Source organism: Schistocerca cancellata, chromosome 3, assembly GCF_023864275.1.
Source record: "Schistocerca cancellata isolate TAMUIC-IGC-003103 chromosome 3, iqSchCanc2.1, whole genome shotgun sequence".
In the NCBI taxonomy this organism is placed as follows: Eukaryota; Metazoa; Arthropoda; class Insecta; order Orthoptera; family Acrididae; genus Schistocerca; species Schistocerca cancellata.
Window position 1 is genome coordinate 82,162,020 of NC_064628.1, and position 288,358 is coordinate 82,450,377.

The 288,358-nt window shown below is 42.5% G+C and overlaps 1 protein-coding gene across 1 annotated transcript; it reads right to left on the reverse strand.

Moving 5' to 3' along the window:
• Positions 1-60,834: 60,834 nt before the first annotated feature.
• Positions 60,835-219,749, reverse strand: LOC126176128 (Kv channel-interacting protein 4-like). The gene is made up of 6 exons (XM_049923265.1): positions 219,734-219,749; positions 210,660-210,857; positions 164,195-164,333; positions 106,890-107,034; positions 106,665-106,727; positions 60,835-61,435 (listed from the first exon to the last, which is right to left on the reverse strand). The coding sequence occupies exons 1-6, from the start codon at positions 219,747-219,749 to the stop codon at positions 61,388-61,390; spliced, it is 609 nt and encodes a 202-aa protein (XP_049779222.1). The 3' UTR covers positions 60,835-61,387.
• Between the last annotated feature and the right edge of the window lie 68,609 nt (positions 219,750-288,358).

Below are 288,358 nucleotides of genomic sequence, written 5' to 3' on the forward strand. Positions count from 1 at the left end.
TAAATAATTTGCCCCTGTTTAGGAACTTGTAATATGTCACAAAGTTGGTTTACTTTCAGACGCAAATGAAAATGCGGGACTGTGGCTATTAGATATTAAATTTACACGCAGAAACTCAAGAAACTAAACTATTAAAGCACACAGATGATATAATAAAATTCGCTCCTGGTTAGCAACTCATAAATGTCACAAAAGTGGTTACTTCCCTGTTGCTGTGTCTGTCTCGGTGAGTTACTACTGCCTGACTGGCTGACAAACACCAACAAGTGGTCACTAGATTTCAAAACAAGCAAACAAATGATTATCGACTTGTGCTACAGAAACCTACTGTAGACCCTGATGAAAATGCATGAACTGTGTCTAGTAATACACAGATATTCAAAAACCTAACTACCGAAGCACTCAGGTCAAACTAAATAATTTGTCCCTGATTATGAACTTTTAATATGTCACAAAATTGGTTTACTTTCCGACGCAAATGAAAATGTGAGAATTGTGGCTATTAGATATTAAATTTACATGCAGAAACTCAAGAAACTAAACTATTAAACTACACAGATGGTGTAATAAAATTCGCTCCTGGTTAGTAACTCGTAAATATCACGAAAGCGGTTACTTCCCTGTTGCTGCAACTGTCTCAGTCAGCTACTACTACCTGACTCCAACAAATGTTGGAAAACATCTATAGTGAAATCAATTTTTAAAAAGGATATAAAAGAAGCCTATGCATTAATTACAGAAGAATAAGCGTACTGGACTCTGCATACAAGGTGTATGCTAAGATTTTAAATACAAGACTTAGAAACATAGCTGAGGCAGTACTGCATGAAGAACAAATGGGTTTTAGGAAAGGATGCTCCACAATAGATGCAGTTTTTATTCGATAGCAAATAATAGAAAAAGGGAGAAAGTGTAATAAAGAAACACACATTGCTTTTATTAACTTTAAAAAAGCTTTTGACAATGTCAATAGACAGAAACTTTGGGAAATAATGATGAATCATGGATATCCAAAACATCTAATAAATGCGATAAAAAGTTTATATAAAAACACAAATATCACTCTAGATCTCAATGGCAAAACAACTAATGAGATACCAACTAACGAAGGGGTACAACAAGGCTGCTGCATCTCTCCAGCTTTGTTCAACATCTACATTAATGAAATAATGCATATTGAAATCAGAATTTTAGAAAGGCGTCAACCTAGACAGGAACATTCTTTTAAATAATTTATTAGATGCTGATGATGTAGTGATCCTAGCAGATAAGGAAGATGGCCTTCAGAAAGGAATCTACTTGCTGAAACAAATAAGTGCAAAATTTAACATAGAAGTTTCAAAAGAAAAACACTAAGATAATGGCCTTTATGGGGAAAGAACCAATCAGAACCAAAACAGTGATAGATCAGAAGATTTTAGAGCAAGTAAATCATTTCAACTATCTTGGATATGAAATGACTTATGGCTACAGTGGAGATATTGAAATCAAACTTAGTAAATTCAGTCAGGTATGTGGAACAATTAACAGAAACCTAAAAAACAAAACCATGAAAGACACTCAAATCAAATTTTACAAAACTGTTGCAGTTCCCACACTGCTCTATGGAAGTGAGACATAGGTCGTTACCAAGAAGCAAGAAAGCCGGATTCAGGCACAAGAAATGAAATTCCTTAGGGGTGTTAAAGGTTGCACAAGAGAAGACAAGCTAAGATATTAGAGAAGAACTGCAAATCTTTAGCTTCAATGATAAAATTTGAGATTGGAGAAGAAAATGGATCAAACATCTACAAAGAATGGGGAGTCAGAGACTTCCCTTAAAGGCAATAAATTATTAGTGCCATGGGAGAAGAGAGAGGAAGACCCCAACAGAGATGGGTACCATAACAGACAATTCCAGCCTAATACCTGAAGAGAAGATGAAGATGATGATGATGATGATGATGCACTTGTATATGACACACACCTTGAAGGCTCAGTATGACAAACTAGATTACAATATATTTCATTTGACACAAAACACCCTGTCTTTTGTTTTCCTTCTTGGGGAGGGTGGTTGCTCTTTGCTAGTGAAGCCACTGCCAAGCCACAATGTCAGCACACAGCAGGTGAAGCCATTTATTTGTCGCCATCTCTTGCCATTTTCTCATATTCCACAGTTGCCATTTAATGTTTGTGTTTGTGAAAACAAACACCTATGCACAGTATGAACAGTATTTGTTGTGCAACTTACTCCCTACTTGATATTATTCTGTCATGATTATCTTTCCGTGTACTACACAAGGAGTGTGAAATGTTATTTACCTAAACAGCATGTTGCACTTCACATTCCCCCACGTAAAGGAAAAATGTCGGGACATCTCACAACATCAAAAACAAATAAATAAATAAATAAATTACTCATTGACATTTAACTATAAACAACCTATTCTCTTAAAATACTGGGTACAATTTCCTTCTTTAAAAATCTTATAAAACTTAATTTTTAATAACTAGTCTTTTCAATTTTGTTGTTTCATTTCAGATAAATCGTGTTAAACAGTTCACAATATTCCACATCCAAAAGCAGTATATCTAATAGATCCTGATACAGGATAAGATAAAGGAATATACAATTTAGATATCATTAAAAGGTTAAAGACCCCAGCAGAGTTTTCACCCTTTGCAAATTCAGTGGATTTACAACCATCGGCCGTCCAATTTAAACTGTTTCTGTATTTCTATCTTAGTTTTCTTGGGACATTTTCTATCTTATTTGAGTATTCTATTTTCTTTTATTAATATTATACTTTCTAATACCACTTGTTCCAGAAATAGATCTAAAAATACAACCTTAACACCTGTATGTGTCTATTCTATAATAATGACATCGATACATTTGTCAATGCAGCCATGAGCTTAGTTAATAAACTTAACTATACATTGCTATTTCAAGGAAGTGACACACATTAGTCATGCCAGACATTATAGGGGACATGAGTCCCAGTGGAAGGCAAGACAAACTGATGGCGTGCTAACATGGTTAGTCAAATAAGAAACAAGATCTTCAGAGTTAATAAGAGAATCAGAAGGTCTGATTACTAGCAATCTTTTGTACTGCTTAAATCTAGTAACTATATGAAAGTAAAGGATAAGCTATAAAGTAAAGGATAAGCCATATGTACTAGTCAGTAGAAGTAACCTACATAAGTGTGAGAAGTATACATATGTAGTGGTGTTGGATGTGTTGTACACAAGAGTAAGAATAAAAAAGAAGTTTGAAGAGAGGAGGTAATATATTTAGACAGAAAGCAGTCAGGTAATCTCAGCAAAAAGCAATTATAGAATAAACGTATTGCTTAGAGTGAGTAAAGATAGAGAAATGAGGCTAGTAACTGTATTTAATGATGAAGTTAAGATGGGGATACCAAAGTAGTGGATGACGTGCAGGAGAGGGAAAAAGTAGGCAGTTTCATAAGGGGAATGGCTTATACTTTGGTCAGGTGAATCCTGGGAGGAATGACCTGTACCATTTAATGCAGGTAGGAGGGAGGTGAGGTTAGATGGATCTGTAGAATTGATGGTGTATATCTTGATAAGCTAAATCCATTGAGGGAATGACCTATACCACTGTTTCTTTTTTAATGGAAATCAAGGTACACCCACATTTATAATGGTATAGAGGTTTGACAAGTTGGGAGAGGTGTGTGCTGACCATATGCCCCACCACACCTGCATCCAGTGACGCTTGCAGGCTGAGGATGAGACAGTAGCCTGTTGGTACCATTGGGTATTCATGGCTTGTTCATGCAGAGTTTAGTTTATAGAGGTTTGACACAGTGACTGGAAGGAGTGTAAGTGCAGTGAATACAGAAGTATGAACCTATATAATGAGTGATTGTGAAGATATGAAAGTTTTCTCCAAACTAGTTCCTAATTGAATGGTATTACCTGATACTAGAGATGAAAATGGCTGGAGCAGGAATCTTCCAAGCTTGTTGATTAGAGCCTGTAATGAGACTTGACTCTAGAGACTGAATAATAGGCATATTATATCCACAAGCAACTCCTCAGGTAAAAATAATGTGAGAGAGTGTAAAAGGCAACTATGTACGTATATAAGAAGTAAACAAGAAACTGTCGAGTATACTGGACTGAAGGAAATGAGTTGTTAAATAATTAAATAAATTAATGAGTATAAAAACTATAAGTAAGTTGACACAATACACCCCCCCCTCCCAAAAAAAATTTTTTTTTTTCAGAATTTCCCCCTTGAACATTTTTGTTATTTCTTCTTCCTTAGATCAACTGGAGTATGTCTTCTGTTACCCATGGTTATCTTCGCAATTACCTTCCTTGTACCTACATTTTTCTCTTCAACTTCTGTGATTGCCCTTTTGAGATTTGTCCATTCCTCTTCTACTTAACTGCCTACTAAGCTATTCACTACCACAGTATCATTAGCTCAGAGAACTTCAAGCATATCTCTTGATTCCTTAGTACTTCCATATCCCACTTCATTGTGCACTGATTCTTGCTGACTAGTCTCTCAAATTTCAGCCTACTCTTCATCATTACCAGACTGTGAGCTGAGTCTATATCTGCTCCTTGATATGCCTTACAATCTAGGTCTCCTCCTCTCTCATTCCTATGAAGTGAAGTGTTACATGCCATTTAGGCAAACAACATTTCACACTGCATGCATAGTACAAAGAAAGATGATTGTTACAGAATAGAAAAGTTTTTTCAATTTTGTTGTTCCATTTCAGGTAAATTGTTACACAATGTTGATCTACTTTGTATGTCTTCCACTTATTTACTTCACATTCTGTGTGATGCTAGAAACTGTCCTGTAGTGACCAGTCTTTCTATATAGCAAGATAACACTTTAGAGTGTGTGTGTGTAAATGAAAATGTCTGCTTGTGGCTGTATATGTATGGATGGACATATGTGTGTGTACGAGTGTATACCTGTCCTTTTTTCCCCCTAAGGTAAGTCTTTCTGCTGCCGGGATTGGAATGACTCCTTACCCTCTCCCTTAAAACCTACATCCTTTCGTCTTTCCCTCTCCTTCCCTCTTTCCTGATGAAGCAACCGTTGGTTGCGAAAGCTTGAATTTTGTGTGTATGTTTGTGTTTGTTTGTGTGTCTATCGACCTGCCAGCACTTTCGTTTGGTAACGTTCTTTGTTTTTAGATATATTTTCCCATGTGGAATGTTTCCCTCTATTATATATATACAGGGTTATTACAAATGATTGAAGTGATTTCACAGCTCTACAATAACTTTATTATTTGAGATATTTTCACAATGCTTTGCACACATATACAAAAACCCAAAAAGTTTTTTTAGGCATTCACAAATGTTCGATATGTGCCCCTTTAGTGATTCGGCAGACATCAAGCCGATAATCAAGTTCCTCCCACACTCGGCGCAGCATGTCCCCATCAATGAGTTCGAAAGCATTGTTGATGCGAGCTCGCAGTTCTCACACATTTCTTGGTAGAGGAGGTTTAAACACTGAATCTTTCACATAACCCCACAGAAAGAAATCGCATGGGGTTAAGTCGGGGGAGCGTGGAGGCCATGACATGAATTGCTGATCATGATCTCCACCATGACCGATCCATCGGTTTTTCAATCTCCTATTTAAGAAATGCCGAACATCATGATGGAAGTGCGGTGGAGCACCATCCTGTTGAAAGATGAAGTCGGCGGTGTCGGTCTCCAGTTGTGGCATGAGCCAGTTTTCCAGCATGTCCAGATACACGTGTCCTGTAACGTTTTTTTCGCAGAAGAAAAAGGGGCCGTAAACTTTAAACCGTGAGATTGCACAAAACACGTTAACTTTTGGTGAATTGCGAATTTGCTGCACTAATGCGTGAGGATTCTCTACCGCCCAGATTCACACATTGTGTCTGTTCACTTCACCGTTAAGAAAAAATGTTGCTTCATCACTGAAAACAAGTTTTGCACTGAACGCATCCTCTTCCATGACCTGTTGCAACCGCGCCGAAAATTCAAAGCGTTTGACTTTGTCATCAGGTGTCAGGGCTTGTAGCAATTTTAAATGGTAAGGCTTCTGCTTTAGCCTTTTCCGTAAGATTTTCCAAACTGTCGGCTGTGGTACGTTTAGCTCCTTGCTTCCTTTATTCGTCGACTTCCGCGGGCTACGCGTGAAACTTGACCGCACGCGTTCAACCGTTTCTTCGCTTACTGCAGGCCGACCCGTTGATTTCCCCTTACAGAGGCATCCAGAAGCTTTAAACTGTGCATACCATCGCCGAATGGAGTTAGCAGTTGGTGGATCTTTGTTGAACTTCGTCCTGAAGTGTCATTGCACTGTTATGACTGACTGATGTGAGTGCATTTCAAGCACGACATACGCTTTCTCGGCTCCTGTCGCCATTTTGTCTCACTCGAGCGCTCTGGCAGCAGAAACCTGAAGTGCGGCTTCAGCTGAACAAAACTTTATGAGTTTTTCTACGTATCTGTAGTGTGTCGCGACCATATGTCAATGAATGTAGCTACAGTGAATTTATGAAATCGCTTCAATCATTTGTAATAGCCCTGTATATATATATATATATATATATATATATATATATATATATATATATATATTTAAAAAGAAAGATGATGAGACTTACCAAACAAAAGCGCTGGCAGGTCGATAGACACACAAACAAACACAAACATACACACAAAAATCTAGCTTTCGCAACCAATGGTTGCCTCGTCAGGAAAGAGGGAAGGAGAAGGAAAGACAAAAGGATATGGGTTTTAAGGGAGAGGGTAAGGAGTCATTCCAATCCCGGGAGCGGAAAGACTTACCTTAGGGGGAAAAAAGGACAGGTATACACTCGCACACACACACATATCCATCCACACATACACAGACACAAGCAGACATTTGTAAAGGCAAAGAGTTTGGGCAGAGACATCTCTGCCCAAACTCTTTGCCTTTACAAATGTCTGCTTGTGTCTGTGTATGTGTGGATGGATATGTGTGTGTGTGCGAGTGTATACCTGTCCTTTTTTCCCCCTAAGGTAAGTCTTTCCGCTCCCGGGATTGGAATGACTCCTTACCCTCTCCCTTAAAACCCATATCCTTTTGTCTTTCCTTCTCCTTCCCTCTTTCCTGACGAGGCAACCATTGGTTGCGAAAGCTAGATTTTTGTGTGTATGTTTGTGTTTGTTTGTGTGTCTATCGACCTGCCAGCGCTTTTGTTTGGTAAGTCTCATCATCTTTCTTTTTAAATATATTTTTCCCATGTGGAATGTTTCCCTCTATTATATATATATATATATATATATATATATATATATATATATATATATATATATATATATATATATATATATATATATATATATATAGTTATAGTAGAAGGAAACATTCCATGAAGGAAAAATATATGGGTCTTTAAATATGTCTGCTTGTGTCTGGATATGTGTGGATGGATATGTGTGTGTGTGCGAGTGTATACCCGTCCTTTTTTCCCCCTAAGGTAAGTCTTTCCGCTCCCGGGACTGGAATGACTCCTTACCCTCTCCCTTAAAACCCACATCCTTTCGTCTTTCCCTGTCCTTCCCTCTTTCCTGATGAGGCAACAGTTTGTTGCGAAAGCTTGAATTTTGTGTGTATGTTTGTGTTCGTTTGTGTGTCTGTCGACCTGCCAGCACTTTCATTTGGTAAGTCACATCGTTTTTTATATATATATATATATATATATATATATATATATATATATTCCCCATGGGAAAATATATTAAAAACAAAGATTCCTTGACTTACCAAACGGGAATGCGCTGGTAAATAGGCACAATAAAAAAGCACACAAACACACACAAAATTTTGTGTTTGTGTGTTTATATATATATATATATATATATATATGGTTATAATAGAAGGAAACATTCCAAGAAAGGAAAAATATACCTAAAAACAAAGATGATGTGACTTACCAAATGAAAGTGCTGGCAGGTCGACAGACACACAAACGAACACAAACATACACACAAAATTCAAGCTTTCGCAACAAACTGTTGCCTCATCAGTAAAGAGGGAAGGAGAGGGAAAGACGAAAGGATGTGGGTTTTAAGGGAGAGGGTAAGGAGTCATTCCAGTCCCGGGAGCGGAAAGACTTACCTTAGGGGGAAAAAAGGACGGGTATACACTCGCACACACACACATATCCATCCACACATATACAGACACAAGCAGACATATTTAAAGACCCAGTCTGCTCCCGGGACTGGAATGACTCCTTACCCTCTCCCTTAAAACCCACATCCTTTCGTCTTTCCCTCTCCTTCCCTCTTTCCTGATGAGGCAACAGTTTGTTGCGAAAGCTTGAATTTTGTGTGTATGTTTGTGTTCGTTTGTGTGTCTGTCGACCTGCCAGCACTTTCATTTGGTAAGTCACATCATCTTTGTTTTTTTATATATATATATATATATATGTCTGCTTGTGTCTGTATATGTGTGGATGGATATGTGTGTGTGTGCGAGTGTATACCCATCCTTTGTTCCCGCTAAGGTAAGTCTTTCCGCTCCCGGGATTGGAATGACTCCTTACCCTCTCCCTTAAAACCCAAATCCTTTCGGCTTTCCCTCTCCTTCCCTCTTTCCTGACGAGGCAACTGTTGGTTGTGAAAGCTAGAATTTTGTGTGTATGTTTGTGTTCGTTTGTGTGTCTGTCGACCTGCCAGCACTTTCATTTGGTAAGTCACATCGTTTTATATATATATATATATATAGAAAGAGACATTCCACATGGGAAAATATATTAAAAACAAAGATTCCTTGACTTACCAAACGGGAAAGCGCTGGTAAATAGGCACAATAAAAAAGCACACAAACACACACAAAATTTTGTGTTTGTGTGTTTATATATATATATATATATATATATATATATATATATATATATATATATATGTCTGCTTGTGTCTGTATATGTGTGGATGGATATGTGTGTGTGTGCGAGTGTATACCCATCCTTTGTTCCTGCTAAGGTAAGTCTTTCTGCTCCCGGGATTGGAATGACTCCTTACCCTCTCCCTTAAAACCCAAATCCTTTCGTCTTTCCCTCTCCTTCCCTCTTTCCTGACGAGGCAACTGTTGGTTGTGAAAGCTAGAATTTTGTGTGTATGTTTGTGTTTGTTTGTGTGTCTATCGACGTGCCAGCGCTTTCGTTTGGTAAGTCAAATCATCTTTGTTTTTATATATATACACTACCCTCCCAACCTAGTTCAGAATCAATTAACCAGAGCCTCTTCCTCATCCCCTCAAACCCAGAACCTCCCACAGAAGAACCCCAAAAGTGCCCCACTTGTGACAGGATACTTTCCAGGACTGGATCAGACTCTGAATGTGGCTCTCCAGCAGGGATATAACTTCCTCAAATCCTGCCCTGAAATGAGATCCATCCTTCATGAAATCGTCCCCACTCCACCAAGAGTGTCTTTCTGCCACCCACCTAACCTTCATAACCTCTTGGTTCATCCCTATGAAATTCCCAAACCACCTTCCCTACCCTCTGGCTCCTACCCTTGTAACCGCTCCTGGTGTAAAACCTGTCCCATGCACACTCCCACCACCACCTACTCTAGTTCTGTAACCCGGAATGTGTACACAATCAAAGACAGAGCCATGTGTGAAAGCACCCACATGATTTACCAACTGACATGCCTACACTGTGAAGCCTTCTATGTGGGAATGACCAGCAACAAACCGTCCATTCACAGGAATGGACAAAGGCAGACAGTGTTTGTTGGTAATGAGGATCACCCTGTGGCTAAACATGCCTTGGTGTGAGGCCAGCACATCTTCCTAGCAGTGTTACATCGTCCGGGTTATCTGACACCAACCTATCAGAACTCTGGAGATGGAAACTTCAATATATTCTCTCTTCCCGTTACCCACCAGGCCTCAACCTCTGCTAATTTCAAGTTGCCGCCCCTTGTACATCACCTGTCATTCAACAACATCTTTGCCTCTGTACTTCTGCCTCGACTGACATCTCTGCCCAACCTCTTTGCATTTACATATGTCTGCCTGTGAATGTATACATGCAGATGGATATGTGTGTGTGTGTGTGCGAGTGTATACCTGTCCTTTTTTCCCCCTCAGGTAAGCCTTTCAGCTTCTGGGATTGGAATGACTCCTTACCCTCTCCCTTAAAACCCACATTCTTTCGTCTTTCCCTCTCCTTCCCTCTTTCCTGACGAAGCAACCGTTGGTTGCGAAAGCTTGAATTTTGTGTGTGTGTTTGTTTGTGTGTCTATCAACACACACACACACACTCTAAAGTGTTATCTTGCTATATAGAAAGACTGGTCACTACAGGGCAATTTCTTGCATCACACAGAATGTGAAGTAAATAAGAGGAAGACACACAAAGTAGATGAACGTTGTGTAACACAATTTACCTGAAATGGAACAACAAAATTGAAAAGACTTTTCTATTCTGTCACAATCATCTTCCTTTGTACTACACAAGGAGTGTGAAAAGTTGTTTGCCTAAATGGCATGTAACACTTCACTTCAGAGGAATGAGAGAGGAGGAGACCTAGATTGTAAGGAGCAGATATAGACTCAGCTCACAGTCTGGTAATGATGAAGAGTAGGCTGAAATTTGAGAGACTAGTCAGCAAGAATCAGTGCACAATGAAGTGGGATATGGAAGCACTAAAGAATGAAGAGATATGCTTGAAGGTCTCTGAGGCTGTACATAATGTGGTGGTGAATAGTTCAGAAGTCAGTTAAGTAGAGGAGGAATGGACAAATCTCAGAAGGGCAATCACAGAAGTTGGAGAGAAAAATGCAGGTACAAGGAAGGTAACTGCAGAGAAACCATGGGTAACAGAAGACATATTGCAGTTGATCGATGGAAGAAGTAATAACTAAAATGTTCAGGGAAATTCTGAAATACAGAAACTCAGATCCCTAAGGAGTGAAATAAATAGGAAGTCCAGGGGAACTAAGGCAAAATGGACACATGGAAAACATGAAGAAATCAAAAAGGACTGACTCAGCAATAGAAAAGTCAAAACAACCTTCGGTAAAATTAAAATGAAGGGAGGTGACATTAAGAGTGAAATGGGAATTCCTCTGTTAAGTGCAGAGGAGAGAATGGGTAGCTGGAAAGCGTACATTGAAAGCCTTTATGCGGGGAAGAATTGTCCAGGAACATGGTAGAAGAAATCGAGTGTTGATTTAGAAGAGATAGGGGATCCAGGATTAGAATCAGAATTTGGAAGAGATGTCAAAGACTTAAAACCAAATAAGGAGAAGGGCTAGATAATGTTCAATCAGAATTTTTAGAATAATTGGAGGAAGTAGCAACAAAATGAGTATTCATGTTGGTATGTAGAATGTATGAGTCTGTCTATATACCATCAGACTTCGGGGAAGACATCTTTCACACAATTCCGTAGATTGCAAGAGCTGAAAAGAGCAAAAGTTATCATAAAACCAGCTTAACAGCTCTTGCATCCAAGTTGCCGACAAGAATCACATGCAGAAGAATGGAGAAGGAAACTGAACATCTCTTAAATGATGTTCAGTTTGGCACCGTTAGGAAAGGTAAAGGCACGAGAGAGTTTTGACATTGCAGTTAGTAATGGAAGTAAGATTGAAGAAAAATCAACACACATTCATAGGATTGGTCAACCTGGAAAAAGCATTCAGCTGTGTTACATGGTGGAAAATGTTTGAAATCCTAAGAAAAGAAAGGGTAAGCTACAGGGAAAGGCAAGTAATGTACAATCTGCACAAGAACCAAGAGGGAACAGTAAGAGGGGAAGACCAAGAATGAAGTCGATGGATTAAAAAGGGTGTAAGACAGAGATGTAGTCTTTTGCCCCTGTTGTTTGATCTACATATTGAGGAAGCAAAGCCAGAAATGAAAGATAGGTTCAAGAGAGGGATTAAAACTCAAGGTGAAATGATATCAATGTTAAGTGTGTTGATGACATTGCTATACTTAGTAGAAGTGAAGAAGAATTGTAGGAGCAATTGAATGGGATGAACTGTCTAATGAGTACAGAATATGGATTGAGAGTAAATCAAAGCAGCAGAAATGAGAAGAGGAAGAAACTCAACATCAGCATTGGGTATCATGGAGTAAATGAAGTAAAGGAAATCTGCTATCTAGGTGGCAAAATAGCCCATGACAGGTGGAGCAAGGAGGACATAAAGATTAGACCAGCACTGGTAAAAAGGGCATTCCTGGAGAAGCAAATTCTACTAGTACCAAACAAAGGCCTTAAATTGAGCCGGCCGGAGTGGCCGAGCGGTTCCAGGCACTACAGCCTGGAGCCGCGCGACTGCTATGGTCGCATGGATGTGAGTGTGATGTCCTTACATCAGTTAGGTTTAAGTAGTTATAAGTTATAGGGGACTGATGATCTCAGAAGTTAAGTCCCATAGTGCTCAGAGCCATTTGAACCATTTTGAACCTTAAATTGAGGAAGAAATTTCTGAGAAACTGTATCTGGAGCAAAGCATTGTATGCCAGTGAAACCAAGACTGTGGGAAAACTGGAACCGAAAATAGTCAAATTATTTGAGATGTGGTGCTACAGAAAAATGGTGAAAATTATGTGGACTGATAAAGTAAGGAATGAGCAGTTTCTACAGAGAATCAGTAAGGAAAGAGATACACAGAAAATATTGACAAGAAGAAGTGACCAGATGATAAGATATCTGTTAAGACATCAGGGATAGCTTACATGGTGTAGAGGGAGCTGTAGAGGGTAAAACCTGTATAGGAAGACAAAGATTGGGATACATACAGCAAATAATTCAGGATGAACATTGCGCTACTCTGGGATGAAAATGTTGGTAAAGGAGAGGAATTAATGGTGGATTGCATCAAACAAGTCAGAAATCTGATGACTCAAAATCAAAATAGACATAGCATGGGTCAATATTTCTGTAGGGGCTTGCAATGACTTGTTGAGTCTATTGCACATTGAGTTGCTGCACTGCATTGGCAAAATGAGAACCTACATAACGTTAGAAGGTATCCCTTGACTTTTGTCATGACACTTTGCGTAGAAACTGTAAGAACTATCGTTAGGCATAAATTTATCCCTGTGCTTCAGTTGTCAGTGTGTGCGACAGTCCTGAATATGACTGAGGTTGTAGACCTCATGGTACCCAAGTTTATTTATTGGCAGGAGTAGTGGACAAATGTCCGTTCAGTTTCAGGAGTTCACGGGAGCAGTTGCATGAATAATAAGAAGAACAGAAGGACTGGCATCAGTTTTGAAAGCAGACACTAACACTCAGAGATTGCTGCCCAACCACATTGATATCATATAGTCCTTACTGCTATCTGTCAGTGCTGTAAGTGGAAGACAGAAGTCCAAAGTCTTCTTGGATAATAATTCTGTAGGGCTTAGTTTAATATAAATGGGACAAGCAAATAACTGTAACTAAGAAATTATTCCTTGTGAGTAGAAATGTGACAGGTGTGCTGAGAAAGCACAAGCTGCAGTTAAAGCCAGCACAAGCTAGCAGTCCCCCACAACCAGCCGACATACCCACAGATTTGCCATTAGGCCAAATTTTGGTAATGTTGTTACATGCATGGGCATGCACAAGCAAACCTCCAAGATTGTATTAGATTAGATTAAGTTTTCATTACATAGACCCACAAATGAGATGATTCTCATGGGTTCAGAACAAGTCAGAAAATGTAACATAAAAAGCATAAAACATCTGAATATAATACTCAGTACCCGGATAATTTGTCAGGAGTCAGTCAAAATAGGTGAATGCATTACATTAGACTGGAACTGCTAATATTTACAGAATTAATACACTGTCAGAATGAAGCATAGTTATGCACTTTCAATAAATTTAAAATACATAAAATACCTAATCTTGACTGCTGAAGCTAAGTGTTGTCTAAACTGAAATATGACTGACATTTTTACTTAAGCTGGTCTAACAGTCCCTGTTAAGATATTCATCTGTAGAGTAGAATGAGTTGCCTACCAAAGTCCTTCAAATTCTGTTTAAACTGTGTATTATTAGAAACCAAGTTTTTTTATAGAATGAGATTTTCACTCTGCAGTAGAGTGAGCGCTGATATGAAACTTCCTGGCAAATTAAAACTGTGTGCCCGACCGAGACTCGAACTCGGGACCTTTGCCTTTCACGGGCAAGTGCTCTACCATCTGAGCTACCAAAGCACGACTCACGCCCGGTCCTCACAGCTTTACTTCTACCAGTATCTCGTCTCCTACCTTCCAAACTTTACAGAAGCTCTCCTGCAAACCTTGCAGAACTAGCACTCCTGAAAGAAAGGATACTGTGGAGACATGGCTTAGCCACAGCCTGGGGGATGTTTCCAGAATGAGAGAAAGGCAAAGGTCCCGAGTTCGAGTCTCGGTCGGGCACATAGTTTTAATCTGCCAGGAAGTTTCATATCAGCGCACACTCTGCTGCAGAGTGAAAATCTCATTCGGGAAACATCCTCCAGGCTGTGGCTAAGCCATGTCTCCGCAGTATCCTTTCTTTGAGGAGTGCTAGTTCTGCAAGGTTCGCAGGAGAGCTTCTGTAAAGTTTGGAAGGTAGGAGACGAGATACTGGCAGAAGTAAAGCTGTGAGGACTGGGCGTGAGTCGTGCTTTGGTAGCTCAGATGGTAGAGCACTTGCCCACGAAAGGCAAAGGTCCCGAGTTCGAGTCTCGGACGGGCACACAGTTTTAATCTGCCAGGAAGTTTCAAGATTTTTTATGGTTGCTGGCAATTTATTGAAAATGTGTGTTCCTGAATATTGAACCCCTTTATGGGCCAAAGTAACTTATTTTAGGAAAGATGCCTTCCAGGAAACACTGCCAGTTCTGGGTAGTATTCTGTTGTTTTGCTTATCTTCACGACATTGTGGTCTCGGCAAAATCACCCGAGCTCCATCACCAAACCTAACAACTGTATTTTGGTGTCTGAGTGAGGCCTGCATCATTATTAACCCTCTGAATTGTGTATTCACTGCCACAGAAATAGAGTTTCTTGGACACATAATCATGCCAAGCCGATCCACACTACAGTCTGATAAGGTAGACATGCCATGCCCACAGACAGATGGAGAGTTATGCCACTACCCTGGCACACTGAACTCTTGTTGGTGAAGGGAAGGGAAGGACTCCCATGCACTGGGCGTATTGAGTGTAAAATAGCTTCACAAAAACCAAATGAAACCTTGCAGAAGAAGCACTGTCCACACAAGCAGTGTATGACACTGAACTGGCCATGGTTGTTGAAGCTAGCGAGATTGCTGATGGTGCAGTGCTTCAACAGCATGTTGGCAACTGGCAGCCACTCTGCTTCTTCTTGTGGAAGCTATTGACTTCGAACTCACTTAGAGTGCCTGTAACCACAAATTTCTTGTTGCATTGTGTGGGTGGTAAAATACTTCAGACCAGCAATAGAAGCCAATTCCTTCTGTTATTTACACCTACTACAAGCCGATCCCTCATGTGTGATGGGTCAATAAACACCAAATGTTCACCCTGCCAGTCAAAGCAGTTAGAGTATGTATCAGAGTTCTCCACACTCCACAAACTTTCACCATATTTCCAGAATAGACAATATCATCACTGGCTGTTTGTCCTGAGCTTGTGCCACTGTCTCTCCTACTGTGAATTTTAAGATTGTCACCCAAGAACTGGAGAGCAATAATCATCTGGACGGTCTCTGTCATGATGCCCCTACAGTCCTATGACTCATACTAGGGATTATTCCCAGCTCCAGTCATAAGATTTGGTGTGACATCTCTATAGGCACCCACAACCCATTTCTCCCAAAGAAATTTCGGTGCAACTCGTTTGACCATGGACTGTCATGTGCCAGTGTCAATGCTACTCTGTTGCTCATTGCCATGCATTTTGTATGGCCAGACCTCTGGAAAGACTCCTGTCAGTGGCATGCACCTACACTGCATGCTAACATGTCAAAGTCAGGAGGCACATTCGTGCACCTGTCAGCATCTTTTCTGATGCGAAATGCCACTTTGTGCATGTTCACATGGATATTGTGGGCCCGCTTCCTCTGTCCAATGACAAGCAGTACCTACTAACAATAATGGACGTTTTCACTTGACCACAGTGGAAATCAGCACCAAGGCTATTGCCATCACCCTTGTTGACATGTGCATGACACATTTTCACATTTCGGATGCCCCAGTTACATTACAACATACCAAGAACACCAATCTGACTGTGCATTGTTTATGCATGTCATCAAACTGTGTAGCATGCATTTGCACAGAGCCACTAGCTACCTCTAATGCCTAATGGCATGGTGGAGTGGCTACATTGGATGCCGAAAGCCACCCTTAATTGCCATGACACCACTTGGATGGAAGCACTCCCACAGGTACTCATTATACTGTATGACTGAAGGAAGGGATCAGCACTTTACCTCTTGACCTCATCATTTCAGGAGATTTCACGGAGGGCATACCACCATCACTTGACAGCTTGATCTCTCTATCAGTAGAAAGTCTGTACACCCATGTGGCGGGCCTCTAACTCTGCACACCAAGGCATATTGGCGCCAGGAAAGTATTTGTACATGTCATCATGCAGCGCTGTACACATGTAATGTTGCGCACTGCCATGGTGCAGCCATCACTTTAACCATCGTACTTGGAGTCACACCATGTGATCACCAGCGGTGGAAAACATTCAACATTGAGTATAATGGCAAGATGACTAAGGTCTCAGTGGACTGAGTGAACGTGGCTTACATCTTGTCTGCTCTGGCAGCAGGTCATTTACTCAATGCAATGGAAGAAAACTTGTTGATGAAAGACATTTCTCCTGCTACTGGACGGGGAGGCTGTCCAGAAAAGCCTATGATCATACCCACCACTGACACACAGATGCTGTCAGCTCACTCTGCACTGTGTGAAATTATTATTAAAAGTCTTATAATTTTGTAGGGTGTACTCATCCAACTGCTTTTTATCTGCTGCTGCCACAAGCATAGTGTTCCTTCATGTCCACTGTAGCTTGGTTTTTGCACCAAGAATGACCAATACTAACATTATGTTTCAGAACCTTCATTCTATATCATGCCATAATTATTATGTTAGATTGACAAAACTCAAAAATTCTGACAGGCTTACAACACTGATGTACATCTTACTTAAGCAATTACATGGTTCTTGCACAAAATCTCATAAGACACTGACGTAAAATGCCAACATGGCTGCCCCTTTATATATAATTCTGAACAGTCCTCAGTATTGTTATAAAGGGGTTTTTAATAAAATTACAATTAAAACTGTTGCAACAAAATTAATGACATATTTCAACAGTCACACTGGCTCTTATAGAGCAAATACATATATGGATTTTCAAGCATTTAACATTTTAGGAGTGTGCAAATACTCAAAATATGAAATATTAACAATACTTTAACTATTTTTATAAAATGCAAAAGATACATGGTTTGAAAATTGTTCGTACCAATTACAGGACCTATACACTTCAATACAATTATAATTTAGTAACCAGTTTCATTTCTATAATTCTATAAGCACAGATCCACCTTTTGCTTACATGAGTGATTCCTGTTTATTTCAAATTGGATCAAAAAATACGAGTTTTAAGTGGGTTTCAATGGACTGTTACTTCTCAAGTGCCACATGTGCATCAGCCTCCACTACCTCACTCAGGCAGCTGACGTAACTGCCTGGGCCACACCCACCACAGATGAGCCGCGCCACAGACACACATGTGCCAGCTGCAGTTGCCACACCTGCTTCAAATCCCTGTGCTGCATAATAATGACATGCAGCTGACATGCATCCCAACCATTGTACATGGTTAGAATTTGCCACCTCCCCCCCCCCCTCCCCCTGCCCTTGCTTGCTGTAAAGAAACATCATCAACTTTTCTGCAGTTGAGCTCCAGTCATCACCTCCCATGTCACCACCATCTTGTCCATCAAAGTCCTTTGACCCACAGTTGCATCCCTTTGCCGCCACTGCATTGGGCATTGAAACTGGATCCACTGCCACATCAGTTTTAGTGTTTGAATGCCCATAAAACTCTGGACTTACCAACCACATCCCTGGACTAGTTCCTTATAGTTCTGGGATCCACATTTGAGTCATATTGACACTGTTCTCATGTAAGGTAAAATACTTTATGCGATTCCCCTGCTTCTGCTGTCTCGAGCATTGAGGCCAGATCAAGTGCCTCGCCATGCTTCGTTTCAGACTGTCTCACTGAACTATGAACAGTGTTACTTCATGAACAATTTATTTTATGTTTTATTAACTGTGCAACTCATTAATGCTTTGTTTTGTGATATTAGCTGCAAACCAGAGTTTGCTTATGTGTCCTCTAAGATGAACCACTTATGGCTATGGTCTTTGTGTAGCCCGCTGCCGCTGTCACTAGTCAGCTGTGCACAGACATGCCTACCATACACTCTACCAGCCCACTTGCTGATATCACTGCCCGATGGCCAACCACTGTGACATCACCAGAAAGCATGTGAGCTCCAAACATGTCAGCTGCAAGCTGGTTGTTGATGCCTTCTCACAGCTCCCAAGCTTTGCTCTTCAAAGGGTGCAAAATGCATGGTACAATTTCACCAATTTATGTTGACATCACATGCCCCTCAGCTACGTCAGGTTCAGCCTAGGAGGCATCGGTGCTAGAAGCATCATGCACCTTGCAGACCTACTCAGCCAGCTCATTGGATTTCATACACAGGGTTAATGAAGTGCTGATATCAGATTCTGTGTATTAAGGGGGATAGGATGTCAAAAATTTTAAAAAATTCGATTTTTCAAAAATAGGCCTATTTTGTAGCACACATCTTCCTGCACAGTGTTATGTATAAAACATATATATTTGATAGATTATAAGGCACATTATTTGGTTTTAAGTGTACCAAGATGCAGCGCCACACTCCTTTACACAGCATTCTTCTGTCATACATAAGTGTATTTTGCTCTGTAGAATTAGAATGTTTATATTTGTGCCAGAGATTTTCATATATCAAGCAAAGGACTGTTGATATCAATACTTTCTCTGATGCTGTCAACATGCATTGTTTTGTTTGATTGCTGATTTTGTTAGTTCACTGTGTCGAAAGGCTTGCAGTGTGGTGTTGTGAATTTCAAAACGATTTTCATTTGACTGTGTTGTTTTGTGTTTGTTTGTAGCAAACTAGTGCACAAGATGCTTAGAATTCTTTGCTTCAATCATAAACAACATCACCAAGGCTACAGATACCAGTAATGGGTACTACAATAAGTGTTACACCAGTTGCCCAAGGCTGCAACCTCTCAGAGCCAATAAACAAACCACCACCAAGTGATTCAAGAAGAAAACTTGCTTTTGGTGCTAATGAAAATGGAGGCTGTGAATCTGAAGGTTTGTGTAATATTATTGACGATGTTAAAGTACTGCTACAGTTAATATTGGATGATATTGTGTGCTAGCATTGCTTTGGTGTGCAGTTTGTTTCTGTGGTGGAAGATGAGAGTACCGGGAAAGGCCTTGCTACGAACTTAACTGTGGTGCATCTTGCAGGACATCTAAAATTGTAAACAAAGGCTGTGATGTGAATTTGAGCATAGCATATGGCACATGCTGTGTTACTAGGGGACAGAAGGCAGCAAGAACACTCTGTGCAGTGATGAATCTTCCACCTCCTCCAGCAAAATTTGAGAGATATTATGGCTTACTGCTTGGGGCTGTAAAAGAAGTTGCAGAATCATCCATGAAAAATGCTGCAGAACAATCTATTATTGAAAATAATGGTGACAGGGACACAGGGGCCACTTTTGATGGTACCTGGCAAAAAAGAGGGCGCATTTCATTGAATGATGTTATTACAACATCTGTTGACACTGGCAAAGTACTAGATGTTGAGGTGTTGAGCAAATTTTGTCATAGTTGTGTGAAAGGGATTCCAGATCATGAATGTAATATGAACTACAAAGGCTCAAGTGGAGGTATGCAAGTGCAGGGAGTTGTCAGTTTGTTTACAAGATCTGTTACCTCCCATGGCCTGTGATATGTGAAGTACCTTGGTGATGGTGATAGTAAAGCTTTCCTTGAGGTTCAAAATGTGCTCCATATGGAGCTGAGAATATTGTGCAGAAGTTAGAATGTGTGAGGCTTGTACAGAAAAGACTTGGCACTGGACGTAGAAGGCTGAGACAAGATTTGTCAGGAAAAAGATCTGATGAGAAGAGAATAAATGGAGAGGGCGACTGATGCAGAAATTGACAAGCTACAGACATATTATGACTTGGCAGTAAGAAGGAATACAGTGGACTTGAAAAATATGAAGCAAGAAGTTTGGGCCTTATACTTCCACAAAATGTCCGCAGACAATAAACCTATCCACAACTTGTGCCCAAAAGGAAGTGAATCGTGGTACGGATACCAAAGGTCAATTGCTGGTGGTGAAGAATATTATCACAGGAATTCTCTACCAACTGCTGTAATGGGAGCCATCAAACCTATATTCAGGGGACTTGCAAATGAAAACTAATTGAAGAAATGTCTTCATGGTGGTACCCAAAACCCAAATGAAAGTTTTAACAAATGTGTATGGGAAAGATTACCAAAAACCCTTTCTTTGGGAAGAAATACACTTGCTATTGGCGTTTATGACGCAGTTTCATGTTTTTTTGATGGTGTGCAAAGCAGAAAATATGTTTTAAAGAAAATGAGAACGAAGCCCTGAGTGAATTGCATCAAAGCTTTATATGCGATAGGCAGAGAGCATGTAGTGAAAGCAGATAAATCATTTTTGGAGATGATAAAATCAAGAAGAGTGCATCACAGGAATGTGGAAAGGAAGAAAATTGATTTAGCAGATGAAAAAGAACCTGCTTATGGTGCTGGAAAGTTCTAAAATAATGCCAAATACAAGCAGAAACTTAAACAGCTGTTTTCAGTAAAACACAAATTTATGTACTTAGGTACATGTAACATCCAAAATAATTATCCTATTTCTTTGAAACTTGGTATGCTTAGTAAACACAAACACTTCAAAGCAAAACTATAGAATTTTCCAAATCTGATAAAAACGGTTGTAAAAATTGAGATAATTAACTACAAAATTTGATTTTTTCTAAACATGAAGTTTAAAATGTAACAGCTCACTCATTGTTTCATAAATTAAATAAATTCTAGAGTTTCATACACCTGTAAGTATGGTTTATGTGCTGTGCAAAATACATCGAAGAACATCTCTTACCTATGAAGAAAATTGTACCTATAGCATAAAATGCAACCAATAGTAGGTGAAAAAATGATGAAATTTCACATGTAAAAAATTTATTTTGGTATGTTTTTGAACTTCCACTGCTATGAGTCTGAATTTTGAATCCTTCCTCATCATGCTCACAAATTTTTATGAATTTATTTGTAAAAGTATAGACAGTGGAAATTAAAATGTCCTGTTGTGCCTCCTCTGCTCCAAGTCAGCCCATTTGACACCCTACTCCCCTTAACCCACATGATAACATAGAATGGAGTGACCATTAATGATGTCAAGAGTCAGTTGTAACAACACAAGTTAACCTTCATTGGGCATCTTGTTGATACCCCACTCCCAAAAAACAGACAGAATTTATTACCACACCTGTGGACTATTATGAATTACACCATTTGTTAGGGATTCTAAACTTCTACCAATGCCATCTGCATAACACTGCCACAATCCTTCTATGTCTAACCAAGATACTGTCAGGTAAAAATAAAACTGGCAAGTACTGGCTCGAGAAGATTCCACATATGCAATGAACATTTGACAGCAAAGAGGATGACCTAGCAGATACTACTACTCTAGTCCCCTCTTCTCCTAACACCTACATTTCGGTCATCATGGATGCAAGCAACTATGCTATCAGGGCTGTTTGACACAGGACCTTAGGGGCATTACCCAACCCCTGCGCTTTGTAATTCCCAATGAAAATGGTATGCCTTTGACTATGAACAGTGCACAGCGTATGAACCGCTACATTACTTTAAGGATGATGTCATTGGTTGATCCCTCACAATCTCCACAGATCACCATCCCCTCGCAGATGCCGTTGGACCTTCACACTGCCCTTGGAGACTCCTCTGTGGCAAACCTTTATCCCTCCCTGCCAATGCTGTCACTGGAACTTCCACCTCCAGTCACTATAGCCTCCTGACTCTTGTCACATGTGTGCACCTGCATGTATTCCACGTCCACATTCACCCTCCTGCTCCACACTTCATGTCTCACATGATCGTTCACAAGGCATTAGCCTTGTGTACCCATGTCATGCTCTGTGATGACACCATCAGGCTTGCCCTACAGCCTTCCTATTCTGGCCCATTTAGAGTGGTCTGATATGCCATGAACACATTCATTTGACATTGTCATTAATGGATAATGCTCTATCATCTCTTTTAACAGATTAAAGCCCGCTTGGACACTATCAGACACTGATGGCACTGAGTTTACACCTGGCGTGCCTCCTTCACAGTGAAATGTATTCAGTGCTTTCAAATTCAACACTGATGTCAATGGTTTCTTTCTTCAAGACAACTATGTCAAGTTGGTCAATGACTGCCTCATCATCCTTGACACCTATCACGGTGACCAGCAGTTGGACAACAGATCTACGATGTGCTAGTTTTCTCACACCATCTCACCTGCCATTCTATGTAGATGTGCCCAGTCTTAAGTAGTGCCTCTCTACTGATGGGATCATGCACATTACAGTGCCAAGGATTATATCATTTCTGCCTCTGCCTTGGATTAAACTGCTCTCATTTATATCAGTCCTATGTGTATTAATTATGTTGTTTACTAACCACTGTGGCGAAGAACTATACACCCTGTGTCACATAAATCTTTATCTAGTTACAGTCAGTGCCTTAAAAGGATGCATCCCACTGGTTCTATGGTCACTTTGACATGAAATATAAATAATGGGTCCACCAACAGAGAAATTATGAGATGATTTCTTTCATAGAAGTGCCTATTAAAGAACAGGAATGTGGGAAGCCTATTTGAATCTTATTGTCATAAAATTACATTATAACCTGCAACTATTTAGGAGACCAAACGAAGATAGCAGCCACACTGGAAAACTCTCAGGAAATACCTGTCAGAATGGGGAAAACCCAAACAGCCCACTCTTGCCTGCACTCCAGAATACCTTGAGTTTTGTGTTAAATTCATTTAATTTCATTCTTCATAAAACTTGATTAGAGATACTACATAATTAATCTAATTTTTTGTGATTTTTATTGTAACATGTTATGTGAGTTTAAATATTGATCACATGAGGCTGTGCTGAAAAGCAATGCCTCCAAATGTTTTTTGTGAAAATTCTTAAAGCTTTTTAAATAGAACAAATGTTACTAACATTTTACATCTTTATTCTTCATATCTACAAATTTGCAGCACTTTACTGCCAGAGGACTCTGAATTGTTGCTTGTAATATGTGTAATGTAAAATGACAGTTCCTGTGAAATAGTGTGTTGTAATTGAGTTTTGAATTTGAAGAGTTAATAAACACACGGAACACCATCTACTTGAGAATGGCAATGTTAGGCCACACGTGAACACTGCAACATATGCAATGGTACAATGCCTTGGGTTCATTATTATCAATCATCCTCCATACAATTCCAACTTTGCCCCATCAGATTTTAATCTGTTTCCAAAACTTAAAGAACTCCTTCAAGGAATTCACCTTTATAGTGATGAAGTGGTGCAAGCAGAGGTGAGATTGTGGCTCTGTCAACAAAGTCAAGCATTTCACAGTGACAGTATCAACAAATAAGTATCTTGTTGGGAGAAATGTGTGCATCACCAAGGTGACTTACGTTGAGAAATAAATATGTAGTCATGAAGAACAGAGACATATAATGGTAATACATATGTTTTATTTAAGAAGCCTTAAGAGTTTTCACATGAAAAGTTTGGAGAAAGTACTTTTCAGCATACCCTCATATTATCAGTACCTAAGAAACACACAAGAAATAAGTACCTATGTTTTGGACACTTAAAGTTCTATAATCATTTGCAAACATTAGATTATTTCTGTTTTACAGCAAATACGATTTTGTTGTAATATCAAAACATGTTAAAAATTATAGAATCATTATGTTTAACAAACAAATAATGGTTTATTGAATAGTAACGTAAAAACAATTTTTTATGCACTGGAAAAATTGTCTCTGTTGTCAGTCACAACATACGTAACTACTATATGCAACACTCATTTCAAAAAGACCATGAATTTATGAACATGATGGTACCCTTCCACTCCCTACTATCAGCCTACTGGCAACACAGAAAAATAATATTACTGTGAGACATTATAACAAAACAGAAAATTAAAATAAAAAATTACTTCTGGAGTATTTTACATGGTGGGAGATGGTAGGTATTTTATAATTACACTCCTGGAAATGGAAAAAAGAACACATTGACACCGGTGTGTCAGACCCACCATACTTGCTCCGGACACTGCGAGAGGGCTGTACAAGCAATGATCACACGCACGGCACAGCGGACACACCAGGAACCGCGGTGTTGGCCGTCGAATGGCGCTAGCTGCGCAGCATTTGTGCACCGCCGCCGTCAGTGTCAGCCAGTTTGCCATGGCATACGGAGCTCCATCGGAGTCTTTAACACTGGTAGCATGCCGCGACAGCGTGGACGTGAACCGTATGTGCAGTTGACGGACTTTGAGCGAGGGCGTATAGTGGGCATGCGGGAGGCCGGGTGGACGTACCGCCGAATTGCTCAACACGTGGGGCATGAGGTCTCCACAGTACATCGATGTTGTTGCCAGTGGTCGGCGGAAGGTGCACGTGCCCGTCGACCTGGGACCGGACCGCAGCGACGCACGGATGCACGCCAAGACCGTAGGATCCTTCGCAGTGCCGTAGGGGACCGCACCGCCACTTCCCAGCAAATTAGGGACACTGTTGCTCCTGGGGTATCGACGAGGACCATTTGCAACCGTCTCCATGAAGCTGGGCTACGGTCCCGCACACCGTTAGGCCGTCTTCCGCTCACGCCCCATCATCGTGCAGCCCAACTCCAGTGGTGTCGCGACAGGCGTGAATGGAGGGACGAATGGAGACGTGTCGTCTTCAGCGATGAGAGTCGCTTCTGCCTTGGTGCCAATGATGGTCGTATGCGTGTTTGGCGCCGTGCAGGTGAGCGCCACAATCAGGACTGCATACGACCGAGGCACACAGGGCCAACACCCGGCATCATGGTGTGGGGAGCGATCTCCTACACTGGCCGTACACCACTGGTGATCGTCGAGGGGACACTGAATAGTGCAAGGTACATCCAAACCGTCATCGAACCCATCGTTCTACCATTCCTAGACCGGCAAGGGAACTTGCTGTTCCAACAGGACAATGCACGTCCGCATGTAATCCGTGCCACCCAACGTGCTCTAGAAGGTGTAAGTCAACTACCCTGGCCAGCAAGATCTCCAGATCTGTCCCCCATTGAGCATGTTTGGGACTGGATGAAGCGTCGTCTCACGCGGTCTGCACGTCCAGCACGAACGCTGGTCCAACTGAGGCGCCAGGTGGAAATGGCATGGCAAGCCGTTCCACAGGACTACATCCAGCATGTCTACGATCGTCTTCATGGGAGAATAGCAGCCTGCATTGCTGCGAAAGGTGGATATACACTGTACTAGTGCCGACATTGTGCATGCTCTGTTGCCTGTGTCTATGTGCCTGTGGTTCTGTCAGTGTGATCATGTGATGTATCTGACCCCAGGAATGTGTCAATAAAGTTTCCCATTCCTGGGATAATGAATTCACGGTGTTCTTATTTCAATTTCCAGGAGTGTATATCAGTTTACATTATATTATGAAAGTTATGGTCAATTGTACCTAACAGTTTCACTCCAACCCAAAGTTCCAGTAGCATTGGCTTGTGGGATTCCTTTGAAATTACAAAATGTGTGATCACCATATCACCAGCAGGAAAACTATTGGACTTTTAAATGTAATTTGGAAAAGATGCAGATTCCATTTTGCAGATACATTTGACTCACCAATTGTCTGTGAAGTTGATCAAAATTTTCTTTATGATAGCTTCAGTTATTACAATGCTGAAGGCCAGTTTTACGAGTTAGCTGAAAACAGAATACGACTCAGGATATACAAATAATGCACATGACACTAAGTGATACTTTTCTTTGAAATTATGTTTTCAACTTGGATGCCATTACACGAATCATCAACGGATAATAAGAATAGTTATTCCAATATGAATAGCTAGAGGACAAGTGAATGATTTTACATTGTTTTGTCACATTTATACTTTTACAGAAAAAACAATTTAAACAAATTCTGCATCATATCACTGGTTAACTTATAGCATGCTGTTCTCATACTTTATTATTTAGGCACTTTGATTCTCTATTAATTACAATATGAAAATATTAAATCTAGAATAGAGGTGTCATCATATGTCATAGAAATAATTTTGTGAATCTTTTTTCTAGTGAAATAATTCACCCATATGGCTGTTAGAAAGAAAGCAAAGAAAAGCAAAGACTTAAAGTGGGTAAGCCAGTTGTAGTTCTTTACCACAGTGATGGGTAAAAAACATAATTAATACACATATGACTGGTATAAATAGTTGTTTATTACTGGGCATTGGAGTTTACACAAGATGTGACTGGCACATTGCAAATCAGAGACTGTCATACCAAAGGGAGTCCACAGACTACACTGCTGCTGGGAACCAGAGAGGTATTTTTCTCTTGCAACAGTGGTGATGTGACTTGTAGAGTCTCCATCCACACACTACATATTTATCCAAAAACCTTTCTGCTCACGGAGAAAATAAAGAAGGTGAAGGAAAGAGTAACCGTACTGCTGAATCTGGCTTCGGCACGCAGATAATTGTTGCTAACATTCAGACTACAAATACAAGTGAGTGATTGTAATCAAGACTTTGATGTAAGCGAGATTGAAAAAGATGATAAAGGTAATAATGATGAGAAAATTACAAAGAATGATCATATTTCAGATGCATCCAACTTTGACTCCATTCATCTAATGATACTGCACATTGACCAGTACTTGTTTCAGAGCATAACAGATTGCCGTTATTAGTGAAGGATATGAAAACCAGGATGGACCCCTAGAATCTATTAAACATCATGAGGAAACACTAAACAAAACATTGTTTAACTTTTCCATGGTTTTACTCACATTTTAAAATGACTAAAAATTTAAGGGAATGGATGCTGTACCCATTATCAACAAAAATATTGTTCTGCTTTTTCTACCCATATTATTTGCCTCTGACAGTGATGTTGTTGTTATGGTCTTCAGTCCTGAGACTGGTTTGATGCAGCTCTCCATGCTACTCTATCCTGTGCAAGCTTCTTCATCTCCCAGTACCTACTGCAACCTACATCCTTCTGAATCTGCTTAGTGTATTCATCTCTTGGTCTCCCCCTACGATTTTTACCCTCCACGCTGCCCTCCAATACTAAATTGGTGATCCCTTGATGCCTCAGAACATGTCCTACCAACCGATCCCTTCTTCTGGTCAAGTTGTGCCACAAACTCCTCTTCTCCCCAATCCTATTCAATACTTCCTCATTAGTTACGTGATCTACCCATCTAATCTTCAGCATTCTTCTGTAGCACCACATTTCAAAAGCTTCTATTCTCTTCTTGTCCAAACTATTTACCGTCCATGTTTCACTTCCATACATGGCTACACTCCATACAAATACTTTCAGAAATGACTTCCTGACACTTAAATCTATACTCGATGTTAACAAATTTCTCTTCTTCAGAAACGCTTTCCTTGCCATTGCCAGTCTACATTTTATATCCTCTCTACTTCGACCATCATCAGTTATTTTGCTCCCCAAATAGCAAAACTCCTTTACTACTTTAAGTGTCTCATTTCCTAATCTAATACCCTCAACATCACCCGACTTAATTCGACTACATTCCATTATCCTCGTTTTGCTTTTGTTGATGTTCATCTTATATCCTCCCTTCAAGACACCATCCATTCCATTCAACTGCTCTTCCAAGTCCTTTGCTGTCTCTGACAGAATTACAATGTCATCGGCGAACCTCAACGTTTTTATTTCTTCTCCATGGATTTTAATACCTACTCCGAACTTTTCTTTTGTTTCCTTTACTGCTTGCTCAATATACAGATTGAATAACATCGGGGAGAGTGATAACAAAATAAATTTATTTCTGACTTCAGTCAGTGGAGATAATTGAAAAAAAAAAAAAAAAGAAAAAAGATATCAAAGTGGAAACCAAATTTAGAACAGTTGAAAACATTCTGTAATGGGAGACATGGGGAGCTTTCGGTTAGCTTTCAGTTACCGTATTTACTCGAATCTAAGCCGCACTTTTTTTCCGGTTTTTGTAATCCAAAAAACCGCCTGCGGCTTAGAATCGAGTGCAAAGCAAGCGGAAGTTCTGAAAAATGTTGGTAGGTGCCGCCACAACTAACTTCTGCCGTCGAATATATGTAGTGCTACACAGACATGCTTTGTAGGTACAAAGATAAATACTGGCGCCAAAACCTCTGCGTCAGTAAATAAATTTAAAAAAAGGTGGAAGATGAGCTTTTTTTTCGCTGCCCCGAGTTTCGACCACTGCATTTTCATACATTATCCAACGAAGTAAATACAAATTCCATATTGTTCATCTTCGAATGTATTAGAATTTCAATGTACTACGAAAATCCGACTGGCAAGACTGTTTGGGATGTTTTTCAATATGGCCAACTCTATGTTCTGAATTTTTTCCTACCTGAAGAAGAGATGGTTGCTAATAGTAACCTGATGAAATGTGAATCACAAGCAGTATTCTCTTCACCATTCACAATAAGAATAATATGAATATAAACATTTTGCCATGTGTTTTTCCGTGTTTGTTGCTATCTCATTTAAATCCTGTCTGCCTAATAAACTACGAAACTAGAGTGAGACAACAGCAAACGCGGAAGAATACACTTATCGTGTCATGTTTATATTCGTATTATTCTTAGCCTAATAGTGATACAGTCAGAAATGAACCACGGCAACTGACTAGATTTTTAAATCTAAGATGACTCTAATTTCTGTGCAGAATTTGATGTACTAAAGAAGCGGCCGCAAAGATTTTGAAACGGAGAAAAATTTTCGCCTAACTCTCGTTCAGCACATGTTCTATCATACGCAGCCTATTATTTAGTTCTTGTTGATCATTCTCAAAGAAAGCAGCAGTGTAAGTAACAACAAATAGCAGTCTCTTGACATTGCTTCGCTAATGAGACGATTCGCCTCTTTTTAGTTGTAAGCGGCAGTAGCGCGCACAAAAGCAAGCCATGCCGCGAACGGCGACAGGCCGTAAACACGCACTATCAGAATGCGACAAACAATGCATGACACAGTACAGTGATGAATTTTCAGCTTAGAGTGACGTAAACACCTATAACAGAGAAAACGGCACTTATCAGATCAAACAAAATAAGCAATCGATTCAAACAAGACGAAGCACGCGAAAAAGGAAGGGTACCCATATAAATACGGACGGAGCGCCTGATGCATAGCAATGGCTACCTGGTAAAGCTTACGACTCGAACCAAACTACTGTAGCTGTATCGTCATTCATTCGACCTAAATTGTGTCTTATATTACAATGGACCAACTTTGTTTCGATTTGGAGGTGCGGCCTAAAACTTTTCTCTCCCCTTGAATTTCGAGTCTCAAATTTCAGGTGCGGCTTAGATTCGGGAAATCTTTTTTTCCTTTGTTTCGAGTCTCATTTTTCAGGTGTGGCTTAGATTCGAGTGCAGCTTAGATTCGGGTAAATACAGTAGCTTTCATGGTCTGGCAGATACCAAAAACCAGATACTGTTGATTGTAAGGCATACCCAGGAGCAGATAAAGACTCAGATCACAAGTTATTAGTGATGAAGGGTAGGCTGAAGATTAAGAGACTATTTAGCAAGAATCAATATGCAACGAAGTGAGACATGGAAGTATTAAGTAATGAAGAGATACCCTTGAAGTTCTCTGAGGCCATAGATACAGCTAAAAGGAATAGTGGAGTTGGCAGTTCAGTTAAAGAGGAATGGAATATCTGAAAAGGGCATCAAAGAAGTTGGAGAGAAAAATGTAGGTACAAGGAGGTAACTGTGAAGAAACCATGGTGAACAGAAGAAATACTTCAAATGATCGATGAAAGAAAGAAGTACAAAAATGTTCAGGGAAATTCAGTAAATATGGAAATACAAGTTGCTGAGAAATGAAACAAATAAGATGGGCAGGGAAGCTAAGGTGAAATGTCTACATGAAAAATGTGAAGAAATCAAAAAAGAAATGATTTTTGAAAGGATTGATTCAGCATCTAGAAAAACCAAAAAACTTTTGGCAAAATTAAAAGCAAGGGTGGTAACAATAAGAGTTCAATGGGAATTCCACTGTTAAATGCAAAGGAGACAGCAGATAGGTGGAAAGAGTATATTGAAGGCCTCTATGAGGGCAAAGACTTGTCTGATGGTGTGATATAAAAAGGAACAGAAGTTTATATGGAAGAGATAGGGGTTCAGTATTAAAATTCAGAATTTAAAAGAGTTTTGAAAGACTTAATATTGAATAAGGCAGAAGGGGTAGATAATTTTCCATCATAATTTTTGAAATCATTGAGGAAAGTGGCAACAAAGCAACTATTCACATTGTTATCTAGAAAGTATGAGACTGGCAATATACAACCAGACTTTCAGATAAATGTCTTCCACACAGTTCTGAAGATTGCAGGATCTGACGAGTGTGGAAATTATTGCACAGTCAGCTTACCAGCTCGTGCATCCAAGTTGTTTTCAAGAATAATAAACACAAGAATGGAAAAGAAAATTGAGAATGTGTTAGATGATGATCAGTTTGGCTTTAGCAAAGATAAAGGCATCAGAGAGGCATTTATGATGTGGCAGTTGATAATGGAAGCAAGACTAAAGAAAAATAAAAAAAACATTAATAGGATCTGTCAACTAGAAACAGCATTTGACAATGTCAAATGTTGCAAGTTGTTCAAAATTCTGAGAAAAATAGGGGTAAGCTATAGGCAAAGACCAGTAATAAAAATTATGTACAAGAGCCAAGAGAGAACAATAAGAGTGGAAGACCAATAATGGAGTGCACAGATTAAAAAGGGTGTAAGACCAAGGTGTAGTCTTTCACTCCTACTGTTCAACCTATACATTGAAGAACCAATAACGGAAATGGATTAGGTTAGATTAGATTAGTACTTGTTCCATAGATCATGAATAGGACACTTCGTAATGATGTGGAACATGTCAGGTTAATACAAGGTGTCTATACAAGATATTACATTACCCAAATATTACATGCCTCTTAATTTTTTTTGTGGGGGTTGGGGAAATTACCCACTTTCTATATCAAAAAATTCATCTAATGAGTAGAAGGAGTTTCCATTAAGAAATTCTTTTAATTTCCTTTTAAATGGTATATGGCTATCTGTCAGACTTTTGATGCTATTAGGTAAGTGACCAAAGACTTTTGTGGCAGCATACAAAGAAAGAGGAAAGAAATAAGAAGTTTCATAAATGAGAACAGCAAGGAACTTAACATCATAATTGGGGATTATGAAGTATGAAGTAAAGGAGTCCTGCTACCAGGGTGTTGTGACTCGCTGATCATCAAAGCACCGCCGCGCAATTACGCATGTCCTCTACGTGCGGCGCTGTCTGCCAGCCATGCAGCAGCTGTGCCACCTAAGCGGCCAGCCAAGCAGCGACCGCTAGACTGGGACTCAGTGCTCATTTCAGTGCTAACGTGTATACATGTCTTGCTTGTCAACTTACTCTGTGATTCATATGTGTTGTGTCGTTCTGAAATATATGTCTTAAACTTGACATTATAACAACTGGCAACGAGGTAGAGGATTTTTCCTTTTCACTGTTGGCCCACAGGTTTCCATAGCTACTGTCGAGCAACTACTGCAAAATCTCCTTGAACAGCAAATGCTTCTAACAGCAGCGATTCGCGATTTCGTCGCAGTGTCAAATGCGGGGCGTTTCTCGTCGTTGGCTATACCTCCTTTTCCCTCTTACGACGAGACAGCGGAAGACTGGTCTGATTATGAAAAACTTCTTCGACAGCTCTTCTTGGCATTTCATGTCACGGACGAACAACCATGTAAGTCTCTGTTCCTTTCCTGGATTTCACCTCAAATGTATCGGTTGTTGTCGCAATTGGCTCCTTTGAAGAATCCTGCATCTTTGTCCATTGCTGAAATGTGCTCACTTTTGTCTGTCTATTTTCAAAAGCAAACGCATGTGGTAGCCTCCCGTGTTGCCTTTTATCATTATCAAAAACAGCCACATCAATCCTATCGTGCTTGGGCTGCTGAACTTCACAGCCTCAGTCGTAAGTGTCAATTTGTTACTGACGTTCACAAAGAATCCTATGCCGATTCCATGGGACGGGATGCTATTATCTGGTCGGCACCCAACAAAGAAGTTTGGCAACGTGCCCTTCAGTTGGCAAATCCGACTCTAGATGAAGTTCTCTCCATTGCGCAGTCTTTTGAAATTTCTCGCGCCGTGTGGGGTAATGTCGGGGAAATACAACCTCTGTGCGCTGTTGACGACATGTGCGGCGCGTCCCCGACGGCCGATGTGGCCGCAGTGCGCTCCCACGTGCAGCCTCGGCCTAACTGTAAACAACCTGCTAAGAAACTGCAGCAAAACCCCTGGCAGCTTCCTTCATGTCCGCAGTGTTTTACGAAACATTCACGCGAGGATTGTCCCCAACGTTGGGCTGTGTGTCACAATTGCAAAAAGAAAGGTCATGTGTCTTCTGTTTGCAAATCCAACCGCATACATGATGTTCATGAACATGACGCTGATTCTGATTCTGTGTTGTCTGTCAATTGCACTTCTTCCCTTTCAGGGAAGTTATTCCTCACTGTCCAAATCCTTGGTCGCATGAAGGTGGATACCGGTTCTGCTGCCACTATAATTAATTCTCAGACATATCTTCAGTTGGGTTCTCCACTCCTGTCACCTGTCACTCGGCAATTACGGACGTACAATAAACAGAAGATTTCTCGCTTGGGACAGTTTAATGCTGAGGTATCTTACAAATCCGTCATTCGCACTGTTCCCATATTTGTGGTCAACCAGAGTAACGCAGAGAATCTTTTTGGTTTCGATGCCTTTCGTGTTTTTGGGTTCACCATAGATGACTCTGTAAATATCGTCTCTGATGCTATTCCTTATGCCCAATTGGATTCCTTGTCGATGACATTTTCGTCCCTTTTTTCTCCTGGCTTAGGCCGTGCAAACTACTTTGAAGCTCATATCACGCTCAAACCCACTGCTCGGCCTAAGTTTTTTTGGGCTCGGCCCATTCCTGTGGCCCTTCGTGATCGGGTAAAGTGGGAGCTGGATCGTCTCACTACTTCAGGGGTCTTGCTACCTGTCACTTCCAGTGAGTGGTCCTCTCCTGTCGTTGTCGTTGCTAAGCCAAATGGTGATATTCGTCTCTGCGGTGATTTCAGAGCCACTGTAAATGCTCAATGCCTCATCGACACTTACCCTATGCCCCGTCCTGAAGAACTGTTCACTAAACGTGCTGGAGGCCAGTATTTTTCTAAAATTGACCTGTCAGAAGCTTATCATCAACTTCCTCTCGAGGCTGCTTCCCAGCAGTTTCTGGTCCTTAACACGCCTTTCGGCCTCTTTCAATACCAACGCTTGCCATTCGGGGTTGCTAGCGCCCCTGCTCTCTTTCAGCGATTCTTGGAACAATTATTGCTCCTTGTCCCTGGGTGTATCAGTTACATGGACGACATTGTTGTCACTGGCTCCACCACTGAAGAACATCTTCAAAATCTCCGCACACTTTTTCATGTCTTACAGACTGCCGGTCTTAAGTGTAATCTTCAGAAATCACAATTTTTTCAGGCATCTATCACGTACTTGGGGTTTCAACTCTCTCGGGATGGTATTTGTTCACTTCAGCAAACTTTTGCTGCGATTGATGCCCTTCCTCACCCTACATCTGTTAAGGAACTGCAGGCCTTCTTGGGGAAAATAGCATACTATCACAAGTTTTTACCGTCTGCGGCTTCGGTGGCTCAGCCATTGCATCGCCTGTTGCATAAAAACGTGCCTTTTCACTGGCCCGCGTCATGCGATGCGGCTTTCCAGAAATTGAAGACTATGCTGAAACAGACCCCGTGCCTGGCTACTTATCGACCTGGCCAACATCTTGTTCTTGCCACAGACGCCTCTCAATACGGGGTCGGTGCAGCCCTTGCGCACCGTTTTTCTGACGGTTCGGAACAACCCATTGTTAATGCCTCCAAAACGCTCACGGATGCCCAACAAAAGTATTCTCAAATTGAAAAAGAAGCTTTGGCCATTATTTATGCTCTTCATAAGATTGGTGTTTTTCTCTATGGCTCAAAATTTCATCTTGTTACGGATGACAAACCACTTGTTTCCTTGTTTCATCCATCAACGTCACTTCCCGACAAGGCTGCACACCGCCTCCAGCGTTGGGCTCTTTACTTGTTCGTTTCAATTATGAGATTCATTTCCGGCCAACGGCTCAACATGCAGATGCTGACGCTCTGTCTCGCCTTCCCATGGGTTCTGATCTGCCATTCGATAGGGACGAACTTTTGTTTCCATCTGGATGTTGCCGGGTAGTGGGTTGTGGATGGGTTCCCTATCACTGGGGACTGGCTGGCGGCTGCTAAGAGTTCTGACCCTACACTCTCCCGGGTTTTACGCTGTATTCAGAAGGGTTGGCCAGATCGCCCGTCCGCTAAGACTTCTGATCCGTTGCAGAACTACTACGCTTTGCGCTACTGCCTCACGGCAAGGGATGGTGTTATCCTCATTTAGACTGACAATGCTTCGCCGCGTGTTGTGGTACCTGCATCTTTGCGTGCTTCGGTCTTGTGCCTCCTTCACCAAGGGCACTGGGGTGTGTTTCGCACAAAATCTCTTGTGCGCCGTCATGTGTACTGGCCTGGCATGGACTCTGAAATAGCACACATGGTCGCTGCCTGCGGCCCTTGTGCGTCACAGGCCGCTGCTCCGAAGTCATCTTTGTCACAGTGACCTTCGCCTGAGCAGCCCTGGGAGCGCATTCATGCTGACTTTGCAGGACCCTTTTTAGGTACTTATTGGCCCCTCGTAATTGACGCTTACTCTAACTTTCCTTTCATTGTCCGTTGCATGTCGCCTATCACCGCGGCAACCACCAGTGCTCTCGCCCACATTTTTTCTTTGGAAGGCCTCCCCTCTACTCTTTTTACTGATAATGGTCCGCAATTTGCCTATTCCGAATTTTTGGATTTTTGTGCTAGTCACGGCGTTATGCATGTCACGGATCCGCCGTTCCATCCACAATCAAACGGTGAGGCTGAACGACTGGTCCGCACATTTAAGGCTCAGATGCGGAAACTTCTGACTTCTTCTGCTGCTGATGATGCGCTTCTCCAGTTTCTGACGGCTTACCGTTTCACCCCCATGGGCGACCACAGCCCGGCTGAGCTCTTATATGGCTGACAGCCCCGCATGCTACTTCATCTTCTGTGGCCTTCCACCTCATGGCCGCGGGTTCCTTCACTTGGCCGGTTCACCGCTGACGACCTCGTCTGGGTACGGGGATATGGCAGGCAGCCAAAATGGAGCCCAGGCCGCATTTTATGACACCGTGGCTGATGTCTGTATGAAATCCAGACGGACACGGGTGTTGCAGTGCGTCATTCGGACCAGCTTCGGCCTCGTGTGCTGGCAACGCCTGTTCCGAATGCTGCTGCACCACCTTCAGCTCTACTTGACGCACAGGATCTTGGCATCTCTCAGTGCTCACAACGCAGCCCTCTCACCATCATCACGATGCCAGCACGAGAACGGACGCCACCAGGAGACATTCCCATGCAGGAACCGGATGACCATCCTTTGTCAGAGCCAATCTACTCGCCTCCTCCTCCAACGGACGCCGACACATCGCCCATGTCTCCTGTTATATCAACTGGACTTGCCACAATGGGCAGATTGGTGCAAGGGGCCCCAGCAGATTCGACCCCTACGTCTCCTGTCATCTCGACCCGTTATCATCGCGGACACTTCCGTCCATACGGGAAGCCTCCTCCTCGAGACTTTACGGTGAATCAAACAATGCCTATGGACGTTAGCCATCTCCAGGACACCTTGTAACGGAACATATTAAAGGCTATACTGCACCGAAGTATGCGATACCCTCCAAATTCAACCAGTTTAACGAGTATTTATGATTATAGAAAAGTTGTTGTGTATGTTAACAATGATTGCGTAACATGTCTCCATAAACAGTCAAGCCATTAAATTATACTGAACAACTAACCCACACAAAAGTTAATATCACTTGATCACTGATACAGCAAATGTCATCATGTAAAAACACTGAGTTCATCTTAAATAATTAATATGAAGTACGAAAAATAGTGTACAACTTAGGTATTTTGGATCTCCTTAAATAAAAATCACCCAGTGAAACCTATTTGTTCACTAGGAGCGGTTTCACTTAGTATTCACGAAATCAATCCTGTTTTAGATGAAAACCAATGTATTTCTTAATAATTCATGTTAATTACTTATTTATGCAAATTAGAGAAGTCAATTGACAAACTTCTACAAAACGGACTTTTTGTAACAAAGAATTATTCTGTCAAGTCAACAAATCTGACTGTCATTTTAATAACATGTTAAATTATGTCACTTGATGCAAATTAATAACTTTACTGCACAAATTATGATAACAGATGTACATGTGACTTGTAAACTATATCTCTTTTTAGTAGTTCTTTGACAATGTTATAAATACGAGCAGCAAGAAGGGTCGAGAGGCAGTCGGAATGTCACTTTGGTACAGTGTGTTTGTGTGTTATTGTTTGAGGTGGATAAACAATGCAAAGAACATGTAAAAGAAGTTGTGTTGTGTCATAGTCTTTGGTGGACAGTGGAACTAAGATGGCCACCAGAGTAATAAATATTTGAAGTTTACATATTTGTTGGTTTCGTTCATTCTTTATCATCAAAAGCACATAAAAAACATGGGACCTCATGTTTTTAACCCTAGACAACCAGATTTAGAGCCAGCATCAACATCGAGACACAGCAGCGATCCAGCAAGCAGCAGTGATTACTACAATGCATTGTAATGGCGCCTACCTAACATCAAGTGCTAACAAGCTCCGTAAATGGGAGTGAAATAGTGCAATTATAGCAATTAGCAATATCTATGACCAGGCGACCATTACAAAAGTGGGTGCTCGTCCGGGATCTTTAAGTGCATCGATGATAATAGTGCAGCGATAAATTTCGTAAGTGCTTAGCATTCCAAAAAAAAGTTTATTTGTGCAGTGTGGCAACAGTGAAAATATGTCAAAAATAAATAAATAAATAAAGTGTGTTTGTGCGACTACCAAAAACCATCATCACACCACTCAGAAGATTAACGTCTGGATTATGTCAACAGAAGTCATCAATCAAGACCTCAGCTTCAATAAAACCGAATAGAAGTGAAGAAACCAACAGGAACACCAATCACGACATCATAGCATAAAGCCAGGTATTTTGTTGTTGTTGTCATTTAAAATAATTAATAGTTAACATGTCTCTACCTGAGAGTGATGAGATCGTAGGAAATGTAAAAATTGAACCAGGGGATGGTGAACAATTAAACTTAACAGAGTGACTAGCAGGGTTTGCAACTCAAATAAGCTCGCAACTTAAACAATCCAGTGAAGAAATAAGTGTGAAACTGAAAGAAAACACAGATAGACTGGATAAGTTAAGTTTCAATTTTGATGTATTAAGTACTCATCTCAATGAGAAGTGTGAGGAAATTAAAACTACCCTCAGTAAGGACACTAGAGAACAGTTGATACACTTCAGAAAAGAATTTCAAGTTAAAGTTGAAAGTTTAAATGAAAACATACAAGCTAACACAGACAGCATTGCTGTCATCTACAACAGAGTAGATACTGAAGTTGAAAGATTAGATCAGAGAATAGACAAAACTTCAGAAAACCTTAAACAAGAATACAACCTGTATACCACTAATGTAGATACAAAAGTAGAAAATATGCACACTAAATGTACACAATTGGAGGACGCATTGATGTCCAAACAAACTATTTACAATCAAAATACAATGTATGGGCACATCCAAGTGAAATGCTTTCCTGGTGAAAATCTGCACCCTATTGACTTTATTCACCAATGTAAGGATATGTTTGTGGTAGGAATGTCAGATAACATAAAAATCAAGTTAGTAAAACGGTTTCTAGAAGGGGAGGCCCTATCCTGGGCAAATGAGAATAATGATTCTTGGAATACTTTTGAAGAGTTTGAAGCTAAATTTATTTGCAAATTTTGGTCACAGTCCATACAAGCCAGATTAAAGTCAGAATTTCTAAATGGACCAGTGTATAGAGGGAAAGTAGGGGGAATGCAAAAATTTTGCAGAGATCAATTGAAGAAGCTTGCTCACTTGAATAACTCTTTTGATATTATGACACAGATTGATGTTTTAAAAAGAAGGTTACCAGAGAGACTGCAGTGGGAATTGGTCCATGGACCAGATGATTCAATGGAAGAGTTCCTGAAATTTGTAGATAGATTAGATAGGGCCTTGGAAAGAGAAAATAACCAAAGTTTTGGCTCTGGCAACACCTAGTATGGGGGGTGGAACAGGAATGTAAATAGAGATTATTATGGGAGGAGAGACTTTGAAAATTCTGGAAATAATGCTCCAAATAGGGTAGATAGGAGATATGAAAATGATTTCAGAAACAATACACAGGAGGGAGGATGGAGGAGAGATAACAGGAATGATAGAAGTAGGTATTGGGGAAGAGAACAAGATAGAAGGGGGTTTGCTGAAACTAGTGAACAAAACGACAATTACAAACGGACAGACCGAGGGAACCAGCCGGGAAACAGTGGACAGTCCCACTAGATGTCCGTAGTTTTGGGGCTAGACAATATTATGATAGGACAACACATAACCGAAACTGGAAAAGGAGAGGATACAACGTAAAGAGTAAGGACCATGAAAACACTGATGTTGTTAGAATGAATAATTTAGAATTTAATAAAAGATTTTGGGATACTATGAGTAAAAGTGATACAGTTAATAAAAACAGTGTTCAAGCACAGGTAGTTAGTGAAAGTGCAGAAGTTGAAGGTATTGCAGAGTTCCATAGTTGGGCAGAAAAAGATACTGGTGTTAATATCAAGTCAGACACACCACAAATAGAATCTATTTTGGGGGGTTTATTTGATAAGAAGGGGGATGACGAAGTGTTTAATGGAGCCAAAGACTCAATCGCTGAGATTCAGATACATAGGGGGGAAACTGAAGATGGGGTTGTTGCGGAGGAGGAGGAAGAAGTAATAGAGGGACATTTAAATAATGATCCTAAATCAAGTGATGTTGTTGATGAGAGTGTGGAGGAAGAAATAAAAGTATTTGTAGAATTGAAAAGTGATGATGAGGTAAAGGTAAGTGGTGTGACAAACATGGGTAATAATGAGGTTAATGTAAGTGAAATGCAGACTAGGGAATGTGTATCTGAGGACAAGCTATTGCCTATTGGGAACTATGAAACACTAATCTATGAGAATGGTAATAATAATAATATTAAAGAAAATATAAAGGGATGGAATGTAAATGTGTGTTTTCAAGAGAAAGGGGAAAAGTTTTTAGAAGTTTTGTGGAACAACTATGGAAACTGTATAAACAAAGATGCCTTTTGGAAAGAATTAGCAAAGGTAAGTGCAACCTTGTATCCTACATGGTGGACAAGAATCCGTAGTGGACTTTATAAAAAAGGGGGTGAAAACAGTAGGTTGTTAAGTGCCAACACAGTGTTAAAAGGAACAGATGAAAACAAAGGTTTATGTTTAAATGTCAATGCTTTGCAAACAGAGAGGGATGTGTCTAAGTGTAGGAAAGAGACATTAGACTTAGGAACTAAAGAAATTAAAAATGATCTATTCTTTGAAAATACTGAAATAGACAAAGATGTTGAGCTAGGTTGTCCATATGTTAAAGTAAACATTGACATTAGTCCATTTGAAATAAAAGAAAGCCCACATCCTAATGCGTATAGACTTATCTTTCCCAGATCAAGAAGGTTATTTGGATTAAGAAACATCACTGAATTGAAACCATATAAACATGGTTAAGCACATTTCCCTGTTTGAATACAGTTACTTACCCATTTTCCATAAAGCATGTTATCAGCAAAGTTTTTTACTGGGTGTGTCTAATAGCAACTACCACTCATCCTACAGACCCTGGAGAAGTTCCAGATCTCTGAGAGAATGTTTTTATATTTATATTGTCACTATCAAATATTAAATTTTGAGACATCTTCTTTACTTGCAATGGGCAAGAAGGTGACAAACATTTATTACTTTCCTTTTGTATTGTTGAATATGGGACATACTTGCACCAAATAAAAGACAATGAAAAAATTGTTGTGCAAGACCCATCATTTTGTGACTATTGTGTTCTTAGGCATAAGATTTCTGTACAATTTTCTACAGTTAATCAGATGTTCACCAAGTGTGATGTTTGTGTTATGTTGTGACCAATTTAAGTGTCCAATTTTAGTATTAATATGTTCTTGTACTGTCTTGACTATGCGTCTCAATGGGAGACAAGTTTTTAAATATTTCCTTTTTTGCAAGTGCATATTATATTCATACATGTGACTTCTCCAGTGTTTGTGTTTATATATCATGTCCATACTTATATTTATGTTCTTTGTTTTCATTTCTTTTATGTGGCTCAAAAAGAGCAGACAGTTGCAATATTTTCCTATGGACATATGACCTGTCCATCTATGTAATATATTTATGTTCCTTCTATTATCTTGATTAATCTGTGACTCAATGAGAACTGACTTTGAAATAATTTACATATATTTTTGATATATCCTAAAATCGCATGTGATATATTTGTGTCTGTTTTTAATCATTTTCCATGTGGCTCACTGGGAGCAAAGATTAACATTTTTTTTACTTTCATATGTTACTAATTATTTTTATTATGCTGTCATACTGAATGACATAACTCAAAGTGCATTTGAAACAACACAACTAAAATGTTTGCGGGAAAAAGTCATTTTGGAACGGTGTAATGGTCATTGCATACATTCACATTATGCATAGTAAAACAAACAAAAAAAAAAAAAAAAATAAAAAAAAAAATTAAAAAAAAATTATTAAAGTAGTACTTTTCCAAATTTTAACCATTTGACACATTTGTCCTAGTCGGCTAATATCATTAACATTCTGTAAATGATATTACCCGAGGGGGGTATTGTAACGGAACATATTAAAGGCTTTACTGCACCGAAGTATGCGATACCCTCCAAATTCAACCAGTTTAACGAGTATTTATGATTATAGAAAAGTTGTTGTGTATGTTAACAATGATTGCGTAACATGTCTCCATAAACAGTCAAGCCATTAAATTATACTGAATAACTAACCCACACAAAAGTTAATATCACTTGATCACTGATACAGCAAATGTCATCATGTAAAAACACTGAGTTCATTTTAAATAATTAATATGAAGTACGAAAAATAGTGTACAACTTAGGTATTTTGGATCTCCTTAAATAAAAATCACCCAGTGAAACCTATTTGTTCACTAGGAGCGGTTTCACTTAGTATTCACGAAATCAATCCTGTTTTAGACGAAAACCAATGTATTTCTTAATAATTCATGTTAATTACTTATTTATGCAAATTAGAGAAGTCAATTGACAAACTTCTACAAAACGGACTTTTTGTAACAAAGAATTATTCTGTCAAGTCTACAAATCTGTCTGTCATTTTAATAACATGTTAAATTATGTCACTCGATGCACATTAATAACTTTTCTGCACAAATTATGATAACAGATGTACATGTGACTTGTAAACTATATCTCTTTTTAGTAGTTCTTTGACAATGTTATAAATACGAGCAGCAAGAAGGGTCGAGAGGCAGTCAGAATGTCACTTTGGTACAGTGTGTTTGTGTGTTATTGTTTGAGGTGGATAAACAATGCAAAGAACATGTAAAGGAAGTTGTGTTGTGTCATAGTCTTTGGTGGACAGTGGAACTAAGATGGCCACCAGATTAATAAATATTTGAAGTTTACATATTTGTTGGTTTCGTTCATTCTTTATCATCAAAAGCACATAAAAAACACGGGACCTCATGTTTTTAACCCTAGACAACCAGATTTAGAGCCAGCATCAACATCGAGACACAGCAGTGATCCAGCAAGCAGCAGTGATTACTACAATGCATTGTAATGGCGCCTACCTAACATCAAGTGCTAACAAGCTCCGTAAATGGGAGTGAAATAGTGCGATTATAGCAATTAGCAATATCTACGACCAGGCGACCATTACAACCTCCATCAGGACCAGTGCAACAATTTCAAAGGGGGGAAAAGTGTTGTGACTTGCCGATCATTCAAAGCGCCGCCGCGTAATTACGCGCATCCTCTATGTGCGGCGCTGTCTGTTAGCCATGCAGCAGCTGCGCCACCTAAGCGGCCAGCCGAGCAGTGGCTGCTAGACTGGGACTCAGTGCTCATTCGAATGCTAACTTGTACACATGTCTTGCTTGTCAAATTACTCTGTGACTTATCTGTTGTGTCGTTCTGAAATATATTGTTAAACTTGACGTTATAACACGGGGCAACAAAGAAACTATGACAGATGGAGCAAGGAGGACATAAAATTAGACTTGCACCAGTCAAAAGGGTATTCCTGGACAAGAGAAGTTTACCAATATCAAACATAGGTCTTAAATTGAGGAAGAAATTTCTAAAAATCTATGTTTGGAGCACACCATTGTATGGCAGTGAAACATGGACTGTGTTATAACCAGAAAAGAATCGAAGCATTTCAGATGATGTACTACAGAAGAATGCTGAAAATTAAGTGGACTGATAAAGTAAGGAATGGTGATATCCTCCACTGAATCAATGAGGAAAGGAATATATGGAAAAATGATAAGAAGAAGGGACAGGATGATATGCTGTCTGTTAAGATAACAGGGAATAACTTCCATGGTACTAGAGGGAGCTGTAGAGGGTAAAAACTGTAAAGGAAGACAAAGATTGGGATACACACAGCAAATAATTTGGGGGGGAACATTTTAAGTGCTATTCTGAGATGAAAATGTCGGCAAAGGGGAGGAATTCAATGCATGGCGGGCTGCATCAAATGACTCAAGAAAGGTGGGCTTGAAAATCAATAAAACCATTGACAAAGGTAAGCAGATTATTATAAGGAGACCAAGAATGGAGAAATATTTTACATCGCCTTTTAGATTTTACACTATTTTTAGCCCAGTAAACCTTGCTTTCTGTGGTCATCATGAAGACATTTCATACAGAAAAACAGGTAATTTATTAGAAGTGATTCAACTGATGGCAAAATATGATTCAGTATTGAATTAGAATTGTTTGGAACATTAATAGCCTAGTGAGAGGTCAATGAGAGTACCTTATTGTTTATCAAATGAGTTGCAGAAAGAATTTATTTTTATTTTGGGTTGGAAAAATTATTGCAAATAAAAAAGGCGAAATATTACACAATAATTTTTGACAGACTTGCTGATGGTAGGAGGACTGTCCAGATGAGTCAAACAATTAGATATATAACAACACTGTGGAAACTGTAGAATCTTTATTAAGTGTACATTTTATGCCAGGAAAGACTGCAGATGATATGTCAAAAGATACTGAACAGCAGCTGATAAAAGATGGAATCATTATTGTGATGAACTGGGCTCAAGGTTATGACAGTGCTATGTCAATGAAAAATTTGAGAAGTCAATCCAAATGGTCTTCTCAGTCCATGAGCTAATCATTCCTTAAAACTACAGGGGGGAGGGGGGGGGGGAGAAGTGGGGCAGTCACTACACTCATGTGCTGCATACCATATACACGTAAAAGAAGTTACTAGTATGAACTTAGTGCATGATCTGCCAAATTACAAATAGTATGTCTCACCAATATAAAATATCTCTCTTTACTATTTCCTCTGAATTGTGATAAATGATTTGGTTCTGTAAGTTTCACAAAAGATGCTTTGGACCTAGCCATATCCATAAATATGCTTAAACTCTGCCATATCACAACCAAAGGAAGAGAAAAATGTCTTTTTTTTTAGTACATTGCAGTTACTGCTGCACTGTGTGAACATTGTAGGATTGCCTTCTGACCCGGGATGGCTGCCATAACTAAATATCAAGAAAATAACTGAACATCATAAGAACATACTTATTTCCCATTTGTGATCTATTAGGAGGGCCTATGACATCCATCCCTAGCATAGAAAATAGTTTGTTAGCTTCTGATAGTCTCTGTAACTGAATTTTCTGATGACTCTCATTTGTTCTTTGTATACAAGGGATACAGTTTCTTATAAATTATTCTATATCACTTTCACATGTTTTGCACCAAACTTTTTCAGCTAAACCACTATCAGTTGTTCTTTTCCCTCTGTGGTCATGCACTTGATGTAATACTTCTATTCTCAGCTCTGCAGGAACTACATTGTGAGGTTTGCACTTTGCAGGTTTACATAGCAAGCCTTCTTGTACTTCAACTGAGATTAAATTTGAGATGACTGACACTCACTGTCAGCTGATTGTGCCTTTCCCCACTCTGCCTGCCTTCCACCTACTAATTGTAAAACTACCATCTTCCTGCGTAGGGTATCAACTTTTGTATGTTTGGCTCCTAGTTTATGAATTGCTTCATAGTCAACCTCACTTAGTTTTAACACCAGTTATAATGTTCTGATGACATAAAGTGTGAGTGTGGATCTGGGTTATATCAGCTCATTCCCCCAAACCACCTTCCACTTCTTTACAAAACAACTTACTTGGAATTTGCAGCCACTCTTCTTTACTGAATGGCCAACTGCTGCAAACCCTCTTGACTTCTTCTCTGTCAAATAATGCTGGGTACAGGAATTTTTAGGCTCTTTCTACTTATGAAATAAGTTGACACACAAACTTAACTTTTCGTCAACTAACAATGTATTTGACCTCCATGCACAATAACAATCTCACTTTCCACATGAATATGTAACTTCCTGCAAGTCTCTCATACAGTCAGATGTTAGAAACAAATTGAGTTACAGTTAAAAGAAAGATGGCTTGGATACCATGACCTTTCTTAACATGAATCATAAAATGAGTCTTGTCTCTAACAAGGTTGCGTCAAGAGTCTACAAGAGTACTTTTTCAACTGTTCTTGTTTTAATAACAATAGTCAAGAGGTGCATACAAACTATTTGGTTCTCCCTTACACACTCATTACAACATCTATAGATTGCCTGAGAGGTACTTGTCAGTGTCGTACAACTACTGCGTCTACTTTCTTTCCATGACTGATTTTAAACCTGCACACACATACATGTGACATGCAGCAGGTAGGATTCTACCATCCCACACTCATATCCAGCATATCATGTGTTTCAGATGGTAGAAGGCTGAGTGGTTCTAGAATTTACACAGAAATTCTCAAATCACTACACCATCTCATTAATGAACTTGATGGATCTTTCAATACTAATAACCATTTTAAAGGTGTGTGGTCTGTAATCATTTGATTTCTGACTGTACTAATAGCAATCAAAATAAGGGATTCTGTAAATACCTGCAAACATGTCTTTCCCATTTACTGAATAATTAATTTAAGCCATTTTCAATTGTATGGTATCTATGCAACCAGATGTTCTTTCCCACTGCCATTGTGACCTGAAATGCCATGTGTATCATACACAAAATGAGTCAGAGTATATTAACACAGCATCTGACATTAATATCTTCTTGAGTTTCTCAAATGCTTCTTGACACGGTGTTCTCCACTGAAAACTAACACCTCTTCATAGCAACTTAGTTAATTGCTGTGCAATATCAGTGAATCTCTTCATGTACTAATGATAATAGCTCCATAATCCAATAAACAACTGTAACTGTTTTATGGCACTGGTTTTAAGGTGGAAGTAAGTCAAGAATCTGCCCTCAATGCATCTTGACAGATAATATGCCAAAGATAAGTTAACTGTCTCTGAGTAAAATGACATTTCTCCATACCAAGTGTAAAGTGTGCTACCCTCAATCTATTAAATACATCAGCCAGACTTTTAAAAGGATCTTCTGTAGTTCTTGAGTATATGATTGTATCATTGAGACATACCATACAGATTCTCAGTTTCAATCCATGAAGTACCCCATCTAATAGTTGCTTGAATGTAGCCAGAGCATTTTTAAATTTGAATGACATTCTTTGACATTGATAATGACCCGAAGGTATTCTGAAAGCTGTTTTGGGTCAATTTTGGGAAACACTTCCAGTTGGTGATTATCATTTCTAATATTGATTGCTCAAAAATATTTACATGTTTCTAGGTTGTCTAATATATCCATGATAATTCAGATAGAATATGCATCCATTGTGGTTCATGCATTCAGCTAACGGTTGTCACAACAAAGTGAACATTTTTGAGTACCATCAACTGATTTTTTAGGTAAAATAACAATATCTGCTGACCATAGGCTGTCACTATGCTCAATAATACCATCACATAATTGTTGATGTATAAATTCATCTACTAATGGCTATAGGTGATTCACTATTCTGCGTGGTTTCCTGAAGACTGGTGGACTGTTCCTTTTGGTATGCAGTGCTGTATGAGAGGAATTGCTGAGAGTAGACCATCTGTACTTAATAAAGCTGAATATCCAAACAAAAAGTTTCATGACTTCCCATTTACTGTCTTTCAAGTGATGTATCTTGGCATGTAGTGCAGATGCATTGAGGGTTTGTTTGATGCTTCGATCACTTAATGATCCATTGATACCCTCATCCTCAAGTATCTCTAAACTCACTATAATTAATCCTTTCATGGGATTCAGTTTGTCTTTGCCAAAGTTATTGAAGTTTCCTGGAATCATCAGTTCCCCATTGACTTTGGTTACACGTGCAACACTTCGTCATATAAAACAATGCATGTTGTGCACTGCTTCATTGTTCTGCAGTGTCTCAACCACACACTATCTCTGCTGTGGCACAACATCATCTACATATATCAAAGCCAACTTTCCTGTACCAGAAGGTACTTTGTAATGTGTAATTGTCTTCAGTGTATGTGTACACATTTCAGTTGGTGACACCTTAGCAATCTGTGAACTATGCAACATCAAAATGTATTACGCTGTTGGACTCATCAGAAACAGGTTCCCACCAACTTCAACTGTCTACTGTGAAAAATTAATTTTTGTGTGATGCCTGTCAAGGAAGTAAAGTCTAAAATTGTGGAATACCCGGCTTTCTATCTACACACTCATTTGCCATGTGGCCAAAATGCGCACATTTTTAACATTGTGGTTAACTGCATTGCAGCTTCAAATGTCCTTTCTTCTCACAATGATAATAATTCTTTTCAGAAGCAAAAATTTGCTTATCATTGCATACTCATGTAGCAATATCTATCTCCTATAAATGCATGGTGACACATAGTTCTGTAGCAAAATATTCTGGCTTTTCATTTGTACTCTTCAGGAATTCCTCACTAAAATATGTAGAGAACTCTGTTTTCTGTCTCCCTGAGTATGATGTGATCCACTTCTGGATTCACTGTCAACTCATATATTTGCACATTTACTTTACAGATTTTATCTGAATATTCTCCACACACTGTTTTACCAAGCCACTCCATTTTTCACTAAGAAACCTAGCACTATTCTGCTTACAGTATCTGTGGCATAAACCTTCTGCTAATTGTTTCAAATGTACTTGCCTTGCTCAGCATTCCATGACACATCATATAGGTCTTGTCTTTTCCCATATCAAGCATTTTGGTGAAACTTACCACAACCTTACATTTATACTTAAAATATGTGCTTGAAGCAGAGCAACATATACTGAACAGGAAAAATATAACTTCAGCATTGCCCAGCAGCTATCATCGCACTTGTGTGCTGCATGGCCATACCATCCACAAGTAGAACAAGTTACTGATATGAACTTGGTGCATAAGATGCCAAATTACAAATATTACATCTCACTGGTAACAAATATCTCTCTTTACAATTTCCCCTCAATTCTGATAAACCAACTGGTTCCATAGATTTCACAAAAGGTACTTTGGACATAGCACATCCATTAACATGTGTAAACTATGCTCTATTACAAAATGCCATATCACAAAATGTGTTTTGTGCTTAGTGCATTGTGCTCACTGCTGCAACATGTAAATGTCATAGATGCAGAACACTGCCTCCAAATTTGAGGAGTTGGAGTGAAACATTTATCATGCCAGATCTTCTGCTGATGATTTTTATAGTGCTCACTTCTGGCATCCCCCCCCCCCCCCCCCCCCCCCCCCTCATGAACCATGGACCTTGCCGTTGGTGGGGAGGCTTGCGTGCCTCAGCGATACAGATAGCCATACCGTAGGTACAACCACAACAGAGGGGTATCTGTTGAGAGGCCAGACAAACGTGTGGTTCCTGAAGAGGGGCAGCAGCCTTTTCAGTAGTTGCAAGGGCAACAGTCTGGATGATTGACTGATCTGGCCTTGTAACAATAACCAAAATGGCCTTGCTGTGCTGGTACTGCGAACGGCTGAAAGCAAGGGGAAACTACGGCCGTAATTTTTCCCGAGGACATGCAGCTTTACTGTATGATTAAATGATGATGGCATCCTCTTGGGTAAAATATTCCAGAGGTAAAATAGTCCCCCATTCAGATCTCTGAGCGGGGACTACTCAAGAGGATGTCGTTATCAGGAGAAAGAAAACTGGCGTTCTACGGATCGGAGTGTGGAATGTCACATCCCTTAATCGGGCAGGTAGGTTAGAAAATTTAAAAAGGGAAATGGATAGGTTAAAGTTAGATATAGTGGGAATTAGTGAAGTTCGGTGGCAGGAGGAACAAGACTTCTGGTCAGGTGACTACAGGGTTATAAACACAAAGTCAAATAGGGGTAATGCAGGAGTAGCTTTAATAATGAATAGGAAAATAGGAATACAGGTAAGCTACTACAAACAGCATAGTGAACGCATTATTGTGGCCAAGATAGATACGAAGCCCACACCTACTACAGTGGTACAAGTTTATATGCCAACTAGCCCTGCAGATGATGAAGAAATTGAAGAAATGTATGATGAAATAAAAGAAATTATTCAGATAGTGAAGGGAGACGAAAATTTAATAGTCATGGGTGACTGGAATTCGAGTGTAGGAAAAGGGAGAGAAGGAAACGTAGTAGGTGAATATGGATTGGGGCTAAGAAATGAAAGAGGAAGCCGCCTGGTAGAATTTTGCACAGAGTACAACTTAATCATAGCTAACACTTGGTTTAAGAATCATGATAGAAGGTTGTATACATGGAAGAACCCTGGAGATACTAAAAGGTATCAGATAGATTATATAATGGTAAGACAGAGATTTAGGAACCAGGTTTCAAATTGTAAGACATTTCCAGGGGCAGATGAGGACTCTGACCACAATCTATTGGTTATGACCTGTAGATTAAAACTGAAGAAACTGCAAAAAGGTGGGAATTTAAGGAGATGGGACCTGGATAAACTGAAAGAACCAGAGGTTGTACAGAGTTTCAGGGAGAGCATAAGGGAACAATTGACAGGAATGGGGGAAAGAAATACAGTAGAAGAAGAATGGGTAGCTTTGAGGGATGAAGTAGTGAAGGCAGCAGAGGATCAATTAGGTAAAAAGACGAGGGCTAGTAGAAATCCTTGGGTAACAGAAGAAATATTGAATTTAATTGACGAAAGGAGAAAATATAAAAATGCAGTAAATGAAGCAGGCAAAAAGGAATACAAATGTCTCAAAAATGAGATCGACAGGAAGTGCAAAATGGCTAAGCAGGGATGGCTAGAGGACAAATGTAAGGATGTAGAGGCTTATCTCACTAGAGGTAAGATAGATACTGCCTACAGAAAAATTAAAGAGACCTTTGGAGAAAAGAGAACCACTTGTATGAACATCAAGAGCTCAGATGGAAACCCAGTTCTAAGCAAAGAAGGGAAAGCAGAAAGGTGGAAGGAGTATATAGAGGGTCTATACAAGAGCGATGTACCTGAGGACAATATTATGGAAATGGAAGAGGATGTAGATGAAGATGAAATGGGAGATACGATACTGTGTGAAGAGTTTGACAGAGCACTGAAAGACCTGAGTCGAAACAAGGCCCCCGGAGTAGACAACATTCCATTGGAACTATTGACGGCCTTGGGAGAGCCAGTCCTGACAAAACTCTACCATCTGGTGAGCAAGATGTATGAAACAGGCGAAATACCCTCAGACTTCAAGAAGAATATAATAATTCCAATCCCAAAGAAAGCAGGTGTTGACAGATGTGAAAATTACCGAACAATCAGTTTAATAAGCCACAGCTGCAAAATACTAACACGAATATTTTACAGACGAATGGAAAAACTAGTAGAAGCTGACCTCGGGGAAGATCAGTTTGGATTCCGTAGAAATACTGGAACACGTGAGGCAATACTGACCTTACGACTTATCTTAGAAGAAAGATTAAGGAAAGGCAAACCTACGTTTCTAGCATTTGCAGACTTAGAGAAAGCTTTTGACAATGTTGACTGGAATACTCCCTTTCAAATTCTAAAGGTGGCAGGGGTAAAATACAGGGAGCGAAAGGCTATTTATAATTTGTACAGAAACCAGATGGCAGTTATAAGAGTCGAGGGACATGAAAGGGAAGCAGTGGTTGGGAAGGGAGTATGACAGGGTTATAGCCTCTCCCCGATGTTATTCAATCTGTATATTGAGCAAGCAGTAAAGGAAACAAAAGAAAAATTCGGTGTAGGTATTAAAATCCATGGAGAAGAAATAAAAACTTTGAGGTTCGCCGATGACATTGTAATTTTGTCAGAGACAGCAAAGGACTTGGAAGAGCAGTTGAACGGAATGGATGGTGTCTTGAAGGGAGGATATAAGATGAACATCAACAAAAGCAAAACGAGGATAATGGAATGTAGTCGAATTAAGTCGGATGATGTTGAGGGAATTAGATTAGGAAATGAGACACTTAAAGTAGTAAAGGAGTTTTGCTATTTGGGGAGCAAAATAAGTGATGATGGTCGAAGTAGAGAGGATATAAAATGTAGACTGGCAATGGCAAGGAAAGCATTTCTGAAGAAGAGAAATTTGTTAACATCGAGTATAGATTTAACTGTCAGGAAGTCATTTCTGAAAGTATTTGTGTGGAGTGTAGCCATGTATGGAAGTGAAACATGGACGGTAAATAGTTTGGACAAGAAGAGAATAGAAGCTTTCGAAATGTGGTGCTACAGAAGAATGCTGAAGATTAGATGGGTAGATCACATAACTAATGAGGAAGTATTGAATAGGATTGGGGAGAAGAGAAGTTTGTGGCACAACTTGACTAGAAGAAGGGATTGGTTGGTAGGACATGTTCTGAGGCATCAAGGGCTCACCAATTTAGTATTGGAGGGCAGCGTGGAGGGTAAAAATCGTAGGGGGAGACCAAGAGATGAACATACTAAGCAGATTCAGAAGGATGTAGGTTGCAGTAGGTACTGGGAGATGAAGAAGCTTGCACAGGATAGAGTAGCATGGAGAGCTGCATCAAACCAGTCTCGGGACTGAAGACCACAACAACAACAACAACTTCCGGCATCAGTTTACAGAGGGGCTAAGAGGAGACACCTCTGGGTGAACTCAGGATAGAACCTGTGGAGCATCTTCAACATGAGTAACACATTATTAGAGTTGAGTCGTTTATTTCCAGTGTTTACAAGTTGTCATTCTTTCACACCAGCCTCAGCTATTGGTCAGTCAGGTGTGTGCTGGATTCTAGATGTCATTTGTACAATCAGCTCAGCGGTTGCATTCCCAGGAGTAGTTTGCAACTCTGGCACTGCTGTGGGTTGCTGGTGTGTAGGGGTAGTCATTCTACATCTACATCTACATGGTTACTCTGCAATTCAGACTTAAGTGCCTGACAGAGGGTTCATCGAACCATTTTCATACTACTTCTCTACCATTCCACTCTCATATTGCCTGTGGGGAAAAGTAACGTCTAAATCTTTTCGTTCGAGCTCTGATTTCTCTTATTTTATTTGATGATCATTTCTCCCTACGTAAGTGGGTGACAACAAAATATTTTTGCATTCGAAAGAGACAGTTGGTGACTGAAATTTCATAAATAGATCTCGCTGCAAAGAAAACCACCTTTGTTTCAGTGACTGCCACTGCAATTCACTTATCATATCAGTGACACTCACACCCCTATTGCACGGTAACACAAAATGAGCAGGCCTTCTTTGCACTTTCTCGATGTCCTCTGTCAATGCTACCTGGTAGGGATCCCACACCCCTTTTGCCTTCCCCACAATATTATCTATGTGGTATTTCCAACTTAAGTTGCTTGTAATTATAATTCCTAGGTATTTACTCGAATTGACAGCTCTTAGATTGGCGCGATTTATCGTATACCCAAAATTTATCGGATTTCTTTTAGTACCCATGTGGATGATCATGCACTTTTCGTTGTTTAGTGGTAATTGCCACTTTTTTCTCTCTAAATCATTTTATAATTGGAACTGATTGTCTGATGATTGTACTAGATGGTAAATTACAGTGTCATGTGCAAAAAATCTAAGGGGGCTGCTCAGATTATCACCTAGATCATTTATGTAAATAAGGAACAGCAGAGGGTCTATGATACTACCTTGCAGCATGCCAGATATCACTTCTGTTCTACTCGATGATTTACCATCTACCACTACAAACTGTGATCTCTCTGAGAGGAAATCAAGAATCCAGTCACACAACTGAAACAATACTCCATATGCACGCAATTTGATTAATAGTTGATTGTGAGGAATGGTATCAAAAGCCTTCTGTAAATCTAGGAATATGGAATCGATCTGAGATCCCTTGTCGACAACACTCATTACTTCATGGGAATAAAGAGCTAGCTGTGTTGCACAAGAACAATATTTTCTGAATCCATGTTAGTTATGTATCAATAATTCATTTTCTTCAAGGTGATTCATAATGTTAGAGTAGAGTATATGCTCCAAAATCCTACTGCAAATTGAGGTCAGTGATATGGATCTGTAATTCAATGGGTTACTCCTATTTCCTTTCTCGAATATTGGTGTGACCTGTGCTACTTTCCAATCTTTAAGAACAGATCTTTCATCAAGTGAGCAGTTATATAAGATTGCTAAGAAAGGTGCTATTGTGTCTGCATGCTCTGAAAGGGACCTGATTGGTATATCATCTGGACCAGAAGACGTGCCTTTCTAAAGTGATCTGAGTTGTTTCGCAACACCCAAGATATCTACTTTTATGTCACTCATACTAACGCTGTTCTGGTTTCAAAGTCTGGAATATTTACTTCGTCTTCTTTCATGAAGGAATAATGGATAACTGTATTTAGTAACTCCACTTCATCATTGGTAACATTTCCATCGCTGTTGCGCAGTTTGACTGTTTTTTGCCACTTGTGTACTTTACATACGATCAGAATCTCTTTGGGTTTTCTACCATATTTTGAGACAACGTTTCATTGTGGAAACTATTAAAAGCATCTCGCATTGGTGTCTGCACTAAATTTCAAGCTTCCATGAAACTTAGCCGGACTTGGGGATTTTGCGTTCTTCTGAATTTGGCATGCTTTTTACATTGCTTCTGCAACAGTGTTTTGACATGTTTTGTGTACCATGGTGGAGCAATCCCATCTCTTCTTAACTTATGGAATATGAATCTATCTATTGCTGTTGATACTATATCTTTGAGTCTGAGCCGTATCTGGTCTACACTTACATAATTAGCCTGGAAGGAATGGAGACTTTCTCTTAGGAAAGCATCAAGCGAATTTTTACCTGCTGTTTTAAATAGATATATTTTGCATTTATTTTTAGTGGTTTTGGTTGATATGGTTTTGAGCCTTGCTACAATGACATTGTGTTCACTAATCCCTGTATCCATCATGGCGCTCTCTATTAGATCAAGATTATTTGTGGCGAAGAGGTCAAGTGTGTTTTCACAACCATTTACAATTTATGTGGGCTCTTGAATTAATTGTTCAAAATAATTCTCAGATAAAGCATTTAGTACAATTTTGGAAGATGTTTTCTGTCTACCACCGGCTTTGAACATATATTTTCTCAACTAATTGAAGGTAGATTGAAGTCTCCACCAATTATAACTGTATGAGTGCGGTACTTATTTGTAATGAGATTCAAGTTTTCTTTCAACTGTTCAGCTATTATATCATCTGAGTCAGGGGGTTGGTAGAAGGAGCCAATTATTATTTTGGTACAGCTGTTGAGTATAACCTTTACCCATAGTAATTCATAGGAACTATCTATTTCAACTTCACTACAAGATAAACTATTACCAACAGACACAAACACACCACCACCTACTTTATTTAATCCATCCTTTCTGGACATGGTTTGTGCCTCTGTAAACATTTTGGAAGAATTTATCTCCGGTTTTTGCCAGCTTTCTGTTCCTATGATGATTTCACATTCAGTGCTTTCCGCCAGCGCTTGAAGCTATGGTACTTTTCCAATGCAGCTACGAGAATTAACAACTACAATACCTACTGTTGCTTGGGTCAGTTCTTGTCATTTTTTTAGCCTGTACCCTTTGAGACTGGAGCCCTTTTTTATCTTTTCCGAGACTGTCTGACCTAATAAACTGTCCAGTCCATGCTACACAGCCCCTGCCACGCATGTAGCTGCCTCCTGTGTGTAGTGGACATCTGACCTATTTACCAGAACCTGAAACCCTACCACTCTATGGCGCAAGTCATGGGATCTGCAGCCTACATGGTCACAGAACAGTCTGAGCCTCTGATTCAGACCGTCCACTCAGCTCTGTACCAAAGGTCCACAATCAGTCCTGTTGATGATGCTGCAGATGGTGAGCACTGCCTTCATCTTGCTAGCAAGACTGGCAGTGTTCACCAACTCAGATAGCCGCCAGAAACCAGAGAGAATCTCTTCCAGTCCATAGTGACACAATCCATTAGTGCTGACATGAGCCACCTCCTGCAGTTGGCTGCACCATGTACCCTTCATGGCATCCAGAAGGACCCTTTCCACATCTTGGATGACTCTCCTCGGTAGGCACATGAAGCATGGAGTGCACATTGGCTTTCTTCCCGTCCTTAGCTGCCATATCCCTAAGGGGCTCCATCACCTGCCTAACATTGGAGCTCCAAATGACAAGCAATCCCACTCTATGCACTTGTCCGACCTCTCAGGAAGACCAGCCCCTGCCACAACAGGCGAGGCTACCCTTGCCCAGTGTGAAGTGATATTGTGCTGGCTTGCTAGAGTGTCCTTAGTCCCACTCCAAATTCTATGGTGATCCTCATTAACCCAGCCACTAAGTGCCTGGTGTTGGTAGTTTGTGATCGGTTGATCTCCTCCCTATCTCTGGCAGGTTTCGACACACGGAGGCACGTGAGTGTTGAACAGGAATGTGGACCCAAAGAGGCTCAGTTGTTTGTTTCTGTGTTGAACTTCAGTGCTGGTAGCATGCTGCAATATAGTGTTGTTGGAAGACAGTCAGTTTCTTCATCAGTACATGGGTGGCAGCAAGCAAAATGAAGTTTACCCACTGTAGACCATCATCTCAAGTACACTGCTGGCTGGTTCATAGACTGTGCTAGAGCTCTAGGATGCAGATTCACTACAGTATTATAATCATGGAATTAAGTGCCATTATTGTGAATGCTATTGATCCCAATGATCAACTCATGATGAGAGCTGGAGGTATGGAGTATTTAAAGACAACAAGTGTGCATAGCATGAGGCTATGACATAAGGCTCAATTCATAAGACAACATGTGTTCACCATATTTTGCTATATTCATATAACAGGCTGTTAACTGCAGTGTCAGTTTCTAGCTATGTGCTCTTGGAAAATACACACATCAAAAAAAGTTTTGCATCACCTCTGTTCTTAGAGTTCCGGAACCTGTACAGAAAATTGGAAAAGAGATCAACATAAATATTATTTCTACCATTTTTACTGCTCATGAAAACCATACATTGCGTGTTGTACCACCATACAGCAAGACCTTGAGAGCTGGTGGTCCAGATTGCTGTACACACAGGTACCTCTAATGCACAGTGGCATGTCCTCTTGCATTGATGTATGCCTGTATTTGTCATGGCGTACTATCCACAAGTTGATCAAGGCACTGTTCATCCAGATTGTACCACTCCTCAATGGCGATTCAGCATAGATCCCTCAGAGTGGTTGGTGGGTCACATTGTCGATAAACAGCCCTTTTCAATCTATCCCAGGAATTATGATGGAAATAGGATCACATTTGAGGAAGTGGAAAAAATGGTCAATAGATTGCAGTGCAATAAAGTGGCTGGGGTGGATGAAATTAAGTCGGAACTCATCAAATACAGTGGAATGTCAGGTCTTAAATGGCTACACAGGATAATTGAAATGGCCTGGGAGTCGGGACAGGTTCCATCAGACTGGACAAAAGCAGTAATCACACCAATCTTTAAACATGGAAACAGAAAAGATTGTAACAACTACAGAGGTATCTCTTTAATCAGCGTTGTGGATAAAATCTTCTCAGGTATTGTTGAAAGGAAAGTGCGAGTATTAGTTGAGGACCAATTGGATGAAAATCAGTGTGGGTTTAGGCCTCTTAGAGGTTGTCAGGACCAGATCTTTAGCTTACGGCAAATAATGGAGAAGTGTTATGAGTGGAACAGGGAATTGTATCTATGCTTTATAGATCTAGAAAAGGCATATGACCGGGTTCCTAGGAGGAAGTTATTGTCTGTTTTACAAGATTATGGAATAGGAGGCAAACTTCTGCAAGCAATTAAAGGTCTTTACATGGATAGTCAGGCAGCAGTTGGAGTTGACGGTAAATTGAGTTCATGGTTCAGAGTAGTTTCAGGGGTAAGACAAGGCTGCAACCTGTCTCCATTGTTGTTCATTTTATTTATGCATCATATGTTGAAAACAATAGACTGGCTGGGTGAGATTAAGATATGTGAACACAAAATAAGCAGTCTTGCATATGCGGATGACTTAGTTGTGATGGCAGATTCGATTGAAAGTTTGCAAAGTAATATTTCAGAGCTAGATCAGAAATGTAAGGACTATGGTATGAAGATTAGCATCTCCAAAACGAAAGTAATGTCAGTGGGAAAGAAATATAAACGGATTGAGTGCCAAATAGGAGGAACAAAGTTAGAACAGGTGGACGGTTTCAAGTACTTGGGATGCATATTCTGACAGGATGGCAACATAGTGAAAGAACTGGAAGCGAGGTGTGGCAAAGCTAATGCAGTGAGCGCTCAGCTATGATCTACTCTCTTCTCCAAGAAGGAAGTCAGTACCAAGACAAAGTTATCTGTGCACCGTTCAATCTTTCCACCAACTTTGTTGTATGGGAGTGAAAGCTGGGTGGATTCAGGTTACCTTATCAACAAGGTTAAGATTACGGATGTGAAAGTAGCTAGGATGATTGCAGGTACTAGTAGATGGGAACAATGGCAGGAGGGTGTCCACAATGAGGAAATCAAAGAAAAACTGGGAATGAACTCTATAGATGTAGCAGTCAGGGTGAACAGGCTTAGATGGTGGGGTCATGTTACACCCATGGGAGAAGCAAGGTTACCCAAGAGACTCATGGATTCAGCAGTAGAGGGTAGGAGGAGTCGGGGCAGACCGAGGAGAAGGTACCTGGATTCGGTTAAGAATGATTTTGAAGTAATAGGTATAGCATCAGAAGAGGCACCAATGTTAGCACTGAATAGGGGATCATGGAGGAACTGTATAAGGGGGGCTATGCTCCAGACTGAATGCTGAAAGGCATAATCGGTCTTAAATGATGATGATGATGATGATGATGATGATGATGATGATTAATAGTTCTTAATCTAGTACAGTTTTCTACTCATTTATGAATCCCTGTCAGGTCAAGCCTAGTATTGTGTATTTAGTGTTTTATTGTGCTTTATGGGAACTACAGTCTTCCATTCAATTCCGTAACTTTCAGCAGACAATCTTTTAGATGTATCTCTATGTTGTAACTTGCATCATCCAGCACCTGTAATGCATTCTTGAGTCTGATCTTTTCCTCTAATTTTGCATGAGTTTAATAAAATTACTACTGTTTAAATGCTTGTTTTATTAATGAGTGTTGATACAATACTTTTAAAATATATTTCAATTATAATAATTTACAAAACAAATCAAGAGCACTCGTTTTACAAAATATGCACTCCACATACTTTGTTACAAATATCAGGATACACTGTTTGATTTATGTACACAGTCTATCATAACATATGTTTATTTAACTGGACATTAAGTCAGTACTTTAGGTAAAAAGCCTGTTGATGGCAAAATTATCACACATTTATGGCAACAGTATTTACATTAGGTACAGTTTGTATTAGTCACATTTTATGGATAAAATTAAAGTGTCATAGAGTGGTGAAAGGCCATTTACAGGTGTAAGGAGGTAGTATATAAATATATGATCTTTTTTATTTATTGATTTATTCAAAACAATATGAAGGCTGCAGACATGGTTATTATGTATACTACTGGGATACAAAAGTATATGAACTTCAATTTCTTTTAAAAATCCAACAACAGTAAATTTTTAAAATGACATTACATTTCATTTTCATTGGTCATATTTAATTCAGGTGTGTACCCATCAATCCCATTTCCAATGGTTCCATACCATTTTTTATTACTGGGGTAACATATTCACAGATACAGGAAACTCATAAGGGTGTGGCTAAAAGATACAGTTTGAAAAGGTAAAAGATTTTTAGAGATAAATGCGAAACATTTAACAATTATGAAATATTTTTCACAAACACACTCATTTCTACGTCAACTAGTTCACCAAACACCAATATAAATTTTTATTTCTAGGTGTGTCATTCCTTTATATTCATACAGACTATATCAAACCATGTCCTGTGACATGATAACAAGCAGCTTAATATCCCATCAAATATAGAAACAATTGTTGTTGGCACAATGAATTTCCACAATACTGTTTCGTGAAAGACTTTTTCAGCATTTGATCCATGGGAAAGCCTGACCAATTTGCCGTCAAATTTGTGGTAACACTTAAAATCAGAAAATTCTAGTAACTTCAGATAAGCACATATCACTGTCAGTGTGTCTCATGAACAACTATTAAGAAAAAGAAGCAATGCAACTAACTTTTTCTCCCAGTCACACATCTCTTCTGTATTCTCTCTAATAGATCGTGAGTGGAGTTTCCAGACTTATAATGCCAGAAATATGGACTATGTTCAGTTTAGAATGCCAAAAACAATATCCATCATGCTGCTTATCAAAATACTGTACAATGACCAGTGCGTAGTGTAGATATCAACCAATGTATGAAATTTTGCCATGAAGCCAGTATTCATAGAGCTGAACATTATATTTTTGAATACGTAAACACTTTCTATGACAATATGCTAACATCAAGAATATAAAAAATGTCTGTTAAGAAAAACTGATTAGAAATTGTACACATCCAGAATTGTTGGGCTACCTTTTATTTTCAAAATAGGCCTATGTGCAGTTCATGGTACCTATAGTCATATTTAGTTGTGCAAAAAATCTGAGTCTGGATTTGTTTCTCAAAAGCCTGTTTTGACAGTAATTTCAAAATAACAAGCAGAAGAAGCTAAATATCATTTAGTTCTCTGGAAGAACCGAGAATGTTTTTGAGTAGTGTTGTAGAACATACGCACAGAAAAATAAAAAATAGCATATATTCTTAAGTAACATTGTCCATCTAAATTCTGATTGCTTAAAAACATTTTGTAGGCACCTTCAAGTAGTTTTAGTGTGCTGTATTTTTTTTTTTTTTTGAAAATTATGTCTGATTTTTGCAGCAGTATTCCTTGCCATAGACACTTCTGGTCCTAGGCCAGCTATTTGGGAAAAAACATTGAGTTTAGCAGCTCGAATGTGAGCTTCCTTCATTAAAATTTCAAAGTGAGTCTTGGATGTCTGGAAAGAGAGATATAAGAATGCACATATTTTCAAAATTGATTTGGACCCACATATATCAGGGACGATATAAAAAGAAAGACTCGTGAAGTGTGTAAAGAGTTTAATGGAGAGAGCTTTGTAATTATCAGTCTGTTAATAGAAGAGAACAAGTTATTTTTGCACAATGATAGATTTGTTATTGATCATGTTTATGTTCTTCTCAGTGTGAGGGTCTGGAAGGACTTACTGTCACTTAGTATGTTGGCATAGATAGGCTACTTCATGAAACAGTGACTAAACACTTGGCCCCTCTTCTCTAAATATGAACTTGATGTTTGATAATCTTAATTGTATAGATACGTAAATGTTAGTTCACAGCAATAACTTAACATTGGGTTGTTATGACAATAAATCCTTATGTGCTTAAGTAGGGATGTAAACATAGGTGTCCACGAGGGAGGGGGGTCAAGAGAGGGTACTTACTCCAACCCCCTGGAATCTGGACTACAGTGTGTTTATTCAGTATAGAATTCTCACATAATTCTACAGGTGATTTCCTGTTATCACAGTGTGACAATATACTAAGGCTTCAGTGATTCTTACATAATTTATATCTAGCAATTTTGAAGTCTTGCCCCACACCCTGAATAAATTTCTGCAGACACTTAGGATCTGACATACCTTTCAGAAACCTTGCCTATACGATTAACAATTTTATCTGAAATTCAAAGACAATTAAAAATTGTGAATTTCTAATGCCATGAATATTTATTTTGGTCAGTTATTAATGATGACAAATAAATTCATTAGTTGGGTACACATTTTCTGACAATAAATACAAAACTTGCCATCATGAATGACCTGGCCAAAGGAATAGCGTGTAGCAACAGCATTATTACTGGGAGAAGTTGAAGATGGGAAATGAGACAGCAAATCCTTCCAAATACTGTACTGTACTCCTAAAGTTTAATTTATCAGTTTCCTTAGTATAAATGATGCCTGTGTAGGACGAGCTTTAAGATATGTCAAGGTGGACTTGGGGTGTCTACGAAGCTTGGTTTATTGTTCGGTATGTTTATGTGAACTGCAGAGCCGATAAGAACTGCAGAATATAAAACCACTGGTTCTGGGAAAAAATTCCACATAGAATTCCACAGTGTTCACACCAATATTTCCTGTCACAAGATGCACAATCTTGAAACTTTTCGAAATGTTCTGAGTTTAGAAGCCAGTTCCAGGTTTCACCAGAGGTCGTCGAAGACAGCAAATGAGTTGCGGACGTTTTCATCCTGAAATAAAGTAGAAATAATATCATCAACGATTTTTTAATGCAATGTGGAATTTCTATGGATAATAAGTTAACAGTTAACTTGCTGCATCATATCTGGATAAAATACCAAGCTTTTGATGACATCTTCAGTATAACTGTTTTGAAACAACAATCAGATGTAGCTTGGGTTGTATCTGGATTTGATCCAGCAAGCTGAATGACAAGTTTTTATCCAAGAACTCTGTCATGAAAAATTTCATAGCAGTAGAATAATGATTGGCAGGTTGAAATTATCATTAAAAGAGAGGTCATTTCTGTCTTCATTCACTCAAAATTTTTAGCAAACAGACTAGGAGTTCATCCATTTATGTGGCTGCTCAGCAAGACAAAAGTTGGAAATTCTGGCTTTAGGATCTTCATCAACTGGATGATGAAAGTTGTGAAACTTTCAAAACAAACTTTGTCTCCCTAAATAATCTAAAAAATTAGTAAAGTTCACCTAATTAGTCAATATGAGTTTGTAAAAAGAACAGAGTGGACAAAAGATATTTATTGTACTATTTTGATGTTCCAATGAATGGTATACATGAAAACAATAAGATACAGTGAAGAGAGGGCTTCCTCGAATCAAATGTCAATTTATTTCATCAGGCTCATAATCCTGCAATATGTGAAAATGGAGAGAGCAGAAGGGGAGATGTCAGTGTGGTTGCTGCAGTGTTTCTTTTTTATAACAACCATAACTGTGTGCAAACACACACACACACACACACACACACACACACACACACACACACATATATATATATATATATAAACAAAGATGATGTGACTTACCAAATGAAAGGGCTGGCAGGTCGACAGACACACAAACGAACACAAACATACACACAAAATTCAAGCTTTCGCAACAAACTGTTGCCTCATCAGGAAAGAGGGAAGGAGAGGGAAAGACGAAAGGATGTGGGTTTTAAGGGAGAGGGTAAGGAGTCATTCCAGTCCTGGGAGCGGAAAGACTTACCTTAGGGGGAAAAAAGGACGGGTACACACTCGCACACACACACATATCCATCCACACATATAATATGTGACTCCTTGCCCTCTCCCTTGGGACCCACATCCTTTCGTCTTTCCCTCTCCTTCCCTCTTTCCTGATGGGGCGGCAGTTTGTTGCGAGAGCTTGGATTTTGTGTGTATGTTTGTGTTCGTTTGTGTGTCTGTCGACCTGCCAGCGCTTTCGTTTGGTGGGTCACATCATATTTGTTTTTAGGTATATATATAAAAACAAAGATGATTTGACTTGCCGGACGGGGGCGCTGGCACGTCGATAGACACACAAACATACACGCGGGATTCTGGCTTTCGCGACCAACGGTTGCCTCGTCGGGGGGGAGGGGGGGGGGAGGGAGGGACGGGGGGATTTGGGTTTTGGGGGAGAGGATGGGGAGTCGTTCCAGTCCCGGGAGCGGAGAGACTTACCTTTTTTTTCCCCCTAAGGTAAGTCTTTCCGCTCCCGGGATTGGGATGACTCCTTACCCTCTCCCTTAAAACCCAAATCCTTTAGTCTTTCCCTCTCCTTCCCTCTTTCCTGATGAGGCAACCGTTGGTTACGAAAGCTAGGATTTTGTGTGTATGTTTGTGTTCGTTTGTGTGTCTGTCGACCTGCCAGCACTTTCATTTGGTAAGTCACATCACCTTTGTTTTTAGGTATATTTTTCCTTCGTGGAATGTTTCCTTCTATTATAACTATATATATAACTATATATATAACTATATATATAACTATAAATATATATATATGCACGCCAAGACAGTAGGATCCTACGCAGTGCCATAGGGGACCGCACCGCCACTTCCCAGCAAATTAGGGACACTGTTGCTCCTGGGGTATCGGCGAGGACCATTCACAACCATCTCCATGAAGCTGGGCTACGGTCCCACACACCGTTAGGCCGTCTTCCGCTCACGCCCCAACATCGTGCAGCCCGCTTCCAGTGGTGTCGCGACAGGCGTGAATGGAAGGACGAATGGAGACGTGTCGTCTTCAGCGATGAGAGTCGCTTCTGCCTTGGTGCCAATGATGGTCGTATGCGTGTTTGGCGCCGTGCAGGTGAGCGCCACAATCAGGACTGCATACGACCGAGGCACACAGGGCCAACACCCGGCATCATGGTGTGGGGAGCGATCTCCTACACTGGCCGTACACCACTGGTGATCATCGAGGGGACACTGAATAGTGCACGGTACATCCAAACCGTCATCGAACCCATCGTTCTACCATTCCTAGACCGGCAAGGGAACGTGCTGTTCCAACAGGACAATGCACGTCCGCATGTATCCCGTGCCACCCAACGTGCTCTAGAAGGTGTACGTCAACTACCCTGGCCAGCAAGATCTCTGGATCTGTCCCCCATTGAGCATGTTTGGGACTGGATGAAGTGTCGTCTCACGCGGTCTGCACGTCCAGCACGAACGCTGGTCTAACTGAGGCACCAGGTGGAAATGGCATGGCAAGCCGTTCCACAGGACTACATCCAGCATCTCTACGATCGTCTCCATGGGAGAATAGCAGCCTGCATTGCTGCGAAAGGTGGATATACACTGTACTCGTGCCAACATTGTGCATGCTCTGTTGCCTGTGTCTATGTGCCTGTGGTTCTGTCAGTGTGATCATGTGATGTATCTGACCCCAGGAATGTGTCAATAAAGTTTCCCCTTCCTGGGACAATGAATTCACGGTGTTCTTATTTCAATTTCCAGGAGTGTATAATAGAGGGAAACATTCCACGTGGGAAAAATATATCTAAAAAGGAAGATGATTAGACTTACCAAACAAAAGCGCTGGCAGGTCGATAGACACACAAACAAACACAAACACACACACAAAATTCTAGCTTTCGCAACCAATGGTTGCCTCATCAGGAAAGAGGGAAGGAGAGGAAAAGACGAAAGGATTTGGGTTTTAAGGGAGAGGGTAAGGAGTCATTCCAATCCCGGGAGTGGAAAGACTTACCTTAGGGGGAAAGAAGGACAGGTATACACTCACACACACACACACACATATCCATCCTCACATACACAGACACCAGCAGACATTTGTAAAGGCAAAGAGTTATTGTTCCAGAGATATTTTGGGTGGACAAGATAGCTGGGATACCCTGTATATGCACACGTGACAAAACAACTTAAGTTTTTTTTGGGGAGGGGGGGGGGGGGGGGCTGATGCGGATATCTGAATACGTAGAAGGCTGTTACGTATGGAATTTTCTCCTACGCTAGAGAACTTGGCTCAGGTGATCAATCAGTCATGTGTAAGATGGTATATTGTGAAACATATGGTTTGTGGCAAGGAACTGCAGCAGGACAGTTCCACATGTTATGGTTAACTAGTGTCATAAGGAAAAGTATCTCACAATTCAGCTCAATTGTGCAGATGGCTCTAATCCAACCGAAGTCTTTTTTGAGTATTCTCTATTTCATCAAACTTCCTCCACCACCCTCTCTCCCCCACCCCCTCCAACTCTGCTCTTTGCAATGAAAGGAAAACAACATTATCATGTCTTCTGACAAAAACACATGAGCTCATATGTAGAAAGTGCTGAACTTAGAATGTTTAGGTAGATGATTTGTAGAAGTTATTATAGTGCTGGGAGAGCCATCCGGGTAGCAGATGCAGCTGTGTAGTCATGCTGTGTGGCAATTTGTGGTGTAGCTAACTAATAACATAAACAAGAGTTACGTACATGTATATCACGTTCTGTGTGAAGCCAACAAACCTGTAAGTAGTAATACTTCTTGATCTTCCCCCTCATGTATCATTCATGAAATGGAGGTTCTGCTTTGTACCCATACGTCAAGCCCATGGGTTCAATCAGGGAAGGTAGTTTGAGAAAGGCCTTCGACAAGACTAGAAGTCATATGCAACATACAGTGTTGGCAATTCAATAAAAATTTGGGTGTTTCTGGTGATAATACTGAGTTCATTCAAATGGGTAATAAGAAATAATGTGTTTTTGTTAAATTTCATAGTTCTGTTATGCTAGACAGAATATTACTGAAACTGCAGGGCAGAATTAAATTCTGTTATCTTGATGATTCTGTCAGTACTGTAGAAACAAGTGACACTAACAGTGAACTGAAAACTTTCAGGGTGCTAAATCTTCCCTGAGAGCTAGACAACAACAACTTTCTACAGATTTATTCAAAATTCAGGCAGCTAAAAAGTATCAAAACTGGTCCAATGCATGCAAGATTTGGTGCCATAATGCGATTAGATCTGTATGAAAGTTTGCTTTGTCCAATATCCCATCCCAGATTCTTGTAGGCAGTTGCAAGACACATGTACACTGAAGTGACAAAAGTCGTGAGTCAGTCGCATATACAGATGGTAGTTGTATCATGTACAAAAGGTATAAAAGGGAACTGAATTGGCAGAGCTGTTATTTGTACCCAGGTGATTCATATGGAAATGTTTGTGACATGATTACGGCCACACGACAGGAATTGACATACTTTGAATGTGGAATAGTAGTTGGATCTAGATGCACAGGCCATTCCATTTCAGATATCGTTAGGGAATTCAATATTCTGAGATCCACAGTGTTAAGAGTGTGCTGAGAATACCAATTTTCAGGCATTACCTCTCACCACGGACAACACAGTGGCTGACTGTCTTCACTTAACAACCGAGAGTGGTAGTGTTCGCGTATAATTGTCAGTATTTAACAGAAAAGCAACACTGCATGAAATAATCACAGTAATCAATGTGGGATGTATGATGAATTCATCTGTTAGGTCAGGGCATTGAAATTTTGTGTTAATGGGCTATGGCAGCCTATGACCAATGAGAGAGCCTTTGCTAACAGCAGCGCCTCTCCTGGGCTTGAAACCATATTGCTTGGATTCTATACGACTGGAATAACTGTGGCCTGTTGAGATGACCCCCAATTTCAGTTGATCAGGGTTCAAGTGTGGCGCAGACGCCATGAAGCCATGGACCCAGGTTGTCAACAAGGTACTGTGCAAGCTGATGGTGGCTCCATAATGGTGTGGGCTGTGTTTGCATGTAATGGACTGGGTCATGGTTATGTTTGGCTACTTGGAGATCATTTTCAGCCATTCATGGACTTCATGTTCACAAACAGTGATGGAATTTTGATGGACAGCAATGTGCCATGCCACCAGGCCACAACTGTTCACGACTGGTTTGGAGAATATTCTGGCCAATCTGAGCAAATGATCTGGCCATCCAGATCGACCGACATGAATGAACATTTGTGGGACATAATCGAGACGTCAGTTCATGGACAAAATTCTGCACTGGCGACACCTTTGAAATTATGGATGCCTACAGAGACAGCATGGCTTGGAATTTCTGCAGGGGACTTCCAGCAACTTGTTGAGTCCATGCCAAGTCAAGCTGCTGTACCACACCAATCAAAAGGAGGTCCGACATGATATTAGGAGGTATCCCATGACTTTTAAATCCTTAGTGTTATGTTGGACAAACTTCCATATGTAATTTATGTAATGAGTCGAGGCATCTTTGAGAAAACTGCCCATGGTGGGTGTTTATTCTAAGCTATAAGTTGCAACAGCAGACAGTATTAGAGGCACAAGAACTGACCCCATCAAGAAATGTATTGGGCAACACTCAGAATACCACCACGGAATCCACTGACCTACCCTCTATTTTAGTTGAAGAGGAATTGCTATCCTTGAATAAGCGACCAACAAAAAATCAATTACGCAAGAAATCAGACTATGATCAAAAGGATGACACTGACAAACACCAGAGTGCAACCACTTTCTGGAAAATAGCTACAGAATTCATGAAATTGCAATTCAACAGAAAGGCAATTAAATATACATAAAAAATGGAAGTCCTCCAGTTCTCGTCCAATTCAGAAAAACAAGTAACGGCTACTAGAAAAGTGAAGCACGTTCTCTGAAGACTCTGATGGGTAACTGGCACAGCTGTTTGAATCCAGTCAATCAAATGTGGTGAGTCTTTTGAGCCATTGACAGCGGTGCTGGTGCTGGAAATTACTCCTCATGTAACGACATAAGAAATGGTGAGTGAAACACCAACAGTTGTGACTGAAACATAGAAGCAGGGAAATAAAAGAGGAGATTGTGGGGAAATAGCTTCCACCATCACCAATCCATCTGGGAAGCACAAAATAAAGGTAGCAGAGGGAAGTATTAGCAACCAGAAGGCTATGAAACCTTAAGGTGTTGAGAACGCACCAAGAGTGAAAGCCAAATCAAATCTAAATGTGTCACACAGAAAAAATAAGAGAGATTCAGAAAGGAAATATCAGGAAACCGAAAAGGGAGAAATGGAAAGAGAACCTACTGGAAACGAATCTGGACAAGACAACTGAACAGTGGAATATGAAGGGACATGAAAACTTGAAAAAAACTTACTATGGACAAAGGGAGAATGCTGACTCTACTCACGCTAGATATTAGAAAATAAGCTGAGGGTTCTGGAGAATTTCTTAAAAACCAACGACGTCGACATTGCTTTCCTGCAGGAAGTAGGTTGCGGGAAGATGAATTTGCAACAGCAATACTATGCATAAAGCAATGGTCGGCTCTGATGTTTAGATGTGTGTGAAATCTTATGGGACTTAACTGCTAAAGGCATCAGTCCCTAAGCTTACACACTACTTAACCTAAATTATCCTAAGGACAAACACGCACACCCATGCCCGAGGGAGGACTTGAACCTCCGCCGGGACCAGCTGCACAGTCCATGACTGCAGCACCCAAGACTGCTCGGCCAATCCCGCGCGGCGGTCGGCTCTAACTGTAGGGGTTGGGACTGGAATTAGAAAACTTATAAGATCAACCGAATGGAGGAATTTTCAAAGCTGAACTAAACGGGCGGACTGTACTTTTATACCCGATCAGAATCAAATTATACAGCTAGCAGAGACAAGTGTTTAGTGGAACCACATGATGGAACAAAATTGCAACACCAAGAAGGAGTTGTGGCACATAAACAAAAGTTGGTAGGCGTGTCTTACATCTGGAAGGTGATGTCCAGTCAGCTTTCGCGCCAGTCGTGGAAGAGTGGTGCTACTGGCGCAACTATGAGAATGCGCATCAGGTTTCCTTTAAACACACGCTGTAAAGGTCGTGAGCGTTGGTTAGCTTTGTGATTGGGCGTGGTGAGTTGACGTTAGTCCAGAACGCCTTTAAGGCGAAAAAGACGCCATTATCAACACGGCACTAAGTTTAAACGATGTCGTGGAATAGGGTTACGAGAAACTGGATGTTCCTTTAGATATATTGCAGAAAAGCTAGCCAGAAATGTAGCCACTGTACATGACTGCTGGCAGTGGTGGTCGCGCGTAGGTACAGTCGCAAGAAGACCGGACTCTGAACGGCCACGAGGCACTTCTGAGAGAGAAGACACGGAGTTCGACGTACGGCTCTTGGCGCATCGTACTGCATCTGCAGCGGCAACTTGAGCAGTATTTAGCGCCACAGTGACGCAATGAATTGTTACAAATTGGTTGATTCAAAGACAGCTCCAAGACTGGCGCTCTGTGGCAGTCATTCCACTGACGCCAAATCACAGCCATTTGCGGCTACGGTGGTGTCAAGCGAGATCTCATTGGGGGTGGTATGGAGATCTGTTGTGTTTTCTAATGAAAGCTGGTTCTGCTTCGCTGCCAGTGATGGCTGTGTGTTATACAAGGCCGGCCGGACTGGCCATCGCGGTTCTAGGCGCTACAGTCTATGGACGCAGGTTCGAATCTTGTCTCGGGCATGGATGTGTGTGATGTCCTTAGGTTAGTTAGGTTTAAGTAGTTCTAAGTCTAGGGGACTTATGACCTCAGAAGTCAAGTCCCATAGTGCTCAGAGCCATTTGAACCAATTTTTTTTTTTTTTTAATTTCAAGAGGATGCCAGTTGAGGGCCTGCAACCAACTTGTTTGCGTGCTGGACACACTGGACAAACTCCTGGACTTACGGTGTGTGTTGCTATTTTGTATGACAGCAGGACTCTCAAGACTATCCCACGCACCCTGACTGCCAATTTGTACATCAATCTGGTGATTCGACCTGTTATGCTGCCATTCATGAACAACATTCCAGGTGATGTTTTCCAACAAGATAACGCTCGCCCACACATCGCTGTTTTAAATCAACGTGCTCTACAGTGTGTCGACATGTTGCCTAGGTCTGCTCGATCACCAGATACGTCTCCAATCAAGCACATATGGGACATCATGAGACAGCAACTACAGTGCCATCCACAAACAGCACTAAATGTCCCTGTATTGACTGACCAAGCGCAGTGCGACAGGCATGGAACTCCATCCCACAAACTGACGCCTCTACAACACAATGCATGCTCGTGTGCATGCCTGCATTCAACTTTCTCGCGGTTACACCAGTTATCAATGTTCCAGCCTTTCGCATTTGCAGTGACTTATCTCTCACTTACATCGACGCGTGATCTTGCAATTTCAGTCACTGAAATATGTTATCTAGACAAATGTATTGCCGTAATTTCATTACCCTACATTAATTACTTTCGGTGTTGTGACTTTTTTCTGTCGCTGTATATCCTTCTTCTGAGACATGCAAAGGATAACAAATGAAAGGGAGAGATTTTAATTGTGTTGTGATATCGGAAGACACAACAGGATCAACCCCTGTCAAATGTTTTTACAAAGATTTTAGGGAGAGGATTTTAATTTGCTCACTGTGTGACAAGCTCGCCCATATTTTATGTAAGGGGCCAGCCAATAACAATTTCCTGTGACATTTTTGTTGCTATGTTTCCCCTTTCCTTAGGTTTTACTTTCTTATGTAGCATTTTCCTTCTTTTCCTGCTTTCTTTGAGTGTGCGCTTTAGTTTTCTTAGGTCTGTCCACATCCGTTCCTTTAAATGTGTGTCAGGGCCCTGATGACCTCGATGTTGAGCGCCCATAAGCCCCAACACACCACCACCACCACCAAATAGAGGTCCCTTACATAACATAATTTGGGGACTAAAACTGACAGATATCATCCACAGACTAGCCATTACGCGATCTCACTATACGTACAGGGTTATTACAAATGATTGAAGCGATTTCACAGCTCTATAACAACTTTATTATTTGAGATATTTTCACAATGCTTTGCACACACATACAAAAACTCAAAAAGTTTTTTTAGGCATTCACAAATGTTCGATATGTGCCCCTTTAGTGATTCGGCAGACATCAAGTCGATAATCAAGTTCCTCCCACACTCAGTGCAGCATGTCCCCATCAATGAGTTCGAAAGCATTGTTGATGCGAGCTCGCAGTTCTGGCACGTTTCTTGGTAGAAGAGGTTTAAACACTGAATCTTTCATATCATTATGCGTGAAACTTGCCCGCATGCGTTCAACCGTTTCTTCGCTCACTGCAGGCCGACCCGTTCATTTCCCCTTACAGAGGCATTCAGAAGCTTTAAACTGCGCATACCATCGCCGAATGGAGTTAGCAGTTGGTGGATCTTTGTTGAACTTCGTTCTGAAGTGTCGTTGCACTGTTATGACTGACTGATGTGAGTGCATTTCAAGCACGACATACGCTTTCTCGGCTCCTGTCGCCATTTTGTCTCACTGCGCTCTCGAGCGCTCTGGCGGCAGAAACCTGAAGTGCGGCTTCAGCCGAACAAAACTTTATGAGTTTTTCTACGTACCTGTAGTGTGTCGTGACCATATGTCAATGAATGGAGCTACAGTGAATTTATGAAATCGCTTCAATCATTTGTAATAGCCCTGTATATAATCTTTATGGTCGGACTCGAGAATAGATAGATTTTATACCACGATAGGTATAAAATCAGCTTATTCAATCACTATGCACTTATCACTAAACTAAGAAGTTTACCTCGGCCCAACATCTTAGGGAAAGGGTACTGGAAGTTATACTGAAACACACTCCAACTTGAGTTGACAAAAACAGTATACTGTGAATGTTATCGAACATCAATTCGTCGAAAGTGGTTCTTCAATAACGTCCTTGAACTGTGGGATAAACTGGTGAATCCTGGAATTCATCAACAGTTGAGGAAAGCAGCGCCCAGGATCAGTCACAATAGCAGGAAAAACATCAATTATTATTATATAATAATATATAAAAAGTGGATAACGGAGAAGATCTATCTTGCAGATTGAATATATTCAAAAACAAGATCCCTGAACTACAGGAAAAATAACTGGAAGGCAAAATAATCTCTTGAGAATGTAATGGATACATTTCAGACGAAAAATGGAGCACTTACCAACTGTGTAGAAACGAAAACGATGCGGACAGAGATTTATCGGAAATCTAAAGTCTTTATAATCTGACATAGAAGATAGTGAGGACTACTTCGTAAACTGTTCAGCGAACAACCATTTCTACCAAGACAGCAAGTTTGTTATATAACTGTAGGAAATGTCACTATGTTGATAGAGCCAAAAGTCCGAAGCAGAAACTAAAGACATTACAAACCACTTACCACGAAATAAAAGTCGGGGCATTGACGGCATATCGTATGACTTTTACAGTCTTCTGATCGTTTACCAAAACAGAATTCACGTAGCTCATGAAAGTGAAACAAAGAGTGGCTCCAGTATACCGGTATTCAGCAAAGGAACCAGGAATTATAGTTCTTGCACCCTAGACTTCGAAGCCAAGATGAATAACTGATTACAGGCCAATGACTTCGTTATGTGCAGATTTAAAAATAATGGCGCGCACAATAGCCACAGGACTAAAAGGGATTCTCGCAGAGACAATCGGGCCTGGCCAAAAAACCAGTAGGAAGGTCATAGATGCTCTTTGCTTTCTGACGGAGGACCTTCTTATTCCGAATGTACCAAAACGGAACGAAAGGATTACTGAGTGTCGATCTAAGAAATGTCTTTGACGAAGACTGTCACGATTATCTAAGGATTATGTTGGAACACTATAAATTCTCACAGACCACGATAGACCTACTACTATCAGCTCGGTATTAAATGGTGTCGAAAATGCAAATTAATGGCCAATTCATGGGAGAATTCTCGATTCAATGTTCAGTCCGATAAGAATGCCCGCTGTCCATGATATTATTTGTAATTTTCTTGGAACTAGTGATCCGCTCCATCACCAACCAAACCGCTGGACTACATGTGGGTGCAATGTTAATGTTTACGCCGACGATATAACACTTCTACTCAGGCATCGTCAACACATCGGAAAGATACCTGAAGTGCCAAAGAAACAGATATGTAAAGTTACAAAGATATGTAAACAGGTAGAATACGGCGCTGAGGTCGGCAACGCCTATATAAGACAAGTGTTTGGCGCAGGTTTTAGATGGGTTACTGCTGCTAAAATGGCAGGTTATCAAGATTTAAGTGAGTTTGGTCGTGGTGTTAAAGTCGGCGCACGAGCAATGGGACAGCATCTCCGAGGTAGCGATGAAGTGGGGATTTTCCCGTACGACCATTTCACGAGTTTACTTTGAATATCAGGAATCCGATAAAACATCAAATCTCCGACATCGCTGCGGCTGGAAAAAGATCCTGCAAGAACGGGACCAACGACGACTGAAGAGAATCGTTCAACGTAACCCTTCCGCAAATTGCTGATGACTTCAATGCTGGGTCATCAACAAGTGCCAGTGTGCAAGCCATTCAACGAAAGATCATCGATATGGGTTTTCAGAGCCGAACGCCCTCTCATGTACCCTTGATGACTGCACGACACAAAGCTTTACGCCTCGCCTGGGACCGTCAACACCGACATTGGACTGTTGATGACTGAAATCACGTTGCCTGATCGGACGAGCCTCATTTAAAATTCTATCGAGCGGATGGACGTATACAGGTAAGGAAATAACCTCATGACTCCATGGATCCTGCATATCAGCAGGGGACTGTTCAAGCTGCTAGAGGCTCTGTAAAGGTGTGGGGTGTGTGCAGTTGGAGTGATGTAGAACCCCTGATAGGCTTAGATACTACTCTGACAGGTAAGACGTACATCTGCAGCGCCTCTCTTGTCTTCGTGACCTTGCCGATTGGACCCGAGACAACTGGAAAACCGTGGTCTGGTCAGGTGAATCCCGAATCAAGGTGGTAAAAGCTGGTGGTAAGGATCGAGATTGGTGCAGTCGTCATGAAGCTATCCATCCAAATTGTCAACAAGGCATTGCAGGCTGGTGATGGCTTCATAATGGTATGGGCTGTGTCTACATGTACTGGGTTCTCTCGTTCAACTGAACCGATCATTGAATAGAAACGGTTATGTTCCGCTACTTGGAGACCTTTTGTAGCCATTCATGGACTTCATGTTCCCAAACAAGGTCACCAGGCACAATTGTTCGCGACTGGTTCGAAGGACATTGTGGACAATTCGAGTGAATGAATAGGCTACCCAGACCGCCCGACTTGAATCCCATCGAACTTTTGTGGGAGGTCTGATGCGATATTAGGAGGTATCCCATGGCTTTCGTCACCCCGCTGTAAATATTTCGTCAGTGATGTCGGTGAATCTGTAACCAGATTCAAACTGCATTTGGACCAAGAAAGGGACAAAACTGTCAACAGCAATTGGAAAAAGGAAAAATTTGACCCATTTATACAGTTTTTATAAAAACAAGGAATTTTAAAAAGGAAAACACTCAAAAAGTTACATGGATTGTTTAGAATTTATGTAGATATACAACTTATTTTGATTACTTTAAATGGCGCAAGGACTTCGTTTTAATTATAGTACTAGAAAAAAACCCTTAGGAAGCAGAAAGTTTTTGTTTCAAGAGAAAAAAGAAGTTTTTAGTTAATTTTAAAGAAGAAGATTCAAGTTACTTAAGGAAAATTTGAGACGTGGATGGATGCTCGATTAAAAAGGAAAAAAAAGAGCCACTTATGTTAGGACGTCGCTTCCAGGATTCTGTTTAGGGAAAGCGCCGGCGGATTAACGACTAGGGCCGATGTGCTGGCCATGTCGCTTGTGATTTTTAGACGTTTTCCAACATACAGGCTAGTATCCATACCCATCTCCGCCTATGTTACATCGTTTGCAAAAATTTCGAAAACGTTCACACGGCATTTGAAATGGGATAACACTCGATGCGGACAGAGGAGATACATAAATTCCGTCCCGAGGGTGGGAGGTGACATCCGGTGACATTCGGTGACATCCTCTACCAGTAACATGTCCAAACCCAGAATAAGATACCCACCCCGTGTAGACACAGAAGAGGGCGAGGTAAGATGTAGAAACAGAGATGCTGTGCCTTTTGGAAATAGGACTCCGTGCAAAAGGTGAAATGTAGTCAAAAGTATATTTTTCGTGCATATATTACGACGTAGAAACTCATACAGTATACGGAATGAACTTCTCACTCGAATATTGAGCTTAGTTGGTGTTGTAACTACACTGGAATGAACTGATTGGTACAAAAAAGTATCATGTGGAGAACGCCATCAAATCACTTGCGAAACTAAACCAATTTTTAAGAAAAAATACAAAAAATAGTGAAGGAAGGAAATGACGTGTAGAGAGAGAGAAGAGAGAGAGAGAGAGAGAGAGAGAGAGAGAGAGAGAATAATTAGGATTCACAATGCTTGAAATTTTGTGTTTTTACATGAGTTATGTGATCACCAAAGCAAATCTCCACCAGCTACTGACTAGTGAAGTAAGTAAAGTGTAAAGAAACTGTCAAGCGGAATATGCCTACTAAAGTAATTGGATAGCGTTGGGTTTGATAACATGTAAAAATTACAAATATATTTAACTTAATAACGCCAATAAGATGAAAAGGAAAGCCGACGGCGTTCTAAAAAGTTTAGTCATTAGCAACTTCAGTATTAGACAGAGGCAAATATCCCCAGAGTCGAAGCAAAACAATGTGAAGAAACTGGATACTGGAAGGAACAGGTAGACCCTACGGTATCTATCCATTCATATTATAAAAATGTATGAATGTACGTGTTGATGTTTCACATATTCTCCTGAACCACTGGGCCGATTTCAGCCAAACTTGATGCACCCTTGCTGTGAGGCGACGACCTCTGTGGGGTAAGAACCGCCTACCTATCATGTCGCAGGACATATTGTAACACTTAATATCGATTAGAAGTAGGTTTATATAATGTAACTGTGGAACTGTAATTATGAAGTGTGTGTTCTTTGTTAGTTAAGGTCGTTGATTTGTGGCAGGAAATTTAGAGTTCTGTAATGTATATATAGAAAAAGCTAAGTGATATTTAAAATAATGAAATTTTATAATATGTGTATGTTTAGAAGATAAACATTGTATATTGGAAGCTGCTTCATGCTTAGGGCATTAGTGTTTGTAATATGTAAAAGACGTAGGGAAGTCCCTCCGCAACGGAAGTGGTTCGACGCGATGTAAAAGGTAGTTTTGGCGGTCGAACTGGGCAGCTACTTGGTGGGAACGGTACGCAGTCTGTGGCTAGCCGTTGCACGGTACACATCGATGGTGCCAAGGGAGGCAATTGGAAACCGCTTTGCAGGGATTTTGCCTTGGATGTGGATTTGGCTGCTGCATGGTACTCTCGGCAATAAGGAATGGCTCTAACACATTAAAAATCCGTCGCCAAGAGGAAATTTTATAGAGCATTCAAACATCAAGAGCTGTGAGTACAGTTAGCTGCCACGTCACTTGCTACCACTGCTTCACCACTGCTCCACCAACTTACAGATATGTATCAGAGCATGGACCAGTTAATTTGGGGGAGTGATTTTAATAATAATCCAAGTGCTACAAACCTGTATTTAGAACCATGTCTTTTGTTCTAATCATGAACCTATGCAGGATCCTCTCCTAAATGTTCAGGAAACTGAGTATCCTGTTCCAAATGAACTAGTGATTTATTTACGTTTGTCAAATATGCAAGGATTAGCAAGAGTTGAAGTTAGTTAGAATGTTGCTAAAGTGATCTCAATTTATTGCAAAGTATCGTTTTGCAAAACTTCAGTGCCAGACTGTGTAAATGTTACTGTCTAAAATACCTGCTTCACAGGTGATCAAAAAGGCACATCAGTTAAACTTATTTGATACATAATTTAGCCTTGATTACTATCATGAACCATTTATTTGAAGTTAATTGAGCTCAGTGTTGAACAATTTGCCTTGATAAGCAGAAAATTATTCCAAGTGAAGCTATGAATTAACTTTAGTTGAATTTGAGTTTTGTTACTGAAATAATCATAGAAATTTAATAGTGATACTTTACCAGTTTATGGGTCCCCACTATATTATTCTCATATTAGAAAGATAATTGGAATATTATTGTTACTAAGGAAATGTGAGATATTTCTTTAAATGGGAGTATAAACAGTGTGATTGTGATATTATTTTTTTATTGTTATTACTGGTTGTTACATGTCAGTTAAGTTAGAAGCCCCTCCATGTCCAACTTCAGTACAGTGCTTCCTGCAGTAACATCTCAATACTGAGTCACGTAATGATCGTGATTTTAACTGTTATTATTATGAGTTGGGTACAATTTTGCCTTCTATGATTACTGGTTTGTGTATTATTGGTAACTACTGCTACCCACAGCTTAGACTGCCCTGTATCCATTTGTATACAGTGTGCTATTCAAAGGGAATCTAAATTAAAGTCACTTGAACAACTAATATTCACTTTTATGAAATATATATTATCAATTTAATGTGCCTAATTGGGCTGGCGACCGTTCGATTTTTCATTCGTATATGAATCTTACTACTTTATCACCAAAGTTAAAGCCTGTTTAGCTTTTCTTTTAATTGCTCTACATTAAAAATTACAGTCCGATACTTTCATTCATTAGGCAAACACGCTGTCAGAATTTCCCAAATCCTCTCAGTTTTAGTTTGCGTCACGGAAGGTTAGTGTTATACGTGGCTTTTCCCGTGAGGTTAGGCTGTTAGGGAAGAGTGGCGTATAACGAGGCTAGAGCTATACTATGACGTCCTAAACAATGAGATGTGTGAAAAACTGCCTCATCATGCAAGACGTTTAAATTTATTGTTTCGTGCCGCTAACCCATTCGCAACATATTTCGCGGACAGCATCCACACACGCCGCTGAATGTACCTACAGAAGTACAATAAAGGAAAAAAAATTGCAAGACCAAAAGCAATTAATGTATAGTAATGAAATTTCGGGAACACATTTGTCTAGGTAACATATAACAGTGATTAACATGGGAACATCACACTTTAGTGCAGGGGTTACCAACAAAATTTTCTCGAGGACCCCCTCATCGAGCATGATTGGTACCTTGTCATATCACAGTATCAAGTGCCTAAAAAAGCCAAATTAAGCGTCTTCTTATACGTTTTCTATTTTTGGTACTTAGAAAAAACATTGACATATTCATTATTGAAAAATCAGCTGCAAAGAAGCAGCGTCCGCAGTCTAACGGCATACAGCAGAACAATTTGCCTCTATCTAATTCTAGTTTTGCGCTAGAGTGTGCTAGTGTGAGTTGCTGACGCAGGACGCAGCCACCGGCCGAAGTGGCCGAGCGGTTCTAGGCGCTACAGTCTGGAACCGCGCGACCGCTACAGTCGCAGGTTCGAATCCTGCCTCGGCCATGGATGTGTGTGATGTCCTTAGGTTAGTTAGGTTTAAGTAGTTCTAAGTTCTAGGGGACTGATGACCTCAGATGTTAAGTCCCATGGTGCTCAGAGCCATTTGAACCATTTGAAGGACGCAGCCGAAACAAAAAATCTTTTATCATACGAAATATACTTCTGCCAGGAAGTTTCATATCAGCGCACACTCCGCTGCAGAGTGAAAATCTCATTCTGGAAACATCCTCCAGGCTGTGGCTAAGCCATGTCTCCACAGTATCCTTTCTTTCAGGAGTGCTGGTTCTGCAAGGTTCGCAGAAGAGCTTCTGTAAAGTTTGGAAGGTAGGAGACGAGATACTGGCAGAAGTAAAGCTGTGAGTACCGGGCGTGAGTCGTGCTTCGGTGGCTCAGATGGTGGAGCGCTTGCCCGCGAAAGGCAAGGGTCCCGAGTTCGAGTCTCGGTCGGGCACACAGTTTTAATCTGCCAGGAAGTTTTATATTTAAAATATTTATTATTCTAATAGCATCTTGCGGACCCCTCTGGCTTAGCTCTGGAACCGCGCGACCGCTACGGTCGCAGGTTCGAATCCTGCCTCGGACCTAGGGGTCCGCGGACCACCTGTTGGTGGTACATCCATAACCGGTGTAACCGACTAGCTGAGTGCAAGCATGCACACATGCAAGCATTGCTTTGTAGATGTGTGCGATATCAGTTTGTGGGATAGAGTTCCAAGCCTGTTGCACTTGGTCAGTCAATACAGAGACTGATAAGCTGCTTGTGGATGACGCTGGAGTTGTCGTCAAATGACGTCCCGTATGTGCTAGACTGAAGAGGATACGGTGATCGAGCAGGCCAAGGCAACATGTCGTCACTCTGCAGAGCATGTTGGGTTACAACAGCGGTATGTGTGCGAGCGATAACCTGTTGGAAATGACCTGCTGGAATGCTCTTCATGAATGACAGCACAAAAAAGTCGAATCACCAGACTGACGTACAGATTTGCAGTCAGGGTGTGAGGGATAACCAAGAGAGTGCTCCTGCTGTCATACAAAATCGCACCCCAGACCATAGCTCCAGGCTTAGGCCCAGTGAATATAGCTCACAGACAGGTCGGTTGCAGGCCTCCTCCTAATCAAGAGACGGCCATCGCTGGCAAAGAGACAGAACAAGCTTTCATCAGAAAACACAGTAGACCTCCACTCTGCCCTCCAAAGGGCTCTCACCTGACACCACTGAAATTGCAAACGGCAGTGGTTTGAGGTCAGTGAAATGCACGCTATAGTGCAGGGCTTCACAACATACGTGCTCGCAGAGCAAGCTGTGAGCAGCAAGGCGCGAGCACGGAGCAGCGCGAGCACGCTACCCCCACTACCGGACCAGAGCGGAGAGTGGGGAGAGTCACGTGGGGTACACAACGGCTGCCGCCAGTCGATGTAAATCCGCGGCCACCTGCAGGGATATCACTACAAATTATTACTGTGACAAATGAAACAAATAAAGGAGAATGTACACAGTGCCACATAATTTTATTAGCTTAGTGTATGCCTCTACCATCTGTAGACACTGAAACTAAAGAATTCCACGACAATCCTATATTTTCAACACTTTCTTCAACACTACTTAAAATATCACCTCCGGTTGTAGTGTTCTTCATGGCTACTACATCGAGGAGCTCCTCCCTCACCTGAAGATCTCTATTAACACCTCTAATAAATATGGCAAGCTGCGCTGTTCCAGTGATATCAACACTTTCGTCCAGAGCTAGAGAATACGCCATAAAATCTTTCTAGATATTTGCAAGCTGGCTCTGGACGTCGTCTGCCATGTCCTGTATGCGGCGCATAATGGTCATGTTAGATAATGGCACAATCCAAAACTGTTCAACTTGAGATGGACACAAACGTTCCGCGGCAACTACCGAACATTCTTTTATTAAATCGCCATCAGTTAATGGGCCCAGGGATTTTGCTAAAAGCAAAGCAATTTTGTAACCCACTCTGAGAGCTGCCTCAGTTGATTTTTCTTCGTCGTCCAGATCTTCTTCAGATGGCTTCCTTTTAAGTTTAATAACTTCCTGTGCACGATCTGGTCAATCACATTTTCCACATCCGTAGTCTTTCGCGTGGTACGACATATAATGTCACTGCAAATTAAATTTCGTAAAAGAATTCAGCGTTTTGTGACATACTAAACTCCATCTTTTTCAGTAAACAGATACAATTCCTCCCAATGGGGGTTGAACTGCGAAAGCATGGTTGCGGTTACACAACGGCGACATCACGTGATTCTTAATCAGCGAAGTTACTGTTACGAGCTGATCGTAGTACTTTAAACGTTACACGGTCGGCGCGAATTCAATAGGCACGCTGCGGCCCTATTCAAACGTGCGCGCGCATTTCCCCTCCCTCCCCTCCCTCCCTACTCCGCGACCTCGCAGCTGCTCGCGAGCACGTGCCTGAGCAGACGCGAGTACTCGCGCTCAAAACCGGCCAGTTGTTAAGCCCTGCTATAGTGCGTCTTTCTCGGAACTTGGTTCAAATGGCTGTGAGCACTATGGGACTTAACATCTGAGGTCAGCAGTCCCCTAGAACTTACAAGGGAACCTCCCCATCGCACCCCCCTCAGATTTAGTTAAAATTTGGCACAGTCGATAGGCCTTGAAAAACTGTACACAGATCAGTCGAGAAAACAGGAAGAAGTTGTGTGGAAGTATGAAAAAATAAACAAAATATACAAACTGAGTAGTTCATGGGCAACATATGCAACATCAAGGCATATCTGGGCAAAGGAGCGCCGTGGTCCCGTGGTTAGCGGGAGGAGCTGTGGAGTGAAAAGTCCTTGGTTCAAGTCTACTCTTGAGCGAAAAGTTTACTTACTTTGTTTTTGCAAGTTATGATCTGTCCGTTCGTTCATTGACGTTTCTATTCACTGTAATAAGTTTAGGGCCTGTGTTTTACGACCGCACCGCAAAACCGTGCGATTAGTAGACGAAAGGACGTGCCTCTCCAATGGGAACCGAAAACATTTTATCCAGGAAAACACGTCTGATATATTCTATACAACACTGGCGACGGCATGTGCGTCACATGACAGGAATATATTGTCGACCCACCTAACTTGCACATTTGGCGAATGGGTAAAAAGATTCTTCTGTCTTATACGTTTTAGGTTTTCTTGTGGATGTGATAATCACTCCCAAAAAAGTGACGAAAACATAAGAGTGTGTCACATAAACTGCAACAAATGAATGCTACAGTTTCACAGTCGCACAGTTTTCTCTGTGCTCTGTCAAAACATATGTTTTTAACGTTTTCAAATTTTTCCCTGTGTAGACCGTCAAATCCTGCATATGTCCAAGCAAATCTGAACACGTACTGGAATTTTGGAGAGCGAAATTGATTATATGTGAGTTCCTGAACTCTGGTAATTGTCTGAAAATAAAAATTAAAGCTTTTTACTGGAGGGAAGACTTGAACCCAGGACCTCTTGTTCAGCAGCTGCTTACGCTAACCACGGGACCACGACGCTCCTGAGCTTGTACTGTCCTTGATGTTGCTTATGCTGCATATGGACTACTCATTTTGTATATTTTGCTTATTTTTTCATAGTTCCACACAACTTCTTCCTGTTTTCTCGATTGATCTGTGTTCAGCTTTTCAAGGCCTATCCACTGTGCCAACTTATAACTGAATCTGAGGGGGGTGCGATGGGAAGGTTCCCTTGTTAGAACTACTTAAACCTAACTAACCTAAGGACATCACACACATCCATGCCCGAGGCAAGATTCGAACTTGCGACTGTGGCGGTCGCGCGGTTCCAGACTGAAGCGCCTAGAACCGCTCGGAACTATTCTTGAAATAACAGATTTGCAGCGGATCGTTGTGTCGCTGAGGTGACAGCTGCTGCAAAAATTGCTGCTGCAGATGCAGTACAATGCGCCAGAGTCATACGCCGAACATAATCGGCTTCCCTCTCGAGTAGTGTTCACTTGGTAGTCCGGTTTTCTTGCGACCGTACAGTGTGGTGACAACCAGCTGACAGAAATCATGTACAGTGGATATATGCCTGGCAAGTCTTTCTGCAGAAGGAACATCCAACTTCTCATAGCCCTATTACACGACCCCACTGAAGCTAAGTGAAGTGTTGACAATGGCATCTTTGTCGTCTTAAAGGCATTCTCGGCTATCATCAATTCACACCATGCAATCTCAAAGGTAACTAACGCTCACGACCGCTACAGCGAGTATATAAAGCAAACTTGACATGCATCATCATAGTGGCGCTACTGGTGCCACTTTCATTCGACTGTTGCAAAATCCGACTAGACATCGCCTTAAACATATGGAAATACGCCTACCAACTTTCATTTACGTCGCGCAACTCCTCCTTGTGGTTCCGATTTTTTCTCGTCGGTGTATGTCATTGTGCCACATATAGTTCAAGAGCTACGACGTCATAAGCACTGAGATGTGTGAAAAAATGCCGCATCTTGCATGAAGTTATAATACTTTTATTCTTTGCTACTAAGACACACTTAAAGTTGGGTCAGCTTGAGGAAATCCATGACAGTTGGCTGCGCTTATGACAACTTTCAACTGTGAAGCGCAAATGACTCCAGGCGAAAACTATAGCCGTTTGTAGAGCTACTTATACATTTGTACATTACGTATATTTCTTTGTATAGGCCGCGCGGGATTAGCCGAGCGGTCTTGGGCGCTGCAGTCATGGACCACAGCGGCTGGTCCCGGCGGAGGTTCGAGTCCTCCCTCGGGCATGGGTGTGTGTGTTTGTCCTTAGGATAATTTAGGTTAAGTAGTGTGTAAGCTTAGGGACTGATGACCCCATCAGTTAAGTCCCATAAGATTTCACACACATTTGAACATTTTTTTCCTTTGTATAACTCTTTCATAATTTCAAATGTATCTTTATGAATATAAGGAAATACAATTTTTTCGCTATTATAACGGTGCGGCATCGTTCACAGTAGGATATTAAAAAGACACCATCAGGCAGTAACTGTAATTTATTTATTGCCTCTTATGTCAATTAATAGTTAAAGGTATGCCATTTACTAATGAGTAAGTCATTGTCCATTGCGTGGATTACTTTTTGAATAGCACTCCTGCCAAATGATGCCCACTCTGCAGAACACATTCATCTAGGCGGCGTTGGAAGCTTTCCATAACTCGGCGTAACGTATTCCCTGGGACATTGCCGGCGGCAGTTCTGACGCGATCCTTCAATTCAGGAATGGTGGCACAACGTGTTCGGAACACTTCTTGCTTCAGGTAGCCCCAAAGGAAAAAGTCTGCACATTGTAACGGAACATATTAAAGGCTTTACTGTACCGAAGTATGCGATACCCTGCAAATTCAACCAGTTTAACGAGTATTTATGATTATAGAAAAGTTATTGTGTATGTTAACAATGATTGCATAACATGTCTCCATAAACAGTCAACCCATTAAATTATACTGAGTAACTGACCCACACAAAAGTTTATATCACTTGATCACTGATACAGCAAATGTCATCATGTAAAAACACTAAGTTCATCTTAAATAATTAATATGAAGTACGAAAAATAGTGGCCAACTTAGGTATTTTGGATCTCCTTAAATAAAAATCACCCAGTGAAACCTATTTGTTCACTAGGAGCGTTTTCACTCAGTATTCACGTAAGCAATCCTATTTTAGACGAAAACCAATGTAATTCTTAATAATTCATGTTATTTACTTATTTATGCAAATTAGAGAAGTCAATTGACAAACTTCTAAAAAACGGCCTTTTTGTAACAAAGAATTATTCTGTCAAGTCAACAAATTTGTCTGTCATTTTAATAACATGTTAAATTATGTCACTCGATGCAAATTAATAACTTTTCTGCACAAGTTATGATAACAGATGTACATGTGACTTGTAAACTATATCTCTTTTTAGTAGTTCTTTGACAATGTTATAAATACAAGCAGCAAGAACGGTCGGGAGGCAGTCGGAATGTCACTTTGGTAAAGTGTGTTTGTGTGTTATTGTTTGAGGTGGATAAACAATGCAAAGAACATGTAACGGAAGTACTACTTTGTGTTGAGTCATAGTCTTTGGTGGACAGTGGAATTAAGATGGCCACCAGAGTAATAAATATTTGAAGTTTACATATTTGTTGGTTACGCTCGTTCTTTATCATCGAAAGCACATAAAAAACACGGGACCTCATGTTTTTAACCCTAGACAACCAGATTTAGAGCCAGCATCAGCATCGAGACACGGCAGCGATCGAGCAAGTAGCAGCGATTACCACAACACAATGCAGTTTAATGGCGCCAACCTAACATCAAGTGCTAACAAGCTCCGTAAATGGGAGTGAAATAGTGTGATTATAGCAATTAGCTATATCTACGACCAGGCGACCATTACAACATGAAAAGTCAGGTGAGCGAGGCGGCCAGGAAATGTCACCAAAACGGGAAATTACTCTACGGAGAAATGTCTGTCGCAAGAAGTCCATGCAAATTCTGGCTGTATGCCAGGTCGCTTCATCTCGTTGAAACCATAATTGCTCCACATCCACATCGACCATACCTAGTTGGGGAAGAACGAAGTGATGCAGCACCTTTAGATAGCGTTCAGTGGTGACAGTTACAGCCACACCGCTGTCATCCTCAAAGAAGTAAGGGCCAGTAATCCCAAAGGAAGCAGCTCCACACCACACTGTGACACGATAACTGTGCAAGGGCTTGATGTGCAGTTCATGCGTGTTTACGTCACTCCAATAACGCATATTCTGTTTATTCACTGAACCACGTAGCTTCATCTGACATGAGGATGGTGTGCAACACATGTGGATTTTGGCGAAGGAGATCACGCATGGTTAAGCAGAATGTTTCGCGTGAAACCCAATCGCGAGGCCTAATTTCCTGAACAATGTGCAGCTTACATGAGTGAAAATGGAGATCTTCGCGCAATATTCTCCTGAATGAGCGATCGGACTTATGCACAGTTTGCGCATGACGACGAGTAGATCTTTTTGGGATATGCAATAGTGCAGCACGAACATTTTCCTCGGCTGCTGGTGTGCGCACACTTCTTTCACTTCTTCTCGGTTTGCCATTGCAAACTGAACCTGTTGTTTGAAATGCACGTACCCATCTCACAATGGTCCGTCCTTCTGGAGCTTTCCCATGACGTCCCAAGTTAAAATGTTGCCGAAATAGACGCTGGGCAGCAATGAAGAAGTCGTTATTCTTGAAATAACTTTCAACAGCAAAGGCACGATGCTGTGCACTCCACCGCTCCACATTATTGGCACACTCGAAATGGCCGCTCATTAGTACACGAATGCGGCACGAGCTGGCGCGCATTCCTGTAGTACGTCAGTGTACTGCGCAAGTCAAATTACTCTATGAACGCTGCCACACCCTTTACTACAAACACAATTCGCTTTTGTTTTCGTTTCTAATAGAAAATTACAAAATGAATTGCCTGGAAATGCCAGATTTCTCAGTTAGTTCCTAATATTTGCAGCCACAGGGAAGCAGTTCAGTTAGTAAAAAAATTATATATATATATATATATATATATATATATATATATATATATATATATATATATATATATATATATATATATAGGGTGAGTCACCTAACGTTACCGCTGGATATATTTCGTAAACCACATCAAATACTGACGAATCGATTCCACAGACCGAACGTGACGAGAGCGGCTAGTGTAATTGGTTAATACAAACCATAAAAAAATGCGCGGAAGTATGTTTTTTAACACAAACCTACGTTTTTTTTAAATGGAACCCCGTTAGTTTTGTTAGCACATCTGAACATATAAACAAATACGTAATCAGTGCCGTTCGTTACATTGTAAAATGTTAATTACATCCGGAGATATTGTAACCTAAAGTTGACGCTTGAGTACCACTCCTCCGCTGTTCGATCGTGTGTATCGGAGAGCACCGAATTATGTAGGGATCCAAACGGAACGCTGATGGACCTTAGGTACAGAAGAGACTGGAACAGCACATTACGTCCACATGCTAACACCTTTTTATTGGTCTTTTTCACTGACGCACATGTACATTACCATGAGGGATGAGGTAAACGTACACACGTGGTTTTAGTTTTCAATTACGGAGTGGAATAGAGTGTGTCCCGCCATGTCAGGCCAATAGATGTTCAATGTGGTGGCCATCATTTGCTGCACACAATTGCAATATCTGGCGTAATGAATGTCGTACACGCCGCAGTACATCTGGTGTAATGTCGCCGCAGGCTGCCACAGTATGTTGTTTCATATCCTCTGGGGTTGTAGGCACATCACGGTACAAATTCTCCTTTAACGTACCCCACAGAAAGAAGTCCAGAGGTGTAAGATCAGGAGAACGGGCTGGCCAATTTATGCGTCCTCCACGTCCTATGAAACGCCCGTCGAACGTGCACCTCACCCCTCATGGTAATGTACATGTGCGTCAGTGAAAAAGACCAATAAAAAGGTGTTAGCATGCGGACGTAATGTGCTGTTCCAGTCTCTTGTGTACCTAAGGTCCATCACCGTTCCCTTTGGATCCCTACGTAATTCGGTGCTCTCCGATACACACGATCGAACAGCGGAGGAGTGGTACTCAAGCGTCACCTTTAGGTTACAATATCTCCGGATGTAATTAACATTTTACAATGTAACAAACGGCACTGATTACGTATTTGTTTATATGTTCAGATGTGCTAACAAAACTAACGGGGTTCCATTTAAAAAAACGTAGGTTTGTGTTAAAAAACATACTTCCGTGCATTTTTTTATGGTTTGTATTAACCAATTGCACTAGACCCTCTCCTCACGTTCGGTCTGTGGAATCGATTCGTCAGTATTTGATGTGGTTTACGAAATATATCCAGCGGTAATGTTAGGTGACTCAACCTGTATATATATACTGAACGTCGGGGCTATGACTTGCGACGCAGCGAAGTAGTTAAGGTAAGGAGGCACATCGACATCTGCGGTGTGCAAGAAACAAGGTGGAGTGGGCCAAGGTCATATTGCATTGGATGTGGCTACAAACTGATATACAACGAAACTGTGGAACAACTAATGACGTCAGCACTATCATATCAGCAAAATTCGGTGGATCTGTCTCTGAGGTGCAACGTTACAATGATCGCCTTATGAAAATTGTCTACGTTGCAGAAAAAGGAAAAACCCATTTCTTCCGTGTCTGTGTCCCACAAACCGAGCTTAGTGCAGAAACCAAAGATGTCTTCTGGGCACTGCTTGACGAGAAGACTGGTGAAGTTCCAGCAGAAGACTACCTCACCGTCGGCGTTGACCAGAATGGACTCATCGGGGAAGGAATAGTTTATGACGCCCATAATGGACGTGGATGTGGAGAGAATATGGCGGCCAGCTAATCCTTGACTATGCGGAAACTCACAATCTGTTCACCTGAAGTACTTGGTTATAGATGTTTGAAACTCACCTAATCATGTACTATTGTGGCTCGAATACAACTCGGATTCACTATGTTCTAGTAAGCCGAATGAACCTCAAAGATGTGTCAGAAACGAAAGGTGTTCCATATGAACAGTCGCAATGCAACACCAACCATTCATCTGTAAGCTTCGTATAAACACACCAAGACCTGGGTACTCGGCCAGAAATGGATCAAAAAAACCAAATGGTCGCTTCAGAGAGAAGGAGGCTGACGTTATGACAGAAATTACAGTGCCACTAATTACCACAACGAAAGATAGCTGGTTTAAACTGAAGAAGTCTGCTCATGAAGCCACACGCTCTATTCTCAGAAGAATGACGAAGGATGAACAAAGGCGCACATGGCTTTGGAATGGCGATGTTAAGGATGCCGTACGCAAGAAGAAAAAATTATACCACTAGTTCCTTGCAGATAAAACATTGTCCTGTTGGAATGCCTACGGACAAACTCATAGAATGGTGAAGAAAGTCACTGCAGTCACGAAACAGACGAGTATTCAAATCTCTATGCGGAACCTTGGCGCACAAAAAAGGAGAGTGTGACATTTATCGGCTAGTCAGATATCGGACATTTTTATGGCATCACCGATAAAGTGGATGAGCTGCTGGTCGACCAGAAGAAAGTACGGGAACACTGGCGGAGCTATTTTGAGACAATTTAGACCGAGAATTTTCCCCATCTACCAATGCCAGCTATTTCAGTTGCTGAAGGATTAGTCAAAGAAATTAAAGAGGAGGCTACTCCGAAGGAGATGAAAAGAGGGAAAGCCATTGGCCCCGATAATCTTACAGAAACGTCACGGTATTCTCAGTGGTGGAAAGCGGCATTATGGCAATCAGTTCCTTTTTTCAGACCATTATAGAAGATCAAATACCGTCAGATTGGCGGCGGAGCATCACTGTAACAATCTTCAAAAAGAAAGGAGGCCACACTGATTGTTTTAATTAATGCCTCGTCAGATTACTGTCGCATTTTGACAAAAGGATTCACGAGATAGACCACACACAGAGAACCAAGCTGCATTTATGAAAAACTGTGGCACAGCTGACCCAGTGCACGCTGCCCGGCTGCTAGTTGGAAAATACCGTGAAAAGAGCAAACCACTGCACTTCACTGTTGTAGACCTCATAAAGACTTTAGATCAGGTCACGTATGACCTAATCTGGTTACTGTATCGAGAACGTGGCATTCCACGGTACCTTGTTAACTAGTATGGGTTCTGTATGTTGAACCAAGGAACTATCTTGAAGCAGCTGGAAGAGTGTCCACTGACTTTTGCGTGTGCGTGTGTGTGTGTGGTTTGAGGTTTTCGGGCGCTAAACAGCGTGGTCATCAGCGCCCAAACGCATAGAAACAGGAACACATGCAGTGAAGGGACGAAGACGGACAGCGAACAAGGAGAACGGCTAAAAGACACAGGCCTGATGCAGTTCCAAATCCTCACATACAGAGGCAAAACAAGAGGAGAAGAAACGCACTAAAAGAGGAAAGGAAACACAAGGAAAAGAGAACAGAAATCGAAGTGAAACAAGTAGGTAATCGTGACTGGCGGACCTCTTACCTAAAGCCTGGGTGAGCCAGTCACCCAGCAGCACATTAAAATCCTCTCCCTAACATCCGAGGCAACAAATTGGACAGGACACAAAACCGTAAGACCATAACCACAGTCGTTGCGTCGTCTTGCAAAATAGACGGCAAATCCGGTTGCAAGGAAACCACCGCCCTCTGGTCAGAGAATAAAGGACAGTCAAGCAAAATGTGGCGGACCGTAATCTGGACGCCACAAGTACTGCAGATTGGGGGGTCCTCCCGCCGGAGTAAAAAACCGTGCGTTAAGGAACTGTGCCCGATGCGGAGGCGAGTGAAGAGAACCTCAGCCCGCCTGCATGACTGGTAGGACGTACGCCATGGCCGCGTGGTGGCCTTGACCAGACGCAGCTTATGTTCACCGACTGCCAGCCACTCCTCTTCCCATTGACGCATAACACGAAAACGCAGAAGGGAGGTAACAGCATGGAGGGGGACGGCACATTCAACAACGTGAGGGAGGGAACATGCATCTTTGGCAGCCACATCCGCCAGTTCGTTTCCCCTAATTCCCACGTGCCCCGGCACCCAGCAGAAAGAAACCTCCTTCCCCTGCCGTTGCAGGTGGAGTAGGGCATCGTGGATGTTCTGGACGACCGTATCCGCTGGGTACAAGTGTTGCATGGTCTGAAGGGCACTCAGGGAGTCAGAACAGATGAGAAACTTAAGACTGGGAACACATCTCATCTGCTCCAATGCCCGCAAGATTGCAAACAATTCGGCATCAAAGATGGTAAACGCTGCAGGAAGCCGTAACTTGACGACTCGATCAGGGAAAACAACAGCACAACCAACAGAGTCCCCCTGTTTAGAGCCATCAATAAATACTGGTACATGGTCGGGATGCTGGTTTAAAATATCATAAAATAAGGAGGTAAAAACAAACGCTGGAGTGCAGCTCCTCCGGTACTCTGACAAGTCTAAAAGGACGCTGGGCCTCTGGAGCAACCAGGATGGCAGACGGGTAAAACCCTAGGGTTGGGGTGCCACACGCTCCACACCAAGGGACTCAAGCAAATGCTTGGCACGAATCCCAAATGGTCTCGTTGCCCTTGGGCGACTGGAAAAGAGACGTTCCATAGGCGGTCGGGTAGAGTATGCAGGGGAGGTAGGACAGGCAAGGAATTGACACACCCGTCGCACCATGAGGAGTTTCCGCCGGATGGCGAGCGGCGGTTCCCCTGCCTCAGCACACAGGCTGGGGATGGGACTGGTACGGAAGGCACCAGTAGCCAGCCTGATACCCTCATGGTGTACTGCGTCAAGAATCTTCAGATACGAAGGCCTCGCTGACCCATACACAGTGCATCCATAGTCAAGACGCGACCGGACGAAAGCCCTATAAAACTGCAGCAGACGCGCCCGATCTGCTCCCCAGGACCGATGGCTCAGACACTTTAAAATATTCAGCGCCTTCAGGGCCCGCACCTTGAGGTCTTTAAGGTGCGGCAACCACCACAACTTGGAATCAAAAGTGAGGCCCAGGAACCTCACAGCGTCACGGTAGTAGTTCACACAGGTTTTGCCTCATCACCATTGCTGTTAATGCTTGTGATGGAAACTGTCACATCAGACCTGCATATGCCACTACCACGGACACTTCCCTGTGCTGATGATGTCATGTTGGCTGCAGAGAACAGGTTTGATCCCCAGTGCCAAACACAGAAATGGATTGAACGACTCGAATGATATGGCTCAACAAAAAGAAAACTGAGTAGACGACATTTGGTTCACGTAAAGTTGGGACTATCAACGTTGACGGAGATCCGCTACGAGCAAAAAAGAATTTCTACGGCACCGAGTGTTTCTATGGCAGCGAGTGTGCGCCAACTCCGAAAGATGAGAAACGACGAGTTCAGTTAATGGAGATGACGATGCAGTGGCTCATACTATAGCAAAGGCAGCCTATACAGTGGAAGTCATGAGAAAGAGACCCAAGGGACGACCAACACAGCACTGGGCTGACAACCTGCACAATGTCCTGAAGGCTGTAAATCTTCATCCAGACATGGGCCACGGTCGAACAATGAATCTACTCATCGGACCCTGCCACCAGGTGGGACAAACGACACAGGAAAAGAAGTACAAAGTAAAAGTACTGGTATGTATGAAAAATGTTTCAACAATGGCTCTGTGTATTTCATCCAAGTATGTTGAATCAAAGTAAGAATATTTATGGTTTATAGATGATATATGTATTTCATAAAGCATTTCGACAGCCATATTATTCAGTGGGATAGCGTATTTGTCTAGTTATCAAAGCGTCCTGTGTCCCAGGTTAGAAACTCTCCACTTCTTAAATTTTGAATATAAATCATCAAAAAAGGTGCCGAAGACCTCGGCATAAAAAGTCGTCGTCATTCTGCCAATGGCATCGTCAAAGAGATCAGCGGAGCGGACAGAGGTTCAGGAAGCCCTCTTACCCATGGGGTAGGAAACTGCCGCTTAAAGGCAGAAGAATCAGCAGTGATCAACGGTATGAGGATACAGAAGGCAACGGAAACCACTGCACTGAGGATACACAATGTGTATCTGCAGGACACGTGGCCTGTAATTGAACAAGTGCAATGACAGTATCTCCATTGGCAAAAGATTCCGGACCTCTCCCCCATACGGGAGCTGCCAAGGGGGAGGTGAACATGAGAAAATATTGAATAACCGACGAAAGGGTAACGTTCTACGACTCAGGACGTGGAATGTCAGAGGTCTGAAGGCGGCATGGAAGCTAGAAAATCTGAAAAGAGAAATGCTAAGGCTGAATCTAGATAGATTATTGTTTGGGTCAATGAAGTGGAATGGTAAGAAGACAAGGATTTAGCCGGCCGGTGTGGCCGAGCGGTTTTAGGCGCTTCAGTCTGGAACCGCGCGACCGCTACGGTCGCAGGTTCGAATCCTGCCTCGGCCATGGATGTGTGTGAGTCCTTAGATTAGTTAGGTTTAAGTAGTTCTAAGTCTAGGGGACTGATGACATCAGATGTTAAGCCCCGTAGTGCTCAGAGCCATTTGAACCATTTGACAAGGATTTATGTTCAGGCGTTTATAGTGTGATATCAACAGCAGTAGAAAATGCTATAACGGGGTTAGGATCCATTATAAATAGAAAGATAGGTAGAGAATGAGTTACGGTGAACAGTTCAGTGATAGGGTGTTCTCATCAGAATTGATATCAAACAAACACAGCAACAGTTCATTATACACATCAACGTCGAAACCAAAAGAGAACAGAGAGAGAAAGCATTTAAGGAAAACGAACGGTTAATTCAGTATTTAAAGAGAGATGAAAATCTAATAGTCTTGGGGGACTGGAATGTGGTTGTAGCAGAAGGAGTAGAAGAAGGGGTTACGGAAGAACATGGGCTTGGTAGTAGGAATGAGAAAGGAAAAAAAACTAATTGAGCTCTGCAATAAATTTCAGCTAGTAATAGCGAATACTCTGTTCAAGAGTAACAAGAGGAAGAGGTATACCTGGAAAAGGCCGAGAGATACGGGAAGATTCCAGCTAGAGTACTTCATGGTTAGGCAGAGACTCTGCAATCAAATATTGGATTGTAAGGCGTACCCAGGATTGGGTATAGACTTACATCACAGTTTAGTGGGCTGAAATTTAAGAGAACTGTTAGGAAGAATCAATGCGCAACAAAGAAGTGGCATACGGAAGTGCTAAGGTAATGAAGAGACTTGAAGTTCTCTAAGGCTGTAGATACTAAAGTAACGCACATACTCAGACATTTATTCCTCACATTAAGGCCTATCTTTTGTACTAATAGACTTCTTTTGGCCAGGAATGCCCTTTTTCCCAGTGCTAGTCTGCTTTTTATGTCCTCCTTGCATCGTCCATCATGGATTATTTTGCTGCCATATTCCATACTCATTAGTCTGTTTATTCCATTCAACACATTCTGTAATTCTTCTTAACTTCCACTGAGCCAACTCCTGGATTCTCTTTGCATCCGTCATTGCATATTCTTTGTGTAGAATCAACGGTAAGAGTGAAAGCCTGCAGCCCTGTCTTACACCCTTTTTTCATCCGAACGCTCGCTCTTGGTCTTCCACTCTTACGGTTGTCTCTTAGTTCTTGTACATATTGTGATCACCCGTTTTTCTCAGATTTTCAGACATCATGCACCATTTAGTATTTTCGAACGCGTTTCCCAGGTCGACAAATCCTATAGACGCGTCTTGCTTTTTCTTTATTATCGCTTCCATTATCAACCGCAATGCCTCTCCGGTGCCTTTACGTTTCCTAAAGCTAAACTGATCGGTATCTAACAAATCCTCAATTTTCTTCTCTATTCTTCTGTGTATTATTTTTGTCAGCAACTTGGATGCATGAACTGTTACACTGATTATGTTTTAATTCCCGCACTCGTTGGCTCTTGCAGTCTTCTGAACTGTGTGGATGATGTTTCTTAGAAAGTTTGATGGTATATCGCCAGCCTCATTCATTCTACACACCAACATGAATAATCGTTTTGTGGCCACCGCCGGCCGGTGTGGCCGAGCGGTTCTAGGCGCTTCAGTCTGGAACAGCGCGACCGCTACGGTCTCAGGTTCGAATCCTGCCTCGGGCATGGATGTGTGTGATGTCCTTAGGCTAGTTAGGTTTAAGTAGTTCTAAGTTCTAGGGGACTGATGACCTCAGATGTCCCATAGTGCTCAAAGCCATTTGAACCATTTGATTTGTGGCCACCTCCACAGTGATTTTAGAAATTCCGATGGAATCCCTTCTACCATATTTGATCTTAAGTCTCTTAAAGATCCTTCAAATTCGGATTCTAATACTGGATTCCCTATTTCTTCTCTATGGACTACTGTTTCTTCTTCTATCGCTTCATCAGGTAAGTTCTCTTCTTCGTAGAGGCCTTCAGTGTACTCGTTTCACCTATGCGCTCTCTCCTCTCCACGTAACATCGAAATTCCTGTTGCACTGTTAATGTTATCGCCATTGCTTTTAATTTCACGGAAGATTGTGCTGACTTTTCTGTATGCTGAGTCAGTCTTTCCGACAATCATTTCGATTTCTTCACGTTTTTCATGAAGCTATTTCGCCTTAGTTTCCCTGCACTTCCTATTTTTATCGTTCCTAAGTGACTTGCACTTCTGTATTCCTGAATTTAACTGAACGTTTTGTACTTCCTTCTTTCGTCGATCAGCTGCAGTATTGGTTCTACATTGAAGAGAAAAAGAAACTGGTACAGCTCCTAATATCGTGTACGGCCCCAGCAAGCACGCAGAAGTGCTGCAGCACGACGTGGTATGAACTCAGCTAATGTCTGAAGCACAAGGCATTCCAGATATACTGAATAAAGTTCATGCATGGGCAGTTTGGTGGCCAGTGAAAGTGTTTAAACTCTGAAGAGTGTTCCTGGAGCACTCTGTAGCATTTCTGAACGTGTGGAGTGTCGCATTGTCCTGCTGGAATTGCCCAAGCCCGTCGGAATGCACAATGGATATGAATTGATGCAGGTGATCAGATTGGACGTTTAGGTACGTGTCACCTGGCAGAGTCGTATCTAGACGTATCTGGGTTCCCATACCACTCCAAATGCACACTCCCCACACCATTAGAGAACCTCCATCAACTTGAACAGTCCCCTGCTGACATGCAGGGTCCATAAATTTATGAGGCTGTCTCCATACCTGTACACGTCCATCCGCTCATTACAATTTGAAACGAGACTCGTCCGATCAGCAACCTGTTTTGAGTCATCAATACTCCATGTCGGTGTTGACGGGCCTAGGCTAGGCGTAAAGCTTTGTGTCGTGCAGTCATCAAGGGTACACGAGTGGGCCTTCGGCTCCGGAAACGCATATCGATGATGTTTCGTCGAATGGTTCGCACGCTGACACTTGTTGATGGCCCAGTATTGAAATCTGCAGCAATTTGTTGAAGGGTTGGGCATCTGGCACGTTGAACGATTCTCTTCATTCGACGTTGGTCCCGGTCTTGAAGGATCTTTTTCAGGCCGCAGCGACGTCGGAGATTTGATGTTTTTACCGGATTCCTGATATTCAGGGTGCATTTGCGAAATGGTCGTACGGAAAATCCCCACTTCATCGCTACCTCGGATATGCTGTGTCCCATCGCTCGTTTGCGGACTATAGCAACACGTTCAAATTCTCTTAGATCTTGATAACCTGCCATTGTAGCAGCAATAACAGATCTAGCAACTGCACGGGGCATTTGTCTCAGAGGTTGTCGATCACAACGCCGTATTGTACCTGTTTACATATCTCTGATTTGAATAGGCTTGCCTATACCAGTTTCTTTGGCGCTTCAGCGTGTTACCTATGGTTTCTTCGCAGTTCTCTTTCTAGTACCTGAGTCTATCTTTCGAACTTTTTTGACTCCCCTTTTTAGAGAAGTCGATCCCTCTTCAACTGCCAACTGAGCTATTCATCATCGCAATATCTATAGCCTCAGAGAACTTCAAGCATATCTCTTCTTTCGTTGATGCTTCCATATGCCATTTCTTCGCGCAATTTTTCTTGACTAGTCTGTTAAGCTTCAGCCTACTCTTCAGCATTATTAGATGGAGATCTGCGTCTGTAGCTGCTCCTGGGTACGCCTTAAATCCAGTGTCTCATTTCGGAATCTCTACTTGACCATGATGTAACCTAACTCAAATATTCTTGAATTTCTCGGCCGTTTTCAAGTATACCACCTCCTCTTGTAATACTCGGACTGACTGTTTGCTATTACTAGGGGAAATTTATTGCACAACTCAATTATTATTTTTTTCTGTCTCATTCCTTCTACCAAGCCCACGTTTTCTCGTAACCCTTTCTTCTAGCCCTTTACCTACTAGCGCATTCCATTCCACCATGTCTTCGATTATCATCTCCCTTTACATATTGCATTACCCGTTCAGTATCCTCATATACCTTCTCTATATCATCTTCTGATTTCTCCGTCGGCATGTATGTCTGAACTACTGTTATCGGTGTTGGCTTCCTGTCGATTCTGATGAGGACGACCCTACCACTGAACTGTTCACAGTAACTCACTCTTTGGCATACCTCCCTGTCCATAACGAATTGTACTCCCGCTATACCATTTTCTACTGCTGTTGATATTACCCTATACTCATCTGACCAGAAAACCTCGTCTTCATTCCATTTCACTTCACTAACCTCTACCTTTGGTGAAAAGAGAACCACTTGCATGAATATCAAGAGCTCAGATGGAAACCAAGATCTAAGCAAAGAAGGGAAAGCAGAAAGGTGGAAGGAGTATATAGAGGGTCTATACAGGGGTGATGTTCTTGAGGACAATATTATGGAAATGGAAGAGGAGGTAGATGAAGATGAAATGGGAGATATGATACTGCGTGAAGAGTTTGACAGAGCACTGAAAGACCTAAGTCGAAACAAGGCCCCGGGAGCAGACAACATTCCATTGGAACTACTGACAGCATTGGGAGAGCCAGTCCTGACAAAACTCTACCATCTGGTGAGCAAGTCGTAAGAGACAGGCGATATACCCTCAGACTTCAAGAAAAATATAATAATTACAATCCCAAAGAAAGCAGGTGTTGACAGATGTGAAAATTACCGAACTATCAGTTTAATAATTCACGGTTGCAAAATACTAACGCGAATTCTTTACAGACGAATGGAAAAACTGGTAGAAGCCAACCTCGGGGATGATCAGTTTGGATTCCGTAGAAATGTTGGAACACGTGAGGCAATACTGATCCTACGACTTATCTTAGAAGAAAGATTAAGGAAAGGCAAACCTACGTTTCTAGCATTTGCAGACTTAGAGAAAGCTTTTGACAATGTTGACTGGAATACTCTCTTTGAAATTCTGAAGGTGGCAGGGGTAAAATACAGGGAGCGAAAGGCTATTTACAATTTGTACAGAAACCAGATGGCAGTTATAAGAGTCAAGGGACATGAAAGGAAAGCAGTGGTTAGGAAGCGAGTGAGACAGGGTTGTAGCCTCTCCCCGATGTTATTCAATTTGTATATTGAGCAAGCACTTAAGGAAAGAAAAGAAAAATTTGGAGTAGGTATTAAAACCCATGGAGAAGAAATAAAAACTTTGAGGTTCGCCGATGACATTGTAATTCTGTCACAGACAGCAAAGGACTTGGAAGAGCAGTTGAACGGAATGGACATTGTCTTGAAAGGAGGGTATAAGATGAACATCAACAAAAGCAAAACGAGGATAATGGAATGTAGTCGAATTAAGTCGGGTGATGCTGAGGGAATTAGATTAGGAAATGAGACACTTAAAGTAGTAAAGGAGTTTTGCTATTTGGGGAGCAAAATAACTGATGATGGTCGAAGTAGAGAGGATATAAAATGTAGACTGGCAATGGCAAGGAAAGCGTTTCTGAAGAAGAGAAATTTGTTAACATCGAGTATTGATTTAAGTATTTGTATGGAGTGTAGCCATGTACGGAAGTGAAACGTGGACAATAAATTGTTCCGACAAGAAGAGAAAAGAGGCTTTCGAAATGTGGTACTACAGAAGAATGCTGAAGATTAGATAGGTAGATCACGTAACTAATGAGGAGGTATTGAATAGAATAGGGGAGAAGAGGAGTTTGTGGCACAACTTGACAAGAAGAAGGGATCGGTTGTCAGGACATGTTCTGAGGCTTTAAGGGATCACCAATTTGGTACTGGATGGCAGCGTGGAGGGTAAAAATCTTAGAGGGAGACCAAGAAATGAATACACTAAGCAGATTCAGAAGGATGTAGGCTGCAGTAGGTACTGGGAGATGAAGAATCTTGCACAGGATAGAGTAGCATGGAGAGCTGCATCAAACCAGTCTCAAGATTGAAGACCACAACAACAACAACAACAACAACAACAACCCCTACTATATCTAGATTGAGCCTTTGCATTTCCTTTTTCAGACTTTCTAGCTTCCTTGCATCTTCAAACTCCTGACATTCGACGCTTCGACTCGTAGAACGTTATACTTTAGTTGGTTATTCAAAATTGTCTCGTGTTCCCCGTCACCTTGGCATTCTCCTCCCGGAGATAGGCATGGGGGACTAGTCAGGAATCTTTTGCCAAACGAGAGACCATCAAGACTTTTTTCAATTAAAGGCCTCATGTCCTATGTGTATACATTACGTGTCTTTAATGTAGTGGTTTGCATAGCCTTCTGCATTCTCGTGCGATTGATCACTACTGTTTCTTCCGCCTTCTAGGGGCAGTTTCTCACCCCAAGGGCCGGCCGCGGTGGCAGAGCGGTTCTAGGCGCTTCAGTCCGGAACCGCGCGACTGCTACGGTCGCAGGTTCGAATCCTGCCTCGGGCATGGATGTGTGTGATGTCCTTAGGTTAGTTAGGTTTAAGTAGTTCTAAGTTCTAGGGGACTGATGACCTCAAATGTTAAGTCCCATAGTGCTCAGAGCCATTTGAACCATTTTTTTTCACCCCAAGGGCAAGCGAGTGTCCTGAACGTCTGTCCTCCTTTCCACCCTCTTTGACAAAGCCGTTAGCAGAACTGTAGTTACTCCGTTAGCCGTGAGCCCTCCGCCATTGCTAATGAGTTTTACTAAAAAATTAAGCAGTTAAGGGGTTGGATCCTGGGACCTAGGACGTTTTGGTTAGCAATTGAAGTCTCTATACCACTTAGCTCGGGGTGCAACGATAGCGCCATTTGCCATGCAGGGTATACTTTAATTACGGCAGCACGCGGACAGTTTACACACTTAACCGGTTCGGAAATGCTACCTCACTTGGGCCGAAAATCAATTATCAGGCCTTTTAGGACGTCAGATAAATCGCTCCGTTTCCGCATTACGACAACGACTGCACAGTTTTCTGCGCCCCTCTAAGGCGCTTTAAGTAGGTTCCACAGATAGTGCTGCCAGTTGCAGTCTGGGAGTGGCTGACGTAGGACACAGGCGGTGGTCACATTAATGTGATTATGTCGTGGATTGTGGAAACGATATATGATATGCTGCTGGAAAGCAAAACAACGGAGTTTCCTAGTCAGGGCCGGTTCGAGAACTTTTTTCACAGAAGCGGCTTGTCATCTGTCTCCCCCCTCCCCTCCCTCCGCCCCCTTCCCCCCTTCCGCTTCCTTCACTGCCTTTTCCTCGTACACTTTTCATCCGTGTCAGTTTTCCCTACTGCCAATGGCCTTACCTTAGTGGTAACACCGGTTCCCGTCACAACACCGAAGCCAAGCGCTGTCGGGCTGGGCTATCACTTGGATGGGTGACCATCCAGTCAGCCCAGCGCTGTCGGCAAGCGGAGTGCACTCAGCCCTTGTGAGGCAAACTAAGGAGCTACTGGACTGAGAAGTAGCGGCTCTGGTCTCGTAAACTGACGTACGGACGGGAGAGCGGTGTGCTGATCAGTGACGCCTGCGGTCTGAGGATGACACGGCGGCCGTCGGTCGCCTTGGACCTTCGTGGGCTGTACGGGCGGAGATTAGATTTAGATTGGGTTTCGCTTCTAACCGTAATACAGACTCTGCACAAACTTGCACTTCTGCGCCCTTGTTGCCCTTCCCAGCCCGGCGCCCTAAGAGGCGGCTTGGCCCTTAAACCGGCCTTACCCCTATTTGTTTCTTTGTTACTTTTTTTTGGTTATAGAACTGCTTAATGACCTGGTGGTTCACGTTACCGGTGAACTGTTAGTTCTGGGTTGAGCGTTGTTGAATTACTGCACAGTAGGCGAGAGTGCATCTTTTCCTTCATAACGAGGCTTGGTAACCAACATAGGTATTATAGACTCTTTTTGTTGCTGTTGCTGTCGCCGTCGTCGTTGTTATTATTGTGGTGGTGGTCTGGTAGACTATCATGTGTGCAAGCCTCTTCTCCTCGACACGACTACTGAAACCTACATCCACTTTAACGCGCTTACTGTAGTCAAGCCTGCAATTTTTACTCCCAGCACTTCTGTCCGCACTACCAAACTAACTTTTATTTGGTACCTCAGGATGTAATATGTAAACTGAAGGTGGTGATGGTGGGAGGGGGGGGGGAGGACAGGAAAGGGAAGAGATTACTTATGCCAGCTGCACCGGGACATTATGCGGAATCACCGGCGACGTGTGAAAATGTGTGCCAGACCGGGATGCGAACCCGAGATCTCTTGCTGCATCATCTGAGATACAGTGTTCATCGCAGATGCGTGGACTATCTCGACGTCACTCACGGCCGACCCACATTCCCAACGAGCGCCACCTAACCGTGGTCCCCGTCCACTTCCTCCATACTCGCTAGTCTGAGATTCCCACAGCAGGTCGGACGTACTTCTGTATTCACACTGAAGAAGGTGGGTCCACTGCCCATCTAGGCGAATCTGTTATATGAACACATGGTGCCTGCTCTTTCGGAAATGTCTGAAAGAACAGGTACCACGCATTCATATAATCTCAGGATGTGTCCTACCTATAGTTTCCTTCTTTTAGTCACGTTATATCTTACATTTCCTTTCTCCCCAAACTGATTCACTAGATCTAAATTGGCTACCCATTCTACAGCATTACTCTGTGGTACTACGTTGCAGAAGTTTCTATCCTTTTCTTTTCTATACCGTTTTTCGTCCAGCTTTCATCTACATACGTACGCTGATATCCACTGTACAGTGCATGACGAAGGGTACCCTGTCACTACTAGTCACTTCCTTACCTGCTCCACTCGCAAATAGAGCGAGGGTAAAATGAATGTCAATATGCAGTCTGCAGTCAGCTTCAAATGCTGGTTCTCTATACTTTCCGAATCTTGTTCCTCGAAAAAAACTTCGCCTTCTCTCCTAGGATTCCTGTTTGTCTCCTTAAGTGTCTCTGTAATACCTGCGTGTTGTTCGTATTATAAGGGGGTTGTTTGTGTTGTTGCCCTGGATGATAATTAGACGAAATATTTGCCAGGATTTGTAATCGGTGGGTCCTTGAGCTATGGCAATAAGCGAGCACCGAGAAGTAAATCTAAACAGTTTTATTAACAAAGGCTGATTATAAAACATCCACGCTACACCCACCCATCATCACTGTGTCTGACATCCTAATCACAGTCATATTGCTCATCTTAGCTCATCATGAGCTAAGAAAAGAGACATATTCGCGCCCGAGGCCACCCTAGTTAATACGGCGCGCTTCGGACGGCGGCCAGTCACTTGCTCCCTGCATCGCATTGCGCCCGGACGCACGTGTGCTGACCAAGCAAATTGTCAGCATTCCAGATAGGTCGGCTGGCGAGCGCGTGTTACGTGCCATACGGCTGCGTGCAACCTGTAGACCCTTACAGTATCTACTGATAACAAATCTAGCAGCCCGTCTCTGGATTTCTGTGGTGTCTTTTTTTAATTAGACCTGGTGGGGACCCCAAACACTCGAGCAGTACTTAAGAATGGGTTGTACTAGTATCCTACATGTGGTCTACTTTTCAGATGAACCACACTTTCCCAAAATTCTCCCAATAACCCGGAGTCAGCCAGTCGCCTTTCCTACTACAATCCTCACATGCTCATTCCATTTCATATCGCTTTGCAAACGTTAGGCCCAGATATGTAATCGACATGACTATGTCAAGCAGCCCACTACTAATGCTGTATTCAAACATTATCTGATTGTATTTCCTACTAATCTGCGTCAAACAGTTTTCTACATTTAGAACTACCTTCCATTCATCAAATTGACTATAAATTTTGTCTAATTCAGCTTGTATACTTCTACAGCCACTCAACTGCGACATCTTCCGATATACATCGGCATCATCAGCAGACAACCGCTGATTGTTGCCCACCGTCTCCACCAGATCATTTATATAGTAAATTATAGCGCTCATACAACACTTCCCTTGTCTCTAAAGAACACTCGTTGCCATATCCGAATAAGACTACTGTTCACCAACGGCTTTCTAACACTTAATACTTCTGTTTTTCAGAAACATGTTTCTAGCGTTTGCATTTTATATCGTTTCTGTCGCACCCATCATAAGTAATTTTGCTGCCCAAATAGGAAACTCATCTGCTGCTTTTAGTTTCTCATTTCCTAATCTAATCCCTCATGACCGCTTGATTTAATTCGATTACATTCTGTTATCATTGTTTTACTTCGGTTGTTCGAATTATAAATTCTCTTATAACCTCTCTCCAATTCTTTGCCGTCTCTGACAGAATTACGTGTCATCGTCCACCCTTAATTTGTTATTTCCTTTCCTTAAACTTTAATCGCTTTACAAAATTTCTCCGTTATTGCTTGCTCTGTATACAGATTAAATAACATGAAGAAAGACGATACGCTTGCACGTCTGTCTCCCTCCCCTCTCATCTTCTGCCTCCTTTTCATATCCTTCCACTTGTGAAGTAAAGCCAGGCGTAAAGGCCGTTCTTAGCAGAACGTCCATGATAATCACAGAGAAGGCTGGTGCGTATATCATCTTCATTTCTACAAAGCGCATATGTCGTTTCTCCTTTTTGCTTGAGTGAAATATATAGTCCTCATCTCCATCAGAAATGTAAACTTCTTGAAGAACACATCGTACCTCTTCAGAATGTTACGCTTTCCGAATGCTCACGCTTATTTGAGCAAAGTGACTCCATCAACTGTTTACAATTTCGTCGAAACGGAGTACAAACGAGATACTCGGGACCTTGAAACATTTATGAGTGCTCAGAGATAAATATCCTCCTCTTTTATAAGATGTAGCCTACAATCAAAGTGCTGCTTGAGACTTTTAGATTACTGGTACGCACTACACGAATATTCATTGGAATATTCAGGCGCGTTATTGATACCTGGTGCCTTCTCCCATTCGCTCCACTCAGCATGCTCATAAATAATCGGGACAGCTACAGCAAGAAATATCAACATATCTCTCCGTAAACTACGAATATCACGAAAATCCTCACTTATGTAGCACGATAAATAGCTACAGATAATCTTCTTTTGAGAGCATTTAATCACCTTCATCTCATCCACAAAGGCCTGTTCTCTTCATCGCAAGCTGAAGTGGAAACTGAACCACTTTGCCTGTTTCCCTATTATTCATACTAGTATGTGTGCATAAAATAAACAATCAATAAAGCTTGAAAGCTAAAATAGAAGTTATACAGCTTACGTCAGTATTAAAATACAGCAAAAACAAAGGGGTCTCGTACAATAAAATACTTGTTGTGGTTCAGTCCCACAACAGTGTCAATGAGTATACATCATGAGGCCCTTGCGTATAAAAGGAAATTCCTTGAACTACTAACTATTCATTTGTTAATTATATTCATACATATTATAAAAATCGCTGTGTGTGTGTGTGTGTGTGTTTTTCACATCTTCTCCTAAACCACTGGACCGATTTTAACCAAACTTTGTGCACGTAGCCATTACTGTCTGGGAAGAATCGCTGCAGGAGAAAGGATCACCTGCATATCATAGTTCAGGCATGACGTCATAAACACTGAGCTGCGTGAAAAACTGACACATTGTGCATCACGTTCAAGTTTATTACTTCTTTCTTTGCTACTGACTCTATTGCCAAGCCGGCCACTGGTTCTAGGCACCAAGCGGTTCTAGGCGCTTCAGTCCGGAACCGTGCGTCTGATACGGTCGCAGGTTCGAATCCTGCCTCGGGCATGGATGTGTGTGATGTCTTTAGGTTAGGTTAGGTTTAAGTAGTTCTAAGTTCTAGGGGACTGATGACCACAGATGTTAAGTCCCATAGTGCTCACAGTCATTTGAACCATTTCCATTGCCAACACATTTTGCAGACAGTATCCAAATATACTATTGATTGTACCTACAGAAATATATCATTGTGCGACACAAGTTCAAGACATAAGACGACATAAATACTTAGATGCGTGAAAAATGCCACTTCATGCATGAAGTTTTAATACATCTATTCTTTACGCCATTTTGTCGAAAACTGACATTTTGAGCTCTTGGCTCCGTACAGAATACAGGTTGATTCTTGCAGAGAAGATAACAGCAACCAGCCAGTTATACAATTTATGTAAATAAATAGCATTATAAAAGGTGTGTGGTGGCTGCTATCTTTTCTATAAGAGTCAACCGGCATTTATTCTTTACTGCTAAGACACTCCTACAGTGGAGTTAACTTAAGAAAATCCCTGACACCTGGCAGCGCGTTTGACCGCTTTCATCTGCTAAGTGCAAACGGCTGTAGGCGGAATCAATTGCCATCTGTAGATATATGAAGAGAAGTTGCCGTAGAGACGTTTACATAGTCGCGTTGTAGACACGGAGGCATCTGCTCACAACGCTCAGAAACTGTCGGATATCATGTTTCTCTAGCTGGATACTGTGCTTATAAATTTGTACATAAACATACTTCTTTGACGATTGTTTCGTAATTTCAAAAGTTCTTTCACAAGTACATGCAAATGAAATTATTTCGATACTTCGCTAGAAACTCAGACCATATTTTGTTTTCGTTTCCAATAGAAAATTGGCAAAATGAATACCTGGACAATGGCGGGTTTGTCAGATAGTGTTTGAATAAAGTGAAGATACAGAGATGAGAATACGTCCAACAAATAATCGAGGACGCTGGTGGTAAGTGTTAGTCTTAGAATTCAGACAACTGATGACTTCCGTCTGCCCCCCTTCCCACCCCAAAAAGAGAAGTATGAAATAAGTGTACGGTACAATAATTAGAATGATGTTTTGTCACTAAGAGGATAGTGGTGGCTTAAAAAATGGGATGAGATAGTAATCATCTCATCTGCAACTAACATGTACACGCACCGAAGTTCTCAGCAGGTGGCTCTTGCTTAATTACAGTCGGTGTACAACTGTCCTCGCTCTCTGACAGTATTTTACGAACAGATCCTTTCGTATAAACATAAGTCCCTTCTCTAGAGTGTCGCACAGATGACAAAATGGTAGATATCGAAATAGAAGACAGAGGGATAGAGAAACAATTAAAATCGCTCAAAAGAGGAAAGGCTGCTGGACCTGATGGGATACCAGTTCGAATTTTACACAGAGTACGCGAAGGAACTTGCCCCCTTCTTGCAGCGGTGTACCATAGGTCTGTAGAAGAGCGTAGCGTTCCAAAGGATTGGAAAAGGGCACAGGTCATCCCCGTTTTTAAGAAGGGACGTTGAACAGATGTGCAGAACTATAGACCTATATCTCTAACGTCGATCAGTTGTATAATTTTGGAACACGTATTATGTTCGAGTATAATGACTTTTCTGGAAACTAGAAATCTACTCTGTAGGAATCAGCATGGGTTTCGAAAAAGACGATCGTGTGAAACCCAGCTCACGCTATTCGTCCACGAGACTCAGAGGGCCATAGACACGGGTTCCCAGGTAGATGCCGTGTTTCTTGACTTCCGCAAGGCGTTCGATACAGTTCCCCACAGTCGTTTAATGAACAAAGTAAGAGCATATGGACTATCAGACCAATTGTGTGATTGGATTGAAGAGTTCCTAGATAACAGAACGCAGTATGTCATTCTCAATGGAGAGAAGTCTTCCGAAGTAAGAGTGATTTCCGGTGTGCCGCAGGGGAGTGTCATGGGACCGTTGCTATTCACAGTATACATAAATGACCTTGTGGATAACATCGGAAGTTCACTGAGGCTTTTTGCGGACGATGCTACAGTATATCGAGAGGTTGTAACAATGGAAAATTGTACTGAAATGCAGGAGGATCTGCAGCGAATTGACGCATGGTGCAGGGAATGGCAATTGAATCTGAATGTAGACAAGTGTAATGTGCTGCGAATACATAGAAAGAAAGATCCCTTATCATTTAGCTACAATATAGCAGGTCAGCAACTGGAAGCAGTTAATTCCATAAATTATCTGGGAGTACGCATTAGGAGTGATTTAAAATGGAATGATCATATAAAGTTGATCGTCGGTAAAGCAGATGCCAGACTGAGATTCATTGGAAGAATCCTAAGGAAATGCAATCCCAAAACAAAGGAAGTAGGTTACAGCACACGTGTTCGCCCACTGCTTGAATACTGCTCAGTGGTGTGGGATCCGTACCAGATAGGTTTGATAGAAGAGATAGAGAAGATCCAACGGAGAGCAGTGCGCTTCGTTACAGGATCATTTAGTAATCACGAAAGCGTTACGGAGATGACAGATAAACTCCAGTGGAAGACTCTGCAGGAGAGACGCTCAGTAGCTCGATACGGGCTTTTGTTGAAGTTTCGAGAACATACCTTCACCGAGGAGTCAAGCGGTATATTGCTCTCTCCTACGTATATCTCGCGAAGAGACCATAAGGATAAAACCAGAGAGATTAGAGCCCACACAGAGGCATACCGACAATCCTTCTTTCCACGAACAATACGAGACTGGAATAGAAGGGAGAACCGATAGAGGTACTCAAGGTACCCTCCGCCACACACCGTCAAGTGGCTTGCGGAGTATGGATGTAGATGTGGACAGAGACGCAAGCACTGTATATATGTTATTAGCCAGCTTAGCAATTATGTCAAATAAGTGTTGATAATGTGATGTTCTGGTGTACTTATGGAAGTGACTTGCACATAGAATGTCGAACATTCTGACACCAGAATTTTGTGTATATGTAAGTTCTGCTTAGCGATATGGCGTAATGCACAAAGAAAGTCTGTTGTTACTGACGTGCGAGGAGTTATTTGAGTACTAGAGATAGGATAAATTCAAAATCAGTCAGTAGACTCACCGCCGAGCAGTAGTTGATGAATTCGTCAACTGTTATCACGCCGTCGTGGTTCAGATCCAGTTTCTGGAAAGAGAAAAGCAAAGTCCATATTACTCACACAGCTGCGTGATTTCTGTTTGTTTTGCTGCAGAGGGTTACATTTGCCATCTGTTGCAACTAAAAAAATAAGTGAGAACTAAGGTCACACGATTCAGTTAGAGAACTGACGCGATGAGTGTCACGTACCTTGAAGATCCTCTCCACGTGCTGTTGCGGCGTACGATGCGTGTGTGACGCGTCTTTGGCGTCACCCACAAGGTTGTAGATGGCCGAAATCACCTCCAGCATTTCTTGTCTCGTTATACAGCCGTCGTGATTCACGTCATACAGCCTGTAAAAACAGCAAAACTACATTAATATTAAAACATTCATATTAAATTTTAGCACGCGCCCCTATCCTGTTATCCAGTCGCTGGGTATAATTCAGATGCTCTAACATGCAGGCTGCGTAGGAAGCGTGCTCGTAAGTTTTAATTGATATTAAGCCTAGATTACACAATGACACTAGGTTGCAGGCCACTGCGCATGCGCGCCGCGCGTTTGCGCAGCTCGTTGGTGAAACTAAACACTTTCGACGTGTTCCAACTTTGGCGACACTAGTAGCATGAGTTTTGATGTTACGTGGGTTCGTAGAGTGTAGACAAATCTGAAGTGGGGAACGGAGAATAACATTCGCTTTTTGGATATCTATGTTTTGCATGGGTGTTTGTGGGATTTCAGTGATGCTGATTACAAAAATAAGCAACATATTGCTGCTCGTGAGACTGTCATGTGCGATCATAACGTAGATGGTTTGACGATATCTGAGCTGCTGGGCGAAATTTATTGAGTTAGGAGCACATATAGAACTGAATTAAGAAAAATACAAGCAAGTGTAATTCTAGGTGTGACAATACTCTCGTCTACAAGGCTAAAATCCCATCCTTCGAGTTGGCCGACACTTTGTTAAGGAATATTGTTGACAGGAGGTAAGGCATACAAATTCAGGAAGCTGCATTCTTTATTCAACATTCACGTATTTAAAACGTCGCAGCAGTGCTCCCCGTTCACATATGTTAGAATTTTGAAATATCGCCACTGTACAGATCTATCTTCAAGAGAGTAATTTGCAAACCATTCTCTTCTTAATGCAGCCTGCTTCGAATAATTATTGCTGTTAATGTTAATAATTATTTCTTTTAATGTTAATAATTAATGGTGTTAGTGAAAAAGCGTCATCACCAACTAAAACCGCATCTTATAACATGCCGAGTGTTCCCGATTGTAATGCACGCAATATGAAATGTAATTTCAGTTCTGGCGACAGGGCTTCATGCATTACAGTATCTTTATTCCTTATCACATGATTAACTCTATTTAGAAGAAACGTGAACAGGTCTGGTGACATTCTAAGATAATTAAAAGAACTTCTTGGATCTTCCGTTATAAAGTATTTCAGCAAGGATGCTGAGCCACGGACCTGACGTCTTTTCTTCATCCAGTCACGAATCGAAACACGTTTCTTTTTTTTTTTTTTTTCTTATGCAGTGATTCCACGCAACAAGCTTTAACTCCATTACAACTCGTGCGACGTGCAGATACCAAAACTTTCATTTCAGACACGACTCAGGGACCCACAAAACAACGAAACTGATGTGTATACTGGTGTCGTCGTATCTACAGTCAAATACGAAACCACCTGCGTGCAACTCATTCCACTCAACGGGTGGCGCAACCCAATGTCGTCGTGTAAACTAGGCTTTAGGATGTTGCAATGTATATAACAGTATACTGGGTGTTTCACAAAGAATATACGTATTACAAAGTATTATTTTGACCAAACTATCTGATCGCTGCGCCTTCGCTCGGCTATTGGAGAAACGAATACATAGCCTAGTTTATATTAATATCCGCTAGATGTCAGTTCCCTTCTGTTTTGCTTGGTAACCGTCATATGTTTAAAATGGCTACTGAGCAGCAGAAATCATTTTGTGCTCTCGAGTTGGCGAAGTGCAATTTCGTGATTACAGTGCAAAGACGTTTCAGTTTCAGGTACCAAATTGATCCTACGAATGGGTTGAACATTAGCAGATGGTATCGACAGTTTCTAGATGCATGATGTGTATGTAAAGGAAAGAGTCCTGGCTGTCCTCGTGTTCCTGAAGAAAATATAGCACGAATTCAAACTGCTTTCCAACGTAGTCCTTCAAAATTATCTCGTCTTGCCAATCGGGAGTTACAACTGCCTGCAACAACAGTTTGGCGTGTTTTGAGACGTCGGTTGGTTATCAAGCCGTACAAGTTACAACTTACAAGCTCTGCGCCATAATGACAAACGCGAACGTGTGACATCTTGTAACGAGATTCTTGATGCTAATGACAATGATAACATTTTCGCACAACGAATCGTGGTCAGCGATGAAGCGGCTTTCCATGTTAGTGGTCAGGTAAACAAACGTAATGTTCGAATTTGGGGGCATGCTGCTGTTGAACATGTACGAGATTCGCCCATAGTCAGTGTGTTTCGTGCGATATCCCGATCATCTGTTTACGGCCCATTCTTCTTTGATCGAAACACGGTTAATGGTCAGCAGTACCTCACTGTGTTACAAAACTGGTTGTTTCCGAGGCAGCACGAAGACAACTTCATTTTTCAACAAGCCTGGGGACGCCCTCACTGGAATCGCCAAGTGCGTGATGCGTGAATATGTGAATGAAACTCTACCGAACCGCAGGATTGGTCATCAAGGAGAACTTAGCACGTCTCAGCTGGGCTCCACGGTCACCGAATTTGGCACACTCTGAATTCTTCCTATGGAGTTTCGTTAAAGACAACGTTTATGTACCACCACTCCCACAGAACCTGGAAGAGTTGAAGAACCGGATCCGTACTGCCCTAACATCAGTGCCGAAGGACATGCTTACCCGATACGGGAGGAATTTGAGTATCAAATGGTTCAAATGGATCTATGTGACATAACATCTGAGATCATCAGTCCCCTAGAACTTACAACTACGAGGTGCATTCAAGTTCTAAGGCCTCCGATTTTTTTTCTCCGGACTGGAAAGAGATAGAAACATACACATTGTTTTAAAATGAGGCCGCGTTCATTGTCAATACGTCCCAGAGATGGCAGCACTGTACGGCAGATGGAATTTTACCGCCAGCGGCGAGAATGAGAACTGTTTTAAATACTTAAAATGGCGACGTTTTCCTTACTTGAACAGCGTGCAATCATTCGTTTTCTGAATTTGCGTGGTGTGAAACCAATTGAAATTCATCGACAGTTGAGGGAGACATGTGGTGATGGAGTTATGGATGTGTCGAAAGTGCGTTCGTGGGTGCGACAGTTTAATGAAGGCAGAACATCGTGTGACAACAAACCGAAACAACCTTGGGCTCGCACAAGCCGGTCTGACGACATGATCGTGAAAGTGGAGACAATTGGTTTGGGGGATCGCCGAATGACTGTTGAACAGATCGCCTCCAGAGTTGGCATTTCTGTGGGTTCTGTGCACACAATCCTGCATGACGACCTGAAAATGCGAAAAGTGTCATCCAGGTGGGTGCCATGAATGCTGACAGACGATCACATGGCTGCCCGTGTGGCATGTTGCCAAGCAATGTTGACGCGCAACGACAGCATGAATGGGACTTTCTTTTCGTCGGTTGTGACAATGGATGAGACGTGGATGCCATTTTTAAATCCAGAAACAAAGCGCTAGTCAGCTCAATGGAAGCACACAGATTCACCGCCACCAAACAAATTTCGGGTAACTGCCAGTGCTGAAAAAATGATGGTGTCCATGTTCTGGGACAGCGAGGGCGTAATCCTTAACCATTGCGTTCCAAAGGGCACTACGGTAACAAGTGCATCCTACGAAAATGTTTTGAAGAACAAATTCCTACCTGCACTGCAACAAAAACGTCCGGGAAGGGCTGTGCGTGTGCTGTTTCAGCAAGACAATGCACCCGCACATCGAGCTAACGTTACGCAACAGTTTCTTCGTGATAACAACTTTGAACTGATTCCTCATGCTCCGTACTCACCTGACCTGGCTCCTAGTGACTTTTGGGTTTTTCCAACAATGAAAGACACTCTCCGTGGCCGCACATTCACCAGCCGTGCTGCTATTGCCTCAGCGATTTTCCAGTGGTCAAAACAGACTCCTAAAGAAGCCTTCGCCGCTGCCATGGAATCATGGCGTCAGCGTTGTGAAAAATGTGTACGTCTGCAGGGCGATTACGTCGAGAAGTAACGCCAGTTTCATCGATTTCGGGTGAGTAGTTAATTAGAAAAAAAAATCGGAGGCCTTAGAACTTGAATGCACCTCGTACTTAAACCTAACTAACCTAAGGACATCACACACTTCCATGCCCGAGGCAGGATTCGAAATTGCGACCGTAGCAGCCGCGTGGTTCCGTACTGAAGCGCCTAGAAACGCTCGACCACAGCGGCCGGCAATTTGACTATCTATGTGATATTGTTCGTGTTACTGATGCAGGACATATTGAACATCTATAATCTGAACTTGAGAGCTTCGTAAATATGTGAGTAAAGTTTCATTTTCGGATGTTTTAAAGTTTAATAAATATATGCATTCGAAATACATATATTGTTTTTTAAACACTCTGTATAACTTACCAAACTGTCTGAAATCCCACAAAATTTTTTCTTTTTATGTGTACTTCGAGGTAAAAAGGAAACAAAAGAAGAAGAACCTCTTAGAGTCAAACAAACAATTACAGACGCCCTACAGAAGTACGAAAAATGACGTAGGCTGATGCAATGAATTAATATCTGTACCAGCACTGGGATTAGAATCCGTGTCTCCTAATTACTAGACGAATACATAAGCCGTTACACTAAGTGGCACTGCATGGATTACTCTGATACATCTCCATCCACGATGCAAATTCCAACTCACACCTCAGCCCAGTGCTGTTCCCCTTCGAAACGCGCATACCTGGACAGAATGTATCGTTCTTTATGTGTATTTAATTTCCAAGGGACATTGCCATAAGCCGGCCGGAGTGGCCGAGCGGTTAAAGGCGCTACAGTCTGGGACCGCACGACCACTACGGTCGCAGGTTCGAATACTGCCTCGGGCATGGATGTGTGTGATGTCCTTAGGTTAGTTAGGTTTAAGTAGTTCTAAGTTCTAGGGGACTTATGACCACAGCAGTTGAGTCCCATAGTGCTCAGAGTCATTTGAACCACATTGCCATAACGAATGATTTTACAAGCGGCGAAGATATTTGATTTCAGTGACACTAAAATTCTGCTGCCGATGACGAATCTAGAATGGACTGCTCGGAACAACTGCCAGTCAAAGTACGGTGCACAACACATTGACAGTCCCAAGTTCCAGCATCACTCCTGTTGCGGAGATGAGTCTCCTTATGTCGGTAATACCAGCTCGTGTAAGAAAGAAAGCCGCACAAAAACCTTAGTGGATGGAAACATGAGGGCAGGCAGTTCACCATCTTGCATGATTTCTAAAGCCATCTACCCAGCTTCGATCACGCTGTGATTACTGACCGTGTAGGGCCTATATTTATTCATTTCGCGACGATTGGAAGCTGTTTTGAATGCCAACAGGATTCCTACACCGTAGTAGACAAGGTAATGAGTTGTGTTTTTTGTGCTTCTATATTTTTGTCCACTCCAATAGGTAGGTCATATGTATTACATAAAAATATTTTCTTTGTTAGATTCCATTTGATAGAGGAATTGCTTAAAATACTTTTGGTGATACATTTCCTCGCAAGACTCTTCATTAAACTGTCATTTTCTCAGTATCCTGATGAAGTCTAATGGAAGCAGTAGTACTGACGTAGGGAAGAACGGGTAGTGTCGGATTTGTACACCCTTCCGAAATTATAATATCTTCTGAAGGTTGTATTGGCACATTGTTCTCAACATACACTACTATGATACATTAATTGGTATAATTATAAAACCTGATCTCATAAGAATATACGTTCGTTGGATTTTTAATATTTCTCCCAGCCTTCGCTTTTTGGTCGTTTAAATTTGTGGAAGGTTGTATAGGACATGAACTAACAATTAAAAAAAACTTTTTATTTTTTAGTTGTAATTTTTTTTTTTTTTTTTTGGAAAAGAGTTTTAACTCGGTCGCAGTTGTCCTTCAGCTCACCTACTTTCTCAAAGAAACTGTTGAATTGTTTCTTGCAGAAACCTGCTGAAAGCTGCAAACTCACGGATTAAGCGTTCTTGGAGCCTTGTATTCACATATTTTCAAAAAAATCACAGTAAAAGTCGTTACCTGCTTTTATTTTTGTCTTACTGAACAGATCCTTTATTTTCAGTCGTTCTACATACTCCTACACTAGGTTTAAGAGCTTATCTCCTCCCAAAGGCATAAAACTGTAAATCTAAATTTCTATCATGATTGTGCAACACCGTTTCCTGTTCGTAGCTTGACGTTTTCGGAAGAAAACCTAATACGTTTTTCTTAAAACGGGTTTCATGCCCCCTCTCAGTTTTCCCGTACGACTTTGTCTATTCCTTAATGACCTTTTTGGAACAATGTTTCTTGATCGCTTCCGAGATCGTTACTTCAAGAAGTCGGTCTTTTATACGGCTACCTTCATGTTATTTTCATGCTATTTATTGTATGTCTTGACTCCGCCATCTTTGCCCGTTAAACGAAAAATACTGTACAAATTTAGGTCTTCACGCTGTCTCTCTGTCCTGTACAGACCGAAACTACTTCGTCCAGTACGACCCAAAGGTACAGCTGTGGTATTTTAACATTACCATCGTTATTACTTGGGCTAGACAATGGACGACATCAGTTGCACATTATCTAAAGATACAATAAAAAATCTGATGTTACTTACTTGCAAATAAAACACATCACTTCACAGCTGAGCTAACTAGCAGCAGGTAACTTATTGCCACGCCGAAGTGGGATGTAATTATATGTGCAGTTGAAATCGTTACCTACGGACAACATTACATCTCAAACAACCAGAAACTTTCGCAAATCTCGGGTTAAAATAATATTCTGCTCAGCGTCTAGTATTTCAGTCCTGCGATCGACAAAGCACGATTTACTAACCGAGGGGCGACCTAACCTCACAGTTTCACAGCGTCACTTCCGCCAGTAACTCTCTCATATCAGACAAGTTCTGCTGCATACCTAGCGGGACTAGAACTACTAGAAGAAAGGATATTGTGGGTGTGTGGTTCAACCACAGTATGAGTATTTCAGTCTACGGCGGAGTGTGCGCTAATGTTAATCTTTCTGGGATATTAAAACTGTACTGTACTCTCAAATTCTGAAGGTGGCAGGGGTAAAATACAGAGAGCGAAAGGCTATTTACAATTTGTACAGAAACCAGATGGCAGTTATAAGAATCGAGGGACATGAAAGGGAAGCAGTGGTTGGGAAGGGAGTGAGACAGGGTTGTACCCTCTCCCCAATGTTATTCAATGTGTATATTGAGCAAGCAGTAAAGGAAACAAAAGAAAAATTCGAAGTAGGTATTAAAATCCATGGAGAAGAAATAAAAACTTTGAGGTTCGCCGATGACATTGTAATTATGTCAGAGACAGCAAAGGACTTGGAAGAGCAGTTGAACGGAATGGACAGTGTCTTGGAAGGAGGTTATAAGATGAACACCAACAAAAGCAAAACGAGGGTAATGGAATGTAGTCGAATTAAGTCGGGTGATGCTGAGGGAATTAGATTAGGAAATGAGACACTTAAAGTAGTAAAGGAGTTTTGCTATTTGGGGAGCAAAATAATTGATGATGGTCGAAATAGAGAGGATATAAAATGTAGACTGGCAATGGCAAGGAAAGCGTGTCTGAAAGGAGTGAAATTTGTTAACATAGAGTATAGATTTAAATCTCAGTAAATCGTTTGTAAAAATAGTTGTATGGAGTGTAGCCATGAATCGAAGTGAAACATGGACGATAAATAGTTTGGAGAAGAAGAGAATAGAAGCTTTCGAAATGTGGTGCTACAGAAGAATGCTGAAGATTAGATGGGTAGATCACATAACTAATGAGGAGGTATTGAATAGAATTGGGGAGAAGAGGAGTTTGTGGCACAACTTGACTAGAAGAAGGGATCGGTTGGTAGGACATGTTCTTAGGCATCAAGGGATCACCAATTTAGTATTGGAGGGAAAGGTAAAAACCGTAGAGTGAGACCAAGGGATGAATACACTAAGCAGATTCAGAAGGATGTAGATTGGAGTAGGTATTGAGAGATGAAGAATCTTGCACAGGACAGAGTAGCATGGAGAGCTGCATCAAACCAGTCTCAGGACTGAAGACTGCAATAACAACAACAGCAACGACAACAACAACTGTAGTGGGATCCGAATCCGGAACCTTGTCTTGACTGGATGTTTCAAAAACAGCGCGTGCATTCTGGAATTATTTACTAATTCAGAAGGCTGAAGCTTATCAGGAACCTTTCGAGTGTGGTGCGCCTGTCGTAGGTCAGACCACACGCAGCGTAGAAGCGTACAGCAATGAACTAGCCTTGACAATAATAGAAGTCTGTTATTGGGGAGTACTGTGTGTCCAGAAAGGAAGGGAAATTAGGTGTTAACTTCCCGTCGATGGGAGGAAGCACAAGTTCGGTTTGGGAAATGATGGAGAAGGAAACTGACCATTCTCTTTCAGAAGAATCATCCTAGAATTCGCCTTAAGCGTTTAGGGAAATCACGGAAAACCTAGTTCTGGATGGGTGGACAGGGATTTGAACCGTCGTCCTCCCGAATACGAGTTCAGTATTTTACCACTGCGCTCGCTACCGTGTCCTCATATGACATTCATCGGAACATAAGAAGACAACAACATCGTTTTGGGACTCTTGCTACAGAGTCCATGGAGATTCAAATTGCTGAAAAGCTTATGAACAGAGTAGCGCTTACTAGTTTGAATTCTGTCATTTCCACTAACTGTTTTCAGACAACAGAAGGTACCCACTGCGTGATTCAGACGCCGAGTGAGGTAAGGCAATGGAATCGTGCTCGGAAGGAGGGATGTGCAAATCTCCGTCTAGACTTCCAAATTTAGATTCTTCATGGCTTCCCTATATCGTCGGGTAATTCATAAGGCAGCTGAGTTTATAATCCTTTGTTATGTTCTAATTGCCAAGCAGCGAAGCACCGAATTTTTGAGGCTGTAACAACTGGTAATGTCTTCTGAGCAGGCATATGCAAGCGGCAACGAATATAATTGAAATATAACTCGGTCTCGACCGTGGAAGGCAATCAGCATCGTTCCTACTTAAAGGGGATCCCAACTAGGAACACTGAGGGAGGTGGACAGGGCATTAAACATTAATAAAACGGAATAAAGTTTAACAATGAAACATATCATACTGGAATTCATGATTTTATATCCGAGAGCAGCCTTCAGTGACAAGTTAATACTACTTACATACGGAAATGGCACTCAACGAGTGCACGAATCAAGCAATCTAGGAGCAAAGGAAGGAGGGGGGGGGCGATCTACATCTACATCTACATGGTTACTCTAAAATTCACACTTAAGTGCCTGGCAGAGGGTTCATCGAACCATTTTCACACTACTTCTCTAGCATTCCACTCTCGAATGGCGCGTGGGAAAAATAAACACCTAAATCTTTCCGTTCAAGCTCTGATTTCTTTTATATTATTATTATGATCATTTCTACCTACGTAGGTGGGTGCCAACAAAATATTTACGCATTCGGAAGAGAAAGTTGGTGATTGATATTTCGTAAATAGATCTCGCCGCAAAGAAAACCGCCTTTGTTTCAGTGACTGCCACCCTAACTCGCGTATCATATCAGTGACACTCTCACCCCCAATTGCGGATTACACGAAACGAGCTGCCCTCCTTTGCACTTTTTCGACGTCCTCCGTCAATCCAACCTGGTAAGGATCCCATACTGCGCAGCAATATTCCAGCAGAGGACGGACAGGTGTAACGTAGGGAGTCTCTTTAGTGGGTTTAAAGCTTCGTCTAAATGTTCTTCCAACAAAACGCAGTCTTTGTTTCGCCTACCCCACAATATTATCTATGTGGCCTTTCCAATTTAAGTTGCACATAATTGTAATTCCTAGGTATTTAGTCCAATTGACAGCTCTTATATTTGTGCGATTTATCGTATACCCAAAATTTATCGGATTTCTTTTAGTACCCACGTGGATGACCTCGCACTTTTCTTTGTTTTGTGTTAATTGCCACTTTTCGCACCATACGGAAGTTCTCTCTAGATCATTTTGTAATTGGAATTGATCGTCTGATGAGCTGTTCCAACCGAGCTCCAGGGAGCCGGAGCGCTCCGGAGCGCTCACTGCGGCAGCTTGGAGCCCGCATGGAGGGGGAAAGCGAACTCACTGCCCCCTGGCCGCATGCAGCCGCAACTGACGCAATAATCCGTGTTCAACGACAGCTATGACTAGCCGCGGGAGCCCTGTACCTCTATTGGAGGATACCTTTCTATTCATTGTGAGGGATGGTCGACCGCAATGTCTTGTATGTCATAAAGTATTCAATTCTGCGAAGAGGTGCAATATACAACGACATTATACACGTCTTCACGCTGCGCACTACGATCAGGTAGAAGGCGTTGCACGCAGAGAACTGGTAGCCAGGCTTAAGAACGACATACCAGGAGACGTAAGTTCAAAAACAGTTTCGTAATACGGAGGGTATCAAAACATGCAACATAGTTCGTGTTCTGTAATGCGTTTATAATTTTCAGGTGAATGAGAGCGGAGAAAACACTACTGAATCTGCACTTCGAGCAAGCTACAGGGTCGCTCACGTCATTGCGACAAGTGGCAAGCCATTTTCGGTGGGACCACTCGTAAAATCGTGCATGGTAGCTGTTGCAGAATGTTTGTTTCCAATGGGGGTGCAGGCAATTGAAGGGGTTTGCCTGTCGAAGCAAACAATGTCTCGTCGAATCCTGGACATGGCAGCGGATTTAGAGACACAGCTCAGGAGAAAGGCGGAGAGCTTTGTTGCATTTTCGCTAGCGCTTGACGAAAGCACCGACATATCGGACTGTGCTCAACTTGCAGTCTTTGTGTGTGGTGTCGACATGGAGCTGCAAGCAACTGAAGAACTCTTGGATGTGGTACCACTCGATTACACCGCAACAGGACGTGACATTTTTGAAGCTGTTTGTGAATCAGTGGACAATATGAATTTGCCGTGGGATAAGCTCCATTCTGTAGCGACAGACGGTGCACCACAAATGATCGGGCGTCACCAAGGTTTTGCTTCTCGTTTGAAAAATAAACTCAGGGACGAATTCGGGAAAGACATTTTGACTCTTCATTGTTTTATTCACCAGGAGGCACTGTGTGCTGAAACAGTAGGGCTAGGTGGCGTAATTAAAGATGTCGTGAAGTGTGTGAATTTTGTGCGGCGTCACGGTATGAATCATCGCCAATTCAAAGGATTCCTGAAAGATATCGAAGCGGAGCATGGGGATATACCTTACCACAGTACAGTTCGTTGGCGGAGTCGGGGAAAAGTTCTTGATGTTTTCTTTGCCATTCGCGAGGAAATATCCCTTTTTCTCGAAATGAAAGGGGAAGAAATGTGTTGTCTGAAAAATTAAAAATGGATATCAGACCAGGCGTTCCTAGCTGATGTAACTATGCATCTGAATAATTTAAATCTGTCACTGCAGGGCAAAGGGCAGCTAATCGTTGACATGCACGACCAGATCAAAGCGTTTATGGAAAAGTTACGTTTATTTGAGAGGCAGATGAGTAATGGACATTTAACGTTCTTCAGTCGTCTTGCTTCTTTAGAACTAGCTGAAGGTACTACTTTCGGCGATTACCAAGCAAAGTTAAAGCAGCTCATCACGTCGTTTGAAACACGATTCCGAGACCTCACTAGTTTGGAAATGGAACTTAAGGTGTTCAGCACTCCTTTTTCAGTTTCCCCCGATGACTTGTCACCGTCACTTCAATTCGAATAATTGATTTGCAAAATTCAACTTTGTTGAAAGAGAGGTACTACAACACGTTGGATTTGTCACGATGGTATCGTTTATTACAGCAAAAAAACATTTCCCAAGCTTCACAACAATGCCGCTCAGATCATGTGCATGTTTGGATCTACGTATTGTTGTGAGCAGCTTTCTCAGTAATGAAAAGAGTAAAAACTAAGGAACGATCGTTTCTTCAGGATGCAACAATGAAGGCCATCCTCCGCATTAACTCTGCGAACACTTTGACGCCTGATATTTCCGATCTTGTAATGAAAAGAAAACGTCAAGCTACAGAGACCCAATAAAGTTAGTGCGCAATTTCTTGTAAAACAGTTGTTTCTTATTTATTTCCTGAACATCGTATTTCCTGGTGTAGCATGTCACCACGTCTTAGCAGCTAAGAGTATGAGGTTGTCGATCTTGTAAGACGCAGCTGGCACATCAAAACGCTTGCCTTGCCGCCTGCCTCAGCCAGCCGTGCTACGTGCCGGCGTGCCGGCCCACTTGAATGGTCAGAGCGTGCGACACGGCTCCCTGGAGCAGGGAGCGCTCCGCGGCTCACAACAGAGCCGACGAGCTGGAACAGCCTGTAAGGGGACTGCTCAGATTATCACCTAGGTCATTTATGTAAATCAGGAACAGCACAGGGCTTATGACACTACCTTGCGGAACGCCAGATGTCACTTCTGCTCTACTCGATGAGCAGGCCGGTGCGGCCGAGCGGTTCTAGGCGCTCAGTCTGGAACCGCGTGACCACTACGGTCGCAGGTTCGAATCCTGCCTCGGTCATGGATGTGTGTGATGTCCTTAGGTTAGTTAGGTTTAAGTAGTTTTAAGTTCTAGGAGACTGATGACGTTAGATGTTAAGTCCCATAGTGCTCAGAGCCATTTGAACCATCTCCTCTATGATTTACCCTCTATCACTACGAACTGTGACCTCTCTGAGAGTAAATCACGAATCCAATCATACAACTGGGATGAGTGCTCACCACATGACGAATGGTGTTCCCATGCCAACACTATGAGACAGGCGCAGCTAACGACTGATAACGGTCACTTCTACATGCTAGTGATATTACTGTTTTCTCGTCCAAGTCGAAAATAGAAGAAATATAATGTTACTCGAGGCGGACAGTGCCAAGAGCATAATCATGTAAGTGTCGGAGTTGCCTTGGGGGCTACCATTGATTGGAAGAGAAGCTGGCAAACTGGGGCTGGGGAGACAGCACTCTTAAGACTTTGGACTGACCGCCCTCCGGTCAGCTTCCTACCACAACAACTAGGGCTAGTGCCAACTGCTGGGAGAATTAATAGCCAAAGGGCTGTTTGTTGAGTCCTCGAGAAACGGCAATGTCTTCAGCCCGCAGAGGTTCCTCATCATGCCTTGACTCCAATAGTCGAATGACGATCGCCTTTGTATCACCGCATCTCTTCGCGGAAGAAGAGGAGCTGTTTATAACTTTATCTGAATCTAACACTTGCGCCGTCTTGAGCCAATAATTAAATCCTCTCAAAACGGAAGCCTCTGAAATCAGACTCAGAAATACTATTCCTCAGTAATTCAGGAATCTTTCTATTACAGTTCCTTTTCTCTGAAGTTTTCTTAAAGCATTAATTTGCATTTAATGTTTGGTGAATTTCGAAATAAAATCGCTAAAATAAAAGCGATAACTTGGCAATAAATTCACCAGCAAGTTAATTATTAACAATGGGCCCTGAATCTAGAATGGTATGTATTGATTATTACTTATGTGTGCTTTCTTTCTTTGTTAACGGCCCCTCACGGACTCACACGTACGCACCCGACTCGCGGTGAGTCTGGCTAGAGTCGTAGTGTTAGAACTTCCGGAAGTGCATGATCGATATCTTCGCTGGTGCCGTCAACGTCACAGGATGGTATGGGCTTACAATCCACTATTAAATAGTGAGACATGGCAAACACATATCATTTTTAGCCAATTCACCGCAAGATGATTGGACGTACTAAGTTAAAATGCCCTGTTCGGGAGTAAACAACTTCTGGCTATAGTGCGGAAACTTTTTCACATATTCATTGGGGCGGTAAAACTTGTTTCAAAACTAGTGCTTTCTTCTGCACTTCAAGGTTTAGGCACTTCTGCTTGTTCCGGCTATACTTTTCACTGCCACCTCGTTTTGGGTCTTCCTACGTCCCTTCTTCCTCTTGGCTGGTAAAGCATTGCCTGACACTTTATGGGAGACAATTCCGTAATATTTTATTTTCTTCGGTATTTTTATTAAGACGCTCAAAGAAAAAAAAGGGAAAAATTACGCACACCGAAGAAATTATCCGAATGGCACGTAAATCCTTAGATTTGATGTCCATGTACAGCAAAACGAATGATTACAATTTCAGGAAAAATTGAATGATTTATTCAAGAGAAATAGCTTCCGAAATTGAGCATTGGTCACCCTCTGATCATTATGCAAACAGCTATTCTGTTTGGCATTGGCTGACAGAGTTGTTGAGTGTCCTCCTGTATTCCGTCCAGCTGGCGCGGTAGGTCCTCAAACTCCCGAGCTGTTTGGAGTGCCCTGCCCACAATGCTCCAAATTTTCTTAATTAGGGAGAGATTTGGCGATTTTGCTGGCCATGGTAGGGTTCTGCAAGCATGAGGCAAGCAGTAGAAACTCTCGCCTTGAGCAGGCGGACATTTTCTTACTGAAATTTAATCCAGGATGGCTTACCATTAAGGGGTCCTATGCCGCCAATGTTAAATTATCCAGTTTTGTGACCCATTATCTTGGAAACTTTTTGAGACACCAATTTACAATTTTCCTTAATTATTGAATGCACCTTTCTAGTTACACTGAACTAGAGTTATTACTAAAGTTGTATTGTGGGGCAGTTTATCTTTTTTTCTCAAACACTCAATTTGACAGAATTTTGTAAATAAATGAAAATAAAAACAAAACAACTCAGGATATTTTAATTATTCTAGTTCCATACGTTTTGAATATCACACTTAGCATGCTGTGAAAATTTCATGTCGCTAACATCAGTACTTTTTCAGAAAATGGGTCATTTATCACAAAAAAATGTAGTTAAGAGATATTGAGGTTCAAAACTCTTTTATTACAAATTTTCAGACAGACTTACATTTCTGCTTCTTTTATGCGCTAGAATTGCCCTGGCCCATAGTCCCTGTCTTCGCCAGTGTCACAACTGCTCAGTGCTTGCCTCCTTCTTTTGTGATTTGGTGAGCAGCTAACTCTGCTTCACGTACACGAAGCTCATCCAGTTCCCGCAGTCCTTTAGCTGTGTTCTGTCCAAATCTTACCCCTAACTTCTCCAGAACCTTAAGTCTTTCATAGTCCCAACCATTAAAATTTATTGAAGCATCAGACACTGCTAACCTTAGAGTCATAAGGCCAACAAATACATTTTTAGACACACAGCAGCACAAAGACAGGAAGAGACAATTTCGGAAAGAACTTGTACATGGATTTGCAGATCAGTACTGACGTTGTACATAACATCATTACTTTTACCACTGTCACCCGTTACTAAAGTTACTTTCCTTTTCGATGCACTAGGGGCGTGGTCACTTCAGAAACATTAGCATGATTCCCTTCACTGCTAGCACAAGTGTTTTCAAGTACTTCAGAAGAAAATGCAAGTCTCACATATCTGTTACCCCAAATTTACGTTTCTTGAAGTTACTTTTACGCTTAGTCATTTTATTTACGTATAAAAATCAATAGAAGTTAGCTTACTAAAAAAATAGCCGATAATCAAACTACTTTCATTGAAAACTGGTATCAGAAACAAAGGGCTGATTTGTTTATTCGTAACGCCAATTTCTGCGACGAAGCAGTAGGCGCAAAACAAAACGATTTACAGCCTTCTAGACTGTTTAGCTCCCAAGATACCACTGCTCAAATGTGGCAGTATATGCGTAGTCGCGAAATCTGAGTCACACGTCAACATTCAAAATATTATTTGAAGGTCTCACAATTGTCTGATTTTAATGTAATATATACAGGGTGTTTCAAAAATGACCGGTATATTTGAAACGGCAATAAAAACTAAACGAGCAGCGATAGAAATACACCGTTTGTTGCAATATGCTTGGGACAACAGTACATTTTCAGGCGGACAAACTTTCGAAATTACAGTAGTTACAATTTTCAACAACAGATGGCGCTGCAAGTGATGTGAAAGATATAGAAGACAACGCAGTCTGTGGGTGCGCCATTCTGTACGTCGTCTTTCTGCTGTAAGCGTGTGCTGTTCACAACGTGCAAGTGTGCTGTAGACAACATGGTTTATTCCTCAGAACAGAGGATTTTTCTGGTGTTGGAATTCCACCGCCTAGAACACAGTGTTGTTGCAACAAGACGAAGTTTTCAACGGAGGTTTAATGTAACCAAAGGACCGAAAAGCGATACAATAAAGGATCTGTTTGAAAATTTTCAACGGACTGGGAACGTGACGAATGAACGAGCTGGAAAGGTAGGGCGACCGCGTACGGCAACCACAGAGGGCAACGCGCAGCTAGTGCAGCAGGTGATCCAACAGCGGCCTTGGGTTTCCGTTCGCCGTGTTGCAGCTGCGGTCCAAATGACGCCAACGTCCACGTATCGTCTCATGCGCCAGAGTTTACACCTCTATCCATACAAAATTCAAACGCGGCAACCCCTCAGCGCCGCTACCATTGCTGCACGAGAGACATTCGCTAACGATATAGTGCACAGGATTGATGACGGCGATATGCATGTGGGCAGCATTTGGTTTACTGACGAAGCTTATTTTTACCTGGACGGCTTCGTCAATAAACAGAACTGGCGCATATGGGGAACCGAAAAGCCCCATGTTGCAGTCCCATCGTCCCTGCATCCTCAAAAAGTACTGGTCTGGGCCGCCATTTCTTCCAAAGGAATCATTGGCCCATTTTTCAGATCCGAAACGATTACTGGATCACACTATCTGGACATTCTTTGTGAATTTGTGGCGGTACAAACTGCCTTAGACGACATTGCGAACACCTCGTGGTTTATGCAAGATGGTGCCTGGCCACATCGCACGGCCGACGTCTTAATTTCCTGAATGAATATTTCGATGATCGTGTGATTGCTTTGGGCTATCCGAAACATACAGGAGGCGGCGTGGATTGGCCTCCCTATTCGCCAGACATGAACCCCTGTGACTTCTTTCCGTGGGGACACTTGAAAGACCAGGTGTACCGCCAGAATCCAGAAACAATTGAACAGCTGAAGCAGTTCATCTCATGTGCATGTGAAGCCATTCCGCCAGACACATTGTCAAAGGTTTCGGGTAATTTCATTCAGAGACTACGCCATATTATTGCTACGCATGGTGGATATGTGGAAAATATCGTACTATAGAGTTTCCCAGACCGCAGCGCCATCTGTTGTTGAAAATTGTAACTACTGTAATTTCGAAAGTTTGTCTGACTGAAAATGTACTGTTGTCCCAAGTATATTGCAACAAACGGTGTATTTCTATCGCTGCTCGTTTAGTTTTTATTACCGTTTCAAATATACCGGTCATTTTTGAAACACCCTGTACCAAAATGTTCAGGGAAGTCCAAAGTACATTATGGTGTAGAAAACAGAAAATGTCAAATTTCAACGAATTTGACGTACAGTGTCTCCTTAAGAGTAACAAAACAGGGCGTAAAATGTCGTTGACGTTTGTGCTGCAATGTTGCCGTGAATGACAATCAAAGGGGTCCTGGTACGAAATGAAATGACACCCCAGACCATTACTCCAGGCTGTCAGTGTGCACGGCGGCCGACAGTTTGTATTCAACCACTGTCCGGGGCGTCTCCAAACACACATTCGGCCTGGAATCTCATTGACTGGAGTAGAATTGTCTTCAGTGATAAGTTCCGTTTCGACCTGAGTTCCGGCGACCGGCGCAGACGAGTCTGGAGATGCCGCAGACACTGGTGAGGACTTTATCATAATTCGTTCGGGCAAATACGGAATTCCGATATCTTAAACGGTTCAGGAAACATCTGAGGTGGACACTGTAACTGGACCACGCTGTATACTGCAATATTCATCTTTTCTTTCCAATATTTTTTGTTGTATTCGGATACCCTGAAATAACGTACTAAATATTCATGGAAAGACGTATTGCAGTTAGTGTTAATGAAACAAGACAGTAAGGCAACAGTGATATGACCTGTACTCATCTCTACGCTCGCTGGAAGAAGAGTTTCCTGTAAGACAAAGCGGATCATATTCGTTCTTAGAGATTGAGTACGGTAATGGTTAATGGTGACAACGCTGCTATGCACGCAGCGTGATTGATGATGATTTTTTTAAAAAAATGATACACCACCTCCCATAGTATGCTTCTTGGATACTTTCACCAAAGCTCGAGATGAGCTATCTCAAAACGTGGTCCAAATTATACCAACACTCCCCTACCCTCTCCCTATCCACTTCCTCCTCCCTCATCCCACCCCCTTCTCCTGTTTCCCTGTGATTATATTGTTTAACAATGTAGGTACAGCTGCACAGTATATAGATATTGTAGTTTGAATAACTGTTCATCTTCTATTTATAAATGAATTCCCATACTGAGAGACCGAGCGAGGTGGCGCAGTGGTTAGCACACGACACTTGCATTCGGTTCAATCCCTGATTTAGATTTTCCGCGATTTCGCTAAATCGCATCAGGCAAATGCTGGGATGGTTCCTTTGAAAGGTCTCGGCCTACGTCCTTCCCCATCCATCCCGAATTCGATGTGTCCGATGACCTCGCTGTTTAGTCTCTTCCGCCACTTCAACCCCCTCTCATACTGATTGGAACTTCATCTTACTGATTATGTTAACTGGTAAAGACGTACTCTGTATAACTCTATAGTACTGGGTTCCTGTATGTGTCACTTTTGTCAATAAGCACGAATCCGGCCTATAATTTACGGTCATACTGTATATGTCGATTAATGGCTGTTGAGCACAGAAACGAAATGTTTCCTTAAAAGTTCCTTGGCGTCACAAGCGTAATCCAGTTCACTTGTGGTTTTCATAGTGGAGTCTTTTAAAATTATCCTCTGATATTTTGAAAATGTGTTAGTTACTTCGATCGTATGCTTTTAAATGGGGCTGCTATTTGCGTCCATTTCTTGCCTCTTAGTAAGAAATTGTTTTCAAATTGCTTTAAAATATTATAATAAAGATCTTCCAAGTGTAGAGTAGTGTCATCAACGCATATATAATACAGTACTGGCCATTAAAATTGCTACACCAAGAAGAAATGCAGATGATAAACGGGTATTCATTGGACAAATATATTATACTAGAACTGACATGTGATTATATTTTCATGCAATTTGGGTGCATAGATCCTGAGAAATCAATACCAAGAACAACCACCTCTGGCCGTAGTAACGTCCTTGATACGCCTGGGCAATGAGTCAAACAGAGCTTGGATGGCGTGTACAGGTACAGCTGCCCAAGCAGTTTCAACACGATACCACAGTTCATCAAGAGTAGTGACTGGCGTATTGTGACGAGCGAGTTGCTCGGCCACCATTGACCAGACGTTTCCAATTGGTGAGAGATCTGGAGAATGTGTTGGCCAGGGCAGCAGTCGAACATTTTCTGTATCCAGAAGGGCCCATAAAGGACCTGCAACATGCGGTCGTGCATTATCCTCCTGAAATGTAGAGTTTCGTAGGGATCGAATAAAGGGTAGAGCTACGGGTAGTAACACATCGGAAATGTAACGTCCACTGTTCAACGTGCCATCAATGTGAACAAGAGTTGACCGAGACGTGTAACCAGTGGCACCCCATACCATCACGCGGGGTGATACGCCAGTATGGCGAAACGTATACACGCTTCCAATGTGCGTTCACCGCTATGTCGGCAAACACGGATGCGACCATCACGATGCTGTAAACAGAACCTGGATTAATCCGAAAATATGACGTTTTGCCATTCGTACACCCGGTTTCGTCGTTGAGTACACCATCGCAGTCGCTTCTGTCTGTGATGCAGCGTCAAGGGTGACCGAAGCCATGGTCTCCGAGCTGATAACCCATGCTGCTGCAAACGTCGTCGAACTGTTCGTGCAGATGGTTGTTGTCTTGCAAACGTCCCCATCTGTTGACTCAGGTATCGAGACGTGGATGCACGATCCGTTACAGCCATGCGGATAAGATGCCTGTCGTCTCGACTGCTAGTGATACGAGGCCGTTGGGATCGAGCACGGCGTTCCGTATTACCCTCCTTAACCCACCGATTCCATATTCTGCTAACAGTCATTGGATCTCGACCAACGCGAGCAGCAATGTCGCGATACGATAAACCGCAATCGCGATAGGCGACACTCCGACCTTCATCAAAGTCGGAAACGCGATGGTACGCATTTCTCTCCCTTACACGAGGCATCACAACAAAGTTCCACCATGCAACGCCGGTCAACTGCTGTTTGTGTATGAGAAATCGGTTGGAAACTTTCCTCATGTTAGCACGTTGTAGGTGTCGCTACCGGCGCCAACCTTGTGTGCATGCTTTGAAAAGCTCATCATTTGCATATCACAGCATATTCTTCCTGTCGGTTATATTGCGCGTCTGTAGCACGTCATCTTCGTGGTGTAGCAATTTTAATGGCCAGTAGTGTACAAACATGAAAAACATGTATGCATTAGGATTTCCTAGTTATTAAGTACCATTTGGTGGTACTCCATAACAGCATACAGTCTGGTCGACTATTGCTGGGGCAGTGTGCCGTCAGTTGTCATCACGGACAGAGCAAGTATCATTTTATGAATGTGTGCCACATGTACGGTTTTATTACTTGATGCATGACGCGGAACTACAGCCTATGCTCCAGCGAGCACGTGCACCTCTTATACGTTTTGTAGTAGTATTGACGTTCGATGTTCCATAATTATTTATATTTATATTACAGTTATGTACAGGACCGGCTGACAGCGCACTACGTACCGTGGCACTAAATTATTAAATATCTTTCACCTCTGAAGATGGCAATTAAACTAGTCGTCAACACTTGCAATTCATTCTATCTGGGCAAATAAAACTTCTTCAACGAGAAGAGTATATTTTTTATAATAAGAGATCGCTCTCCTACCGACGATGTCAGGTATAATAAATAAATTAGTACTCTTCCTGCACGCAGAATTGATAGCTATACCGTTCATTATACCCGCCATGCATTATACATTATAATTCTCACGACTTTCAACGCTTTATCCGTATACGCAAAACTCGCTTGATCCTTTTGTATCTGAAGGATTACTATTTCGCAACTGTTGAGATGAAGTGTGTAACGTTGTTGCTAAAGCTGTGAGCTATCTGAGGAAGTTAACCTTGCATTACTGCGCAACTGTTTCACCAAGTATCCAGTCTAGCTTACCAAATTCCCAACCAGACTAACATTAATTATAATCTTTTAATAGTCATACGACAGCCGTATATATATATATATATATTAAAAAGAGAATTTAAATAAAAAGAAATAAATCAGTTTATATTTGGAAATTTATTTTAACATTGATAATTGAAATTTCAGCATATTAAACTTGAGTCGTAACTAAGCTGGTGACTTATTTAGGATTGTGAAAATGTGAGATTGTAATCTTACGGAACACATCAAATATGGAGCCAATATTGGGAGACTGCATACAACACTGCATTCATAAAACAACACACGAAGAACGTTGAAACATATGCAAGAGGAAATTAACCACAACCAACCGATTCAATTTTCACCCAAAGAAGTTACGTTCATAGCACAATCCTGTCCGTCATGTAATTACCACACACTGGTATACTAAATTCATACTAACTCTCTGTGAAATCTTGCCGAAAAGAATAGCTGAGGGCTACTTTGATGATTACACCACATGCTTCATGTGGTCAACTTGGTTTACACAAAGCGTGTAACTCCACAATAATTTTGATAAATAAAATAAATTAGATCGAAAAGCAATTTACAAAAGAAAAACCTCGAACTGGTTACTGACGTCTTACTATTAACCTGATGGGTCAAACCATTATATGAGCACGTGGTACTGGTCTCACAAACTACACCCCATGTGGGTTGAACATAAAGAAAAGTTGCTATATTGAAAAATATTGTCAAGACAAGACTTTATAATCTCACGCACATTCGCATTTTAAGATTGATGATGCTAGTTAGAGTTACTGATCAACACGTGGTTCCACTTTACTGATAAAGTAGTGACAAAGCAACTACCGGAATATATTCTGAACTTCACACTCGAATTACACTGCGTTGCAATTTAAGATAACATTAGATATTTTAGAGCTAAACCTGAAATAAAGGTGATTAAATTTTCAGTTAGGCTGAACTTAAGAAATCCATTGTCCTGCGGACTTAGCAGACACGCGCTTAGCCGGAGATCTTACCACTTCAGACGCTCGCCACGGACAGACTGACCTGGTCCCTTCCTGAGGCTGGCTCACAAATACAAACGGAAGTGGCCAGAGAGGCAGCTTCCTATACCAACATGACAAGGGACGGACAGGACCATACTAAGGATAGAAACCTCTTTGCTTTTAGAAAGCGTAGCTACCTGTTCCGACGTTGGTCCTACTGTTCTCTAGCAGACAGGCTTGTCTGCTACCCTCAAGCACGCAACTAGAAATACATTTGCTCATTCATCCTCTCACACAGAAGGGAAGAGGGATGACAGTATCTTATCGTATACGGTATATAAAAGAAAGCGGATGTAGGATCCGTATGAGACTATGTGACATGAATTACATATAAACTGTGCTTTAAAGTGTAGTAGTGTGACAGATCGTTCTTGTTTATGTGTAAAAGTAACACGTTCCACTACTCAGTCTCCTCCCAGATAGTCAGAAACACCACAGTAAAATTAGAAGGGGAATTTATGCCGTAAATGACAACATATTTAAGAAATTAACATGAAAGGAATCCAACAGAGACCTTTCAAGTGGTAACGTGGACCAAAGATCCCGATTAAATCTCACAAACGGTTCTGTTTAATGAGAAAGCGGTTACGCAATCTGTATCGAAAAACGAGGTTATGCATTTTTCATTACTTTAAATTACTCGATTGAAAATGTGCTCCCCGCTCCGTTATTCAGTTACTTACATGATCTCACTGTTGTGCGGAGTTGCCTCTTTACAGGGGCACTAATTTCGGTGAGTGCGCCGTAGAGATGGCGTGGGACCGGAGTACCGAGGGAAACGTGTGTGCGGCTGAATGGCGGTCGTCTTAAGCGCAGCATGGCCACCCACATACCGGTCATTAGTTAAAGTGCTGACAGATAACAGTGAAAGTCAGGCTTAAACTCCCACCGATACACGCACAATGCAAATTCGCTGAATTGCTGTGTGAATCTCTCTCTCTCTCTCTCGCTCTCTCTCTCTCACAGACACACACACACACACACACACACACACACACACACACACACATACAATTCCACGCTTCTGGCAATCTGCGTACGATTCTACAAAAAAGAAAAAGTATTCCTTGATTTCTTGGGCACAACGATCATCAGGGATCACATAATAAGACCAAAAAAAAAAAAGGACAAGAATTCATCTGGATAAAATTAGTTTGAGCACCAACAATCTGTAGAATCTATAAAACAAAAGCCGAGTTGTTGCGGTCTCTTCAGCGTGGCGGAACTGCTGGGTTCTGAAGGTCGTCTTCCATTTTCCTGGTTAACATGTGAGAAAGAGGGGAGACACGGTTGTAACCTTCCCCCATGTTAATGAATCTGTGATGCAGCAGCAGGGGGAGGGAACAAAAATTTTGAAAACGGAGTCAAAGTTCAGGTAGAGGAAATAAAAACGTTTGTGATTCTGGCAGAGCCGAATATGAATTTGGAATACCAGGGAAACATTTAGTGTTTTGAAAAGCAGTTGTGGGATGAACACTAAGAAATGTAAAAGAAGGGTGTTGGAGTATAGATGAATTAAAGGAGGAGATGCGGAGCGAATTACACTGACTGGGGGGAAACAGTATGATCACCTGTTCAATGGCGTTTGGGTCAAGCTTCTGAGCGCAGTACGGCAGTGACTCTTCGCGGCGTGGATTCCACAGGGTGTCAGCAAACATCCATTCAAACCTCGCTTGATTTCCGCAAAATTACGGAGCCGGCTATTTAAGACCGTGAAGCTAGTGCCCGATAGCGTCCTAAATGTGTTCCGTCGAGTTAAGATGAGGCGAATTTGGTGGCCCAGGCATCAACGTGAATTCACTGTCGTGGACCTCAGACCAGTGTAACGAGAGACTTCCTGGCAGATTAAAACTGTGTGGCAGACTGAGACTCGAACTCGGGACCTTTACCTTTCGCAGGCAAGTGCTCTACCGACGGAGCTACCCAAGCACGACTCACCCCCCTCCCCACAGCTTCAGATCTACCAGTACCGCGACAGGCAAAGGTCACATCTACATCTACGTGATTAATCTGCTGCTCACAATAAAGTGCCTGGCAGAGGGTTCAATGAACCGCCTTCAAGCTGTCTCTCTTTCGTTTCACTCTCGAACGGCGCACGGGGAAAATGAGCACTTAAATTTTTCTGTGCAAGCCCTGATTTCTCTTATTTTATCGTGATGATAATTTCTCCCTATGTAGGTGGGTGCCAACACAACGTTTTCGCAGTCGGAGGAGAAAACTAGTGATTGGAAATTCATGAGAAGATCCCGTCGCAACGAAAAACCCCTTTGTTTTAATGATTGCCACTCCAATTCATGTCTGTGACACGATCTCCCCTATTTCCGGATAATACAAAACGAGCTGCCTTCTTTGTACTTTTTCGATGTCATCCGTCAGTTACACCTGATGCGGATACCACACTGCACAGCAGTACTTCAGAATAGGGCGGACAAGCGTGGTGTAATCGGTCTCTGTAGGAGACGTGTTGCACCTTCTAAGTGTTCTGCCTATGAATCAAAGTCTTTGGTTTTCTCTGCCCACAACATTATCTATGTGATTGTTCCAATTTATGGTATTTGTATTTTTAATCCCTAAGTATTTAGTTGAATTTACAGCCTTCAGATTTGTGTCACTTATCGCGTAATCGAAATTTAGCGATTTTATTTTAGTACTCATGTGAATAACTTCACACTTTTCTTTATTCAGGGTCAACAGCCACTTTTCGCACCATACACATATCTTATCTAAATCATTTTTCAATTTGTTTTGGTCATCTGAAGACTTTACAAGATGGTAAATGACAACATCATGTGCAAACAATCTAAGATGGCTACTGAGATTGTCTCCTATGACGTTAATATAGATCAGGAACAATAGAGGGCCTATAACACTTCTTTGGGAAACGCCGTATATTACTTCTGTTTTACTCGATGACATTCCGTCTGTTATTACGAACTGTGACCTTTCTGACAGGAAATCACGAATCCAGTCTCACAACTGAGGCGATATTCCTTAGGCACGCAGTTTGATTAGAAGAAGCTTGTGAGGAACGGTGTCGAAAGCCTTCTGGAAATCTAAAAATATGGAATCCATTTGACCTTACCTGTCAAGAGCACTCATTATTTCAAAAGAGCTAGTTGTGTTTCGCAAGAACGATATTTTCTGATCCGTGCTATGTGTCAATAAATCGATTTCTTTGAGGTACTTCATAGTTTTCGAATACAGTATATGTTCCAAAACCCTACTGCAAATCGACGTTAGTGTAATTCAACGGATTACTCCTACTTCCTGTTTTGGGTATTGGTGTGACTTGAACAATTTTGCAGTCTTTAGGTGCAGATCTTTCTGTGAGCGAGCAGTTCTATATAATAGATAAGTATGAAGCTATCGTATCAGCATACCCTCAGAGGAACCTGACTGGTACACAGTCTAGCCTTCATTGATTTAAGCTGCTTTCCGCCACCGAGGATATCTACTTCTATATTTATCATGTTGGCAGTTGTTCTTGATTGGAATTTAGGTATATTTACTTCGTCCCAAGTTCGAGTCTCGGTCAGTCATACACGGTTTTAATCTTCTAGGGGCTTTCATGTCAGCGTACACTCCGCTGCAGAATGAAAATTTCATTCTGGAAACACCCCCAGGCTGTGGCTACGCTATGTCTCCGCAATATCATTTCTTACAGGAGTGCTAGTTCTGCAAGGTTCTCAGGAGAGCTTCTGTTACGCTTAGAAGGGAGGAGACGAGGTATTGGCAGCACTGAAGCTGTGGGGAACGATCGTGAGTCGTGGTTGGGTAGCTCAGTGGGTAGAGCAGTTGTCCACGAAAGGCAAAGGTCTCGTGTTGGAGTCTCGGTCCGGCACACAATTTCAGTCTGCCAGGAAGTTTCATATCAGCACACACTCCGCTGTAGAGTGAAAATATCATTCTGACAATGTAACAAGTTTCTGGACTTGTGACATGGACCGTTATTCTGCTGGAAGATGACAATGCTATGAAGAAAGACATGAAGTACGAAGGGACGGTGGTGGCATGTAGTAATGTTCAAGCACACCACGGCTGTCATGGTGCCTTGGCTTACTTCGATGTGTTTCATGGAAACCCAGCTGAATTTCCCCCATAACACAGTACTGCACCTCAAGCCTGCGTCAGTTACATGGTGCATATTTGGAGTAGCCATTCACCTGGATTACGGCGTATCCGAACACGACCCTCCTTGGACCTGTTGTAACAAGAAGCGTGATTCATCCGATCAGGCGACACATTTCTGCTCACCCAGCGGCCTGGTAGATGATCCCGTGGCCAGTGCAGTCATAACTGATGATGTCGTTGGATTAACAAGGGAATACACAGGGGTCGTCAGCTGCGGAACCCCATGTTCAAAATATGTCCTGAACGGTGTGCTTAGAGAAATTTTTTGCCTGTACCAGTATTGTACTCTGTCTTTAGATCTGCCACAGATCACTGCCAATCCCACTTTACATAGCGAACAAGCGTCCGCCCTCCACATTCATGTAATGGGACGTCTGTCAGCAACGTTCTATACATGCTTCTTTCCAGAGTCACTTATGTCAGTGGATATTCCCACTTACTGCCCTTATCGTCGCTAGAATGATTCCCTGTTCCTCTCTGATCCGCTTATATACGTTCCTTACCGTGTCACGTACCTGCAACACCACGAGGCGGTGTTGAATCTCGTGGTGAGCAGTGATTATATTTTGGGTCAAGTGTGCAGGTTAGGAAATGAGACACTAAAAGTAGTACATGAGTTTCGTTGCTTAGGCACTTGGGCACCAGAATAGACCGTTTTACACAAAAGAAACCTGAAGCACCCAGGAGACATGGTTGGATATCAGTGTAATATGTACACATTACTGGCGGATGTGTAACAAGTTTAGAGCTGCAATTCTATGTGATAAGTAGAACGGCCATCAGAGTACGTTGGTGTTGTTCATTGTTATTACTAGACTTGCTACGGTATACAATGGGCGTGAACAGCGCGAGGTACTAAGTGATCATTGTAACGGAGACGGAGACACTGCATACTTGTGTGAGAAAGTGTTATCAGCATCTGACGGAGTTTGAAAGGGACCTCATTGTGGGCGTCCATTTTGGCCAGCTGGTAGGATCGTGTAGTGTTCAGATTTGTGGGACATTCTGATGTGACAGTGGCCCCGTGCTAAACTGCATGGGAACTTAAGCTTATTCGTCGTCAACATGCCGGTCGACCGCATCTGACCACCAGAAGGGTGAATCGCCATATTTTGCACCAAGCACATCATAACCTCTTTGCATGGGTGTCTGGCACCCGAGAGTAAGTAACAGCTTCCCTGCAACATTCTGTGTCATCCTGACCATTGGTTGGAGACTAGCATCAACTGGATGAGGGATTACTGTCTCATTTGTAGACTGCCATTAACAGCACAACACAAACGGCTGCTGTTGGAATGGTGCTGTGAAAGGGAAGCGTAGACTGATGATGAAGTTGTCACATTGCACTTAGCGATATATTGCTGATCTGTCCTGCCCCAGATGACAATCATTCGCTATGTAGAGGGAATGTTGGATGAGGATGGAATCTGCCAGGATGCACCATCCGAGTTTCCAAAGTGATTTATTATTTCCAGCTGCAGTGTCCCCGTTCCTCTCTGTGTGCATCACCGGGTCCCGCAATGCTGAGGACACCACTTCACTGTCTGTGAAACGGCTTGGCGCAGAATGGCTGCCTCAGCGACCCGTGCAACGCCCTGTGATGTGTCGGCCTTGTAAGGCCCTGTAGTTGTGACAACGTTAGGCTGTGCCAGCAGTCGACTCATAGGTCTCCACCGCTGCCGCCTCAGCACTGCCTGCTGGGGAGCTGCAAGGCTGCCCATGGCGTGCTTCCTCACTGGTGTTTCTAAGATCGAGGCGAGAACAAGCACTTGCGATCCAGTATCCAAAACTGCAGGCCTTGCCTCGGGATGCTCCCAGTGTGTGTTAGGAGCCAACAAGACTGCCCACTGTCCAGAAGAGCTGTCACAGTAGAATGCCTTGTTAGTGAACCGGCGCCTATTTATATGCAGCTGTGCTCCTCTGTTTTGCTAACATGCTGCTCCGAGTCATGTGCTCATAACAACTAGGTTGGGCAAGTGGGCCCCTTCTGCCTGTAACCTTCGCCATGCAAACCGCTCCGTTTATTCTTTTCGGCAGGTCTATGGCACTGTGGCCTCCATTCTACTTCGCAGCCACTGGTAGCGCAATTTACTTTCAACAGGCTGTAACTTGTGTGCTCAGAAATACTGCACCGAAGCTACCCTTTTCCCATCTTAATCGGTGGTGCCACTACTGCTAGTATATCATGGACCTGGGAGAGGATCAGTTCCATGCATTGTTTTGGAGAGAGACAGCGCTGCTACTACTGGTGTCATGGTGTAGGCAGCCATGGTGTATGACTTCAGTTCACGGCTAATAGTGATTGAGAGAGCTATTGGTGGCAAAATGGTACGTCGCAGACATCCTGCGTCCTCATGTGTTACCTCTCATCCGAAAGTATCATGATACTATTTTTTCAACAGCACAAAGCTCGACAATAGACGCCACGTTTCTCTATGAATTGTCTGTGAGATCTTGAGGTACTCTTGAGGCCAGCATGATCCCTAGATCTGTCCCTGATAGAACCTGTGTTGGACCAGTTGGGACATCAACTCCGTACCACAGCCAGTATCCAGAATATCGACGACCAGTTAACAACAGTTATCGCGAAGTTCGTCTCCGGAGAATATAGGGGGTTACAAAAAGGTACGGCCAAACTTTCAGGAAACATTCCTCAAACACAAAGAAAGAAAATGTGTTATGTGGACATGTGTCCGAAACCGCTTACTTTCCATGTTAGAGCTCATTTTATTACTTCTCTTCAAATCACATTACTCATGGAATGGAAACACACAGAAACAGAACGTACCAGCGTGACTTCAAACACTTTGTTACAGGAAATGTTCAAAATGTCCTCCGTTAGTGAGGATACATGCATCCACCCTCCATCGCAGGGAATCCCTAATGCGCTGGTGCATCCCTGAAGAATGGTGTATTGTATCACAGCCGCCCACAATACGAGCACGAAGAGTCTCTACATTTGGTACTGGGGTTGCGTAGACAAGAGCTTTCAAATGCCCCCATAAATGAAAGTCAAGAGGGTTGAGGTCAGGAGAGCATGGAGGCCATGGAATTGGTCCGCCTCTACCAATCCCTCAGTCACCGTTGTTGAGAAGCATACAAACACTTCGACTGAAATGTGCAGGAGCTCCATCGTGCATGAACCACATGTTGTGTCGTACTTGTAAAGGCACATGTTCTAGCAGCACAGGTAGAGTATCCCATATGAAATCATGGCGGTGAATCGAGGAAGTACAGTACATACTGACGAAACTAAAATGAGCTCTAACATGGAAATTAAGCGTTTCCGGACTCATGTCCCCATAACATCTTTCTTCTTATTTGTGTGTGAGGAATGTTTCCTGAAAGTTTGGCCGTACCTTTTTGAAACACCCTGTATACGAGGTGCATTCAAGTTCTAAGGCCTCCGATTTTTTTTCTCCAGACTGGAAAGAGGTAGAAACATGCGCATTGTTTTAAAATGAGGCCGCGTTCATTGTCAATACATCCCAGAGATGGTAGCAGTGTACAGCAGATGGAATTTTACCGCCAGCGGCGAGAATGAGAACTGTTTTAAATACTTAAAATGGGGACTTTTCCTTAGTTCAACAGCGTGCAATCATTCGTTTTCTGAATTTGCGTGGTGTGAAACCAATTGAAATTCATCGACAGTTCAAGGAGACATGTGGTGATGGAGTTATGGATGTGTCAAAAGTGTGTTCGTGGGTGCGACAGTTTAATGAAGGCAGAACATCGTGTGACAACAAACCGAAACAACCTCGGGCTCACACAAGCCGGTCTGATGACATGATCGAGAAAGTGGAGAGAATTGTTTTGGGGGATCGCCGAAGGCCTGTTGAACAGATCGCCTCCAGAGTTGGCATTTCTGTGGGTTCTGTGCACACAATCCTGCATGACGACCTGAAAATGCGAAAAGTGTCATCCAGGTGGGTGCCACGAATGCTGAGAGACGACCACATGGTTGCCCGTGTGGCATGTTGCCAAGCAATGTTAACGCGTAACGCCAGCACGAATGGGACTTTCTTTTCGTCGGTTGTGACAATGGATGAGACATGGATGCCATTTTTCAATCCAGAAACAAAGCGCCAGTCAGCTCAATGGAAGCATACAGATTCACCGCCAGCAAAAAAATTTCGGGTAACCGCCAGTGCTGAAAAAATGATGGTGTCCATGTTCTGGGACAGCGAGGGCGTAATCCTTACCCATTGCGTTCCAAAGGACACTACGGTAACAGGTGCATCCTACGAAAATGTTTTGAAGAACAAATTCCTTCCTGCACTGTAACAATAACGTCCGGGAAGGGCTGCGCGTGTGCTGTTTCACCGAGACAATGCACCCGCACATCGAGCTAACGTTACGCAACAGTTTCTTCGTGATAACAACTTTGAAGTGATTCCTCATGCTCCCTAGTCACCTGACCTGGCTCCTAGTGACTTTTGGCTTTTTCAAACAATGAAAGACACTCTCCGTGGCCGCACATTCACCAGCCGTGCTGCTATTGCCTCAGCGATTTTCCAGTGGTCAAAACAGACTCCTAAAGAAGCCTTCGCCGCTGCCATGGAATCATGGCGTCAGCGTTGTGAAAAATGTGTACGTCTGCAGGGCGATTACGTCGAGAAGTAACGCCAGTTTCATCGATTTCGGGTGAGTAGTTAATTAGAAAAAAATTCGGAGGCCTTAGAACTTGAATGCACCTCGTACATTGATTTTACGATAACCTTCCCTGATGATTTAGTGCATGCATGCAGGCCAGATGGGGGTGTAACGTCATACTAATAAGCAGGCTCATACTACGAAGTTCTTTCTAAAGTGGAGTCTATTTTGTAATCAGTGAAATAAAGATTGCACACTCTCTCAATCTGTGAAGTTTCATTTCGTTTCCCCCTATCTTTTAAATGTTTCACATTTTTTGTGTAATTTGTATGTATGTCTGGGCTGTTACTGACCGAATTTGTATGTATGTCTGGGCTGTTACTGACCGAATTTGTATGTATGTCTGGGCTGTTACTGACCGAAGTCAAGGAACATGTGATAGGACTCCAGTCCGAATCATAAAATATTGCTTTCCATCATAATTGTTGCTGTGTCATCCGAACAAGACACAGCCAGGGCAATAGCACTACAGGCGCAAAGATGTGGGCTGGAACCAGTGCCATAGAGACTTTCCACTTGTGAGAGTTCCACCAGCGCCACTGGCAGCGTTGAGGATCAAGATAACGACTTCGCGTCGGCCAATTGCCGGCCGAGTACAATCCGCCAATGACCGGACGACAACAGAAAGAACTTTCCTCGGAAGACAGGAGAGCAGCTCTAGCCCACTTGGTTACAGACTATCGTCCAGGACCGACTTAGACAGGGAACGTCGGTAAGTGAACCCTTAGAACCGAGCAGACAGTTGTTGTAATTGCATTTGCTATGCACTGTGAAGTTGTCAGGTAATGGGCGAGTTGTGGCGCCTTGGAAATAATTTAAGTTCGGCGTTGGCGTGGCCACATGGGCCGTTTGGCAAGCTGCGGCCCGGCAGCAGCCACGTGGTGCCGGACATTAGCTGAGCAACAGCGGTAGCCACAGCACGTGGACTAGCGAGCACATGGCTGGGAATTCCTTGGTGACGCTGTGTCGATGAAAGAGTCTCAGAGAGGAGACGGGAAGAGTGCTGGACAGTACAGCGATGCATGCACGCACGGTCGCGTGAAAGACTTGGAGTGTAGCAGTTTCTGCGTGATCGCGAGAGATAGAAATATTTCGTAGTGCCGACTTGTATACTTGTGAGATTCCCGTGGCTTCGCAATGAAGACGTAGTTAGCGTTTGGTAATGAATATCTCGCGAGCTGTGTTGTTGTTCATAACTAATTACGTGAAGTAGGGTTGTTTTTGTTGGGTTCTTTTTTTTTGGGGGGGGGGGAGAAGAGTCCAAACAGCGAGGTCATCAGTCTCATTGGATGAGGGAAGGACGGGGAAGGAAGTCGGCTATGCCCTTTCAAAGGAACCATCCCAGCATTTGCCTAGAGCGATTTAGCGAAATCACTGAAAACCTGAATCAGGATGGCCAGACATGGGACTGAACCGTAGTCCTTCTGAATGCGAGTCCAGTGTGCTGTGAAGTAGGAATCTGTTGTTTCCCTGTTATTCAACTTATATTTTACTTAATAGCTGGACCATCGACGCCAATAAATGTTTTGCCGAAATATGCAATATTCTCAAAAGTACTTCTACTAACGTACTCATCATTTAAAGTCGTTAAGATGGTACGTGCAAATTTTATTTGATTGGAATCTTTTATTTATAAATTTTTACGTTAATTCGCAATTGCCGAGCGATAGGAACCTTCGACCATTCGATTCATGTGTATATTCATATTGTATACTGTAGACTGAGCAGTATTTGGCTTGTGATGAGGCAACTACGAATCCCAGCCCCTAGACAACGGAACCATCTAAAACTTTTAATATTTCAACTCTGAGTCGGATGGCACATAGTTGAGGGCTACACCACACCATTTCATTTGTTGTTATGAAAGCCCACAAAGTTTACCTACGATTATTTGCACTTAGCCAATGAGGACCTTTTCTTTTGTTATACTACAAACAGTGTTGCAGACCTAGATATTGTACTAGTCACAAAGATAAGTCAACCTTTTAATTCGCCTGTGTGACTTTGTTACTAAATTGTTGGAGTGTTGTAGAACTTTCGTTATCCTATCCTGTTATCTGACCGTGGAGCATTACAGTGTAATAGTGGCAGAGCGATACTGTCTTAGCGATGTACTACACCAGAAGCCGCTTTACGAACTCACAAACTCGGCCTACCGTAACAACACTGGCAGCTCGGCCTCCACAGCAGTAGCGAGGAGGCCTTTACACAATCTGGTGACGAGGATTTACATAAATTATAATGCTAAACTCTAATTTGCCCTAAAATACTATCAAAGATAAATAATTGCATTAAGGAGAATTTATGAACTGAGCACCAGTTTCAAGTGAGCTGTTGCGAAATATTAGAATAATTTTTACTTAAATAAAAGCCTCACCATTAATTTGAAAAAGAACTTGATTCTGACAATAATATTCAGCAAAGATTTAAAATATGTTAAAATTTTGTTTAGACGTTCATAGTTTTGTGTTTGGGAAACGTGTACCCATCCGTTTATAATTGTGCTAACAGAATATCTACGTAAAGAAAGTGCGCCTAGATATTAACTTCCATTGCAATTTGAGACGTTGATTTATTCAGAGCCATCCAGAATATTTTCGTGAGCTTCTTTGTCGGAGACTGATTTTCTTGTCAAAAGCAAAGTGTAAAATGAATGCTGTAATGGAAAGTTGATTTCATGAAATACTTTTCTCATGAAACTGCTAGTGGATGAAACTCAATTCACTTACTCAAATTTTAAGTTTAAAGACAGCAGTTACCTTGTTTACTTAGATGCATGTACCATTTATATTGAAGAGCGTAATACTACCTTGCCGTAAGTCGTAACCCCTCTGTGTAACCTAACTGAAATGTATCAAAATTCGCATTTGTTTGTACACTGAGAGTTTCTAAGACGAATAAATAAATTACTTTGAGTCAGACTGCCAAAACAAACCGTTAGTTACAAGATAACGGCCAAAATTTAGTGAAATAGTTGGTGGCGGTTTACCGAGTTACGAGATGGTGTTATACGCTCGTGTCTAATACATAGGCATATTTATAACTTGAGATGAAGTGGACTTCTTTACAGGCCAGATGTTACTCGCCATGATGGATGGAGACACGTTCACAAACATAGAATTCTGTGACGTGTCACAAGCTCTAATACTGGATGAAAGATAGCGAAAGTCGTTAACTGAGCCTTTGGTACCGAACGAGAGCGTAGTTTTGTTTGTCGATGGTGGGTACTAAACGCTGGTTTGCGTGTGTTTCCTCCTTTCCGGTGGTCCTCTATATTTCAGTGGAGAGACTTCAAATAAAACTGATTCCACCCTTTGGAACACACAACTCCCAGCCACGCTGGGGACGTTGAATGCGCAATTCCCGCCATTTTTCCTACTAATTTCGATCGAAGTTCGTAGAACTTAGAGCTAAGATACGGGAAGAGGAAAAATTAAAACCTACTGGCCAATTCAGTGGCATGTACGCCTCCAGGAACTGATCTAGATCTGTACCTGGCTTAGGCCTACTATTCGGCAAGAGAGCAGGCAGTATTTCACTATCAGTCTGCAAATATAATGGTTTATTTGAACCAACGGTACTGTAACATGATGCTAATTAGTGTATCAAAATAAGAATTTGAGCTGGTTGCATACAAATGTATTTCACATAAGACAGAGCACCAGAGCACAAAAAAGACTACATGTAATTCTAATTCTGTAATCTCTCATTTGTCGTTCTATAGAATGATACCTATGTTACGTGCTTCTATAGGTTTTCTATTCTTTTCTGGTCTGGGAGAATACCGTAATCACTCCTTAGTCCGATAAAATACTGCTTATCCATCGAAAACGCAATTTTTTTGTAGAGATTACTAGTATCAATTCATTTAATAGACCATATTCAGATTTTCCAAAAAAATGTTCAAATGCGTGTGAAATCTAATGCAACTTAACTGCTAACATCATCAGTCCCTAAGCTTACATACTACTTAAGCTAAATTATCCTAAGGACAAACACACACACATGCCCGAGGGAGGACTCGAACCTCCGCCGGGACCAGCCGCACAGCCCAAAACTGCAGCGCCCTAGACCGCTCGGCTAATCCAGCGCGGCTCATGTTTTCCACTATTGCAGTAGTAGCGTAATTAATGTATACACTTACTGAAAAAACTCGCAACACCACAACGTAACTAATGTAGAGTAATAAAATTTCGGGAACAGGTTTGTCTTGGTGATATATTTACGTGATAGACACTGCAAGATCACAAGTTAATGCAAGGGCGAGATAATCCATTGCAAATGTAAAATTCTGGTACATTAATAACCGGCGTAAACACCACAGTATTGAATCCAAGCATGCAAAGGTGTGTGCATTATGTTGTACAGGTGCCGGAAGTCAGTTTTTGGGACTGGGTCCCACTCATGTTGCACTTGGTCGGTCTTTATAGGGACGGTTAATGTTGGTTGTGGATGACGCTGGAGTTTTTATCCAATGATGACATATATATACATATACATATACACACACACACACACATATATATATATATATATATATATATATATATATATATACTACTGGCCATTAAAATTGCTATACCAAGAAGTAATGCAGATGATAAACGGGTATTCATTGGACAAATATATTGTACTAGAACTGACATGTGATTACATTTTCACGCAGTTTGGGTGCATAGATCCTGAGAAATCAGTACCCAGAACAACCAACTCCGGCCGTAATAACGGCCTTAATACGCTTGGGCATTGAGTCAAACAGAGCTTGGATGGCGCGTACAGGTACAGCTGCCCATGCAGCTTCAACACGGTACCGCAGTTCATCAAGAGTAGTGACTGGCGTTTTGTGACGAGCCAATTGCTCGGCCACCATTGACCAGACGTTTTCAGTTGGTGAGAGATCTGGAGAATGTGCTGGTCATGGGCAGCAGTAGAACATTTTCTGTATCCAGAAAGACCCGCACAGGACCTGCAACATGCGGTCGTCCATAATCCTGATGAAATGTAGGGTTTCGCAGGGATCGAATGAAGGGTAGAGCCACGGGTCGTAACACATCTGAAATGTAACGTCCACTGTTGAAAGTGCCGTCAATGCAAGCAAGAGATGATGGAGACGTGTAACCAGTGGCACCCCATACCATCATGAAGGGTGATACGCCAGTATGGCGATGACGAATACATGCTTCCAATGTGCGTTCACTGTGATGTCGCCGAACAGGGATGCGACCATCATGATGCTGTAAACAGAACCTGGATTCATCCGAAAAAATGACATTTTGCCATTCGTGCATCCAGGTTCGTCGTTGAGTACACCATCGCAGGCGCTCCTGTCTGTGATGCAGCGTCAAGGGTAACTGCAGCCATGGTCTTCGAGCTGATAGTCCATGCTGCTGCAAACGTCGTCGAACTGTTCGTGCAGATGGTTGTTGTCTTGCAAACGTCCCCATCTGTTGACTCGGGGCGCGAGACGTGGCTGCACGATCCGTTACAGCCAAGCGGATAAGATGCCTGTCATCTCGACTGCTAGTGATACGAGGCCGTTGGGATCCAGCACGGCCCTCCGTATTACCCTCCAGAACCCACCGATTCCATATTCTGCTAACAATCATTGGATCTCGATCAACGCGAGCAGCAAAGTCGCGATACGATAAACCGCAAACGCGATAGGCTACAATACGAGCTTCATCAATGTCGGAAACGTGATGGTACGCATTTCTCCTCGTTACACGAGGCATCACAACAACGTTTCACTAGGCAACGCCGGTCAACTGTAGTTTGTGTATGAGAAATCGGTTGGAAACTTTCCTCATGTCAGCACGTTGTAGGTGCCGCCACCGGCGCCAACCTTGTGTGAATGCTCTGAAAAGCTAATCATCTGCATATCACAGCATCTTCTTCCTGTCGGTTATATTGCGCGTCTGTAGCACGTCATCTTCGTGGTGTAGCAATTTTAATGGCCAGTAATATATATATACTTCATTGGAGACAGATATGATGATCGAGCAGGTCATGGACTGAGTTGGGTTACAACAGCGGTATGTGAACGAGCTTTATCCTGCTGGAAAACAGCCCTTGGAGTTCTGTTCGTTAATGACAGCACAACAAGTCGGATCGCCAGATTGACATACAAATTTGCGGTCAAGGTGCGTGGGATAACCACGAGAGGGCTCCTGCTATCAAATGAAATCGGACCAAAGACAATAAGCCCAAGTGTAGGTCCAGTGTGTCTAGCACGCAGATAGGCTGGTCACAGGCCCTCAACTGACCTTCTGCTAACTAACATACGGCCTTACTGGAACTGAGGCAGAACCGGCTTTCATCGGAAAATACGACTGTCTCCACCTTGCCCTCTAATTGCTCTTGTTTGACACCACTGAAACTGCAAATGACTGTGGTCTGGATTGAATGGAACGCACGCTACATGGCGTCTGGCTCGGAGCTACACTTCAATTAATGGATTTTTGACATTCATTGTGTCACTGTGGTACCAACAGCAGCTCAAATTGCTGCTGCAGATGCAAAACTATGCGCCGGAGTCATACGCTGAGCATGATGGTCTTCCCTCTCGCTAGTGCCAAATGGCCTTGCGGAGTCTGGCTTCCTTGCGACCGTACATTCCCGTGACCACCGCTGCCAGCAATCACGTACTGTGGCTACTCTGCAGCTAAGTCTTTGTACAACTGCACGGAAAGAACATCCAGCTTCTCACAGCCGAATTACGAGGGTTGTTTTTTTTTAAGTAAGGGCCGTTCGCGCGTATAATCCCGTAGTTCGGGCGGACGCCGTAACACCACACTGATGCAAGTTGCAGCTCTGTAGCTGATGTATACGCATCGCTGTGCGCGTGTGAGATACGGTCAGTGATACGTTTTTTGACCGCGAGAAGCCTATCGGCTGCAGAAATTCATCGTCAGTTAACAGAAGTTTATGGTTTGAATGCAATGAGTGAAAGCAAAGTGCGTCAATTGGTTAGAGTTTAAAAATGGCCGTCAAAACGTCCATGACGAACTCTCAGGCCGGCCCTCTGTGATCACTGATGATTTGGTGGCTGCAGTCGAAACAAAGATTCGTGAGGACAGAAGATTCACAATTTCCATTCTTTCTTTAGAATTGTCACAAGTTTCGAGATCGGTTTTGTACAAAATTGTGTCTGAAAACCTAAACTTTAAGAAACTGTGTTCTCGGTGGGTACCCAGACTACTCACAGAGGACCACAAAGGGAAGAGATTTGCCACTTCATTGGACTTTTTGATTCGTTACGAGCAAGAAGGGGATGACATGTTCAGTCAAATTGTCACTGGAGATGAAACATGGGTATCCCATATCACTCCCGAAAGCAAGCGACAATCGATGGAATGGCGACACACAACCTCACCCGTCAAGGTCAAAGCCAAACAGTCGCTGTGAAAGCGCAAGATTATGGCAACTGTGTTCTGGGACCGGCGCGGTGTTTTGCTAGTGGACTTTATGCCACGAGGAACGACAATCAACTCAGATGCCTACTGTGCAACTCAAAACAAGCTCCGCAGAGCAATTCAAAACAAAAGGCGCGGCTTGCTGACAAAAGGAGTTTTGCTCCTGCACGATAACGCTAGGCCTCACACCTCTCAAAAGACTCTGGATTTGATTGATTCTTTTGGCTGGGAAGTTTTGGACCATGCACCATACAGCCCCGACCTTGCTCCTAACGATTTTCACCTTTTCCGGTACCTGAAACACCATCTTGGCGGGCAGCGCTTCAATGACGATGATAAAGTGAAAGCGGCCGTGAACTCTTGGCTGTCGGAGCAGGCGGCCGAATTCTTTGAAGAGGGAATTAAAAACTTAGTTGTACGGTATGACAAGTGCTTAAATAAACAAGACAACTATGTAGAAAAATAGGTAAAAGTGTGTGGAATCAGAAAATAAAAGTTTTTCTACAAAAGTATTTGTATCTTTTCTTAAAAATAAAAACGGCCCTTACTTAAAAAACAACCCTCGTTCTTGACCTCGTTCAAACTCAGCAGGGTGTTGATAATGCTGTATTTGTCACTTTAGTGGCATTCTTGACTAACATCAACTCACCATGTCAGGTGACTAACGCTCACAACCGTGTATTTAGATCTGCATCCTCGAAGTGGCTCTAAAACCACCACTATGAAGTGAAGGTGCGAAACTAGAATAGACTTCATGTTCCAGGTGTAGTAACACGCCTAACAACTTTCGTTTACGTTGCACACGTCCTTGGTGGTGCAAACTTTTTCCGTCATTGTATGTGGAACAGCGTCTGCAGTGTGTTGTCACCGCATGTCATATGATACCTTTTTGAGTATGGGCTACGACTACCTTAGCGCCGGCCGGAGTGGCCGTGCGGTTCTAGGCGCTACAGTCTGGAACCGGGCGACCGCTACGGTCGCAGGTTCGAATCCTGCCTCGGGCATGGATGTGTGTGATGTCCTTAGGTTAGTTAGGTTTAATTAGTTTTAAGTTCCTAGGCGACTGATGACCTCGTAAGTTAAGTCGCATAGAGCTCAGAGCCATATTGAACTACCTTAGCGATATGGAAATGGGTTTGCTTAATAAGATAACATTTTTGTTGAAATTTAATGACTGTGTTACGTCAGATGACTATTACGTCACGTCAGACAGTGGAAGTTACTTGGTATGTTATGACAAACACAGAAGAAATTTTGTATTTCTGCTGAGGTCACTATCCATAACATAAGCGATGATGGTGTTGTTGTTGTGGTCTTCAGTCCAGAGACTGGTTTGATGCAGCTCTCCATGCTACTCTATCCTGTGCAAGCTTCTTCATCTCCCAGTATCTGCTGCAACCTACATCCTTCTGAATCTGCTTAGTGTATTCATCTCTTGGTCTCCCTCTACGATTTTTACCCTCCACACTGCCCTCCAATGCTAAATTTGTGATCCCTTGATGCCTCAAAACATGTCCTACCAACCGATCCCTTCTTCTAGTCAAGTAGTGCCACAAACTTCTCTTCTCCCCAATCCTATTCAATACCTCCTCATTAGTTACGTGATCTACCCACCTGGTAAGTTCCTCATTTGAAATAATAATTGCCATAAAATGTTTCTGCGTATAAAATTAGAGACAAACAGTCACCATAAATGTGCGAGCACAGACTCCTCTACAGTTATATGAAAATGATTTAAGTAAGTTGCATACATATATCTTTTTTATTCTAGAACTTGCTTTCGTCAGACTAACAGCAATAAGTTCCTCAGTAAAGTGTTGACAAACAGTAGGGAAAGTTAAGCATTAATTCCCACCATCGTGCACACGGTGCAAACGAATTGAATACTCTCTCCACACACACACACACACACACACACACACACACACGCTCACGCTCACGCACACGCACACGCACACGCACACACACACACACACACACATTCAAGAAAAAAATTCTTTTAACTTGAATTCGTACAAAATTCTTATCGAATGATCAAATATCTGCATAAATATACAATGCATATTTAGAAATGGTGACCACCTGCGTATAACACCGAACCAAGAGAACTGTGTGGAAGAACTACGACAAAATTTGGTACTTGAGGGCAAAGAGGTCTCAGAGCATATTTATTATTTTTTATTTCTTCTCCAGTGGGACGCAGTAAAACGCTCCATTTTTTATTTCCCCAGAGGAAATGAGTATCTCCATCTCCGCAATATAAGTTACACAGAGCTATCCTCATCGCCAGCCATGCATACTTCGAGCCACGCAACACAATATTTTTTAAACATATACAAAACTTTAACTGTAATACGTAGATACTGTCGTCACCTATTATTCAGCGTACTCTAATGAATTTACCATCCGCTTTTTTCGAGAAATAAAATGAAGGAAACATTAATCTTTGGTAAAATGTAGTCCACTTTAATACAGTATCAGCTAAATCAGTGCTGTACTGTCTTATTTATTTTGGTTAACAAATGTTCTTTTACATTTTACACTATCCACTCGAAGTCATATAAAATTTTATGTTTCTCTTATTTTCCTAGTGTTACGGCATCATTTTGTGTATTTCGTAGCTTCACAGTATTTGCAATATCAGGCGTATGACTGGTGAAGACATTTTTCAGCGTGCTTTGTATCACGAACACTTTGACATTGTTTATCATCAGTTTTATGAGGCACACATAATGCTAGCCGAGCTCGTTGCTTTCTCTTAAATTTCGTAATAAATAAGACATGTTGAACACACTATTTCAGAAAAAAAGTATAGTGTCACTTATTGTAGGATGTCGTAGTAATCATAGGCATTGTCTCGACTGTTGGAAGCAAGTCGAAAGAATATTCCACTGTCAAGTATTCTTTCTTCGGTATTTTCACCTCAAGTATTTCAAAATTGCTACTGGGCCTGCTGAGATTAATTTAGCTAGCTTAGAATCTACATTGGTTGACTGTTCCGTCGGTTCTTGCTAGAAATTTTATACAGTATGAATGAAGCACACAGAATTCAGGTGTAACATTCTACAATATTTATTATTTGTTACACGAACCGGTTTCCGGCTGTCACAATACTGTTGGAGATTTTTTGCCCATTGGTAACGACAGCACTCGTTCTTTGGAGAAGAGTGAAATATATAAAATTACTTGTATTTGTTGCAAATTCTATACAAGTCAGTCTGGCGGAGCAATATTTACTAGCTTGAAGGAACACCACAGAAACTGGAAACTTAGAAAAGGAGCCTCTACTTTTGCAGACCACCTGCTTAAAGAAGACCATAACTACAAGGTGAAACATGAAATATTGCATCATATCCATTAAGGAAGGATGGAGAACTATCTTGAAATAATGGAAATTAATAAAAACATGTCCATCTGCCCAAGCTTATTACTGAATGACCAGGCACAGTTCCTTTACTCGCCACTTCTAACTGCAGATATTATTCGTAATCCCATGCAGACCGTGCTGTGCATTACCCCTCTACTCGCATGTACCGTTTCCTTTATTTCAGTTACTAGAATTTCTCCTGTTGTGGCAAAACAATTACTTTGTATGATCATGGCTGCTTCACTCATCTGATTAATATCACTATTTTATATTATATGTTTGTAATGTAGGACCCATTAAAGACAAGATTATTTTGTTCAGCCACAACTTTGGAGTATGTCACCAATGTTTATTGTTCACCTATTTTCATATATGTACAACTGCTGTAATTTATCTGTAGCTCATTAGTCAATGTACTACATATTTTATTTTCTTTAAATAATCTTACATCCCGTTTACAGTGAAACAATTCCTCTTGTCTTATTCCTAATTCTAACATTAACATTTTTCATCTCTGGAAATGGAGATACTCAGTACGTGCACTAGTTTAAAATCATTGATCCAACAAAATTTCACTGCAACACATACTCATCCTTATACTTGATGATCGCGTAACAGCCGAAAACCGGTTCGTGTAACAAATAATAAATATTGTATAATATTACGCCAGTGTTGTGTGTGTCTCATTTATAGTGTAGTAGATCTCGCTTTTCTTTCAGTTACGTTGAAGTATAATGTACGCCATAGAATTTATTTACATTTTCTGAAGTAGCCTAATATAGGATGGAACAAAACACTGTTTCTCAAGGAATGTTAGTAGATTTCATAGACACTGAACCAAAATCTTTCCCAAGATGAATCACTCCCAGGCAACGAGGTAAATGATACTCATTCATTGTATAATATTTTTACTCTTACAATTTGTTTATTAACCATTAGTACAGTCGGTCTTCATTTTCTTAGACGTGGCTTAGGGTTTCGTTGTGCACTAAGGGCTGTAAGTGGAGGATTAGGAACTTCTATCTACTCACATCAAAAAACGCTTTGCATCACCTCGAGAGTTCCAGAACCTATACAGAAAGTTGGAATGGAGATCAACATATTCATCATTTCCGCCCATTTTCAAATTGTTCAAATGGCTCTGAGCACTATGGGACTTAACATCTGAGGTCATCAGTTCCCTAGAACTTAGAACTACTAAAACCTAACTAAAGACATCACACATATCCATGCCCGATGCAGAATTCGAACCTGCGACCGTAGACAGAAGAGCCTAGAACCGCTCGGCCACACGGGCCGGCTCAGCCCTTTTTATTGCTCATGAAAACCACACATTTCATATTGTAGCGCCATACAGCGAGACCTTCAGAGGTAGTGTGTAACGCCGGAAATGCATATCCTCCTATTTCCATCTATTGTACTATTTTTTTTTCCTTGCTTTGTTACCTCAAGATATGACATTTCTGTCTCTTTGTATATTGTAATTGTTTTACTATTTGTATATTTATGCATTTATGTCGATGTATAATTGGTTTGTTTCGTAAATATTATTTGTATTTTTACGCTGGGTCTTGCCTAGGGAAAACTGCTATCGAACGATTACGTCGATAGGTCGTGTGAAGAATCAAAGTGTGTAGGATCTTTGGTAGTGTTAACTCTGCCGCGTGGAGCGCGGGCTGAGGGAAGGAGTCTGGCGGGAGTAGCGAGTGGAGCAGGTGTGTTGTGTGACGCTCCCGCGAGTTGCCGCGCTTTCGGGGTTTGGCAGCATGTAATTGCGCTCGACTTGCGATGATAGTTTCTGACATGGTGTCGCGGACGGGAAACATTAACTAGCGCACATCAAGAGCCCGTTTCGTCTGGTGACCGTGTCGAGAAGAAGGCGCGCCAACATCCAGCTTCTGCAACAGCGACGGCCGACAATGAGTGACTGTCGCCACCTCCTCGATCGACGGCTTCAAACCTTCAATCAACCATCAAGGAAGACTGGAAGCAATTAAAGTTTTAGAACTGTATGGCAGACCTCAGCTTTTCAAACTGTACCATTTTCGTAACTATAATAACAGCAACTTAACATGAACCTTTGTTGCTCATCGTCCCAATTGCATTACCAAGCAGGGTCCCTTCCTTTTCCGAAATGAACCCGAGTGTCGTTGAAATTTAAACGCCAGCACTAAAGTAATATAGCTAATTCTATTTCACTGCTTTAATTTCAAAGTTCAGTTAGCTGGCTACAATATTCAGATTACACAAGCACAAATTAAGAGTGCGAGTTTTGTTATCGTATTTTAGCTTACCTGTGACTGCAGCTCAGCTTGGTACGTACTAAATTTTACTATTGTTAATTGTTCAGAATCATTTAATTCAAGTTCAAAGTTAAATCTCTTATTTCCAAATTGCGTAGATTCAAGTAGTTTTTTGAAATGATTGTTGAGGTAGTCCAAGACTAACCGTATTTTACTGAATTTCGATGTGCTTCAGAAAGAAAGCTCACTATTAACTTCAGTCACTAAATTAACTTTCGATTTTCCGGTTTTATTAATTCTTTGCTAAATTAAGTCAGGGTGTAGCGAAATTTATTACTTCTGACAAACTTTCAGTTTTCACACTACACGTGTCAACTTTCAGTTGCCACGCTTCTAGTGCTAATTATATGTGTAATAACCTTTCTTTTTCAGTTACTATAGTAATTGTCCTTAGGACTGGCGACCGTGATTTCCCCCAAATCTCAAATACCTAATTACCGCTAGTTAATTGTTAACGTAATGGCTGCACATTTACTTTCTTTATTAACTTTACCCCTTTTCAAAATTAATTTCCACCAGTTTCATTAGCACATTTCCTTTCATTTAGATGTAACCCTTTCCTCCCTCTTTACCGACAGGTTAACTTCGGTGACGATTGCTTTTCCAAAACTCCCATTAGGTACACGCGGTTTCATTTTTCACTGTCATTAAGGTCGGAAAGTGAGGGGGAGGTTACAAGTGGTCCAGACTGCTGTACACACCGGTACCTCTAATATTCAGTAACACGTCCTTTTGCGTTGATGCATGCATGTATTCGTCGTAGCATACTATCCACAAGTTCATCAAGGCACTATTGTTCCAGATTGTCCCACTCCTCAACGGCGATTCGGCGTAGATTCCTAAGAGTAGTTGGTGGGTCACATCGTCCATAAACAGCCCTTTTTAATCTATCCCAGGCACGTTAGATAGGGTTCATGTCTGGAGAATATGTTGGCCACTCTAGTCGAGCGATGTCGTTATGCTCAAGGAAGTTGATCACAAGATGTGCACGTTGGAGGTGCGAATTGTCGTCTATGAAGACGAATGCCTCGCCAATATGCTGCAGATATGGTGGCACTATCGGTCAGAGTATGGCATTCACGTATCGTACAGCCGTTAAGGCGCGTTCCACGAGCACCAGCGGCGTCCGTCGGTCCCACATAACGCCACCCCGAAAGATCAGGGAACCCCCACCTAGATGCACTCACTGTACAGTGTGTCAAAGGCATTCAGCCTGACCGGATTGCCTCAAAACACGTCCACGACGATTTCTGCTTGAAGGCAAGTACGACAGTTATCGGTGAAGAGAACGTGATACCAGTCCTGAGCGGTCGATTGGCATATTGTTGGGCCCATCATACCGAGCTGCATGGTGACGAGGTTGCAAAGATGGACCTCGCCATGGACGTCGGGTGTGAAGTTGCGCATCATGCAGCTTACCGCGCACAGTTTGAGTCGTAACACGACGTCCTACGGCTGCACTATTCAACATGGTGGTGTTGCTAACAGGGTTTCTCCGACCCATAATAAATAGGTAGCCGTCATTCACTGCAGTAGTAGCCCTTGGGCGGCCTGAGCGAGGCATGTCACTAACAGTTCCTGTCTCTCTGTATCTCTTCCATGTCCGAACAACATAGCTTTGGCTCACTCCGAGATGCCTCAACACTTTCCTTTTTGAGAGCCCTTCCTGGCACAAAGTAACAATGCGAACGCGATCGAACGGCGGTATTAACCGTCTAGGCATGGTTGAACTACAGACAACAGGAGCCGTGTACCTCCTAGCGGAATGAGTGGTACTGGATGTCGGACCATCTCCATCTACTAGGCGCTGCTCATGCATGGTTGTTTAAATCTTCGGACGGGTTTAGTGACATCTCTGAACAGTCAAAGGGACTGAGTCTGTGATACAATATCCACAGTCAACGTCTATCTTCAGGAGTTCCGGGAACCGGGGTAATGCAAAACTTTTTTTGATGTGTATATTTACCAGCTCTATCGAGTTATGAAAAGAAGTTTAACCAATGTATATGAAGATTTACCACAAATATTTTATCAATGTATATGAACGTTAAGACAAGAGAACGACATAAAGTAGTGTTTATCATAAGCTAGGGCAACAATTACTGTACTGTAAAACTTCATAGGGTAAGTAGTACGAGGACATGCTGAAGAGTAATGCCTTCGAATTTTTCATGTGAAAACTCTTAAAGATTTATAAATAAAACGAAATATTAACGTATCTTTATTCTACATATTTATTTTTTAACATAGTCACCCCGACGACGAACACGTTTCTCCCAAAGAGAGACCAGTTTGTCAAATGGTTCAAATGGCTCTGAGCACTATGGGACTTAACATCTATGGTCGTCAGTCCCCTAGAACGTAGAACTACTTAAACCTAACTAACCTACGGACATCACACAACACCCAGTCATCACGAGGCAGAGAAAATCCCTGACCCCGCCGGGAATCGAACCCGGGAATCCGGGCGTGGGAAGCGAGAACGCTACCGCACGACCACGAGGTGCGGACACCAGTTTGTCAATACATAGTGACTGACTTTGTTGAAGGAACAGCAACCTCGCTCAAACACTATCAAAATGTTCAAATATGTGTGAATTCCTAAGGGATCAAAGTGCTGAGGTCACTGGTCCCTATACTTACACATTAGTTAAACTAACTTATGGTAAGAGCAACACACACACACACACACACACCCACGCCCGAGGGAGGATTCGAAACTCCGGCGGGAGGGGCCGCTCAATCCGTGACAAGACGCCTCAAACCGCGCGGCTACTCCGCGCGGCTCCAACACTATCAAAGTGAAGTCCTCGACGGTGTTCTTCAAGTTGTGGGAACACATGAAAATCTGATGTGGCGATGTCTGGGCTGTATGCAGGATGGTCGATGACAGTGAACGCAAGGCGTTGTATTGTTGCAGATATCGCAGCTATTGTGTGTGGTGTGGCAATGTCTTGCTGAAGAAGAGGAGGTTCCAAGTGTGAACGAACTCTTCGAATTCGAAACTCGATTACAGAACACTTTCTTCACGCAGCGACATAAGTACGTTATACTTCGCCATTTTAAACGCTACAATTCGGAGTCTTCAAGCGGTTGGATGTTGCAAATATATTAAAAATGTTTCTTTATTTAAAAAGCTTTAAGAGTTTTCAAACAGTAAATTTGGCGACATTACTTTTCAGCACGCACTCGAGTATCTGTACTTATATAGAAAATAAAAGAATTGGGTATTAATCTACAACGGAAAGTAATGGTCCGCTTGTTGTTTCTAACAAGGGAACCTCCCTATCGCACCCCCCTCAGATTTAATTAAAAGTTGGCACCGTGGATAGGCCTTGAAAAACTGAACACAGATCAATCGAGAAACCAGGAAGAAATTGTGTGGAACTATGAAAAAATAAACAAAATATACAAATTGAGTAGTCCATATGCAACATAGGCCACATCAAGGAGAGAGTGAGCTCAGGAGCACCGTGGTCCCGTGGTTAGCGTGAGCAGATGCGGAACGAGAGATCCTTGGTTCAAGTCTTCCCTCGAATGAAAAGTTTAATTTTTTGTTTTCAGTTTATGTCACAAACTCTTATGTTTTCATCACTTTTTTGGGAGAGATTATCACATCCACAAGAAAAACTTAATCGGGCAATGTAGAAGAATCCTTTTACACATTCGCCAAGTGTACAAGTTAGGTGGGTCGACAACATATTCCTGTCATGTGACGCACATGCCGTCACCAGTGTCGTATAGAATATATCGGACGTGTTTTCCTGTGGAGGAATCGGTTGACCTATGACCTTGCGATCAAATGTTTTCGGTTCCCATTGCAGAGGCACGTCCTTTCGTCTACTAATCGCACGGTTTTGCGGTGCGGTTGCAAAACACAGACACTAAACTTATTACAGTGAACAGAGACGTCAATGAACGAACGGACAGATCATAACTTTGCGAAAATAAAGAAAGTAAACTGATCACTCGAGGGAAGACTTGAACCAATGACCTCTCGTTCCGCAGCTGCTCACGCTAACCACGGAACCACGGCGCTCCTATGCTCACATCCTCCTTGATATTGCGTATCTTGCACATGCACTACTCAGTTTGTATTTTTTGCTTATTTTTTCATAGTTTCACACAACTTCTTCCTGTTTTCTCGATTGATCTGTGTTCAGTTTTTCAATGCCTATCCACTGTGCCAACTTATAATTAAATCTGAGGGCGGTGCGATGGGGAGGTTCCCTTGTAAGTACCAAACGCAAACAGAAAAACGTCTTACACCCTCACTTTTCCTCTGATAAAACCTGGTCAATCACCTAAACACAAACAATAAACTAGGTAAGTAAACCAAGAATACTTTATATGAAGATATTGTTTTCCGTTAAATATCTCAGTCATCAACTCCTTAGAATACGCTTCAAGCCCTTCTGTACGTATTCAGTTTTATTTTCTGTAAGAGCAAGCACAGGGAAAAATGCTTAGGTATAAAAACGCGTATCCTCACCAACTCAAACTCTGTATACGTAACTATTATAGTTGCTTTTAGGTATGTCTTAGTCAGGATGAGGTTCCCTTTGTTCAACGTGGATTAACGTAATTAACTCTGGAAATTGCAGCTTTTACTCAATAAGCGATTTGCTGTTATTGCAATTAGACAATATTTCTAGTTTTTCTGCGTCATTTATTCTGAAAAAAAAAACTAATTTAAACTATAAAGGGCGATCAAAAGTTTCTATACGATGACCACGGTAACCCCATGCCTACGTGTCGATGCCTACGTACTGACATCAGAGTCGTGCTTGGTTGCATATACGCTGCAGCAACGCCATCAGATGGGAAGTTATCGCCTTACGTAAGATTCCTCTCGAAGGCCACACAAACCACTTGTCTACATGGCTGCCTAGTTTTGTTTGTTTACTAACGTTTGATATTAAGAGCTGTCTTATGCCTTATCCTATTCCGCTCGTCGGTCTTTCCATCCTCTTCCGAACTCGTCGACATCACAAAAACTTTTCTGACACGTTTGTATCGGCCGACTAACACATACTAGCATCCAACAAAAGTAGAATATGGTATTTTTTACCTGGGTTTTAACTTGTATTTGTTAACAATAAATTTTTGATACGTCACAATCAGCTGCCTTTATTTTAGGTATTGACATGTACGATATGTTATCGATTACAGGGTTATGTAACTCAATCTTCAGACAATCGTATGATTTCCATAATAAAACGACTATACGCTTGATGTTATCGTGGTCTTCAGTCTGAAGACAGGACTGATGCAGCTCTCCATGCTAGTCTATACTGTGCAAGCTTCTTAGGGTGTGAAGTTTTTCCCCTCACTCTTCTCTCAATTACCAACAGACTATTCCTTGATGCGTAAGGACGTACACTATGTGATCGAAAGTATCCGGACACCTGGCTGAAAATGACTTACAAGTTCGTGGCGCCCTGCATCGGTAATGCTGGAATTCAGTACGGTGTTGGCCCACCCTTATCTTTGATGACAGCTTCCACTCTCCCAGGTATACGTTCAATATGGTGCTGGAAGGTTTATTGGGAAATGGCAGCCCATTCTTCACGGTGTGCCGTACTGAGGAGAGGTATCGATGTTGGTCGGTGAGGCCTGGCAGGGAGTCGGCATTCCAAAACATCCCAAAGGTGTTCTACAGCAGGGCTTCACAACATACGTGCTCGCAGAGCAAGCTGTGAGGAGCAAGGCGCGAGCACGGAGCAGAGCGAGCACGCTACCCCCACTTCCGGACCAGAGCGGAGAGTGGGGAAAGTCACGTGGGGCACACAACAGCTGCCGCCAGTCAATGTAAATCCGTGGCCAACTGCAGGGATATCACTCACGAATTATTACTGCGACAAATGAAACAAATAAAGGAGAATGTACACATGCCACGTAATTTTATTAGCTTAGTGTATGCCTCTACATTCGGATTAATTTTTGAACTGTTACACAATAAAAGGTGTCACTGAAGTGTGGGATTCTCGGTTATCTTGTCCTTTTTGCCCTTTACAATTGCGTCTATGTTCGGAGTAATTGTTCTAGTGCATATTAGGCGCAGCATGCAGTTTAAATTTCGATCAGACAATGCGTTTCTCAGGCGCGTCTTGTTACATTTCATTGCAGAGAACAGTTGTTCACAAATATACGTGGAACCGAACATTGATATTATTGTAGCCGCCAGTTTGTGCAAACGAGGAAATTTGTCCTGAGGGAAGTGTCTGTAGAATTCCAAAATGTTTTTTGTGGTGTCACCGCCAGACACCACACTTGCTAGGTGGTAGCCTTTAAATCGGCCGCGGTCCGTTAGTATACGTCGGACCCGCGTGTCGCCACTATCAGTGATTGCAGACCGAGCGCCGCCACATGGCAGGTCTAGAGACACTTCCTAGCACTCGCCCCAGTTGTACAGCCGACTTTGCTAGCGATGTTTCACTGACAAATTACGCTCTCATTTGCCGAGACGATAGTTAGCTTAGCCTTCAGCTACGTCATTTGCTAAGACCTAGCAAGGCGCCAATACCAGTTACTATTGATGCTGTAAAACATGTACCGTCAAGAGCGATGTTCACCAATTATGGATTAAAGTTAAGTATTCCAGCAGCTACGTACTTTTTTTGCTAGTGTAATTACCTTGTCCTGTTCCAGACCTCACGCCAGACAGCGTGAGCTTAAACGCGTGCCTTTCGGCTTCCTCATAGTGGGTTCGCTGTCTTGCCAATCCACAACATTTTTCTCGTTCTGAAATTTGTCTCTGTATTCTCTGACACACTGCAGGTCAATAATTTCTTGCTGCAGCTCAGGACGAATCTCTTAAATATTCGCTGAATATGGAGAGAACAGATCAGAATCACTGTCTAGTGCTGTCAGATCTTGAAAGTGCTGATCAACTAAACTATGTGAATAACGATCACAGTCTTTGTGAACGTCTTGCATGGATGATAATTTAGTAAAATGAGCTAGGTTTCTTGTTTCCAGCCGACTCACCCAAAGTGTCAATTTCATTTTAAAAGCTCGTATTCGATCTATGAAATGAGTAATTAGCAGATCTTTACCTTGTAGTAAAATGTTCAAAGCATTCAGATGGCTAGTTAAATCTGCTAAGAACGCGAGATCACATTCAAACGTGCGCGCGCATTTCCCCTCCCTCCCTCCCTCCCTACTCCGCGACCTTGCAGCTGCTCGCAAACACGTGCCTGAGCAGACACGAGTACTCGCGCTCAAAACCGGCCAGTTGTTAAGCCCTGCGCTACAGGATTCAGGTCAGGACTGTGTGCAGGTCAGTTCATTACAGAGATGTTATTGTCGTGTAACCATTCCGCCACAGGCCGTGTATTACGAAAAGGTGTTCGATCGTGTTGAAAGATGCTATCGCCATCCCCGAATTGCTCTTCAATAGTGAGAAGCAAGAAGGTGATTAAAACATCAATGCAGGTCTGTGCTGTGATAGTAGCACACAACACAAGGGATGCAAGCCCTCTCCACGAAAACATGAGCACACCATAACACCACCACCTCCGAATTTTACTGTTGGCACTACACACGCTGGCCGATGACGTTCACCGGGCATTAGCCATACCCACACACTGCCATCAGATCGCCACATTGTGTACAGTGATTCGTTACTCCACAAAACGTTTTTCCACTGTTCAACCGTCCAATGTTTACGCTCCTTACACCATTCGAGGCGTCGTTTGCCATTGACCAGCGTGATGGGTGGCTCATGAGCAGCCGCTCGATCATGAAATCCAAGTTTTCTCACCTCCCGCCTAACTGTCATAGTACTTGCAGAGGATCCTGTTGTAGTTTGGAATTCCTGTGTAATGATCTGGAAAGATGTCAGCCTATTACACATTACGACCCCGCTTTTGTGCTGTACTTTCCACTTTACTATAACATCGGGAACAGTGGACCTAGGGACGCAGTGGACCTAGGGATGTTTAGGAGTGTGGAAATCTCTTGTACAGACGTATGACACAAGTGACACCCAATCAACCGACCACGTTAGGAGTCCGTGAGTTGCGCGGAGCGCACCATCCTGCTTTCTCTCGATGTCTAATGACTAATGTGGTTGCTGATATGGAGTACCTGGTAGTAGGTGTCAGCACAATGCACCTAATAAGAAGTATGATTTTTGGGGTGTCCGGATTCTATTGATCACACAGTGTAGCTGTCGATGGGTCCCTTCATCTGATGAATTGGTGCTATTAATCTCTCTTCGACCCAGTTACATTCGGTACTTCTTTACTAGTTGTCCAATCTGCCAATATTTAATCACGAGTATTCTTCTGTAGCAGCACATTTCAAAAGCTTCGATTCTATTCTTGTCTGAACTCTTTAACTTCGTCGTTTCTGGGCCGTAGTTGCTCTTATCGATTCTGTTTTCTATAGGAGTCGCGCTTTTTGGTTTCTGTCTGTCCGAATCGGCTGGGTGGCGCACGGTGGAGGCAGGAGTGCTGTGGCACCTAGTTAGTGAGAAAGTGGACACGAAGCGAGTAGCGACACGGAGCACTTCTCCGTATGGCGGGGCATTTGGATTTGTCATTTGCTTGGCCGTAGTGCGATGTGTCCGGGCTCGTGGTTGCCCTGCCGTAGCGCCTTCTTCAGCGTTGCCACGTTTTGGAAGGTGGCTGGATTCCGCCGTTGCATGGGCAGTGATTTACTTCTTGGATAGCTGGAAAGTCAAGGTTTTCGTATTGGGAAGCTGGCGCATTATATGTGGGCAATCTGTCACTCCATGTTTCGAAATTGCTTAGGCCTTTACTCGTGGCGCTGTTTATTGTGTGATGCATAACGCGCTTTTGAAGCTGTTGTGAGGTTGGAGCCTCGATGTACAGTACCTTATCTCCTTTTTAATATTAAATATTAGCTAATAGTCTTTTGTCCGTGCTACCGTTGTGCCTGGCTATACATTATTGCTTCGTTTTCACCTATCTCAGCACCGGGTTTCGTTTTGCAATCACAAGCGGCGCTCACTGCTACCGGCCAGTTTAAACAAGCAACTTGGATGACTGGGCGCAAGTAGCAAATACAGGGTGGTCCATTGAACGTGACCGGGCCAAATATCTCACGAAATAAGCGTCAAAGGAAAAAACTACAAACAACGAAACGTGTCTAGCTTGAAGGGGGAAACCAGACGGCGCTATGGTTGGCCCGCTAGATGGCGCTGCCATAGGTCAAACGGATACCCACTGCGTTTTTTTTAAATAGGAACCCCCATTTTTATTACATATTCCTGTAGTACGTCAAGAAATATGAATGTTTTAGTTGGACACAACTGTTTTCGCTTTGTGATAGATGGCGCTGTATTAGTCACAAACATATGGCTCACAATTATAGACGAACAGTTGGAAACGGGTAGGTTTTTTAAATAAAAATACAGAACGTAGGTAAGTTTAAACATTTTATTTCGGTTGTTCCAATGTGATACACGTACCATTGTGAACTTATCATTTCTGAGAAGGCATGCTGTTACAGTGTGATTACCTGTAAATACGAATTAATGCAATAAATGCTCAAAATGATGTCCGTCAACCTCAATGTATTTGGCAATACGTGTAACGACATTCCTCTCAACAGCGAGTAGTTCGCCTTCCGTAATGCTCGCACATGCATTGACAATGCGCTGACGCATGTTGTCAGGCGTTGTCGATGGATCACGATAGCAAATATCCTTCAACTTCCCCCCCAGAAAGAAATCCGTGGACGTCAGATCCGGTGAACGCGCGAGCCGTGGTATGGTGCTTCGACGACCAATCCACCTGTCACCTATTCAATACCGCTTCAACCCTTACGCGAGCTATGTGCCAGGCATCCACCATGTTGGAAGTACATCGCCATTCTGTCATGCACTGAAACATCTTGTAGTAACATCAGCGTACATTGCACCATTTAGATTGCCATCGATAAAATGCAGGCCAATTATCCTTCCTCCCATAATGCCGCACCATACATTAACCAGCCAAGGTCGCTAATGTTCCACTTGTCGCAGCCATCGTGGATTTTCCGTTCCCATTAGTGCATATTATGCCGATTTACGTTACTGCTGTTGGTGAATGACGCTTCGTCGCTAAATAGAACGGATGCAACAAATCTGTCACGGTTCCGTAATTTCTCTTGTGTCCAGTGGCAGAACTGTACACGACATTCAAAGTCGTCGCCATGCAATTCCTGGTGCATAGAAATGTGGTACTGGGGCAATCGATGTTGATGTAGCATTCTCAACACCGACGTTTTTGAGATTCCCGATTCTCGCACAGTTTGTCTGCTACTGATGTGCGGATTAGCCGCGACAGCAGCTAAAACACCTACTTGTGCATCATCATTTGTTGCAGGTCGTGGCTGACGTTTCACATGTGGCTGAACTCTTCCTATTTCCTTAAATAACCTAACTATCCGGCGACCGGTCCGGACAGTTGGATGGTGTCGTCCAGGATACCGAGCAGCATACATAGCACACGCCCGTTGGGCATTTTGATCACAGTAGCCATACATCAACACGACATCGAGCTCTCACGCAATTGGTAAACGGTCCATTTTAACACGGGTGATCTATGAAGAAGCAAATACCGTCTGCACTGGCGGAATGTTACATAATACCACGTACTTATACGTTTGTGACTATTACAGCGCCATCTACCACAAAGCTAAAAAAGTGGTCCAACTAAAACATTCATATTACTTTACGTACTACAAGAATACGTAATAAAAATGGGGGTTCCTATTAAAAAAAAAAACGCAGTTGATAACCGTTTGACCTATGGCAGTGCCATCTAGCGGGCAAACCATAGTGGCATCTGGTTTCCTACTTCAAGCTAGACGGGTTTCGTTCTTTGTAGTTTTATCGTTTGATGCTTATTTCGTGAGGTATTTGGCCCGGTCACTGTCAATGGACCACCCTGCATATTAGAAGGCTCAGCCATTATTTTAGGAAGCTCGGGCTGTGTATATTCTGTGAATTAGTATTTGTCGGCTGCCCTGTTGTCACGACCAAACAAAGAGTTAGATGTTTTTCTAATTGTAGAACCCTTACAATTGTACGACTATTTCTGTGGTTCTTTCATTTGATTGAATCTTAGAGGCTGATTTTCTCCATGGATTAGTATTTTGATTGTTTAATACAGGTAATTTTTTTTGTGGACTTACTTTGGGCGCAGTTGTAGTTGTATGTAATTTCAAGTTGTTATAAATTTGAGGCCATCCACTGTTCAGTTGGACAGTCAAAAGATTGCTCATCTAGTTTTAAGCTGTTAAAATCTGAATCAACTTACTGTTATATTCGACAGTAAAGCAACAGGAAAATTTTAACTTTGGTAAAACCCGAAATGTGAGCCCTTTCCGGGGTGCAATGGGTCCGGAATTCATTCGTTACGGACGACAATGCGCGACCGCGTCGAGCAGTACAGGTGGAGAGCTCTGGGAAGGAGAGGATGTTCGGCGAATGGACTGTTCTGCATGGGAGCAAGTTACAGAGCAAGCATTGCCATTCGCGGTGATCAAACGCCCTATTAAGAACCCTGTCCCGCCTTAATAATATTCAAGGAACCATCAAGAATGTGGGTGACTTCTTTGAATAATCTGTTATTTTTGTTCGTCTCACTGCGTATTTATTGCAGTTACCTTCTGTACTATACTATAGCAGTTCATTCTATACACGGTCGAAGCTTCGTCGAGCTGTGTCACTTGTCACTGACACATCATGTCAAAGTTACTATGGTTCAATTTCAATTAGATTTAGTGTCACTTTCAGCTACACTAATGGCCATTAAAATTGCTACACCACGAAGATGACGTGCTACAGACGCGAAATTTAACCGACAGGCAAAAGATGCTGTGATATGCAAATGACTAGCCTTTCAGAGCATTCACACAAGATTGGCGCCGGTGGCGACACCTACAACGTGATGACATGAGGAAAGTTTCCAACCGATTTCTCATACACAAACAGCAGTTGACCGGCGTTACCTGGTGGAACGTTGTTGTGATGCCTCGTGTAAGGAGGAGAAATGCGTACCATCACGTTTCCGACTTTGATAAAGGTCGGATTGTAGCCTATCGCGATTGCGGTATATCGTATAGTGACATTGCTGCTCGCGTTGGTCGAGATCCAATGACTGTTAACAGAATATGGAATCGGTGGGTTCAGGAGGGTAATACGGAACGCCGTGCTGAATCCCAACGGCCTCGTATCACTAGCAGTCGAGACGACAGGCATCTTATCCGCATGGCTGTAACGGATCGTGCAGCCACATCTCGATCCCTGAGTCAATAGACAGGGGACGTTTGCAAGATAACAAATATCTGTACGAACAGCTCGACGACGTTTGCAGCAGCATGGACTATCAGCTCGGAGACCATGGTTGCGGTTACTCTTGACGCTGCGTCACAGACAGGAGCGCCTGCGGTGGTGTACTCAACGACGAACCTGGGTGCACGAGTGGCAAAACGTCATTTTTTCAGATGAATCCTGGTTCTGTTTACAGTATCATGATGGTCGCATCCGTGTTTGGCGACATCGCGGTGAAAGCACATTGGAGGCGTGTATTCGTCATCCCCATAGTGGCGTATCATCCGGCGTGATGGTATTGGGTGCTATTGGTTACACGTCTCGGTCGCCTCTTGTTCGCATTGACGGCACTTTGGACAGGGCATTTCAGATGTGTTACGTCCCGTGGCTCTACCCTTCATTCGATAGCTGCGAAACCCTACACTTCAGTAGGATAATGCATGACCGCATGTTGCGGGTCCTGTACGGGCCTTTCTGGATACAGAAAATGTTCGACTGCTGCCCTGGCCAGCACATTCTTCAGATTTCTCACCAATTGAAAACGTCTGGTCAATGGTGGCCGAGCAACTGGCTCTTCACAATACGCCAGTCACTACTCTCGATGAACTGTGGTTTCGTGTTGAAGCTACATGGGCAGCTGTACCTGTACACGCCGTCCAAGCTTTGTTCGTCTCAATGCCCAGGCGTATCAAGGGCTTTATTACGGTCAGAGGTGGTTGTTCTGGGTACTGACTTCTCAGGATCTATGTACCCAAATTGTGTGAAAATATAATCACGTGTCAGTTCTAGTATAATATATTTGTCCAATGAATAACTGTCTGTCATCTGTAATTGTTCTTGGTGTAGCAATTTTAATGGCCAGTAGTGTATTAGTCATGGTACAGCCTACAGTGCTGTGCTAGGCAGAATGAACAGGTGAACGCAGGGGCAGGCTACTTACGAGAAGACCCATCTGAGGCGCTCGTGCAGCGTGCCCTTCATGACGACGGACAAGCCCAGCATGAGGTCGCCGAAGGTGACTGTCCCCGTGTGGCTGCGGTCCAGCGCGGCGAACACGTAGTGCGCGTACTGGCTGGAGTCTGGAACACACGGCGCTCATCAGCCAGCGGCGGTGGGACTTGAATTACGTAACCATTACGGCACCTCACCCTCACCTCTCGATACCAGCAATATTCTACTGTGTTTCTGTAAAGAAGTTAACATATTTCTGAGTCAACATTCAGATTTGATTTCATTAATGTACTTTGATACATCGATATGTTTATATTGCAATGATATAAAAGGTGGGAATTTAAGGAGATGGGACCTGGATAAACTGAAAGAACCAGAGGTTGTACAAAGTTTCAGGGAGAGCATAAGGGAACAATTGACAGGAATGGAGGAAACAAATACAGCAGAAGAAGAATGGGTAGCTTCGAGGGATGAAATGATGAAGGCAGCAGAGGATCAAATAGATAAAAAGACGAGGGCTAGTAGAAACCCTTGGGTAACAGAAGAAATATTGAATTTAATTGATGAAAGGAGAAAATATAAAAATGCAGTAAATGAAGCAGGCAAAAAGGAATACAAACGTCTCAAAAATAAGATCGACAGGAGGTGCAAAATGGCTAAGCAGGGATGGCTAGAGGACAAATGTAAGGATGTAGAGGCTTATCTCACTAGGGGTAAGATAGATACCGCCTATAGGAAAATTAAAGAGACCTTTGGAGAAAGGAGAGCCACGTGCATGAATATCAAGAGCTTTGATGGAAACCCAGTTCTAAGCAAAGAAGGGAAAGCAGAAATGTGGAAGGAGTATATGGAGGGTCTATACAAGGGCGATGTACTTGAAGACAATATTATGGAAATGGAAGAGAATGTAGATAAAGATGAAATTGGAGATACGATACTGCGTGAAGAGTTTGACAGAGCACTGTAAGACCTGAGTCGAAACAAGGCCCCCAGAGTAGGCAATATTCAATTAGAACTACTGACAGCCTTGGGAGAGCCAGTCCTGACAAAACTCTACCATCTGGTGAGCAAGATGTATGAAACAGGCGAAATACCCTCAGAATTCAAGAAGAATATAATAATTCCAATCCCAAAGAAAGCAAATGTTGACAGATGTGAAAATTACCGAACTATCGGTTTAATAAGTCACAGCTGCAAAATAGTAAAGCGAATTCTTTACATACAAATGGAAAAACTGATAGAAGCCGACCTCGGGGAAGATCAGTTTGGATTCCGTAGAAATGTTGGAACACGTGAGGCAATACTGACCCTACGACTTATCTTAGAAGCTAGATTAAGGAAAGGCAAACCTACGTTTCTAGCATTTGTAGACTTAGAGAAGACTAGAATACTCTCTTTCAAATTCTGAAGGTGGCAGGGGTAAAGTACAGGGAGCGAAAGGCTATTTACAATTTGTACAGAAACCAGATGGCAGTTATAAGAGTCGAGGGACATGTAAGGTACGCAGTGGTTGGGAAGGGAGTGAGACAGGCTTGTAGCTTTGTAACCTCCCCCTCTCTTATCGACCTTAGTGAAAAATTAAACCGCGTGTACCTAATGGAAATTTGGGAAAAGCAATCGTCACCGAAGTTAATCTGTCGGTAAAGAGGGAGGAAAGTGTTACATCTAAATGAAAGGAAAAATGCAAATGAGACTGGTGGAAATTAATTTTGAAAAAGTGTATAGTTAATAAAGAAAGTAAATGTGCGGCCTTTACCTTAACAATTAACTAGCGGTAATTAGATATTTGAGATTTGGGGAAAATTACGGTCGCCAGTCCTATGGACAATTACCATAGTAACTGAAAAAGAAAGGTTATTACACATATAATTAGCACTAGAAGCGTGGCAACTGAAGGTTGACACGTGTAGTGTGAAAACTGAAAGTTTGTCAGAAGTAATAAATTTCGCTACACTCTGACTTAATTTAGCAAAAGAATTAATAAAACCGGAAAATCGAAAGTTAATTTAGTGACTGAAGTTAATAGTGAGCTTTCTTTCTGAAGTACATCGAAATTCAGTAAAATATGGTTAGTCTTGGACTACCTCAACAATCATTTCAAAAGCTACTTGAATCTACGCAATTTAGAAATAAGAGATTTAACTTTGAGCTTGAATTAAATGATTCTGAACATTTAACAATAGTAAAATTTAGTACGTACCAAGCTGAGCTGCAGTCACAGGTAAGCTAAAATACGGTAACAAAACTCGCACTCTTAATTTGTGCTTGTGTAATCTAAATATTGTAGCCAGCTTTGAATACCTTAACTGAACTTTGAAATTAAAGCAGTGAAATCAAATGATGCTGGCGTTTGAATTTTAATGACAGTCGGGTTCATTCCAGATAAGGAAGGGACCCTGCTTGGTAATGCAATTGGGACAATGAGCAACAAACGTTCATGCTAGGTTGCTGTAATTTTGTGATGCAACAATTTTAAAGGTTTGAAAAGCTGAGGTCTGCCACAAAGTTCTAAAACTTTACAGACTTCCAGTCTTCCTTGTTGGTTAATTGAAGGTTTGAAGCCGTCGATCGAGGAGGTGGCGACAGTCACTCATTGTCGGCCGTCACTGTTGCAGAAGCTGGATGTTGGCGTGCCTTCTTCTCGACACGGTCACCAGACGAAACGGGCTCTTGATGTGCGCCAGCTAATGCTTCCCGTCCGCGACACCATGTCAGAAACTATCATCGTAAGTCGAGCGCAATTACATGCTGCCAAACCCCGAAAGCGCGGCAACTCGCGGGAGCTTCACACAACACACCTGCTCCACTGCACCACCCCAGCCAGACCCTCTCTCTGCCCGCACTCCATGCGACAGAGTTAACACTACCAAAGATCCTAAACGCTTTGGTTCTCCACACAACCTATCGATGTATTCGTTCGATAGCATAGTTTTCCCCAGGCCAGACCCAGCGTATAAATACAAATAATACTCACAAAACAAGCCAACATAAATGCATATATATATATATATATATATATATATATATATATATATATATATATAAAGTAAAACAATTACAATATATAAAGAGACAGAAATGTCATATCTTCAGGTGACAAAATAAGGAAAAAAATTTGCAGTGCAGTAGATGTAAATAGGGTGATATGCATTTCCAGCGTTACATGTGCCCTACATTGTCTGAAAATGTTCGTGTAACCTAAACAGACTCAGAAAATGTCCCAAAAAAGAAACAGCGGAAATGCATGTGCTCAAAACATCAACAAAATTTAGCATTCGTCTAATTAACCATGAATCAATTTTTAGACCATAATAATTGAGTGGAGTCACTCCTAATCTTATTCCACTCTGTCATCTTTCACAAAATAAAACAGGTTGACAACATATTAAAATTCATAGAAACCATTGAAAATGGTTTAGCTACCCAAAAAATCAAAATTCTTAACAGTATCAAGAAATGTACTACTATTTACAAAATTAATCAGAGTGCATGGTCATAAAAACAGGTATATCAAAATACGCAAATTAATAATTAATTACATAGAATAAGTATTTTATATACTTTTCATAATTAATATTCTCGTCATGAGAGTCCACTTAATGCTAAACTAGAAAAGAATATACAGCAGATCGACAAAAACATAAATATTGACAACAGAATTCTTTCACATCAGCTGTCCGGGAAGAAAAACAACTCCGCCTTCCGTACCCGCAAGTACAAAGAATGCCGACAGTGGCACAAGAGCCGACAGCGTCTCCGCCTCGCCAGTATTTTTGCGCCCGCCTGTTCGGCACGCTTGATCTCACTCGCCTGTGTAACGGCATTTCCAGAACGTCCGTTTCACTGAATTCTTTCGGAAAAACTCACTCCCGAGTAATCTCAAGGAGACCATTAACACTATCACAGTGGATAACTCAACACTGTCCATCATCACATACATGTACTAGCCTGAAACTTAATACAGCGTCTAAGTACATCGGCAATGACTAGTAAAACACACATTCATGAAATCTTACAGCTAGTTACAAAATCATATTTACATTGCTTCATCTACTGTGACTCAGCTGAAAACTTAAACTAGCAGCTTGGATTTTTCAACTGACAAATAATCACTCTCTGTTAAATCATTTAGTAAAATTAATTACTTATTAATTACAACTTCTTTAATGTCCTCTTGGTCAGGCAAAAGCATGGCAACCTCTGCCGGCCGGAGTGGCCGAGCGGTTAAAGGCGCTACAGTCTGTAACCGCACAACCGCTACAGTCGCAGGTTCGAATCCTGCCTTGGGCATGGATGTGTGTGATGTCCTTAGGTTAGTTAGGTTTAAGTAGTTCTAAGTTCTAGGGGACTTATGACCACAGCAGTTGAGTCCCATAGTGCTCAGAGCCATTTGAACCATTTGAACCATGGCAACCTAGCAAATCGTTTAAATCTTACACTCGATATTTACATACTGTACAAATTACCCTTCTGTGGTATTAATCAATCCTAGGTCGGTACAATTTCAAGCCTACAATGTCCCGTATACCTAAAAGTTTTCTAGGGCTTGGATACTCTAAGCAATAAGCATTTGTGTGAGGTATACCAATGACTTTATATGGTCCATTGTACACAAACTTAAATTTAGAGATTGCATTGTCTATCTCGCTCGATTTCTCATGAGCTTTTACAAGTACTAAGTCTCCGATTGCAAACTTAGCAAAACGCGCTTTAGCGTCATGACGACGTATGCGAGCATCGGCTTTTAGCTTCATTATTTCTCGCAAACGATCTTTTTTCACACCAATACTAACGTCAATCCGTGGAGGGAATTTGATTATCTCTTCCACTAAACTTTTACTTCTGTCATCCAACAGGATTTCCTCTGGAGAAAATCCCGTAGATTCATGTCTCAAGGTGTTCATAACTCTCTCAAATACTGCTACATATTTGCCCCATGCCCTATGGTTGTGATGGCAATAGGTACGGCAAAGTCGGCCTAGCTCGCGCATATACCTCTCAGCGGGATTCCCAGCCGGACAGTAAGCTGAAATATGGATCACCTCGACCCCATTACTTTCCATACCTTCATTCCACAACTTAGAAGTAAATTGTGCCCCATTATCTGATAGAATCGCCTTGGGCTTGCCAATATGAACAAAATAATCGTTCACAAGCTTGCTATAGACCGCTTTGGCTGTAGCTTTCCTAATCGGCTATAGTTTGATGAACTTGGAAAAAGCTTCTAGCACTACTAAAATGTAGGCAAAGTTTCCTGATGACTTGGGCAAGGGTCCGTACAAGTCCACGCACAGTAATTCAAAGGTGTCGTTAGGCCTTATACTTTGCATAGGACCACGACTCGTACAGTTGGTAACCTTCACCTTCTGACATAAATCGCAAGTTTTCACTCTGTCAGTAACGCGTTTTAACATGTTGTTAAAATACGCTACTTCACTCAGCTTTTCCGTACATTTCTTTGGTCCACAGTGACCATACGCCAAATGGTAGTAGTCTATTATTTCCGTGACGTATTTGGTAGGCCATCATACCCGCCAAATATTACTATCTTCATCCTTACGTATGTGCAAGATAAGATCGTATATCTTGTAATACTTCCTTAATTTCTCTCCTTCTGGACTCCTTTCGTCATATCGGGTTTTCACCATATTTGAACAACCGTCCTCGTTCTGATGACGACGTAGATTCTTACAGATGTTCGTTATTAATTTACGTCCCTCAACTTCTTTAAAATAGTATAATTTGACCACTCCATCTGCCTCATCTTTCAATAGATCTTGATTAGACTCGGGCAACCATGACAGCGCATCCGCTACGCAATTGTCGGTCCCTTTTACGTAACAGATGTCATAGTTAAATTGCTGTAAATACAGCGACCACCTAGTCAGTCTATCGTGAAGTAGTTTACAATCCTTCAGATAAGTGAGCGCCTTATGGTCCGTATGAATAATCACCTTACGGTCCCATAGGTAACCCTTGAACTTCTTGAATCCCCACACGATAGCGAGACACTCTTTCTCAGAAATCGTGTAGTTTCGCTCACTTTTTGATAAAGTTCGACTAGCGAACGCTATCGTCCGGTGTTCCTTATCCTCTCCTTTACCAACTTCTTGGAACAGTTCTACCCCCACCCCGTAATTCGACGAATCCGTTCCCAGATGGAAGGGTAGCGATAAATCAGGATGAAATAGTATGTTAGATCTTAACAACTCGTCTTTTAATCTCTCGAAAGCGGCCTGACACCCGTCAGTCCACACGAACGGAACATTTTTGCGTAAGAGGTTATTCAAATTTTCATCATTAAACACTTGTCCTTTTACAAATTTACGGTAAAATCCTGTGAGCCCTAGAAAACTTTTTAACTGTTTCCTAGACTTGGGTGGAGGACAATTCCTTATTGCGTCTAGTTTCTCTGGGTCTTTCGTAATACCAGCAGTGGTAATTACACGCCCTAAAAATTTCAGTTCCTGCTTCACAAGTTCGCATTTTTTTAGTTTCTGAGTCATTCCGCCATGGCGCAATGCTCTAAAAACTTCATCTAACAGGTCACAATGGTCATTCCAAGTGGCATTGGCCAACAATAGGTCGTCAACATATACAGTTAATCTTGAACTCAAAGCCGGTCCTAGCACTTTATCTAAGGCCCTGATGAATACGGACACAGATATATTAAGTCCAAACGGCAGTACTCTATACTGATAACACCTGCCCGCGAACAAGAAGGCGGTGTATGGCCTTGATTCTTCTTCGAGTTCTATTTGCCAGTAACTAGCCGTCAGATCGAGGCTAGTCATGAACTTAACGTTATGAAACGGTTGCAAAATCTCCTCCATACTCTCTGGTCTGTATGTTTCGCGTTGAACGACCCTATTCAACGTGCGTGCGTCAATCACAATACGCACACTACCATCCCGTTTTGCTACAATGACCAAACCGTTATTGTATGGACTCGTACTTCTTTCAGTCACTCCCCATTCGATCATCTTATCTATCTCCCGTTGCACTGCTTCCTTTTTGGACAGCGGTATAGCATACGGTCTCACGAAGAATGGTTCGTGCGTAAATACATGCAACTTGCATTTATATCCTTCCACAAGTCCCGGTTTGTCTGAAAACACACTCTTATTCCTCATTATCACTTCATACAGGCCTCGTCTTTGTTCGTGTGTTACGTTTGACACACCGTCTACAATACTTTCCAATTCACTTTCTACACTATTGTCAATGCCGAGATTCCTCACATTACAGTAATTCAAATTCATACCTAAGTCAATGGCATCCGGCCACTTAACATTGTGTATAGGCTGGTATTGCCTATGCACACCGTCTCCTGCCTCATCAAAACTAACTACTATTGTTTTTTCTTGTGAGGCACATGTCAAAGTTTTGCTTTCGCAATTAATCACTGCACGGTACTTTAATAGCCAATCTAACCCGATAATTACTTCCGCAGTTAAGTATCGCACGACGACAAACTCTTGTTCAAATCGTGCCCCACATATCTCGAAGTTGACAAAAATCTGTTTTGTGACCGGTTTACTGGCCTTCCCAGTAGCACCGATAATTTTCACCCCTGTTACTGGCATAACTACGATGCCGGGTCTGTCTTTCAGTAACTCAAATATTTTCCCAGATACAGCACTCAATTCTGCACCGGTGTCAATCAACACGTTTAGTTGTAGGTCGTGCATATTAACAAACACTATCCTCGTCTATATCCAGGTCATTCCAGAAAAAACCATCTGGCTTTGATCCTAAATCCGGCTTATCTGGCGGCCTTTTCAGCCTCTGTTCACATACAGTTTTAATTTCAACATGTTTGTCCTGAGGCTTAGTCTGTAGCTTCGCCTCCAATACCGAAACCTTTTCCTGTAACTCGTCAACTAGTGAGTGTTGCTTTGCTATCAATTCACTAATTGTCACCTTCGTTGATTCCACTTTGGTCAGATTGATCTCATCTGCCAATCTGCCTGGAGGAATGTGCCCAGTAGTATCTGCAATTACTTCCTCTGGATCTGCGCAACGTACAGTGCTACCGTCTGACCGTATAACGTCAGCTCTAACCTCATACACGCTGTAATCTACGTGCTTTTCTACCAATCGTGTCCAGCTATCACTAAAATTTTCGTAATCTTTCTCCTTAATACTCTCGCAACGTTTAAACTGGAGGTTTGCGTCGGATGGGTCGGCTGCTTCTACCACTACAACTTTCGGTAAGGTCTGCCGGTTAGGGCCAGAACTTTCCATTACTACTTCAACATCTAACTACTGCGGGACGAAACACGACGAATCTTGCTCGTGCTCCCCATTAACATCAACTGTTTCTGGTAAAGTCTGCCGGTTAGGGCCAGAACTTTCTATCATTTCACAAACACTATCTTCCTGCGGGACGAGACGCGGATAATCCTGCACGCGCTCCCCATAAACACTTCTCCCGTACAGGCCCCTATAATCTCTTAGTTCGTCGTATAAGCGACCGAACTGCCTTAACCAGACCTCATCCCTCTCTGCACCCCGTCGCTCGATGACAGACGTTTTATCCGACATCTGATCTTCTCTCAACACTTGCGAATCATTCTTAAACTCAATCTCCAGTTCCGCTGTGGGTATTACAGCTGCCCCTTTATAATCGATTTCCGGAACACTACTTAAATTGTTCTCACTGACAGTGAATGTATTTTCTACTGCCGTGTCTACAGCTGATCTACTACTTGTGGGCGCACTGCTTTCTTTTAACACTGGCACACTCTCCCGCCGTTGATTATTCCATACGGAATTTTCATAACGACGACACCTGGGTTTTCTCTTGTTATTGGGCCTCTAAAATTTCTCCACGCCCGGTCGGCCCCTCACCGGCGCGGCTAATGGTTTCCCTGTCTCGTCCCAGCAGATACGCTCCCCGAATGCTGCTGAGGCGGCTGATCACACCCTCTGGCGTTATTACTATATTGCGAAGCCCGTATCACGCTAGTATGATACTGGTTTCCGTCATTCCTGTTATTATTTGCATTGTACCGATTGTCATTACGGCCCGAACCACTATTGTTATTGCTGCCATGGTTGCGGTATGCAATATTCCCATGGTTGTCGTTGTTGTGGTTCCCGTTGTTGTTACCACGGCCTCTACCACTGTTGCGATTATTGCGCCAATTGTCCTCGTCCTCAACTCTTTCCAGGAAATCATTGATTGTCTTGTAATTGCTTACTACGTAGCGTTTTGTATAATCTGGAAGCTTCATGTAGAGTTCCCAGACTATTTCGGATTCCGTGCGGCGATCACGCAAATATTCCAACTTGCGGATCCAGCCCTCACAAAACTCCTTCATCGAGCCGCGCGAATTCGCATCGAAAGGCCTCAATACGACAAATTCGCGCCAGACACTTTGCTGTTTTTGCTCTGACCAGTATTCAGCCAGAAACAAATTTTTAAACTCGTCAAAAGTCAGGTTCGTAATGTTGATGTATAAGCCCCAACGCTTGGCATCACCAGCCAGCACATCAATAACCGCATTAATTTTTCTCTCATTAGTCCATGATCTGGGTAAAACTCTTTCACAATTTTTAATGAAATCCGTCGCGTGTATACCGCCTTTTTTCAAGGGGTCGAACCGCTCCTCTTTCATCAACAATTCCGAACTATGTGCACAGATTGGCACATAGCTCTGTTTTTCGTCAAGTTTCTTTTCTAATTCCGACACTCTCGTAATTACTTGGTTAGTGGTTGTCGCAAGTGTTTCTACCTATCGATGTATTCGTTCGATAGCATAGTTTTCCCTAGGCCAGACCCAGCGTATAAATACAAATAGTATTCACAAAACAAACCAACATAAATGCATAAATACATTTATACAAACAGTAAAACAATTACAATATATAAAGAGACGGAAATGTCATATCTTCAGGTGACAAAACAAGGAAAAATATTTGCAGTGCAATAGATGGAAATAGGAGGATATGCATTTCCGGCGTTACAGCCTCTCCCCGATGCTATTCGATCTGTATATTAAGCAAGCAATAAAGGAAACAAAAGAAAAGTTGGGAGTAGATTTTAAAATCCATGGAGACGAAATAAAAACTTTGAGGTTTGCCGATGACATTGTAATTCTGTCAGAGAGAGCAAAGGACTTGGAAGAGCAGTTCATGGAATGGTCAGTGTCTTGAAAGGAGGATATAAGATGAACATCAACAAAAGAAAAACGAGGATAATGGAATGTAGTCGCATAAAGTCGGGTGATGCTGAGGGAATTACACTCCTGGAAATTGAAATAAGAACACCGTGAATTCATTGTCCCAGGAAGGGGAAACTTTATTGACACATTCCTGGGGTCAGATACATCACATGATCACACTGACAGAACCACAGGCACATAGACACAGGCAACAGAGCATGCACAATGTGGGCACTAGTACAGTGTATATCCACCTTTCGCAGCAATGCAGGCTGCTATTCTCCCATGGAGACGATCGTAGAGATGCTGGATGTAGTCCTGTGGAACGGCTTGCCATGCCATTTCCACCTGGCGCCTCAGTTGGACCAGCGTTCGTGCTGGACGTGCAGACCGCGTGAGACGACGCTTCATCCAGTCCCAAACATGCTCAATAGGGGACAGATCCGGAGACCTTGCTGGCCAGGGTAGTTGACTTACACCTTCTAGAGCACGTTGGGTGGCACGGGATACATGCGGACGTGCATTGTCCTGTTGGAACAGCAAGTTCCCTTGCCGGTCTAGGAATGGTAGTCCGTCAACTGCACATACGGTTCACGTCCACGCTGTCGCGGCATGCTACCAGTGTTAAAGACTGCGATGGCCGGCCGAAGTGGCCGTGCTGTTAAAGGCGCTGCAGTCTGGAACCGCAAGACCGCTACGGTCGCAGGTTCGAATCCTGCCTCGGGCATGGATGTTTGTGATGTCCTTAGGTTAGTTAGGTTTAACTAGTTCTAAGTTCTAGGGGACTAATGACCTCAGCAGTTGAGTCCCATAGTGCTCAGAGCCATTTGAACCATTTTTAGACTGCGATGGAGCTCCGTATGCCACAGCAAACTGGCTGACACTGACGGCGGCGGTGCACAAATGCTGCGCAGCTAGCGCCATTCGACGGCCAACACCGCGGTTCCTGGTGTGTCCGCTGTGCCGTGCGTGTGATCATTGCTTCTACAGCCCTCTCGCAGTGTCCGGAGCAAGTATGGTGGGTCTGACACACCGTTGTCAATGTGTTCTTTTTTCCATTTCCAGGAGTGTAGATTAGGAAACGAGACACTTAAAGTAGTAAAGGAGTTTTGCTATTTGGGGAGCAGAATAACTGATGATGATCAAGTAGAGAGGATATAAAATGTAGACTGGCAGTGGTAAGGTAATCGTTTCTGAAGAAGAAAAATTTGTTTACATCGAGTATAGATTTAAATGTCAGGAAGTTGTTTCTGAAAGTATTTGCATGGAGTGTAGCCATGTATGTATGTGAAACGTGGACGATAAATAGTTTAGACAAGAAAAGAACAGAAGCTTTCGAAATGTGGTGCTACAGAAGAATGCTGAAGATTAGATGGGTAGATCACATAACTAATGAGGAGGTATTGAATAGAATTGGGGAGAAGAGGAGCCTGTGGCACAACTTGACCAGAAGAAGGGATCGGTTGGTAGGACACGTTCTGAGATATCGAGGGATCACCAATTTAATATTGGAGGGCAACGTGGAGCGTAAAAATCGTAGAGGCGGACCAACAGATGAATACACTAAGCAGATTCAGAAGAATGGATGCTGCAGTAGGTACTGGGATATGAAGAAGCTTGCACTGGATAGAGTAGAATGTAGAGCTGCATGTAACCAGTCTCAGGACTGAAGAGCAGAGCAACAACAACAACATTATTCTTATGTGTATTCTTTCTTTTGTCACTATGATCTTTGTCGTACTTGTAACTCTGATTTTTGGGCGCGTAGGCGGTTATTAAAAAGTCAGGTCTTAGTCGTCATGTTGAAAAGACGTATATTGCAGTCAGTTTATAAAATTTGAACTTTAACAGAGAGGAAGATATTTTCAAGTATGTTTTAAAATGTGATGTTTTGTGTGTTATGTGATACTGCAACAAAAATAATAAAAAAAGAAGTGTAACTTAAATTCGAAGTGCTGATTAATTTTTTACATCACCATTGTGCTAACTTTCAAAGGTTTAATCTTCAAGAATGGTTTGTGAAACACATCTATAAAACTTTTGAATATTGCAGAATAGCACCTAGGCCTCTTTGCATCCGTGCTTGGAATCATCACTACCTAGATTTTCGACGATAGAGCCATGAATTTACAACGAGACCATCGTGGGAGACACGAAAATATGAGTGCCTAGTTTATCCATTATTTCATGAAATGACTTTATTAACTGTGCTCTAATGACACCTGCCACATAATATAACTTTGTTGCTGCCCGAAAATGCAGTATTTAGCAGCGTGAGCAACACCACAATCACAATTAATTTTTGACCTTTCTTGTGGTAGGGTTGTTTGAACGTACACTGCGACCAGGTGTCGCGGATACAGGCGTCGCTACAGAAGCTGAGCGGAACACAGTTATAACAGCTATGGCACAAAAGTCGAAATAAAGGCGGCTATCAGATGAACAAACGTGAGACTAGGGCAATGAAACGTAGTCGAGCAAAATCAGGTGATGTTGAAGAATGTAGGTTAGGAAATGCAACACTAAAAGAGATATACGAATTTTGGTATTTGGGCAACAAGCGAAAGTGACTATGGCCGAAACAGATAGTTGCAAAATACACAGTGGCAAAAGCAACAAAAGAATTTCTGAAAAAGGTAAATTTATTATATTCAAATACAAATGTTTATGTTATTAAGTCTTTTATGGAAGTACTTTTTTTTAAATTTCTTTATTCATAACGATGTTCATCACAAATCCAAACTCACCAACTAATTAATTAGTGGGGCCTACAATTTACTACAGTGTCACATGCAGCATAATACACAGTAGTGTTTCTTAATTCTAATGTGCAAGCTGACTACAAGTCATTATTACTATTTCACTGCACTTCACTACCGCAGAGATACAAATGTGCCAGCACAAATATAATCCTACTTTAGTGGCCGTGTCCATCGAGCTAATCCCAGTGAGCATGCCTCTGGCACTGGGCAGGGACAAGAAACTGCCATCGCTGCAGGATCCGGAAATGTTAGTTTCAAAATAATCTGTTTCTACTACACTACATCTATGACTACTTATCTTAACAACCTAGTGCAGGGCCCTTTGCAGGGTGTACACGCGGACAAGGAAAAAAAATTCCCGGATTTTTCCCGGATTTCCCGTTAAAAATACACTTTCTCCCAGGTGAAAATACACTTTTTCTGTGTTAAGTGACAGTATACTCTTCCTCGCCACTGGAAAACTCATCAATCCTCTGAATGTTTATGGTTTTATATACCAGAGTAGAATTTCCCAGCACTTTAGAAAACGAAACTCACCGGGGGGAAGGGGGAGGGGGTGAACACGTTTTCAAAGACCTTTGATGTGCAGCAACATGTACGCTGCATATTTTCGTATTACAAAGGTGTAAATTTGAATTCCAACAATCACCGCATGTCACTTTCCGAAGCATTGAAATCGAGATTGCGATGTGCTTTTGTAAACCAGTCATAGCTCACGTCATGTGATCTCGCCAGCTGATGACAGCATAACACATGTGATGCAGTCAGTCAATAGCAAGATCACTCTTCAGTAGCACAAACACACATATAAGGAGCATACATAGCATTCACATAAAAAGATTAAAAAGCTGGAAGAGAAACTAAGCTTCCACATACTATGTTAATCTTCTTTACATGTTACATTTTAAGATACATCACACAAATGTGCCAGTAAATTTTTAGTAACGATGTAAGTGTCTGATCTTCTGGGCTCTAAATTATTCTAAATGGTCGTCCTTAAAGAGTTGATTTTTCAATGAGAGTTAATCGCTTTGTGATTTAAGAAATTCATCGTACATTCACGCACATAGTTCATCTTGTGTAAACGGAAATTTTCTTTGAATGTAACGCTTTTCAAACCACCAATCACAACATTTTCCCGCGACCTGTTAGAAATAGGTTCGTTTCAGCAGTTGCCGGAGAGCGCCAGATACCAGGCCTCACCACACTTGCGCAGCTACTATTTCGCAGGAAACCCGATGTTCCTACGTGTAAAACATTAAAAGATCTTACATTATGACATAAAAGAATCAAGACACCAGAGGATACTTCAAGAGCATCGGAATTTCGTGAACCATACTAAAATGCATAATTTGGCTTAAAGTGCACATTCGTATGTCCAGATTCGGATGCAAATGTTCTTGGAATACCAGTACTGTATTATCTCATGTTTGTTCTTTATTATGGAATAATGCCATACGTGCACTTGAAATTCAGCGAACAGTTGAAACTAGCCAATAGCACACTTTGTTTCAAATAAATTGACTGCCTCAGCGGAAAGGTTTAATAAAAGCCAAATCTCTTTAGCAAACCGACAAAAATAACTTCATTGTTCTGCAGGGTGATTAATGCTTGACTGTCAGAAAGGTGAAAATAAAATCTGAAACTAATAACATTTTTTAGCCTTCCATAATTATGTGAACGTATTTTAATTCAGTTGCTAGCCCTCGGCCACAAAAATCCGTTTTGTTTTCATTTAACGTGAGATCAAGAAACAAGGATGAAACAATAAAACCACTGAACGTAAACACAGGTCACGTGCAGATGGCCCACCTCCCCATCACAACTCAGACTGCTCTGTGCATCACCCCCGGATCTACGATATTTCCGAACCGGGACAAGACTAGACAGTGGCACCCCGCCACACTTCTGTAACCAGAAGCCACTGCGCATGCCCAAGAGCCCGCCCGCAACTGCTCAAGCCAATCTAATTTAAACAGTTATCACGTCACGCTCATTGGAGGAAATTTGTTGTTATGAAGCATTGCATAGTCTTTCTAAAACCTTTGACACACTTTGCTGTTGGCAGACGCTCGTCTGAGCACTGTGTTTTGTTGGCGCCTTTCCTTTGCAACTTAAGTTTCATTTCCGTTTTCTTTTTTTTCTCTCGTTCATGTTTTGTTGCTGCAGAATTATTCTGCAGTAGCGGGATAGACCAATATCCTTTGTTAGAGTATGGTTCTTATCAGCCATAATCACAAAAATTTAACTGAAGACTACAACAATGAAAAATTCTTAGGATTCTAAACAATTCCCGGGTTTTTCCCGGTTTTCTCCCGGATGGAAAAATTCCCGGGTTTTTCTCGGATCTCCCGGTTGTCCCGTGTCGTTTACAACCTGCCTTTGGTGTGAGACGCACATCTCTGTGGAAGTATTTGACTCGAGCGTAACCTTTTATGTAAGTTCTCTTACGTGGCAGGCAAAATACGAGGGCTACACGGAAAGTAAGTTCCGATCGCTATCGAAATGCAAACAACTGTGAAAATCCGATGAAGTTTCGCGAAGATGTCTTGGGTGGTGTCTCTAGCATGCCCATCGTTCACGGTACGTCGATATTTTCAGTTCTGAGCGTACAGTGAGCACGCAAAGATGCCTAGAAGATAGTGTCTTCCGCCTGGTGAGAGATTTCGCCTCATGTCATGCAGCCCATGCAACGTAGCAGTTACGCGTTTCGTTCTTCATCACAACTCTCCGCCGCACTGTGCAGGGGCAATGAAGATACTCCTGTAGTGTTTCCGACGGGAAGTGTTTAATCACTCACAGCACCGACCTTAACTGGCTCCTTCTAAGTTACATCCCTGCACACATGAACCGTCGACTATGTAGACAACATTTTGACACAACAACGAGCTGTAGACTAGCGTAAAGAATTGGCGGGAGGCACGGGCGGCTGCCTTCTATCGCGAATTTATTGGAAAGTTGGGACAACGCTACGACAAATGTCTAAATCGGAGAGAAGCAGCTGTAGAGAAGTAGCTGTAAGATGTAGCTAACTACTGCAAATGAAACATTTTAATTTTCATAGTTGTTTCCATTTCGCGACCGACAGAAACTTATTTTCCGAATAGCCCTCGTGATGTTCAGTCCCAATGGGGCACTGTTAAGTGGGGCGTTCCCCAAGGGTCGGTGCTGGGGCCACTGCTGTTTCTCATTTATATAAATGATATGCCTTCTAGTATTACAGGTGATTCAAAAATATTTCTGTTTGCTGATGACACCAGCTTGATAGTGAAGGATCTTGTGTGTAATATTGAAACAGTATCAAATAACGAAGTCCATGAAATAAGTTCGTGGCTTTTGGAAAATAATTTGATGCTAAATCACAGTAAGACTCAGTTTTTACAGTTTCTAACACACAATTCAACAAGAACCGATATTTTGATGAGGGCATATTATAAGCGAGACGGAACAGTTCAAGTTCCTAGGAGTTTGGATAGATAGTAAGCTGTTGTGGAAAGCCCATGTTCAGGATCTTGTTCAGAAACTAAATGCTGCTTTATTTACCATTAGAACAGTATCTGAAATAAGTGACATTTCAACACGAAAAGTAGTCTACTTCGCATATTTCCATACGCTTATGTCGTATGGTATTATTTTTTGGGGTAATTCTTCTGATTCAAAAAGGGTATTTTTGGCTCAAAAACGGGCTGTTCGAGCTATATGTGGTGTAAGTTCGAGAACCTCTTGTCGACCACTATTCAATAGTCTGGGAATTCTGACATTGCCCTCACAGTACATATTGTCTTTAATGTCGTTTGTTGTTAGCAATATTAGCCTATTCCCAAGGGTTAGCAGCTTTCACTCAGTTAATACTAGGCAGAAATCCAATCTGCATGTGGAATGCACTTCCTTGACTCTTGTGCAGAAAGGAGAGCAGTATTCTGCTGCATCCATTTTCAATAAGCTACCACAAGAACTCAAAAATCTTAGCAGTAGCCCAAACACTTTTAAGTCTAAACCGAAGAGTTTCCTCATGGCTCACTCCTTCTATTCTGTCGAGGAGCTCCTGGAAGAGCTAAAAAATTAAGCAAATTCCAGTGTTACATTGTTGATTTTCTTTATTTAAACTTACGACTTGTCACCTGAATATGTTTTTTTTTTATATTTCATTTTATCTGTTTCTAATATCGTGTTAAAATTTCATGTATTGACTCGTTCCGTGACCATGGAGACTTCTCCTTAATTTGGTCCCACGGAACAATAAATAAATAAATAAATAAATAAATAAAATGGCATGGAATGAAATAAGTATTTTCTGATGCATAACGGCGCAAGTTGTTCGAGAACACGTATCCTGACTGGCCGAACCAGGCCTCATCCGAACAAATGGAAAGCTAAGTATTCAAAATACCCGATTTCACTTCACTCAGAAACCACCGATAGAACAGAATACGTGGAAGTTCGTCTGCGCTCTTTAAATCTTGCACAACAGTAAATCTGTAAGGATAAAGATCGTTTTTGATGATGTTCCGACGCGGCGATCTCTGTGTTCCCATTTGCACGTATAAACGGAGTTGAGATTTAGTTTTACTTTGTTCCACGCTTTCCTTCATTCGAACAATGCTTTCTGATTTTAGGAATCTTTTCCGATAGTTACGGTCTTTTTCGCTACAGGATCTGCTCCGCTCCATTTTTCGATCTTGTTTTGCACTGCAGACTTTGCTGGAGGTTTTTTCGAAACATTTCCAGTCTGAAACTATATCACAAACAGTTCCGTAAACATTTTCCACGAATAATGCTCAGTATAACATACGAAAATGACCGCAGCCAGTTTTATTGTAAGCACTATTTTGTGTTGCATCCAACTTACCACGTCTGCTCATCTCATTTACTCAATCATAATGACACAGCGAAGTACTCTGTAAAATTATACAGGAGATGTGCATTAATAGACACGTGACAGCAACCAATTGAGGCAACGAAATTATGGTTTACAGCATTTTCTGTGATGGCGGTCCTACTGCCAATTCCGGACGAATTTTAGTATGCTCGCCGTACATAACCTGCAGCGACCGGCGGAAGGTATCCTTTTGTTCTTTTCCAGAGAAATTGATTTCTTCGTCTTTCTAGCAACTTAAAAAATAATAATATGTAGTAAGTTATTAATCAACAAAGTACACACAGAAATATTTTGAAACTCCTGTAAAAGCAAATATATTAAAATGCATGAGCACGCCCCCGTCTGCGTCCGCTCAGTTCAACATCCCCCACGAGAAGATAAAACTTCATCTGCCGCTGTATTTTGCTTTATTTTAAGACAACCGAAAACATGGCGGCAGCAGAGATAAAACTACTCAAGTGAGAGCCTAATTGATAATATAGGATGTCTGACGAGAAAAATAAAAGCGGAAATGTTATAAAAACTATGAAATAAAAAGAGTTATGTCGCAACCGGCGGATCGTGGTATGTCACAAAGTGGAACGAAGGCGACAATAAAGACTTAAGGCAGAAGAGAATACATGCTTCTGAAATGTGGTGCTACGGAAGTATACAGAAGGTTACATGGTTAGACGGGATAACTAACGAAGAGATGGCGAAACGATATGGAGAGGAACTAAATTTATGGTACATGCATGAATAAAAGGAAGGATGGGTTGACAGCACACATTCTGAGTCAAGAAAGCTTCTCAATTTGGCAACGGACCGAAGGGGGGAGGGATTTTAGATAAGAACCAACAATCCACAAAAGCAAGGAGGTTCACATGGATGAAGACTGCAAAAGTTACGCAGAGGTGAAACGGCATGCACAAGATACTTGTGTAGACAACTGAATTGAACCAGTCTTTGGACTGAAGACCATCACAAGACAACAGCATAAAGAAAGTATTAAATGAACAACCTCATCTCGTTCACGATGGACTGTGGTTTGGCAACTACGACTGTTTACGATTAAATAAGCTAACCGTGAACTAACTTTTTTTTTCACTGAATCGAAAGACTGTATAGGAAGACGTCCGATTACGGCGATTCAGAACGAATTATCTCTGTCAGAAATGTTAAAAGAAAATTGTCACTGACCAGTCACCAGAGGAAGATTTCTTGTGGTACTTAAAACATTCAGTAGCAAATTCAAGTCAAATGAAAGTACTGAAGAATACGTGGAAACCAAAAGTATGATCACAAATTTGTTTTATTCAATCACCGGCTTAAATCGTTAGGGCAGCCATCAGATTTATCTGTCTCGTTAAACTTAATAAAAGAGGCTAGTAAGATTTATATCCGTGACTGACATCGTCACGTAATATAAACTCATGAGAATATTATTACTATCAGTTTGACCTGTCTCTGTATCTACATTACACTCATAGCTCGTCGTTGACACACTGGCTGCGTGTTACGGATGATGATGATGATGATGATGATAATGATGATCATAACCATCGAAACCAGTCATTGAATAAAATAAATTTGCGATCATAGACCGTTCTTGTTTCCACATAGACTCAAATACTGGATCACAGTTGCCTTCAAGGTGACCATGACGGTCCTCATCAAGAATATATTAAAGTCAAAACCCCAGAATTCATGACAATTTCCACACTGGCACCATTGACAGGAAATTAAAACCATATTCAACATTATGCTTTGGTATAGAGAGAAGTGCTCGTATTAAGAAGGGTGTAAGACAAGGCTGTAGCCTTTCGCCCCTACTCTTCAATCTGTACATCGAGGAAGCAATGATGGAAATAAAAGAAAGGTTCAGAAGTGGAATTAAAATACAAGGTGAAAGGATATCAATGATACGATTCGCTGATGACATTGCTATCCTAAGTGAAAGTGAAGAAGAATTAAATGATCTGCTGGACGGAATGAACAGTCTAATGAGTACACAGTATGGTTTGAGAGTAAATCGGAGAAAGACGAAGGTAATGAGAAGTAGTAGAAATGAGAACAGCGAGAAACTTAACATCAGGATTGATGGTCACGAAGTCAATGAAGTTAAGGAATTCTGCTACCTAGGCAGTAAAATAACCAATGACGGACGGAGCAAGGAGGACGTCAAAAGCAGACTCGCTATGGCAAAAAAGGCATTTCTGGCCAAGATAGGTCTACTAATATCAAATACCGGCCTTAATTTGAGGAAGAAATTTCTGAGGATGTACGTCTGGAGTATAGCACTGTATGGTAGTGAAACATGGACTGTGGGAAAACCGGAACAGAAGAGAATCGAAGCATTTCAGATGTGGTTCTATAGACGAATGTTGAAAATTAGTTGGACTGATAAGGTAAGGAATGAGGAGGTTCTACGCAGAATCGGAGAGGAAAGGAATATGCGGAAAACACTGATAAGGAGAAGGGATAGGGTGATAGGACATCTGCTAAGACATGAGGGAATGACTTCCATGGTACTAGAGGGAGCTGTAGAGGGCAAAAACTGTAGAGGAAGACAGAGATTGGAATACGTCAAGCAAATAACTGAGGACGTAGGTTGCAAGTGCTACTCTGAGATGAAAGGGTTAGCACAGGTCAGGAAAGGAATTCGTGGTGGGCCGCATCAGACTAGTCAGTAGACTGATGACAAAAAAAAAAAAAAAAAAAAATAGAGAGAGAGAAAACCGGTAGTGCAATTTTAAAGACAAATGCAAATGTGTTATCTCGCATTTTACTGTGCCAAAATGACTTTTACTGCAGGGAAAGATGACAGTCCTGATAATAGTTGAACGTGAATATTTAATTAAACACCGCTGTATACTTCTTATTGAATAGTTCGTAATGGAATGGTTACTGTGCTGAAAGTCAATGTTAACGAAAATCATTTTTCATCAACACGAATTATTCACAAATTTTCTGTCTTCAAAATGTAGTCAGTTATCTTGTCACCATAATTGACATTTGCAACACAGCGACTAGTCTTCTCAGGGAATTCTAGTTTTGATCACTTCACATGCAGATTATTGCGATAAACTTTCTCTGAAAGTTGTTTCCTTTAAACTTTCTTGTTTTATACGTTGTACACCCTCATCAACCGTCATCTATTACACACTTGAACTTGTTAAAGCTGTTGCACTTCGCGTGAAAAGACTTTTCTGCTTGCTCCCCCGCTAGTTGTCGTTCTTTAGAAAACGTTAAAAAAATACTGCGGCACTGTTTTGAGGTAACGGAAGCATAATTTGTTGGAGATCGTGATCTTTCATTTTGCGCTATCTGGTTTTCATTAGAAGTTTCTGTGGATTGCACTTTAGATGCTGCAGCCTGAATGGGCAGCAATCCTGGCAACAGCCCGCATCTCGTGGTCGTGCGGTAGCGTTCTCGCTTCCCACGCCCGGGTTCCCGGGTTCGATTCCCGGCGGGGTCAGGGATATTCTCTGCCTCGTGATGGCTGGGTGTTGCGTGCTGTCCTTAGGTTAGTTAGGTTTAAGTAGTTCTCAGTTCTAGGGGACTTATGACCACAGCAGTTGAGTCCCATAGTGCTCAGAGCCATTTGAACAATTTGAATCCTGGCAACAACACCATGTGTGGATTTCACATAAACGTTAGACGCGATCTCTCAGATTTAGAACCTGTTAAGTGCATAACTGACTATAGGTGCTTTCAGACATGCACTGCTCACAAGGCGAACTCCCCATCGCACCCCCTCAGATTTAGTGGTAAGATGACCAGTCAGACAGCCGGTCAAAAACTGAACTCAGGTCAAACATGCAGACAGAAAGAGGGTGTACTGAACTGTGGAAAACAGAAGTTAAATAGAAACAGTACACGGCCCAAGATCAACATGCGCAACATAGAGCGACTCTGAATAACCGTGGTCTCGTGCTCATTATAGGGAAGCAGCCTACTCACGCCTTATAAAATTCTCATCAGTCGGTCCATTGTGTGCCAGCCTAGCTCTGACGTCATAAATGTTGCGCAATACTTTAAAAATCAAGTAAATAACCTGAAACGTTTCTACCATGTCAGGAGTAATACTAAGTCAATATGTGTTGAGTATCAGTTCAATAACATTAACCATTTTCAAAATTTGGACGTTTTTCTGTAAAAATCATTGGCGCAACAGAAAAGAGCTAGAGACTTAAAAATTCATATTTAGATTCCTTTTTCATAATAATTTAGTAGAAACAGTCTTCTGGATCTCAAAAATTAAGATTTTAGTTGAAATTCAATATTTTTTGTTTTTTTTTTCTTAAAAATTAAGGAAGCAAGATAGATTAAGTAGGCTAATAAATAAGGCTAGGATGTTTAAAGTTAAGTAGAATGGAGATCCGCTATAATGATAAAGATGTGAGAAGTTTCGACTCAATAACTACAAAACTATAGCGATAGCGTATCTCCAAAGGGCAAGTTCAGAGCTCGTCTACTGCGTGTAGTGTAATTAAATTAATTCTCTCGCCTAAAATAATTGACTTAGCCACATCAGCCTTTTATTATGATTACTTACGTGTGTGCTCATTGCGCATTTAAATTAAGAGCTTCATCTGCCATCAGCAAAGGAAGCGATGATTTATTCAATAACTTAAAGTGGTGCATTACTAGCCCAGCGGCTAGTTGGGAGAGCCGATTTGATCAGGCGTTCCTTTAGCCGTCCGCACCGCGGCTTTAATATAAGAACGCTGCGCGAGGAAGGAAGGCCCCAGTTCTCTCCAGACGCTGAATAGCACACCATTTGTGTCGGGAGTCGCGTCGCGTCAGTATCATTGCTATAAACAGCCTCGGATGCCGTAATAAGTAACTCGGCATACGCGTAACCATGAAATAATTTTCGAGTGAAGTGTTAATTCTGGGATGACTTTAATAATCTATCTTCAGTTTGCGAATGTCGTATTTTCACGTGCCGCCGCGGGTCAGACATTCTACCATTATTTAGCGTGGCGTTTGATGAACATTATCATCAAATTATGGCGAGCATTCACTTATACATTTAATTTGAACAGTTACAGTTGTATCAGCGCATTAGACTCTGAACTGCTCTGGTAGTTGGATTGTGTGGAATCTTTTTTTTCATCTGTGACTTTCAGAATATATCGAACGTTTTTTTTTTCTTGGTCGTTTTTGATTATGAATCCCCGACAATCTCCTAATTCCTCAGAGCTATAAGCTGTAGCTATAAGTGTATTTCTCAGATGAAGTGGGCACTAGGAATTCTAATTACAGGCTTCACATTTTGCTAATCACTTTCTGGTTGCCAATATTGTAGTTAGAGAGCCAGTGTGGAGAACGGCAAAAGACAGCATAAATAATAGGAACATTAAATAATAAACCAATTAATTCCACCCTCCGCCCCACATATGGTTAAACGACAGGGAAATGCATCTTTTCTACATAACATTCCATTTATATAACAATTAATTCCACCCGCCGCCCCACATCATGTGGTCACAGTTTTGGACTGCGGAGGCGGAGAGCCGGTTTAAAACGTCCGTCGCTTCCTACACCTTTTTTTTCACAAAATTATGAACTGTCCGTCCGGTCACTGACGTTTCTGTTCGTCGTATGCTGTGTGTGTGTGTGTGTGTGTGTGTGGTGTGTGTGTGTGTGTGTGTGTGTGTCGTGGTGTTACATCCAATATGCAACAGCGACGTGTATCGAAGGGACCCTCACACGTACGTACCTCCTATTTGCTCTATACAAGTACCACATGTTACGCCTCTTGCGTCCCGTTTTGGAAGATTTGATGCTTGTGTTCCTTCGTTGTAACATAGTTCGCACCCGCTTATTTGTTGTTTCCATTTCTGTGAGAGTTCTGTGAGGCATCTCGGCTGCTCTCGCTGTTCATCACATTTACTTGTGACGGCAATACATTCTTACCACGTGACTAGTATATTAAACCAATGTACAGTATGGAGATTTGGACACTGTCCAACAACACCGTGAACACACAACAACAACGCCGTGGTTCTTGCGAGTCGCTCGATGTAGCAGATCTTGAACCTGGGCCTTTTACTATTTCTATTTTGCTTATTTTTCACAGTTTAGTACACCTTCTTCTTGTTTTCATGTTTGACCTGTGCTCAGTTTTTGACGGGCTATTCACACTCGGCCACGTTACCACTATCCCTTGCCGGCCAGAGTGGCCGAGCGGTTAAAGGCGCTACAGTCTGGAACCGCACGACCGCTACGATCGCAGGTTCGAATCCTGCCTCGGGCATGGATGTGTGTGATGTCCTTAGGTTAGTTAGGTTTAAGTAGTTCTAAGTTCTAGGGGACTTATGACCACAGCAGTTGAGTCCCATAGTGCTCAGAGCCAGTTTTTGAACCACTATCCCTTGGCGACAGGGGGGGAGGGGAGGTGAGAAGGGGGGTTTCTCTTGTCAGCAATAGATGAACTCGCCAACTTGCTCCAGACGATTACTTTAAAAGTCTTTGATTTTTGGAGTAGGATTAATAAGAACAAAACTGGTGACCTTAAAATGCGTATTGTTTACTATAGTTATTAACAGCAGATAATTGTAAAATCTTAACAGTTATTTCACAAAAGTTTTATGTTGAAGACCGCGAAAATTGTAACAGGTCTGGCAATATATAAAATAATTACACTGAAGCGCCAAAGAACCTGGCATACGCGTGCGTATTCAAATACAGATATGTGTTAACAGGCAAAATATGGCAATGCGGTCGGCAACGCATATATAAGACAACAAGCGTCCGGCGCAGTTGTCAGATCGGTTACTGCTGCTACAATGGCAGGTTATCAAGATTTAGGCGAGTTTCAACGTACTGTTATAGTCGGTGCACGAGCGATGAGACACAGTATTTCCGAGGTCGCGATGAAGTGAGGATTTTCCCTTACGACCCTTTCAATAGTGTACCGTGAATATCAGGAATCCGGTAAAATCTCCGATACCGTTCCGGCCGAAAAAAGATCCTTCAAGACCGGGGACAACGACGACTGAAGAGGATCGTTCAACGTGACAGAAGTGCAACCCTTCCACAAAATACTACAGATTTCAGTGGTGGGCCATCAACAAGTGTCAGCGTGCGTAGCATAACGAAACATCATCGAAATGGGTTTCCGGAGGCAAAGGCCCACTCGTGTACCCTTGATGACTGCACCACACAAAGCTTTACGCCTCACCTGGGCCCGTCAACACCGACACTGGACTGTTGATGACTGGAAACATGTTGCCTGGTCGGATGAGTCTCGTTCCAAATTGTATCGAGCGGACGGACGTGTGCGGGTATGGAGACAACCTCATGATCCATTGACCCTGCATGTTAGCAGGGGACTGTTCAAGCTGGTTGAGGCTCTGTAATGATGTGGGATGTGTGCAGTTGGAGATATATGGAACCCCTGCTACGTCTAGACACGGCTCTGACAAGTGACACGAACGTAAGCATGGTGTCTGATCAATTGCATCCATTCATGTGTCCTACGGACAGCCCTGGAGGACTCATGGTGTCAGTTCCCTCCAGTACTACTTCAGACATTAGCCGAGTCCATGCCACGGCTTTTTTCGGCATTTCAGCGTGCTCGCGGAGGCCGTACACGATATTAAGCAGGTGTGCCAGTTGCTTTGGCTGTTCAATGTAGTGTCGCAAATATTCCGCCTTCGACAGGTGTAAAGAGCGGCGCACTGACTGCACCAGCCAGTTCTTTCGGCTTCGAGAGTCCTCCAGGCTTCTGGGCGGATACTGTTCTCCTCGCTGTCTCAGAACACTCTCGAAGCCAATCGTGCGGGCCAACGTCGCTGTTCTAGGTTTTCAGCGTTGCTTTCTTCTGTGAGGACACATTGTGTCAGGGGTATACTTTTCTGTGCCTGCGATAGACGTAATCAAGACGGTATTCTCGGGACTCGGATTATTTTCCTCCAAGCGTATATTTTACGAAGCTCCTAGTGGTTTTAATAAACACTAGAAACAGACAGGTCACTGTAGATAGCATCTGTGTCAAGCATCTGTACCATTACCTAGTGAGACGCTGTATTTTGTGTCTTTTGTTGCAGGCCGGAGTGGCCTAGCGGTTCTGGGCGCTACAGTCGCAGGTTCGAATCCTGCCTCGGGCATCGATGTGTGTGATGTCCTTAGGTTAGTTAGGTTTAAGTAGTTCTAAGTTCTAGGGGACTGATGACCTCAGAAGTTAAGTCCCATATTGCTCAGAGCCATTTGAACCATTTTGTCTTGTGTTCTTACTGCCGAAGCGGACGTATTTCGTGGCCAGTAAACTTGTTAAAACATTGATCACTATTTTCCCTGTGTCCCCGTATGGGACAATTCACCTAACGTCCATGATTCACTTCCATACAGTGCTGCGCTCAAAACTTACGTCTTAGAAATTTCTTCCTCATATTGAGGTCTACGCTTGATATTAGCAGACTTCTTTTGGCGAGACGTGCGCTGTTTGCCTGTGCTAGTCTGATTTCTACGCCCTTCTAGCTACGTCCATCATGTCTCATTTTGCTTCGAAGGTAGCAGAATTGTTTCACTTCGGCTCACACATATCCTCCAATTCTGATATTGCGTATTACCCGTCTTCCCCTGTGGATTACACTTATTTTCTTGAGAACTGTGGACGTTTCCCACCAATTTACATTGCCGAACACTTTTTCTGGTTCAACGGAACCTGTGAACGTCTCTTGACTTTTCTTAAGTCCTACCGTTATCAAGCGCGTCAGAACTGCCTCGCTGATGCCTTTACCTTTCCTAAAGCCAAAGTGGTTGACATATAACAGACCCTGAATTTTGTTTTCCATTCTTCTGTTTACTGTTTTCTGCAGCAACTTGGATGCATGAGATGCGAAACTGATTGTACGATAGTTCTCGCACTTACCTGTTTTTTTTTTTTCTATGTTCCGGATTGTGTGTATAACGGTTTTCCGACAGTTGGATGGTATGTCTTCAGGCTCATAGATTCTACGCACCAACTTGAACAGTCGTTCGGTCGCCAGTTCCCCCCAAAGATTTTAAAAATTCCGAAGGATTGTTATCTACGCTTTCCGTCTTATTTGATCGCAAGTGTTCCGAACCTCTGTTAAACACTGACTCTATTATTGGATTGTCCATGTCTTCCCTATCGACTGTTATGTCGTCCGTTAGTCCCCCTCGTATAGATTTAACGCATCAAGTTATTACCAGATGACATTCGTTTCAGTGAGGTACGTAGCTATCTAGTACGCTGGCTGTAGGATGGCTATGTTTTTTTTTTTTCGCTTTGGTCACAGCACAGCTGACGCTGCCTGCCGTGAGAACTGCATTGCGTAACATTCAGTCGATACGAAGATACATACCCTCTACGAATCTTAATAATCCACATTAGTTATTACCCTATTTTGATAATGGGATGACGCTGTCAAAACTTCAGAATTTTATTTATTATAGTTCTGGAGATAAAGAGAATTACCTAAAACTCCTAAAACTTACGCTTGTTCTTTCAAACGAAGTTAGGAATAATAACAGACTGACTTTCATTATCACTTGAAGCCATTCCAAAGTTATCAGTGCATAAAAATCAATTAATTAGAATTTTCTTTTTAATACTTTAGTGACTGTGCATTACGTAATACAAAAATCAGTCAAAATTATTATTTGATTATATTTTGCCGTGTGAGTGCGTGAGAATGATTGAGAGAGTGTATGTGGGCCATTCATTTCAATTTAATATTTCATTTTACATAAAAACTTGTACAAACGAACCGTAGGAAAGTTATGTTGCAACCACGATTCCGGTGACGCATGTCTGTGTGAGCATGCTTTTGTATAAAAGCAGCCAGAATGGAAGTTAGAGGCGGAATAAGTTTATTTATCAATTTGAAGAATATTTCTCAGTTCATTTATTTTGATTAAACAAAATAAAAGAATTTGAAGTTTTGCTGACATAATTACTAATCAAATTAGTGATTGGATAAGGCAATATTCGCCGCGAGAATGATCTGGAAGGAACGTTCTGATTGGTCGTTTAGATCAACAGCCAATCAGAATTAAGCTGTTCCCGCGCGGATAGAGAAGTCGGCATGTGGGAGCGTACCTCCTTACAAATTCTCTGTAACATGAGAGAATAGAGAGCTAATTTCAGTTCGAACATATCGTGACTGAAGCGACTGGAGTTACGAACATTTTAATGAAATTACAATGAAATGAACACCCTTAGCTACTTACAGGCGTTGAAACACGTCAACGAGGACAGATGAAAATGTTGTGTCTAGACAAGACAGTCTAGACACAATGCGAGGAAGCCGAAAGGCACGCGCTTAAACTCACGCAGGCTGGCGTGAGGTCTGAAACAGGATACGTAATGAATGCTATAAAGAAAAGTACGTAGCTTCTGGAATACTTAACTTTAATTCACATTTGTAGAACATCGCTCTTGATGATACATTAATAGATTCTCAATATCTATACTGGTAATGGCGCCTTGCTAGGTCGTAATAAATGAAGCTGAAGGCTATGCTACTATCGTCTCGGCAAATGAGAGAGTAATTCTCAGTGAACCATGGCTAGCAACGTCGGCTGTACAACTGGGGCGAGTGCTAATACGTCTCTCTAGACCTGCCGTGTGACGGCGCTCGATCTGCAATTACTGACAGTGGCGACACGCGGGTCCGTCGTATACTAGCGGACCGCGGCCGATTTAAAAGCTACCACCTAGCAAGTGTGGTGTCTGGCGGTGACACCACAGAAAATGTGTGCCCCGACCGGGACTCGAACCCGGGATCTCCTGCTTACATGGCAAACGCTCTATCCATCTCAACCACCGAGGACACATAGGACAGCGTGACAGCAGGGATTTATCTCTGGCACGCCTCCCGCGAAACCCACATTCTCAACGTATTTTCCCGCACTACATTCGTAGTGCCCCCGCCCATTGTACTCATTACTCGCGGCGCGTTGCCGATTCCCGTAAGGCTCTGAGCACTATGGGACTTAACATCTATGGTCATCAGTCCCCTAGAACTTAGAACTACTTAAACCTAACTAACCTAAGGACAGCACACAACACCCAGTCATCACGAGGCAGAGAAAATCCCTGACCCCGCCGGGAATCGAACCCGGGAACCCGGGCGTGGGAAGCGAGAACGCTACCGCACGACCACGAGCTGCGGACAGATTCCCGTAAGAGTTCGGGCACTGTTTGTGCATTCGCACAGAAGAAGAAGATGGTCAAGTGGCCGGTGCGCCTTAACTATACATATATATACTAAGATGGTATCTGTTCTTTCGGAGTCCCGGTTGGGGCACACATTTTCATCTGTCCCCGTTGACGTATTTCAAAACTTGTAAGCAGCTAAGGGTGTTCATTTCATTGTAATTTCATTCTAACTAGCTGCATGGTCGCCGATGGTATCTGTTCTTTCGGACATGTCTGAAAGAACAGATACCATCTTAGTATATATATTTTAATGAGAGTTTGGTGTTTCTAAGTTAAGTAGTTTGAGAGATATGAGCGTGCGAACTTTCTGGTCGTAGTAACAACTCTGCGTGGCGTATTTCGTGCTCTGTATGGAATATTTTGGCGAGCACCACCTACGAAGAAGACCACTGAAACGACCGAATGTTTAACTCGCGAATAGTTGTGGGTCTGTGACTGTTTTTTTTTTTTTTTTTGGTCATCAGTCTACTGACTGGTTTGATGCGGCCCGCCACGAATTCCTTTCCTGACCTGTGCTAATCCTTTCATCTCAGAGTAGCACTTGCAACCTACGTCCTCAATTATTTGCTTGACGTATTCCAATCTCTGTCTTCCTCTACAGCTTTTGCCCTCTACAGCTCCCTCTAGTACCATGGAAGTCATTCCCTCATGTCTTAGCAGATGTCCTATCACCCTGTCCCTTCTCCTTATCAGTGTTTTCCACATATTCCTTTCCTCTCCGATTCTGCGTAGAAGCTCCTCATTCCTTACCTTATCAGTCCAACTAATTTTCAACATTCGTCTATAGAACCACATCTCAAATGCTTCGATTCTCTTCTGTTCCGGTTTTCCCACAGTCCATGTTTCACTACCATGCAGTGCTGTACTCCAGACGTACATCCTCAGAAATTTCTTCCTCAAATTAAGGCCGGTATTTAATATTAGTAGACTTCTCTTGGCCAGAAATGCCTTTTTTGCCATAGCGAGTCTGCTTTTGATGTCCTCCTTGCTCCGTCCGTCATTGGTTATTTTACTGCCTAGGTAGCAGAATTCCTTAACTTCATTGACTTCGTGACCATCAATCCTGATGTTAAGTTTCTCGCTGTTCTCATTTCTACTACTGCTCATTACCTTCGTCTTTCTCCGATTTACTCTCAAACCATACTGTGTACTCATTAGACTGTTCATTCCGTCCAGCAGATCATTTAATTCTTCTTCACTTTCACTCAGGATAGCAATGTCGTCAGCGAATCGTATCATTGATATCCTTTCACCTTGTATTTTAATTCCACTCCTGAACCTTTCTTTTATTTCCATCATTGCTTCCTCGATGTACAGATTGAAGAGTAGGGGCGAAAGGCTACAGCCTTGTCTTACACCCTTCTTAATACGAGGGGCGGGGTGTCGTGTCAGCATTCTCTCTCTTACTTATCGAAAGTCCACCTACCTCGATATGCTTCTCATCCGACGTCCCTTCACTCTTTGCTAGTAGATACGAGCTAGGCAGTGTAAACCAGCGTTGATGAAACCACTACCTAATACCTAACACAGAGGTCGCATAACTTTAGTTGGAAGTTATTTCCTGAAAGGTCATGATTAAAAAATCGGGCGTTCGAGATATTCAGTCTGCTTGCAGAAAAGAGTTTAACTCTGTTTTTTATTCATATTGAAACACATGAAATGGCTACCAAGTCCGTATTTAATATGGTAAAACGTTATCATTCCGAGTTCACTGTCTGTATAACAAATATTCGCTCGAAAAGCAGCCAGAATTTCAGTAAGTCCGACCCGACTGATTTTCACTTTCTACCAGTCACATCAAAAGCAGACTCTCTATGGCAAAAAAGGCATTTCTGGCCAAGAGAAGTCTACTAATATCAAATACCGGCCTTAATTTGAGGAAGAAATTTCTGAGGATGTACGTCTGGAGTACAGCATTGTATGGTAGTGAAACATGGACTGTGGGAAAACCAGAACAGAAGAGAATCGAAGCATTTGAGATATGGTGCTATAGATGAATGTTGAAAACTAGGTGGACTGATAAGGTAAGGAATGAGGAGATTCTACGCAGAATCGGAGAGGAAAGGAATATGTGGAAAACACTGATAAGGAGAAGGGACAGGATGATAGGACATCTGCTAAGACATGAGGGAATGACTCCCATGGTACTAGAGGGAGCTGTAGAGGGCAAAAACTGTAGAGGAAGACAGAGATTGGAATACGTCAAGCAAATAATTGAGGACGTAGATTGCAAGTGCTACTCTGAGATGAAGAGGTTAGTAGAGATGGGGAAAACTGTTCTTTTCAGAGATCGGATCAGGACTGTTCACTCCCTGAAATGAACTAAATCTTTTCCATGACTCACCATTCATTCACAATAGAAAATAAATGGAAGGCACATTGCCCTTTAAACTTGGTTTATTCCAGTACTATAGCTGTATTTTGATCTTATTTGATCCTATTTTGAAGTAACACAAATAATGAGTAAGAATTTTGTATTGTTTATTGAAATTTCCACGATATGACAAAGTTTTTGATTATTGCTTTATTTTGCACTATCGTGGTTTTTGGGTGATCAGAAAATGTTGTAACTTGAGATTTGCATTAACAATATACACTCCTGGAAATTGAAATAAGAACACCGTGAATTCATTGTCCCAGGAAGGGGAAACTTTATTGACACATTCCTGGGGTCAGATACATCACATGATCACACTGACAGAACCACAGGCACATAGACACAGGCAACAGAGCATGCACAATGTCGGCACTAGTACAGTGTATATCCACCTTTTGCAGCAATGCAGGCTGCTATTCTCCCATGGAGACGATCGTAGAGATGCTGGATGTAGTCCTGTGGAACGGCTTGCCATGCCATTTCCACCTGGCGCCTCAGTTGGGCCAGCGTTCGTGCTGGACGTGCAGACCGCGTGAGACGACGCTTCATCCAGTCCCAAACATGCTCAATGGGGGACAGATCCGGAGATCTTGCTGGCCAGGGTAGTTGACTTACACCTTCTAGAGCACGTTGGGTGGCACGGGATACATGCGGACGTGCATTGTCCTGTTGGAACAGCAAGTTCCCTTGCCGGTCTAGGAATGGTAGAACGATGGGTTCGATGACGGTTTGGATGTACCGTGCACTATTCAGTGTCCCCTCGACGATCACCAGTGGTGTACGGTCAGTGTAGGAGATCGCTCCCCACACCATGATGCCAGGTGTTGGCCCTGTGTGCCTCGGTCGTATGCAGTCCTGATTGTGGCGCTCACCTGCACGGCGCCAAACACGCATACGACCATCATTGGCACCAAGGTAGAAGCGACTCTCATCGCTGAAGACGACACGTCTCCATTCGTCCCTCCATTCACGCCTGTCGCGACACCACTGGAGGCGGGCTGCACGATGTTGGGGCGTGAGCGGAAGACGGCCTAACGTTGTGCGGGACCGTAGCCCAGCTTCAAGGAGACGGTTGCGAATGGTCCTCGCCGATACCCCAGGAGGAACAGTGTCCCTAATTTGCTGGGAAGTGGCGGTGCGGTCCCCTACGGCACTGCGTAGGATCCTACGGTCTTGGCGTGCATCCGTGCGTCGCTACGGTCCGGTCCCAGGTCGACGGGCACGTGCACCTTCCGCCGACCACTGGCGACAACATCGATGTACTGTGGAGACCTCACGCCCCACGTGTTGAGCAATTCGGCGGTACGTCCACCCGGCCTCCCGCATGCCCACTATACGCCCTCGCTCAAAGTCCGTCAACTGCACATACGGTTCACGTCCACGCTGTCGCGGCATGCTACCAGTGTTAAAGACTGCGATGGAGCTCCGTATGCCACGGCAAACTGGCTGACACTGACGGCGGCGGTGCACAAATGCTGCGCAGCTAGCGCCATTCGACGGCCAACACCGCGGTTCCTGGTGTGTCCGCTGTGCCGTGCGTGTGATCATTGCTTGTACAGCCCTGTCGCAGTGTCCGGAGCAAGTATGGTGGGTCTGACACACCGGTGTCAATGTGTTCTTTTTTCCATTTCCAGGAGTGTATTTGGCTATAATGTACTAAAATTTCATTAATTTCGTATAAATACATCGCAAGCCATATATTTTTAAAGTTTCCTTCCGAAGACGCCTAAAATCGCAAAATCCGTACCAGAATAAGAAAAAAAATATAAATTTGACTGTAAGACTAAAGTGCTGGATATAGCCTTACGCAGAATAAAACAAGGAAAACATTGGCATATCACATTTTGCGATACATTTATCGGTTCGCTGGTAATTATAGCGTAAATTCGAGTGTCCATAATAAAAATCCTATAGTAAGAGGAGTCATCAGGAACCTAATCTGATCAGTTTAAACAAATAAAAATAAAATAAAAACAAATGATGTATACATAACATAATATTGTAATATACATAGCGGTATTACTGTGAAGAACAATATCCAGTAGAGACGAACTCTGATGCAGAGGCGCTGAGTCAAGCAGGTCGAGCCGCGAGCTGTATTACTGCGTGAGCTGAGACCACAGAGACCAGAGTGACACCTGAGTTGCTTTGCTCAATGCTCTGGCTAGAGTCGAGAACGGTGGGGTGAGCGTTGAGCGGGCGAGTTCCGAGGGGGGGGGGCGGTGAACGGCCACCAGTCACCCGCTCCGAGACAAATCGTCCGTTCTCTTGCGAGCAGGTTGTTGCAAGTAGTTCTTATGTTCTCCGCAAGGAGGCTCTCTGTACTGTTGCTCGCATCAACTGCCCAGAGGGCAGGACGTGCGACTGAAACGTTCGCCGACGGAGTGCGATGCCAAGTTAAGCTGAGCAGACACTGCACGCGGCAGAGGAAGCACAAAGATGGCACGGCATATGTGAAACACAAAATCCAATGGGGCACTGCTCAATGCAGGCAGCCAAGGCAGATGCAGGGCAGAGGCCGGCGCTGGCTGTGTTGTGTGGCGTGCAGTGTGCTCTGACCAGCAGAGGCCCCGCTGATATGCTCCGTCTCTCTCTCTATCTCTCTCTACCGTGGGAAACGTTTGGAGCTACCATTCTTTTTTTCTGAATCACTGATTGTTCACTCCTTTGAAAGATTCAACTCTATGAATCAGTTCAGGAGCGGATCCCCCATCTGTAGAGGTTAGCACAGGAAAGGAATTCGTGGCGGGCCGCATCAAACCAGTCAGTAGACTGATCATTGAAGGATCGCTGCTGTACAGGTTGATACATCGTTAAAACGCAAACAATTCAGTGGCATGCAGCTGGCCGGCTGGTCCACTAGAGGGGCGGGCGGCCGGGGAATGTTATCACCACCAGCCGCGACTCTACGTGTACCTACAGTACCAAAAAAAAGAAATGTGGATTATCTTGTTTAAGAATTTGTTAATACGGTATGTGCAACAAAATATTTTAGTCAATACCGGTACGTTTCCTCTCTTACCACTCTATTCATCACTTTCATTGTCATCACTAGAGGGAGAATCATTGTCGTCTTCACCACCTTCCCATAGAGCAGGGCTTAACAACTGGCCGGTTTTGAGCGCGAGTACTCGCGTCTGCTCAGGCACGTGCTCGCGAGCAGGTGCAAGGTCGCGGAGCAGGGAGGGGGGGGAAATGCACGAGCACGTTTGAATAGGGCCGCAGCGTGCCTATTGAATTCGCGCCGAGTGTGTAACGTTTAAAGTACTACGATCAGTTCTAACAGTCGCTTCGCAGGTTAAGAATCATGTCAAGTCGCCTTCGTGTAACCCCAACCATGCTTTCGCAGTTCAACCCCCATTGGGAGGAATTGTATCTGTTTACAGAAAAATATGGTGTTGCAAAATGTTTAGTATGTCGCAAAACGCTGAATTCTTTTAGGAAATTTAATTTGCAGCGACATTATATGACGTACCACACGAAAGACTACGGAAGTGGAAAATGTGATGGACCAGATCGTGCACAGGAAGTTATTAAACTTAAAAGGAAGCTATCCGAAGAAGATCTGGACGATGAAGAAAAATCAACTGAGGCAGCTACATCTACATCTACATTTATACTCCGCAAGCCACCCAACGGTCTGTGGCTGAAAGCCTCTGTGCGCGTTCTAATCTCTCTAATTTTACATTCGTGATCTCCTCGGGAGGTATAAGTAGGGGGAAGCAATATATTCGATACCTCATCCAGAAACGCACCCTCTCGAAACCTGGCGAGCAAGCTACACCGCGATGCAGAGCGCCTCTCTTGCAGAGTATGCCACTTGAGTTTGTTAAACATCTCCGTAACGCTATCACGGTTACCAAAGAACCCTGTGACGAAACGCGCCGCTCTTCTTTGGATCTTCTTTATCTCCTCCATCAACCCGATCTGGTACGGATCCCATACTGATGAGCAATACTCAAGTATAGGTCGAACGAGTGTTTTGTAAGCCACCTCCTTTGTTGATGGACTACATTTTCTAAGGACTCTCCCAATGAATCTCAACCTGGTACCCGCCTTACCAACAATTAATTTTATATGATCATTCCACTTCAAATCTTTCCGCACGCATAGTCCCAGATATTTTATAGAAGTAACTGCTACCAGTGTTTGTTCCGCTATCATATAATCATACAATAAAGGATCCTTCTTTCTATGTATTCGCAATACATTACATTTATCTATTGAGTCAGTTGCCACTCCCTGCACCAAGCGCCTATCCGCTGCAGATCTTCCTGCATTTCGCTACAATTTTCTAATGCTACAACTTCTCTGTATACTACAGCATCATCCGCGAAAAGCCGCATGGAACTTCCGACACTATCTACTAGGTCATTTATATACACTCCTGGAAATTGAAATAAGAACACCGTGAATTCATTGTCCCAGGAAGGGGAAACTTTATTGACACATTCCTGGGGTCAGATACATCACATGATCACACTGACAGAACCACAGGCACATAGACACAGGCAACAGAGCATGCACAATGTCGGCACTAGTACAGTGTATATCCACCTTTCGCAGCAATGCAGGCTGCTATTCTCCCATGGAGACGATCGTAGAGATGCTGGATGTAGTCCTGTGGAACGGCTTGCCATGCCATTTCCACCTGGCGCCTCAGTTGGACCAGCGTTCGTGCTGGACGTGCAGACCGCGTGAGACGACGCTTCATCCAGTCCCAAACATGCTCAATGGGGGACAGATCCGGAGATCTTGCTGGCCAGGGTAGTTGACTTCCACCTTCTAGAGCACGTTGGGTGGCACGGGATACATGCGGACGTGCATTGTCCTGTTAGAACAGCAAGTTCCCTTGCCGGTCTAGGAATGGTAGAACGATGGGTTCGATGACGGTTTGGATGTACCGTGCACTATTCAGTGTCCCCTCGACGATCACCAGTGGTGTACGGCCAGTGTAGGAGATCGCTCCCCACACCATGATGCCGGGTGTTGGCCCTGTGTGCCTCGGTCGTATGCAGTCCTGATTGTGGCGCTCACCTGCACGGCGCCAAACACGCATACGACCATCATTGGCACCAAGGCAGAAGCGACTCTCATCGCTGAAGACGACACGTCTCCATTCGTCCCTCCATTCACGCCTGTCGCGACACCACTGGAGGCGGGCTGCACGATGTTGGGGCGTGAGCGGAAGACGGCCTAACGGTGTGCGGGACCGTAGCCCAGCTTCATGGAGACGGTTGTGAATGGTCCTCGCCGATACCCCAGGAGCAACAGTGTCCCTAATTTGCTGGGAAGTGGCGGTGCGGTCCCCTACGGCACTGCGTAGGATCCTACGGTCTTGGCGTGCATCCGTGCGTCGCTGCGGTCCGGTCCCAGGTCGACGGGCACGTGCACCTTCCGCCGACCACTGGCGACAACATCGATGTACTGTGTAGACCTCACGCCCCACGTGTTGAGCAATTCGGCGGTACGTCCACCCGGCCTCCCGCATGCCCACTATACGCCCTCGCTCAAAGTCCGTCAACTGCACATACGGTTCACGTCCACGCTGTCGCGGCATGCTACCAGTGTTAAAGACGGCGATGGAGCTCTGTATGCCACGGCAAACTGGCTGACACTGACGGCGGCGGTGCACAAATGCTGCGCAGCTAGCGCCATTCGACGGCCAACACCACGGTTCCTGGTGTGTCCGCTGTGCCGTGCGTGTGATCATTGCTTGTACAGCCCTCTCGCAGTGTCCGGAGCAAGTATGGTGGGTCTGACACACCGGTGTCAATGTGTTCTGTTTTCTATTTCCAGGAGTGTATATTGTGAAAAGCAATGGTCCCATAACACTCCCCTGTGGCATGCCAGAGGTTACTTTAATGTCTGTAGACGTCTCTCCGTTGATAACAACAAGCTGTGTTCTGTCTGCTAAAAACTCTTCAATCCAGCCAAACAGCTGGACTAATATTTCGTAGGCTCTTACTTTGTTTATCAGGCGACAGTGCGGAACTGTATCGAACACCTTCCGGAAGTTAAGAAAAATAGCATCTACCTGGGAGCCTGTATCTAATATTTTCTGGGTCTCATGAACAAATAAAGCGAGTTGGGTCTCACACGATCGCTGTTTCCGGAATCCATGTTGATTCCTACATAGTAGATTCTGAGTTTCCAAAAACGACATGATACTCGAGCAAAAAACATGTTCTAAAATTCTACAACAGATCGACGTCAGAGATATAGGTCTATAGTTTTGCGCATCTGCTCGACGACCCTTCTTGAAGACTGGGACTACCTGTGCTCTTTTCCAATCATTTGGAACCTTCTGTTCCTCTAGAGACTTGCGGTCCACGGCTGTTATAAGGGGGCAAGTTCTTTCGCGTACTCTGTGTAGAATCGAATTGGTATCCTGTCAGGTCCAGTGGACTTTCCTCTGTTGAGTGATTCCAGTTGCTTTTCTATTCCTTGGACACTTATTTCGATGTCAGCCATTTTTTCGTTTGTGCGAGGATTTAGAGAAGGAACTGCAGTGTGGTCTTCCTCTGTGAAACAGCTTTGGAAAAAGGTGTTTAGTATTTCAGCTTTACGCTTGTCATCCTCTGTTTCAATGCCATCATCATCCCGGAGTGTCTGGACATGATGTTTCGAGCCACTTACTGATTTAACGTAAGACCAGAACTTCCTAGGAGTTTCTGTCAAGTCGGTACCTAGTATTTTACTTTCGAATTCACTGAACGCTTCACGCATAGCCCTCCTTACGCTAACTTTGACATCGCTTAGCTTCTGTTTGTCTGAGAGGTTTTGGCTGCGTTTAAACTTGGAGTGAAGCTCTCTTTGCTTTCGCAGTAGTTTCCTAACTTTGTTGTTGTACCACGGTGGGTTTTTCCCGTCCCTCACAGTTTTGCTCGACACGTACCTGTCTAAAACGCATTTTACGATTGCCTTGAACTTTTTCCATAAACACTCAACATTGTCAGTGTCGGAACAGAAATTTTCGTTTTGATCTGTTAGGTAGTCTGAAATCTGCCTTCTATTACTCTTGCTAAACAGATAAACCTTCCTCCCTTTTTTTATATTCCTATTAACTTCCATATTCAGGGATGCTGCAACGGCCTTATGATCACTGATTCCCTGTTGTGCACTTACAGAGTCGAAAAGTTCGGGTCTGTTTGTTATCAGTAGGCCCAAAATGTTATCTCCACGAGTCGGTTCTCTGTTTAATTGCTCGAGGTAATTTTCGGATAGTGCACTCAGTATAATGTCACTCGATGCTCTGTCCCTACTACCCGTCCTAAACATCTGAGTGTCCCAGTCTATATCTGGTAAATTAAAATCTCTACCTAAGACCATAACATGCTGAGAAAATTTATGTGAAATGTATTTCAAATTTTCTCTCAGTTGTTCTGCCACTAATGCTGCTGAGTCGGGGTGTCGGTAAAAGGAGCCAATTATTAACCTAGCTCGGTTGTTGAGTGTAACCTCTACCCATAATAATTCACAGGAACTATCCACTTCTACTTCACTACAGGATAAACTACTACTAATAGCGACGAACACTCCACCACCGTTTGCATGCAATCTATCCTTTCTGAACACCGTCTGTATCTTTGTAAAAATTTCGTCAGAATTTGGCTTCAGCCAGCTTTCTGTACCTATAACGATTTCAGCTTCGGTGCTTTCTATCAGCGCTTGAAGTTCCGGTACTTTACCAACGCAGCTTCGACAGTTTACAATTACAATACCGATTGCTGCTTGGTCCCCGCATGTCCTGACTTTGCCCTGCACCCGTTGAGGCTGTTGCCCTTTCTGTACTTGCCCGAGGCCATCTAACCTATAAAACCGCCCAGCCCACGCCACACAACTCCTGCTACCCGTGGAGCCGCTTGTTGCGTGTAGTGGACTCCTGACCTATCCAGCGAAACCCGAAACCCCACCACCCTATGGCGCAAGTCGAGGAATCTGCAGCCCACACGGTCACAGAACCGTCTCAGCCTCTGATTCAGACCCTCCACTCGGCTCTGTACCAAAGGTCCGCAGTCAGTCCTGTCGACGATGCTGCAGATGGTGAGCTCTGCTTTCATCCCGCTAGCGAGACTGGCAGTCTTCACCAAATCAGATAGCCGCTGGAAGCCAGAGAAGATTTCCTCCGATCCATAGCGACACACATCATTGGTGCCGACATGAGCGACCACCTGCAGATGGGTGCACCCTGTACCCTTCATGGCATCCGGAAGGACCCTTTCCACATCTGGAATGACTCCCCCCGGTCTGCACACGGAGTGCACTTTGGTTTTCTTCCCCTCCCTTGCTGCCATATCCCTAAGGGGCCCCATTACGCGCCTGACGTTGGAGGTCCCAACTACCAGTAAGCCCACCCTCTGCGACTGCCCGGATGTTGCAGACTGAGGGGCAACCTCTGGAACAGGACAAGCAGCCATGTCAGGCCAAAGATCAGTATCAGCCTGAGACAGAGCCTGAAACTGGTTCGTCAGACAAACTGGAGAGGCCTTCCGTTCAGCCCTCCGGAATGTCTTTCGCCCCCTGCCACACTTTGAGACGACCTCCCACTCTACCACAGGTGAGGGATCAGCCTCAATGCGGGCAGTATCCCGGGCAACCACAGTCGTAGTCCGATCGGGGGATGCGTGGGACGAGCTGGCCGTCCCCGACAAACCCCCATCCGGACCCCCACAGTGATGCCCATTGGCAACAGCCTCAAGCTGTGTGACCGAAGCCAACACTGCCTGAAGCTGGGAGCGAAGGGATGCCAACTCAGCCTGCATCCGAACACAGCAGTTGCAGTCCCTATCCATGCTAAAAACTGTTGTGCAAAGAACGTCTGAACTAATCTACAGAGAGCGCAAACAAAACGACACAAAATTTAAACGGTTATTAAAATACAAGGTTGCCTAGTAAATGCAGTAATGCTGCCACTTGTGCACTGCTGACACACTGCTCGGTGGCGGAAGGAGACTACGCGATTTTACACTATTCGAGTACTAAAACGCGATGCTACAACTCTCAAATACTATAATACGCATGAAATTTATGAATTAAACAATGCAAGTACCAAAAACACGCAAAGAAATTAAGAATTAAACTATGTAACAAATGAGTGAGCTAGGAGTATACGACTTGCTGCTGCAGCTGCTTATCCAACGGCGGCAGAGTGGGTTACAAAATTGCTTTGCTTTTAGCAAAATCTCTGCGCCCCTTCACTGATGCCGATTTAATAAAAGAATGTTTGGTAGTTGCAGCGGAACATTTGTGTCCATCTCAAGTTGAACAGTTTCGGATTGTGCCATTATCTAACATGACCATTATGCGTCGCATACAGGACATGACAGACGACGTCCAGAGCCACCTTGCAAATATCTGTAAAGATTTTATGGCGTATTCTCTAGCTCTGGACGAAAGTGTTGATATCACTGGAACAGCGCAGCTTGCCATATTTATTAGACGTGTTAATAGAGATCTTCAGGTGTGGGAGAAGCTCCTCGATGTAGTAGCCATGAAGAACACTACAAATGGTGGTGATATTTTAAGTAGTGTTGAAGAAAGTGTTGAAAATATAGGACTGTCGTGGAATTCTTTAGTTTCAGTGTCTACAGACGGTGCACCAGCGATGACAGGGAAAAAATCAGGTTTCGTTGCGCTGTTGAAGGAGAAAATGCAAAAACTGACCGTGCCGAATGAAATAAGGGGCGTTCACTGTGTGATCCACCAGGAAAACTTATGTGCAAAGAGTATCACTGTAAAAATTGTGATGAGTGTTGTTGTTCGTACAACCAATTATATAAGGAAGCATGGGCTACAACACAGGCAATTTAAAAGCTTTCTTGAGGATGTAGAAAGCCAATATGGTAGCCTGCCTTACTACAGCGAGGTCCGCTGGCTTAGCTGTGGCGAATTATTAAATCGATTTTCTTGCCTATTAGATGAGATAAATATGTTCGTGGAAATAAATAACATGTGTGTTCCTGAATTGAAAGAGCCTTCATGGAAATGTGATCTCGCATTCTTAGCAGATTTAACTAGTCGTCTGAATGCTATGAACATTTCACTACAAGGTAAAGATCTGCTAATAAGTCATTTCACAGATCGAATACGAGCTTTTAAAATGAAATTGACACTTTGGGTGAGTCAGCTGGAAACAGGAAACCTAGCTCATTTTCCTAAATTATCATCCATGCAAGATGTTCACAAAGACTGTGAACGTTATCCACATAGTTTAGTTGCCCTTAAGGAAGAATTTGATCAACGCTTTCAATATCTGACAGCACTAGACAGTGAGTTTGATCTGTTCTGCTCTTCATATTCAGCGAATATTGAAGAGATTTGTCCTGAGCTGCAACTAGAAATTATTGACCTGCAGTGTGACAGAGAATAAAGAGACAAATTTCAGAACAAGAAAAACATTTTGGAATTCTACAGACACTGCCCTCAGGATAGATTCCCTCGTTTGCACAAACTGGCGGCTACAATAATATCAATGTTCGGTTCCACGTATGTTTGTGAACAACTGTTCTCTGCAATGAAATGTAACAAGACGCGCCTGAGAAACGCATTGTCTGATCAAAATTTAAACTGCACGCTGCGCCTAAAATGCACAAGAACAATTACTCCGAACATAGACGCAATTGTAAAGGGCAAAAAGTACAAGATAACCGAGAATCCCACACTTCAGTGACACCTTTTATTGTGTAACAGTTCACAAATTAATGCGAATGTAGAGGCATACACTAAGCTAATAAAATTATGTGGCATGTGTACATTCTCCTTTATTTGTTTCATTTGTCGCAGTAATAATTCGTGAGTGATATCCCTGCAGTTGGCCGCGGATTTACATTGACTGGCGGCAGCTGTTGTGTGCCCCACGTGACTTTCCCCACTCTCCTCTCTGGTCCGGTAGTGGGGGTAGCGTGCTCGCGCTGCTCTGTGCTCGCGCCTTGCTGCTCACAGCTTGCTCCGCGAGCACGTATGTTGTGAAGCCCTGCCATAGAGCGTCGTCCTCTGTTCCATCCAGTGAATTTGTTATTCCACATTTTTTGAAGGATTCTTCCACCAGTGCTTGTGGAATGGAGTCCAATGCACTTTTCACCCATTCACAAATCTGGGACAGATCCGGCCGTTTGATTTTTCCACTATTTGTGAACTTATGGTTTTCATCAGCCATCCATTGCGTATACCGCTGTTTAAGTGCAGCTTTGAATGGCCGATTTATACACACATCTAGTGGTTGTAGGATGGATGTTAGGCCTCCAGGGATAATGACCAAGACAGTTTTCCCATTATGTAATTTGTCTCGCACTTTCTTAGTTGTATGTCTGCAGAAGCTGTCCAGGACGGACATGTTGCGTAAATTCAGTAGCGCACCAGGACGACGTTGCCAAACGTGTGTCACCCAGTCAATTACAAGTTCATTGTCCATCCACCCTTTCGGATTCGCTCTCACTAATACCGGTATGCCTTTTACTGATATTTTCGGAATAGTTTTCCTTTTACATATCACGTAAGGTGGTAGCTTTCGTCCATCGCCAGTTACACACAACATCACTGTACATATTTGTTTCTCACTGCCGCCAGTTCGTATCATGATGCTGGTTCAAATGGCTCTGAGCACTATGCGACTTAACTTCTGAGGTCATCAGTCGCCTAGAACTTAGAACTACTTAAACCTAACTAACCTAAGGACATCACACACATCCATGCCAGAGGCAGGATTCGAAGCTGCGACCGTAGCGGTCGCTCGGTTCCAGACTGCAGCGCCTAGAACAGCACGGCCACTCCGGCCGGCTTCATGATGCTGGATTCTCCTTTCCTGTTCACTGTGTTGTCGAGCGGCGTCTCAAAATAGACTGGCGTTTGATCCGCATTACCAGTTTGCGATAATATATAGGACTGTTTACGGCGCAGATTTATCACATAACGATGAAAATTCACTATTTTTTCCTCGTAATCGCCTGAAAGCCGCTGAGCGATAGTAGTTTTCGTCCGGAATCCTAAACCATTTCGGTTGAAAAATCATGATAGCCAGCCCCGGCTAGCTTTGACACTGGTAATGCCTAGTTCTTTGGCTAAAGACAATGCTTTAAGTTGGCACATTTCACTCGTCACCGCGCATCCGTATTGTCGCTTCTCATCTACATAAGCGCAGAGCCTTTTCTCAATGTCCAGATGCTTCGTTTTTTGGACGCGAAGTGCCCGGCGATTGCTATTAGTTTCTTGACTGCGTTTTATTTTTTCGCCAGTCACGAATACAACTCTCAGTCACATCGTACTTTATTCCTGCTGCACGGTTTCCAATATTCTCGGCTTCAATAATTTTCACTTTGTCGTTAGCAGTGTATGAGCGATAACGAGAACTTGTAGCCGTAATTAACAATGTTGAAGACGTTAATACGAGGGCTATCCACAAAGTACATTACGTTTTGGAATTAAAAATAAATAAAGTATTGGTAAATTTTTTTATTATACAGGGTGAGTCACCTAACGTTACCGCTGGATATATACTGACGAAACGATTCCACAGACCGAACGTGAGGAGAGGGGCTAGCGTAATTGTTTAATACAAAAGTATGTTTTTTAACACAAACCTACGTTTTTTTAAATGGAACCACGTTAGTTTTGTTAGCACATCTGAACATATAAACAAATACGTAATCAGTGCAGTTTGTTGCCTTGTAAAATGTTAATTACATCCGGAGATATTGTAACCTAAAGTTGACGCTTGAGTACCACTCCTCCGCTGTTCGATCGTTTGTATCGGGGAGCACCGAATTACGTAGGGGTCCAAAGGTCACCGCTTTCACCCGTTTCATGTGTCGCTACATCAGCAATTACATGGAGATGACTTTAATCATCGAGTGCAATTCTGTCAATGGGCATTAACAGAGAATGCGTTGCGGTTCTACCTGTTTACCGATGAAGCGGGTTTCACAAACCACGGGGCAGTGAATCTACGGAACATGCATTACTGGTCCGTGGACAATCCTCGCTGACTCAGATAGGTAGAGCGACAGCGACCGTGGACTGTAAATGTATGGTGCGGAATCATTGGCGACCACCTCATTGGTCCTCACTTCATTGCAGGGGCCCAAACAGCTGCAACATACATCGCGTTTCTACAGAATGATCTGCCAACGTTGCTCGAAAATGTCGCACTGGAAACGCGTCGACGTATGTGGTATCAGCATGATGGTGCACCTGCACATTCCGCAATTAACACTAGGCCGACCCTTTACAGGATGTTCGACGGGCGTTTCATAGGACGTGGAGGACGCATAAATTGGCCAGCCCGTTCTCCTGATCTTACACTTCTGGACTTCTATCTGTGGGGTACGTTAAAGGAGAATGTGTACCGTGATGTGTCTACAACCCCAGAGGATATGAAACAACGTATTGTGGCAGCCTGCGGCGACATTACACCAGATGTACTGCGGCGCGGTCGACATTCATTACGCCAGAGATTGCAATTGTGTGCAGCAAATGATGGCCACCACATTGAACATCTATTGGCCTGACATGTCGGGACACACTCTATTCCACTCCGTAATTGAAAACGGAAACCACGTGTGTACGTGTACCTCACCCCTCATGGTAATGTACATGTGCGTCAGTGAAAAAGACCAATAAAAAAGTGTTAGCATGTGGACGTAATGCGCTGTTCCAGTCTCTTCTGTACCTAAGGTCCATCACCGTTCCCTTTGGATCCCTACGTAATTTGGTGCTCTCCGATACACACGATCGAACAGCGGAGGAGTGGTACTCAAGCGTCAACTTTAGGTTACAATATCTCCGGATCTAATTAACATTTTACAATGCAACAAACTGCACTGATTACGTATTTGTTTATATGTTCAGATGTGCTAACTAAACTAACGTGGTTCCATTAAAAAAAACGTAGGTTTGTGTTAAAAAACATACTTCCGTGCATTTTCTTATGGTTTGTATTAAACAATTACACTAGCCCCTCTCCTCACGTTCGGTCTGTGGAATCGGTTCGTCAGTATTTGATGTGGTTTACGAAATATATCCAGCGGTAATGTTAGGTGACTCACCCTGTATACAGATGAAAGCCACACTTAAATACTACTTTTCTACATAGTTGCCATTTAAATTAAGGCACTTATCGTAGCGATGGACGAGCTTTGAAATTCCTTCGTCGTAAAATTCGGCCGCCTGCGCCTTCAACCACGTGGTTACCTCTTCTTGAAGCTGTGCGTCGTCATCAAAACGCTGCATAGCCAACCACTTCTTCATTGCTGGGAATAAGTGGAAGTCGCTCGGTGCCAGGTCGGGACTGTACGGCGGATGAGGAGACAACTCCCACTTAAAAGATTCGAGAACTTCACGAGTGGCATTTACCGTGTGGGCCCGGGCGTTGTCGTGAATCAGCAAGATCGTTGAGCCCAACTTTCCCCTGCGCTTGTTTTGTATTGCTCTTCTGAGGTTGTGCAGAGTTAGGCAATACCTTTGAGAGTTTATTGTAGTGCTCTTTCCAGGAAATCCACAAAAATCACACCTTTTCTGTCCCAAAAGAGGTAACCACGTGGTTGAAGGCGCAGGCGGCCGAATTTTACGACGAAGGAATTTCCAAGCTCGTCCATCGCTACGATAAGTGCCTTAATTTACATGGCAACTATGTAGAAAAGTAGTATTTAAGTGTGGCTTTCATCTGTATATAATAAAAAAATTTCCAATACTTTATTTATTTTTAATTCCAAAACGTAATGTACTTTGTGGATAGCCCTCTTACTTCACTCCTAACGTGCTACTGATGCGTCACAGACTGAGGTCGCAACAATGCATTAGTATAATGGGATGGATTGTTGGAGGCGGAGGAGTACCAACAATGTTTCGAATAATCCGCGCACCCCAGTTTTTCGTCCTAAAATTCGGGGAAAAACATGCGCGGATTATTCGAGTAAATACGGTAATTATTCTTGCAGTTGATGATTGTTGAAATAACTGAAAACGTTTAACAATAAATGTAAACAGCTGATAGCAAATAGAAATTCTTTTTTCTAAGCATCTCACAGCTGTAGCTAGTTAGTTACCTACACACATTTTTAATCACAATCAGTAGCTCGCAGCGATACGTTACCTCCGAGCGGGAAGAACTTGGCGTAGATGCTCTTGAAGGTGGCTTCGTTGATGGCGCCGCTGGGGCACTCCTGCTTGAAGGTGCGGTAGATGTAGCGGATCTCCTGGCGGGAGAACCTCGTGGTGCGGCTGATGGCCTCCAGCCGGTCTGGCCGGTGTCGCTCCGGGGGCGGGCCCTCCTCCTCGTCCAGGTCCACGTCTGGAACAAACACCGCACCCAGGCCGCCGTCACTACCGCAGAATTCGACCGTCTGACCTGGTGTCTCAGTACACCAGTCTTACAGTAACTGCCGAGCATTGCCTTTGAAGTTACACTCTTAGTGACGAAATTTCTTTCGTAACCTCAGAATCACAATCTACACTACTGGCCATTAAAATTGCTACACCAAGAAGAAATGCAGACGATAAACGAGTATTCACTGGACAAATATATTATACTAGAACTGACATGTGATTCCATTTTCACGCAATTTGGGTGCATAGGTCCTGAGAAATCAGTACCCAGAACAACCACCTCTGGCCGTAATAACGGCTTTGATACGCCTGGGCATTGAGTCAAACAGAGCTTGGATGGCGTGTACAGGTACAGCTCCCCGTGCAGCTTCAACACGATACCAAAGTTCATCGAGAGTAGTGACTGGCGTATTGTGACGAGCCAGTTGCTCGGCCACCATTGACCAGACGTTTTCAATTGGTGAGAGATCTGGAGAATGTGCTGGTCAGGGCAGCAGTCGAACATTTTCTGTATCCAGAAAGGCCCGTACAGGACCTGCAACATGCGGTCGTGCATTAACCTGCTGAAATGTAGGGTTTCAAGGGGATCGAATGAAGGGTAGAGCCACGGGTCGTAACACATGTGAAATGTAACGTCCACTGTTCAAAGTGCCGTCAATGTGAACAAGAGGTGTAACCAATGGCACCCCATACCATCACGCCGGGTGATACGCCAGTATGGCGATGACGAATACACGCTTCCAGTGCCCATTCACCACGATGTCGCCTAACCCGGATGCAACCATCGTGATGCTGTACCCAGAACCTGCATTCATCCGAAAAAGTTACGTTTTGGCATTCGTGCACCCAGGTTCGTCGTTGAGTACACCAGCGCAGGCGCTCCTGTCTGTGATGCAGCGTCAAGGGTAACCGCAGCCATGGTCTCGTAGCTGATAGTGCATGCTGCTGCAAACGTCGTCGAACTGTTCGTGCAGATGGTTGTTGTCTTGCAAACGTTCCCATCTGTTTACTCAGCGATCGAGACGTGGCTGCACGATCCGTTACAGCCATGCGGATAAGATGCCTGTCATCTCGACTGCTAGTGATACGAGGCCGTTGGTATCCAGCACGGCGTTCCGTATTACCCTCCTGAACCCACCGATTCCATATTCTGCTAACAGTCATTGGATCTCGACCAACGCGAGCAGCAATGTCGCCATACGATAAACCGCAATCGCGATAGGCTACAATGCGACCTTTATCAAAGTCGGAAACGTGATGGTACGCATTTCTCCTCCTTACACGAGGCATCACAACAACGTTTCAGCAGGCAACGCCGGTCAGCTGCTGTTTGTGTATGAGAAATGGGTTGGAAACTTTCCTCATGTCAGCACGTTGTAGGTGTCCCCACTGGTGCCAACCTTGCGTGAATGCTCTGAAAAGCTAATCATTTGTATATCACAGCATCGTCTTTCTGTCGGCTAAATTTAGCGTCTGTAGCACGTCATCTTCGTGGTGTAGCAATTTTAATGGCCAGTAGTGTAGCTACGGCAATAAAGAAAAATAAAGCTAGGTTTGAACACCACATAGCTTTTGCTTTACTAGGTGAAACACGATTATGGAAGCCAACTTTAATTACTGATTGATTCATATTTCTTGACACCCATACATGTTGTTCTTGTTGTGGTCTTCAGTCCTGAGACTGGTTTGATGCAGCTCTCCATGCTACTCTATCCTGTGCAAGCTTCTTCATCTCCCAGTATCTACTGCAACCTACATCCTTCTGAATCTGCTTAGTGTATTCATCTCTTGGTCTCCCTCTACGATTGTTACCCTCAACACTGCCCTCCAATGCTAAATTTGTGATCCCTTGATGCCTCAAAACATGTCCTACCAACCGATCCCTTCTTCTAGTCAAGTTGTGCCACAAACTTCTCTTCTCCCCAATCCTATTCAATACCTCCACATTAGTTACGTGATCTACCCGCCTTATCTTCAGCATTCTTCTGTAGCACCACATTTCGAAAGCTTCTATTCTCTTCTTGTCCAAACTAGTTATCGTCCATGTTTCACTTCCATACAGGGCTACACTCCATACAAATACTTTCAGAAACGACTTCCTGACACTTAAATCTATACTCGATGTTAACAAATTCCTCTTCTTGAGAGACGCTTTCCTTGCCATTGCCAGTCTACATTTTATATCCTCTCTACTTCGACCATCATCGGTTATTTTACTCCCTAAATAGCAAAAATCCTTTACTACTTTAAGTGTCTCATTTCCTAATCTAATTCCCTCAGCATCACCCGACTTAATTTGACTACATTCCATTATCCTCGTTTTGCTTTTGTTGATGTTCATCTTATATCCTCCTTTCAAGACACTGTCCATTCCGTTCAACTGCTCTTCCAAGTCCTTTGCTGTCTCTGACAGAATTACAATGTCATCGGCGAACCTCAAAGTTTTTACTTCTTCTCCATGAATTTTAATACCTACTCCGAATTTTTCTTTTGTTTCCTTTACTGCTTGCTCAATATACATATTGAATAACATTGGGGAGAGGCTACAACCCTGTCTTACTCCTTTCCCAACCACTGCTTCCCTTTCATGCCCCTCGACTCTTACAACTGCCATCTGGTTTCTGTACAAACTGTAAATAGCCTTTCGCTCCCTGTATTTTACACCTGCCACCTTTAGAATTTGAAAGAGAGTATTCCAGTTAACATTGTCAAAAGCTTTCTCTAAGTCTACAAATGCTAGAAACGTAGGTTTGCCTTTTCTTAATCTTTCTTCTAAGATAAGTCGTAAGGTCAGTATTGCCTCACGTGTTCCAACATCTCTACGGAATCCAAACTGATCTTCCCCGAGGTCGGCTTCTACCAGTTTTTCCATTCGTCTGTAACTAATTCGCTTTAGTATTTTGCAGCTGTGGCTTATTAGACTGATAGTTCGGTAATTTTCACATCTGTCAACACCTGCTTTCTTTGGGATTGGAATTATTATATTCTTCTTGAAGTCTGAGGGTATTTCGCCTGTCTCATACATCGTGCTCACCAGATGGTAGAGTTTTGTCATGACTGGCTCTCCCGAGGCCATCAGTAGTTCAAATGGAATGTTGTCTACTCCCGGGGCCTTGTTTCGACTGAGGTCTTTCAGTGCTCTTTCAAACTCTTCACGCAGTATCGTATCTCCCATTTCGTCATCATCTACATCCTCTTCCATTTCCATAATATTGTCCTCAAGTACATCGCCCTTGTATAAACCCCCTATATACTCCTTCCACCTTTCTGCCTTCCCTTCTTTGCTTAGAACTGGGTTGCCATCTGAGCTCTTCTCTCCAAAGGTCTCTTTAATTTTCCTGTAGGCAGTATCTATCTTACCCCTAGTGAGACAAGTCTCTACATCCTTACATTTGTCCTCTAGCCATCCCTGCTTAGCCATTTTGCACTTCCTGTCGATATCATTTTTGAGACGTTTGTATTCCTTTTTGCCTGCTTCATTTACTGCATTTTTGTATTTTCTCCTTTCATCAATTAAATTCAATATTTCTTCTGTTACCCAAGGATTTCTATTAGCCCTCGTCTTTTTACCTACTTGATCCTCTGCTGCATTCACTACTTCATCCCTCAGAGCTACCCATTCTTCTTCTACTGTATTTCTTTCCCCCATTTCTGTCAATTGTTCCCTTATGCTCTCCCTGAAACTCTCTACAACCTCTGGTTCTTTCAGTTTATCCAGGTCCCATCTCCTTAAATTCCCACCTTTTTGCAGTTTCTTCAGTTTCAATCTGCAGTTCATAACCAATAGATTGTGGTCAGAATCCACATCTGCCCCAGGAAATGTCTTACAGTTTAAAACCTGGTTCCTAAATCTCTGTCTTACCATTATATAATCTATCTGATACCTACTAGTATCTCCAGGATTCTTCCAGGTATACAACCTTCTTTTATGATTCTTGAACCAAGTGTTGGCTATGATTAAGTTATGCTCTGTGCAAAATTCTACAAGGCGGCTTCCTCTTTCATTCCTTCCCCCCAATCCATATTCTCCTACTATGTTTCCTTCTCTCCCTTTTCCTACTGACGAATTCCAGTCACCCATGACTATTAAATTTTCGTGTCCCTTCACTACCTGAATAATTTCTTTTATCTCGTCATACATTTCATCTATTTCTTCATCGTCTGCAGAGGTAGTTGGCATATAAACTTGTACTACTGTAGTAGGCATGGGCTTTGTGTCTATCTTGGCCACCATAATGCGTTCACTATGCTGTTTGTAGTAGCTAACCCGCACTCCTATTTTTTTATTCATTATTAAACCTACTCCTGCATTACCCCTATTTGATTTTGTATTTATAACCCTGTAATCACCTTACCAAAAGTCTTGTTCCTCCTGCCACCGAACTTCACTAATTCCCACTATATCTAACTTTAACCAATCCATTTCCCTTTTTAAATTTTCTAACCTACCTGCCCGATTAAGGGATCTGACATTCCACGCTCCGATCCGTAGAACGCCAGTTTTCTTTCTCCTGATAACGACGTCCTCCTGAGTAGTCCCCGCCCGGAGATCCGAATGGGGGACTATTTTACCTCCGGAATATTTTACCCAAGAGGACGCCATCATCATTTAATCATTCAGTAGAGCTGCATGTCCTCGGGAAAAATTACGGCCGTAGTTTCCCCTTGCTTTCAGCCGTTCGCAGTACCAGCACAGCAAGGCCGTTTTGGTTAATGTTACAAGGCCAGATCAGTCAATCATCCAGACTGTTGCCCCTGCAACTACTGAAAAGGCTGCTGCCCCTCTTCAGGAACCACATGTTTGTCTGGCCTCTCAACAGATACCCCTCCGTTGTGGTTGCACCTACGGTACGGCCATCTGTATCGCTGAGGCACGCAAGCCTCCCCACCAACGGCAAGGTCCATGGTTCATGGGGGGCTACAAAACTTTATGCTGTCTATTAATCTGATTAAAATCGGGCATAGGCTATCCTGGAAATATCACTTTCGTGCCACACACAAAATGTCAATTTTGATAAAGATAAAACACTGATAATTTTTGACTTTTATATTGACTTTAACTATTGCTGGTCAAACCAATTTAGAACACTTCAGAATTCAAATGAAAAAAAAGGAGGGGGGGGGGGGACCCTGAAACTGTTACGATCACTGTATTAAAAAAATGATAACTGAATTTATTATGCTTTCAAGATTTCCAGTATATAAGTTACTACTCTTTTCATCTTATTTACTGCTCATTTAAATACCTATATATCTGTCTCGAAATAATTAAACTTCATTACTATATCAATATTAAAGTTATCTTTCAACTTCGTTAGACTTTCGTTATTCATTTACTGGTTCATTAACGAAACATTTCTTTAAACACCATTCTAACATAGTTAGGTCTGCAAATAATTATTATTAACACAAATTTTAAATTTTCATTTCGGGACACTCGGATTGCACAATATTTGGAAAGGACCCTGTCTAGGTTAGTTGTGAGGATAATTAAATGATGGGAAAGTTCCGGTAAAATTTAGGTTATTATTGCACAGTTCAGAAGGTGTTGCTCAAACCAGTGCCAAACTCCAACTACTACTGAGCCCGTTGTGCCGTGCAGTGCCCGCGTGCATTTTCCCGCGCTCGCCTGCCATCTACCTTTTACCGCTCCCTGACTAACGGGGTATCCACCCGAGGTTTTGCATTCTACATATCCAAACACTTTGCCTACGTATGGACCAGACGCACAGTTACAATTTTAAACATCTTACAACAGTTTCAATATTTGTTACATTTCAATTCTATTACAATATTACTCGACATTTGACATAAACATTAATATTCACATTGAAACTTATTTACAGTTTCCTTAACATAATGACATGAAACAAAAAAGAAATGAAATCAGAACATCAATTACACAAGTTTATCGAAAAATCAGAAAAAAAATATTATATGTACAATAGGACAGCGTCATTGTTGTTACAAATTGTCGAGTCGACTTAATTCTATGAGTACCGATGGTTTCTGTCCGAAACAACCATTTTATTAGCTTTTTTAAGTACCGGCACCTTTCACATCAAACCACCGACGCTATTGCAATACAGCGACGTCTAGTGGTACGTTGAGGTACTTCGACGAATGTTGTGCATTGCCGCAGTCACCTACAGCGTCCAAAGCAAGCAACAGCCGGCGATGACACTGTGTGATCAAAAGTATCCGGACACCTGGGTGAAAATGACTTACAAGTTCGTGGCGCCCTCCATCGGTAATGCTGCAGTTCAGTATGGTGTTGGCCCACCCTTATCCTGATGACAGCTTCCACTCTCGCAGGTATACGTTCAGTCAGGTGCTGGAAGATTTCTTGGGGAATGGCACCCCTTTGTTTACGGAGTGCTGCACTGAGGAGAGGTATCGACGTCGGTCGGTGAGGCCTGGCACGAATTCGGCATTCCAAAACATCCCAAAGGTGTTCTATAGGACTCAGGACAAAGACTCTATGCGGGCCAGTCCATTACAGAGATGTTATCGTCGTGTAACCAGTGCGCCACAGATCGTGCATTATGAACAGGTGTTCGATCGTGTTGAAAGATGCAATCGCCATCCCAGAATTGCTCTTCAACTGTGGGAAGCAAGAAGGTGCATAAATCATCAATGTAGGCCTGTACTGTGACAGTGCCACGAAAAACGACAAGGGGTGCCAGACCCCTCCATGAAAAACATGACCGCACCACAATACCAACGCCTCCGAATTTTACTGTTTTCACTGCATACGCTGGCAGATGACGTTCACTGGGTATTCCCCATTCCCACACCTTGCCCTTTGATTGCCACATTGTGTACTGTGATTCTAGACAACGTTTTCCTACTGTTCAATCGTCCAGTGTTTACGCTCCTTACACCAAACGAGGCGTCGTTTGGCATTTACCGGATTGATGTGTGGCTTATGAGCAGCCGCTCGACCATGAAATCCAAGTTTTCTCACCTCCCGCCTAACTGTCATAGTACTTGCAGTGGATCCTGATGCAGTTTGGAATTCCTGTATGATAGTCTGGATACACATTACGACCCTCTTCAACTGTCGGCGGTGTCTGTCAGTGAACAGACGAGATCGGCCTGTATTCTTTTGTGCTGTACGTGTCCCTTCACGTTTCCATTTCACCATCACATCGGAAACAGTGAACCTAGGGATGTTTCGGAGCGTAGAAATCTCGCGTACAGACACCCTGTCACCTGAGCACGTTCGAAGTCCATGAGTTCCGCGGAGCGCCCCATTCTGTTCTCTCACGATGTCTAATGACTACTGAGGCAGCTTATATGGAGTACCTGGCAGTAGGTGGCAGCACAATGCATCTAATATGAGAAACGTATGTTATTGGAGGTGTCGGGACACTTTTGATCACATAGTGTAGTACTGTGTGATTATAGTAAATTGTGACATGCGTTTTAATGGTGATACTGTTGAGGAGATAATTAACGATGAAAGTAAATATATTTACAGTTATTGTAACGTAAATTTGAGTCTGAACTACCATCGTTGTGCGTGGTTTCGAAATGATCCACTGGAGCGGTATATACTTTTGATAAAAATTTATGAAATCTTAGGCCCATTTTTGCTTGTCATTAAGGACAATAATTTGTTTTAGGCATTGTAAGTTCATGGAAGTATCTAAATGTGGGATTGTGCCTAGGAAAAATGCGAAGTTGTTTCAAAATGGTTCAAATTGTTCTGAGCACTATGGGACTTAACATCTGAGGTCATCTCTCCCCTAGAACTTAGAACTACTTAAACCTAACTAACTTAAGGACATCACACACATCCATGCCCGAGGCAGGATTTTAACCTGCGACCGTAACGGTCGCGGGGTTCCGGACTGAAGCGCCTAGAACCGTTCGTCCACACCGGCCCACAGTGGGTCAGAATCCCAAAAAGCTGGTCAAAATATAAGTAGTTATTCAATTTGTACCAAACTTAGTATGTAAGGGTTTACGGAGTTTCTGATTAAGAATATGATATCAAAAAGTGAAAAAAAAACAAAATGGCGGACCCAAGATGGCAGGCTCTATGTACACTATCATTTTTACGTATAAAAGTAATTTTTAGGGAATTATCGAGGTTACTGATGATGACAGAGCTCAAAAAATTTAAAAATGGTGGATCCAAGATGGGGGTCAAAATCTATGTATTTTTATTTATTTATATTTATATATTTTTATTCATATAAAAGTCAGTATTTAGGGGTTATTGTAGTTAATGCTTATAAAATAAACCAAAAAAGTGGAAAACTCGAAGAAAGGACCAAATATAGGTTACAAGATGGTGTAAAATATTACAAAAAATTATTTCATTTTAATTACAATTATTTATTTTGTAAATTTTTTATAACTTAATTTACAAGTTTTCATTTTCTTATTCTTTTTCATCTTCTGCTTCAACTGAATCGTCATCATCCTCAAACACTGTTTCCTCATTATCTGCATCTGCATCTGAATCTTCATAGTCTTCCGCCACAGGAACTAAGAGGGCAACGGCTTCTGGCGACAAACTCTTCAATTTCTTCGGCGAAGATTTGCGTAAGGAAGAAACGTAGGGGTCTGTCGTTGCCAACAATCTCCTGAACACGTCTTCCATAGTCTTAACTCTTGAAAACTTTCGAGAAAAACTCAGGCGATATTGCTTTTCCAACTTATTGGTTGATTCCTGAGCATCCTCCGATAGTTGACCGATGGGTAAAATGGCCGAAGAAATAATGTCTGGACCGTGAATCAACAATCTATGGACTGCTGTTGGCATGTTGTACCAGGGGTATTCTTTCACGTAGTGCCTGGCAGTTGCTAAGGCGTATGCTCGAAACTTACATAGCCGCGGGCTCATTCCGCTGACTAATTCACTCAGTCAGATTGTGAAATTGCCGTGTCAGTCTTCTACACGTGGTCGCTGACTATAGGTACTTGTCAGCAATGCTGACAACCCTCTTTTGGCTACTTGCTATCGTATAAAGACGTCGATCTGACGTCCTCTCGAAATCGTCTGCAAAATTATATGGAAACGGTGGATTAGTTCTTCGGAAACTCCAGGTATCAGCGCTGATGTTGGAGTGTTTTAAAAAAAACGTCGAGCGGTGTTTCCGTCATTCGTACTGCCAAATCCTTGTTTTGCGCATGTCAGTTACAATTCCAAGCTGCTCTTTGAAAGCTTTTTGAATGTTGGCTTTCAGTATTGCTTTTTCCTCTTTATCATCTGCTTTACTTGCCTGCCACTTTTTTGTTTTCATTTGGTATGCCAAATGAATACAACATTCCAGGCGTGAAGAGTTGATAGTCCGTACTGCAGATAATCAGCGGTAACTTGTTTTTTTAAAACATCGTCAATGTTATTAAATTGGGCAGAGGTAGCCTTGCAGAGATAGCACCGTTGCGCAGATTTCGTGTTGGTGATAGTATTGCACACTTTACCATCTACCATGGTCATGCTTAAATTGTATTTAATGGAATGTCTTTCCCATGAATAACTGTTTCGAATGACTGGAGTTGTTCGATCTGTTTGTCGTAATACGCTTTCTCATTTAAAGACGTTTGCTCTGTTTCCTTTGTAAATTCTAACTTCAGTGGTCTGCAAAAGAGGGTTGAAGACGGCTTCGGATTAATCCATAAGATCTTTTCTTCTTTAGTTTCTTCTTCTTCTTTCAAGTTTCAGTGGAACAAGCGAAGTGAAAAATAAAGTTGCATCTGAAATACTCGAATCTGAAAACTTCATTTTATACATGCTTTGCACGGAGGTTCCGTCAAAGCCCCACTTACATATAAGGGCCATATTAGACATTTCCGAATCACTCATATGTAAAATATCGTCTCGTTTCAGCAGTAGAACACGTTGAACAGTGTGGTCTAACAAAGCTTGCAACCGTACCTCAGCTTTTGATTCGGTAAAAGTGAGGGTTACGTCTGGAGGGCAGCAAGCTTTTTTTGCTACCAAAACAGCTGAATACGGTGGATATAGTGTGTTTAAGCCTTTTCCTTTAGCCCCATTTCTCAAATGCTGGTAAGATTCTTTTGACAATTTCAAGTCGAAAAGGAGTGCTAGACCTTAATTTGCATCATATGAGGATGGCGATGATGTTGAAAATCGCAAGCCTGCCTTGTATTCTTTCACCTTGGATGGACTTGAGAGTGTGATGTCTTTCACAATCTTCGCAGCATCTGGGTGCCCCGAAGATTGAAGACTCATTTGCGCGGCGAACGCTAATTCGACAGGACTGAGCTTCGTACGAATCTCCTCAGTTCTCCTTCTTTTAGACCTATCAGATAATGTTTCAAATTTTGTGGCAGGTCGGCCTGTTGATTTAGTCACACTTGCAGGTTTCGAATCAATCGGAATATATACTATTGTATTTAACCAGGTTTCGTTCTTCTTGAAAAAATATCCTTGTCGCCGAGTTGCTTCCTTATACTTGCTTCTTAACTTTGTTAACAAAATCGAAATGGTAGGCCTCATATCATAGGGATGTCCACTTTTTTCTGTCAACGACCTTTCCAAATGTTCTATGACCCCTTCTAAATCATTTGACAAATACTCTTTTGTTATTAGAAAAATATCTTTCCTCGAAAATCCGATTCTGGAATACGCTGGATCAGATGAAACTGAAATTAAAAAAAAATCTGTGTTACACTTTTCGTCATTTTTCTAATTATTTTATTCTTTACAATGCTTCTACGTGTCAATTGTAATTTAAATTGTACAAATAAAACTCATAATTAATTGATTCTACTGTCATTTTTGAAGATGTCTGAACAATGACATTTTGCAAGTGTCGCTTAAAACGTGGCTCAAAGCCAGAGTCGCAACTAGTCGCAGGATTTGAAGCTTAATTTACAAAGGTAATAATATATACTTGCGTACACAGCGCAAAAGAAAGCGGAATGTCGTGGAATTTGTAACTTATCTCTATTTTTTAAGCGCATTTTACGATTTTGTTATTCATTTCACTGTAGTACGTTAATTGAAATGTAAACGTGCATAATTGATGATTTAATAGTTATATAAGTGTTTTATCACGAGTACATACCTCCTGGAATACATTCCATATTGAAAGTATTGGTTTCACTTGCACAAAACATAAATAACTTCCTTCAACAACACAACTGTTTTTGTAGCCTGGCCAGCTGCGCGCACGCTAACAATGAACTGCCGCATTTGACCTGAGATATTAGCGAACAAATGAACATCTGGTCGACCGCACAGCCGGCATTCTGTTGTCCCAGCATTGCTGCTGCCAACCTGATAGTCCAAAATCCCCATCTTTAAACTTTTTTTTCCTTTTTGGCCACGTTTTCAAGATTCTGGCCCACTGTGCTGCCGCCGGAAATTGCGTCAAAATATATCTCATGAGACGATGGATGTTTGTATACTCCAGTGGTTCCAAAATGAATCCACAACTTTGAAACAATTTATTTTGTTTATTTTGTACCAATTGTTTCTTGTAATCATTACACACTATTTAACAGAGTTTAAGTTTGTGAAAATTTTTAGAATTATATTCCAAAGTGAAACCACCTGCTTAAAATAGCTGATTGTTTACTGTTCCCAATTTCTTCTTGTACTCGTTGCTTACTATGATGACAACGATAAATTTTGTGAAAAATTTTAAACTTGACTTTTTTAAAATTTTTGGGACTCAAAGGGCTAAGGAAATCCATGAGACCTTGCAGGGCTCTTAACAGCTTTCAATTACGAAGCACAAACGGCTGTAGGAGAAAAAAATAGCCGTCCACAAGGCTGTGAAGACGCGCTGGCAAAGAGTCGCGTCGCAGACACGCAAAGCAGCTACGTCCAGCTTGCAGAAACTGTCTGTAATGATCTCGCATCACGTCTTATAAACTATCTCAAAGGTGTTTTCACGAATACATGTAGACAATGCTTTTTATATTACACTACAGACACAGATCATTGGTTTGTTTTCGTTTCTAACAGAAAATTGACAAAATTAATATCCGGGCAATGCCAGGTTTATCAGCTAGTTGATATATACATAGTACATATGTTTTCTCTGTGTCCTTTCATGTGTCGACCAGCTTCTTTTTCCCCATCTCCAGTTCCACAGACAACCTCCGGTCAATTAATTTCTTTGAGCTTGTGTGTCTGAGTCGTTGCGAGAAGCAGAGGTTTTCTTGTATAGTCAAAGCTGTAGTATCGATTCTGCTGGCTTTTGCAGAAGAGTCTCGTAGTTTTTTCTTACCCACGAATAAGAGCGTATTTCGGAAAAAAGAGAAAAAAGAAAACGCCCCCTCCGGCGCCTAAAGTCTACCTTGGACATCTTAACACGCGGAGTCGCGATACTGACGCTGAAATGAAAAAACCTGTTTCTCCTCCTAAACATAAAGATATTCGTAGTTCATATACTGCGGTCAAGAGATACTTTATTACATTCAGTTTCTATGACGTTCGATAGTGTCAGTATTTCATTTCAGTCAACCGAATTACCTTTCTTTTTACGAGAGAACCACGTGGAAAGTATTTGGCTTTGTTTGCGATGGAGGTGACCATATGTAGTCTGCAGTGGTCTGTCATTTCAGTAATTGCGTGCTGCGTTTTCTTGATTACCGGGTATAGCGTTCATTCTGATAGAAGTTGCTTCACCGTTCTGATTCATTTTCCAGTGCTTTTGAACGATCTTTAGATTGTCATTGTGAACCAAGTGTTACGTATAATAATTAATGTACGACTCTCCAAAGGAGTTCATTGCCATTGGCAATCACTCGAGTTTGGATATTTTTATTGTGCAGTTTAGCTCATGTTATATGAAAGTGTAACTGAAACACGGTTACATGAGCAGCCTCACTGCTACGTGCCCATGGAAAATCTTTTTTTCGGAGCTTGTGAGCACCTCAGCACAGCAAAGAAATTTCTATGGGGGAAGAATGTTGTAGTTCATGCCTGCTCTGGGTCGTGTATGCACTGGGTAGAATACTAATGTAGCATTATCTTCCGTTTCCCCTCTATCTGCCCAGCCTCTTCATCACCCCTTAGTAACGTTTGTATACTCACGACTTCAATGATATCTCGTTTATTTAAAGTGAGCTGTTATTTTCAATTATAAATTTTTTGAACTGACGAAATCCAGTTTTCAAGATCAACCATGGCTCAAGTCGCTTCATTACCTACTCCAAAAGAGTAACAGAAACATTTGTGAGGGTTATTTATAAGTGCAAGATGATCTTATATTTAGATAATCCAAAACACCTCCACGAGTAGTCATGCTGGATCAGAAAAATTGTTTCTGTTGCACCTAATTCATATTTCAGTCCGGAACCGCGCTGCTGCTACGTTCGCAGGTTTTAGTCCTGCCTCTGGCATGGATGTGTGTGATGTCCTTAGGATAGTTAGGTTTAAGTAGTTCTGATTTTAGGGGACTGATGGCCTCACATGTTAAGTCCCATAGTGGTTAGAGCCATTTGAACTAATTCATATCAGAGTACATTCTTAATTTCAACTCCAGATGCACCAGCGACAACACCATAAATTTGACGTTTTTTTTTTTTTTTTTTTTTTTTTTTTGTCATCAGTCTACTGACTGGTTTGATGCGGCCCGCCACGAATTCCTTTCCTGTGCTAACCTCTTCATCTCAGGGTAGCACTTGCAACCTACGTCCTCAATTATTTGCTGGATGTATTCCAATCTCTGTCTTCTGTCTTTCTCTACAGTTTTTCCCTCTACAGCTTCCTCTAGTGCCATGGAAGTCGTTTCCTCATCTCTTAACAGATGTCCTATCATCCTGTCCCTTCTCCTTATCAATGTTTTCCACATATTCCTTTGCTCTCCCATTCTGCGCAGAACCTCCTCATTTCTTACCTTATCAGTCCACCTACTTTTCAACATTCGTCTGTATTACCACATCTCAAATGCTGCGATTCTCTCCTTTTCCGGTTTTCCCACAGTCCATGTTTCACTACCATAGAATGCTGCACTCCAGACGTACATTCTCAGTAACTTCTTCCTCAAATTAAACCTGATTTTTTTATATTATTAGACTTCTCTGGCCAGGAATGCCATTTTTGCCATTGCTAGTCAACTTTTGAGGTCCTCTTTGCTCCGTCCGTCATTGGTTATTTTACTGCCTAGGTAGCAGAATCCCGTAACTTCATCTACTTCGCTGTTCTCATTTCTACTACTTCTCATTACATTTGTCTTTCTTCGATTTGCTCTCAATCCATGCTCTGTACTCATTAGATGTTCATTCCGTTCAGGAGATCATTTAATTCTTCTTCACTTTCAGTCAGGACAGCAATGATCCGTCTCTCCCTACAGCTTACCCCTACTTTCCTGATGACAAAAAAAAAAAAGGTCAGAGGATGGTGAAGGCGAGCAGCCACCATCAGGACCATGCCTGCCAAGACGTCAACAAGACGTCAATTTTATATTGTTGTCGCTGATCCATCTGGAGTTGAAATTAAGAATGTACTCTGATATGAATTTGTTCAAAAGGCTTTAAGCACTACGTGATTTAACATCTGAGGTCATCAGTCTCCTACACTTAGAGCTACTTAAACCTAACTAACCTAAGGACATCACACACATCCATGCCCGAGGCAGGATTCGAACCGGCGACCGCAGCAGCGGCGCGGTTCCGGACTGAAGCGCCTGTAACTGCTCGGCTACAGCGCCCGGTGCGGACATGTGAACTGAAATCTCCCTGCAATGTGAGACTGACTCAGCAACAGTGTGATAATGGCATTGTTATGTTCTATGTTAATAACAACGGAAAAATGCCCCTGTCGGAGAACAAAAGAGGCGAATATGTTCCTCTTTAAAAGACTCTGACAGAAAAGTGGGGAACAGGATGCGTCAATCCTCAGGACGCCTTCCTCACCAAAAATTTTGACTTGTGAACATATTCGCGATCTTCAACTTTTGCAGTCATGTCTTCCTCATTTGCGTGTAATATTACGGTATATTGATAATTTTTACTTTATGTACTGTCTGACTACAACTGAACGAAACACACTTTTCGCGCCATACGCGTTTCGCCTTTATTTTCTGCAAGGCATCTTCAGTGGCTTGGAATATGTAATATTTTTGCTAACTATAGTCGGCGCAATAGCGATGGGACACAACATCTCCGAGGTAGGGACGAAGTGGCAATTTTCCCATACGACGATTCACGAGTGTATCGTGAATATCAGGAATATCAAAACATCAAATCACTCACATCGCTGCGGCCGGAAAAAGATGCTGCAAGAGCGGGACCAAAAACGACTGAAAAGAACCGTCCACCGTGACAGAAGTGCAACCCTTCCGAAAATTGCTGCAGATTTCCATTCTGGGCCACCAACAAGTGTCAGCTTACGAACCATTCAACGAAACATCATCGATATGGGACCCCTGCTACGTCTAGACATGGCTCTGACAAGTGACACGTTACGTAAGCATCCTGTTTGATCAATTACATCCATTCATGTCCATTATGCTTTCCGATGGACTTGGGCAATTCCAGCAGGACACGTCCAGAATTGCTACAGAGTGGCTCCAGGAACATCCGCTGACAACCAAACTTCCCAGACATGCATGAACTTTCTTGGGCATATCTGGGATGCCTCGCAACGTGCTGTTCAGAAGAGATATCCACCCCCTCGCACTCGTACGGATTCATGATTCATGGACAGACCTGTAGGATTTGCGGTTCAGTTCCCTCCAGCACTATTTCAGATATCAGTCGTGTCCACGCCAAGTAGTGTTGCGGCATTTCTGTGTGCTCGCGGGGGCTCTATACGGTATTAGACACGCGCACCATTTCCTCGGCTCTGCAGTGTAGTTGTACTGCGTCATGCCTAATTCACTTTCTCAAGCAGAAGCAGATGAGTTAAAAATCTGAAATGAAATTGTCGTAGAACGGGAATGGTATGTCTCCGGACGGGGACTGCTATTCAAAGTATTATGCACGCGCTCCCTTCTACAAGTCCTTGAACGGGCATTTCAGAAAACCCTATATACTTTGACACCTATAGACAACAAATACATGAGTAATGTAAGGTTAATTAAAAATCGTCTGCTTTAAATTTTTTTCTGGATACGTTGCCCATCGATCACAATTCGCTGAAAACACCCGAAATATGATTTGTTTCTTGGAAGAGTAAAAATGATATTAGGAATATTCTACTGAATTTGGAGCCTTCCACATTTTATAAAACTTTCCACTGTTATTTTTAGCTCTTCTCAGGCATGTTCAGACACAATCCAGGCAATTTTTTGTCATTGTAGTACGACTTTGGATATATTCGTATAGATGCGAACCGCCCATTTACATAGACAGCGCTTCATAAAGTTTAATTGCTGAAAAACTGATGACTAAAAACGTAGTTTGCCAGCCTGAGAACCCATGTAATGTCTCTAGAAGCCTTTGTCATGTGTTCATTATGTCAGTTAAAATTACACTTACATCTCAGACAGTATACTACGTCCATGTTTTACGGGCATAACTTTGAACCTCAGGATCTCGGTAACTAAGGACATCAAAAAAGTTCCAAGGTTTCCCAAAAACATTATCTTAAAAGCATGTGGTAAACATTTGGACGGTTAGATTGAACATAAAATATAGAAGTGAACAAACTGTGCTTTTATAAGCTATTCAAGCTCCACCCTAGACCAAATGCAAAAGAACCAGTCTATTTGCTCAATTTTTCTGGGCTGGATGAATACACACTTCCTATAGCCCAGGAAAACAGATATACTTCTGATAACCAAAAATCATGGTTTTTGGGTGTATTTTGATAATAGATATACATTTTCGGAAACGGGAAGAAGGGATTTCTAGGTGAATATCTAAAGAATCATCATCATCATCATCATCATCATCATCATCATTTAAGACTGATTATGCCTTTCAGCGTTCAGTCTGGAGCATAGCCCCCCTTATACAGTTCCTCCATGATCCCCTATTCAGTGCTAACATTGGTGCCTCTTCTGATGTTAAACCTATTACTTCAAAATCATTCTTAACCGAATCCAGGTACCTTCTCCTCGGTCTGCCCCGACTCCTCCTACCCTCTACTGCTGAATCCAAGAGTCTCTTGGGTAACCTTGCTTCTCCCATGCGTGTAACATGACCCCACCATCTAAGCCTGTTCGCCCTGACTGCTACATCTATAGAGTTCATTCCCAGTTTTTCTTTGAGTTCCTCATTGTGGACACCCTCCTGCCATTGTTCCCATCTACTAGTACCTGCAATCATCCTAGCTACTTTCATATCCGTAACCTCAACCTTGTTGATAAGGTAACCTGAATCCACCCAGCTTTCGCTCCCATACAACAAAGTTGGTCGAAAGATTGAACGGTGCACAGATAACTTAGTCTTGGTACCGACTTCCTTCTTGCAGAAGAGAGTAGATCGTAGCTGAGCGCTCATTGCATTAGCTTTGCTACACCTCGCTTCCAGTTCTTTCACTATGTTGCCATCCTGTGAGAATATGCATCCTAAGTACTTGAAACCGTCCACCTGTTCTAACTTTGTTCCTCCTATTTGGCACTCAATCCGTTTATATTTCTTTCCCACTGACATTACTTTCGTTTTGGAGATGCTAATCTTCATACCATAGTCCTTACATTTCTGATCTAGCTCTGAAATATTACTTTGCAAACTTTCAATCGAATCTGCCATCACAACTAAGTCATCCGCATATGCAAGACTGCTTATTTTGTGTTCACATACCTTAATCTCACCCAGCCAGTCTATTGTTTTCAACATATGATCCATAAATAATATGAACAACAGTGGAGACCGGTTGCAGCCTTGTCTTACCCCTGAAACTACTCTGAACCATGAACTCAATTTACCGTCAACTCTAACTGCTGCCTGACTATCCATGTAAAGACCTTTGATTGCTTGCAGAAGTTTGCCTCCTATTCCATAATCTTGTAGAACAGACAATAACTTCCTCCTAGGAACCCGGTCATATGCCTTTTCTAGATCTATAAAGCATAGATACAATTCCCTGTTCCACTCATAACACATCTCTATTATTTGCCGTAAGCTAAAGATCTGGTCCTGACAACCTCTAAGAGGCCTAAACCCACACTGATTTTCATCCAATTGGTCCTCAACTAATACTCGCACTTTCCTTTCAACAATTCCTGAGAAGATACCTCTGTAGTTGTTACAATCTTTTCTCTTTCCATGTTGAAAGATTGGTGTGATTACTGCTTTTGTCCAGTCTGATGGAACCTGTCCCAACTCCCAGGCCATTTCAATTATCCTGTGTAGCCATTTAAGACCTGACATTCCACTGTATTTGATGAGTTCCGACTTAATTTCATCCACCCCAGCCGCTTTATTGCACTGCAATCTATTGACCATTTTTTCCACTTCCTCAAATGTGATCCTATTTCCATCATCATTCCTATCCTATTCTACCTCGAAATCTGAAACATTACTGATCGCATTTTGACCTACATTGAGCAACTCTTCAAAATATTCCCTCCATCTGCCCAAGGCATCCACAGGATTCACCAGCAGTTTTCCTGACCTGTCCAAAATACTTGTCATTTCCTTCTTACCTCCCTTTCGAAGACTGCTAATTACACTCCAGAATGGTTTTCCAGCAGCTTGACCCATAGTCTCCAACCTGTTTCCAAAGTCTTCCCACGATTTCTTCTTGGATGCTGCAATTATCTGTTTGGCTTTGTTTCTTTCTTCAACATAACTTTCTCTGTCTACCTGGGTTCTGGTATGTAGCCATTTTTGATACGCCTTCTTTTTCCTTTTACAGGCTGCCTTGACTGTATCATTCCACCAAGCTGTTTGCTTCATCCTACTTTTACACACTACTGTTCCAAGACATTCTTTAGCCACTTCTAGTACTGTGTCCCTGTACCTCGTCCATTCCTTTTCCAATGACTGTAATTGTCTACATTCAACTAACTGGTACCTTTCTGAGATCGCTGTTATGTACATGTACCTGATTTCCTTATCCTGAAGTTTCTCCACTCTTATCCTCCTACATATGGACCTGACCTCCTGCACTTTCGGCCTCACAATCCCCATTTCACTGCAGATTAAATAATGATCAGTGTCATCAAAGAATCCCCTGAATACACGTGTGTCCCTCACTGCCTTCCTGAATTCCTGATCTGTTATTATATAGTCAATGACAGATCTGGTTCCCCTGCCTTCCCAAGTATACCGGTGAATGTTCTTATGTTTAAAAAAGGAGTTTGTGATTACTAAGCCCATACTGGCACAGAAATCCAAGAGTTGTTTCCCGTTCCTGTTGGTCTCCATATCTAGAGAATGTAGGGTTAAAATTTCAGTCATTTGCTATGGCTATTTATTTTCATAATTGCGGTACACGGTGCAAATACGGTTATAAACCAATTTCCACTGTTTCGTATTCAAGTATTGCAGCTTTTAACCTCTGGAACTAGACAAAAATTTTGTTCCCCGAGATTATCATCTGGAGAAGATATGGTAAAAACTTCGACCATCTGCCATGAACAGAAATTATAGAAGTGGCCATCTCAACAATGGGTACTTTTCCTATCCAAAAAACGTGATTTTTCGCGGTTCCCTCAGGAACTGCCCATGAACAAACGGTCCTTTTATCAGCCGCCCAAGTTTCACCCTAGACCACACCAAATGCAAAGGAACCAATCTATTTGCTCTATTTTTCTGGACTGGAGGAATACACACTTCCTACAGGCCAGGAAAACTGAGGAAATATTTAAATTTTGACTCCTTACATCTACATCTACATCTACATTTATACTCTGCAAGCCACCCAACGGTGTGTGGCGGAGAGCACTTTACGTGCCACTGTCATTACCTCCGTTTCCTGTTCCAGTCGCATATGGTTCGCGGGAAGAACGACTGCCGGAAAGCCGCCGAGCGCGGTCGAATCTCTCTAATTTTACGTTCGTGATCTCCTCGGGAGGAATAAGTAGGGGTAAGCAATATATTCGATACCTCATCCAGAAACGCACCCTCTCGAAATCTGGACAGCAAGCAACACCGCGACGCAGAGCGCCTCTCTTGCAGAGTCTGCCACTTGACTTTGCTAAACATCTGCGTAACTCTATCACGGTTACCAAATAAACCTGTGACGAAACGCGCAGCTCTTCTTTGGATCTTCTCTATCTCCTCCGTCAACCCGATCTGGTACGGATCCCACACTGATGAGCAATACTCAAGTATAGGTCGAACGAGTGTTTTGTAAGCCACCTCCTTTGTTGATGGACTACATTTTCTAAGGACTCTGCCAATGAATCTCAACCTGGCACCCGCCTTACCAACAATTAATTTTATATGATCATTAGCACTTCGAATCGTTCCGTACGTATACTCCCAGATATTTTACAGAAGTAACTGCTACCAGTGTTTGTTCCGCTATCATATAATCATAGAATAAAGGATCCTTCTTTCTATGTATTCGCAATACATTACATTTATCTATGTTAAGGGTCAGTTGCCACTCCTTGTACCAAGTGCCTATCCGCTGCAGATCTTCCTGCATTTCGCTGCAATTTTCTAATGCTGCTACTTCTCTTTATACTACAGCATCATCCGCGAAAAGCCGCATGGAACTCCCGACACTATCTATTAGGTCATTTATATATATATTGTGAAAAGCATTGGTCACATAACACTCCCCTGTGGCACGCCAGAGGTTACTTTAACGTCTGTTGACGTCTGTCTATTGAGAACAACATGCTGTGTTCTGTTTGCTAAAAACTCTTCAATCCAGCCACACAGCTGGTCTGATATTCCGAGGCTCTTACTTTGTTTATCAGGCGACAGTGCGGAACTGTATCGAACGCCTTCCGGAAGTCAAGGAATATGGCATCTACCTGGGAGCCTGGATCTAATATTTTCTGGGTGTTATGAACAAATAAAGGGGTCTCACACGATCGCTGTTTCCGGAATCCGTGTTGATTCCTACAGAGTAGATTCTGGGTTTCCAGAAATGACATGATACGCGAGCAAAAACATGTTCTAAAATTCTACAACAGATCTATGTTAGAGATATAGGCGTATAGTTTTGCGCATCTGCTCAACAACCCTTCTTAAAGACTGGGACTACCTTTGCTCTTTTCCAATCATTTGGAACCTTCCGTTCCTCTAGAGACTTGCGGTACATGGCTCTTAGAAGGGGGCAAGTTCTTTCGCGTACTCTGTGTAGAATCGAACTGGTATCCCGTCAGGTCCAGTGGACTTTCCTCTGTTGAGTGATTTAAGTTGCTTTTGTATTCCTTGGGCAGTTATTTCGATGTCAGCCATTTTTTCGTTCGTGCGAGGATTTAGAAAAGGAACTGCAGTGCGGTCTTCCTCTGTGAAACAGCTTTGGAAAAAGGTGTTTAGTATTTCAGCTTTACGCGTGTCATCCTCTGTTTCAATGCCATCATCATCCCAGTGTGTCTGGATATGCTGTTTCGATCCACTTAGTGATTTAAGGTAAGACCAGAACTTCCTAGGATTTTCTGTCAAGTCAGTACATAGAATTTTACTTTCGAATTCACTGAACTCTTCAGGCATAGCCCTCCTTACGCTAACTTTGACATCGTTTAACTTCTGTTTGTCTGAGAGGTTTTGGCTGCGTTTAAATTTGCAGTGAAGCTCTCTTTGCTTTTGCAGCAGTTTCCTAACTTTGTTGTTGAACCAAGGTGGGTTTTTCCCGTCCCTCACAGTTTTACACGGCACGTACCTGTCTAAAACGCATTTTACGATTGCCTTGAACTTTTTCCATAAATAATGAACATTGTCAGTGTCGGAAAAGAAATTTTCTTTTTGATCTGTTAGATAGTCTGGAATCTGCCTCCTATTACTCTTGCTTTACTGTAGGATAGCTGCAGTATGCTCGTGCTGCCGATAGGTACAGAAACAGTCGTTAAGCGAAGGACTAACCAGAAGAGTTGATCCCTTATCTATGTCATCAGTGGTGTCGTAAATACGATCCCTGAAAAAAATCGAAGTTTCGATTGCAGCGTTTTTTGGTACATGTTATTACTGTGCGCTGCCATACTAGGACCGACTCTTAGAGAACACGAAAACGAGGATTCTCCCGTACATTCTACAAGGTTACATCGGTATTTCAGACGTCAACCGAACAGAAGAGAGGAAGGGCTGGCGTGGTTGGGGGAGGTACACTGATTTATGTCGAAATCAGGGTGGATGTAGCGGTAAAGCTGGTGCGGGTTCGCGTGGTCAGTTAATTATATCGTACACCGCAGCGCTGGGGGTCGGCGGTGTATCCTGTGTCCCGTGTCGTGTGTGGGCCACGCCGTCCGCGGTCTGCCGCATAACGGCGACCACATCGTTCCGAAATTTCTGCCATACCCTGCGGCCGCCACACCACTGCCCCAGAGGTCTGGCGCGTGCGTCCATCCACCCTTCACGTCCATAGTGTAGTGCTGTTTTTTGTTTAGCCACAGTACGAGTGACATGTTCATGATTGTAAAGTACACTTCTGACAAAAAACGTGGAACAGCCAGAAGGCACAGCGGGATATCACACATACACACAGTCGGCAGGTATGTAAAGTAAGGTCTGTAATTCTCTGTGACAACTAGAACGGACACCATAGTGCATTACCGTTGTTCGTGATTAGTGTAATGCGAGTCAGGTGTGGAGTGATCGCTGTGAAGGACATGGAGATGCCTCACAAGCGTGTGAGAGAGCGTTATCAGCACCTGATAGACTTCGAAAGTGGCCTCATTTTGGGTCTCCATCCTCAATTTGGCCAGCTTGTCGAACTGTGCAGTACCCAGACTTGCAGGGTACTTTCTTTCCAATCGGGTCATTCATTTCCATTACAACGATATTCTTCAAAACTGTGTGATGCAACCATGGGAAATTTCTTACACTGTCACAAAATAATGGAGCTCGTACACCAGACTATTCATCTCGATTGACTTCAGAACACTACTTACGAGTAATGACAAGCCACAATACAAAAAAAAAAAAAAAATAACAAAACAAGCTTTTGCAAGTGTACACTCGTAGAAATTCGGCACATTCGGTGCTGTAGGATCGGCTTGACAGAATTTCCTGTATTGCTGGGCCTCTGCAGTAGTTCGTGGCACAGACTATTTGACAGCAGCTCAACCGGTCAGAAGAGAAAATTCAAAAAAATGTGTGTGAAATCTTATGGGACTTAACTGCTAAGGTCATCAGTCCCTAAGCCTACTCACTACTTAACCTAAATTATCCTAAGGACAAACATTCACACCTATACCCGAGGGAGGACTCGAACCTCCGCCGGGACCAGCCGCACAGTCCATGACTGCAGCGCCTTAGACCGCTCGAGAAGAGAAAGTGAAAGAGTACATACGAGGGTTGGAACTTAAATAGTAGCAACTATTTATTCACAACCGATACGAAAGAGTTTCATTTTTGCACCTGTTACTGTCCTTCAAAGTAGTAACCAGCATTGTGTAGAACCCGTTGCTAGCGATGTGGAAGGCGTGGTATACAGTGCAGAGCCCGTTGCGAATGGAGCGGTATACTGCCTGTCGAATTTCTGTAACAGTTCTGAAGCGAATGCCACGAAGTGGTTCCTTCATCTTCGGAATCAAGTCAAAGTCACAAGGACTGAAGTCCGGGGTGTATGGTGGATGGTACAGTACTTCCCAGAACTATCGATCGAACAGAGCAGCCACAGCTTGCGCTGTATGCGCCCTCGTGCAAAATGATAGGTGGGTTGCGCAGAAAGTGACGCCGCTTCTTTCGCAAAGCTGGTGGAAGGTGGGGCTCCAAAAACGAGCAGTAATACTCTGCATTGGTGGTTAGCCGTGGAGGAACGTAAAGCGTTAGGGTAACATCATCGCAGTCGTACACGAGAATCACCATAATTTTAGACCGCTCCATTCTCACCATCAACAGAACAGGCTCTGCTAACGGTATACTACAACTTACACATCTATGGAAATGGGCTCTACACAACTCTGGTGACTACATTGAAGGACAGTAGCAGATACAGATTTGTAACTCTTTTGCCTCGGGCCCGCCGGAGTGGCCGAGTGGTTCTAGGCGCTACAGACTGGAACCGCGCGACCGCTGCGGTCGCAGGTTGGACTCCTGCCTCGGGCATGGATGTGTATGATGTCCTTAGGTTAGTTAGGTTTAAGTAGTTCTAAGTTCTAGGGGACAGATGACCTCAGCAGTTTGGTCCCATAGTGCTCAGAGCCATTTGAACCATTTTTTTGTCTCGGTTGTGAGTAAACCCAACCCTAGTAGTTTTAAAATGATCGAAACGTAAACATTTCTGTATAGAGCGTTGCCTCAATACTCTAAATGGCGAAAGTCGTTTTCAAATAACGAAAAAAATTATGAAATATGAGAATGATGGATGTCAATTAAGCGAACTTTTTATGTACCTTACTTAACGCTTTTGTCTGGAGGGTAAATTTCTAAGAGAAAAAACCGGGACATTTGAGTTTACACTTTATACATGGAAGAAGCCTGGAGGTACTAATAGGTTTCAGATAGATTATATAATGGTAAGACAGAGATTTAGGAACCAGGTTTTAAATTGGAAGACATTTCCAGTGGCAGATGTGGGCTCTGACTACAATCTATTGGTTATGAACTGTAGATTAAAACTGAAGAAACTGCAAAAAGGTGGGAATTTAAGGAGACGGGACCTGGATAAACTGAAAGAACCAGAGGTTGTTCAGAGTTTCAGGGAGAGCATAAGGGAACAATTGACAGGAATGGGGGAAAGAAATACAGTAGAAGAAGAATGGGTAACTTTGAGGGATGAAGTAGTGAAGGCAGCAGAGGATCAAGTAGGTAAAAAGACGAGGGCTGCTAGAAATCCTTGGGTAACAGAAGAGGCTAGAAAACCTTACGTAACAGAAGAAATATTGAACTTAATTGATGAAAGGAGAAAATATAAAAACGCAGTAAATGAAGCAGGCAAAAAGGAATACAACCGTCTCAAAAATGAGATCGACAGGAAGTGCAAAATGACTAAGCAGGGATGGCTACAGGACAAATGTAAGGATGTAGAGGCTTATCTCACTACTGCCTATAGGAAAATTAAAGAGACCCTTGGAGAAAGGAGAACCACTTGCATGAATATCAAGAGCTTTGATGGAAACCCAGTTCTAAGCAAAGAAGGGAAAGCAGAAAGGTGGAAGGAGTATATAGAGGGTCTATACAAGGGCGATGTTCTTGAGGACAATATTATGGAAATGGAAGAGGATGTAGATAAAGATGAAATGGGAGATACGGTACTGCGTGAAGAGTTTGACAGAGCACTGAAAGACCTGAGTCGAAACAAGGCCCCCGGAGTAGACAATATACAATTAGAACTACTGACAGCTTTGGAAGAGCCAGTCCTGACAAAACTCTACCATCTGGTGAGCAAGATGTATGAAACAGGCGAAATACCACCAGACGTCAAGAAGACTATAATAATTCCAATCCCAAAGAAAGCAGATGTTGATAGATGTGAAAATTACCGAACTATCGGTTTAATAAGTCACAGCTGCAAAATAGTAAAGCGAATTCTTTACATACGAATGGAAAAACTGATAGATGCCGAACTCGGGGAAGATCAGTTTGGATTCCGTAGAAATGTTGGAACACGTGAGGCAATACTGACCCTACGACTTATCTTAGAAGCTAGATTAAGGAAAGGCAAACCTACGTTTCTAGCATTTGTAGACTTAGAGAAAGATTTTGACAATGCTGACTGAAATACTCTCTTTCAAATTCTGAAGGTGGCAGGGGTAAAATACAGGGAGCGAAAGGCTATTTACAATTTGTACAGAAACCAGAAGGCAGTTATAATAGTCGAGGGACATGAAAGGGAAGCAGTGGTTGGGAAGGGAGTGAGACAGGGTTGTAGCCTCTCCCTGATGTTATTCAATCTGTATATTGAGCAAGCAGTGAAGGAAACAAAAGAAAAATTCGGAGTAGGTATTAAAATCCATGGAGAAGAAATAAAAACTTTGAGGTTTGCTGATGACATTGCAATTCTGTCAGAGACAGCAAAGGACTTGGAAGAGCAGTTGAACGGAATGGATAATGTCTTGAAAGGAGGGTGTAAGATGAACACCAACAAAAGCAAAACGAGGATAATGGAATGTAGTCGAATTAAGTCGGGTGATGCTGAGGGAATTAGATTAGGAAATGAGACACTTAAAGTAGTAAAGGAATTTTTGCTATTTGGGGAGCAGAATAACTGATGATGGTCGAAGTAGAGAGGATACAGAATGTAGACTGGCAATGACAAGGAAAGCGTTTCTGAAGAAGAGAAATTTGTTAACGTCGAGTATAGATTTAAGTGTCTGGAAGTCGTTTCTGAAAGTATTTGTATGGAGTGTAGCCATGTATGGAAGTGAAACATGGACGATAAATAGTTTGGACAAGAAAATAATAGAAGCTTTTGAAATGTGGTGCTACAGAAGAATGCTGAAGATTAGATGGGTAGATCACATAACTAATGAGGAGGTATTGAATAGGATTGAGGAGAAGAGGAAATTGTGGCACAACTTGACTAGAAGAAGGGATCGGTTGGTAGGACATGTTCTGAGACATCGAGGGATCACCAATGTAGTATTGGAGGGCAGCGTGGAGGGTAAAAATAATAGAGGGAGACCAAGAGATGAATACACTAAGCAGATTCAGAAGGATGTAGGTTGCAGTAGTTACTGGGAGATGAAGAAGCTTGCACAGGATAGAGTAGCATGGAGATCTGCATGAAACCAGTCTCAGGACTGAAGACCACAACAACAACAAAAACAAACCTCACTTTTTTACTACACTTACGCTTACCTTTCTTGCCAGTTCTCGTGATATTTTGAAATTGATACTAGGCCTATGACGATGCAGCATCTGAGAAAGCCACAGCAAGTTTGTATCTTTGTTGGCCCTCCCGGTCAGCCGTGCGGTCTAACGCACTGCTTTCCAGGCGGGAAGGCGTGCCGGTCCCCGGGACGAATCCGCTCGGCGTATTAGTGTCGAGGTCCGGTGTGCCAGCCAGTCTCTGGATGGTTTTTAAGGCGGTTTTCCATCTGCCTCGGCGAATGCGGGGTGGTTCCCCTTATTCCGCCTCAGTTACACTATGTCGGCGATTGCTGCGCAAACAAGTTCTCCACGTACGCGTACACCACCATTACTCTACCACGCAAACATTGGGGTTACACTCGTCTGGTGTGAGGCGTTCCCGGGTGGATCCACTGGCGGCCGATCCGCACAATATCTGTGTGGGGCGGCAGCGGAGTGAGTGGTCTGCTGTACCCCGTTGTGAGGTTATGAAACACTGAGGGCTGCGGCGAGGACGGAGCCCCTCCGTCGTTTCTAGGTCCCCAGTTCCATACAATACAACGTATCTTCGTTTTGTGAATTGGAAAGAACATGTAGTTACGTTACGCACAAATAAAATTCTTTTCTCCAGAAATAAGAGCGACTGATACATACTTTTGATTGTAATATCCTGGATGGTCCCGGCGGAGGTTCGCGTCCTCCCTCGGGGATGGGTGTGTGTGTCTGTCCTTAGGATAATTTAGGTAAGCTTAGGGACTGATGACGTTAGCAGTTAAGTCCCATAAGATTTAACACACATTTTTGAATATCCTGGATATGTTTTCTGCGTTGTTTAGCCACTTACTACATACTCAGGTACAATTCTTTTAATCCTAGAAATAGTGTAATGCTACTAATCAGTAGTCAGATACAAATTATTCCTTTGGTACTAAACTTTAAGATTTTGTTTGACTGTAGACAATGGGGCAACCACGAATACATACGAAACAATATTCAAGGAGCACTGCTAACACACGCCGCATCGTTCGCATTCTTCACACGATTAACTTCCCTGAGGCTGCAGTCCCGTTAGGAGACATTGTTTAAGTGATGCTCGGTTATACCTCCTTTGGCTCTGGTTTTGATTTTGCTTGCCTCGAGGGCCATAGAGTGGAAGGTTGACAGGTTTCAACATATCTTTTAGTCTCTCCTTGAGCATAAGACGAGTTAAACGAAATGCCGTAGGCCTATAGGTGTTTTGTAAAATGCTGGTGGAGGCTCTGTAATGAAGTGACGGTGTGCGGTTTGAACGATATGAGACACCCAATACGTCTAGATACGTCTCTAACAGGTGACACATATGTAAGCATCCTATCTGGTCACCTACATCCATTCATGTCCATTGTGCATTCCGACGGACTTAGACAATTCCAGCAGGACAATGCGCCACCACAAAAGACCAAAATTGCTACTGAGTGGCTCCGGGAACACGCTTCTGCCGGCCGTGGTGGCCGAGCGGTTCTAGGCGCTTCAGTCCGGAACCGCGCGACTGCTACGGTCGCAGGTTCGAATCCTGCCTCGGGCATGGATTTGTGTGATGTCCTTAGGTTAGTTAGGTTTAAGTAGTTCAAAGTTCTAGGGGGCTGATGACCTCAGATTAAAGTCCCATAGTGCTCAGAGCCATTTGAACCATTTGAACACCCTTTTGAGTTTAAACACTTCCGCTGGCCAACAAACTCCTTAGATATGAACATTATTGAGCATATCTGGGATGTCTTTCAACATGCTGTTCATAAGAGATTTCTACCCCCTCGTACTCTTACGAATTTATGGTCAGCCCTGTGGGATTCATTACGTCATTTCCCTCCAGCACTACTTCACACGTTAGTCGAGTTCATGCCACGTCGTATTGCGGCACTACACGATATTACGCAGGTGTACCAGTTTCTTTGGCTCTTCACTGTAATACTCAGTGCTGCCGCAGCAACTTCACGGCCGGAGCGTAGGAGCATCAAGCGCGCACAAAGGCGAGCAATGGAATGAGGCTTGCATACTTTTAATCGCTTAATGAGCCGCGTATCAATGTTTGGTTTGCTCTATTGTGGTTTTCAAACTGAATTGCAATATATGCCATAAATCCTATATCGTTCAAACTGGATGGGTATTTAGAGCGAGATTTAGCTAGGATTTATTAACCGAAAAAGGTCAAGTAAAGCAGCATTCTAAATTTTGTGGACGCATGAAGATTACGGAGCGCCAGCCACGCTCGATGATCTCTGCATCGTATCCTGTACTCAGAAAGGCAAAAAGCTTGATTTATTGGAAGAGGTGGAAAGCCTTAAAGATACGTACACGATAGACGAACGTTTGCTGAACGACCAGGTGTGTTCCCTTAAGTCCCATTCCATTGCTCGCCTGTGTGCCCGGCTTGACGCTGCTGTTGTGAAGTTACGGCGGCATCTCTGTGTATTATGTTTCAACGTGTGAACTTCTTTGTGAGGGTGGTCCTACCATTGCACCATTATGGCCTGCTGGTACGACTTTATTAAGGTATGTTTCGCACAGTTTGATTATTTAGTTAACTATCTATCCAGTGGTTACACGATGTTACAACTATTATTTATTTTTGACTAGGTCTCTTCGCTTTGATCTGATTCGACGCATGCCTCAGTCTAGCACAGAGCCGTTATATGGTTATTTAAAACGTTAGAAAAGTAAAATTTTAAGGTCAGTAACAGTTACTTATTCACATTTACAACAGCGCATGTCAGGACCATGCCCTAATTTCTGCCGGCCGGTGTGGCCGTGCGGTTCTAGGCGCTTCAGTCTGGAACCGCGCGACCGTTACGGTCGCAGGTTCGAATCCTGCCTCGGGCATGGATGTGTGTGATGTCCTTAGTTAGGTTTAAGTAGTTCTAAGTTCTAGGGGAGTGATGACCTCAGAAATTAAGTCCCATAGTGCTCAGAGCCATTTTTGAACCCTAATTTCTGCTCATTTTGTTATTCATATGGTCGAAGTAGAGAGGATATAAAATGTAGACTGGCAATGGCAAGGAAATCGTTTCTAAAGAAGAGAAATTTGTTAACATCGAGTATAGATTTAAGTGTGAGGAAGTCGTTTCTGAAAGTATTTGTATGGAGTGTAGCCATGTATGGAAGTGAATCATGGACGATAAATTGTTTGGACAAGAAGAGAATAGAAGCTTTCGAAATGTAGTGCCACAGAAGAATGCTGAAGATTAGATGGGTAGAACACTAATGAGGAGCTAATGAATAGTATTGGACAGAAGAGAAATTTGTGGCAAAATTTGACTAGAAGAAGGGATCGGTTGATAGGGCATATTCTGAGGCCTCAAGGGGTCACCAATTTAGTACTGGAGGGCAGCGTGGAGGGTAAAAATCGTAGAGGGAGACCAAGAGATGAATACACTAAGCAGATTCAGAAGGATGTAGGTTGCAGTAGGTACTGGGAGATGAAGGAGCTTACACAGAATAGAATAGCATGGAGAGCTGCATCAAACCAATCTCAGGACTGAAGACCACAACAACAACAACAACAACATTAGGTAATCTGAAGATACCCCGCGAGTTTGAAACTCGTTGTTAGTATAATAATACATTACAGTGAAGACGGATTTTAATTCAAAAACTGTAAAACTTACTTCGTGAAATGTGGAGATTTATCTTCGTTAAGAATGACAAACTGTGTTCTGTTTGCAAGAAATTCTTCAATCCAATGACAAAGACGGTCTGATATTCCGTTCCAACCAAGGTGCCGATATTTACTGCCTTATGGGTTGCAACAGTCAAGGTGCTGCTATCTACTGCCTTATGGGTTTCGTGGAGAAACAGGGCGAGCTGGTTTTCGCGCGGTCGTTATTTATGGAATCCATGTTGATTCTTACAGAGGAGATTTCGTTCTCCAGTTGCTGGTCTATTTTTCGTCTCGGGAAGCGGACAAAATTCTTTACATTCTGAAAATGGTTCAAGTGTCTCTGAGCACTGTGAGACTTAACATCTGAGGTCATCAGTCCCCTAGAACTTACAATTACTTAAACCTAATTAACCTAAGGACATCACACACATCCATGTCCGAGGCAGGATTCGAACCTGCGACCGTAACGGTCGCGCGGTTCCAGATTGAAGCGCCTAGAGCTGCTCGACCACACCGGCCGGCCTTTACATTTTAGGTCTCTTAGTAACATCCGACTTTTCCTGTGAAGTGTCTGTTGGCGATAGCGAACTGCTGGGGCTTGGATATCAAACGTGATAAACTGCTGTTACCGGAGAGCACTCTTCTGCTGTTCTGTTGATCACCGCTTCAAAAGCAGACGGCGCGATACGTTTTTTTGGTCTGGCGCTGTGTAACCTGCGTGGTATCGTGTGGAATATCAACAGGAGTTATTTTGTGTCTACTGCAGTGTCCTGTTTTCCCATTATATTCTGTTAGCTGTAGAAAATGTCTCATCCCTCTCCTTTTGTGTGGTATCGAATTCACAAAAGAGATTTTTTTTATTTGGGTGCACATTCCTGAAACCAAACGATTCGTATTTATGCGCACGAAGTGCTTGCTTTTAGTCGGGAAACAGGATATGTTCGTGTGGCTGTGGTAAATCGGATCTACATTCACTCGGAAAAATACTACAGATGACTGGGTGTTGTGTGATGTCCTTAGGTTAGTTAGGTTTAAGTAGTTCTAAGTTCTAGGGGACTGGTGACCATAGATGTTAAGTCCCATAAAAAATACTACAGATAACTAAAATTTGTTAATGAAAATATTACGTATACTGTATACGTAGAATTTGAGAGGTCCTTATGAAATTTTCAAATTCTGTTGTTCAGACAGAAATTATTGAGCTCATTAACCTCCATACGTTGTGAAAATTTGTGTATTAGTGGGAAATAAAGCTGATCGTCATCCATCGTTTAACGTCTTTTATACGCGATAGTCAAGCGTAGACAGCCCTGCTGTCACTGCGAATATTTCTATGGCCTGCTATTGCTTTTCCTGTATGCTTCAGACTAGTGTGTGGCGGTGTATCAATCTTAGTACAATAGGTTTCAGGACAGATTAACACGCTAAATCGTGTCGCTCAGCAACATTGCCCTTAACATCTTCCTGGCCTCACTACATATTAGAGAAAGTAGACGGGCATATGAAGTTAGGATAAAGGCATCTTACGCCACATCTTCTCATCTTACGATCCTCAGTCTCCTGAGATCGTTTTACAAACTCACAACATCATTGTCGGGATAATTTCTGATTAGGAGGGATCTAGCACAGAAGTTCCTGCCTCTTTCTTCTTCCGTCAATTCGCTCGCTTATGAGTCCTACCAATTTTGATTACATTTTTGTAACAGTCACTACGATGACCCCAGGATCTCTCTTTTCTCTTAAGTATTTATTACCTTACTTTTTGTTGTTGTTGACAAGAAAGTTTATCAAAGCTAACTCTGGAGCACCACGTCTCAAAGGCTTTGATTCACTTCTGTTCCGGTTTTCCAACAGTAATATCTCACTGCTATACAATGCTGTGCTCCAATTGTACATTCCCAGATATTTCTTCCTCAAATTAAGGTCTATGTTTGATAATAGTAGACTTCTCTTGGCAAGGTGCGCCCTTTATGCCAGTGCTAGCCTTTTTATGTCTAAGTTATTTCGTCCGTCATGGGTTAGTTTGCTGCATAGGTTGCAGAATTCCTTTACTTCACCTACTTCGTGGTAAATGTAAATGAGAGTTTGGCATAATTGTCCGGAAGGCCCCTTACGGGGCAGGTCCGGCCGCCTTGGTGCAGGTCTTACTACATTCGACGCCACATTGGGCGACCTGCGCGCCGGATTGGGATGAAATAATGATGAAGACAACACAACACAACAACCAGTCCCTGAGCGGAGAAAATCCCCGACCCGGCCGGGAATCGAACCTCTCCTCAGTGCAGCACTCCGTGAAGAATGGGCTGCGATTCCCCAAGAAATCTTCCAGCATCTGACTAAACGTAAGCCTTCGAGATTGGAAGCTGTTATCAGGCTAAGGGTAGGCCAACACCATATTGAATTGCAGCATTACCGATGGAGGGCGCCACGAACTTTTCAGACAGGTGTCTTTATACTTTTGATCACATAGTGTAAATCATTTTGTGAACGTGCGTCTATATGAGCCAGGCGCCTCCAGCTTTTGTAACAAAAAGATTATAAAAGCTTTTCGTCCCAACATTCTAGACAGACGTACATTTAAAGAACTGAAATAAACGAAAAATCGAATTTTCGACAATTTTGAGTCAGAACCTGGCCTTAACATACATTTAGTTTTACGTAATACATATGACTTCTCACCTCCCCCCGTGAACCATAGACCTTGCCGTTGGTGGGGAGGCTTGCGTGCCTCAGCGATACATATAGCCTTACCGTAGGTGCAACCACAACGGAGGGGTATCTGTTGAGAGGCCAGACAAACGTATGGATCCCGAAGAGGGGCAGCACCCTTTTCAGTAGTTGCAGGGGCAGCAGTCTGGATGATTGACTGATCTGGCCTTGTAACAATAACCAAAACGGCCTTGCTGTGCTGGTACTGCGAACGGCTGAAAGCAAGGGGAAACTACGGCCGTAATTTTTCCCGAGGGCATGCAGCTTTACTGTATGATTAAATGATGATGGCGTCCTCTTGGGTAAAATATTCCGGAGGTAAAATAGTCCCCCATTCGGATCTCCGGGCGGGGACTACTCAAGGGGACGTCGTTATCAGGAGAAAGAAAACTGGCGTTCTACGGAACGGAGCGTGGAATGTCAGATACCTTAATCGGGCAGGTAGGTTAGAAAATTTAAAAAAGGAAATGGATAGGTTAAAGTTGGATATAGTAGGAATTAGTGACGTTCGGTGGCAGGAGGAACAAGACTCTTGGTCAGGTGAATACAGGGTTATACATATAAAATCAAATAGGGGTAATGCAGGAGTAGGTTTAATAATGAATAAAAAAATAGGAAAGCGGGTAAGCTACTACAAACAGCACAGCGAACGCATTGTTGTGGCCAAGATAGACACGAAGCCCACGCCTACGACAGTAGTACAAGTCTATATGCCAACTAGCTCTGCAGATAACGAAGAAATGTATGATGAAATAAAAGAAATTATTCAGGTAGTGAAGGGAGACGAAAATTTAATAGTCATGGGTGACTGGAATTCGGTAGTAGGAAAAGGGAGAGAAGGAAACGTAGTAGGAAAATATGGATTGGGGGTAAGAAATGAAAGAGGAAGCCGCATGGTGAAATTTTGCACAGAGCACAACTTAATCATAGCTAACACTTGGTTCAAGAATCATAAAAGAAGTAAAAGAAGGTTGTATACATGGAAGAAGCCTGGAGATACTAAAAGGTATCAGATAGATTATATAATGGTAAGACAGAGATTTAGGAACCAGGTTTTAAATTGTAAGACATTTCCAGGGCAGATGTGGGCTCCAACCACAATCTATTGGTTATGAACTGTAGATTAAAACTGAAGAAACTGCAAAAAGGTGGGAATTTAAGGAGATGGGACCAGGATAAACTGAAAGAACCAGGTTGTACAGAGTTTCAGGGGGAGCATAAGGGAACAATTGACAGGAATGGGGGAAAGAAATACAGTAGAAGAAGAATGGGTAGCTTTGAGGGATGAAGTAGTGAAGGCAGCAGAGGATCAAGTAGGTTAAAAGACGAGGGCTAGTAGAAATCCTTGGGTGACAGAAGAAATATTGAATTTAATTGACGAAAGGAGAAAATATAAAAATGCAGTAAATGAAGCAGGCAAAAAGGAATACAAACGTTTCAAAAATGAGATCGACAGGAAGTGCAAAATGGCTAAGCAGGCATGGCTAGAGGACAAATGTAAGGATGTAGAGGCTTATCTCATGAGGGGTAAGATAGATACTGCCTACAGAAAAATTAGAGAAACCTTTGGAGGAAAGAGAACCACTTGCATGAATATCAAAAGATCAGATGGAAACCCAATTCTAAGCAAAGAAGGAAAAGCAGAAAGGTGGAAGGAGTATATAGAGGGTCTATACAAGGGCGATGTTCTTGAGGACAATATTATGGAAATGGAAGAGGAGGTAGATAAAGATGAAATGGGAGATATGATACTGCGTGAAGAGTTTGAAAGAGCACTGAAAGACCTAAGTCGAAACAAGGCCCCGGGAGTAGACAAAATTCCATTAGAACTGAAACTTCCTGGCAGATTAAAACTGTGTGCTCGACCGAGACTCGAACTCGGGACCTTTGCCTTTCGCGGGCAAGTGCTCTATCATCTGAGCTACCGAAACACGACTCACGCCCGGTACTCACAGCTTTACTTCTGCCAGTACCTCGTCTCCTACCTTCCAAACTTTACAGAAGCTCTTCTGCGAACCTTGCAGAACTAGCACTCCTGAAAGAAAGGGTATTGCGCAGACATGGCTTAGCCACAGCCTGGGGGTTGTTTCCAGAATGAGATTTTCACTCTGCAGCGGAGTGTGCGCTGATATGAAACTTCCTCGCAGATTAAAACTGTGTGCCCGACCGAGATTCGAACTCGGGACCTTTGCCTTTCGCGGGCAAGTGCTCTACCATCTGAGCTACCGAAGCACGACTCACGTCCGGTACTCACAGCTTTACTTCTGCCAGTACCTCGTCTCCTACCTAGGAGTGCTAGTTCTGCAAGGTTCGCAGAAGAGCTTCTGTAAAGTTTGGAAGGTAGGAGACGAGGTACTGGCAGAAGTAAAGCTGTGAGTACCGGACGTAAGTCGTGCTTCGGTGGCTCAGATGGTAGAGCACTTGCCCGCGAAAGGCAAAGGTCCCGTGTTCGAGTCTCGGTCGGGCACACAGTTTTAATCTGCCAGGAAGTTTCATATCAGCGCACACTCCGCTGCAGAGTGAAAATCTCATTCTGGATTCCATTAGAACTACTGACAGCCTCTGGAGAACCAGTCCTGACAAATCACCACCATCTGGTGTGCAAGATGTATGAGACAGGCGAAATATCCTCAGACATCAAGAAGAATATAATAATTCCAATCCCAAAGAAAGCAGGCGTTGACAGATGTGAAAATTACCGTACTATCAGTTTAATAAGTCACGGCTGCAAAATACTAACGCGAATTCTTTACAGACGAAGGGAAAAACTGGTAGAAGCCGACCTGGGGGAAGATCAGTTTGGATTCTGTAGAAATATGGGAACACGTGAGGCAATGCTGACCGTACGACTTACTTTAGAAGCTAGATTAAGAAAAGGCAAACCTACGTTTCTTGCATTTGCAGACTTAGAGAAACTTTTGACAATGGTGACTGGAATACTCTCTTTCAATTTCTGAAGGTGGCAGGAGTAAAATACAGGGAGCGAAAGGCTATTTACAGTTTGTACAGAAACCAGATGGCAGTTATAAGAGTCGAGGGCCATGAAAGGGAAGCATTGGTTGGGAAGGGAGTGAGACAGGGTTGTAGCCTCTCCCTGATGTTGTTCAATCTGTATATTGACCAAGCAGTAAAGGAAACAAAAGAAAACTTCGGATTAGGTATTAAAGTCTATGGAGAAGAAACAAAAACTTTGAGGTTCGCCGATGACATTGTTATTCTGTAAGAGACAGCAAAGGACTTGGAAGAGCAGTTGAACGGAATGGACACTGTGTTGAAAGGAGGATATAAGATGAACATCAACAAAAGCAAAACGAGGATGATGGAATGCAGTCGAATTAAGTCGGGTGATGCTGAGGGAATTAGATTAGAAAACGAGACACTTAAAGTAGTAAAGGAGTTTTGCCATTTGGGGTAGCAGAATAACTGATGATGGTCGAAGTAGAGAGGATATAAAATGTAGACTGGCAATGGCAAGGAAAGCATTTCTGAAGAAGAAAAATTTGTTATCATCGAGTATAGATTTAAATGTCAGGAAGTCGTTTCTGAAAGTATTTGTATGGAGTGTAGCCATGTATGGAAGTGAAACATGGACGATAACTAGTTTGGACAAGAAGAGAATAGAAGCTTTCGAAATGTGCTGCTACAGAAGAATGCTGAAGATTAGATGGGTAGAGCACATAACTAACGAGCAGGTACTGAATAGGGTTGGGGAGAAGAGTAGTTTGTAGCGCAACTTGAGTAGAAGAGCGGATCGGTTGGTAGGACTTGTTCTGAGGCATCAAGGGATCACCAATTTAGTACAGGAGGGCAGCGTGGAGGGTAAAAATCGTAGAGGCAGACCAAGAGATGAATATACTAAGCAGATTCATAAGGATGTAGGTTGGAGTAGGTACTGGGAGATGAAGAGGTTTGCACAGGATAGAGTAGCGTGGAGAGCTGCATCAAACCAGTCTCAGGACTGAGGACCACAACAACAACAACCTGACTTGTCATATTTTTCCTATATGTATTTTAATCCCTTAGTTTTACATAGCTTTTTGAAACGATTTTGAATATTTCCTATCTGCTTTATACACGGATTGGGCTATTGTCGTAATTTGTTTCTTTCAGGTAAGTCATACGGTCTTGTTTACGCCACTGTGATGGATGGTTTTTATATCCAATTACTTTCACTTTCGTTTTAATATAAGTTTTGCTCTATTTATTCACGTAATCGTACGAGACATGGCCATGGACCTCCCTCTGTTTGTTTCTGATGGACTGTGTCCTTGTTTATAGATAATCTGATGATGGCCTACAAGGGCGAAACGCGTTATTGAAGGTAAATGACTTTACAACCCAGACTGTTTTTCAATTTGTAATAATTTAAAACTGCTACTGTACTAGCCGGCTAGTGTGGAATGGAATAAATTTTTATCTTATACTATTCTGCCTATAATATAGTGAATAGTTCAGGTAACGTTTACGGAGATGGACAGCGATCACACACACATATCTGCAAAGTCGAGCGTAAAGGCTCAATAATATTGAGATCTGGCGACTGTGGTGGCTAGAGAAGGTAAAACATCCATCTCAACATCAATCTTCGTGTACTCAAAACCAGTTCTGGACGACGCGAGCTGTGTGAACAGGGGTCCCCACCATCTAGGAACACAGAATCACATTGTGGAAACAACACCGTACAGTAGGGTGGTCCTGTTCAGCCAAAATGGTCACATATACTTGGTAGTAATGCAATCTTGCAGAATATTCATGGGGCCCATGTAATATCACAATATTACTAACCAAACCGTCAGTGAACACTCGGCATGTTTCATTCGTGGGACGTAAACGTGGCCAGAAGTTGGAAACAGTGTGAACCGAGACTCATCGGACTAAATGACTTTCCTCCACTTCTCTACAGTATAAGTTCTATGGCTTCGTCACCACGTTTGTCAGTTACGGGCATCTGCATCACTGATGAGTCGTTTTGGAATTCCAGTGCGCTCTGTAATTTCCAGCTTCTAGAGCTCCCTTCGTGGTCAAAAGATCAATAAAGACATATCAGTAATATTTTAAATAGTTTTTTGTTTTTAATAAAACAGTTCACTAACGACGTAATATCGACGTCTCATCAGTCTAGACGAAAGTACGATATCGTCAATTTAATATAAATGACATTAACATTTATACACGTTCTCACCAAAATTGTATTCGCAGGTATCTGACAATAGCGATAAATGCCACACAGTCTGTCGTGAATAAAGATTAGTTTTTTTTTTCTTGAGCTATTCGTCTTCTGACTGATTTGATGCGCCCTCCACGAATTCCTTTTCTGCGCCAACCTCTTCATCTCAGAGTAGTACCTGCAACCTACGTCGTCAATTATTTGTTGGATGTATTCAGTCTCTGCCTTTCTGTACAGTTTTTTCCTTCTATAGCTCCCTCTAGTACCATGGAAGTCATTCCCTGATGTCTTAAAAACTGTACTATCATCCTGTCATCCTTGGCAGTGTTTCCCACATATTTCTTTCCTCTCCGATTCTGCAGAGAACCTCCTCATTCCTTACCTAATCAGTCCGCCCAATTTTCCACATTCGTCTGTAGCACCAAGTCTCAAATGCTTGGATTCTCTTCCGTTCCGGTTTCCCCACAGTCGATGTTTCACTACCGTACAATGCTGCGCTCCAAACGTACTTCTTCCTTAAATTAAGGCTTCTGATTGATACTAGTAGAATTCTCTTGGTCAGGAATGCCCCTTTTGCCGGTGCTAGTCAACTTTTGATGTTCTCCTTGCTCCGTCCGTCATTGGTTATGTTTCTGACTAGGTAGCAAAATTCGTCAACTTCTTCTACTTCGTGACCATCAATCCTGATGTTACGTTTCTGTCCTTATTTATTCATTCCATTCAGAGATCACGTAATTCTTCTTCACTTTCACTCGGGATAGCCGTGCCGTCAGCAAACCTTATCATTGATATCATTTCATCTTGAATTCTAATTCCACTCCTGAACCTATCTTTTACTTCCGTCATTGTTTCTTCGATGTATACATCGAACAGTAGGGGCAAAAAACTACACCCCTGCCTTATACCATTTTTTAATCCGAGCAGTTCGTTCTTGGTCGTCCACTTTTATTATTCCCTCTTGGCTCTTGTAGATATCGTGCGTTACCCGTGTCTCCCTATTTTCTTCAGAATTTCGAACATCTTGCACCAGTTTATATAGCCGAACGCTTTTTCCAAGTCGGCAACTCCTATGAACATGTTTTGATTTCTCTTAAAGTCTTGCTTCCATTATCAACCGCAAGGTCAGAATAGCCTCTCTTGTGGTTTTGCCTTTCCTAAATCCAAACTGATCGTCATCTAATACATTAGTTATTATAAACTGTTGCTTTGGTTCATCTTTCTATTAACTTTGAGTAGACGATATCCAATTACAATTGTGTAATCCCCTGATCAAACGGAATTGTTTGATGAATATTGTTGTGGACTGGCAAGACAGCCAATCCACTAGGAGGAAGCCGAAAGGCACGCGTTTAAGCTCACGCAGGCTGGCGTGAGGTCTGGAACTGGACAAGGAATTTATAGTAGCAAAGAACGTACGTAGCTTCTGGAATACTTAACTTTAATCCATAATTGGGAAACATCGCTCTTGACGGTACAAGTTTTACAGCATCAATAGTTACTGGTAATGGCGCCTTGCTAGGTCGTAGCAAATGACGTAGCTGAAGGCTATGCTAACTATCGTCTCGGCAAATGAGAGCGTAATTTGTCAGTGAACCATCGCTAGCAAAGTCGGCTGTACAACGGGGGCGTGTTCTAGGAAGTCTCTCTATACCTGCCGTGTGGCGGCGCTCGGTCTGCAATCACTGATAGTGGCGACACGCGGGTCCGACGTATACTAACGGACCGCGGTCGATTTAAAGGTTACCACCTAGCAAGTGTGGTTTCTGGCGGTGACACCACACATATCTTGATAAAATTCTGTTTTTTGTTTTGGCGTTTTTAGTGATTTTTGTCTTTATGTGTCTTTAATCCTTTTCACTCCTTCCGCACAGGTTCAAACAGTGTACGGTAAACACAGAACCGGCCAATTGTGATGAACTCCCAGTGTTCTTTGGATGAAATGTACTATCTAAATTCTTAGCCGTTAACGTAACCTAAATTTACACGAATTTTTATTTGGATAATTAGGCGTATCGGAATGCTGATGTCGGGTTTGCCTGACGCCATGGTAATGACGTCGCTACCCATTATAATAAGAGTAGCAGCCTTAAGTCAAAGGGAGGACTTGTGCACCTTTTGGTCAGTTGCACTTATGTGGGCAGTTATTGCGGTGAGATCCTGCATGGAGCTTTGGCAGACGTCAGATGAGCGTATGTTTCTAAGACGTCTAAGCATTGTTTTTATCTAGAGTGAAACTGGTGACACTGAAGCAGAAATATATTTAAGTTGTTGAGTGCACCGATATAATGTTGCGTGTCTAGAGAACAATAATAGCCAAGATTATTCGAAGCGTTTGCTTATGATTCATAAAGTTAAAAGAGCACCTAAAACCCAGAAATGAAGGCGTTGACTTGCAACCCTGGACAACAAACGACTGTAAGATAAATACATCTACGGTAGTTGTAGATTTCTGAGTCTACATTACTAGCGAGCGCTCGAACTAGTGTCAAAATATATTATAAAATACCTCACCAGTTTGTATCCTTTGTGGTAGAATAAATCTTGTCGTTCACTAACTCCGTTTGCCAGTGGAACTATTCCCACTTATCACATGGGAGACCCTATGGTGATAGCGTTTGTAAATCATAAACATGAGTGAAGTCCTCCCTCTGGCATGGATGTGTGTGTCGTCCTTAGCGTACGTTAGTTTAAGTTAGATTAAAATAGTGTGTAAGCTTGGGGACCGATGACCTCAGCGGTTTGGTCCCATAAGACCTTAACACAAATTTCCAATTTCCTTTGAGTGTCGGTTAATATCACACATGATAAGTATGCAGCCTCACCTGACTGGTTAACAGTTTCCAGTGTTTCTAATGCACTACTCTTGTCGTTGGACAGTCGCTTGCCATAGTGGGAATAGTGGAATGGATGTCCTTACAGCGGATGAATCCTGTTTCCTCGCCATTTTACTAGTGGCGCCGCCGTGAATAGAGGCCGCTCTTTACGGTCTTCATTATGTGCATTCGAAACTAGATATGAAACTTCCTTTACTTCACATCTGTGGTCACAATTTTTTTTTGTCATCAGACTACCGGTTTCGGTCTATAATGACCATCTTGAGACACGTTTTATAAAAACGTGTTCGATTATACTGGAGCCATAGTGGCATCGTCAAATGTCACTATGGCTCCAGTGCATTAGGACATGTTTTTATAAAACAGATCAGTCTGAAGATGGTCATTATAGACTGAAACCGGTAGTCTGATGACCAAAAAAAATTGTGACCGTAGGTGTGAAGTAAAGGAAATTTATTCGCGACCATGTCGCAGCTTGTAGAAATGAAACTCCGTCCAAACTGTCTCCCGGTCGTTGTCAGATTTCGAGGCAGGGGACACTACTTCTCAAACAAGTAGATCTTCCAGTGGTCTCACAAAAGCTAAGTGCACGCTACCTGCCAACAACGCTCGACAGACCTGGACAGTCAACCATCCAAGTGTTAGCCGAGCCCGACAGCGCTAAACGTTGGTGATCTGACGGGAAACAGGCGTTACCAATGCGACAAGGCCGTTGGCATCATGTGTGTTCGTTTCACCATATTCATTGATTTCCCTGTTGCACGATTATCACTAGTCGTACTTATAAGGACGCAAATACACCGCTGGAAATTGAAATAAGAACACCGTGAATTCATTGTCCCAGGAAGGGGAAACTTTATTGACAAATTCCTGGGGTCAGATACATCACATGATCACACTGACAGAACCACAGGCACATAGACACAGGCAACAGAGCATGCACAATGTCGGCACTAGTACAGTGTATATCCACCTTTCGCAGCAATGCAGGCTGCTATTCTCCCATGGAGACGATCGTAGAGATGCTGGATGTAGTCCTGTGGAAAGGCTTGCCATGCCATTTCCACCTGGCGCCTCAGTTGGACCAGCGTTCGTGCTGGACGTGCAGACCGCGTGAGACGACGCTTCATCCAGTCCCAAACATGCTCAATGGGGGACAGATCCGGAGATCTTGCTGGCCAGGGTAGTTGACTTACACCTTCTAGAGCACGTTGGGTGGCACGGGATACATGCGGACGTGCATTGTCCTGTTGGAACAGCAAGTTCCCTTGCCGGTCTAGGAATGGTAGAACGATGGGTTAGATGACGGTTTGGATGTACCGTGCACTATTCAGTGTCCCCTCGACGATCACCAGTGGTGTAGGGCCAGTGTAGGAGATCGCTCCCCACACCATGATGCCGGGTGTTGGCCCTGTGTGCCTCGGTCGTATGCAGTCCTGATTGTGGCGCTCACCTGCACGGCGCCAAACACGCATACGACCATCATTGGCACCAAGGCAGAAGCGACTCTCATCGCTGAAGACGACACGTCTCCATTCGTCCCTCCATTCACGCCTGTCGCGACACCACTGGAGGCGGGCTGCACGATGTTGGGGCGTGAGCGGAAGACGGCCTAACGGTGTGCGGGACCGTAGCCCAGCTTCATGGAGACGGTTGCGAATGGTCCTCACCGATACCCCAGGAGCAACAGTGTCCCTAATTTGCTGGGAAGTGGTGGTGCGGTCCCCTACGGCACTGCGTAGGATCCTACGGTCTTGGCGAGCATCCGTGCGTCGCTGCAGTCCGGTCCCAGGTCGACGGGCACGTGCACCTTCCACCGACCACTGGCGACAATATCGATGTACTGTGGAGACCTCACGCCCCACGTGTTGAGCAATTCGGCGGTACGTCCACCCGGCCTCCCGCATGCCCACTATACGCCCTCGCTCAAAGTCCGTCAACTGCACATACGGTTCACGTCCACGCTGTCGCGGTATGCTACCAGTGTTAAAGACTGCGATGGAGCTCCGTATGCCACGGCAAACTGGCTGACACTGACGGCGGCGGTGCACAAATGCTGCGCAGCTAGCGCCATTCGACGGCCAACACCGCGGTTCCTGGTGTGTCCGCTGTGCCGTGCGTGTGATCACTGCTTGTACAGCCCTCTCGCAGTGTCCGGATTAAGTATGGTGGGTCTGACACACCGGTGTCAATGTGTTCTTTTTTCCATTTCCAGGAGTGTACCTGTATACGAAGTCTATGTATAACAATATACTGGATGTGTACACCTAGAAACGTTAGAGAAAGAGAATAATGGTTTATTATCAAACCTACAGCACCCCCTCAAAGTATTTCCGCCTTATCGATGCCAGTATGGGAAACCATAACGAATCGTTCAAAAACATTAAAGAGACAGGCAGAGTGTGTGATCTTCCTCGAAGTGAAATTCCCCCTGCATCTGAAGCACGAGTTGAAAGTGTGTAAGCTACATTTAACGCAGCCCCCCATCGCATCCCGAAAAATTCTATCCGTAAAGTGTTACATGAGCGGTTTGCGTATACATTGCTATTGGTCCAAGAACTGCAACTTAACGATCTTCCTCTGCCGTTCACATGCTGACAATGACTACCTGAAAAATACGTGTTTTCAAATGAAGCAGCTTTCCACATTTCTGGACATGTGAATCGTCACTTAAACAGATCCGTGATAGCCCGAAGATTAATGGTTGGTGGGACCTAATACACAATATAGTGGTAGGCTCATTCTCTATCACAGATAAATTCAAGATGGGGAATGTTTCCCTGGGCATGCTTGAAGCTTCCCTGCTACCACAAACCAAGGAAATGGACCCGTCCATCATCTTTTAGTATGATGGTTCATCACCACATTGGAGTTAGAACGTGCGGTATGTGCTAAATGATAGGTTTCTGGAGTTATGCTGTACCATAATTACGGTTCATTAGTTTTGGTACAGTAAATGGTAGAATTAGTAGTAATATTGGTAGGGAAACAAACACAAATATATGCACAGGATAGAAACTGGGTGCCGACGAATTTCCTTTGTTTATTTCTTTGTTTGGTTGTTTGTTTTGCACATAATTAGAACGGCACATCATTCAGAGTTAGTGCATAGTGTATTTTATATCTTTACAGAATATAAATTGTCTTTTATAGGTAATAAAAAACGCCGCATCTCCTCTTTCATGTAACCAAAACAATTACTTTTGATGCAAGCACAGTTTACATGCACAAACACAAAAAATAATTATTATTGATATTTTTCACTCAACAGAACATTCTCCATCATGATAAAAGGCAAGAGTTTTTTTGTTAAATGAGAAAATTCGAAGAAGTATTAAAGCGGTGTTTGATATGTTTTTGTTTTGCTTTTTTATTTCTACCTTTTTTTCAGAAAACTGCTTTCTAGCACTATATGATGAATTTGTGCTGTTTTCTTTATTTTACTACTACATCCGTTTGTTTCATGTTGCAAATCAACCGTTTTCGGTTAAAAGCCTGAAATAAAAAATTCAATTTTATTGTAAATACTGTGTATTTTTACGTAACAAAGTAACTGTACATAACAATATTCTATAGGTTATGAGGCCCTTTGTATCTGTGTTGTATTGTATGTTAACCGGGGGCCTAGAAACCACGGAGAGGCTGCGTCCCCGCCGAAGCCGCAGTGGTCCACAACTCCACGACGACTACCGCAGCCTACTTCACCCCTCTGCCACCCCACATCGAACCACTGTTTCAGAGTTATTATGCGGTCCCAGGTGACCCCCCCCCCCGCCAGGGAACGTCTCACACCAGATGAGTGTAACCCCTATGTTTGCGTGGTAGAGTAATGGTGGTGTATGCGTACGTGGAGAACTTGTTTGCGCAGCAATCGCCGACATAGTGTAACTGAAGAGGAAATAGGGGAACCATCCCGCATTCTTAGAGGCAGATGGGAAACCACCTAAAAACCACCCACAGACTGGCCGGCTCACCGGACCTCGACACAAGTCCACCTGCCGGATTCGTACTGGGGACCAGGCGCTCCTTACCAATACGGAGAGTCCTGCGTTAGATCGCACGACTAGCCGGGGAGGCCCATTTATATTTACTCAGTATATACTTTATATATACTCACTTTATAGATGGTTCTAAACTTCCAATTTCTAGGGAAGTACAATGAAGCACTGATCGCATACATAAAGAAAGCGATCTTTGTTAGGTAACACACAGTATGTATGCAACACACCTAACGTACAGGTAACGCTCATACGATATTAACTGACCAATGCTACTAGGAAAGCTAACGTAGTCTGCGCTTATTTATGATAGTGTACGATAGCCTACAGTTGTTTTATAGCTTTACACATTGCTTGAGAGGGTGATGGGTACTGATGGTCCAGTCGCATGACCACAGTGCTTTGCTGATGCCACTCCACTACACTTTTTATGTGGGACTACGTCAATGATCGCCTGTATACAACACCAGTCAATGACATCACCACTTTTCGTGCACGTATAAAGACAGAACTCGAATATCGTCTCGATGTTCTACGAGCGACGAGTGGGACTCACAAAAGTTTGAGAGCTGCTGAAAGTCCTACAACAAATCACGATGCTCTGTCTCTAATAATATTTTCCAAGTTTTGCGTTCTTGAAATGACTGGCTGGACAATGAGGAACAACATTAATTACCTCACCGCTCCTACTGAATAGCTAGAACGTTTATCGGCTGCGGAGTATAGAGAGGAAGGGTTTATGAGGAGTTCTCGTTAGCACGTCTCCTTTCCATCTGCTTTATTGTACTCTTCATTTCCTTAAATGCTTCTTCGACGTAAAAGTAAGAGAAAACTGCTTTGAGCCCCTCTCGATACCATCCTGCCTTTCTGGTTGGTTGGTTGGTTTGGGGAAGGAGACCAGACAGCGAGGTCATCGGTCTCATCGGATTAGGGAAGGACGGGGAAGGAAGTCGGCCGTGCCCTTTCAAAGGAACCATCCCGGCATTTGCCTGGAGCGATATAGGGAAATCACGGAAAACCTAAATCAGGATGGCCGGACGCGGGATTGAACCGTCGTCCTCCGGAATGCGTGCCTTTCTGGCTTTTCCACAGTGTGATTGAGCCGTGTTGTGGCTCGTGTTGTTGCTGTTGGTTGGTTGGCATCGTGTAATAGGGATAGTGGCCTCTCGTTTTCTTCTTGTGTCTACTGGCTCCACTACGTTTGCTAGCATTGTCTCTCCGCGAGTAGCAGCAGCAGTGGTTATCGATATCTAGTACCATGGTACTATCTTTGGAAGGACGTCAAGTGTTTTCTGGGTCGGAGTGTGTTGGGGAGTTCGGTTGGGACGGAGCAACAGTGAGGTGCGGCAGTGCGTCGACATGCCAGGACCGCTGGCGGCACGCAGGCACTGCCAGATCGAGGGGCTGTAGTGGCGAGGACCTAAACCTCGTTGTCCACCAGACCCAGGGCGTTTGAGTTAACATTAACCCAGTAGTGAAACCTCCACTATTTTGAGATCGCGCAGTTTCTTCACGCGCTTCTGCTCACAGGCTCGCTGAGATGAAGAGCAACGAGTGGAGTGTTTGGAGTTAGTGAAATCGGTTAGTCATCACACGCTTCTTATTATTAATCATTGAATTCCTTGTGTTTGTTGGTGAAGTCGTAGTGGTTTCCTTCTTCTTCTGGATGTTTAAAACACCGGATTCTGAAGACGCAGTGCGGTCCACTGGTTCCGCCTTGCCTGCGTTATTCCATCGTTGTGATGGTTACCAGACGTTAGGTAGATTTTGCAAGGGTGTTGGTCTGCTTTCAAACTGTCACTAGTTTCAGTTGCCATCCGGTTAAGTGAATACAACTCTCGGCTGCCTGTCTCATCGGTTACGAAGCTGAGCGACTTTCCCAGGCCGATCCTTGGAGCACTGTCTGAGGCCCACTTCTCTCTTGTTTTCGTAAGATTGTGATGATTGTTCTTAAAAAAAATTAATTTTGAGTTATTAATATTGGGGCCTTCAGCCCACAGGTAATTTAAATTTCTTGTCAATAAGGCCTTCAGCCGTGAATGCAATTTAAGAATTTTTAATTAGATATTGTCTCTTAATAGTGAAATTTTGATTACTGTCGCCGGCCAGAGTGGCCGAGCGGTTAAAGCCGCTACAGTCTGGAACCGCACGACCGCTACGGTCGCAGGTTCGAATCCTGCCTCGGGCATGGATGTGTGTGATGTCCTTAGGTTAGTTAGGTTTAAGTAGTTCTAAGTTCTAGGGGACTTATGACCACAGCAGTTGAGTCCCATAGTGCTCAGAGCCATATGAACCATTTTTTTGATTACTGTCTTTTTTTTTTTTTACATTTTAGTATCTCTTGGAGACGTTTAACTGTTCTTAAGAATTGTTATCCAGGCCTTCAGCTGTAAAATTTTTTTTTGTTGAATTATTACTATTGGTGCCTTCAGCCAGCAAATAATTTTAATTTCTGGTCAATAAGGCCTTCAGCTGTGAGTGCAAAGTCCTTGAGAATGTTTTATTAGATATTTTGTCGTAAAGTCAAATCTGATAATTGTTCCTTATTGTCAACCTTATTTGCAATTGGTTCAAAATAAAGTGTACGTGATTTAGCAAAAAGAAAAAAAAATTGTAACTGAGTAAGGCCCAGTCCACGTCGAATCCTGTCTGTCCCAAAGACCCATGTTTCAGTGTTTGCCGCTGTTAGAAACAGTTCAGGCCATCTGCTTCTTCTCACGAAATAAGCACCAGAAAAGTATCTTTTTAACAGTTCCGTAAGCACTGCCGGCGAGAGGCAGCGAGTAGCCACAGCCAAGCACGCCGCGCCGCTCCGCGCCCCATTAAAAACGCAGAGCGCGCAGGCCGGCCTGTGTTTACACGGGGAGCAGACGCGGCGTTACTCTGCCGGTGTGGCGTGTAACGCGCGACCAACGTGGGCGGCGCGCCACTGGTTGGTTTGCATGCTACAGTGTCCCCGTGTTATCCACAGATGTCGGCTGCGCTGTTTCCAGGCTCTGCGCAGTCTATGAGCCGCTCCCAGACACGGCCGATTTAGCAGTTCTGGCTCTTTGTTACTGGTACTTATCGTTAGACTCTCGTCTAGGTATCGAGTTGTCGCTCAAACGAACAAGTGTCTGCTCGTCTCGCTACTTTTGCCTGCGGTATGGAGGTGCGCGGACGACTGCAAGTCTTGTGGAAACAGGAGGCAGGCTTGTACAGTTATATCGATTATCAATACCGTAGTCAATTTTGCTATCTGGGGAGCAAAATAAATGATGATGGTCGAAGTAGAAGGGATATAAAATGCAGACTGACGATGGCAAGGAAAGCATTTCTGAAGAAGAGAAATTTGTTAACATCGAGAATAGATTTAAATCTCAGGAAGTCGTTTCTGACAGTATTTGTGTGGAGTGTAGCCATGTATGGAAGTGAAACATGGACGATAAATAGTTTGGACAAGAAGAGAATAGAAGCTTTCGAAATGTGGTGCTACAGAAGAATGCTGAAGATTAGATGGGTAGACCACATAACTAATGAGGATGTATTGAATAGAATTGGGGAGAAGAGAAATTTGTGGCACAATTTGACTAGAAGAAGGGATCGGTTGGTAGGAAGTGTTATGAGGCATCAAGGGATCACTTATTTAGTAATCGAGGGCAGCGTGGAGGGTAAAAATCGTAGAGGGAGACCAAGAGATGAATATACTAAGCAGATTCAGAAGGATGTAGGTTGCAGTAGGTACTGGGAGATGAAGAATCTTGCACATGATAGGGTACCATGGAGAGCTGCAACAAACCAGTCTCAGGACTGAAGACCACAACAAAAACAGCATCTGTATTCTACAGCTTCTTTGAACTGAGACGTATTCAAATATTTTTTTCTCGTTTTGTAACTTCATGTAATCATAAACATTTCATTTCTAAAGCTATATCATTTTATACTCTTTGCGGGACATCCATAACTATTGCTAAATTTTTTCATGATAAATAAATCCGCACTAGTTGCATTGATAAATCCTTCATTTGGATAAAGTCGTACACGCGACCTCGGTTTCTGGATGTGAATCCCACCTTCAGGCGCTAAAAAAAAAAAAAAGTGAGAGAGAGAAAGGAAGAAAAGATAAAGGAAAACTAAGAGGGATTCTTCGGAAAATTAACTCACAGTAAAAGGGCCCATACAGATGTGAACATCAGGTCATTTGCGTACAAGAAAGTTGTACCAGTCACTTAAAAAATTCAGCAGAAGAAAAATTACCGTAACTTGCGCGATCCCGTGCGGGTGAGACAGCTTAGTATCTAATCTGTAGACCTGAAACCGTGTGAATGTTTAGTATTTTTTGGATTTTACTAGTGACGCTGGCTTCTCCGTAACTGGAGATGTTATGCACCATGATTATGTAGGCTACCCTGCACGTTGTGTTGCGCTATCTGCATCCATAGCGTTGTATTCCTAGTACTCCGTATAATGACGTATCTTCCACTATTATGTTTAACTTATGATATGTTGGTTTGTCCCCTTTTGTATTTTATACTATGGTCTTATCAGTTTTAAGGCATCATTAATTTTATAACATTGATGAGTCAGTGTGCAAAGATTTTTGAGAAAATTTTGGAAGAATGAATTCGGGCAAAATTAGAAGGAAGAATGAGAGAAGAGCAACATGGCTTCAGAGCAGGAAGGTCCACGGTGGATCTAATTTTTGCTATAAGACAACTGCAGGAGCAGCACTATGAATGTGGAATTGATGTACTAATGACTTTCCTGGACATTTAAAAAGCGTATGATAGTGTACGTAGAAGTAAAGTGTGTGGCCGATCGGTTCTAGGCGCTTCAGTCTGGAATCGCGCGACCGCTACTGTCACAGGTTCGAATCCTGCCTCGGGCATGGATGTGTGTGATGTCTTTAGGTTAGTTAGGTTTAAATAGTTCTAAGTTCTAGGGGACTTATGACCTCAGATGGTGCTCAGAGCCATTTGAACCATTTGAAAGCCCTGGAGAACAGAGGAGAAGCAAAAAAGATTACTTGGAGGATAAGGGAAATGTACCACGGAAGTGTGAACTGTCTGAAAGTAGGAGGAGAGAGATCAGCTTGGACTGAACAGAGGAATGGCTTGAGGCAGGGGGGTGCACTTTCACCATTATTCTTCATTGTAGTGATGGATAATATATTGAGTACAGTAGCACAAGTAATTGGTGAAAGGAAGACGAAAGCTATGGTGTTTGCAGATGATTTGATGATTTGCGGGAATTAGAAGGAGGAAGTACAAGAACAGTTGGACATATGGTAACGAACAGAACAAGAATATGGGGTGAAATTCAGTATAAGTAAGAGTGAGATGGTTATCACAACAAGAAAGAAGGAGAGATGAACAATGGGAATAACAGTTGGTGGGGAAAGATTGAGGAGAGTGGAGAGTTTCAAATACCTAGGAAGCCTGATACAGAAAGATGGAAAAAACGACAGAGAAATAAACGAGTGGGGGAGAGAAGCAGAAGCATTTTGGAAGAGTGTCGGAAGCCTGCTATGGGGCAAGGATATACCCCAAATCGGTAAGAAGGTTATATACCAGTTATACTATGTCCCGATCCTGACATATGCATCAGAAACCTGGGTTATGAAAGGAAGAGAGATAAGCAAAGTACAAGCTAGTGAGATGAAATTCTTGAGAAACAGTATTGGAGTGACAAAGATAGACAGGTTAAGAAATGAGAGGATCAGAGGGTTAATGAAGGTGGAGCCATTACAGGAGGAGACACAGAAATCATGGCTGAGATGGTATGGACACGTTAAGAGAATGGAGGACAAAAGGATACCCAGGAGGATACGTAAGATGAAACTAGAAGGAAAGAGACCAAGAGGAAGACCTAGAGACAGACAGCTGAAAGGAGTAGAGGATTGCGTCCAGAAGAAAGGAGAAGACTGGACCAAGATGAAGACGGAGAGATCGTGACAAGACAGAAGACGATGGAGAGGCATATTTTCCATACAGACCCGGTCAGAGGCTCCAAACTGTCCAAGACGATGATGATGATTAATTTTATTTCTTCACAGTTTCACTATACATTTTTATTATTTTATTTATTAACAAATTTATCATACATTGCACGTCTTGCTTTTATTTTCTGCTCTGTTTCAGGCCTATCTTTACTAATGACGTGCATAAGCATTGTGGTTTTAGCGTTACTCGTAGTGAGTGCTGATTGGGAGGGGGTGGGACGTGGGGGTGCGACCGTGTTGTCAGCTATGATTTTTTTCGTTGGTCCCTCCCACCTTTAGTTCCAGTGATGACCACTCTCTGATGTGTAAGTTTACTCGGACGTCTCATAGTGGTTCGCGCCGCAGTCTGTAACAGGTGTTGCTGGGCAATTATATGGTGAACTGCTTTTCATGTCCACGTATTGGCATATCACGGCTTTTATGCCTTCATTTTAATTTCTTAAGTCCATGCACAGGACCTCGCAAGCTACCTGGATTTTTTTTTTCCATGACTAGTAACACTTTCTCGCACGCAGTCAACATATGGCCTGATGTTCACATTTGTATGGGCCCTTTCAACATTAATTCATTTTATGAAGAACATCTTTCAGTTTTCCTCGTTCTTTGTAGTGCCTGAAGATGGGATTTACATCCTGGAACCTGGGTCATGTTTACATATTATCCAAATAAATAATTTATCAAGCCCAACTGGAGCGGATTTGTTAATAATGAAAAATATGTTATTTTATGTTGCATATGTACTATGTGGCAACATATGTAATTTGTTTAAGCTCAGATGACCTATAATTTTATGAGATAGAAAAGCTGGGGGAAATGCCCTTCGCAATGGAAAGATTTAAGCGGGAATGTCGAAGATATATTAGGGCGAAGTACGCAAGAGATCATTTGTGGCAAAATAGTCTATGGCTAGCCTTCGATGAGTCAACATCTCGAACGTTCACTGAGGCAACGATTTCTGGAAAAGAGGAATATGTATGGTTCGTTTGTGAACTGTTATTTGCTGCAGCATCAGGACGTTTACTGGATTACTCTGAAATTTGCTTTTCCTACGCCGGAAGAGATATACAAAGAAAATTACGTAAAGAGCCATGACTGCATCAGTTGACAATGTTCCATAGCCACAGAATAAAGTCTCCACCTCCATCTTCAGCCACTGTAGAGGTTAGTTCCGTAAAGGCATGCACGGACCAGTGTTGACTAAAGTCTTCACGCCGTAGAGTTTTGTACTTACTTCGTGTCACGAACCTTAAATTATACTCAGTAACTCAAACAAAGCAGACGGGATAGATAACATACCACCGTAATTTCTTAAATCATTGAGGCAAGTGGCAACATAACGACTATACACGTTGGCATGGAGAATGTACAGGGCTATTACAAATGATTGAAGCGATTTCATAAATTCACTGTAGCTCCATTCATTGACATATGGTCATGACACACTACAGATACGTAGAAAAACTCATAAAGTTTTGTTCGGCTGAAGCCGCACTTCAGGTTTCTGCCACCAGAGCGCTCGAGAGCGCAGTGAGACAAAATGGCGACAGGAACCGAGAAAGCGTATGTCGTGCTTGAAATGCACTCACATCAGTCAGTCATAACAGTGCAACGACACTTCAGGACGAAGTTCAACAAAGATCCACCAACTGCTAACTCCATTCGGTGATTGTATGCGCAGTTTAAAGCTTCTGGATGCCTCTGTAAGGGGAAATCAACGGGTTGGCCTGCAGTGAGCGAAGAAACGGTTGAACACGTGTATCCGGACATGCTGGAAAATTGGCTCTTGCCACAACTGGAGACCGACAGCGCCGACTTCATCTTTCAACAGGTTGGTGCTCCACCACACTTCCATCATGATGTTCCGCATTTCTTAAACAGGAGATTGGAAAACCGATGGATTGGTCGTGGTGGAGATCATGATCAGCAATTCATGTCATGGCCTCCACGTTCTTCCGACTTAACCCCATGCGATTTCTTTCTGTGGGGTTATGTGAAAGATTCAGTGTTTAAACCTCCTCTACCAAGAAACGTGCCAGAACTGCGAGCTCGCATCAACGATGCTTTCGTACTCATTGATCAGCATAAACGAAATTCTGAGAAAAATATAAAGAATGACGGTAATGTACAATATGTACAACAATCAATTGCGAACAATAAGACAGGATCACCAAGAACAAAGTTCTCGGGTTAAAAATGGTGTAAAGCAGGGAAGTAGTCTTTCATCCCCGCTGTTCAGTCTGTAAGTCGAAGAAAATGAGGGAAATAAAAGAAAGGATCTACAATGGAATTAAAATTCAGGGTGAAAAGATATCAATGATAGGATTCGCTTATGACATAGCTATCCTCAGTGAAAGTGAAGAAGAATTACAGGATGTACTGAATGGAATCAGCAGTGTAATTGGTACAGAGTGTGGACCGAAAGTAAATCGAAGAAAGATAAAAGTAATAAGAAGTGGCAGAAATGAGAACAACGATAGCTTAATATCATGATTGGTGTTCACGAAGTAGATGAAGTTAAGGAATTCTGCTACGTAGGCAGGAAAATAACCCATCACGGACGAAACAAGATGGACATAAAAAGCAGGCCATCAGTGCCGAAAAGGACATCCCTGACCAAAAGATGTCTACTAGCATCAAACATGTCTGAGAATGCACATTTGGAGCACAGCATTGTATGACACTGAGACATGGATTGTGCGAAAATCGGAACAGAAGAGAGTCGAACCATTTGAGACGTGGTGCTACAGAAGAATGTTCAAAATTAGGTGGCTTGATAAGGTACGAGGAGCATCTCTGAATAATCGGCGAGGGAAGGATATGCGGAAAACACTGCCAAGAAGAAAATAATAATTTTCGTGGTACTAGAAGGAACTGTAAAAGGTAAAAACTGTAATGAAAGATGAAGACTGGTACATAAAGCAAATAATTCAAGCAACAGGTTACAATTGCTACTCTCAGATGAAAAGGTTGGCGCAGGGGAGGAATTCGTCGTGGGCCACATCAAAGCAGTCACAAGAATAATGACTCAAAAAGAAGCTTACGTCGATTGGATGTTGTTCCTTCTTCAAAATGATTCCGAGTCTTAAAGTTTAAATGACGAACTGAACAATAGCAATAATTGAAAGTAGTCTTAATTTTCGTGGAGTAATCGTTTTTAGTTTAGCAAGTAATCCTCTGTGTGAATTGTTAGTTCAAGATCGTAAGTTCAACACATATTGAAAGATAATAAATAATAAAATGTATTAAAATAATAATAAAAGATAATAATAATAATAATAATAATGTAATAATGTAATAATGTAAGAAATGTAAGAAAAATAGCATAGTCGAGGGAAAACACACTAAACAAGAAGATTACATATTGGATAACCACAGCGACTGCATAGAAGCGATGGAAAAAACAGATGCCTATAAATACCTAGGATACAGACCAAAAATAGGAATAGATAATACAAATATTAAAGAAGAACTAAAAGAAAAATATAGACAAAGGCTAACAAAAATACTGAAAACAGAATTGACAGCAAGAAACAAGACAAAAGCAATAAATACTTATGCTATACCAATATTGACCTACTCATTTGGAGTAGTGAAATGGAGTAACACAGACCTAGAAGCACTCAATACACTTAGACGATCACAATGCCACAAATATAGAATACATCGCATACATTCAGCAACAGAAAGATTCACATTAAGCAGAAAGGAAGAAGGAAGGGGATTTATCGACATAAAAAACCTACATTATAGACAGGTAGACAATTTAAGAAAATTCTTTCTAGAACGAGCAGAAACTAGCAAAATACACAAAGCAATCACTCATACAAATACATCGGCTACACCACTGCAATTTCATAACCACTTCTACAACCCTCTAGATCACATAACATCAACAGATACGAAGAAAGTAAATTGGAAAAAGAAAACACTACATGGCAAGCACCCGTATCATCTAACTCAGCCACACATCGATCAAGACGCATGCAACACATGGCTAAGAAAAGGCAATATATACAGTGAGACGGAAGGATTCATGATTGCAATACAGGATCAAACAATAAACACCAGATATTACAGCAAGCATATTATTAGAGATCCCAATACCACAACAGATAAATGCAGACTTTGCAAACAACAAATAGAAACAGTAGATCACATCACAAGCGGGTGTACAATACTAGCAAATACAGAATACCCCAGAAGACATGACAATGTAGCAAAAATAATACATCAATAGCTTGCCTTACAACATAAACTTATAAAACAACACGTTCCCACATACAAGTATGCACCACAAAATGTACTGGAGAATGATGAATACAAATTATACTGGAGCAGAACCATTATAACAGATAAAACAACACCACATAACAAACCTGACAAACAGAACTAATCGAAATATTCATACTCAATACAACAAATATACAAAAGAAAACAGGAGAAAAAATTGAGAAATACATCCAACTGGCTGAGGAAGTCAAGGACATGTGGCATCAGGATAAAGTGGACATTATACCAACAGGAGTCATATCACACAATATCCACCAGTACATCAACGCAATACGGCTACATCCAAACTTATATATACAACTACAGAAATCCGTAATTATTGATACATGTTCAATTACCCGAAAGTTCCTAAATGCAGTATAACATATACCGTACAGTTAAAAGGAAGTTACGCTTGATCAAGGTCCGCGTCACTTTCCATTTTTGACCAGACATAACGTCTGAGTTATTTTAAAAAATAATAATAATAGCTTCCTATAAAAAGTTCAAGAACCGTAACAAGGTCGGCCAAGCCGCTGGGAGAGGTTTAATTCCCCAGAGGTTGTTCCCATGAGAATAAAACCAGTGGTGGTGCTTACGTGACACTACCTGCCTACAGACGCAACACGAACATCACCTGAAGCGTTGGAAGAGCTAGTGGACAGAGTTAGGACCAGCACCAGCAACGGAGGCCTCGTTTCCCGTCAGCCCAACGTGACCAGGAACCCACACGAACATCACAGCGGCTACAGCAACGGAGAGCAAGTGGAAGCCTTCTTGGAGCCGTTGCACTTAGGGTGCTCTGAAGAGCACTGAGGTCAGAGAATCGGAGCAAGTGACAAGTGCCGGATGTACTGGGTGGCCTGACAGAGGGCCAAGAGCTCTGCTGCAAATATCAATCGACCATTATACCTGTGGTGTTATATGGATATGAAACATTAATATTTAGAAAGGAAGATAAATAAAAACTGTTAATATTCGAAAGAGAAGTACTAAGGAAAATTTTTGGATCTGTATACGATGAAAATAACATGGAATGGAGAATAAGAAGAAATGAAGTATTAAGAGTGCTGTACAAACACCTTAACATTGTCGAAGTGCTCAAGAGAAGAAGGTTGAATTGGGCAGACCATATAGCAAGAATGACAGAATAGTCCACCTATAATGGCTTTCAGCAGAACAATAGATGGAACGAGAGGAAGAGGAAGACACAGAAGGAGATGACGGGATAACATTCAGGAGGTTACAACTAGGATGAACAGCAACAGCAACTGGACAAACAGCGCATTGGACAGACAGAAGTAGAAGAGACTCATACAGCAGTCGTATGGTCGATAAGGCCCTCGCCACATGTAAAGTAAAGTAAGTTAGTTCTGGAAGCCAATACCGAAAATGTTGGGTTCCAATGGCGAAGGCACACCCAAGACCATAGCTAGTCTTAGAGTCATCAGTGCACACGAAGGTACCTTCGCAAAGTAGCATGCGTAGGTCGAGAAACTGGCTGGGATGAATCGAATTCGGAGTAGTTTCGTCAGGAAGCGAATGAAGTCCGAGATGACCACTGGTCACCGCACGAAGCCAGAGTGGCGAAGTTCAGCTGCAGGAGAAGAGCCGAAAGCGTGTTCCGAGAGGTAACAGAGAGGAGCCTCCCCCTCTCCCATCCCTTACTGTCGGACAAGGGAGTCATCGAAATAGGAGGGGTAGGGTGGACGGCCAGGCATGGCAGACAAACGGTACGCGTATATGATCAGGAGAACATCACGCCGGTAGGACAGCGGCAGTTCTGCAGCTTCAGCACATAGATTCTCAAGAGAGCTATTGGAAAATGGGGCCTGCGGGACCACAGGTAATGACTAAGTCAGCTAGGCGGATAAGAAGTTCAAAATAAATTGCAAAATTCTAAAGGTTGTAAATTCAACTTAATACCTAGGGATATCAATTACTAATAAACTGAATTAAAATGATATTGGGGATAATGTTGTAGAGACGGAGAACCAAGGACTGCGTTTCCCAGAAGACTTAGATGCGACAGGTCTAATGTCTCTGCCTTGCGTACATCCTCTTCTGGAGTATTTCTGCGCGGTATGGAATCCTTTACAGACAGATCTGACGGAAGACATCGATGAAGCTCAGAGCTGGGCTAGCTCGTTTTTTACCTTCGCAAAACAGGGGATTTGATACGCGATTTGGGATGGATAATATTAAAACAAAGGGATTTCCGTTGCAGAGAGATCTTTTCACGAAACTTCAATCACTGACTGTCTCCTCCGAATGTGGAAGTAATTTATTGATACCGACCTATATAGCGTATAGTGATCGTCGTAATAAAATAAGGGAAATCAAAGCTTTCACAAAAGTATTTAAGTATCGGTTTCTCTCGCGTGTTGTTCGAGAGTGGAACGCTGGAGGAACAGTCTGAAGGTGGTTCGATGAAACCTTTGCCAGATGCTTAAGTTTGAATTACATAATAGTCACGTAAAAGTAGATGCAGGAAGGGGATGGGAAGAAAGGAAATTTAGTGTCCAACCTCCTGTAGACATCGAGGTCAGTAGAGGCGGAGCACAAGGTCGGACTATTTTCAGAGATGGGGAAAGAAATCGACTGCGCTCTTTGAAAGAAACCACCCGGGAATTAGTCTGGGGTGATTTAAGGAAATCACGGGAAAATGGAATCTGGATGGTCGGTCGCTGATCTGAGCCATCGTCTTCTGGAGAGCAAGTCCAGTGAGCTGATCACTACGTCACCTAGTTATGTCGTAGTAAGGAGACGATAAAAATGGATGGATGGTTTGTGGTCTGGCGTTGTGACTAGGATCGGGTTTCATCGTTGGGGAATGGGAGTTTAATGAAATTTTGGATGTAAATGGTGGATAGGGATGAAGATGTATGGAAGGTGGAATACAGATGTAGAGGCGCAGCAGGACAGACTGATGATCAGTGGGTGGAATAATGGCTACCCGGACTGGGTTTTGGGATGAAAGTATTGGATTTGAAGATCCACTACTAAGACTAGAAGGTGTGGGAAGTGGATCAATTGGTAGAGGATGCAACTTGGGGAAGGTTGTCATATGTGAAAGATGGAGTGCATGTCTTCAGGATTTCCAAGGACATGTAGCATTTACAGGAGGCGCAGATCCAAGTAACAATGGCGTAAGTTAGGATGGGGAGCATGAGGAATTTTTACGTGAGAGCAATGGTAGAAGAACGTTAATCACAGGTACCAACTGTTAGTGATTTTTACAGTTTTGTGTCGGAGGCTACAGCTATATACTTTAGTACTTTAGTCAAAGTGATTAAGTTGATTGTAGGTGGAGAGATGGAAATCTGGACGACGAAAACGTCGAGTGAAGTGACCAAAAATGATGGCTTGACTTTCCCATGGATTTAATTGAAATTTACACGTATGACACCAGTCTACTAGGAGATTCAGGTGGCGTTGGAGGGAGGCATGGGTGGATAGGAGAGTGTGGTGAGTAGCTAGGAAGATTATGTCGTCAGGATATTACATGAGGTAAGTGGCTACCTCCATGAAAGATGGAACTTGCCGTTGGTGGGGAGGCTTGCGTGCTTCAGCGATACAGATGGCCGTACCGTAGGTGCAACCACAACAAAGGGGTATCTGTTGAGAGGCCAGTGTGGTTCCTGAAGAGGGGCAGCAGCCTTTTCAGTAGTTGCAGGGGCAACAGTCTGGATGATTGACTGATCTGGCAATGCAACACTAACCAAAACGACCTTGCTGTGCTGGTACTGAGAACGGCTGAAAGCAAGGGGAAACTACAGCCGTAATTTTTCCCGATGGCATGCAGCTTTACTGTATGGTTAAATGATGACGGCGTCCTCTTGGGTAAAATATTCCGGAGGTAAAATAGTCCGCCATTCGGATCTCCGGGCGGGGACTACTCAAGAGAACGTCGTTATCAGGAGAAAGAAAACTGGCGTTCTACGGAACGGAGCGTGGAATGTCAGATCCCTTAATCGGGCAGGTAGGTTGGAAAATTTAAAAAGGGAAATGGATAGGTTGAAGTTAGATATAGTGGGACTTAGTGAAGTTCGGTAGCAGGAGGAACAAGACTTTTGGTCAGGTGAATACAGGGCTATAAATACAAAATCAAATAGGGGTAATGCAGGAGTAGGTTTAATAATGAATAAAAATAGGAGTACGGGTAAGCTACTACAAACATCATAGTGAACGCATTATTGTGGCCAAGATAGACACGAAGCCCATGCCTACTCCAGTAGTACAATTTTATATGCCAACTAGTTTCAGGGAGAGCGTAAGGGAACAATTGACAGGAATGGGGGAAAGAAATACAGTAGAAGAAGAATGGGTAGCTCTGAGGGATGAAGTAGTGTAGGCAGCAGAAGATCAAGTAGGTAAACAGACGAAGGCTAGTAGATCCCTTCGGTAACAGAAGAAATATTGAATTTCATTGATGAAAGGAGAAACTATAAAAACGCAGTAAATGAAGCAGGCGAAAAAGAATACAAACGTCTCAAAAACGAGATCGACAGGAAGTGCAAAATGGCTAAGCAGGGATGGCTAGAGGACAAATGTAGAGGCTTATCTCACTAGGGGTAAGATAGATACTGCCTACAGGAAAAATAAAGAGACCTTTGGAGAAAAGAGAGTCACTTGTATGAATATCAAGAGCTCAGATGGAAGCCCGGTTCTTAGCAAAGAAGGGAAAGCAGAAAGGTGGAAGGAGTATATAGAGGGTCTATACAAGGGCGATGTACTTGAGGACAATATTATGGAAATGGAAGAGGATGTGGATGAAGATGAAATGGGAGATACGATACTGCGTTTGACAGAGCACTGAAAGACCTGAGTCGAAACAAGGCCCCCGGAGTAGACAACATTCCATTGGAACTACTGACGGCCTTGGGAGAGCCAGTCCTGACAAAACTCTACCATCTGGTGAGCAAGATGTATCAGACAGGCGAAATACCCTCAGACTTCAAGAAGAATATAATAATTCCAATCCCAAAGAGAGCAGGTGTTGACAGATGTGAGAATTACCGAACTATCAGTTTAATAAGTTGCAGCTGCAAAATACTAACGCGAAGTGTTTACAGACGAATGGAAAAACTGGTAGAAACCAACCTCGGCGAAGAAAGGTTTGGATTCCGCAGAAATGTTGGAACACGTGAGGCAATACTGACCCTACGACCCATCTTAGAAAATAGATTAAGGAAAGGCAAAACTACGTTTCTAGCATTTGTAGACTTAGAGAAAGCTTTTGACAATGTTGACTGGAATACTCTTTTTCAAATTCTAAAGGTGGCAGGGGTAAAATACAGGGAGCGAAAGGCTATTTACAATTTGTACAGAAACCAGATGGCAGTTATAAGAGTTGAGGGGCATGAAAGGGAAGCAGAGATTGGGAAGGGAGTGAGACAGTGTTGTAGCCTGTCCCCGATGTTATTCAATCTGTACATTGAGCAAGCAGTAAAAGAAACAAAAGAAAAATTCGGAGTAGGCATTAAAATCCATGGAGAAGAAATAAAAACGTTGAGGTTCTCCGATGACATTGTAATTCTGTCAGACACAGCAAAGGACTTGGAAGAGCAGTTGAACGGAATGGACAGTATCCTGAAAGGAGGATATAAGATGAACATCAACAAAAGCAAAACGAGGATAATGGAATGTAGTCGAATTAAGTCGGGTGATTCTGAGGGAATTAGATTAGGAAATGAGACACTTAAAGTAGTAAAGGAGTTTTGCTATTTGGGGAGCAAAATAAGTAATGATGGTCGAGAGAGGATATAAAATGTAGACTGGCAATGGCAAGGAAAGCGTTTCTGAAGAAGAGAAATTTGTTAACATCGACTATAGATTTAAGTGTCAGGAAGTCGTTTCTGAAAGTATTGTATGGAGTGTAGCCCTGTGTGGAAGTGAAACATGGACGATTAATAGTTTGGACAAAAAGAGAATAGAAGCTTTCGAAATGTGGTGCTACAGAAGAATGCTGAAGATTAGATTGGTAGATCACATAACTAATGAGGAGGTATTGAATAGAATTGGGGAGAAGAGGAGTTTGTGGCACAACTTGACAAGAAGAAGGAACCGGTTGGTAGGACATGTTCTGAGGCATCAAGGGATCACAAATTTAGCATTGGAGGGCAGCGTGGAGGGTAAAAATCGTAGTGGGAGACCAAGAGATGAATACACTAAGCAGATTCAGAAGGATGTAGGTTGCAGTAAGTAGTGGGAGATGAAGAAGGTTGCACAGGATAGAGTAGCATGGAGAGCTGCATCAAACCAGTCTAAGGACTGAAGGCAACCACAACGCAAGAACAACAACAAGGTGGCTGGTGGTGGTGGTTTGGGAATGTCTGCAGTTTACAGGGTGTAAAGGAGGAGGAAGACGACAGAGTCTTGAGGAACACCTGCGGTGGGGAGAAATACCAAGGAACAGGTGTGGTTGATTGTAACAAACCAGGGCAGTGCATGTAAGAACAAAAAGTAAGCATCTGATAGGACAGAAAGTAAGTATGACGTATGAGTACAATGCTGATAACTCTGAATGTACGTTGGCTACGCAGCGGAATAATAATAAAGTTCTCTGACGTTAATTACTCGTACCTCATGAATTGGATGTGATTTATTCCACATGTATTTTATGTCATCGATTCTATTTGACTGCGAATGTGTGAGTAAGTTCAGATTCACAGAAATTACAGGTGGCATACAAATTTCATCTGTGTAAGTTTTTCTTTATCTTTGACCAATACCATACTTGAGGAATTTAGAAATGTAGACCAACATATAGGTGTAAAACAATGAAAGAGGAATTTAATCAATGAAATCTGAACATCAAATGTAGCTATTACGTCAGTTGTGATAAACACTGGCACACCGACGTCCAACTAATCTAAACATCTTACTTCATTACTGAGGTTTTTTTCTGGTGAAATACTCTTGGCACATTTGCAATTCGGCTGACTTTGTTAATAGATTGAAGTCACTATGACCCTATGAATCGGACTGATTAGCAGATTTTGACGTAGTATCAGCTTTTACTTGGGTACTACTCATGGATTCATTGTCACTTATCGACAGCAAGTTCACAATCGGTGAAATCTCTCACCAGGCCGTCATACTTGGCAGGAGAAACTATTTTTTAGGCACCATTACGTGCTCACTGTGCTCTCAGAACAGAGAAGAGTGACGTGACACTATCAGTGGACAAACTGGAGACACTGCAGGACAAACTGCAAAGCTTCATCGAATTTTCACTGTGGTTTCCATTTTGCGCACGATATGACCTTACTTTCCGAACAGTCCTCGCACCTTGGATATAATTTAATTTTCGACAGTTCCAACGATGGTGACACCAAAATTAAAAGTGTTCTACGATTCATATGGCACAGTTAAAAGAAATGATGTGAACTGAAGTTTGCGTTACGGAGGTCATTGGACTAGGACAGTCGGTGGAGCGCTGTTACCTACAGTGCTACAGTGGTGTGATGGGTACCTCACCTACCTCGTAAGTAAGACGACATCGGGTTCAAGTCCCACCTGCACCATTAACTTTAAATCACTTCGTTGGCTTCTATCATTGTAGTAGACAATTAAAAGACTCTGAGATTGAAAGCCAGTATTCAGCCATTTATAAAATTCTTTATGTAGCAGGATGTTGGACCATGATAGGAAAAGGGAAAATAGAGAAGTCTAGGCAGTGGAAATGAGTTCGAATCTACGGTGCACAAGATATTATCGCGTTCGAAGTGAACTTGTGTAACAAGTATAATGGAAGTTATTGTACTATGTCAGATAAAATGAGTAAATGATTTTAAAAGATTGGCCAAAAACATATCTATAAACAATATACAAATACAAAACAATAATGAAACGTGGTAGAGGGAAACAATAAAAATTGTGAAATGGTTATTTATTTCTTCAGGATCACCTTATAATTACGATGTTCACATTGCCTGCTTCGGCAGTTTATTTACATGTTAAAACACGATTAATTCATTAAGAACTTCGTCATGCTATTTGCGTTACAGTCGTAGACTTTGAAAATCATGATTTTCAGAGAGTATAACGCAATAAATCGTGACGAGGCAGTCAGCGGATTAATCACATCTGAAAAACGAAATAAATTGGCGAGACCGGTAATTTGAATTCTATAATTATAAGGCGAACTTGACCTTATAAATAATCATTGCATAAATATTTAATATGTAGCATAACACAGTTTTTAAAAGACATTAATTCTTCAAAAATCAGAGAATAGTTGGAGGGACCAATTCAGAGATACTTACCGACGATATAGTCTAAAGACTAATATGTGATTTTTCTGGAAAATAATTTCAGTGACTGATTTAGATATGCCGTTGAGAGATTTGTTACAGCCCTAGAGAAGCAGATTAACTGAATTGGTTGCGCGGAGACCTGATGTAATAAAGATTCATACTGCCTCGGAAGGCGTGTTGGCTGTTACCAAGCAAACGGGCGGGGGTGGACGTTGTGGAGGAAGGCGCCGTTTAATTCGCACTGGCGCATTCTTGAAGAGCACACAGCGGAAAACGTTTTCAGCTAGGAGCGCTGCTGTGTCGGCTACAGCATTTCAAGTTATAGAGGCGTCCAAATTTAAAGCGAGCGCAATATGGGAAGTCACGGCCGTAATATTTTCCGTTGTGTAATTGCTCAAAAGAAATTGCTTTGCAGTAAGCCGTTTTACGGACGAGAAATTCAGCCATAATAAATTCAACTTACGACCTCGCTTTATCTGCTGGTGCCCGAAATAAAAGCTGACCCCACAGAACCGCTACACAAGAGCGACACAGTTGGTTTTTTGGAAGCTGACAGGCACTGAAAAATCTTAACTCTTACGAGGACACAACTTAATAATAAGATGGATGCCAATGATGGTTCTTTCTTTTATTATTACTGATTTTTGTCCCGCTAGTATTCCCATAATGTCAGTTACAGTTCGTTCGTGTCTGCTATGCTACCGTCGCAAAATTTTTATGTAGACAAAGTAGAAGCAGACAGGGAAATGATATCTGCAAAGTAGAGTAAAACTTTTAAATAACGAATGGTAGAGATCGGATAAAAATTACATTCAGTGAAAGAATGAGGTAAGTCAACACACGTAGGTCAGGTAGTGGATTATCTGGCTGCCTTACTCCGACATTGTGTTGTGGCAGACACTTTCATGTTAAAATATGTCGTGTTTGAGGAGAAGTAGTAAATATATTAGAGATGTTAGTACAGACTATTTGCAATAAAACATTCCGTATAATGTGTAGGCAATTTTTATTGGATACAGAGGTACAACTAGTTACTATGGGATGTCGCTTGGTCTGTTTAGCGTACTCCTGGATGCAATTACCCGATCTGTGGTTACGCACAGAGAAAGGAAGCACCCCCAGTGATCATGCAAATTAATTAAGGGAAACGATGATGCTTCACAATGGAAACGTCTTACAGAAACTTCTAACGGGGGTAGCCTAGTCAAGCATGACAGTATTGGAGAATGAGATTTCCACTCCGCAGCGAAGTGTGCGTTGATGTGAAACTTCCTGGCAGATTAAAATTGTGTATCGGACCGAAACTCGAACTCGGGACCTTTGCCTCCGCGGGCAAGTGCCCTACTAACTGAGCTACCCAAGCACGACTCATGTCCCGTCCCCACAGCTTCAATTCTGCCAGTACATCGTCTCCTACGTTCCAAACTTCACAGAAGCTCTTTTGCACGAAGCCAGGAAGTTTCATGACAGTATTGGTACCACACCACGCACACGGACGTATCAGTCAGAGTAGGAATCATCTAATCTGTATCAGAAACAAGTGATCACTATAACAATCAGGTTTACTATCGAAAAGCAAACAACATGAGTTACCCTCTGAGGTAAACGAATGAACATTTAAAATTTGTACAATGAGTTGTAATGGTGAAATCTAACCTTGGCGCAGATGAGTAAGCACTCACTATAAATGAAAAGTTATGCGAATAATACATGAATACGACGAGTGACTGTAAGCGTGATTAGTGAATAACGGAAGGACGCGGAAAATTAGGTTTGAACACCTGGGCGATCGCTAAAGTGCGTATTGGAAGTAATTAGCTGGCTACAAAGCACTGAAACAGCTAAGTGGCTCCTTCGGGGGCGGACTAATATTGTGTCCCTTCAGAATCGGTGGTCACAACTTTGTCCCCTCTTATCAAAATCGCGGCGTAAATATGGAAGGCGGAGGTGGCAACAGCTGAAGACTGAGGTCAGCTTTCTCTGTCTCTCTCTCTCTCTCTCTCTCTCTCTGCACTCACTGGGGACATCTTTCATACGACAGCAAGGACAGCCTCATCAGTCAGCTGATGATATATCTTTAACTGATGATCTCCTAGCAGTTCCTGTTTTCAATGTTAACATTCAGAAATTTCGCTGTTCCTGTAAGAGCCGTAATACCACTGACCAATGGTGGCAGATATAGCGAAGCGAGCTCTGTCCAATAAAACTAATATAAAGACGTTAAACAATCTCCTACTCCTTCGGATTTACACTATGTTTAACCAACAGAACTCTGGGGTGGGTAAGGAAGGCAGAAAATCTCTCCCACTCCATGGTACAGTTTCGAAACAAACCTATGAGACAGTCAGTACCTTAGGCATAGCTGTCAGATTGCATGATCTATGTAGAATAACTCTAAGACCAATCAGAGAGCTGGTTTCTAAAATTTAAACAGAAAGTTAACGGAAAAATCTCGCATTACTCTTGAGGAGCGACACTTGGCTAGAGAATCCTTGTCTTTGCATAGAATTCTACAAACAATGCTACTGGTCCTTTTTTTTTTTTGTCCAAAAGGCCGACCCATATCACGCTGAGAGAGCGTAGGCAGGAGTGTGTGAATGCCACTCTGACAGACCAGAGTTTGCGACATTTTGGAACTATATTCTCTACGGCTTGTAAGGAAAAAACTTCTCTCTTACAAACTAGCTTCAATACTTCCAAATCTACATTCTTCCACTGAGAGAAAAAGAAGGCAAAAGAAGGCAATGACAGGGGCAGGCACTGTGTAAGGTAGCAGATTAAATGAAGGTCAATTTCGCTCCTTACTTGAGAGATTTTTTACATTGTAACGGGAAGGCGAATATAACAATTAACTTACTTCGGCGAAGATGAGCAGATTTGCCTATAAGGATGTAATGCAATGGGATGACACTCAATCGACAGTATTAACTCGCTAATACTAATTACCGTATGTCAATGAGCAAGAGGTGGAACAAGCAGCTAGAGGAAACGTTTTGTTTGGAAGCAGGCATGCAAGGGCAGTACAACGGAAAACTCCTAGGGGGCGTCCCGCGGCGAGAGTCAACGAATGGGCGCCAGGTGACTCAAGCAAGAGGGCAAGCAGTGGGCCACTGGAGTGGCATGGAAAGAAGCTTTAGGAAACTGCGTTTCAGAATTTCCAAATGGATATGAGAAAACCAGTGACGCAGTTGATCATGTGAACAGCGTGTGGTATGCTCATGCTGCACACACGTAATTTTTAGGCATGTGGAGTGGGCACAAATTGTCCGACTGGCGGAAACAAGCTAGGAAGGAGTAAAGTGCAGAAATTTCGATGCAGTTTAACAGTGCGGCCTTTGCGATTGGCAGAGAGAATTTCCACAAAATAAGAGGAACGCTCCTATTGGTCAGAAAAAGCCGAGATGTGGAGCACAAAAGGACCCAGGTGGGGGACAGTTTTGCTACGAGAAATGTAACCTCCCCCTCACTTATCGACCTTAATGACAGTGAAAAATTAAACCGCGTGTACCTAATGGAAATCTGGTAAAAGCAATCGTCACCGAAGTTAGACTGTCGGTAAAGAGGGAGGAAAGGGTTACATCTAAATGAAAGGAAAAATGCTAATGAAACTGGTGGAAATTAATTTTGAAAAAGGGGTAAAGTTAATAAAGAAAGTAAATGTGCAGCCGTTACGTTAACAATCAACTAGCGGTAATTAGATATTTGAGATTTGGGGGAAATTACGATCGCCAGTCCTAAGGACAATTACTATAGTAACTGAAAAAGAAAGATTATTACACATATAATTAGCACTAGAAGCGTGGCAACTGAAGGTTGACAAGTGTAGTGTGAAAACTAAAAGTTTGTCAGAAGTAATAAATTTCGCTACACTCTGACTTAATTTAGCAAAAGAATTAATAAAACCGGAAAATCGAAAGTTAATTTAGTGACTGAAGTTAATAGTGAGCTTTCTTTCTGAAGCACATCCAAATTCAGTAAAATACGGTTAGTCTTGGACTACCTCAACAATCATTTCAAAAGCTACTTGAATCTACGCAATTTAGAAATAAGAGATTTAACTTTGAACTTGAATTAAATGATTCTGAACAATTAACAATAGTAAAATTTAGTACGTACCAAGCTGAGCTGCAGTCACAGGTAAGCTAAAATACGGTAACAAAACTCGCACTCTTAATTTGTGCTTGTGTAATCTGAATATTGTAGCCAGCTATGAATACTTTAACTGAACTTTGAAATTAAAGTAGTGAAGTGGAATGATGCTGGCGTTTGAATTTCAACGACACTCGGGTTCATTCCGGAAAAGGAAGGGACCATGCTTGGTAATGCAATTGGGACAATGAGCAACAAAGGTTCATGCTAAGTAGCTGTAATTTCAATTTTAAAAGTTTGAAAAGCTGAGGTCTGCCATACAGTTCTAAAACTTTACGTGCTTCCAGTCTTCCTTGTTGGTTGATTGGAGGTTTGAAGCCGTCGATCGAGGAGGTGGCGACAGTCACTCATTGTCGGCCGTCGCTGTTGCAGAAGCTGCATGTTGGCGCGCCTTCTTCTCGACACGGTCACCAGACGGAACGGGCTCTTGATGTGCGCCAGCTAATGCTTCCCGTCCGCGACACCATGTCAGAAACTGTCATCGCAAGTCGAGCGCAATTACATGCTGCCAAACACCGAAAGCGCGGCAACTCGCGGGAGCGTCACACAACACACCTGCTCCACTCGCTACTCCAGCCAGACTCCCTCGGCCCGAGCTCCACGCGACAGAGTTAACACTACCAAAGATCCTACACACTTTGATTCTTCACACGACCTATCGATGTAATCGTTCGATAGCAGTTTTCCCTAGGCAAGACCCAGCGTAAAAATACAAATAATACTTACAAAACAACCAATTATACATTGTCATAAATGCATAAATACATATATACAAATAGTAAAACAATTACAATATGCAAAGACACAGAAATGTCGTATATTCAGGTAACAAAAATAAGGAAAACAAATTTATAGTACAACAGATGGAAATAGGAGGATATGCATTTCCGGCGTTACAGAAAGACAAGACCAAAATTTTCGGGAACACTCTCCACTGAACTGGCGTCAAGCGTGGAACGGAGTGCATAATGCTCTGTATGACGCAGAGGAGAAACTTGTGTGAACACTGCGCTCACTGCAGCTGACATTCAGCCAGATATTAGCTGTAGTGTCACTGAGCTCCAACTGCAGAGATACGAACCAGCCAGACAGTTATTTTGTTCTAGCGAGAACTGAGAGAACATCGTAATATGCATGCTGCTCCAGCCATGCGAGTGATCGCCGTATTCCAGCACTAGGGATGAGTGCATGTTTTCCCACCTCACGAAAAATATAGCAGAGTTTCTGCTAATAAAATCAGCAAAAGCTTTGATTAGCTTCTATGCGAATTTCAGAGGATGAGAGCAGCCATGCAGATGACAGCTCATTGTAGCTACAGGGTGCTTCAAAAATGACCGGTATATTTGAAACGGCAATAAAAACTAAACGAGCAGCGATAGAAATACACCGTTTATTGCAATATGCTTGGGATAACAGTACATTTTCAGGCGGACAAACTTTCGAAATTACAGTAGTTACAATTTTCAACAACAGATGGCGTTGCGATCTGGGAAACTCTATAGTACGATATTTTCCACATATCCACCATGCGTAGCAATAATATGGCGTAGTCTCTGAATGAAATTACCCGAAACCTTTGACAACGTGTCTGGCGGAATGGCTTCACATGCAGATGAGATGTACTGCTTCAGCTGTTCAATTGTTTCTGGATTCTTGCGGTACACCTGGTCTTTCAAGTGTCCCCACAGAAAGAAGTCACAGGGGTTCATGTCTGGCGAATAGGGAGGCCAATCCACGCCGCCTCCTGTATGTTTCGGATAGCCCAAAGCAATCACACGATCATCGAAATATTCATTCACGAAATTAAAGACGTCGGCCGTGCGATGTGGCCGGGCACCATCTTTCATAAACCACGAGGTGTTCGCAGTGTCGTCTAAGGCAGTTTGTACCGCCACAAATTCACGAAGAATGTCCAGATAGCGTGATGCAGTAATCGTTTCGGATCTGAAAAATGGGCCAATGATTCCTTTGGAAGAAATTGCGGCCCAGACCAGTACTTTTTGAGGATGCAGGGACGATGGGACTGCAACATGGGGCTTTTCGGTTCCCCATATGCGCCAGTTCTGTTTATTGTCGAAGCCGTCCAGGTAAAAATAAGCTTCGTCAGTAAACCAAATGCTGCCCACATGCATATCGCCGTCATCAATCCTGTGCACTATATCGTTAGCGAATGTCTCTCGTGCAGCAATGGTAGCGGCGCTGAGGGTTTGCCGCGTTTGAATTTTGTATGGATAGAGGTGTAAACTCTGGCGCATGAGACGATACGTGGACGTTGGCGTCATTTGGACAGCAGCTGCAACACGGCGAAAGGAAACCCGAGGCCGCTGTTGGATCACCCTCTGCACTAGCTGCGCGTTGCCCTCTGTGGTTGCCGTACGCGGTCGCCCTACCTTTCCAGCACGTTCATCCGTCACGTTCCCAGTCCGTTGAAATTTTTCAAACAGATCCTTTATTGTATCGCTTTTCGGTCCTTTGGTTACATTAAACCTCCGTTGAAAACTTCGTCTTGTTGCAACAACACTGTGTTCTAGGCGGTGGAATTCCAACACCAGAAAAATCCTCTGTTCTAAGGAATAAACCATGTTGTCTACAGCACACTTGCACGTTGTGAACAGCACATGCTTACAGCAGAAAGACGACGTACAGAATGGCGCACCCACAGACTGCGTTGTCTTCTATATCTTTCACATCACTTGCAGCGCCATCTGTTGTTGAAAATTGTAACTACTGTAATTTCGAAAGTTTGTCCGCCTGAAAATGTACTGTTGTCCCAAGCATATTGCAACAAACGGTGTATTTCTATCGCTGCTCGTTTAGTTTTTATTGCCGTTTCAAATATACCGGTCATTTTTGAAACACCCTGTAGGATAAGTAACCCAAGCAGAGTCGTAACTTGTTGGTTCACCAGCTTGCAACCACTGTGAACTCGAGCAATCTTGGGTAATCTTTTGCTTAGCCTGTCACAAAACTAACCATCCTCCATAGACCTGATTGTCATCCTAAATAGTACCGAACGTAGAACCAGAATCTCATGCCTTATAGTAATATTGACCAACTTCATGATGTAGTAGTAGGAATAATGTTGTAAAGAAGTTAAAATTTGATATTTTTCTGTTTAGAGTTATTTCACTTACTCAGGACAAGATGTGTTATCTTGACAGCTGTCCTAACATTGTCACGTTGCGAACTGTGTAAATTCGTGTATTTCAGTGAGAAAACTGTCAGCATTAAGAACCAATTTGTTTACAGCTTAAACACCGTTGTGCTCAGTCATAGAAAAAGGGTCCTCTCCTTACCCCAATCATTTATTCTATAGACGTTAACGCACTCAAAGAGTGTTTATGCTGACCTCTGACGAAAGAGAAAAGTAGTGAAGTGTCAGAACTGGTGTATCTAGGTTGAAATTATTATGTAGCATCAGAGGTCAAGGGATTGAGCACAAAATATTCTGAAATATTTTGTGTGGCAGTTTCAGGAAAACTGGCCACTTAACATAAAAAAGCTAAGTTTTCATTTCACGTGTTGATGCTGAGGGGTTAGTTATCGACTGTCATTTTTGTTTTGAAGCTTAAGCTGTTAAGCTGTGCTCGAGTTTACATAATTGAATTTTCCAACTGTGATTCTGATTGTGGTTTGTTGGGCAATTATACTGCACAGTTCAGGCATGCCGCACGTCTTTACTTTCTTAAAAATGAGCTTCCAACTTTGTTGAAAAAGGTTCCTACGGCTAAAAAGTTCGGTAAATTCTTCCAGTATGATGGGGCCTCTACTCGTTCTAATCGTCAGGTGAAGCAGCAGAAATGGTCACGTTTCTTAGCTATCGAATTTCCTGGACCTTACTCTTTTAGATTTTTGTGCGTGACAATGTTTGAAACGTTAAGCCTACAAATAAAGAATAAACTGAAAAGACAGACTGATCGTTTGTATTATGAACAGGTCTACCCCCATCAAAAAACGTGAACCCGGTTACAGAATAGATAAATGTAGCTTGAAAGTCTGATTGCATGTATGAGAAACAACATTCGATATAAGCGTTAGCCTCGTGCAACTACGTAAGTGATTTCTTTGCAGTCCAGAAGATTCTTCCCTACATGCTGTGGTAGTATTAATTAGTATAACTTTGTTCATTCTTACACTTAGGTAATACGACATTATCCATTGGTTTACTATAACATCAGTTCAATAAAACCTTATTTTATCCAAGAGAATATTGAGACTCACACAGTCAAGCGTTTAGACAGGTCACAGGAAATACCAGCGGGTTCTATTTCGTTATTTATCACTTAAAATTTGGTGAGTGGATTTGTGAATGGCATTCTCAGCTATCTGTTCCCTTTCTTGGGTATAGGTGTGACTTGTGCAGCTTTTCAGTCTTTACGAACGGGTCTTTCAACAAGAGATCTGTTGTATATGATCGACAAATATGGTTCTATTGTATCGCACTCTCCGAATAACCTGGGTGGTATACAATCAGGACCGGAGGTCTTGCCTTCTTGAAGTGATTTGAGCAGTTTCGCTACACCGAGGATATCTACTAAGTCACACATGTTGGCGTCCTTTCCTTTCTACTTGTCAGTATTCTCCACGTTTTCTTTCCTCTCTGATTCTTCAAAGAACCTGCTGTTTTCTTATCAGTTCACCTAATTTTCACCATTCTTGTATACTACCATATCTCAATCGCTTCGATTGTATTTTGTTCCGATTTTCCCACAATACGTGATTCACTACCATGCAATTTTATGCTCCAAACGCATCTTCTCAGAAATTTCTGCCTCAAATTAAGGGCGATGTTTGACTTTTTGTGGTCAGGAATGTTCTTTTTGATAGAGCTAGTATGCTTTTTATGTCCTTCTTGCTCCACTATCATGTGTTATTTTGCTTAAAAGGTAGCAGAATTCCTTAACTTCGACTGCTTCATGCTCCCCCATTCCGATGTTTTCATACTGATCTCATTTCTGCTACTTCTCATTACTTTCATCTTTCTTCGATTACTGTCAATTCGCAGTCTGTGCTCATCAGACTGTTCATTCCATTCAAAACAACCTGTAATCCTTCTGCACCTTCACAGAGGCTATCATATTATCAATGATATGTTTTCACCTTAAATTTCAAGCCCACTCTTGAAACTTCGTTTTATTTCTGTCACAGCTTCTCCACTGCATAGATTGAACAGTAGGGCGAAAAACTACATCCCTGTCTTACACCATTTTTAATCCGAGCGTTATTTTCTTGATATTCCAGTCTCATTGTTCCTTCTTGTACATGTTGTGTACTAAATTTCGTTCCCTTTAGCGTACCCTTAGTTCTTCAAACGTACGTTATGAGAAACTTGTTCGTCTGATTAAGACTACAGTTTGGAAGTAGAAGACTTCTTTTGACCAGGAATATCCGCTTTGCCTTTGATAATCTGCTTTTCACGTGGTCCTTGTTTCGCCCGTCATGCGTTTTCTTGCTCGCAAGGTAGCAGAATTCCTTATCTTTCCGTAACACCGTGCCTCTCAATTTCGCAAATTCGCTGAACAAATTTGTGTTGCTCGCTAGCTTTGTCTTTGATCGGTTTACTCTTAAACATATTACATTCATTCAACTCATCATATAATGCTTATTCCCTTTCACTGAGGACAGCAGTGTATCAGTGTCTTACGATATGCTTTCATTATTAATTTTAATTACACTCCTGAAACTCACTTATATTTCCACCATTGCTTCTTCGATCTATAGACTAAACACTAGAGGCGAAAAACTGCATTTCACATTGTCATAAGCTTTTGTTAGGTCGGTAAATCACATAAATGTAGCTTGATATTACGTAGGTTATTCCTGTTGCCAAGTGCAACGTAGGAACTGCGTATCTACTACCTTTAGGTTTCCTAAATCGACAGAGATAGTTGTATAACAGATCCTCTGTCTGTCTTTTATGGTTGTGAAGTTAATCCGTAACGAAGGTCGATACGGGAAATACGAATCAAGAAAACAAGTGGCCCAGACAATGTGTTTCTTCATTATATGTTGATTTTATACTACCGACTTGTAGTCAAGTTGTGCTAATGCTAACCCGATCTAAACAAGTTGTGCTAATACTAACCAGTTGTAGTACCACCCTGTATTTCTTAGATACACAGCGACGTCAGTCTTTCAGATCTGACCAAGGCGTGGCTGTCAGGCGCGACTGTCGAAAGCAGTAGCTTGTATTCGAACGGCACTGCAGCTCGGGCAGACTTTTAAGAATATAAGCCAGCTATAAATCACTGTGCGTGACGGCGGCCTTGTAGGATACGCACTCTGAGGGTGGATCCCGAATACTCCGGACGTTGCTTGTAGCCTTCAGCTCTCCTCAGGAGTGATCGGTAGGCTGGGAGTTTTTCACCTGACGTAAATTTCTAAAGAACCTGCCGGACGAGATTTAATCTCCTCGGCGCTGTAGCTGCCGGTAGGTCGCTTGAAAATATCCGCTGTCGTCAAGAGCTGAGAAGCCGTACAGAAGCTCGGCATTCAACGGCCAAGTGGCGTCTCATTAGTAGGAGTCAGTCCCGCTCCAGAGAAAGGAGTCGGGAAACGAGAAGCGAAAGAGCCATTAATTTTATGTGGCAGTTGGCGGATAGTTTGTTCCCATAATGCAAGAGGAAATCCATGAAGTGCAGCTGAACTGTGCGTAACAACCGAAGGTGAAGGATGAAAAGATTGATATAATTGCGACGACATTGCACATTCAGTTACTTCACACACTGTTGGCTCCTTTCATTGCCTTGCGGGGTAGTCGCTCAGTCAGGGGCGCCTTGTCACGGTCCGTGCGGCTACCCCCGTCGGAGGTTCGAGTCCTCCTTCGGGCATGGGTGTGTGTGTGTTGTAGATAGCGTAAGTTAGTTTAAGTTATATTATGTAGTGTGTAGGTTTAGGGACCAATGACCTGAGCAGTTTTGTCTCACAATACCTTGCGGCCTTTCATAAAGAAAATGTGATGAGGTGGTCTTCAACTACTATGTACCCTCAGAGTTGAAACATTAAAAGTTTTGGGTGGTTTCGTTGTCTAGGGGCTGGTATACATAGCTGCCGTATTACAAGCCAAATACTACTGAGTCTACAGTATGATTATACACATTAATTGAGTAGTCGAAGGTTCCCGCCACTCGGCAGTTGCGAATTTTGAACGTAACATACACATTAATAAATGAAAGATTGCAATTAAATAAATTTAGCAGGTACTATTTTAACGACATCAAATGATGAGTGCGATAGCAGAAGTACCTTTAAGAATGCCCTTTATTACTGTAAATCACTTATTGGTGTCGATGGTCCAGCAATTAAATAAAATATAAGTTGTATAACAGGGAAACAATAGATTCCTACTTCACGTAATTAGTAATGAACAACAAAGCAGCTCGCGAGATATTCACTTCTAAACGCATACTACGTCTTCACTGCAGAAGCCACGGAAGTCTCACAAGTGCAGAAGTCGGCACTACGAAATATCTCCTGCTACCACACGCAAACCACACGCAAACTGCTCAACACTCTCCAAGTATTTCCTGCGACTGACCGTTGCTGCTCCCCATCCAGCACTCCCCTGTCCTGTCCAGCATTCCAGAACTACCCTGTCCTCCCTCGACACGATGTTCCTTCCCCACTTCCATGCAGTCTCTGCATGTGACCTTTCTGGAACGATCGCTGTGATTGGCTAGAGCGCTCCTGCCATGTCTTCAAGCCAACGCACACTCACAAACATAGTAAAACACATACGAAATGCTGGATTTAAATTTAAATAACTTGAAATTAAATAAATTCTCCTACTGCTGGACCATAAACACACTCTAACACACATTTTAAATACATACACAAATGAGATAAACATATATCAAAGGAATAGAACAGAAATAAGCCAGTAGCTTTCTTCATGAATAGTATATACCAGATATAAACAAAGACATAGAGGAATGAATATATTTATAAGCATGCTGCTACCTTATTTTCGTGTAATTGTGGAGTACTTATGGCCTGATGCGATAGATAGTAATTTGCCACATTGACCTCCAATAACTCATGTACTGTTCAAGGTACATGCTTGCAATTTATACCAATTTAGGCTTACACAGCTTTCTAAAGACACGTCGATCGACAAAATCGAATGAACCATTTAAGATTTTGGAAATTCGTTGTTGGTTGTTACTTCTATAATTTACCATCGGATACTAAACTTTAAACTGGTAAAGATATTGAAAATCTGATTAGACCATCAGAATCGTCGTGCAAATAATGATAGTGTACAGGTTTATTTTTGAGATATCATGATTCATGTGGCTACTATTAATTTCTATACAAACTGTGAAATATCTTCCATTAAGGTTTCACGAAGTCCGCCACCTTTGGCACTCCCGGCATGTCTCCTTCATCGACACAGCGTCACCATGGAATTCGCAGCCACGCGGTCGCCTGGAAAACGTGGTCTGGCCATTGTGTGGCATCATGCGGTTGCTAATGATCCACGACTTGTCAAGCGGCCCGAGCGGTGACCGCCGACTCTGAACTTAAAATACTTCCAGAGCGCCACAACTCGCCCATTACCTCACAAACTTACCATAACTTTCCAACTTCACACACACATACCAACACGCACACACACACACACACACACACACACACACACACACACACACACACACACACACACACGAAGATTCTAATAATAACGTGCATTATAAATGATAAAGATGGTGGTACCTGAAGTGAGTGCTGATTATAGTTTCAGTGGACTTGTACTGAGGTGATAAAAGTCATGGGATACCGCTATTCACATATACAAGTGGCGGTAATATCACGTACAGAAGGTATAAATGGGCAGCATGTTGGCGCAGCTGTCATTTGCACCCAGGTGATTCATGTGAAAAGGGCTCCGAGGTGATTATGGTCGCACGATGGGAATTAATACCCTTTGAACGCGGAATGGTAGTTGGAGCTAGACGCATGGGACATACCATTCAGGAAATCATTAGGGAATTCAGTATTCCGTGATCTACAGTGTCAAGAGTGTGCTGAGCATACCATTTTGCAGGCATTACCTCTCACCACTTACGAGTCGCATTCAAGTTCTAAGGCCTCCGATTTTTTTTCTAATTAACTACTCACCCGAAATCGATGAAACTGGCGTTACTTCTCGACGTAATCGCCCTGCAGACGTACACATTTTTCACAACGCTGACGTCATGATTCCATGGCAGCGCCGAAGGCTTCTTTAGGAGTCTGTTTTGACCACTGGAAAATCGCTGAGGCAATAGCAGCACGGCTGGTGAATGTGCGGCCACGGAGAGTGTCTTTCATTGTTGGAAAAAGCCAAAAGTCACTAGGAGCCAGGTCAGGTGAGTAGGGAGCATGAGGAATCACTTCAAAGTTGTGCAGGTGCGTTGTCTTGGTGAAACAGCACACGCGCAGCCCTTCCCGGACGTTTTTGTTGCAGTGCAGGAAGGAATTTGTTCTTCAAAACATTTTCGTAGGATGCACCTGTTACCGTAGTGCCCTCTGGAACGCAATGGGTAAGGATTACGCCCTCGCTGTCCCAGAACATGGACACCATCATTTTTTCAGCACTGGCAGCTACCCGAAATTTTTTTGGTGGCGGTGAATCTGTGTGCTTCCATTGAGCTGACTGGCGCTTTGTTTCTGGATTGAAAAATGGCATCCACGTCTCATCCATTGTCACAACCGACGAAAAGAAAGTCCCATTCATGCTGTCGT

Bases quoted from the DNA above. Each gene is read 5' to 3' on its own strand.
- LOC126176128 (XM_049923265.1), bottom strand. The intron at 106,728-106,889 runs GTACGTGACACT...TTCTCTTTCCAG, and splicing joins ACGTGGAGAGGATCTTCAAG to AAACTGGATCTGAACCACGA. The intron at 61,436-106,664 runs GTGAGTCTACTG...ACTTTATTTCAG, and splicing joins TCATCAACTACTGCTCGGCG to GATGAAAACGTCCGCAACTC.